This window comes from Pseudorasbora parva, chromosome 8 (assembly GCF_024679245.1).
Source record: "Pseudorasbora parva isolate DD20220531a chromosome 8, ASM2467924v1, whole genome shotgun sequence".
Classification (NCBI taxonomy): Eukaryota; Metazoa; Chordata; class Actinopteri; order Cypriniformes; family Gobionidae; genus Pseudorasbora; species Pseudorasbora parva.
The window spans coordinates 12902217-13183749 of NC_090179.1; the positions used below are offsets into that span (position 1 = coordinate 12902217).

Below are 281533 nucleotides of genomic sequence, written 5' to 3' on the forward strand. Positions count from 1 at the left end.
AGACATGCAAGACCACTGATAATCTCCCTCAATCTGGGGCTCCACGCAAGATCTCACCCTGTGGGGTCAACATGATCACAAGAACGGTGAGCAAAAATCCCAGAACCACACGGTTGGATCTAGTAAATGACCTGCAGAGAGCTGCGACAAAGTAACAAAGGCTATCATCAGAAATACACTGCGCCGCCAGGGACTCAAATCCTGCAGTGCCAGACGTGTCCCCCTGCTTAAGCCAGTACATGTCTGAAGTTTGCTAGAGAGCATTTGGATGATCCAGAAGAGGATTGGGAGAATATCATATGGTCAGATGAAACAAAAACAGAACTTTTTGGTAAAAACTCACCTTGTTGTGTTTGGAGGAGAAAGAATGCTGAATTGCATTATACCTATATATATATATATATATATATATATATATATATATATATATAGAATGTTGTGATAATTATACAACAAAATATTCTGGGGGCATGACATTTTTGTGAAAATGATCAAAAACGCTTGGGGAAACAATGTTGTGGAAATACTTTTAAGACTTGAAACCAAACTTGACCTGCACATGTTTTTGTGAGATTCAGCAGGGTAACAATCCTCTTCAGCTCCAAGTTGTCAGATGTGATGTTTAACCTTCCGTAATGAGAAATAAATGCGTCGACTCTCGGGAACCTTGCAGTCCTGGCCATATGCTGGGACTCAGCACGAGATGTTGTACCCTTCAAGTTTAAAGTTTGTTAATAAAATCCAACACGGCGTTTTACACAACCGTCCCTCATGTACTGCTGCTAAAGACAGAGCGTTTTAATCGTGTCACTAATCTATTCCAAAGGCCTATCCAGTCCCCGTAGAGATTAATTACTACATCGTTTGTACTGTGCTCGATAAATGTGCGAAGTGACCTCCATTATGGCTCCACCCGCTCAGCATCTTCTGTCAATTAATCTCTCAGAATCGGGTCCCTCTGATAATCGTTGGAGGGACCAAATTAATCATTTCAACCTCTTGTGTACCAGATTATTGACTAAATCTATGCAATTACTTCTTTAAGAGATCAGACTTACACACTGGCCAAAATGTTTAAATGTTTTGGAAATATTTGATATAGGCCCATACAAATTTCATGTTTTTTCATGATTGTGCTGGTCAAACTCCATATGCTTCCACACTAGATTGGTAAGATTGTGATTTCTATTTCACTATAATTGCAGACCATTTGCCAAAACATTACAAACATTCCACGTCATAGACACATTTATGATACATGCATTTTTATCATTTAATGGATCGGTTTACATGTGATGGATCACACAATCAAACAATGTTTGAAAGTTGTGAAGAGTTTGACAGTTTCACTGAGAGTCAATTCATCAGTTTTAATCAACGAGCCTGTGCATTTAGTTATTGTGCAGATTGTAATACATACTCTTTTGCACATGTGCCAAAACACATGATTTGCACTCTAAAAAATGCTGGGTTAAAAACAACCCAAGTTGGGTTGGAAATGGACAAACCCAGAAATTGGATTGTTTGAACCCTAGTAAATGGACTCATTCAAAAATCCCAATTTCTAGGTTTGTCCATTTTCAACCCAACATGGGTTGTTTTTAACCCAGCATTTTTAGAGTGTGCTTAAATTGATATCTGATGTGAACAAGAAGTTATTGTTTTGAGAGAGAGAAAAAATCTCATTTGAGAATTGGGCAATTGAAGAAGAACTGTAAATAGGCTTAAATTGAAAGAGGGGCTCGAGACCTGATAATTGTAGAGATGGGTGGTGGGCACTTTTGGCAACCCCCTAGCAACAACATAGAAACTAGGTAATAATCACTCAAATTACCCTAACAACTGCATAATTCACCATGACAACCACAACACCATAACATTGAGGTGGCAGGTTTTGCATGGGAAAAATACCACTAACATTTTCTTCAGAAAGTGTGAAAAATATAATTGATTATCATTTTAGTGTCCCTTAAAAATGTACCTTGATTGAAATGACATTCTTATAGATTATAAATATGTTGCCTATTGCAGCTCTGTACACTGAAGATTTCTCTCATCTGACATCGAGAGGTGCATTCTGGGATGTTTTCTACACATTATTGAGTTAACATGCACGACGGACGGACGGACGGACGGACGGACAGATAGATAGATAGATAGATAGATAGATAGATAGATAGATAGATAGATAGATAGATAGACAGACAGACAGACAGACAGACAGACAGATAGATAGATAGATAGATAGATAGATAGATAGATAGATAGATAGATAGATAGATAGATAGATAGATAGATAGATAGATAGATAGATAGATAGATAGTCTGACGGACGGACGGACGGACGGACGGACGGACGGACGGACGGACGGACGGATGGATGGATGGATGGATAGATAGATAGATAGATAGATAGATAGATAGATAGATAGATAGATAGATAGATAGATAGATAGATAGATAGTCTGACGGACGGACAGACAGATAGATAGATAAATAGATAGTCTGACAGACGGACGGACGGACGAAAGGACAGACAGACAGATAGTCGGACGGATGGACGGACGGACGAAAGGACAGACAGACAGATAGTCGGACGGACGGACGGACAGACGATAGATAGATAGATAGATAGATAGATAGATAGATAGATAGATAGATAGATAGATAGATAGATAGATAGATAGATAGATAGATAGATAGATAGATAGATAGATAGATAGATAGTCTGACGGACGGACGAACGGACAGACAGACAGATAGTCGGACGGACGGACGGACGGACAGATAGATAGATAGATAGATAGATAGATAGATAGATAGATAGATAGATAGATAGATAGATAGATAGATAGATAGATAGATAGATAGATAGATAGATAGATAGATAGATAGTCTGACGGACGGACGGACAGACAGATAGATAGATAAATAGATAGTCTGACGGACGGACGGACGAAAGGACAGACAGACAGATAGTCGGACGGACGGACACAGACAGACAGACAGAAAGATATTCGGACGGACGGACGGACGGACGGACGGACGGACGGACGGACGGACGATAGATAGATAGATAGATAGATAGATAGATAGATAGATAGATAGATAGATAGATAGATAGATAGATAGATAGATAGATAGATAGATAGATAGATAGATAGATAGATAGATAGTCTGACAGACAGACAGACAATTGTTCAAAACATTTAAGGAGTCACCATTCGGAAAAAAAACAAGCCTGAGCCATTCACAGCCTCTTCTAAAACACGATTCTCTTTAGCATTCTCTGCTTGGTGCAGTTAGCTTGTCCCCTCATCAATCTCAAAAATTCAAATGCTGTGAAAGGCTCTCAGCACTATAAAGTGCCCTGTTTCCACACAAATCAATCATACATCTCTAGTGCATACTAATGAAATGGTATGAGCTCAGCTCACAAGAGTGTTTGGGCAGTTTTACTATCAGTAAGTATCACTGTGGAGGACACAACACATTGAACTCTGTGTGAGACGTATCTTTGGCACCTAGCATAAAAGAAAAACAACAACTGCATCCTCCCACATCTCAAGCTTGTATGGGCTTTAAATACAAAGTCAGAAGTTTCTCCCTTCCTCTCTGTGGAGTAGATTTATGCTGTAATTCAGTAACTGTCAATGTAAATGAAGGTCCAGAAGGTCATGACGTGGGAGGGAAAGCAGTTTTGCTCCACCCAACGCATGTGAACTAAAGCACAAGCCTTGTGTTTCTGATCACACTGGACTCTGTCTCCATCCAGTGGAGGTTTCATGTAAATGATCCAAAGGTTAACCTTGTGCTTTAATGGTGAGAGCGAGAACGCCTGTTTTGTGTACAAAGTTTCACATGTTTAGTGTCATATTTGGATTCGTGAACCAGAAATATTAAGAATCTGAAAATATTTTGTTGGAATCTTAGTTAATAATCTGATTATTTTATTATAGCCTCTATGTGAAATTATATATAATAAATGACTTGTGGAGTGCCTGTATTCATAGATCACTGCACTAACATTGTCACACACACACACACACACACATATGAAATTGACATCTGAAATTGTCTTCGTAGGTGCATGTCCACTGTGAGAGACATAATCTTTAAAAAAAAAAAACAGAAATCACAATGTATGATTTAGCGAACTATTTATTTGCATGATACAGCTGCAAATAACTATTTGAACACCTGAGAAAATCAATGTTAATATTTGGTACAGTGTTTGCAATTACAGAGGTCAAACGTTTCCTGTGGTTTTTCACCAGGTTTGCACACACTGCAGGAGGTATTTTGGCCCACTCCACACGGATCTCCTCTAGATCAGTCAGGCTTCTGGCCTGTCACTGAGAAACACAGAGTTTGAGCTTCCTCCAAAGAAATTTTCCCTAGGATGTAATGGTCTGTTTTTGCCTTATTTGGAAGGGTCATGAATATTAATGTAAAGTTCGGCTCTGATTGGCTGTTTCACTGACCGTTTGATTTTACAATAGCTTCTTAATTTTGAATCATAAACTCTAAACAGCGCACTAATGTTAGCGCACAAATATGTTGTTTGTACAGCACAGTAGCCTACAGTTTTTTTAAAAAAACAAATTGACAATGCCTTGTCAAATTACTACCGTTTCAACTTAAGTGGTAGCCTAAGACGCACCCTAGCGGCAGCAAATCTAATCTGTCCGTGAGTGTCATCTAGCAACTCTCAATACCCTTCTGAGCTGTAATCGCCAAACTCTTGCCGGGCCAATCAAATCGTGTATAGAGTCGATGGGCGGGGCCATAATGGCGACGGCCGAGTTGCGTTTGCGTGCTTCTACAGTAGTAAACACAGAAACTGGAGAACGGCGGTCTTTCGAATCAGCTTTGACCGCGATTCTGGAAGACTTGGAGTTAGGCTTTTCTCTGAGAAAAGAACAAAGAACGGCACTGAAGTCATTCTTAAAAAGGGAAGATGTATTCTGAGTTTAGCCGACCGGATACGGCGAATGTTTAATCTATCAACAAGCTCTGCTTCACCTTCATGGCTCTGGTTGGTTGTAGCACTATCCTATCACGTGCAGAGGGAGTTTGAAAGACAACCGTTTATCCCGCCCCTCGGATTGAGCCCTGCCAATGGTGAGTTTCCAGACCAAACATCTTGATGTGGGTCTGGCTTGTCAGGCTAATTTATTTGTGGTCAGAAGAAGGCTACTTAAGTGGTGGAGATGACCTTAGAAGGATCAAGTTAGCGATCTGTATGCAAATAAACTAACATAGTTAGCTCTTAAGTTATATGTGTTGTTGATGAAAATAGCCTATCTAGGCTAAATTATAATTCTTTCCGACAAAAGGGATTGCCATATGTATCTACGGTTGTATTTTGTAGATTTGTATGACAACATTGGCTGGAAATAATATTAAGGGTCCCATTCTTCGCGTGTTTTGGAAGCTTTGATTATGTTTACAGTGTGCAATGTAACATGAGTTCATGTTTCGCGTGTAAAAAACCCAGTATTTTTCACACAATTTACTTATCTGTATACCGCTGTTTCCTCTGTCCTAAAAACGGCCTGATGATTTCCTTGTTCTATGAAGTCCCTCCTTCAGAAACACGTAACGAGTTCTGATTAGGCCAGCGCTTCCCGCACTGTGATTGGACAGCAGCTTAGTGCACGTTGCCCGGAAAGGTCTCACCTCTTAGGCTAGATACGCGCGCTCAATGTTATTGCAAAAATGTCTATATTGCCTTATCAATTTGAGCCGGAATCAGACCCGGAGAATATCGAAGAGGATCGATTACAACCTGCTCAGGAAAGACTTTTGCAGGATGTTTCAGAATGGTAAGCTGTCTATTCAGTAGTTTAAACTGATCATTACAAACACCAACAATCGATGATGTCTGAATGAATTACTATAGTTTTATATGCTAAATGTTTCGGATTAGTTTCAATTCCCATCTAACGTTAGTTAACAAAGCTAAACAGCGTTGCACTTTGTGTCATGAGTTACATAAACTGTTAAACGGACCAACTTAAATAATAAAATATACTTACCGGTTGTGGTCCATAAACAACGCCTTCTCCAGACAACGAGGGAACTGCGTCATCTTTTAAGAATAATCTTTCTGCGAATCCGGCATTAAACTGATTGAGATTGAGGAAGCAGTCCTAAGCAAAATGTGCTGCACATAGTTTTAAATTGTGATTATAATTTTCCGGAACCGAGTTAACCATAAACTGTAGCCATTGATCTCGTACAGCGTCCGTGAGAAGGCCAAACAAAGGTGATTTGACTCCGGGATGAAAATAACAGCATTTCAATGGCATGGCGACAAACACACGCTACAAAAACAACGCTTCCTATTCTCGACCTGTGAGAGCAAAAGGACCACGCCCCCGAATTTGCGTGTTCTTGTGGGCGGAGGGTTCGTCAACAAACGGTTTTAGTTAGGGCTGGTCGATTCCGAAATTTTTGGAATCGATTCCGATTCCAATTCCTGTTTCCGGAATCGACGGAGTCGATTCCAAGAATCGATTCCGCACTGTTGTTTTCGATTCCTTTTCGATTCTTCTTTTTTTTAACAAAATCGATGGTGAACCTAGTTCCGGAGTGACCGCAGGATACAAGGATGTAGAAAGTATCCTTCTCCGAAACTTTATTTGTAAAATGATGATACATTTCCATAACTCTGATGAATTTTAAATGATGGATTCTCCTGAAATGGCCCATATAGCCCAGAAGTAAATGCGATTTAGCGTAATAAATCAAAAGGATAGCACATTATTCATGGATGTGCATTTATTGCATGTTTAAAACTACATGACATGTCTAAAATGCATGTGCACAGTTAAGTTAAATGACTACATTCAAATAAGTGCTTGCACAGAATGTACGAGGTAAAATAACCACAATATTAAAGAAAAAAAATTATATAAGAGTGCGCAGTTTATTTGTCAATTAGATGCGCGAGCAAGTTGCGTTCATTACTATAGCAACAGACTCGGTCATTAAGCTGTACTCTAGTCTTGGCACATTTTCTTTCAGTTATCAATGGATTAATGAAAATGAAAGAAAATAGAAAATTGAAATAAGACCCTCACATCTGCATCTGTAAGCAGCGCTCAAAACCTACCGTTGTGGATAACAGAACCATTTCACAATTTAAAATTATGTTTTTGTGTGCAAAATGTAGCAAACTTGTCCACGATGCAGGATCACAGAAGGAAACAATGACAATAAACACTATTAAACTAAGTGAAGGAAAGGTATAGTAATAATCAGCGATATGCGTTCACATATGGCTCGATTTGAACGTTTCATACCATAAAAATAAGTAGTTAGAATTACGTTCTAGTGACGTCATCACACAATGACGCAAAAAAACCGCTGAATTGCTTTATTTTTAACTCGTAATTTGAAACTAACTGTTCAAAAGAACCTTTTGCAAAAAATAAATAGACTTCCAATCATTATTAGTAAGCGAGAGACAAGTGAATAAAGAGGAGTCGATTCCCCGCGATGGAATCGATTCCAAACGTTGGAATCGACTCTCGATTCCCAACGCCTTGGAATCGAGGAATCGATTCTTTTTGGAATCGATTCCCAGCCCTAGTTTTAGTTGCGTCATTAAAGCAGGAAGTGCAGGGGTGTAGTCCAAACCGGCCGTTCGCTGTAGGCTTTGAAAGGGAACTTCTGTTAAATAAAATATCTCGCTTGGCATTGAGCTTTGAGCTTTATAATTTTACAGGTATTATTTATGCTCTAACAGCAACATTACACACTAACTAAAGTTTGGAAGATGGAATCGCAAAGAATGGGACCTTTAACTTTGCATTTGTCATACTGATGTATACTACTTGGAGTTTCCTATAGTTACTGTACTAGCATTCAGGGGATACTATCGTAATATTGTCTCACTAAGAAACTTCCAGTTTAATCAGAGATTGTTTAGACAGTCAATAAGTGGATAAAATCACTACTTACTACTTACCTACTACTTACTGCTCGCGGGATATAGTTTGAATTGCCACTTCTCCATTATCAGACGCTGAGTGAAGCCTGCTTGATATTGTCCAGGTTATAAAAACTGTCCATGGTGAAATGGGTCGAGCAAACAAACAACTTTTAATTAAATTGTTGGGAGGTTGCTGCTTGGTCCCGTATGCTTAATAGTTTGCTCCCACTTTCAGCTTGTTTAAAAGTAAGTTTTATTTGTGGTCAGGTTTATGCATTTACCCTTAGGCAGAATTAATCAACTTGACAAATTAGTTATCTTGACTTTAGACTAATAATTTAATAATTCTAAAAACCTTTTAAATGTCTATTCAAAAGTTATTTTTTTTATACCAGGCTTTGAAATACATTGTGTGTTTATTATACCAGGCTGTTCGTTTTTCGAGAAAAAACGTAAAAGTAGATTTAAGTGTTCATGACAGCATTGTTTTATTCCCGTATAGGAGCCTGAAGGCCTCTGTGCAGATGCTAAAAAATAAAAGCAAAAGCAACAATAATCAATAGTTTAAGGACAGAACTAAGATTTAAAAATCAAATGTATTAGTGTGAAACCGTAGAACCGCTGTAGTGAAACTGCCCATGCGCGGGCAAAACTGCGACTGGGGTAAAACCGCTGTAGTGGCTCTGCAAACAGATATTATTAGAAAAGAAGGCTCCGGTGGAAGAAACCAGGGTGGTGATTACGGCCAGGGAGGAGCCAGGGAGGCGAGGACAGGAGGAGTAGCCAGTTTGTGTTCCAGAACACAGGCAGGGTGAAAGCCCACGGTGGAGTCACCGGAAGGAAGAGCCATGGTGGAGTCACTGGAGGGAAGAGCCATGGTGGAGTCACGGGAGGGAAGAGCCATGGTGGAGTCACCGGAGGGAAGAGCCATGGTGGAGTCACTAGAGGGAAGAGCCATGGTGGAGTCACTAGAGGGAAGAGCCACGGTGGAGTCACCGGAGGGAAGAGCCATGGTGGAGTCACCGGAGGGAAGAGCCAAGGGGAATTCACCAGAGGGAAGAGCCAAGGTGGAGTCACCGGAGAGAAGAGCCAAGGTGGAGTCACCGGAGGGAAGAGTCATGGTGCAGTCACCGGAGGGAAGAGCCAAGGTGGAGTCACCGGAGGGAAGAGCCAAGGTGGAGTCACCGGAGGGAAGAGCCAAGGTGGAGTCACTGGAGAGAAGAGCCATGGTGGAGTCACCGGAGGGAAGAGCCAAGGTGGAGTCACCGGAGGGAAGAGCCAAGGTGGAGTCACCGGAGAGAAGAGCCATGGTGGAGTCACCAGAGGGAAGAGCCAAGCTGGAGTCACCGGAGGGAAGAGCCAAGGTGGAGTCACTGGAGAGAAGAGCCATGGTGGAGTCACCGGAGGGAAAAGCCAAGGTGGAGTCACTGGAGGGAAGAGCCATGGTGGAGCCCCCGGAGGGAAGAGCCAAGGTGGAGTCTTGACGACATCTGGGGAAGATTGACGGAGGAGAATATGTTAACAGTGGAGCCCGAGGTCGAGACGGATAGCAGAATGGGCTTCGCAAGAACCCCCAAGGTGGAACTGGGTTACAGGAGGAGTGAGGCATAGCCGGAGCAACTGAGGGCCGAGGTGGAGCAGAAGGGGGTCGGAGCTAGATTGAGCCGTATGAGTTAAGAAACAGAGCACTGAGGACAGCTTGTAAGTTCATGGCATACGATGGGCGATGTCTGACTGAGGTTTAGCCCCTGTAATGAGGGACCCCAGTGGAGCCATAAGGCCGAAGGTCTCTGGTAGAGCCTAAGGGAGGGAGGAACTGAAACAGAGGAGTCAGGGCGAGACGAGCCGAGGTGGATTGACGGGATCAGTTGCTGAGGCGGAGCCAGGGAATCCACTCGTTTGGGCAAAGCTGGAGACCGCAAGACCCAAGGCTCATCCAAATAGCATTACAATTGGTGAGAACTTGAGGGGCAGATGAGAACAAGCAAAGACAGGGCTGACAGACTGGCTGAACAAGGGTGAGGATGCAGGAGAAGGAGGCAGGGTAGGGTCAGTGACAACAACACAACGTCTGTACAGGATGACAAAACAGGCATTATGGTGGGCAGGTCCTGCAATGGGTGATGAAGATACATAAGATACAGGGCAGGGCGGGAGGCATTAGCTTAATTTCCCAGTTGATCAAGTACTCATCACTTTCCAGCTCCACTAATGCACCCTCTGTCATGGATGTTGCCGGCTCACACAGATGGTTAGACTCCCTTTTGGGCTCGCTTTTCCGGATTAAGCAACGTGGAAATGGGTGTTAGTGGGGCTGGACGATGCCGATTTTCTAAAACTAAAGCAGGCATCCTCTTGAGACTCTGGAAGCGAATGTCCTCCACTAGCCCACACCAAAAGACATCCATAAGGGTGACATCATCGCAGGTTGCTTGGTGGCAGATGTTGATACTCCTCCACATAGTACATATACTTCAGCCAGCCTGGAAAATCAAAACAACCTTTCCTCCTCTAAGTCCTATGCAGTGTTCTCTTGGGGCAACGTTGATCACTGCTTTTTCCATTTTGGTCCATTATTCTGTCACAAATCAACTGCAATGATGAAGAGGAAGACAGATTAAGTGGTTCAAAATAACAATGGGAACCAGTGTTACCAATTCAGTGAAGCTGTCACTAGATTTAACAACTTTTTAGACCCCTCTACGACTTTTTCTTTTTTTAAAGTGCCTAGTTAGCCTGACATAGTCATACTCAATTCTAGTCAGAATATGAGTCTGAAACTGTTCCATTGGGCTGTGATTATGGGGCGCGTTTCAACCGAACCAGGAAAGACCTCAATTGGATAGACCTACAATCAATCAGCGACACATGTTAGTTGTCAAATGTCAACAGAACTCAACTGCACTGTGTTGCCATGTCTGTGGTTTTCCCAAGGGTTGTTTGTCATGTCCGCAGGTTGAAGCGACCTCAATTATGTGATATATTGCCCCAGGAATGCAAATTTCAATAGGTAACTGTAACAAAGTTCGATATAATGAGGAAGGAAGAGGACACGGGGGTCGGCTGGACGGTTGATGCTATTCTCTTTATTTTCTCAATAACTCAAAAACACACACTAAGGTGTGGATTCACATAAACACACGATCACACGATCACTTCCGGGTCGGCACTTCCGGCTTTCGTTTACTCAGTCTCTGTGGGGGTTTGGCATCAACCGTCCGATCTCTCTCTCTTCCTGGTCTCCGGTTCCACCGATGTTTTATACCCTCTCTGCGCTCATTACTGGAACAAGAGACAGGTGTTATTAATCTGCGTCCAACCCACTCACTTACCTCTAATCCCGCGGTTGCAATCGCGGCAGTCTTATCAATTTGGGGACGCACCTGTCCATGACCCAAGTGGAAGCCCAGATACCTTACTTTTACCCGCCCAATCGCACACTTCTTCGGGTTGGCCGTGAGCCCCGCTCCCCTCAGTGACCTCAAGACCGCCCTGACATGCTGCATATGCCGCTGCCAATCGTGACTGTAGATCACGATATCATCCAGATAGGCAGCAGCATATGCGGCATGGGGACGCAAAATCCTGTCCATGAGGCGCTGAAAGGTAGCGGGCGCCCCGAACAACCCGAAAGGAAGCGTGACAAATTGGTGCAATCCAAACGGCGTGGTGAAAGCTGTCTTTTCTTTGGACAATGGAGACAAGGGGATCTGCCAATAGCCCTTTGTTAAGTCCAATGTCGAATAAAATCGAGCCGTGCCCAGCCGATCAAGCAACTCGTCAACCCGCGGCATTGGATAAGCGTCGAATTTCGACACTGCATTCACCTTGCGGTAGTCCACACAGAACCTGACCGAGCCGTCGGTCTTAGGGACCAAAACTATCGGGCTCGCCCAGTCACTGTTGGACTCCTCTATTACTCCCATATCGAGCATTGCCCCTAATTCCTCCTAAACCACCTTTTTCTTGTGTTCAGGCAAGCGATACGGCCGGCTGCGAATCACCACGCCCGGCTCTGTCTCGATATGGTGCTGAATCAAGTTGGTACGTCCCGGTAGGGGCGAAAACACGTCGGCGAACTCCGCCTGTAATTTCGATAAATCAGTGAGTTGGGACGGTGAGAGATGATCTCCCCCAGGGGCCAGCGCGACCGATTGTGCTTTGATGCTCGCCTCTGGCCCGAGATCATCCTCTCCCCCGATCACCGTTGCCAACAACACTGATTCCACCTCATTCCATTTCTTAAGGAGGTTGAGGTGGTATATTTGACGTGCCCCGTTCCTATCGGATCGTATCACTTCATAAACGAGGTCTCCAATCTGTCGTGCGACCTCAAACGGCCCCTGCCACTTTGACATTAATTTCGAGCTCGACGTAGGGAGTAATACGAGCACTTTCTCTCCCGGTGTGAATTTGCGTAGCTTCGTACCCCTGTTATATGACCGGCTCTGGCGGTCCTGGGCTTGCAACAAATTCTCCCTAGATAGCCGCCCCAAGGTGTGGAGTTTTGTTCGCAAATCCAGCACATATTGAATTTCATTCTTCGCCAAAGAAGGCCCCTCCTCCCAAGTTTCTCGCAGGACGTCCAGCACCCCCCGTGGCTGGCGCCCGTAGAGAAGCTCGAAGGGGGAAAACCCCGTGGAGGCTTGGGGGACCTCCCGCACGGCAAATAAGAGGGGTTCTAACCACCTATCCCAATTTTTGGCGTCTTCCTGCACGAACTTACGGATCATGGATTTAAGTGTGCGATTAAACCGTTCGACCAAGCCGTCCGTTTGTGGGTGATAAACGCTTGTTCGAATGGACTTAATGCCCAATAACCCGTATAGTTCGCTTAATGTACGTGACATAAACGCCTTGCCTTGATCAGTGAGGATCTCTTTCGGAATCCCCACCCGGGAGATTAGTCGAAACAGTGCGTCCGCAACACTCTTCGCTGAGATGTTGCGGAGGGCCACTGCTTCCGGATATCGTGTTGCGTAGTCCACGATAACTAACGCAAAACGATGGCCGCGTGTGGATCGCTCTAATGGCCCGATGAGGTCCATCGCAATTCTTTCGAAGGGGACTTGCATTAATGGAAGTGGGCGCAAGGGCGCTTTTGGGGAGGCCAGTGGATTCACCAACTGACATTCAGGACAAGACGCGCACCACCTGCGCACGTTGTCATGAATGCCTGGCCAAAAAAATCGGGTCATTAAGCGATTCAGTGTGGCCGCCTGTCCCAGGTGGCCCGCCATCGGGTTAGAGTGAGCCGCCTGGAAAAGCATTTCCCGACGGCTCTTCGGTACTAATAACTGGGTTGCATCCAACTTTGTCTGAGTGTCTTGGGTCACTCGATACAACCGATCCTTTATTATGGCAAAATAAGGGTAGGAGACAGGCAAGGTAGGTTGGAGAGACTGTCCGTCGATAGATCGGACCTGTTGGAAAGCGTTCTTAAGGGTTTCATCTTGTGACAGCTCCAGAGGGAAGTCATCGCGGTCCGAGAGAATCAGTCTCTCAATCCCGCTCGGTTCCTCTGGAGCTGTCCCCAAGGGTCCCGGCTCAGTCTCCCCAAGCTGCACTCGCACCGCCCCCTTCCTCGCCTTTTTCTCCCAAGCGGCATCCGCACATAACGATCCCAATAAAGCCGTAAAGGCAGGCCAATTCGTCCCCAGAATTAGCGGATGCCGGAGGTGTGGACTAACCGCCACCTCAACCCTATACTTTTCTCCCCTAAACTGTATCGTGACTGGGACAACCGGATATTCCACCACATCCCCGTGCACACACCGTACCTTAACCATGCGGCTTGTATCCAATGCCCCAGGCTGCATCAGGCTTTGATGGATCGAGGTTTGGTTACATCCTGAATCCACCAAGGCCTGATATGTACCCCCCTTGATACTCACAGGAATTTGGTACTCTCCTGCTTGATCGGGGGTGGTCCGCTGGACGTTCGGGATCCGGATCATTGTTCCGATGTCCATCATCGGACATCGGTCCACAAAATGATCCGGATCACCGCACCGCCAGCAGGCCAGCCCAGGCCTACCCGCCGCCCCTGCGGCGGGGAGTGGGTTGGAGAATGAGAACGGGGAGAGCGTGGAACCAGAGCCATTGTCACCCTCCGCCCCCAGCAGCCCCGCCCCCCTGGGCGGAGCCCGCAAACTCCCGAACGGTCCAGGGCCCATCCCACCCCGGCCTCTGGGGGGAATCCGAGGAGGGCCCGGAGGGCGGGACCTAGGGAGAGGGACAGGACGGGAGGGAGAGACAGAGGGGGGAGAGAGAGAGAGAGAAGTTAAAAGGGGTTCGCCGACCCCCGGGCACGCCACCAGGTGGTCCTCCGCCAGGTGGATGGCCGTCTCCAGCGACGTGGGCCGGTGGCACTGGACCCACTCGGCAGTTTTCTTTGGGAGCCGAGCGATGAACTGCTCCAGTACCACCAGATCGACGATGTGGTCCACGTCGCTTCCGCCGGCCAGGAGGCTTCTGCGGCAGGAGTCCCGGAGTTGTTGGGCCATCGCGAAGGGTCGGCCAGCCTCTCCCCACTCCAGGGAGCGGAACCTCTGCCGGTGCTGCTCCGGGGAGCGGCCGACCCGCTGAAGGATGGCCTTCTTCAAATCATCGTACTCGAGGAGGTTCGCTACCGGTAGTTGTTGTGCGGCCGCCTGGGCTTCCCCTGTCAGAAGTGGTATGAGGCGCACCGGCCACTGTGCCCGGGGCCACCCGCAGGCCTCCGCGGCCTTCTGAAATAAGTCAATAAAGGCCTCCGGGTCATCCTGTGGCCCCATCTTGTGGAGGGGCACGTGCACCGGTGCGCTGGCCAGCCCGGCGGCCTCGGTGCGAACCTCCCGGTCAATCCAGCTCCGGAACCTCTCGCGGTCCTCTTGCTGGCCTTGGACGATTGCCGCAAAGCGGCGCTCTTGGTCCGCCCTAAGGTCCAGCATGGCTTGGTGTTGATCCTGATGGAGGGCCGCGAGGGATGTAATGATGTCCGCAAATGGCGAGGCGGAGGGCGTCTGCATGGCGGCGGCGCTGTCCTGCTTTCTTCCCGGGTTTCGGCACCAGTGTAACAAAGTTCGATATAATGAGGAAGGAAGAGGACACGGGGGTCGGCTGGACGGTTGATGCTATTCTCTTTATTTTCTCAATAACTCAAAAACACACACTGCGGTGTGGATTCACATAAACACACGATCACACGATCACTTCCGGGTCGGCACTTCCGGCTTCCGGTTACTCAGTCTCTGTGGGGGTTTGGCATCAACCGTCCGATCTCTCTCTCTCTTCCTGGTCTCCGGTTCCACCGATGTTTTATACCCTCTCCGCACTCATTACTGGAACAAGAGACAGGTGTTATTAATCTGCGTCCAACCCACTCACTTACCGCTCGTCCCGCGGCTCTCTCTCCCGCTGTAGACCTCGCTGAACCACACCCCCCTTGCCACAGTAACTTTGCCAAATTAACACCCATTTTACCCCCCAAACGCCATTTATTTCCGGAGAAAAAAATGGTGGTTTTAAGTTACCAATTAACAATATCTGTGACTAAATGCTTTACCAGCTGCATATTCTTATGTTCCCAAATGTACCCAAAATGCTGCTATTGCTGGTCTCGTTTGTCCAAATTTAAGGGTTAAAAACAATTCTACTATATTTTCGTCTGCAGGAAATTGTTGAATAAAGTCATTATTTTTGTTGAGGTTTTTTTTGCGCAAAAAAAGTATTCTCATCAAGCCCGACAAGCCAGACCCATATCAAGTTGGGTCTGGGAACATACCGTTGGCAGGGCTCAATCCGAGAGGCGGGATAAACGGTCATCTTTCAAACTCCCTCTGCACGCGATAGATAGGATAGCGCTACAACCAAACCGAGCATCGTGAAGCGGAGCTAGTTGATAATTAAACTTTCGCCGTATCTGGTTGGCAAAACTTTGAACACATCTTCCCTTCTTAAGAATGACTTCAGTGCCGTTCTTTTTTCAAAGAAAAGCTTAACAAAAAGTCTTCGAGAGTCGCGATCAAAGCCGATTTGAAAGACCGCCGTTCGCCAGCTTCTTTGTTTACAAGTAGCACACAAGCGCAACTTGGCCATCATTATGTTAAGCCCCGCCCCCTGTTTATTTCATGTAAACAGGATTAGATTGCATCTTGAGGTGATGCTTAAAATCTGTCCCAGCCACTGCTACTTTATTACAAGAGTTCATTACTGAACCAGGGGCAACAATCATTTTAAATAATAATAAATATAAAAGTTTATTTGAAAATAATATTTTAATGTTGTGTAAAATTTGCATATAATACTATAGACATTTTTTAATAGATTTTTTGTGAATTGTGATGGAATAATTACTTTATAGTTGCATTAGAGGTTTACACACATTGTGCAGTTAATCTCCATCGTGCATTAATTTGAGTGATTACAGATAATATGGGACTGGCTTGATGCAGCTCAAGAGATGCAGATAATTTGATCTTGACCGTTAAGAAACTTTAATACTGTCACACAACAAATCTGCTTCAAATTTAATTAAAAATGAAATTACAACATTGAAATAAAAATGTAAAGTGTGTACAAATATTATAAAATTGTGAATATGAATAATTGGGAATCATGTTCATCAAAACAGTGCACATTTAATTTATCTAACTTTTATGTTGGTTTGGTTGTTTGTCTGTTTCCTTATAAAATTTGTGTTTGTTTTTTTGTTTGTTTTTTTCCTTTGACAAGTTTTTAGCCAGTGGCTTTTTTAATTATATGATGCCATTACGCCAGCCAATCACTGCATACCTAATCATGGTTTCGAGTATCAATGAGTCTGTCCTCGTCAGGGAACACAGGCACGAGCAATGATCTCAGAATACCTAATCCAGATATTTTAATCCAATCCACAAATTCGTTTGAGGAACCATGATTAGCCAGAGATCAGTTGTCACGATTTGATAGATCTCAGATCTTTTAATCATCTCAGATGTATTAAGCGAGGTACGAAAAACCTGGATGTTTTTACTACCTTTCTGGGCCTTGAAACTGTTCACTATATTGCTGTCTATGTAGGGGTCTAAGAGCTCTAGGATTTCATCCAAAATATCTTTATTTGTGTTCCAAAGATGAATGAAGGTTTTACGGGTTTGGAACGACATGAGGGTGAGAAATTAACGACAGATGTTACATTTTTGGGTGAGATTTATTTTGGTCAAAAATCAACTTATAATGAAGGCAGTTGAGTGAATTATTCAATAACTGGTTTACACTTGTAGCTAACCTACCAACATAACAGAAATATTCTCTGAAAGAATCAGTGAAATAAATGTATTATTATTAATGATTATTAATATTATTATTGTGTGAAGTGATTTAAAAGATTCGAAACACCAATGAAAAAAAATCCCCACAGCTACAGTTCCTCCAAAACAATTAGCTGTATGGGTAAATCCACATTAGATCGTTTCTCGAGTCTACTCGCCGTTGCCAAATTGAAATGATCTCCAAAATCCTTATTAAAAATGCGTATTTTTATTTTTTTCTCACAAGCATTATACACACGTCATATTTTAATGTTTTGAACATATGTAAGCTATCATTATTCAAATGTATTTTATAAAAATGTAAGTGTCATTTTTCAGGCACGCGCAGGACAGCTAAAGCTCGCAGCCGTATATTTTGGGGTCCTTCAGCTTCAGACTGCTGCTTTCTCTGGACAGCATCTTCGGCAATGGCGGATTACGATAACTACGATGACCGGGATCGGGCTTACGGGAGCTTCGGCGGGGGACGAGGGTAAGATGTCCCGCATAAGAGGAGCGGTAGAGCATGCATGTGAACGTATGTTGCGGGAGGACGCAGGTCTGGGCGTGTGAGCGGAGTTTTGCGGGAGCTCGAGCGAGTGTAGGCCACGCAGCGGCGGCGCGCTCCCGCTATGATGAATGGAGGCCGGGCACGAAACTCAGCCCACATGGGCTTCATGTCTCACGGCCGACTCGGCATTTCACTGTCCGTGGACGGTTTCTGAAGCATCTCTGCTCCATTATCTCTTTTGCATATGATTATTGATATCATAATTTGTGTGTTTAAGTTGCGCGACAGCGTGTTTTTAAGCACGATTTGCTCTGGGCCTTGAACAGGGGTCTGAGTCCCCTCTCTGTCCCACTCCCGTCTCGCACGCGACATTGCTGTTTATGAGGAGTGTTATTCCAGAAATATACTGTGGTACTCTCACCTTTTTGGACATGCCCTGTGATATTCTTCAAAATACTTTGGGGAATCGTATAAATGTCATGTTCACGGATATAAACATGCATATTCTGTTTTATCCCGCGCTCACGTTGTCCTCGGATCAGCAGCTCAAGTGCATGTCCAGTGTTTTGCCTCCATCAGATCAAGCTGATGGCACACAGATCTCTTTATTGCAGAGGTGAACGCTGCCTCTCACAGACATGCGGGACATTTACCAGTTATTGAATATAGAAACAGAAAGCTAGTGCCTATCTGATAAATGTAAACCTGTCACCACCTTTTTGGGTTCCCTGATCATGCCACAACACACAAAATCATGCATATATATGTGTGTGTGTATATATATATATATATATATATATATATATATATATATATATATATATATATATATATATATATATATATATATATATATAATATTGCAAATGTACGATATGCATATCACCACGGCTCGCAACATCTGAATGATTTCAATAGGTTACTTCAACATTGTGAAAAGTTTATGTTTTAGGTCTGCAAATAGCAGAGAATAGACTGGGCACATGACTACTGTTACTTATGTGACTTGCTTGATGTTAAAAAGTCATTACACATAATAACTTATGAAAACCAACTCCTTGCAGACTCGCGCTGTCTGACACACACAAACCGAAACGTGCACACAAGCGGCCTCTCTGAAAGCGTGCGATCCCTTTAGTTCTGTGTCGGGTCTTGGCACAACCTCTAACTACCAAATACACACACACATTTTTTTAACATACATTTTTGCTTAAACACTGCTTGGTTGCATTTTCAGAAGTTGTAGGAATGCTTTCTTTTCCCAGAAAGAATTTAAAACAAATGGTTTAATTTTTCAGTTTTTAAATTATAATTTATAAAATATAAATTAAATATAATTTAAATAGATTTTACACACTAATAGCAATATCATATCACATATCGGATATTTAACAAGGTATTGCATATCACATTTTTCTTCAATATTGCACAGCTATATATATATATATATATATATATATATATATATATATATATATATATATATACATATATATATATATATATATATATATACATACATACATACATATAAAATGCCAAATATGCTATATAATATTTTAAAATATTGGCAAGTAAAACGCTGCAAAATGACAATATTGGACTTTTAACTGTTAGCACTCCCGCTTAGATTAGAGACTCACCTCGATCCAGGCAGAGCTTTTCAGAAAGTGAGCGCACACCAGTTATCAATTTCAGAGTGACAGTATGAGATTAATACAATGTTTCTGCTCACTCTATTGTGACCTAATGCAGATATATAAATATGTATTATGAGGCAGGACGCAGAAGTTCACCATCACTGTAAAGTGGGAATTATCATCACGCAATATTGATGGGTGGGCAGAGGATCTTAATGAGTCATCATGAAATAATGGATCTATTCTATCTAAAGATATTGTTAATATTTGAGGTAAATGTGTGAATGCGTATTTCTCCAAATGTGTACTTTTGGACTACGTTGTGTACCGACGGCGAATACGGAATAAATGGGAGCAAACGAGATTGAATATGTGCCGGTTTGCCTGATCAGAATATCAACTACTGACTGATTTTGCATTCCTATCAGAAACAAGGAATTATTGTCATTGTTAATCATTTAAAAAAAAAATCAATGCTATCTAATACTTTATATCTCAAGATTAAATCTGAATATTTATTGCAAAATGTTACTCTAACAGCTGCCAAAAATGTCTAAATAGGCTATATAGGTCCACTGTGGTTTATTTTCAAAGGGAAAAAAAGCAAAACACTTAAAAACATCCCCCATCTGTTTATTCACAAATTTCTGTGTGTGTTTGTCTATATATAGAACGGCTATCTAGAAGGCAAAGCAAGGCTTCCTCTGATGACTGTGATTATTTTAAGTAATGGACTAAGATGATAATTGCCAAATTCACAATATCCACCTGACTGATGCATACTCTATACTACAGGTCAAGCAGATGCGCCCAGAATATGAACGCAACAGCATGCTAAGCACTTTCCCATAGAAAACCATCATAAAGAAAATGCCCACTGAAGTGCGTTGAAAAGCACAGCATTATTATTCAGCGTGTTGACGTCATTTCCGCTGAATCGGGAAGACGGTGGGACACCGAGCGGCTCCCCCTTTTTTTTTTTAAATGTCCAAATGTTTTTTTTGTTTTGTGTCAGGGCTCGGTAGAGCCGCAGCTTCCTCCTAATCTCTAACCGTTTCTTCTTCAGATCTCTTGCTAGTTTTCTGTACTGTGAAATCAACACTTCTAAATGACACTTTAGAATAAAATAGATTTTTGAAATCTGCAAATCTGCAGGAGTCATGATCATGAAACGTGATTTTTTTTTTCTACTGTACAGACCCACTGATGAACCCAGAATATGAACACTATGACGACAGACAAATTTCACGATTCGATTCCGATTCACAGGCTTGCGATTTCGACTCTTTTCAATATAGATTATTTTGGGTCTATATCAGGTACAATATATGGCAAATTTTTCCAAGCAAAACAAATCTCTGAACTTTGGTCAGTTGGTGTACTACATTAGCCTACTATAATACTGAAGGTAAAATGGACTGATTCGTATACAAACACTTAAATTGCACTTAACCGTGCCGCAGTAGCAAACCGTGACTCTTGGACCTTGGCCCCCGCACCCCCTTTTTTTTCTCACGTAGATCCAATGAGAAAGTGTTTTGGGGGAGGGCCTGTTCAGGCTCATCTTTTCTTTTTTTCTCGTTTTGTGAAAAGACATTACAGGGTAATAAAGAAATAGGGTTCAGCTTACGAGGAGGTGTGCAAAGTGTCCCATATTGATGCATTTGTAATCTTCAGTTTTGAGTGTTAATAAAGCTAAGATGATTTCCAACTTCCAAACAGCAAAAAATGCTAATCGGAGTAATCGGAATCGAACCGCAATCGCGATTTGGCTTGTGCCATTATGAAAGCTCATAGGCTGCGGTTTTAAATGAAATAAATAAATGCCCAGTGTGTTACGGCTCTGTGATCAGGAGTAACGCTGCTCCGTCTGAAAGACTGCGAGTTTGAGTCGTTTATAACGTGCCTTTGAAAAAGCAACACGAGTCAAACATCTTCACAAACTAGTGAAGCGCTCATAAACCTGTTCAACAAAAGACTTGTGGAAAAACTCTCTTCATATCGTCAGGCGAGTGTGTGTGAGCTGATGTGGCTTCTCATCAGAGAGTGAGGCAGGCGATGCATTATTTTATAGCATTCTATACAGTAATAAAGTCTACGTCAATCAGCACTGCATTAAAATACACTTTATTATTATGAAAATACCCTTGACGGCTTGAAGAACTCAAATACACCATATTTTGCTGCAGTCGTGTTTGTTGTCGTCATGTTTAATCAAAGTGTTTCTATCTTCTGGGTTTTCCTGAAAATTAATGTCATTTCTTCTCTGAGGCAAATGTGGCGTTTTCCGCTCGAGGGCGCCCTCTGGCCTTCAGTATGAATTAAAAACTTTAGGTAATGACTAACAAGAAAATAATACTTAATACATTTTCAACCTTAGTAAACTTAACATTATAAATGTATAGGACAATCCATGTCTTCCCTTAATGTACAGGAGTTTTTCCCCCCACAGTGGATGCACAAGAGGTTTATATTTTATATTCAAGACATAGACTTAAAGAAATTGACATCACAGATAAACAAACATAGATTTTTATAATATTTTTAATAACTTTAATTAACTTTAACTTTAATAGTCCTTAGGCTTAGACCTTTCTAATGTTTTATAGTCATAGGCTGTCTGCATATTAATAGGTAACCCAGCAGTTTTTCCCCCCGTTTTTTTCCCCGTAAAATAAGTTCCTTAAAATATTACAAAAAATATATAATAATTAATAATAATAATTAGTATTATTATATTTTTATATTTATTCTGACATACTCTATTTTTTTATTTGTAATTATGAAAATGTTATTGTAATGGTAATATTTCTTATTTGTAAAAATATTTTTTGCAGTAATAATAATCATAATAATTATTATTATTAGTAGTCACATTAATATATAAACACAAAATGTTATATATATACACACACACACTTTTCATTTGTAAAAAATATATAATAATCGCATTTTCAATCGCAATTTTACCCAGAATAATCACGGTTACATATTTTCCCCAAATCGTGCAGCCCTAATATTTTTTTATTGTTTCCAGTGCAAATATCTAAATATTCTTAAATCAAGATGCATTTACTAGATAAGTAAAATGACACATGATATTTGTTCTTGTTTTCTGGGGAAAAATATCAAAATTAAGTGAGTTTTTGCTAGGGATGCACGATATTATCGGCACGACATCGGAATCGGCCGATAAACGCTTAAAATATAAAAATCGGCATCGGCCGATATGAAAACATTATGCCGATATGCCTTGCCGATATGATAACGTGTTGATATGTGGCTGCAATAACTCACGTGTGCAAGGAGTGCTACAGATGAGACCATGTCAGCACTGCGGTCATTCTTCAAGTGAAAACAAGAAAATACATTGCATGTACAGTGATTTATATTGACTGTTTTTAAATGCTGCCTTGAATTTCTGAATGCAGTACAGAAGGACGTGACCGTCAGCAGCAGATTTGCCACGTTTTCACTACAAAACTAGCCCAAAACAAGCCCAATCGCGTCTCCCCAGTCCCACTCTCTAGCGCGTGCGGCAGCCTCCACAGCAGCAGAAGCTCCTCCAGGTCCTAGTGCCCTCCCGCTAGACCGCTATATATTTATACATGTAGTGGGGGCGCTGTTGTTACACTAATACAATGAAAAGTAGAATACACAAATAAATTGAAGTTACTTCTTGTTCTGAATAAACAAATCAGTAATGATGTCATAAATCACAAGCATGACACTTGTAAATTAAATACTTTTATATACAGTGTATTAATCTGCAATAAAATTTTACGAAATGGATGATGAAAAATAATCCAAGGAGCTCTACAATAATTGTAGAATTAAAAGACAGCATCAATGGATGTCATGCCACCCCCACTTCATGTGCACAAACGTTAAATCCAAAAATTACAGGTTACAGCTGCATCTGGGGTGAAAAATTACTGACTTTATTATTGTTATTTTCAGAGCTTTTAATATACTCTTATCATAAAAAGAACTTTATTAAAATTTATTTATCTTCAACAAGAATCCTTTTAGTAAGGATACCTCAGAAATCTGAAACCAGAATGAAAAAAAAAAGTTTTTGCTCAAAATGGTGTTGTTTCCAAACAAAGGGAAAAAATAAACATATATCGGCATCGGTATCGGCCAAAATGAGCTGAAAAATATCGGCATATCGGATATCGGAAAAAATCCAATATTGTGCATCCCTAATTTTTGCTTAAAACAAGCAAAATTATCTGCCAATGGGGGGAGAAAAATCCTTTTATTTCTGTTTGGGACGGAAACGAGATTTTAATCAGAAATCACACAATTGTTATTGGCCACAGTGTCATCAAATGAAACCAGTGACTGCTGTCATCCAGTTGTATCGCTTCTAATTGCTGTGGTTGAAATGAACAGCTTTGGCTTTCTGCTCAAAAATAAGCTCTAGTGTAGGTCGTCTTTTCCAATCTCCAGCTTTTCTTTAAAAGTTCATCTTGAAACCGGCAGAAATAATAAATGAGCAGCGTTGTCCCCATTGTTGCATGCAGTTTCCTTTGCGAATTACTATTTTATCGAATAATTAATGAAATCATTTTTTTTCCGATCGCTTTCCTCACGGCACCACCCATTAATTTTTTTTCCTGTCATTGACTTATGGCTTTGCCCTGTAATTTCACAGCTGGACCACCAATCACAGAGCTAAAAATCCTAATGTGGAGTAAACCGACGTCTATACAAAGCAGCACAAACTGAATTGGCAGATTTGAAGGATTTATTTCCCTAAAAACATTTAGATGTTTATCAAATTATAAATGACTAAAATGACATTAGAACTGATGACTTTTTATTAAAAAGGTTTTTAATAAATTTTTGTAAATGTATTATTTTTTTACATGGGTTTAGGCCCTGATGGTCGTCCCCCCGCCGTACCAGGAGTCCTGTACCGAGATAGTTCGGTACCAATACGTGTGCCGCTTCACCCCTACTTAACACGCCTTCAGATGTTCATTTATGTTTATTTTGCGCTGTAACTGGTTTTAAGGCAGAAGAGATGATTAGTTAATGTGCTGCTGCTTTTCTTGAGCTGAGCTATGCCAGATCGATCTAATGCTACAGTGCCAAAATGTTGTTTCATATCAGTAGTTACAAAGCACAAAGACAATTGTGATTTATTGGATGGGAGGCGCTACTATGTTCTGTTCATTCCGTAACTGAGAGCAGGATAGACTAATCCATTCTTGGGATTTAAGCATTGATATCGATTCATAAAAATTGCACAATATTTACTGGCTCATTGGTCTGTCATCAGTATATGGGTCAGGGGTCCCATGACATTTCCATCTGGCCGCTGAGCCGGCGTGGCTTTGTACCGCGACAGTGCTAAAGGTTTTGATGTCATGGGTTTTTGGGGTTGATGGCATAGACAGTAAAAGAAATGGACAGAGCAATCCCATAGACTTCAACGTCGGAAAATGAGGCCAATCAGAGGCGCTCACTTCCTGATGGCTGAGTGAACTGCGCAGGCTCAGACTGAGCTTGACGACGTAGATGTGACGTGAGCCTCCTGTCTGACAGCTGTAGGTCTTCTAGTAGTTGTGGAAAGTGAAATCTGAATCCCGTTGTTTAAATATTTTCTCCCGTTGCTTTTGGCTCACTATCGGCTTCTCCCCATTCTTCTCCCTTGACTTTATCAGACTTTATATCTCCACGTCCCCCCCGACGTGGCGTAAAAGATTGCCTGCGAGCGTCTCCTCAGGTTTATACGGTAATTTCTCAACTGTGCAACAGAGTCGCGTTGGTTATGACGCAATCGTTAGCCTATTTTTACAAAAACAGCTTCTGTGGGGCGATAGTGTAAGATACAAGGTAATGGAGCCTTTTATGCATTGTCGTGTTTCTTTAGAAATAAACAACGGACAAATGGAGTCTTTAAACGTCTCAGATGTAAAGTTATTCACTGTCAAAGTGACTCAAAAATGAATGGGAGTCAATGGGATGCTAACAGCAGGTGATGGCTTGGTTAGCAATGGTTTCCAAACTCGGGCCTGGAGGGCAGCTGTCCTGCAGAGTTTAGCTTCAACCCCAATCAAACACACCTGAAACAGCTAATCAATACCTAATATAGCTAATATAGGACCTGTTAAGACATTGGATGCGTTTACATGCACGTTCTTAAGCCGATTATGCCCAATAAGCCGACAATAAACATGGTCATGTAAACACGGTAACCCGTTTTCTTTTATCTGAGTAATGTCATAAACGGCGTAAGCGTAAACCGGTCGGGACAGGCCGTTTTTTGCCTCTTACCTCGATTTCGCGCTGCATGTAAACGCATTAACCTGCTTTCTGTCGGCTTATTGAAGTGCGCATGTGTGATAGGGGACAAAAACGCAAACTTAGAGCAGATTTAAACGCATCCAGACAGAGCGAGCTAGCGTTTGCATGAAATAAGGACATATATCATAAACGCAGACTTTTTAAGACCCAGAAAATTGTAAAGAGGTGTTCTCTTTTCTCATGCAGCAGAAGTAGCCTAGAAGAGGTTCAGTCAGAACGCTTCATAACTGCATGAGGGATAATATGAGCCGTAAATCTCCCGCTGACACGGTGCACGCTTTATTTAACATCACAACTGGCGTAACATTTGAAAAACTCATAGTCAGATATACGGACATTATTTTTGACGGCACTACAAGGAAATAAACCGGTTTATAAATAGTCATGTAAACGCGGTTTACTTGCGTTTACTGGTTTGCATGTAAACGGGGAAAACTGGTTATTTCAATAGGCTGATTTTTTTTACTGGTGTGCATGTAAACGCACCCATTGATTAGCTGGTTCAGATGTATTTGGTTGGGGTAGAGCTAAACTGTAGGACAGTGGTCTTCCAGGACTGAGGTTGCAGATCCCTGGTCTAGATAAAGTTCCGGGTAAAGATTTCCCTCTTAAAACGGCCCTGTTTGCGAGGTGGTACTTTTTAAAAGTTCAGGAACTCTCGGGGGTGGGAATTGGCTGCTGAACATGCTGATTGGTTGAGCTCACGCAGCATTTTATTTCAGCCTCAAATCTGTTGTGGTGCGTGCTAGTGTTGTCACGATACCAAAATTATGACTTCGATACGATACCAGACTAAAATATCGATATATCGATACAAAATCGATAGCACAGTAAAAAAAAAAAAAAAAAAAAAAAAAAAGATGCTTAATATGACAACAGAACTTATTATGCATGTTATTTTTTACTAAAAATTCATGTGGCCAGCATGTTCCTTAGGGTTGGGCATCGTTTTGATTTGAACAATTATTGATCAATTGATCAATTACTATTAAAATTATCTCACACATTTTTGCTATCTCAATGTATTTTTTACAATGGGGTAATTGTGTTGCAATAGCTTACACACAGCACAAGAAAGCTTGATTTCGAATGGTAAATTGAATTTAAAAATACGTGTCAGTAATAAAATAAGAACAAATAAACAGATTACAAACAATAGCACAAATAAATGCAATAGAACAGAAGATACAAATTAAATAGACTGCTTTATTTTTTCAGGTAGGTCTAACATTCAGATAAGAAAATGAATAAAAAAATGCATAGATATTACATTTAAAACAACATTGGATAATGTTCTTTGTAAAAAATTCAATAGCGTACAGATGAAACTATTAAAGTTACACAAGTTGATCAGTCAAGAGCAGTTGATCGTTTGTCTTTTTGTAGTTTGAACAACAAATGACTGCGGTCCCTTTAAGACTAACGGACACATGGATCCTAAACACTGTTCCTGTTACTCGTTCTTCCTGAACTGTTTGCGACTGTGTTTACGTTAATACTCTTCCATTTGTGCACTGATAGTTCTTTGAGTCTATTTGACCAATAATAAGCTGGAAAAAGAAGCAAATGTTTGCACTATCATGTCAGAGGCGGCTTTATTACGGTAGGCTATGTGTGTGTGCTCTAGATGTGAGCACAAAATCTGCGGGGATTAGTAGAAATAATTTATGTGCAATCCCGCGCGAAATTCAGACCGATCACACACTAACACTAACACACTGTCATGAGGAAAAAGTCCAGCAGAACGCGCGATCGCCCGCCGTGCTCAGAGGTTAACCGAGCTGAGTGAGAATATGCCGGTGTGTGTGTCAGCTCGCTTTCGGTCGGAGAGGAGAGCGCAGCTGGTATCGATACTTTAAAAACTGAGAATCGTATCGTTTCAGATATTCCAGTATCGATACATATCGAAATATCGATATTTTTGACAACACTAGTGCGTGCAGTAAGAGTCGTTTGCTATTCAAATCAACAGTGGCGTTTAAAAAATAAGGCCGATAGACAGACGACGAGGTTCAGTTTTTATTTAGTTTATGTGCAGATGACTAAATCCAGTGGGATCCTGAAAGACTCACGGCCAGTAAGGGCTGGGGAAAAATCGATTGGATTTAAAAATCGAGTTGGTAGGTCAAATCGAATCGGCTTCGAAATAGCTTTTTTTTTTTTTTTTTTCGGCAGTATAGCACAATACATACATTTTGCATTCGCCAAATCCTCCTTCAGGGTTTCCGTAGCACGTTCCCTGTGGCGCAGCCCTCTGCTCCGCATGCATACACAAACAACATGGCAGAAACAGCCGGCAAAAGAGAGCAGCTCCTTCCAAAAAAATGCTCTTCGACTTCAGTCGTGTGGAGTTGCAACTAGCGCCCCATCGAAGAGGGTCTTTAGTGTGGGAGGGTCTTTTAGTTTAGTCTGAAATTTCCTCAAGCCTGCTGTTCTTGATAGTCTTATTTTCCTTGCAAAGAATGTTCAGGGATGTGATTTTTCCGGATTAATCCGGAATTCCGGATTTTCCGACCTGAAAATGTGACCTACGTAAATCATGCAGATCTGTAAAAAAAAAAAAAAATGGCGGGGGCGGGGGGTTGACCGTCATCTCACAGCCGTCACCATGGTAACCCGGGACGAAACCACGATCGCGGGATGGGCAACAAGCAGTGTTGCCAACTTGCCGACTTTGTCGCTATATTTAGCGGCTTTTCAGACCCCTCTAGCGATTTTTTGGACAAACTTCAGCTACTTTAGTTTATAAATGTCGGCAGTACTGTCCTGCGAGCGCGAGGTCTTTTTTCCCCTCTGCCGTCCTATGCTGCCGTCACACACACCTCTCTCTGCGTCTGCCCTGTTCAGTGAATGGCTGAGGGGAGCTGCATGCGCCTACAGACAGCAGCTGACAGACGTGAATGAGCGAGCTACACATGAGCACACAAGGTTGCCATCGATTTCTCACTTAATGTTATCTGCTTCTTTTGTTTTATATTTAAATAAATGAGTTATGATGAGTTCCATCTCTTGTGCTTATCACTTATATTACTCTCTCACAGAGCTTTAGTTCATCCAGTTTCTCAATTCAGATTTTACACAATTTTTCTTGTAATTCACTATATCATATATTGTATGACAAAAAAGGTATAGGAAATGAAAACATTTATTGGACAATCGGCTGTAGGCTATTATATTATTGTAAAATATAGTAGGCTAAATGAAAAACGTTACGCAGGCTGAACGCAAGGACGGCGTGATGACGTCACTAATATGCTAATTAACGCATAACGTCATCTAGCGACATTTAGTGATTTTTTTTTGGCAGGCTTTAGCTACTTTCCTTGGAAAATAGTTGGCAACACTGGCAACAAGGACTGTATCGTGACAAGAACATCGCCGGATCGGATGATCTGGGTATACTATTGCTTGTGTCTATATATAACCTATAAGTTACTAATTTGACTTTGTTGTCGATTGATTAGATGATCGATTTTGATTGATTTTCCACTATGGCAGGATGTTTAAGCTGCATTTAACATTAACTTGACAGCTAACATTACTTGTATTTGCTAGCACTAGCTATATATGCAAACAGCGCGCTTTTCGGCGCCCCCCGCTTTTTTCACGTCAGTTTGGGTGACAAAGTCATCTGAAGCCATTCCATAGCTTAACCCTGCGTGAACCAAATGCATGACTGTTTCGCCAAACATTCTTACATTAAATATAGAACCTTACCCAGATCTATATTTAACATGGATAACGTTAGACCTCTACCTGTCGCGATAATATATAAAACTCCTGATGTTAGAGTGATGTAACAGCTACAGAAGAATAAAATAAAACCTATTTCGTTACCTTTTGGAGCTTGGAAGGGTTCAGTTTGAGCAGATGTTTAATACCATCATCATATTTCCTCGTCAGAGATCGTTTACCAGTATATTCAGCATCTGCCTCATATTCGCGATCTCCAGCATATTCTCCAAACTCATTTTCAATGTCTTCAAAATCAATATTTTGCTCACTGACAGCTTCTTGACCACATCCATCATCAAGAGACAGTGACACTAATATTTGATTGTGTTTAATACTTGCTCTCTGCAGTAAATCACTAAGCCATTTCAAGTTTTGCAGATTATAATTATTATTGTTTCGTTTTCTGTCAGAGGTAACTATGAGTGAAACGTCACTTCATCATTGGGTATCAGACATTGCCACCTTGTGGAATAAATGTGAATTGCACCCCCATTTCGTCATTATAGATTAATTTATCATACCAGGCGCAAATTCCAAAAGAAACGTGTAGAGGCTCTAAAAAAGCTTTCTACAAAGGCTAAAGAGTCATACAAAAATTGAGGCCTTCTTTTGACATGAAAATGTGCATGTTGCACATTTAGCTATTAAAATTGGGTAAAAATGCATCCACCAAATAATTAGTTTTTTTTTCATACTGTACAAAAAAGTTATTACAATAAAATGTATTTTTTTGTTCAAATAAGTTGTTATGGGTCCTGCTTTACTGTCCGTATTGATCCGCCACCAGTTTGATCGGCGCGGCGGGGTGGTCTATATTATCAAATATGGTATATTTTCCTGCTTTTTTGTCCTTAGGCAATCACATGCCTGAATGTTTTAAATGCAATTATTTTTTTTATGGCGTTTAGTGTTACTGTTTACATGTTCAATTCAACTAAAAGTTACCTCTGGATTTTTTGTTGTTTATTAGCTCAATCACAGTATGAACAATTTGGATGTTTACAAATCTTTGTTGCACACTGCACAGCGACTTTTCAGTTAGATAAAGGGTTTGCCTTTGCAATTTTGTGTTGATGCACTTTAATTAAATATAATAAATATATATATATTTAAAAAATATGTACAGTTTGCAATTATATTGTTTTAAATGGGGGGTTGGGGGAAAAAATCGAATCTTATTGTAAATTGAGTTTTTTTTAGGGGGGAAAATCGCCCAGCCCTATCACAGAGCCGTCCTACACGGACAAAATGCACATAAAAGATAATCACAGCCTTTGCGATTTTATAATCACGATAAGCCAAATCGCGATAAGCATGCTTTCATGTAAAATGTAGGGCTGTCAAACGATTATTATTTTTACTCGCTATTAATCACATGATTGTCGTGAGTTAACTCGCGATTAATCACAGATTTTTATTTGTTGTAAATGTATCTTCAATTAAGTTTGAATTAAGTTTTTAATACTCTAATCAACATGGGTATATGGACAAATATGCATGCTTTATGCAAATGTATGTTTATTATTAGTGAAACCATAAAATACTTATTCAATAATAATCAATAAAACAGCATGAAGACTAGATATGTATCAAAGGTCATAGATGTTTATCAAAGAACATGTCTCTAAAATGTCTTATAAATGTCTCTTAAGCCTAGCTTAAAAATTCAGAATAAGCAGGGATTTCTCTCATTTTAAGCATATAAATAAAGGTAGTATTACTGGCAGTTTAGTTCAGAATAGGGCACAGTTCGTATGAAAACCTGGTAATATGAAAGCTGTCATGCGGACCTGAGAGCGCACCAGTGCCAGACCACACCTGGAGGAGGTCCATTCCACGAGTAGGAATATAGTGCGGCCCCTTTAAGAGAGGCGCGCTCTCTATTGAGCTGCCGGTATTTTGCGTGCGCGCCGAACTTTGCCTCGATTCACGTGAACAGTGTGAGAAACGGAGCGTTCTTGCAGGGTATCCGCGGGGTCTTGAAAAGTCTTAAAAGGTGATAAATCAATTTTGGGAAAATTAAGACCCTTATAAAGTATTAAAAAGTCTTATCACGGCTTTATAAAGTCTTAAATTTTGAAAGTATTTTGTTCAAGCTTTGTCAAAAGAGTTTGACTCCAAAAAGTATTTATGAATATACTTCTTTTCATCCCCATAAGTATTAAAAAACAACGGGGCGCTCAGTCTGAGATCGGCTCGGAGCGCGCGCGGCAGAGATGGAAATTAGCACCGCCACCAGCCAAATGCGGCTGATTTTGAGTTGTGGTGGGAAAACAAGCTTCACCTACCGAGCTGTTTCACCTCTTTGTAAACTTTGTTCAATGCATGCGAGTGCTGCCGTATGTGCGCATATGACCAGTCGTTTTCTCCGTCATCACTCGCGTGAAGACGCGCTGTGAGACTCGCGCGCTCTGTGAGAGCTGACGCTATGCATCATCCGAGAGCGCGCACTCGTCTCACAGCGCGCAAATATTGAGTTCTCTTTCAAGTCTTACGCTTAAACGGACAAACTCGCACAAGAAGTATGTCAACATGTCCATCTTGATGAGTATCCTAGCAGACATAGTCTGAATATGCCTTAAGTGAACTGTATAGTGTGCACAGTCGAGAAAGACGAGCATATCCCTGCATCAGGTCTTAAAGGCGCAGTAGCCTTTACTGCTGCCTGAGTGATGTCCTTATATTTAGTTTGACATTAAACAATGCTCTTGATTGAATAGCTTTTGTAAGTTCGATAAGGATTACTCTTTCATTTAAACAGTTAAATATGCAGTTATTTTACATTTGATTACTTTATTCAATTTCTGTACCTTTCTGCAGGCCAGTTAGGCCTGTGCATTGTTATTTAATGAACACATGAGTGAGGTCGAGTTAAACATTTTAGTTTGAATTTTATTTTTTGGCTTTCGGCTTTGGTTTCTTCTTTTTTGTTTCGGCCAAGAATTTTGATTTCGGTGCTTCCCTACTGACATGTTCTGCTCGGTGTGTTGTCAACACGCTTCAAAGATGCCAGAATGAATAGTTTCATTCTTGGGACTAAAAACCATAAAACTGGAAGCCATAAAAGACCACAAATCATCGTGAAAATGTCAGTATTGACTTGAGACTTGAGATTAAATAAACTGCCCAAGTATCGTAGAGCTTGTAGTATTAATTTGTTAAAAACAAAAAAGTGGCTGGTAAAAACATTGAGTGGTAGACTTTAAAAAAAGTTTATTTCCATCCCTGGCGCGCGCTGTCTACGGGTGACGTCATGTATTTTGCGGAATGCGCAGTTAGGTAATGTGTCGCCCTCCATACGTTGTAAAACAGATAAGCAATATAAACAATACAAAATTGGCCTACGATAGAGATTTTAAGTCTACATTTGACTACAACTGTTAATTAAAGGTTTGTTGCCGATTAGAACTTGAAGTGCGATGAGGTCTTGAAATATTTTGAGAAGGTCTTTAAAAAGTCTTAAAAAGGTATTAAAATTAACTTCAGGATTCCTGCATATACCCTGTCTTGTTCAGAAGAGTAACCTGTGCATTCGTTTCAGCTGATTGTAATGCATTTAGTTCAATATAACACATGTACTGTAAGTGGTGATGTGTCAATGATTTACCTCGGACATGAGCGAGAGTGAGCTTCAGTGTATTCGCGCATCGCACTCGGACTGCAGAGAATGTGTTCAATGTAAACAGACTTTTCTTTCGACCTGGTGTCTATGGTTAAACAGAAAATATGGTAGCTTATAGGCAATAACTGCACTTTTGGTTTAGAATATTAATGATAACCATTTTCTTTCCCTATTAATGTTTGCTGCTGGATCCTTTACGTCTATGGCTTATCCCGATTTCTCCAACTACGGATCAAACAGAAAATGCGCGCTGCGTTAGCGCGCGTTAATAATTTTAGTGCCGTTAAAATGAATTTGCGTTAACGCATTTTTTTATTTTGACAGCCCTAGTAAAATGCAATTTATCGTGCTGCCCTAATTACTAATAACTTTCTGTTCCTGTTGCCTAAGAATAGAATGAAAAAGAAGCAAAAATGGAAAACCGTGGTTAAAAACCACGTGGACTCACTGTATTGTTGCATCCCTAATAGATAGATAGATTAATATCATAGATTAATGTGAGCTCACTTATATATAGCACACATGTCATTCAGGATAAATGCAGGATAGTCTTCAGGGAAAACACTTAGTGCATCCATCTGTCCATCCACCACTGCAGCTCGACTTCTCATTCCTGTTCATGTGTGTGGTGTTTTTGTCATATATGATGCACAAAAACATTGGGTCAACCGATGATCTGCATTTATAGATCAATCATTTACCTATTCTGTTATTTATACAAGTTGTAGAGCTGATCAAGTTGTTTGCTTTTGGACCACAGACCCCGAGGTGGCGGCGGCCCAGGCGGACCCAGAAAGCAGAAGGAACTTCCCACAGAGCCGCCCTACACGGCGTACGTCGGCAACCTGCCCTTCAACACAGTGCAAGGAGACATAGATGCCATTTTCAAAGACCTCAGCGTCAGGAGCGTTCGACTAGTCCGAGACAAAGAGACAGACAAGTTCAAAGGTGGGCTGCACTTTGCAACACAGTGCATGTTTAATGAGGGACATTGTTTGCTTACTCCTCATATGTGGTTTTAGGAGTCCCCCAAGGGTTAAACTTTGTGCTGCAGACATGATTTATACCTCAAAATGTGTGGCTGGTATATTTTCCTGTTGGGAAGAACGTGGCTCAAGCGATGGCCAGGTCCTGGGTTTGATCCTAAAGGAAACTGCATGCTGTTAAAACATTATTTGAAGGTATCAAATCAATGAAATGGTCAATTGTTTTCTTGCTCCAGGTTTCTGTTATGTAGAGTTTGATGACTTGGAATCTCTAAAAGAGGCTTTGACGTATGATGGCGCTGTAAGTCATTTAATTACACTATTTATTCAGTTGTTCTTTTTATTATCATCAAAGGCATAAGTAATGAGTGGGGGTGTTGGTAATGCACCGTTCAATAGTTTGAGGTCAGCAAGCAGCGAAAGCACCACTGTTGTAGAAACATTGCAGAAATGAGAATACAGCTTTGGTGAGCGTTGAAAGCGACCCCAAACTTTTGAATGGTTGCGTACGGTTTGATATATTGTGTGTTCCTGATTCTGTGCTTTCACAGCTACTAGGCGACCGATCTTTGAGGGTGGATATCGCAGAGGGCCGAAAGCAAGAACGTGGCGCTGGAGGCTTCGGCTTCCGGAAAGACGACAGAGGTACTGTGTGTGTGTGTGTGTGTGTGTGTGTGATACTCATTCATTAGCACAGTCTTTTATCTTCCACTTCTGTTAGTGCTGTTTACTCACATTGTGGCATGATTTTCTGTTGATATTTTTTCATGTTTTAAGTTTCTCTTTCAATCTCTGAGCAATGCTAGGGCTGGTGGTCCGGTTTGATTCATAGTACAATTGTCAACCTGGTAGATATCCTGTCACTCTTTGTATAGCATCATTTAAAAAAAAAAAAAAAATGATAATAAATGGTGGTACCCAATTTTAAACTCATCACATCCAATAGTGAAAGTTTGCATAAAATGGTATTACATCCTATGATCCATTTTTACAGACTGGGATGGGCTTCCACAATTAAAAAAAATACACACACACACACACACACACACACACACACACACACACACACACACACACACACACACACACACACACACACACACACACACAGGGCCGGCGCAAGCTCAAATGCTACTCTAGGCAGAGCACGATCGTGCCGCCCCCATCTCACACTCACAATTAGATATCCTTAAGATGCATGTAAACAAGTTATTTTCTTTATCTATAAAATGACACTAAAATAAAAACGTGCAAGCATGTTTTCAGATTTTATTTTTCATTCTGCAACGTGAAAAAAGTACACAGTGCAACAGCTGCATATCATTTCTGTTTTAGCTCATTGGAGGTTTCGATTTTTTTCTTGACTGATACACACAAACACACATTCACATAACTAATAGCCTACATTTCAGAAGCGTGCGCGTCAGGCTTTCGCAGCGGCAACAGCTTTGATCGCGTCCTCGAATTTAACTTTTTCAGTAAGTTCGTGCTCAATTGCAATTGTTGGTAGTCCATTGAGTCTGTCTTGTGTCATTGTACTAAAACTCATTTTGGCGTGTACATTCCACGAGATTGCAAACTCGTACTATTTATACGCATTTTTGTGAGATCAGGCTCGGAAAAATTGATTCCATCCCGTTTTCACAGATGAATTTAAGCGCATCCAGTGGTTTAGATCCAGCAACCAGACGTCTGCCCAAAGCAGTCAGCTCTTCAAACAATTCATGCCCATCAACATCCCGTGAGTCTCCATGAGATCAGGGCCTTTTCCAGTCTTAAGCAATCCTGAAGAACTATTGTAGGCTATTCTCCTTTTCTTTGAGAGATGCGATGTCATATAAAAATCCAAATACATGGTCTCGAAGCAGCGAAAAGCGCTCTTCCACGGAACGGATGGCACAGTCGAGCGTATTTTGCACGCATATACTAATCGATGCCGCTCTAATTGAGGTGGGGGCAGGGCGCGGCCGGGCGGCGGGAATTTTTATTCTAAATTTAAAGTTTATTTAAATTTATACTAATGGAGTGGGGAAAATGTTTTTGATATAAGTCCGATAATTGTAACCTACCTAATGTAAAACTAACAAATAAATAAAAATAAAAAATCTTTCTCTTGCTTTCGCTCTCTCGCCTTCTCTCTCTCTTGCCGCCCTGACTGAGCTGCCTCCCTAGGCGGCTGCCTAGTTCGCCTATAGGCACGCATTTTAATAATTTATTAATAATCTCTGCTGCCAAAAACATTCAGTCGATGATGCTGACTCATCTCCTCAGTAGTGGATGTGTCTGCATGCGTGTTTTAGGATTACATAATCTGAGAATATTTGTTTTCCACCTGCCTTGGTTCATTTTAAAAGTAGACATTTCAATCTTTCTATATATGGCTATATTTCTCAATTTTCTGAGTTTTGGTTTATTTTTATATGCTCAAGGTCACTGAGACCAAGACGACAGCCTTACTTTTCATTATTTTACAAAATCAAGTTTTGTTATTGTGAGTTTATAGAAATACAAGTTGACCATTTCAGTCTGTTTTACTCCTGTATGACCAGAATTAGTATTTAGCGCACATTTTTGTAGTTTAAAGTTGCTACTACTTGCATGTTTCAAGTAATTAGCCATATTAGAGGTCTATGAATGATGGCCACGTTTGGATTTCCTGCCGTTAACAATCCGTCCGTCACAGGCTGCGTGATTTCGCCACTTCCTGTGGAGTTTTTTTTTCTGCGAAATAAAGCTACACCGTCTAACTTTAGTTCATTCTTTTAAAACACTTAGTTCTTTCAAAAATGTGTGCTCATTAATGTATATTTACTTCTTTCAAGTAATAAAGTATTCTCGTAAGTTTATAATATGCCATTGAAAACACATACGGGTGAGGGGTTCGAATGCCGGTCGCCATGTTGCTCCTCCATCTTGAAAGTACATTAGCCAAAGAGGGACATACCCATAAATTCAAGCTTCGTCTTTCGCGTACCTCTAGTTCTCCCTCGCACCTCCGTCACATCAACTGATCTCTGCTCACGGAGAAAATGATATAGCCTACAATGTAAACTTTTCCTTATGCTAGAGATGTCGTACAATATAAAGAATAACGATAGCACTGATAAAAGTTACTTTACTAAGATTAGCTTGCATTCGTCTGGGAACCTGATAGCTGATGTTAGCAATGAAATGGTAAAAAAAAAAAAAAAAAACGAAAATGTAAACTGTTATTCATTTTACATAATGTCATAACCTACATGTTAACTGACAAATTAAATAACTGCAAATTATAATAGCTTTCTAAAGTAACCTCATCACTTGAAGGAACACTCATGGACAAGGTTGAACTGGAAGCCATGTTAATCTTGGACTAAATCGGCCACCGTAGGAGTTAAAACGAAATCAGAATTGAGAGGAACAGAAACTAATATTTAGTAATAGGCTTTCCTGTAGCTCAACCAGTAGAGCGTGGCGCTAGCAATGCCAAGGTCATGGGTTCGATTCCCAGGGAAAGCAAGAACTGACAATAATGTTAAATGTGTACCTTGAATGCAATGTAAGTCGCTTTGGATAAAAGCGTCTGCTAAATGCATACATGTAAATGTAAATATTCACTGGATGGTCATATACCTTTACACCGCTAGATGGGGGAAAATGTCACACAGTGGAGCTTTAACAACTTATAAAATGTTGGTCGACCGGGCTTCTTCTAGTCGACTAACTCAACTAGATTCAGTCGACTATTAGGGGGCAGCCCTAGTTATGATTCGCCTCGTAGCTGGTTGGCTTGGTTCATGGCTTATAACTCTTTAATATGATTTTTTTTTCAATCCCTATGGGAAACTTAAATGGAAGAAACCTGTGTTGCTGAGAAAGTGGCACTAATGCACTCTATGGCAGCAAAAATAACCACACTTCTTGGCGAATAATCAGAATAATGAAAATTGCAAGCAAACTGGAGTGAATACTTTTGCATGTCATGTACCTTACCGTAATTGTCTTACCGTAATCTAAGTCCTTACTCTGGTTATTGTAAAAATCACATTATTGGTGCACATGTAAAAGTAGTCATTCGGAATATAAATTGATCACGGTTGCAGAAAAGTGATTGTGACGTGTCAAAACCAAGGTTTCGACCTTACCACCAGTCCCTAATCAACGCTCAATAATAGCCTGTGTCTTCTGTCTCTTATTCTGAACTGTTCTGCTTTGTTTAATTGTATATTGCTGCAAAACTTCACTGCTCATACTACACAAACAGTGCATTTCTTTAGCTGGGCTTCTCAGTCATCGTTCATGTTTACACATTTCATCTTCAGATCTTTTTATACTTATGTTTGTTTCACCCCTCAATAGAAACGCTCTTTCCTTCCCCTCTAACAAACGGAGTGCTTTCCGATAGGCCGCACTTTTCCCTGTCCAGCCGGTGTCTTCCTGTGCGCAGTGTTGGCAGATGATCTGATTGGTTCAGTAGAAGCGTTATCTGGGTGGCCTCTCTTTCACCCTGATCTCGCCTTTGAATTGTTGCCCCTATTAAACAGCCCCCCTGTCCCTTTCAGGCCGTGGTGGCTCACGTGGGGCCAGAGGAGGGGGACGTGACCCCAGAGACGACTACGACCAGTCTGGAGGAGGTGCGACGAATGAAATGGGCAAGAATTCGAACCATTGGGTTTAAGCTTTAGTTTTTTTTTTTTGTATGTTTGTTTTGCTGCAAGAATCGGAGGACACGTCTGTGGGTGTACTTTTACCACAGATAATTCAGAGGTGTTCCTCCTTTTGTGAAAAGGAACAGAAAACACTCAATGAACGCCTATAAGCAAGGGACCATGAGGAAAATTAAGCCTTAGGTTTGTGACGTTTTAGGACCAGACAAAAAAAATGAATAGCCCTCTACGCAATCCTTGGCAATAGAATCGTTGGCTAGTAAAGAAAAAAAAAAAAAAGTTTACTCGCCAGGCCGATACTATTTTTTTCCACCGAATCAGCTTATCTTTGTAAAATGGCACAGCTTTTTGAATGTCTGAACGTACCCTCTTAACATCAGTCAATCAATCATCATATTATGATGTTATGATAATCAAGCACTATTTAATGATAGAACTTTAGAAATGAAAACTAAAACTTTGTAGCTGTATGAATGCCCATTTATTTTAACTGAACTTATGTGGTGCTGCTCAAGATATTGTTGGTCATTGTGTTTCAGTAACAAAAAAATACATTATTATTATTATTATTAAAAGATGATAATTCTACGCACTAAGGATTGATGAGCTGCTGGGTGCATGCATATCAATCCCGTTGTCAGTGTTCACCCGAACTGATTTGCTGAAATCAAATATGGTAATTGATTAGCGCCAGCCAATTTGGGCTTTTAGTTCTGTTTGCTACCGGAAAAAAACGGCATATCTTCTACTTTTTCTTAAAAGCTGAATAATTCCAAATGAACTCTTTAATTTGTCTTTTGTTTCATTTCCTGTCTCAAAATGTTATTTTGACAGGAAAATACAACAAAGAACGTGGTCTACATGTAGCGCGTTGATTCTGCGTGGTATGTAAGACACTCTTTCGCTCTCATTGTGCGTGTGAGACACGCAGCTAGCACTCTCAGCAAAGCGACAGAGAGTCGTGCACCTTCACACTAGAGTTTGGTACACCAAATACAGGTACGCTGCGCATCCACGGAGCTGAATACAAATGGTACAGAGCACTTGATGGAAAGCGAAACTCAAGCGCTCAGCGAGAGAAAATCTATCTATGCTAAACTTTATTCTTAGCCTCTAACACACACTGGCGTGTAAAATCTAAGCATTTATTAGCCAATGGCTAATGGTAGACATTATTTAGGCAGCCAGAGTGAAGATGTACACTCATTGTAGAGGGTTGAATAAGAAAATGCTGAAAAATAGACATTACTCTATTACAGAAAACATGATTCATTCTATTTTAAACTGGGGAGTAGTTAAAATTAACATAAAACTCATTGAAAACAACCCAGAATATTTCCAGACATGGATATAACCCCACCAGAGGACTTGCACTATTAGCAGGGTACTTGGTATTGTCTGTTTGTATTGTGTTTATGGCTTTTTTCATAAGTTTCAAGTTAATTTTTGAACATTGATCTCTCAGGGACTCCATCTCATTGCCATCAGTCATGTTGTCAGCGGAGTCTCCCTGCTGCTGTGCAGTCAAATGTCCTCCCTAATTGAAGTTGTCTAAAAATACTGATCTAGGATCGGGCTTCTCACAAGTCTTAACTTTTTGCCCAGAGCCTTTCCTGTATCAGTATTTTGGCACAACTTTGCAGTGGAATGGGAGAGCGAAGCAGCAGTTACTTACACACTTCTTTTTCCCCCCACAGGATTTAGAGATGATGACTTCATGGGTGGAAGGAGTCGAGGAGGAGGCGGTCGCCCTGCCGACAGAAGGGGGGGTGGAGGCATGGGACGCTTCAGAGAGGGACCTCCACGCGGAGGCTCAACAGACTTCAGAGAACCTTCTGACGGTGTCAAAGATTTATTCATTTTAAAAAGCCAGATACCTTTATGGGCCTGTTAACGCCTGGTATTAAGATGCATTTTGGTTGATCGGATCACAAGTGGACAAGGGAGACACATACCCATTTATACCGGTTTTAATCCATCTCTTTTTGACCACTTCTGTCCCGATTTCTCCAAGGGGAGGGTCTATGGCCTGGTAAATGTATTGGGTATTCAGATCTTTTGATCAAATGGATAAATTAAGCTTGTGAAATTTACATATGAACGGAAAAGTTCCATCAGCGAGATAGCATTAGCTTTCGTTTCTGCTCTGACGTCTGCCAGACCAGCGGACCGCTGTGTGTGTGTGCGCGTGTGTGTTTGAAATCAGGAATGTTGAGAGAACATTGTGGTTTTCCATTTTTCAAACCAAACTTGGGTCTTCAGTAGGGCTGTGCGATTAATCGAAATCGTAATAAAATCGCATGTGCGATTTCTAAATCGCTTCATAGCACGATTTATTCCGCTCCTGGCCCCAACCTCCCAGTATGTAGAGTAGAGTAGAGTAGCCTTTATTGTCATTGTACTGTGGCAGTACAACGAAATTTAGGGTGCTCCCACAAAGCCACCCTTGCACCACACAGACAAATAAAAACACATAATATACAGTATGCTATCCGAACCAATCAGAATGCAGCATGCCTAAATTGAGTGCGAGAACGGAACAGACCAGTCATAACACATCAACATATGAAATAAAAAATATATATTATAGGCTAATATTTAAACAAACCCTAATTAAGTAAGCTAGGTTTTCTTTAACCTTTGGCAGACGAAGTCGGCGCATTCTGATGGACATTGTCATTTAGCCAATGGCAGCGGATATAACTCACAATACAATAAACATTTTTAGCCAGATAATTGTGCAAGACATAACTATAAACGGTCTACTTTAATTTGTGTAGCCTACACTCACAAAGGACGTTGCATGCACTCACTCCAAACGCTGTCTTCATTTCAATAATTTATTTTGTTTCTAAATTCAGTTCATATTTCCAAAAAAAAAAAACTAAATTAAAATTAACGAAATCTAACGAAATTCAAAGCCAAAATAACGAAAAAGAAAAAAAACGTTGAGTTACCACCGTGCAAAAGCAAACATTTTGTTCTTCTAATTTTAATTAATATGTGGATAACAGGCCTATCCTTCCATAAAAAAGAATGTATATTACGGCGCTGGGAAACTTACCAATTTTGTTGACTTTAGTCTGGTGTTTTTTTTTTTTTTTTTTTTTTTTGGTTTTGATAACCCACATTAATCAGTGATGATCCAAAATGAGCGAGTGCCTGCGTTCATCACCCGCGGACAAGTCATCCAAAAATATTTTTTATGATATTCGGGTCGCAGTCGGTCGGGTCGTTTGAAATAAAGATGCCATTTAAACCTTTGTAATTTATATAGTAGCCTATTAGACACAATTTACTATGAAATCCATTGATAAGGAAGATCCTCTGCATTCCAGCATAAGTGCAGCGAGTGAGCGCACATTCAGCTGCTCATAGAGGCGAGAATTAAACCGGCTCAACCCAGGGACGGACGATTCAATATTAGTTCTACACAGCGCGACGAAAGCTAAAAATAAGTAGGCTAATCTTCTGTTTTAGGCCACCAATGGCACCTTATAGCCCTTTTAAGCCCTTTCCTGACGAGGGACAAAATGCCCGATTGGCAATATCCCACGTTGCAATGCTATTGTACCATTTTAATAGGCTACTTTTAAATGCATAGCTCAGTAATGTTAGATTTATGTATTTTCTGAGAGAGGGGTGGGATTAGAGCCCTGCACAAGCCTCATACAGGCCCTAGCCCGGCCCGTGTCCGACAGCTTATCAAAGTTCACGGCCCAAGTCCGACTGGAGCCCGTGTTTTTGTGTTTTTTTTAACATTGTTGCAGCCATTAAAATAGTTTTGTTTTTATTGTCAAAGTAGTTATATTTCGTTTTTTTTTTTTTATTGTTTCTTTGTTTTAATTTTTTTAAGTGACGGCCAGCAACCGACAGTGAGTTAACCGCATGTTTAATTAAAGGGGGGGTGAAACACTCAGTTTCAGTCAGTGTCATGTCAATCTTGAGTACCTATAGAGTAGCATTGCATCCTGCATATCTCCGAAAAGTCTTTATTTTTTTATATAAGAAAGATGCGCTGTTCCGAGTCTTTCCGAAAAAAGCCGAGCGGGTGGGGGCGTGTCGTGTGAGCGGAGCTAAATAATGACGTGTGCGCGCTGCTGCTATTGTGTTGAGTACGTCGAGTGCGTCGTAAAGCTGTCATCCCTAACAGCGGGGAAAAAACTTTATTCAAAATAAAAATATGGCTTTTAATCAGATACAGCCATACATCTATGATCCGGAATCAGACCCAGAGGCTGCAGTTGAACAGGAGCAGCAGCAAAAACGACTAGAGCAGGACGTCTCTATGTGGTACAAGTTATACACTAACTATATAATATGCTTAGCGACTTGTGTTATTTACATATTTATACTTGAATTATATCGTCGTATTTTTGTCTTTGAAGGTGTACATGTGGGAAGTGCAGTTGTGCACGTGTGTTTGTGTGTTTACGCGTGGTTTGTGTAGACAGTAAGCGGACTGGTTTTGCACGGCAGGTTAAGTTAGTGTTTACATAGATAGACACGGAATAGTAGCGCATTTGAATGAAGAAGCGTGCTTATTTAGTTCAACATATTTCCCCCCTCTTTGTGTATTGTTGAGTGCTTTTACAATACACAAACATAAAGTTACACATATAGTGGCCAGCTAAACAAATGTACACGCACTTCACATCGCATGCTCCATTGATCAATTTCTATATATAGTAATATATATAGTAACTATACGTGATCATGTTTGGGCTACTTGATGAGCATAGACACAGACATTTGAAGCAGTCTAACTCACCGCCCGCGGTTCTATCGTTGGGACTGCTCCATCCTTCAGCATTAGGCTATTGGAAAATCCGGCGTCGAGCTGGGCCTTGTTTATGAAACAGTCGGCACCGAAATGCAGCGAACAGACATAAACATTCGCGCAACTCAGTTGCTGATCCGGAAAAGCAAATTACATCCACTGTTGCCTTACCGCGGGGTTTTGGGGGAATCTGTGCAGGACTGTCTTGGTCTGGCAACCAAAAACGCACTTTTTGATGTCATTGTTAATTGTGCACATTACCTGTGCAGCGCAGCCTACGAGCGCTTTGATGGGCATAGCCTGTTGCTTTCGCTCTCTCTCTCTCCCTCTCTCTCTCTCTCTCTCTCTCTCTCTCTCTCTCTCCCTCGCTCTCTCTCACGCGCTTCCGGTAGAATTGTCCGTAAGGCCCATACAAGGAAATTCCGCCCCCATTAACGTCAAAGGGGACGCATGATCGCAAAAAACTTGCCGAAACTTATGACTAACCGGAAGTAGTATTTTTGACAAAGAAATACTCCCATCAAACGTCCACCTTAACTTTTGAAACGTTGTCCATGTTTAGTATGGGATTCCAAGTCTTTAACAGTGTAAAAAGATCAGTATGCATGAAACAGCATTTCACCCCCCCTTTAATTTAGCCTTTAAAATAAACTCTTGACTTGTCTTGTCTATGATAAAATCCATAGATATAAAACACTTCAAGCATCACAATGTTAGTAAAAAGCATTTTTGACAACGCTTGCAAACGAAACAAGCTAGACAAATAAAAATAAAAATCTCCTCATTTAACGGAGTTCACATCAATGAAAGCTAAACTTTCATGATGCATTTTATTTAGCAGCTCATTTCAAATTCAAAGACCGCAATGTGAGAGAGAGAGAGACCTAAGCACCACTAAGATCATTCTCATTAATAAATATATTTAATTTATTTATTTAGGCCATTTGTCTGTTCTAGAGACGTGTTAACTTTTCGATAAAGCTCTAATTTGTTTCCTTTGGAAATATGTTTCAAATTCACACAATGCATTTATAACTGTAAAGTATGTTTGTTTGTGTCAAAATCTAGCCTAGAAATCTAGACGCACCCTAGCGGCAGCAAATTTAATTTGCCTGCAAGTGTGGTCTAGCAACTCTCAATTCCTATCTGAGCTGCATTCCTCAGAATCTGGACGGCCCAATCACATCGTGTAGGTAGGCTATAGAGTCGGCGGGCGGGGCCATAATGACGACAGCAGAGTTGCGTTTGCGTGCTTCTAGTAACAGTCTTCTAGTAAACATAGAAACTGGTGAACGGCGGCGGTCTTTCGAATCAGCTCTGCCCGCGCCTCCGGAAGACTTGGAGTTAAGCTTTCCTCTGAGAAAAGAACAAAGAGCGGCACTGAAGTCATTCTTAAAAAGGGAAGATGTGTTCGGAGTTTAGCCGACCGGATACGGCGAATGTTTAATCAGTCAGCGAGCTCCCCTTCACCGTCGTTGCTCATTGCTCCGGTTGGTGTACCGCTATCCTATCGTGTGCAGAGGGAGTTTGAAAGACAACCGTTTATCCCGCCCCTCGGATTGAGCCCTGTCTATGGTGAGTTTCCAGACCCAACATCTTGATGTGGGTCTGGCTTGTCAGGCTAGTCAAAATCGTGATTAAAATCGAAATTGGGAAAAAAATAATAAAATCGTGATTTTTTTTTTTGTCCGGATCGCACAGCCCTAGTCTCCAGTTGACAAAGTTTAAATCCTGCCTGGCTAGTGCGCTTCCCATAATGTTTACACAGTAGTCGTTTTTTTGTGGCTGCGAACACATTCGACCACTTTTGTCTACAGTACAAAGCAATCCAGTCAATTGTGTTTTCGGCTACCTCTGAAAATGGTCATGCTCAAAATGTTTTAGACCCCATTTACACCTGTATAGCTTCATCCAATTGTGAGCTGATTAACCAAAACGCATCTTAATACCAGGTATAAACAAGGGCCTATATGTGCTTTAGTAAACATGAAATGTATGGACCCAATTTACTCTTAAAGGGACAGTTCACCCAAAAATAAGTTACCCCATGATTTACTCACTCTTAAGCCATCCTATGTGTATTTGCCATTCTACTTTAAGACCAATACAATCAGAGTTGCAGGTGCTGGTCATATAATTAGAATATCATCAAAAAGTTGATTTATGTCATTAATTCCATTAAGAAAGTGAAACTTGTATATTATAACTTGTATTATAACTGAAAACTAAGGTAAATCCCAAACTCAGTATCTCAGAATATTAATACATTACTTAAAGGGGGGGTGAAACACTCAGTTTCAGTCAGTGTCATGTCAATCTTGAGTACCTATAGAGTAGCATTGCATCCTGCATATCTCCGAAAAGTCTTTATTTTTTTTATAATTATATAAGAAAGATGCGCTGTTCCGAGTCTTTCCGAAAAAAGCCGAGCGGGTGGGGGCGTGTCGTGTGAGCGGAGCTGAATAATGACGTGTGCGCGCTGCTGCTATTGTGTTGAGTCGAGTGCGTCGTAAAGCTGTGTCATCCCTAACAGCGGGAAAAAAACTTTATTCAAACTAAAAATATGGCTTTTAATCAGATACAGCCATACATCTATGATCCGGAATCAGACCCAGAGGCTGCAGTTGAACAGGAGCAGCAGCAAAAACGACTAGAGCAGGACGTCTCTATGTGGTACAAGTTATACACTAACTATATAATATGCTTAGCGGCTTGTGTTATTTACATATTTATACTTGAATTATATCGTTGTATTTTTGTCTTTGAAGGTGTACATGTGGGAAGTGCAGTTGTGCACGTGTGTGTGTGTGTGTTTACGCGTGGTTTGTGTAGACGTTAGTAAGCGGACTGGTTTTGCACGGCAGGTTAAGTTAGTGTTTACATAGAAAGACACGGAATAGTAGCGCATTTGAATGAAGAAGCGTGCTTATTTAGTTCAACATATTTCCCCCCTCTTTGTGTATTGTTGTTTGGAGTGCTTTTACAATACACAAACATAAAGTTACACATATAGTGGCCAGCTAAACAAATGTACACGCACTACACATCGCATGCTCCATTGATCAATTAACTATACGTGATCATGTTTGGGCTACTTGATGAGCATAGACAAAGACACAGACATTTGAAGCAGTCTCACTCACCGCCTGCGGTACTAACGTTGGGACCTTTATCGTTGGGACTGCTCCATCCTTCAGCATTAGGCGATTGGAAAATCCGGCGTCGAGCTGGGCCTTGTTTATGAAACAGTCGGCACCGAAATGCAGTGAACAGATATAAACATTCGCGCAACTCAGTTGCTGATCCGGAAAAGCAAATTCCATCCACTGTTGCCTTAACGCGGGGTTTTGGGGGAATCTGTGCAGGACTGTCTTGGTCTGGCAACCAAAAACGCACTTTTTTGGTGACATTGTTATGTGCACATCACCTGTTTAGCATCTTACAAGCCAGCGCTTTGATGGGCGTAGCCTGTTGCTTTCGCTCTCTCTCTCTCTCTCTCCCTCTCTCTCTCTCCCTCGCTCTCTCTCACGCTCTTCCGGTAGAATTGTCCGTAAGGCCCATACAAGGAAATTCCGCCCCCATTAACGTTAAAGGGGACGCATGATCTCAAAAAACTTGCCGAAACTTATGACTAACCGGAAGTAGTATTTTTGACAAAGAAATACTCCCATCAAACGTCCACCTTAACTTTTGAAACTTTGTCGATGTTTAGTATGGGATTCCAAGTCTTTAACAGTGTAAAAAGATCAGTATGCATGAAACAGCATTTCACCCCCCCTTTAAAGTAATCCACTCTGCTCCAGAAGACCTTTATTATTTCCCAGAGCGAAGACATGCATTTGTGTAAGGAAAATATCCATATTTAACAGGTTATAGTAAAATATATAGCTTTTACCAGACTGCCTTCCGTGTTCAACTTACGAAAAATGTTTAATGCCTCTTGCAGTTCAAAATGCTTGCGCTACGTCATATGCTGCGTCTGGTCTGGCTTTCTCAAGCCAACTTCAAAGTTTGTCATCAAACTTTACACATCTAGTTCATATTAGCCATCGTTTTGGTCTGGAACGCCTACTTTTCATGATCAAGTCAATTCCCACTGAGTAAAATAAAGTTCTGCTCAACTTTTTGCCTTTAATATTCTGCTTTGCTTAAATATTTCTGCACAAGTAAAATATGTTGCAGAGACCACATATTTTGACACTACATATTTTATCACAACGGCATCTAATATCTTAATTTTGTTGATTTTTTTTTTTTCCACAGAGGAAAGAGCACAGAGACCGAAGCTACAGCTGAAGCCGCGTACAGTGGCAGGTCCCCTTAACCAAGTGGCCAACCCCAACTCGGCCATCTTTGGGGGTGCCAAACCCAGGGAGGAGGTAATTCCCAAAGACAAACACTAAGAGACTGCAGCCTCCCTCACCGCTCCAGAAGGAAAGAAGGGAGGGAGAGAAAAAAAGGGGAGGGATATACGGGGAGGGCGAGGTACAGGGACGGCGACGACGACAAAAAAAAACGTGTCATGCCAATGGGAATGCGATAAGGCCTCCAACATGTTAGAGATGACCGGAGTCCCTACTTGTGAATTCAGAACGCGCGACTATATTTATTCAACGGGAAAAAATACACAAGACCACGCCCACATCAATCGACTGTCATGACACCTGCGCACACCAACGAGCAGCTCGTGAATGCATGGCAAAACTGTTTAACAATGGTTTTATGTCCACCTTTGCTTCCCTGTAATTAGTGCCTGCTCTGTACTGTAGTTTTCGTCGGGGGGAAAGTTCTTTCACATCCTTGGTGAGATCCGAAAGGTTTTTTTTTCAAATGGAATGGAAACTGATTTTAAATGTTTTTTGGCTTGTTTTATAGACATAGACTAAACTACACACTGAGCCCTTTTATCGTGCGAAACACGATGCTTGGTTTGTGCGCTTTTTATTGCGGGGCAGCTAGCTAACGTTTCCACAGTTGACATTCAATTCATATTAGTGTTCGCGAAAAGCAGTATTAGGTTTATGGGATTGAACTACCATAGTTTTGCATTTTGTTCGTTGGATTTTCGATGGACTGCACTTTCTTTTGTTGTTGATGTTGATGTTTTTGATGTGATTTCAAAAAACGGCTCGAGCTCCTTCACGGTTTCAGACGACTTTCCCAATCGAACACGTACGCGAACCTTTGAACGCACTGGATTGTACATGTGGTGCTTGTCCTCTCCCTAGTCCTTAAGGTGTCTGTAAATCGGTGTGTTAAAGCACAACGTAGTCCAGTTGTACAGTCGCTGTTGGGTTTCGGAGCCGTGCATCTTGCGACGTTAACCGGTAGATCCACACAAGTTCAACCCACCGTGCTCTTCCTGTTAGCTTTGAGTTGATTCTAATATTGCTTTGTCAAAATGTTCATGTGCAAATGTCAACTTTTCACCACCTCCTACATTGGACCCTGTGTAACCACTCTGTTCTTGTTTTGTTTTATGTTTCCGTTCTCTTAAGAATTAATATCTGTGTCAGTGTGGCTGCATTATTCCGGAAGGCTATACTGGATTCTACTGGCTTTGATCACCATAAAATCTTTCAAAGACTTCTCCCAGTGACGCGCAGGCAGGGGCACGAGGTGCTGGTCTCCTCTCGAATCCAAACGAGCCCTCATCCGATTGGCTTAAAAAGCATGTGGAGGTGGGGGCTCTAGAAAGGGGGCGGGGCCATATTCTTAACTCCGCCTCTGCCTGTCCTCGCTGACTCCTCCCACACGCCTCAAAGAACCCATACTTGGAGGACAACATCTCCAGGTTGATTTTCCATTGTGTTTAAGGACTTCAAAATATCTCTCTCCCTTTCCAAAGTATCTTTGTGTTTCGAATTTGTAGTCACGCGGATGTAATTGCTGCCGTGTGCTTTTTATATTTTGCTCTTTAAATTTCTTTACTGTATTTGAAAATTAAAACGTTGAGCTTGATTCTTAATTAAACCATTTCACAGTGAAGAGCTTTTTTGAATTTGTTTGAATTCTTGCGTTGTCTTTACGAAAGATTTTCCGAACCTGACCAAATCTGGCTCATCCAGAGCTTTCAGGAACAATGTGCCACATATATATATTTCATTCATTTAGAAGAGCAACATGCATGCATGATAAGGTTTGGTTGGTGACACATGGGTCTACAGTCTACAGCGACATCCACAGCTTGACGGCAATGTATTTCTTTCCAGGAAAACAAAAAAAAAGTAGAAACTATGATCCATAACGCCATCAGTACTGCCTTTCATATGAAGCGTATTGAACAAAAATGAACTGCTCGCACATTTCCAGACTCACCGGTGGTGACGCCGGCCGCTGTACTTTCATCTCCTAGTGGATCGAGTGTAGAGTCCTCATGGGAAATCCATGTCGCAACCCTTCTCTTAGCATTTTACTGGATTATGAGGAAGTTCAAAATTGTTTTCTTACTGTACTATAGAGGTCGGCTGTTTTTATTCTTTTGTTTTTCTTTTCATTTTCCTACACTGTTTATGGCAATAAATTGTATCATCTTACAGTGTTCGAGATGAATGTGTTGACATAGGATAATGGGATGAATTTATTCTGTGTCTTGTGAAGCTATGATGTTTCAGTCATTAAAAAAAAAAAAGGAAGAAAATGTTATTTTACCAAAATTCAACATGGCAGTTGGTTTATCACAGCAGCTTCAAGTTTTGGGACACAGTCTTATCTTCGTCGGGTCAACAATGGTCTATTCACTGAGTCAAACACAGGAAGTCTTTATTTTCAACATAGGAGACACGTGATGAGTGATTGTTTTGCATATGTAAAGAATAAAAGATTTGAAGAGGAGACTTTGGGCTGGGGTGTCAAATGTTCTAAGTACAAAGGAAACAATGATCTTTATTGGGTGATCTTTCTTGAGAAAATATGTTTAAAAGTACTCTGTTGACAAAAACACCATACAAATTTTGGAAAGTTGTGTGATTTGAGAACAACGTAACATAATAGCATGGCTGATAACGTTACAATCCAAGATGGCGTCTGCCCTGAATCAAATAGTCTTGGAATAAAACTTAAATTCTACATAGCAAATTCAAACCAAATGTGTAAATATTTCTTTGAATTTTCAGGTTTCAATGAGATTAGATTTTTGCCATGATAGTTTAAAAGTATTTAACATTATGAAAATGTAAATTCTGCAAAATGCAATTAAAAAAAATTCCCAGTTCAATTTGAGGTTGTTTTGCAAAATTCGTTGTTGGATATGCTTTTCTTTACCCGTGCAGATGAATTTACAACATTATAAGCCCTTGAGAAAATACACACGCTTTGTTTGAAAGAAATCAAATATAATGTGCACTTAAATTACGTTAAAATGTATTGATTTTAACCGGAAGCCTACTCATCAACCCATAGACGAACTCCCCACGCAAAAAAAAACTTTTTTTTTTTTTTTTTTTTTGCGTGGGTAGTTCTCGTCTATTGGTGAGTTGATGAGTCTCATGTAGGCTTCAGGTTAAAATGAATACATTTTGACGTAATTTGGGTGCACATTATATTTGATTTCAGTAGAGGTCGCTGCCTTTTAACGTCACCCAATTTGGGCTACAATTTATCTCAATTAAATGGCTCAGATTGCAGAAAATGAACAATCTCTACAATTAGTTTGGTGTTGTATTTTAGTAGTAATTTCTATGAAAGCATAGCCAATTTAGTCAAATTTATTGCCAAAACTTACTGTGCTTTTATCTAACCTTCTTGAAAATGATATTAAGGCATTTTACATGGAGCCAATTGGATGGGTAGAATGTTTAAAACTAAAATGATATTAAAGTTTATGGCGTATGGTGTTCCCGGTGTAAATAAATGTCCAGGTCCGGATCGCTGCTGCAGAGGTGTGGTCATGTGATGCGTGTTATTTTTCTCAGCGCTGGCCAGGATGGACCAATCACAGTCATTTCCGCGTAACCTTAAGAGGTAAGTAACGTGTCCAACCATAGACATCATATAGGTAGACGCCCTATTGGCTGCTGGGCGCCGAGATTTGCGGCGGCCATTTTGAACCGGTCGTACTCCTAGTTTCGTTGCATAGCAGCAGTTAAGATGCCAGAGCACCGTGCAGCATTTTCCTGTTCTAATCGGCGAGCCATCGCAGGTAGGGTTTGCGGGATTACTTTTCACAAGTAAGATTTAACTTTGCCATCGTACTATTGGTTGTATTTTGTCCTTAAATCCAGATAATTGAGAAGGAGCAAGGATCTTTGATAGTACTGTACTGAAACCGTAGCTAGCTAATGTTAGCTAAGCTATGTATCTCCCTCAACTCAAGTGTTTTCCACATAACTTAAGTTATTCAGATAAAAAAAGATGTTAGAAAGCACTTGTTGGATGCACGAAACTTACTTTTAGCGTTTGGTAACATTATGTGCCTATTAGTACCAACACAATCCAATCTGAAGTTAATACATGCATTGCTGACCGGGCATAATAACTGTCGTTGTGTTGCAGATGAAGGCGAACAGAACAATCCCAATCACAAAGGCTGATGCCGGAACTTTATCAGAATATTATATATGAGTGTGTGTGTGTGTGTGTGTGTGTGTGTGTGTGTGTGTGTCAAATCATTATAAATTGTTTCAACTTATTAAAATATCTTATTTTACTTCAACTCTCTGTTTCTGCTTCTTTATCATATATATATTGTGTGGTTTTATAAATCCCCGTATATCCTATCACATATTTTGATTTTGGACATCTGGACACTTTATATCTTATATCAGAATATTATGTAACTGTTAAGCCCACTATAGCCCTATTCGGTTGTTTCTCATGTGGACGTCTGTAAAATACATTTGCATGCCACTTCAGTGATAAAACTAGTCTATTCGGATGGCGATATATTCCCGGTGGAGGAGCGAGTGAAACTCCGCACCTGGGAAACACTGCTCACGTGGTAATTCAAATGATTGTCTGCTGTAAAAATGTCATATGCTTGGAATAAAAAGAATTTAAAAAATCATATTTAACAATAAGACATTATTATTTTATTTAAAAGTCTTGTTTAAAAAAAAAAAGTAATTTTAAAAATGAGCGGAAATAACGGCTCATTTCAAATGTTTAAGTGTTTTTTTTCTCTTTCTCTTTTAAGTGGTGATGAAAGATTATTCTTGTAAATACTTTCCAGCATTTTAGTAATAAAAGTGTAGGCTTTAGATCTTAAAAATGCATCCGAAAAATACCTTACGACCCCACGAGAAACAATTACCATCCGAATATGGCTTAAGAATATTAAAATACGCTGAACCATGTGTCCTGTATCATAGCTACATTAATGACCTTTGCAGCAAAAAAAAACCGCGTTAAAATCGGTTAGGTATTCAGTGAGATGTGATTAATTAAATGCGCTGACAGCTCACTGCGCCTGGCAAACAAGTTACACACAGTGGAGCTGGCGACCGGTTCAAGATGGCGGCTCCACGGCTCGACCGTGCCAATAGGCAGTAGCGCTCGATAGGGCGTCTATCTATATGATGTCTATGTGTCCAACTGTTGGCCAGGTATCAATTCGTTATATATTCAATACGTTATTTTAATATTCGAAAAAAGAAAAAAAATCGGTCTTTAAACCGTCAGGTGACTCCCTAGAGATATGGAGGATGATGAAATGTGCGAGGAGGTAAATGTTCATTTTAAACTTTAAAATTGAATACTTTTAAAATACGTATTTCCTTTTAACTGTTTATTCATTTTTGAATGTAGCTCGGTATTTATTTTTCCTTGGCGCAACATTTGTTTTATGTATTTAACTAATTGTTTCCTTGCACCTTTGCATTCATTTTCACACACATTTTGTGGATTTATTGATTTATTGTTTTTGCAGGTTTCGTCCTCCATATAGAGAAAATCTCATAGATAAAATAAAATTAAAATATTTTTTTTTTTTATTACAAAACAACAAAATCATTCATTTAATTTCAAAATGGGTGCGTCAAACGACGCGCGCGTTCCCGTGTTTTGAAAGTAGACGTGCTCGTGTTACAGTGACGAGACCATAGACGTAATATACGTAGACGCCCCATAGACTTACGCTGCCTATTGGAGCGGACGTATCAGCGCTGCGCCATCTTGGATGGGTCTCCAATGCGCCGCCCCCGCATTTATTTCTACTGAGGAAGATGTATTCTCAACTAAAATGATCATAACTCCCCGAGTTTTTACCGGATTTTCACACGGTTTGGTTTGTTACAAACTGCAGAGACTTATTTATGATACAGGACGCTGTCACACATTGAAAAATTCTGCTTTCATGTAGAAAGACTTTGTATTACGAGCTTTAACTAAGACATATGGTAGACTATGACATATTGATAAATGTATAAATGAATGATTTTTATATTTCAATAAAGAAAACAGTTTGATTGTTCATTTGAATTTATTTCTCTCACACACTCACACAGGCATATTGATAAATTTATGAATTTTATATTTTAATAAAGAAACAAGTTTGATTTTTCACTTATTTCTCTCTCACACACACACACACTCACTCACTCACCTTCTGTAACACATACAAGCTCCCATATATACTGTACCAGCTCAGAATTATTTTTTTAAAGGCCTAAAGTAAACGTTATAATTCCAGGTCATTCCAGCATCTTACATTACCCTGTCAGGCTTGCAACTGGGACTGGGGAGCTAAAATCCTTTAAAAAGAACTGTTTTGCACAGCTTCTTGCGTATGCTTGCACTCTGTAACTCCAGGGTAGTTAATTTTGCGGTGTTGCAGCCTTACTTTGTGAAATAGGCCTACAGACACCACAAATGACACAAGAATGAAATGATGATGTATAAATTGTAAAATAACCTAAATTACTGTTCAATCTTACTTGTGAAATGTAATCCCATGCGATCTGGTATCAATATTGCGTTTTTGCAACCGTAAGCTGCATAAAATACGGGCATAATTGCTCGCTCTCCATTGACTCTGAATGCTAGCGTTGAGTGGAGAGACCCAACCAATATGGCGGCGATGCTGGATCACGCTCCAGCACATCATGGGGCGTCTACGTATATGATGTCTATGGACGAGACTGCTCGCTAAACCTGAGCGTCACTAACGAACTTCTCCTAGTTCGAAACACTAAAAGTGTGTGAGCGTATCCCAAGTCGACCATAAAATGATATGCTGAAAGTATTTTCCCAATGTCTTCATTTGTTTTGTGAGGACTATTGATCAGTACAGAGTTTTTAAACATCTGCGGCTGCGGTTTTCGAGCGCCTTCGTTTCATTTGAGGTAAGTTAAGTTTAATAACGTCCTTCTCGTCTGAATAAAGAGAGTAGATATGAAACAAACTGCTCTCTTCTACTCTTACCCACGCTAAAATATCTATTGGCTGTTTTAAACGCTTCAATATCAACTTCTTCATTGTACTTTTCGCCATTGAACTCTTTAGTCTTGTTTTGAGTTGCTCGTGACCGATTGTGAACGTGTCGCATGATACCTCAAATATGAAACTATGAAAAGTCTGACTGAGTTATGCTACTAACTTATACGAATAATGTTACTCTGGCTTGGTGAAAGTTTGCTGTAGTGACTACAGAGTGTGAAGTAACTTCTAATCCTAATAACTTACTACACTTTAAGGGATTGTTAAGTGGGCTTTGAAAAATCTAATTTATGACTTAAGCTTATTATTATTATTATTCTGAGCAAATTCCAACTGTCTAATCTTCAAACTTTCTTGCCAGGCTTTTTCAAGCCAACTTTGTCTACAAAACCTTTGACTCTAGTAAGCCTTATTATATACTCTTTAAGCAAGGGTTTAAATGCTGTAACGTTTCTGTAACTTACTGTGAAATTTGTATATGCGCCTTACACTTTTCTTGGGCACCATTTGGTCTTGGTGAACAAAAGTTTTCCTGTTTAAAAGAGGAAGCTTTAGCGTGATGTGACACACGGATGTTTGAGGTTGCCAAATCATTGTGTAAGCTTTAAGTTGCGAGGATGATTTGCAAACGCAGAGGAAGGTGTGATCCAGATCCTCTTGTTCAACACATTGCCACTGCTGCGTAAAAGGATAAGGTGTGCTAGTAAATGTTGCTCATAAATGTGTTCATGTGCTCCTTTTCTCTTTATAGATGTCAATGGCTTGCATACTGTGACGTTCAGGGATATATAATCCAAGTCACTGACTCATTGTCAAGGTATGAAACTGTTTTACTGATGCTGTTTTATCCTGACAACATTACAAAACATTACATTAAAAGTAGGGCAGCAACTAACGATTGGTTTAATTACCGAATAGTTGGATTTTAATTTTTTTCTTCAATTAATCGGATAAACAACTCACTTTCTTTTTCTTTGATAGACATAACACTTTTTCACATTCTGCCCAATGCTGTCCTTCAAAAAAAACATGTCATCTAAGTGCTATGAAAACACACATCTACCTGTACAAAATTAACAATGAATTTTACAACGAATAAAAAAATAAAAAAGGGTTGTTATTCCATGGTAACTACAAATTGCTGCTTCCAGAGCCGGCCCAAGCCTTCATGGGGCCCTAAGCAGGATTTTATTTGGGGGCCCCTCGGTACCGATTGACTATTGTCAATTCTTGATAATAATCGCACACCCATTATCAATTGTATTAGTTGTAGCTGTGTTGCTTACATCATGTCCATCTGTCATGTTTTTACCCTTATATGTTTTTTTTTATTGTAAAAGTAGCAAACCCACAAGAGTGCTCAGGTGTTCATTTGGACTTTAATATTCTTTTTTTTTTTTTTTTTTTTTAAAGAAGTCTCATAAATATGCTCATAATTCTTTACCCCCAGGACTCTTTGATTAATAGAAAGTTCAAAAGAACAGCATTTATCTAAAATAGGAAGCTTTCAAAGAATCATAAAAAAAGACCACACAAAAAAGAAAAGAAAAAGGAAACAACACAACTGTTTTCAACATGATAATAAAAAATAAATGTTTCTTGAGCAGCAAATCATCATGAGAATAATCTCTGAAGGATCGCGTGACATTGAAGACTGGGGTAATGATGCTGAAAATTCAGCTTTGATCACAGGAACACATTGCAATTTACTTGATATTCATAGCATATATGAATATCATATATAACTGTTTTCACTGTAGTTTTCATCAAATCAATAAAGCCTTTGGTGAGCATAAGAAACTTCTTTTAAAACAAGAAATGTGGGTGGATTTCTTTCAAACATTAAGCAGAGCTTTTGTTTTATTTTGGCGGATTCACGCAGAAAGACATTAGTAGCCTACTTCTATCATCAACATATTTATAAATGATTCTCATTACGAATTTGGGAAGGCTTTTTGGGAAGAACGAATTTCCCCTCAGCACACCTGTTGCACCAGCTGTGCGCAAGTTACAACGTTGATGCACTAGTGCTATATGCAATGTTTTTGTGTTGCACTTAAACTTAGTTGCAGCTTTAACCTATGTTTAAATTAAATATTCACAGAAGCCTGCGATCAGGAGTAAAATTAACAGATAGAATAGCAGGCAGACTTAACTGCATCACGCTCTTATTCTACATGATAGAAATGTGAATAGATTAACGTTAGGTTAACACGAACCAAAACAGCGCGCTGCTGCATCCATAGGTCCGTGTTGTGTATGGAAAATAAAATCAGTCAGACTCAATCAGTGTTTCTTTTTTTCCTTCAGTATTTATTTATTGATCCTTAATTTAGTTTCAAATAGCCTTTCTTGACGTTATACATAAAAGCACTTATGTTATTCATGATTAAGTATTGGGAGATTTTTTATTGTGAGGCAAAAGTAACGTTAGTTAAGAATGAAGAATAAACTGAAATTCACGGCATTCAACAACTTACTACGATACAATTATTTCCCATTTGCTTTCTCCCACTTGTTCTGGCATCCTGGTGCACATAAGCTGCATCATGTTGAAATAGTAAGGTTTAAACAGTCCTGTTTTAAATTATGTTATAGATACCAATGCAACAGCCGCTCTAGCGCTCCCCCGACTGCCTGCCAAAATGGCGGCGCTTAGGCTGCGTGACATTAACCTCCGTCAATTGAAACGTCAATTGAAGACCTCCTCGTATCTCATAGACACATGCAATTTTACTTTCACTTTAGACATAACCGACTGTGTTTATATGTTAACCTTGTGTGTATTTGACATTATTAGTGCAGTAAGACTGTCCAGTAATCACGTGTGTTTGACAGACGTTTAGTGCGCGCGCTCAATGCAAACTGAATGCACGCGAATGAAATGTTTAACCGGCAAGGCTTTAAAACTTGGCTAAACACCCCTAACTTTAGTGCATATGATTGTATATTTGCTCATATCGGCGCGTAGACTCACAGGCACACTCAAAAAGAGCCGAAAAAACCTGAGAGAATTATTTTAAACGGAGAGCAATGGAAATTATTAATTAAATGCAAAACCGATTAATTAACCGTGATTGCCATACCGAACGGTTCAATATTATATAGAGTATTGTGGCATCCCTAACACACACGCACACACACACACACACACACACACACACACACACACACACACACACACACACACACACACACACACGTGTGCTAGTGACACAAGACCTGTTACAGTCACTTCTATATCCTATATCATAGAAACATCTTACATTTATATTCAATTACACGCTGTTATCACTACAGTTTCTACTCTCATGAAGTTCTTGAATTACAGCTTGACTTTTAAAGCTAAATTTAGCGTCCAACGGCAGATATTTAGCTAAATGGATGTTTTTGTGCTGAATATTGAGCATCTCCCTCTCTACTGCATTCCGTTTGCGGAGCCAGCGCTTGTTCAGTGAAGTTTGTGCTGAGGACACACACGCATCTGTCGAAGTGCATGAGCAGTTTTTTTTACTTTTAAGTTAGATTGCTTTACATCTTAAAATTATACAAAAAAAGATTTATCTGACTTTAGCTTCCTGAAATTGTTCTACATAAGATGCCTGCACAAAACTAGAACAGCAAACAGACTGAATGAAAATGCAAATTCACACACTTGACAGTAGGTGGCGCTTATGGAACCACAGCGATACAGCGTTTTGCTGGATACTGCTGTACACAAAGCAGCTGCGCTTATAAACACTGCTTTATTAGGCGTTATATGGAGGTAAAAGGAAAAGAAAATGCCATCGAAGCTGTTCTGAAGACAGTTTCGTTTATTAATATAAACCCCCACCCTAAATATATTTCTAATTTTCTTCCAATATCTCAAGCATCATGAACAGTGAGCTTGTTGTGCCTTGTTCATTGTCTTGTTTGCATCTTCAACATATCCGGTCTCTGGCCTGTGTAAACGTCCTGTTTACAGACTTTGTAATATTTCCGCCCAAATGACAAAATCCGGATGCATACCGGTATGTAAAATAATGCGATCATCAACAGTAAACCTCATATAAATCAAAACTATCTTATGTTACTGAATGAAATGTGGACCCAGGATTAGCTGCTGTGCAAGCGTTAGATGTGATTATGGACTCGATCTACTCCATCTGTGTTTGATTATTGCTCTGAATCTGGATACAGTCTTTCACAAAAACGTGATTTTCCTAGCTTTTTGTGCAAAATGTTACTTTTTTGTTGTTGTGAAACTTACCCATTTTTAAGTGTTGATAAAACAGGAATGCATAGAGCTAGAATAAAACGTTTTTTTCTTCTTTTTTCCCCAAAGAGGCTCAGCTCTTTCTTTTGATGTATTGCATGCTCAGATATTCATAAAACAAAATATTCTATGGACTTCTACATTTTTGTGAAAATGGTCAAAAAAACATTGTCTGGCTATCACCAGACCAAGCTCAATTTAAGATTGAACATTGGTCTGGGGAGTCTGCTCTGTATTTTCTACTGAACAAGAGGAGTGATCATCGAGCATTATTCAAATAACTCTGTATGCAATTGGATAGTCCTTCAACCAATCAGACCACAAGAGGCGTGATCAACAGGCAGTGACCCATCTCTTCTCTATCCGTCATCGTGTTAAACTCGCCAATAGCACACCAGGTGGATAAGTCATTGTGGGATTGGTTCCCGCAAAAGTGTAACAAAAGCAGTAGAAATGAAAGTACAGGTTTACAGACGAAATCAAATCGCCGGCAGATCAGGCTGGGTTTAGCCAGTCTTCAAAAAACCTGGCAGTGGCTGACAACTTTTCTTTTTTTTTTAATTAGCGGAGAACGTTTTTAAAAACCAACCCAACAACCCAATTGTTGTGCCATTCAAAATGATACAAATTTTGCTGATGTCAACTAGATCTTTCTCTGTGCCTTCCATTCGTCTTGCTTTTTTGTTGTTGTCTTGCAAGCACTGGTATTTCTCCCAAACTATGCAAATCTAGTTTGTTTTACTTTCTGTAACAGCGTTAGGCAACTCTGCTAGCAAATCCTGGGTTATTTGCAGGTTGGTTACTTATGGGCAGGTCTCGGATGCCGAACTTGTATTGACTAAACCCTTGGTCAAATAAACCCAGATTTGAGCACTTCATGTTTAAGCATTCTATTTTTAAGGCAAACAAAAATGATGCATTTATGCACTTCCCACTGGTCACTCCCGTTCTGGAAGTGTGATCTACACCAGTTTGTATAGATCTGTTTTCAGTTTTTTACCTTTAAAATTTTTCAAAATATTTTCACATTTCTTGTTGGCAGTCAACCCTAATGGGTCATTTATAATTCCACTCTGCCTTTAACCATATGACCGGTCACCAGTAACCCCAGGCATTACAAGTATCCTCCTGCTGTTGAGCGTTTGTCTCAGTGTGTGTGTTGTCTAGCCACAGTGCAGCTATTGTTGGTCTGTTACTAGGGAGCGTTTGGGTGTACTGACACTATAGGCTGAGGGGTTAAAGGGGGGCTGGGGTATTTTATGACAGCCCAGCAGTAACAATGTCCAGTCAGCTGGTCAGTAGGGACTGTGAGAGCATTTGTTGTTTTGAACTTTGCACATGCTGCCATGTTTGCTGACACCAAGTAATGTGAAATTGTTGGTTTTGTTTTGCGGGTTTTTTTCTTTTTCCGCATGGATGTAAGTTTCGGTTTCCGGTTTAAAAGTGGACGGATCCTGTAAGGTGTTTAAACTCAGCCTGTGTTTTAGAATTAAGTTTGTATTGCATGTGTATGATGTTATTGTGGTTCCGTCCAATAAAAAAATTAAAAAATATAGTATATCAATACTAGTTTGGCAATATTATATTGATGAATCTGTTTAAATCAGTCCTCATTTACCTGAGAAATTCTTAAAGGTGTCATGCAAATCTTTTGTTAATTTTTGTATACTGTTGTCTGAGATCAACTTATGATGTTTGCGTGGTTTTTTATATTCAGAAACATTGCAATGAATTAGGCTTTCTACGTTAGCCGGTGTTACCGGTGTTCACACTCAACACCGGTTACATCACTTGGACCGCCCCCGCCCGCCATCGTTTACATTTTTTTAATAGTAATAAAATAATTGAGTTCAGTTAGAAAACAGACAGTACAAATAAAAACTGAACATGGCTGCTTAATAAAGCATGATCCGAACGAGTGTTACAGCACAAATGCAGCAGTCAGACTTCATTCATCACGAGAGCGAAGAGCTGATTGACAAGATGATCATGGAAAATGTTGGTTTCAAAGCGAAATGTAAAAGCACCTATTTAAGTGAGTTTGTAATTGTACTGTGCTGTTGTTGTGTTTTTCATTAAAGGGTTCATATAATGGCATTTTTCATGCGTCTTTAATGCTAATGAGCTTTGCTCATCATTTGAAACAACACACGTGGAGTGTTGCCTTGACAACAGCGGAGGGAATATTTTGGAGAAAGATTGTCAAAGGGAGTCTCTGAGGACACCTGTGCAACCGGATCAATTTACACCGGAGTTGGACCTGGAACAAGATGACCCCCAATGAAATGACAATTCAAAGAATATTGGGCAAAAAAGTAACTGCTTTATTCGTTCTGTGTTAAACTTACGTGTGTTGTTTGTTCAGAGACTTTGAGTGTTCTTAAATGTATTGAAAATATCCTAGACCTTTTAAATGTTCTTCTGCGTTTTTGTTGTTTACCAACCTATACTTCACCCAAAAGGCCTGTGGGTGGCACACCGACTTCAGTTAACCCACTATGATAACTTCGTTAGATGGTAAATCAATACAAACATATGGTTTTGTTAAACGCTTTGTAATCTGTTTTCACATTAGATTTTTTAAGCAACGCAATTTGTTTGCAAATGAGACAAACCACAGTTTCAGATTGGCCACAAAATTCTTAAAGCAAAGAATGATGATATAAAAAAATGTCTGTGGCTACGCTAAAATTCTGTGGGCCATGTTAAGATTACAGAAATGCTGGCAGTGACCGGCATATTTCATGTATACGTTCATTTAATAGACATAACCGACTATGTTTATGATTACTTGACAAGGCTGACATCTGAATATTCGTGCGCTGTGAGAAGCTTGGCGTGGGTGCTCTTAAGCCAGTGTTTCTGCGCTGCGTGAGAACCAAACTGAGAGACACTGTCATCTATGAGCGCTTGAATATTTAAAAGGCAAAGTTTTCAAATGCACATGATCAACTTCAGTGAAGATGCAGCACTGGCCCGAGTTTTTTGTTTAGTTTGATACATTTAAGAAGCTTGTTGTCTTTGAGCAGGTAAAATGAAAGGTTCAGTTCATATAACTGAATGCTTGTATTTATTGACAAAATTATATACATGAGGATGCAGTGCATCGTGAAATTGTAATCGAACCGAATCATGAGACCAGTGTAGGTTCACACCCCTACATCACATCCCTATAACGAATAAGTGATGGGCTATTTTCTACCCTGGTTATAGCTCCTGGAAGGCTTAGTTTTTATGGGTGTGTCGCACTGAGGACTTGGAAGTAAACGCCCACTGCTATGATTGGATAACAGCTTTGCATATTATAATGGACTTCGGCTCTCTTGTTAGTACATGTGGGAAATTGTTTTGAAAACATGGAAAGACCATAACGAATGATGTGCTTGCAAAATGTCTTTAATCAAACAAACACAGTGATTGATCTCTCATCCACCCACAATCAATTGGAATGTTATTTTTTTATTACTTGGCCCGGCTGATCAGTGAATATAACTGCAAACCGCATCACTAACACACACACACAAGCCAAGTGTGTGCATCAGCAAAAATTCACTGCAGACAAATCAGCATGTTCAAAACTTCCGCGAGTTGTATTTTTTCCTTCAAGTAACAAGTCAAGAGAGTGAACAATGCGCATCAAGAAAGGAACGTTATTTCACTATTTAAGATACATAGGCCGGTGGTACATTTTGGTAGCTGACTGGAAAACCCATTAGCCCCGGGACGTCAGGCTTTGCAAGCCCTGGCCCGTCAGATTCTGATCACAAATCGCAGCACAATGAACCAACAACACCTCAAATACAAAGGATACTCCAGCCTGTGAGAGTGTGGCAAGTTACTGTTTGTTATGTTTAGTTAGACACGTACAGATAATAATCTGTAACAATGCAGTAATGTATCATGTTAGTGTTGTCACAACACCAAAATTATGAATTCGATATGATACCCGGCTAAAATACCTCGATACTAAATCGATACCACGATTAAAAAAAAAAAAAACCTAGTAAAGGTAATTTAATAATAAGACAACAGAACTTATCATTCATCGTTTTGTTTTTTTTACTAAAAATTAACCTGGCCAGCATGTTCCTGGACTGGTTTTTGACCATTCCCTCCTCTTATTGCTATAATAACTGACATTGTGAACATCCTTACGGAGATCACATTATCAATCATGTTATATCATTCACTAACCTTTCACTTCTCAACAGGTTGAGATGACCAAACTCTTTTTTCATGATACAAGTAAATTCATATTTTTTAAATGTTATAATTAGAATGGATTTTTAATTGTATCTTTGTTTTTATAAAAATAAGCAACAAAAAAAAATGCAAAGTTATGTTTGTTAGTCCATTTCTTTGGTCTTTGTTGCTTTTTGAGGCAGAAATCAACCTCAATCGCCATTTCCTTCAGTGCCAGCAGGAGTTTCTTAGTTGGTCACCATGACAGTGTCTGTGTGTAATTGCACTGTAGGCCGTGAATAGAGCACCACAGGGGAGTACGGCCAGTCCTGCTTGGTAACTTGACTTCCTTGTTGTTTGACATCTCTGTTGGCTTTCTTTTATTTTGTGTGCACCTCATGATTCTTGACTTTTGTGAGTTTAGCTGTGAAGTTGTCTGTATTTAAGTCAGTGGTCTTTGTAAACACAAGACCAAAGACTTTGTTGTTGTCTTTACAACTGTCCACCCACGTAAAGATGAAACGGCATGCTCAACCCATTTTTTACATTCAACAAAGACAACGAACGGTTGGATTATATCCATAGTGATTGGCTTGTGAGAACGTTTGATCATGAAAACAGTGAGTTTGACTGGTATTTGGAAAATTTTAGGGTGAACTATTAGTATTACTTTAAGACATTTGAATATAATAGTCTTGATCTTGTTTTTTGAGACCAATTTTTGAACTTTTTAATTTGGTAAAAACGTGACCCTCATACATCCATCAGAGGCATGTATAAAGAACAACAGTTTAAAAAAATGGTGCAAAATAGAGGTGGTTGTGGTTTTGACCCATAACTAGGTTGGGTTGTACTTAAAATGGAAAAAGAAAAAAACACCTAACACTTCAAGTAAAACAGTGCTGAACTGCTTACTTAACACTTACTAGTAAAAATGCCTGGCAGGCAACGGAGGATAGCCTGGTTTTGCCCTCTAGGTGGGCGTTCCTATAAACCGGGGACGTCACGTGAAAAGCTATACATACATTTTTTACAGCATATATTATTTGAGCAGCACAATAAAGCTTTATCATTTGTTAGTTCATAGTGCATTAACTAAGATTAACAATACTTCTACAGCATTTATTAACTTTAGTTAATGTTACAAATAGACTCTTATTGTACCATTTCATATAAATTGGTCATGCGCAAACATGGCTATCTTTAAATATCAACGTTTGCTTTCTCGCAGCACTACCTTTAAATATGCAATTTAAATTTGCCAGCTAATGAATGCATAAGTTACCAACTTTAAACAAATGCAAATAGATGGTAAAAAAAATTGAACATTTGGGTTGGGCTTTGCGTGTGTTTTTGGCACATTGTTTTAACGGCTTAAAAGCAGCATCTAGTCAACAAATACATTATTTTATACTGATATGGCAACATGTACTGTGTACGTAACTTTTCGCTGTCTGTTTTTTCAATGTACCTCTGCGTGAGCTAGGTCTGTCAATCTTCCTCCATTATCCCATTCGAATTTCATGACATGAAACGGTAAATTAATCAAGCCAATGAAAGCAGTGCATTTGTCCTTTATTCATGCAATATCTATTTATTCAGTACAGTAGCCTTCACTTTAGTAATGGCATGGTAATATGCTAACTGTATCTTACATACAACTTTATCTCGTGGCTCAACAATTTTACCTCCTACAGACTAAAATCCAAAGTACTCCCAGACATGGCTTTAGATTTCGGAGGGTTAAAATCACTTTCTCTGCCGCGGTCGAGTTGAGCTGTGCACTTTCTGCCATCTTCCATGCAAGATGCGTCAACTTTCAGCATTGACTGACAGTGCGACTCCTGCTCCTGAACCCTCAGGTACATACAGCCACACCTCTGCTACCGCGGTGTTTTTTTCCATTTTTTTTTATTTTTTATTCGAATATAAATTTTCACCTTCGAAATTAGTTTTTTTTTCTGTCAACGAATTTAGAATATACGTTGACAGCCCTACAGTGTGAGCTCACTGTGCAGCCTCATGTGTCAAAACAATGAGCAGTCAGTGTTTCCGCCTCAAGAGGCCGCTCTAATTCTGTATAATGCCAGCGGACAACTTATCGACCGCTCCAGCAACAGACGCAACCCAGAGAAACTATCCTATGGATTTTTGCAGAAAGCCGATTGTTCCACCAATCAGCTGTCGGTGCCGATTAATCGGCAAAACCGATCAATCGGTCGACCTCTAGTGCAAAATATCAGCTAATTTACAGGATCAAGAAATGTATAGTTTTGATGAAATATTACAAAGACAAACATTTATTTTTGGAAGATGGATTATTTAATCCTTTGATTAATCCTTGCACAATAAAACCAGGAAAATAAGCATTGTCAGTTTTGTTTTAATGTTGACAATAACTACATTGTAGTGTTAATTCTGGTCATACAAGTTTTTAATTGCAATCACTTGTTTTACGTGTGACTCTTAGTCAAGACTTTTACCAGCATATCTTCGTACTGTAATACATTTCTTGAAGGTTATGGCAAGATGCTTCCGGACAATGGTGTTTGGAGGGAGTTACCCAAGTATTTTTTTCTTTTTTTTTTTCTTTTTTTTTTCTTAGTTGATTCAACACCAAACCATGAGAGGCATAGCCATGGTAGTGATAATGGATCAGACAGCTTAGTGAGGTGTGTGTGTGTGTGTGTGTGTGTGTGTGTGTGTGTGTGTGTGTGTGTGTGTGTGAGTGTGTGTGAGAGAGAGAGAGGGATACAGTGTCACCCTAGTAGGAGAATTGCACCGCTCCTGTGATGTAGACTGCCCATAGCCTTTGAATAAATGATGGAAGTCCTACTTCTTCAGCCAAATGACTCCAGCTGAGAGCTGACACTGGAAGAACTTTTCCATGCTGCTAATTCACTTCCAAGGGTATTGATTCAAGAAGACCAATCTACTTTTTGAAAAAGTACATCCTTTGTCTTCTAGGACTAAGGTGGTTTGATTCTATTTGAAGACGGAGCAGATTCAAATGATAGTGTGATTACTTGTAATTTAAGCATCTTTCTCTTGCAGTAGGTGTGGAGCATGTGGGCCAGCTGCTGCGGCTGGCTCTGTCTGGATGAGTCCACTGTGGAGGACACCAGAAGTAGCTCACATCATCAGGCCTTCACAAACTCTGGCTTCAGCAGTTACCCATCTCCCAGTGCTCCAGAACACACGTGCAAGGCCTGTGGAGGTCGCTTTGACAGCCTCGCCAGGAAGGTAATCATATGAAATGACTGGCTTACAGTTCTATCTTGTAATGTTTATCTTTAACAGTGGTATAAAATTATTTGCTGAAGCACTGGCTTCAAATGCTGTTTGGAGTCCTTGTATAAGTCTCCCACAGTCATGGAAAAACTAAATAACATGGAGTTTTAAAACCTAAACTTTTCATCTAATAAATAAGAATGTATTTTTCTAGTTTATGTAATATTTCATAAGTTAAGTATTGCTTTTTATAATTACTACAACTTTTTCACATGGTTTCTAATTTGTGCACAAATTATGTATTGGACAAACGTTGACAAATCCGTATATATTATTCATTTTATGAGAAACAGTCTGAATTTGAAAGACAATTAAAAGTCCCTTTTCAATCACATAACTGTTAAGGCCATGGAAATCATTTGGTTTTAAAAAAAAAAGTGTCTGAAGGGATAGTTCACCCAAAAATTGTCAACCATTTGCTTCATCTTTTACACCAGGACTCCAGACTAACATTTGAAAGCAGTGGCACCGGTCCCACTAAGTTCTACTTTTAGTTAATTTAATCCTAAAATTACTATTGTTTTGCATTATTAAGTGCAGTGACTAATAATATTTCATGCTTGTTAATTGGTCATTTGACAGTAAAGAACTAAGTAATAGTAATTCAGTTACAATGTGCAGATTTTTTTTTTTTTTAATTTTATTTTATGTGTGTTTTATTTATTTTGTGACTTCAAACTTTTTCATATACATTACAAAGAAATGGCTAAAGTCAATAAATGTTCCTCTGCTGCCAGCTCCTAGTTATAGTGGTCATTTCACATTTTTAAAAGTTTGTTTGCTATGAAGTGTTAGTTTTCCTACAGCTTTAAACTTTTAGTTTTACAAATCATCACATTAAAAGTAACATTAAAATGGAATATTTAAAGTGCTGGAAAAATTGTGAAGCACTTAAAAGCCCTTAAAAAGTACTTGAATTTCTCTTAAAAGGTAATGTAGAAAAATAAATAAAAATAAAGACTATTTCTGCCACAATACCATGGTTGCTAAATTAAATCCATGGCGAATGTTGGTGATTCGTGGACTGAAAAGCCTTCAATATAACTTGTTTGTTCGTTCATTGCACAATGTTTCTACTGGTTTCCACGTCAGTGCTGTTTGATCTGATGTGGTTTATAACAGAGGGCCAATGCGACACAAGTGTTGTTTGCTAGTTTTAGCCCGACACGGTTATAAATTCCACGTCCAGTGCCACATTGTTTAAATAGCAAATGCAATTGCGCCCATCTGTTCACCCATTGACGTGCTGGTCTGAAAGCGTGTTCAGGCGCATTGTTGGCACGTTGCTAGTTTGAGGACCTGAAAACGGCTTCACCATTGACCAACAAAAACCTGGTCTAAAGTCAATAGTTTTTTGTGTCGCAGTATTTTGTGTTATTTAAAGGGTGCGTTAGTAATATGCGCCTACACACCCATGACTCATAAAGAGACTAGGGAAAACCCTTTTTAGACCATGCCACCATTTTTTCCTTTGTTAAACTAGTTAAATCCTAAGTGCACCTGCGCCGTGCGCTTCAGACCATGCGCTCAGATCATTAAAATATAGACCAGAGTATTCTGTGCTGAATTTGAATGCATCTTACTATTTCTTGTATTGATAATATTAATACTGCAGCGAATTCAAAATCACTAGACCTACCAGCGCTGTGCAGTAACGTTGTTGCATGCTTGAGATAGGCCGTAAGTAAAGTGAATTACAATTTTCGTGTCTCTATCATCTTGATACCGCATACAAACTGCATTGGTTTTAAAATATGAAAGTTTATTATTTGTAATAAGTCCAACCAAATTGCAATACACCTACGTGTGCAATGACATTCCTATGAATAGGTCTTAAACCTATACTTAGGGATTATTGTTCTAGATGTTCAGTTATTCAGTATTGCTGAAGACCATAAGGCCTTGCTCATTTTAGTAGTTTCTCTTGAGATTCTCACACGTTATTAAAAACCACAGTTAACACCTACTGAGAACCTTATACAGGTCAATTAGAAATTCTAGACAGTGCTGTGAAATATGGGACAAAATATACAGTTTGTAAGTGCACTTCTTGGTGCCTTTTGGAGTCCTGTTGATGCTTTGCATTTAACATCATGTCACTGACAGATAAGGGAAAAACTCAAGCTACAGTTAATTGCCACCATATATATTATCAAGTTTAGTTAGTGACTGGAGTCATTGTGTGGAGCGTCATCCACGTGGAGTGTGACTACCCTGCTCGTCTCATGAGGAGAGTTGCCTGGAATGCACTTTGTAAACTGTGGTTCAAATAACAGTACAATGGCGCATATCGATGTCATGGCCATTGTACCAGTTTCTTACAGTAGTCCTTCTATTGTCACACCGCGCTCGTGGAATTCCTGCACACTCACCTTACATAAGAGTAACATTGGGATCAGGATTTCTGGCTCTGACTTTAATTGAATTAGAAGTTTTTGAGGTTTGAAAGCAAGCTATTTATAGACTTTCTATTGGGTAAGACATCTGAATAGAGCTCAATAGTGCTAATAGAAGATCACATCAATCGACTGCTCTTCATGCCTTCAGTTGGCAGAGCAAGTGTAAAAAACGCATGCAAGATTGATTACAGGGTGAAACATGAAACATGTCTCATGGTGATGTTTCTTTACAGTAGGGATAGTGTTCTTGGGATGGTACTCATCATTCTTCTTCCTCCAAACACATTTAGTGGAATTATAACCAAAAAGTTCTATTTTGGTCTCATCTGACTACATGACTTTCTCCCATGACTCCTCTGGATCATCCAAATGGTCATTGGCAAACTTAAGACGGGCCTGGACATATGCTGGTTTAAGCAGGGGAACCTTCCGTGCCATGCATGATTTCAAACCATGTCGTCTTAGTGTATTACCAACAGTAACCTTGGAAACGGTGGTCCCAGCTCTTTTCAGGTCATTGACCAGCTCCTCCCATGTAGGTCTGGGCTAATTTCTCAACTTTTTCAGGATCATTGAGACCCACGAGGTGAGATCTTGCATGGAGCCCCAGTCCGAGGGAGATTGACAGTCATGTTTAGCTTCTTCCATTTTCTAATGATTGCGCTAACAGTGGACCCTTTTTCACCAAGCTGCTTGGCAAAATCCTTACATTTGGTTTTATAATCACTGCAGATACCCTGTAAAATAACTGGAAGCGAATTACACCAAAAGCAAATCTTTCGATTTTGACAAGACAGACTTGTTTGCTCTGATTAATTGTTCACCATAGGACTAGGTTATGTGTATTTTACAGCAATGTGGATCGTAGACAGGAAATTAGGAGTGAGAGGAGGGGAATGAGAACGGGACCTGAGCCAACAGCTCTTGCATGTCTGAGCTTGTGCATTGAGCCACGGCTCTGACAGAATGAGATTGTGACTTCCAGAACACTACGTCAATTTATGTTTGTCATGTGTTTATATTTCCTGAAGATACTTCCCAGACTGCTTTGGCATTGTCCAGTGCAGCTCAGTGTTTATCAAATGTAAGGACACAAACAGTAGATGTGCTTAAATTGTAGCTTTTTACCCAGATCTTACACTCTTTATTGCCTTTGCCTTAAATAAGATTTGAGATTGTGTTCCAGTCTTAACCTGGCTTTAAGATGCACTCTCCTATTATTTATTGCAGCACGTTTGCATGGACTGCATGCAAAGCTACTGCAGCCGGTGCTCCACCCTGCAGGATCTCCAGCCATGGCTGTGCCAAACTTGCCAGCGCTTCCGGGGCATCTTGTTCGAGCGAGCTGAGCTGATGAAGCTCAAGGTCAAGGATCTGAGGGAGTACCTCCACCTGCACGGGGTCCCGACACAGATGTGCCGTGAGAAGGAGGAGCTGGTCGAGCTGGTTCTTGGCCAACGGACACCTCCGTCTGACACACACATTCCACCCCCAATATCCACACACACAGATCAGCAGGAAGCTCCTTACACTCCAGTCAATACAGCGACCAGCGGCACAACGGAATCCGAACCTCAGACTCAAACAACAGAAGATGGACAGGTACAAAACAAATCAATCAGTTCACAAACTGTCCTACATACAATACCGGTCAAAAGTTTGGAATATGTTTGTTTTTGGTTTTTTATGTTTTTAAAAATGACTCTTATGTACAGGGCTGCATTTATTTAATCAAAAATACAGTAACTACAGTCCAATTTTGAAACATTATTACAAACTAAAATCTTTTATCTATTTGAATATATTTTAAAATGTAATTTCCTGTGATCAAAGCTGAATTTACAGCATCATTACTCCAGTCTTCAGTGTCACGTGATCCTTCAGAAATCATTCTGATATGATGATTTGGTGCTCAATTATTAAAGGGTCATGAAACCCCCCTGCTGCAGCTGTGTTTTTTCACACCTTCGATTTGAAAAAGCTTGTTAAAAGGGGAGTGGCCGACTGTGAAAAGGTGGGATGGTATTGTGTGGAAAGAGGGAATGTTTGCATAAATAGGGGAGTGTCAGTAGGTGCATTAAGATTAGCGATACCAACAGCAGCAGTTACAGCGGTTCTGAGACATGTTCTTGGTTCACGTTGGCATTGTTTACCACAGTGAGATTAAATGAGGGAAGAGTACAGCGAATGAGAGAGCTATGAGTGGCGTGCAGCAGAGATCGCAAATCATTCAGCTCTTCAAACCAGCATAATTCAGTGAGAAATGAAAATAAATGTTATTCTGCGTGACGAAATATTTTGCAAACGTGATAAAACTATATTTGTCCAAATATGCACGCTGTTTGGCAAGATGAACAACGCGCCGACGTGATAAGAGAACGTGAACCACCCAACATGCGACGTGACAGAGATGTGTAATTCTAGATCGGGGTAAACGCGAAGGTGTTTGAGGCTAGTCTCGACCGCGCATCTGAAGCACAGAGCGACGCGCGCTGGGTTGCCGTGACGATCCGCGCTGTCTATCACTCGGCAGCTAAATCTATATTTGTCCAAATATGCACACTGTTTTACTAAGAGCCCGAACACATGCGGTTTAGTGCATGGCTGTGATGACAAATAAAACGGAGAGGAACGTGGCTTTTGTTCATTAGCCTACAGATTACAGATTGGTTATTTTGCACTCCTGACATAGATAGTCAACGCTTGGAGGTTCGGCGTGCGATTGCTCAAGTTAATTTTACTTTACTGAGCCTTTGTAGCCAATGCTTCCACAGACGGCGCCGGTTACAGCTCGCTCGGCGCCCTTTACGTTACTTCGTATCAGCACAACGCCAAGCTTTCCTCCGTGACTTTTCCGCACGCTGCTTCCAAAACTTCCCCACCATATCTCTACAATAATGATGGAAGACGAGCCTGACAGAAGTGACTGTCTCATGCATATTAACTAAATTATCTTGTATGCATACAACAGCGCAGGGATTGGACTGAATGAGCTTTATGTCATGAATATATATCGAGAATCGCTCGGAGCGGTCGACGTCAGCATGTGCCCAGCAGCCCATACTTGGGCCTAAAAGGCCGCGCCGACGTCAGCATTTGTGACGTTGCTCCGACTAAGCTTTTCAAACCGGAAGACAGAAATCGCTCTGAAAAATGCAAAAATAACTATTTTCACATATGAATACCATTAATGAGTACCCTTAGTGTTTTCAATGATGTGCAGCCTATACATATCTGTTTACATCTCAAAAAAAGTGTTTTGGGGTTTCATTACCCTTTAATAATGTTCCTTATCAATGTTTTTACTGCTTAGTATTTTTGTGGAAACTGATCAGGATTATTTGTTGAATCGAAATCTTAAAAGAACAGCATTTATTTAAAAAAGAAATTGTCACAACCGATCAATTTTATGTGTCCTTGCTGAATAAGTGTTATTTTTTTTAAATGGAAATGTATTAGTTTCCACAAGTATTAAGCAGCAAAACATGTAAAAAATAGCAAAAAATAATAAAACATGTTTCTTGAACAGCAGATCATCATATTAGAATTATTTTTTTTAAGGATCATGTGACACTGAAGACTCAAACATTCAGCTTTGACATCACAGGAATACATTTATAAAAAAAACTTTTTTTTTACAATATCACTGTTTTTACTGAATCTTTGATCGGTTCAGCCTTTGACTGATAGTGTACTTCAGGAAGTCAACCTGCAAAAGGTTTGCTTATATTTGTCTCTACACATTAGACTGGGTTAGGAGAAGTTATTTTAAAACTGAACGGAAAAAACCTTTCATATGCTTCGCTAAAATTAATCCATCTCACAGTTCCTTGCATGTGCTTCACCTCTCGGTTTGGTTCACACAGCACCGCTTTAGAATGAAGTGACTCCTGTGAGTCAGTTTTGACATGGACTGTCTCTTAAGCACACTAGGGAGTGTGTGAAATAGTTGTTGTAACATAAAGCGAGTTCGATAGAGAGCACGGCTGTGTTAAATGTGTTGGCTGCGTCCTTTGACCCTTAGAGCTTGGCTGAGGCGACAGCTGAAAGCGAGATGGAAGATGAGCTGCAGGTGGAGCAGGAGATCCAGGTACCTCCTGAAACTCCTCACCTCTCCACTTCTTCTTTCTGCTACGCCGTCTGGGGTGTTAAATGGGGCAGAGGATAGATGAGTGACCTGTCGCCCTTAAAAATGCCTGGGAAACTTTCTGTCATTCTTTTGCAATGAAAAGATTTGGCCTCATGATGATTTATGCCGTCCTCCGTAGAGTCCGTTTAAAGAACACCGTCTTCCATGGATGCCCTGTGCGTGGGAAAAGGCTTGGCTACAGGCTGGGATGAATCACTGCTTCTTTAAAAGTCCTTTTCCAAGTCTACTCTTTTTTTCACGCCAATCCATCTTAAAGGGATAGTTCATGCATAAATGAAGATCCTGTCATTTACTCACCCTCATGTTGTGACCCGTTACAGTCACTTTCCATGAACAAAGCATTCAGTACATTTTTGTGAACAAGATCGATTTAATTTAAAAGAACGATTTGTTTCCTGGCCTTTTTAATCTGATATTAAGAAACTAAACATGGTAGCAGAGCCTCACGCTGGCATGTGAGCACTGTTGCTCCTTTCACATGTGAAAGGGTTTTTTTTTTTTTTTTTTTTTTTTAAAGACACAGTAGCCAATAAAATTAGTGGACTGCAGTATGTGCTGTCACTTTTTTATATTGAGTAGTTTAGTAGTTGAGTAGTAGACTGTATCGGGTGTGCCAGACAAAATGTTGAAGTGTGTGATATAAAGGTGTGTGCATGTTCAAAACATTTTGTTTGTATGTTATTAGGTCCATGCTAAAGTTTGTTGCTTTGGGTGCTTTCTCACTTGGTTCATTCACATCATCCAGACAAAAAATTAATCTCTTACTTACAGGGGGTGTAACTGTACATGTGATGGTTCGGTATGTTTGCAGTACAGCAGGGGGGAAAAACAAAACCTAAAATTGGTTATTTATTATGTACTGAACAACTAATAAGGTGTGTCCAACAAAGCGTTTTTTTCCCAAGGCTAGCTTTTTTGGTCCAATTGTTTTCAATGGAAGAGCTCATCACTGTCACACTTTACCCTGTCCAATCACAGTGAAGCGGGCCAAATATCACATCATGCTGGGACAACAACAGCAAAACAAAATGAGAATAAGCGCTTGAGCAAATACTTTAGATTTGTATTGACATTTTTATATTCAAAAATAAACTATCTGGGAAATCAGATAATAATAAGTTCCACAGATATTTTGTATATAGCATCTCAACAAAAAAATAAACAATTTTGCGCAGCAATACACTTATGCTGTCTTTAAAAAAAAAGTGTCATTATTGCTACACACTGTTCATACTGCAGTTTATGTTACTATTAATTTTATTGGACTTTACTGAATGTGCGCCTAAAGCTAATGTGAAAACAGAAAAGCTTGTTCACCGTTACATGGGGGAAAAAATCACAAAACCGGGAATTCAGGGCAGGATAAAGACTTGGGCAATAAAAAAATTATATATATATATATATATATATATATTATAAATAATATAATATCTCTGTAGTTTGTGGATACAAGAGAGATGTATCATAGAGCCGGATCATTTGCAAGACCGGTCAAACTATTGATACGGTAAAACAGAGTAAGGTAATTCGCACATTCGAGTTTTATCTTTCACAAGTGTCGTAATTGATTTACTTAAACTTTTTTTGCCCCCCTTATCTTAAATTTGGTTAATTTTTGGTGGCACTTTTTGTGCCATGGCCCTGTTAATTTGTGACCTTGAAAACATCCTCAAAGTCGCAATGGAACAGAAGTTTTAAACTCACGATCATATTTCTGCAAACTATTTACAGGCTAGCAGATGAGCCCAGAATATGAATGCAACACGTTTTCTTTATATTGGTTTTCGATGGAAAAAACGCTTGACGAGAAACCTTGTGTTGCAGTTATATTGTGTGTTCATCAATAAGGTGTATTGAAGTGGGTATTTTACTATCTTACTACAAAGCTGGTAAAAATGACTGGTGGCCAATGGAGGAAAGCCTTGTTTTGTTCTCCAAGTGGACGTTCCTTCATCGTTTTGTGACGTCACATGAAAACTAATAATAAAATAACATTCATTACAAAATAGATGGTCAATTTTCATTTCATGACAATGTTTTTTTTTTTTTTTTGAGTAGTGGATGACGGGCCCCGTAAACTTACGTTAAAGGAGGATCCACTGGGGGTGGGCTTTTTTGACTTTTCACCATCTGTTGTAATTCTTCTGCTTTTTCTTTTTACATATAGGACGGGATTTACTAAACAGGCTAAATTAGCGTGAGAATATGCGCCTTTGGGAGTGAACAGTTCTGCACATGATCTACTGACGATGTGCATATTAAAGAACACAAACGTAGCCGGATCATTTCCATAATGACCAAAAGTAGCACAAATAAGCGCCTGGTTTAAGGCATGCTATGTTTTGGGCGGTAAATAATGTCGCAAGCACCAGTAAACTGACAAGTGCAGACCTGAGTAAATCACCTTGCATGATTCATTAAAATACTCTCCTCCCATATTTTTCGTCTGATCAATCTTGCAGGTCAGCTGCAAAAGTAACTCTGTCCACGCCTTTTCAGCGCTAGTTTATCACTGCGTGTCTTTAATAAATCCTGACAGTAGTTTTTTAACACCAAAAGAGGGTTTGCGCTGACTGTTAGTATCTGGCCCTTAGGGTGTACTCACACTAGGCACGGTTGCCATGAACCGGGCCCGAGTACGATTGTCCCCCCTCCCCCCTCCCCCGCTGGCCTGCACTCACATAGGGTTTCAGCATTCGTGCCGGAGCACGCTTACGTCATTATGGTGCGACGGTTTCGGGTTTCAGCATTCATGACGGAGCACACTTTAATGGTGCTTTAATAATCGCATTATGGTGCGACGGTTTCGGGATAAACAGAAAGAGCGGCGCTCTGAACACAATGGAGTCCATCGCTCTGTTTTCTTTGTGGATCATTTTGTGTTGTTTGGTCCACGGTGGTCCACAGCCCTCTCACAGCCTGTTGTTAAACAGATGTGTCGCCTTAGTGGCGCGAAAATGTTCACGTAATCGTGCTGCTCGTATTATGAGGTTTGCAAGGTACCAGCTGAAGTGCAGCAAGGACTTTGCAGCTTTGATTACGGACTCCAGCACGGTTAGCGCTCACACTGCATGTGAACCGTGCCCGAGTCCGACTGATCCGTGCTCTGGCCCACCTCTTCCAAGCGGGCCAGGGCCGGCTAATCGAGCCGAGCCCGGGCACGGTTCGGAGCACTCACACTAGTCAAACGAACCGCGCTTTGGTAGTCAAACGCACTCGGGCACGGTTCAAACTGGCTAGTGTGAGTACACCCTTAGTCTCTCTGTTGGTCAAGCAATCTGCCTTTGAAGTGCCATATTAAGCAAATTAAGGCTAACATTGACTCATAGAACCACTCCTTAGAATAATAAAAAGGCTGAAGTTTGGAAGTCATCTCCACGAGACCTTTAAACCATAGTTGTTAATGAACCACTCAGCATGTTATCTCTACCCTAGCATTAGCATATAATGTTTGCATAATAACAGGATGTGGAGTTAAACAAACTGTCCTCACACTGACTTGCAGTAATCATTGTGTGTTTTTGTAATCTATCTTTGCGTCTATCTTGGCATGGCACGTGTTCTGTGTTGTGTTGTGTTGTGTTGTGTTGTGTTGTGTTGTGTTGTGTCTGTCCGTGTTTATGTTGGCCAAGCTTTTTCTGGCCAGCCTAATCTAGACCACAATGCTATCTCTAGATGGTGTCGTTGTGGCTTCAGGTGACAAACCGTTTAAAATGTTTCTAAATCAGTAAAGTGAAAGTAAAATGTTTTCTGACACACTTTTATTTAGTAAAATTTGCCCTTGATTTGGCAGGTTCTCTTTCTCTAAAGTTGGTTGTGACTCTCGGCAGAATGATGTTTGCATGCACTTGGTATGCCAAGAGATCATTTACCTCTCAGTCACGTAAACAGTCCAAGAAAAACAGTTGTTTGCATACACTCATTCACTCTGTCTCTTGATCTTTCAGTCTTCAGACTCTGAAGAAGTCTTGGCACCTGGGCGGCGGGCGTCCCTCTCAGACCTCAGATCAGTGGATGATATCGAGGCTTTGAGTGTCCGGCAGTTAAAGGAGATTCTTGCCAGGAACTTTGTTGACTACAAGGGCTGCTGTGAGAAATGGGAACTGATGGAGAGAGTCACGCGTCTCTACCACGACCAGAAGGACCTGCAGAACTTGGGTAAAGAATGTCATGTGATTTACAGATGGATAAACAACAGGGTGAGGGCTCAGGGGATTTAAAAAAAAAAAAAAATGTAGGTGTTGCTATTTTACAATCTAACATGTAGGTGGGTAATAAGTGGTGTTTTAGTTGGGTACCCTGGGCAAACATGACCTCATTTTCTAAAGTAAATGTATTTTACAAGTAACTACATTACAAGTAAATGTATGTGTTGAATGTATAATTTCTGTTGATTTCCATTAACATGGGCTGTATTTCATTTTTACAGTGTCTACAACCACAGAAGGAACAGGTGGGTTTATTTCTTATGACTTAAAACTTTTTGTTTATTTTAAATGTCCAGTTTATTGTGAAGCTATTAATTTAAGTCAACAGTTCACATAAGCTTGCAGGTGGATTTCCCGAATACTTTAATTTTAAATTACTACATTTTATTTTGGTTTAGATTAGGAAAAGGAAAAATCATATAAAATAATCTAGTTTAAAATGCTTTTATACCATTTTCAAAAACCATCTAAACCACTTTTGACCTAAAAATGGTGTAACCGTCAACTAAAAAGTAGAACTAACTAACGATTTTTTCTTATACCTGGAATACATGTGATGTGAACGTACACATCTTGATCATTTACAAAAAGTGTTTTCATATAATCTACCATATTTACAACTAGTCATGTCATTAAAAAGGTCAAATTATCTAATATTTTGAGAGAATTATTGATCTTAAAAGGTCATGAAACCCCAAAACACTTTTTTTGAGATGTAAACAGATATGTATAGGCTGCACATCATTGAAAACACTAAGGGTACTCATTAATGGTATTCATATGTGAAAATAGTTATTTTTGCATTTTTCAGAGCGATTTCTGTCTTCCGGTTTAAAAAGCTTAGTCGGAGCAACGTCACAAATGCTGACGTCAGCTCGGGCTTTTCGGCCCAAGTATGGGCTGCTGGGCACATGCTGACGTCGACCGCTCCGAGCGATTCTCGATATATATTCATGACATAAAGCTCATTCAGTTCAATCCCTGCGCTGTAGTATGCATACAAGATAATTTAGTTAATATGCATGAGACAGTCACTTCTGTCAGGCTCGTCTTCCATCATTATTGTAGAGATATGGTGGGGAAGTTTTGGAAGCAGCGTGCGGAAAAGTCACGGAGGAAAGCTAGGCGTTGTGCTGATACGAAGTAACGTAAGGGCGCCGAGCGAGCTGTAACCGGCGCCGTCTGTGGAAGCATTGGCTACAAAGGCTCAGTAAAGTAAAATTAACTTGAGCAATCGCACGCCGAACCTGCAAGTGTTGACTATCTAATTTATGTCCGGAGTGCAAAATAACCAATCTGTAGGCTAATGAACAAAAGCCATGTCCTCTCCGTTTTATTTGTGGTCACAGCCATGCTTTAGATGCGCGGTCGAGACTAGCCTCAAACCCCTTCGCTTTTACCCCGATCTAGAATTACACATCTCTGTCGCATCCATAGACTGTAGGTCGCATCGCATGTTGGGTGGTTCACGTTCTCTTATCACGTCAGCGCATTGTTCATCTAACCAAACAGCGTGCATATTTGGACAAATATAGTTTTATCACGTTTGCGAAATAGAAACAAATATTTTCATTTCTCACTGAATCATGCTGGTTTGAAGAGCTGAATGATTTGCGATCTCTGCTGCACGCCACTCATAACTCTCTCATTCGCTGTACTCATCCCTCATTTAATCTCACTGTGGTAGCCTAAACTATGCCAACGTGAACCAAGAACATGTCTCAGAACCGCTGTAACTGCTGCTGTTGGTATCGCTAACCTTAATGAGCCTAATGAAACTCCCCTATTTATGCAAACCATTCCCTCTTTCCACACAATACCATCCCACCTTTTCACAGTCGACCACTCCCCTTTTAAGAAGCCTTTTCAAATCGAAGGTGTGAAAAAACGCTGCTGCAGCAGGGGGGTTTCATGACCCTTTAACACATGGTCTTAAAGGGTCCCCTGTATAATATGATTCTGGTATTCTTTTGTTTTTACTGGCATATTTTGCATGGTTGCAAGCTTTATTTTTCCCTTCATTGTGAAAGTAGGACAGTTGTACCACATTAACATTTTGACTGAGTAACCCCAACCCTAAATATAAAAATTAAAAACAATGCAGTGTATGAATTGATTAAGGATGTGTGAATGTGTGCCACAACATTTCGTTAATGTTTAAATGAATATTTTGTGGCTGACTATAGCCTAACAAACCCTCAGAAGAGTCAAAAACAGTCTGTACTAGTATGTCATGCATTTGAAATGGCCTACTTGATCTGTGAATCAACTTCAAATCTCATACTGAATGCCACTGAAAAATAGGTCATACACATGCACTGTTTACTGTACAATTATCATAATGCTTGCCTTGCATTACTCATTGTTCACTTCACCAACATTAGCCTATAGTCTTTTATTAAAATCAGCTGATTCAATAGACAGTGCAAGACCAATAAGTACTCAATATTATAAACAGAATTTCTCAAATAAAAGCTAGTGAACACAAGTCATTATGTCTAGGTATTGTCGTTTGTTACTATCGCTTGCATGTGTTTGAACACGTTTGTCATCCTAAAAATGTAATTGTCAAAACACTCGTCAAAGTGCAGAAAATGTAAAGACGAAAGTTTCAGAGGTAAACATGATTACGGTAACACAATATAAGGTCGGTTTCATCTTTTAACGTGCAACGGTTTCGGACATGATTTTTGGACTTGGTGTGCAAGGACCTTTACTTGTAACTTGTAACAGTAACTTGGGCTACTTGTTTGTAAAAGTAAATCAGATATTTTGTTGTAAATTTAAAAGTAGTCTATTACTTTACTAGTTACTTTTAAAAAGTAATCTGATTCTGTAACTCACATTACTTGTAATGCGTTACCCCAACACCGATCCCCCTAGTATGAATCGTCACTGAGCCATGCGCATTCTTTAGTATCTCTTCACACTGCTTATTCTTCCACGTTCCGTGACGACTTGTTTCCTTTTTTTTCCATGCAGACACTGGATCTGGGATGGCCGTGGAGGAGAACCTGTGCAAGATCTGTATGGACTCGCCCATTGACTGTGTTCTTCTGGAGTGCGGGCACATGGTCACGTGCACGAAGTGCGGCAAGCGCATGAGCGAGTGTCCCATCTGCCGGCAATACGTGGTGCGGGCGGTACACGTGTTCAGATCCTGAATGACATTTTCCATTCTCAAAGCACCGGGACAACCAGCGTCCTCGTTATCTCCAAGTCCTTCCCTCGAACAAAACGGATACAGAATAAAACTGTCAGGTGGCCTTTAATTCTTGAGCGGTTATCGTGCAGCACTTTAAATGGTTGCGAATAGGATGCGCAAATCTCCAAGCAATAACTGTACTGGTTTCAGTTTCTTCAAATTGTGCCTTCTGGATGTTTTGAACAGGAAGCTGTATTTGTGTTTGTGTCTCGTATGTGCAGATGACTCAAACCAAAGCCGCATACATGCCCATTTCTGCCACTGCCCCTATTAATAAACACAGAGAGGATCATATGAATGCGCGCACACACACACACACAGCATCTTCTGAAAGTGCCTCGTATGTCACTGCCCTGCTGCTTCTCACACACACACCTGTTGTTCTTCTTAAATAATCTTTGCTTTTTGAAGCCACATACTGGATCTCAGGTTTAATCTAGCACCAACGTCCGTGCTGACACTGTAAAAATGTACAGGAATTAGACTCAAATCTGATGATTCATCTCACATGAGCGACAGCAAATACTCCAAATTCCTGACAATAATGTGCGAGACTGACACGGGTGGAACCTAGAAAAAGGCACGTTTGATCAAACTGGTTCTCATTCTGACTTGACCTTGATGAATCTCACAAAAACTGCCTCGATTAAAATCATAAGGACTGAAAGCATTGTTTTAATTCAGAAAGATTTTAATGGATCCTGATGACACAATGATCTTAATGGTAGACAAACAGCTTAAGCACATTCTGTCTCCGTCAGGTAGTCAAGCAGTGTGACATAAAGTCCATCTTGGATGTTTTTAGCTTGATTTTGGTGTGAAAGATGATGCATATTCTGGTTTCTTGAGGATTTCATGCCTTTCAGACCCCTTGTAATGAAGGTTTCAGTCTGAACCAACCCCTTCCTGATGGATGGTTTCGATTTACGGAAAAAAATATCCCATTTGAACCTAGTTTAGGCAGAGGAAAAGAGTCAGAATGTGATTGCTCTCATTGTTGTGTGTGGTTTAAGAAGCCTCTCTGGTATGACAGTCAAACTGCTGTTGGTCTGATGTTCGATTTGAGACTCACGCAGTTTGAAGATGTCTTGCAGGAATTCGATTAGCAGCACTTTAGCCTTCTACAGCCATGAGCGGAGGAAATATCAGGTGAACGTGCCTCACAGGTCACAGGACAAGTAAAGGCTTGCTAATACACCCTTCCCTCAAGCTCTTCACATTCAATTAGCATCGACTTGTGCTATTCTTAGGAAGCCATGTGGATGAGCATGCAAGAGTGTAAAGGAATGTCCGTGTTCGTTGACGCTTCTGCTTCAGAAGTCACTCGGAAATGATCGTTTTGCCCCTTATGCGTCCTAATGTCATTACAACCTCATATTGTCTGTTTTATATACTAGTCTCCACAAAAAAAACCCATAAGGGACCATAAACGTCTAGCACCACGTTGTTTAAATAGCAAATACACTCGCGCCCATCTTTTTACCCATGGTCTGAAAACCAGGTGTGTTCAGGCTCATTTTTGGTGTGTTGCTATTTTGAGGAACTGAAAACCATTGACCAACAAAAACCTGCTCTAAAGTCAATAGCGCAGTATTTTTTGTGTTGTTTAAAGGTTGCATAAGTAACATGCCCTTATAGGCGGGTGTAGCACACACACTCTGCTTATTACACAGGGCAGCAGCACACAAACATGCCAAATTTTTTTTTTTTTTTAAAGGATTCCTTTCTGGAGAAGTGTTCAGTTTCTAAATAGTGAATCCGCCATGGTGCGAGCTCAACTGGCTTTTAAAGGGAATGGGAGATGCGACTCTGATTGGTTTATTGCATGTTACGCCCAAAACACCCATGACTCATTGAGGCTCATTGTACAACCCTTTCAGACCATGCGCCGGGCGCGCCGACTACGTTAAAGCTGTGCGTTAATTCACACTAGCAAAAGTGGATTCGGACACGCCCTACATGCACCTGGTTTAAAATAGGACCCAGGTCTGACGTCGTTCATCAAATGGATTTATTGCATACTTTGTGTCTAGTCAGGTGGGAAGTTTCTACTTGTTGGCTTTATGCAAATTGTTGACCAATAATGTAGGATGTTTGTTTCAATATTGAGATCCTATGGTTTCAGAAGACTCGGAAAATGGCACACATTATTCATCAAGTCATGAGGACTATTAGGATAAATGTATATGTTTATTTTGTGGAGCTTGGCTATATAAACCACCATTGACTTTTAATGATATGCAAATAGGCAGATTGAACATTCTTCCAAACATCTCCTTTTGGTTTTTAGCAGAGCAAAGAAAATAAGGGTTAAGGGTTGGAACCGCATTAGGGTGAATAAATAACATCAATTTACATTTTTTAGAACTACAAGATTGTGCAATTGATTGCAAATGTCATTTTTCTGAATGTAAGGCTTGCCAACTGTTAAATGTTTTATTTCCAGGGTTGCCTTAAAGTTGAAAGAAATCACTGTCCCAAAGAGAAAACTGAAGTAAATAAGTCATAAAAATAATAAATAAAATATGGCTCTAGTGAAAGTATCTTGCAACTTAAAACTTGATTTGCTATCACTGTGAAGTAACGAGACAAACTTGGATCAGTGTCTGTGATGTGTCATGAGTTTGAACTGTAAATATAAAGAGGGAACACTTTCATTTCCAATACAAATGTGTTTGAATGGTAATGGTGTGAAGCAGATTACTTAATGTCCTAATATGAACTGATAAGATATATTTTAAAAACGTACTAAGCCACCAAAGTAGATTTCGTGTGTTTGGTCGTTGAAGATTTTTTTGTTTTGTAATTAAAAAAATATATTTCCAACATTGTGTGTCTGGTTGTCTTGTTTTTCCAAGTACAGTAACGTTAATTGATGCGAGTCGGTCTGAACGAGTCCTGCCGGTTTGTGTGCAGACCAAGCCTGCAGTCTCCCTCTCATTTACTGAAGCTTTCGCGCCTCGATCGCCCCCCGGTGACCGGTCCCAGTATAGCCGCCCCTCTGTGATTTCTAATGGACGCGAGGCAAACTAAATAATAAAATTACGCTTCAAAATTTTTCCCCCAAAGTTAGTTTATGTCACTGAAGGCAGTTATCATCACGATGATTTCATTTCAGGGGTTCGTTTTAAAAATAAGTTTAGTTTGAGTTAGTTATCTGACGCTTTAAAAACGGGGGGTGTGACGTCATGATTGACAGCTGAGACTGACGGCTTCTCTGAGTGAAGTTGTCACTGGGGCACTAACGGACTTTTTTCGAAATTTTTGGGAGCAGATTAGAGCTTTAGCTTTAATTTCTACATTTCCATAACTGTTTATTTCACACCAACATAATTAATTGTTCTGCATCTGCGAGAGTGTGGGCGGGCTTTTGATATCGCGACTGTACTTCCTGCTCTACTTCCTGCGCTCTACTGCGCAACTCCGGTCCCGAAATCGCTACTGCGCAGACTCGGTCCCAAGATGTCAGCGCCGTGCAAGGCCTCCTGAAAGCTTCAAATATGGCAAGCGGAAACGGATGATGTCGAGTCGTCCATATTTTTTTACAGTCTATGGTGCAGACACGCCGCGAGCTCGTGCTTCTGTTATCGCCAGCTGAACGTATCAGATTTACCGAGAACAAAGTATTCTCTCGAGGGTGGAGTAATGTTATTGAGTTACAGGTTATTGTTAGCTCTTTCCCTCAGACAATCGGCCGTTCCTCCTTAGGGTTCAGACGTAAGGAAGCAAACGAGTTGCGTAATAAGCAAATAAACATTTCACGGAGAAGTATGACGGTGCTATTTGACAACACCGTTTAAATGACATGGCGGTTCGGGTTGGTTGTTTGTTTCAACAGTATCTGACGATTCGGCTGTTAAGTTTCGTTTTAGTCTTTCACTGAAAACCGTTCCAATAGAGTTATTTTACAATTATTTTCTTTTGAAGCATATATATATATATATATATATATATATATATATATATATATATATATATATATATATATATATATATATATATATATATATAGCCATAAGGGTTTACCGGAGCTCATTGCATAATTAATGTAGCGGTAGGATATTGCGTTATTTTTTATGAATACTTTTATATATTTATATATATATGTATATATATGTGTATATTTGGAGTATATATATGTGTGTGTGTGTGTGTGTGTGTGTGTGTGTGTGTGTGTGTGTGTGTGTGTGTGTGTGTGTGTGTGTGTGTGTGTGTGTGTGTGTGTGTGTGTGTGTGTGATTAATAAATACGGTAAGTTTCATTTTAAACTGAACAGTAGGCTATGACACCACGTACCGAGCTGGTTCTGAATGAGATTGTAGGCACACAGTGACCCCTTCTGGATACGAACTGTGTTAAGTAGCTCTAAAAAAAATTAGTACTAATTTTGCCCTTTTTTCTCGTATCTCTCTTTTCAGCTTTCGCACATTGATATATTTTTTTTTCTTTTGTGTTTAGGTTTGTAATGACATGAGATTAGGATGGGTTATATGGGCTCAGATCGAAATATATTTAATAATAACATTGCTCCTGGTTTATTTAGTTATACTGACAGTCTAAGTAGGCGTTTGGACTACTTGTAGGCCTACTTGTCAATCTTTTGATCGAGATATACTTAAAAGTATAATTAGCTACCTGACTACTCATGGCTTGTAGTTGTTTAGTCTTTTGATTGAGTGGCCTGTAACTGTTAAGTTTCACACACTGTTATTGATAAACTTACATTGTTCTTTATATATTATATATATATATATATATATATATATATATATATATATATATATATATATATATATATATATATATATATATATATATATACATATATAGTCTTGTTCAAAATAATAGCAGTACAATGTGACTAACCAGAATAATTTAATTTATCTTTATTTGATAGGGACAATGCTCATTGATCAACAACAGGTTACTTGCTGTAAACAAGCCAGAGTTAGCTACTACAGCTAATTTCCATCTGTTGTCCCTAGCCAGATCTTAAAAGGCACCCTAAGATAAAAAAGTCAAAAATACATATAAGAATTAACAGATGCAGTAGCAAAGTAATAAATACAACAAAACTTTTAAAACAATGTAAGAAAACACTCATACAGACAAAATATTACTCCTCTCACCCTCAAAAAGAGGGTATTCTCTTCATACATATGTGTACACACATACATACACACATATATACATATATACATACATACATACATACATACATACATACATACATACATACATACATACATACATACATACACACATATACATAAGCAAAATCTATTTATGGACCTAAGTATTTGGTGTATGGTTACAATTGTAATTATTCCTAATCCAGAATTTAAGATGTATTTTAAAAGTGGATAGGCTATTGCACTCCCTTAACTCAGTGGGAAGACTATTCCAAAAAATTATGGCTCTGATAGAAAAGGCTGTGTTTCCAAGCCTACTTTGTCTATATTGTACTATACAATCTCCTCTGGTGGTTGCTCTAGTTACTCTAGTAACCTTATCTTTCTGTTTTATAAACTGGCACAGTGATGATGGAGCAAGCCCATGGAGTACCTTAAAGACAAGACAGGCATCAGCATAATTTCTAAAGTTTTCAAAGCTGAACATATTATGTTTTTTGATAATGTGACAGTGATGGTAGCTATTACCCTTACGGTCCAATGTCTTTAATGCCTGTTTATAAAGTGACTCCAATGGTTGCAATGTTGTTTTATTAGCTTGTGACCAGCTAGTTAAACAGTACGAGAAGTGTGAGAATATCATAGCATGCAAAAAAAGCTTTGCGGCCTTCATCGGTAGATATGATCTTATATGTTTAAAATGTACCAAATTAAATTTGACAATATTAGCAACCTTTTTAATATGTTTTTTAAATGATAAATGCGAGTCTAGGATGATTCCCAGGTATTTAAAGTCAGATACCACTCTAACCTTCTCTTGGTTAACAATTACCTCAGGGTCATAACTCACTGTTATTTGTTTTGTAAAATACATACATACTGTTTTACTTATGTTCAGATGTAAACAAGAATTTGTTAGCCATACGGATACCTTGCTCATGGCCTCAGCCAATTGGTGTGCAGCTTGTTGTTTATTTTTAGCATGAACATATAGTACTGTGTCATCTGCATACATTTGTAAATGTACAGATGGACAAACAGTGGGCAAGTCATTTATATAGAGACTGAACAAAAGGGGGCCCAATATAGATCCTTGAGGGACACCTATTTTACAGTTTAGAGATGTAGAGTGAGTGTTGTTAATACGCGTACTCTGTTTTCTGTCAGTTAAGTATGATTTCATCCATTTAATAGAATTCGCACAAAAATTTAAATAAGATAGTTTTGACAAAAGAACATTATGATCGACAGTGTCAAATGCTTTTTTAAAATCTAAAAATATTGCCCCCACCACACCTCCTTTATCGAGAAACATTTTGATATTCTCGATAAAAAAGCAGTTGGCAGTTTCTGTTGAATAATTACTTCTAAATCCAAACTGCATAGGATGCAGTGGTGTATGGCCTTTATTAAGATGAGTAGTTAGCTGTTTCGCCACCCATTTCTCTGCTACCTTGGATACTACAGGTAGTATACTGATGGGCCTGTAGTTCTCCACCCGTGTTTTATCACCGGCCTTAAAAATGGGGGTTACCACAGCTTTTTTCCATGCATTTGGGAAAATACCTTGCCTAATTGACAAATTTATTAAATGTGTAAGAGGTTTAATGAAAAATCAAGGTTTTTAGTATATTTTTTATTGCTACGTGGCAAACAAGTTACCAGTAGGTTCAGTAGATTGTCAGAAAACAAACAAGACCCAGCATTCATGATATGCACGCTCTTAAGGCTGTGCAATTGGGCAATTAGTTGAATTAGTTGAAAGGGGTGTGTTCAAAAAAATAGCAGTGTCTACCTTTGACTGTACAAACTCAAAACTATTTTGTACAAACATTTTTTTTTTCTGGGATTTAGCAATCCTGTGAATCACTAAACTAATATTTAGTTGTATGACCACAGTTTTTTAAAACTGCTTGACATCTGTGTGGCATGGAGTCAACCAACTTGTGGCACCTCTCAGCTGTTATTCCACTCCATGATTCTTTAACAACATTCCACAATTCATTCACAATTCCACAATTCATTCGAATATTTATTTTTATTTTTTTCAACACGGGACTTCCGTCGCGGACTCATTCTCACTCATGCTTCAAATAATAATAATAAATTTAAAAAAACACCGCAACATGCTTTCAATAAAAGCATCGCGCATTTTAAAGATTTAAATTAACAAAAAGTCAGAATAAGACAAAATAAATCCCTTATATAGAATAAAACTAATTGTAATAGATATTACATTTTGTGTCATTTTAAAAACAATTCATTTATTCTTATTCAACTGTTTATAAGCATGCTACCGTGTTCTTTATTTATTACAGTTCATTGAAATCACTGTGTGTTACTAATTTAATTTCTGTTTTGGGATTCATTTGTTTTAAAGAAAGGTTCGTTATTAATACCTTATTAAAGTTCTTGCTCTCAACAGACTTTGTGTTTTGTATCACTTGTGCACTGTCCGTTTTCGGAGCATAAACCTGCCCGTGTAATGCGTACGGGAAACTGTTCTATTTAAAAGATTATTAAATGTTTATTAATATTTAAAGAATGTGTGCCACCTGATCATATTGCACCAAATGCAACACTGCACTCCACTGGGTCTGCCGCAACACATTTACGATGCCGAAGAGTGAAACGTGAAGTCGTGAAAGATGATACAAATGCAAACCGACACTATTATTATATATTTAGCCCCACCCACCGAAGCTTCGAATATTCGATATTGATTGCCACCTAAGCTTCGAAGCTCAAAAAATGGCATTCGAAACAGCCCTACTAGTTTACTAGTTTGAGGCGGCTGATCTGGTCCTATGGCTGTTGGAAGAATGAACAGATCAGAGAATAAATAAAAAAAAAACACTTAAAAGACGCAGTGTGTCGTCATGTTTTTGTCTACTGTATATGAAAAGGTTGTGATATGATTCTAGAAAAGTATCATACAATAATAATAATTTTTTTTTTTTTTTTTTTTTTAAGTATCATACAAATGAGACCGCAAGATCTCTCCTGTGTTGCCGTGTACGATCATAATAACATTTCCGTGCAACTGCCACTAGGGGGCAAACTCCGACAGTCGTGTCCGAATGTCGTGTGCAGTGGAAAGGCGGCTTGAGGGGGGCACCACGATAAATTTCTGTCAGCACCCTCCCGGTCAACAAATACGTGAACGCGACACCCGCGGGCAACATTAAAATGATGCGTAGGGCATCAAGACGGCCAGCGGCGGTACTGTTCACACAGATCAGAAGAAAATGTTAAAAGCCAGTGGTGAGGAAATTCTGAGACCGCTGACAAAGGGAACTTTGATGTTGTCAGTTTGGGTCTATTTTTGTCTGGTTGTCATCAGACCAAGCTCAATTTAAGATTGAACATTGGTCTGGGGAGTCTGCTTTGTATTTTCTACTGCACGAGGTGTGATCAACTGGCATTATTCAAATGACTCAGTACGCAATTAGATAGTACGTCAACCAATCAGACCACAAGAGGCGTGATCAACAGGCAATGACCCATCTCTTCTCTATCCTTCATCGTGTTAAACTCGCCAATAGCACACCAGGTGGTGAAATCAGTCTGTGATCGGTTCCCGCAAAAGTGTAACAAAAGCAGTAGAAATGAATGAAAACAAATCACCGGCAGATCAGGCTGGGTTTACACTAGGTCTATTTGGTAACTCATAGCTGAAATAAGTGTGCCCTATGAAGTCGCTGGGCCGACCAAGCCTGTACTCCAGGGTTACCAATAATATTCATGCGTCACCGTTGTTACTCTGACTGTGAATATTCACATATCACAAGTTGTTCTTTACACACGTACACTGCAACCGTGTGCTCATTTAGCAAATACTGCTAAAGACTTATACACACACACACACACACACACTCATGAGTCAAACAGTCATTTGAGCTGTGGCCAATCACATAAATAGAGGCATTGTTTTGGATTATTCTTTTGGATTGTTTCAGTAAACATGTTTTTCAATCAAATTACATGATGTGGCTACATTTTTAGCTTTTGTCTAATTGTTTCAACTTACCTCAGCAACAACCTACCCTACAATACCCTGTATTGTAACAAAGCACAACATGTATTTGACATCAACTCATAAAGGATATTCTTACAGAGGTTTGAATGAGCAATGACATTTTGTAGTAAAGAAATCTGGGTACGGTACTTTATATACAAAAAAATTGCATTCTAGCTCAAAAATTCAGTGAGTTACAGATGCTAAAGCAAAGTGTTACATCCACATCTGTCTCCTCCTATATGAGCAACGTGTGAACTTAGATCAGCAATTAAACACTTAGACCAGTGGTCTAATAAATATACTTTTAACATCAATTATATCAGAGTATCTATAAATAAAATAACATTTGAATGGCAAAATGAAAACATATGTCAAAAGTATTAAACACTGAATAGAGTTTTAAAGGCCAAAAAGAATAAAGAACTCCATATAAGTCTGTTATATGACCATATAATATGTAAACTCTTTTAATTCTTGGAAGAATACCAACCGAAAAACTATACTGTTTACCAGGGCCGTTTCTAGCCTTTCTGGCACCCTAGGCAAGATTCATAGCTACTGACGACCATGGTTATGACAGTATTACTTGATCAATTTACACTAAACAGCTATATGTAATGTTTTTTTTTTAAAATTCAAATTAACTATGCTATAATGTTCTGCACCTGAAATAAATGAGCATGGCGTGTGGTCCGTCCAATATTAAAGGACAACTCCGGTGAGAAATGACCCTAGGGGTAATTAACAGATGGTTAGCGAGTAGATCGTTCTCTGGGATGCGTTTTCATGGAAATCGAATGTAAAGAGTTTTATCTCTAAAAACAGATTAGCTTATAACACTAGTCTATGGGGCACCGGGTAGTGAAATTAAATCCCTAGTTAATACCACTAACAAGGCTAAAAATAGCCCCACACTAACACATTAGCATAATGAGGGTCCCTACATGCAAACCGAAGCATTGAGAACTTTGTAAGAGTACAAACAGTTTAATAAGAAGACAGTTTATAGACATAGTGCATTACGCGTTCACGGACAGGCGCCATCTTGGAAAACAGTCTCGACTCATCGAGCGACGAGAGCTCTGCTAAGTGATGAACTGTGACTTGGAATCTCACATGGTCCGTTGTTTCCGGAAGAAAACACTGAACACAACAGAGAAAATAAATAAATAAATAAATAATGTCCATGTTATTACATTTCACAAACTTAATTCCTATCGAACAGCGCTCGTAGATCGATTCATCGAGACTGTTTTCCAAGATGGTGCCTGTCCGTGAACGCGTAAGGCACTGTGTTTATAAAGTGTCTTCTTATTAAACTGTTTGTACACTTACAAAGTTCTCAATGCTTGGGTTTGCATGTAGGGACCCTCATTATGCTACCGTGTTAGTGTGAGGCTATTTTGAGCCTTGTTAGTGGTATTAACTAGTGATTTAATTTTACCACCCTGTGTCTACCCTGTGCCCCATAGACTAGCGTTATAAGCTAATCTGTTTTTAGAGATAAAACTTTACATTCGATTTTGAAAACGCATCCCAGAGAACGATCTACTCGCTAACCATCTGTTAATTACCCCTAGGGGCATTTCTCACCGGAGTTGTCCTTTAATATTCAGTGTAATGTTTTGCTCAACGTTCACTCCAATAATCGCAACTAATCATAATGCCTCGAAATAGCAAAAGTACAAAATATTAATAATAAAATATATATGAAATAACTAAAAACTCTTGTTGGGGCTCACTGGCGCCCCCCCAGCTGTTGGCGCCCTAGGCGACCGCCTAGTTTGCCTATGCCTAGAAACGGCACTGCTGTTTACATGGCTATATACATTGTTCAAAAAATAAAAGTACTTCTACCCTACATCATTTTTCCTATAAAGCAAAGGTTGCTTTTACCACTTTTCCGGTGCTTGGCCAATGTACTCTGATTACAGTTGAATTGCCCTGTTGTTGTTTTGTGGCTGCTGGCCATCATACTTTGAAGCATTCATTTGCTTACTTAATCTTCTAACTAAGTGCTACATTTAGTCATTTACTTATATGATTTATACACTGTCAGGTTACTGATCGTATGCAACAGTATTTTCTTAAAAAACAAAAAATATATAAATAAATTTGATATGACAGGAATATTGCACAGATGAGACTCACCCATTGTCTGCATCTCTGCATCTTGTGTTGTCGATGCCCACAACATCTTGGCAAAAGAATCAACAGCTTTTAACAGGATCTCTACTTATATAGAAGGATGGCCCCTTCCTGTTCCAACATGACTGCACACCAGTGTACAAAGTATCAGTCCATAAAGTCATGGATGAGTGAGTTTGGTGTGGAGGAACTTGACTGGCCTGCACAGAGTCCTGACCTCAATCTGATAGAGCACCTTTGGGATGAATTAGAGCAGAGACTTCGAGACAGGCCTTCTCGTCCAACATCAGTGCCTGACCTCACAAATGTGCTTCTAGAGGAATGGTCAAAAATTCCCGTAAACACACTCCTAAACCTTGTGGAAAGCCTTCCCAGAGGAGTTGAAGCTGTTATAGCTGCAAAGGGTGGGCCAACTCATATTAAACCCTATGGATTAAGAATGGGTTTTCATTGAAGTTCATGTGCATGTGTAAAGGCAGGCGTTCCAAAACTTTTGGCAATAAAGTGTACACTTCTATGTAATTTGTATTCAATAATGTAGTTTGACATTCATACAGATATGGTATACTTCAGTACATTTCAGTAACCCCTTTTTCACAAAGAGAACGATTACTTGAGAATATTTTAGATGTCACATACCTTAAGAAGTGTGTTTTGTTTCAGATGACGCCCAACATCTCTCAGAGCTGAGGATTGTGTTGATGGGGCATAAAGGAGCAGGTAAGAGTACATCAGGAAACACCATCCTGGGCAGAGAGAAGTTTGACAAGAAGAGATCTGCTCAGTGTGTGAGGAGACATGGAGAAGTTGTAGACGGACCCATCACTGCCATTGAAGCTCCAGGATGGTGGAAGAATTACACTGTAGAGGAGAGTCCTGAGTTGCTGAAACAGGAGATGTTGCTCAGTGTGTCTCTATGTCCTCCAGGACCACACGTTGTACTACTGATCATACCTCTGTTCTCTAAATTTAAGGAAAAAGAGATAAAAGCATTGCAAGGGCATCTGGATCTTCTCGGCGAGAGAGTCTGGAGTCACACTATAGTGCGGTTCACTTATGGGGACTATCTGCTCGGCACACCTATAGAGCAGCACATTGAGAGTGAAGGACATCTCCAGTGGCTGGTGGACAAATGTGGGAACAGGTATCATGTTCTCAACAATCTCAACAGGAGTGACGAAACGCAGATCAAGGAGCTGCTGGAGAAGATTGAGGAGACAGTGGCAGAAAACCATGGCTGCCATTTTGAAATAGAAAGAACAATTATACAGGAGGTGGAAGAGAGAAAAAGAGCACAGGAAGAGAGAGCGAAAGAACGAATGAAGATGATGCAAAAAAGGAGAGAAAACATCAGATTACAGATGAGTGAGTCCACATACTTTATAGTGCAGACGCACACACTGAGTATATTCAGTAAATCATGAAAATGTAACAGTAACAGAAATAAGAAAGAGAAACTTCTTGTCATTAATCTCTATTTGGAGAGGCATTCCCAACAGACGAGTTCAGAGCAGCTCACAGTGACGGCCACTAAAAGAAATAAGTGCTTTCATTTCTTAACCCTTTCATGCATTAATTATTGAATCACAAAGTATTTTTTTACTGTTTGTTTTTACTTTTAAACTAGTGAGTATTTTTTCGGCGCTTGATGTCCACTCGAGTGGACAGATGTATTTTCTGTCACAGATTAAAATTTACAATTTTAATTGGGGGGGGGGGGGGGGGGAATTGTTACATCTTATTTAGCTGAAAAATATTTTTGTTCCCATCTGGTTATCTGGGATGTGGGAATAAAAGGATCTAACACTTATTCATAGGGTGTGTTTTACTTAATCCATAGACAATTATATATATATATATATATAATTATATATATATATATATATATATATATATATATATATATATATATAGGCATAACATTATGCCAATAGGTTACAGGTAAAGTGAATAACACTGATTATCTCTTCATCAAGGCATCTGTTAGTAGGTGGGATATATTAGAGAGGAAGTGAACATTTTGTCCTCAAAATTGATGCATTAGGCCATCCTTAAAAATATTTTGGTTTGCAGTAACAGTAAAAAAAAAAAAAAAAGGGTCGGTAGGTAGGTCGATATTTTTTTTTTCAAATTTTAATACCAAAAAAAAAGTTTATTTTTGGTGATGGTGATTACGTAGGTAGGAATTTAAACAAATTGGCATATCGTGACATCACTGACTGGGTCTTCAAGCCGTGCCTTCAGGCGTGTAGGCTAATTGCAGGCTATATAGACCACAAACAAATTGAAATATTTGTCAAAAACATGTTTATTGCATAAATTTCAGGTGCATTCTTTAAGAAAAAGGTCCAACCACCAGCTAGCTGTCATTGACTCAAAGCTGTCAACCTTCCCTTTTTTTCCGGGTTTCTCACGTATTTTAGCTCTTTTCCCGCTGTCTTCCCGTTTTAGTATTTTCCCGTGATATGTTTCTTATTTTTACGCTCGATTGTGTTAACTCAGAACACGCAACTATCTGTGTCTCTGAAGTGGCTTGCACTTCTTGCCAGACCAACACATCTGGTGATATAGACTAGTGCATTTGAATATTAAAAAGCAAAAACTTAATTAAGTAGCTATAACCAACTCTTTACTGGTAAATATTACCGTAAACAAACATCGCAGACAATGGCAGACCATTTTTTTTTCAGACATTATTTTATTTTATTGTATTTTTGTAATTTTATGTATTGTCTCTCAGTTTTTTTGAAGAGACACTGCCCCTCTTTCCTCCTTCTTGGCAGCCTACATTTAGAATAATAGATTTGATTAACGTTAATGATGAAAAAGGTTTAAAAATCGTGATTGCTTGGATTGTTTTTCCTGCCTTCGAGCCAGAGCCGTTCACTAAATCAGTGTTTCCCAATCTTTTCAGAACCATACATAAAGCATTATTTTTCAAGTTACAACCAGTGCCGCCGCTCCCACCACGCGCAGTTGAGCAAAACACACGCTACCCATAGCCAGAGATGGGCATAAATACATGGAAATGTATATAAAATACAAATACAAAATACTGTGAGGAAAAATGTATTTAAATACAAATACAGTATTTTGTATTTTGAAAATACACCAAATACATGTGAAAATGGCAATTCAGTGAAGGTATCCATATTAGGCTGTAATCTATCTGGGCCTATTCTGAATGCCAAAAAGCATTTAGATGTGTGCAACTGCTTAGAAACTTTCGTTTTCAATTTGAATTTGAATTTCCTTTAGCGGCAGTTATTATAACACAAATTATTCGCCCTCACTTCTTTTTCCACTCCAACATTCCAATTATTCCTGCCCACTAAAAGCTGCACAGATATATGTGCTTACCCCGATAGGCCTATCTATGTAAATGATTTAGAAAAAGTTCCATTGATTCACATTTTATATTTTTGCTACGAATCTACGATATGTATTGTCATATGATATCACTCATCCCTAACATGCAGTAACGTTAATACTTCAAACACATTTGACAAGCTACTTTAATCAACAAGTAGAATTGACCATGACATCCTCACCTTATTCCAACAATTTTGTAAAGTTGCCGATCCAAGGCTGGGTTGTACTAGCCTAGAAATCTAGACGCACCCTAGCAGCAGCAAATCTAATCTGCCACGAGTGCCGTCTAGCAACTCTCAATACACTTCTGAGCTGTAAAAACCAAACTCTGGTCGGGCCAATCACATCGTGTATAGAGTCGGTGGGCGGGGCTAAACATAATGACGGCAGAGTTGCATTTGCGTGCTTCTAGTAAACACAGAAACTGGCGAACGGCGGTCTTTCGAATCAGCTTTGGCCGTGACTCTGGAAGACTTGAGTTAAGCTTTTCTCTGAGAAAAGAACAAAGAACGGCACTGAAGTCATTCTTAAAAAGGGAAGATGTGTTCAGAGTTTTGCTGACCGGATACGGCGAGTGTTTAATCTATCAATGAGCTCCGCTTCACGTTGCTCTGGTTGGTTGTAGCGCTATCCTATCGCGTGCAGAGGGAGTTTGAAAGACAACCGTTTATCCCGCCCCTCAGATTGACCTGTCAATGGGGAGTTTCCAGACCAAACATCTTGATGTGGGTCTGGCTTGTCAGGCTAGGGCTGTACAGCTGCGGCTCACCTGAATGAATGTTGGGGGGAGGGGCGTGACTGGTCTGAACTAGTAGATGCATGAAAACAGCTCCTGATAAAGAGGTTGCCTGGCTCAAAGTATTTTGAGTATTTTGAAAATACAAAAATACTCATCTTAAATGTATTTAAATACAAATTACACTCGATTTTTTCCAAAGGCTTTAAAATACAAAATACAAAATAGTATTTTGTATTTCAAATACGTATTTTAAATACATGTATTTGAAATACTGCCCATCCCTGCCCATAGCAAAGCGTTATGACAACGACATTTCAGACTGACAGGGACAAGATAAACGGCTTTTCCGCCATTTGTTACTGTTTTGTACACGTTGTAATATTAATTATAATTCAAATTCTGTTTTATTCGCCACAATATAGTAACGATAAATGTTGAGAGGGGCACTTTTGATTAATTTTCAAAAAGGGCAGAGGCTCAAAGCCCTCCCCTCTGCAGTGCACTTGCCTGGTGTGTGTAACGTGTGTGTAACGTGTCCATGGTCCTGACTCCTGTCACACAATGCGGCGAAATCTCCAACAGGGCTTTAATAGTCTAACGTTACAGTGAATGAGAGTATGAGCCGAAACGAACGCACGTGCAGGCCATAGTGTGACATCCGTTAACCTTAGTGTAAACATAGATGACGTCACGGGTTTTTCTATAAAAGAAAGAACGTAGCCTTCGTTTGTATGGCCCAGGCAATTTATACATTTATAATACTTACTAAAATATCATTCATATTATTTTTATACTGTTGTATTAGTTGTTTGAAGAGTAAAAAAAGAAATTGGTCGGTCTTAAAGCCAATTTACAACCGGCAAGTCGGTCGGACTAAAAGGAAAAATAAATAAATATTGGAGTCGGCCCTAAATTGACAGGGTCGGTCGGGTTACGGCAAACAAGAATATTTTTAAGGATGGCCTTAGACGCAGGAAAAATGGGCAAGCGTAAGGATTTGAGTGAGTTCAATCAACTGCAAGATGCTATCCTATCAATATGGGCCAACATTTCTAAAGAATGCTTTCAGCACCTTGTCGAATCAATGCCACGTAGAATTAAGGCAGTTCTGAAGGTGAAAGGGGGTCAAACACAGTATTAGTATGCTGTTCCTATAATCGTTTAGGTAAGTGTGTATGTTCAGTGATATCTTCCAAAGATTTTTTTAGTTTTGCCGACATTTTTTCTCTAAATAATGTTGAAATGGCAACTAGTAGCTTTCAAAGTTTCAAAGTATCCTGTCATGCGTGGAAAAATTTTAACCATGCATTTTACAATTAACCCTGTATTAGGCTGTGCCCCGCTAACTAACTGTGAAAATGCTTTATAAGTTTTTTTATCTTGTTTTTTTTGAGAGAACCAGATCAGAGAATGGTACCCATGAATCCCCAAGCATACTATTAACATGCTACACTATACTTTTTCAGTGAGAGGAGTTGAGAAGTCAGACACACGGTCTGTGGGAAGTTCAGCGTACAGTTCATTCGGATCAGGAACAGACAGCAGGTCAGATTCACCCTTCAGCTTTGTGGACGGCTTGTATATCCGGAAAGGCTGTAATAGAATGGAATTACCGTCACCATTTAGTGAGTATCTTTTTTATTGTTTAAGGTTTAAATATATTATTTAAAACATATTTTAATATTGAAATGAATGAACTTTCAGTTGGGTATGTGGTTAATGTGGGAGCTTGTTTACAATTATTCTCTTGGGCTCTGAAGGCTATGGTTGTGATTTGTGGTAGTTATCCATTCCTCTGTACACAATTGATTTTCTTTTTTCGCAGTTTTATGTGCAAAATAGTTTTGATTCACTATTAACATTGAAATGTCTTGCATTACAATACAGTCGTTTTCTAGCGATGCTCTCTCACATATTTTGCTATTGCACGTTGCACGTTGTTGGTATAAGCAGAAGTGGTTATAGACATAAAATGACATGTACAGTTACACACCATCATGCAGATTATGGCAAGCCGTTTTGACTTTTATTCATTCTCAGGATATGTATTTGTGATATCAACAATTACATTTTCACTAGTTAAAATGTTAATTCTTGATATCAGGAATTATATTTCCACTAGTAACAATGTTAATTTTTGATATCAGTAATTGTATTTTCACTAGTGAAATGTCACCATAGGCGACCATTCAAATTCAATTATTGTTGATATCAAGAATTGATTTCTTACTAGTTAAAATTCCGGTTTCAGATATTGATAATTTCTCATCCGAACAACTTTAAACTGCCGGAGTGTGTTTCTCAACCCCCACACTATTAACAGTACTCTTAATTTAGGTCCACATTTTGCTTTTGTGGGTGCCTTTAATCCCACTATTTAAACTACCAAATAAAACAACTTAGTTTTTTTCCACTTCCCTGTTGATGGTCTAGATGGGCGCGTCTAAATCATCTCACTAGTCCACTAGTCAGGGCACTGATCAGGGAGTCAGCCCATTGACTTATGTCCTCATCAGTGCCCTAACTAGTGGACAAGTAAGATGATTGAGGCGTGCCCGATCTCCACGTCTGAGAAGTTTCGCTTCTTTGCCATCTTCTGTTTGTCCATGGCGTAAAATGAGGGCGTGGGGGAGGCGGAGACTTGAATATATAGGGGCGTGTTATTCTAATGACGATCGTTTTCAGCCGCGGCATTTATCAAGGGCAAGTATTGCGTACCCTGGATTGCAGAGGTGCGCACAGCTTCATAAATCAGGCGGTGAGAGGAGTGTAAGCATAATCTTACGCCAACATATACGGCCGTTTCTACGCAAGATTGATAAATGAGGGCCATTGTTACTATGGCAAGCAGTTTTAGCTTAAATTTTTCCCAGCGTTACTCGTCGTAATTGCATTTTTACAAGTAAGAATTCAGTTAGAGAGCTCTATAATTCAATTCTTACTAACAATTCCAATACAAAGCGTTCTAATTCATTTCTTATTAGTAACAATTCCAGCTAGAGAGCTCTACAAATATTTTTTTACTAGTCATATGTCTCCATTGACTTCCATTCATTTTTAATTAGAGAGCACTACTATTGAATTCTTACTAGTCACAATTACAATTAGAGAGCTCTGCAGTTGCATTTTGCTAGTAGAATTATAGAGCTCTCTAATTCAATTGTTACTAGTAAAAAACAAATTAATATGGCAAGCCATTTTATCTTAATTCAATTATAATTCAATAATTCAATTATTACTAGTAACAATTATGATTAGAGAGCTCTCTAAATCAGTTCTTACCAGTACAGATTACAATTAGAGAGCTCTTTAATGCAATTTTTACTAGTAATAATTCCAGTTACAGAGCTCTACAATTGTATTCTTACTAGTAAAAACTACACTCATTTCCCTCAGCAAATCCCGCCTGCGGTGCTACACTTCAAAATAAAAGCCCCATTATGCAACTTATAGCTATACTTTGCAATTGAAAGATCATATTTAATCACTACATTAAAGGTAGGATGGGTAAGAATTGGTTTAAAAACTTTTTTTCCAAATTTGTTTAAACTTTCTTTATATATCAATACATAATTAAAATGTAAGTACTCTGAAAAAGAAAGTATAAAAAAATGAGTGTCTGTAGACCTCTCACGACTGTTTTAAAGACGGCTCATTATTTCCATTCACTCCACCTTCACCCTTCTGGGCTCTTTCCAAAGCCACGCCCCCAAAATACATGAACGCGCCTCACCGACCAATCAGCTGGAAGACGCATTATTTACCTCAGATGAGCAGTGTGCACATCATGTCAGAATCACATGTAATAAAACATCTAACTTTATCAGAATGAATATAAACAAATAAGATGTCTTTTAGTACTCACAATCAAGCTAGAATACCGATACTGGTAAAGTTTAAAATATATTTTTGTTTGATTTGGTAACGAGCTAGTAATATTTATAAGGCAAAGAAAACGGGTAGCATCATGTTTTTCCAATAACATCAGTTATACTGTGATGAAGATGAATTTTGTGTAAGATTCATAACATATACTGTGTTTTGCATGTAAGCGTGTCCATGATGAAAGCATTGTTGATTAGCAGTAGCTAAAGCTAACTTAGCTCTAAAAAAAAGTTCCTGGATGCGGTGTGCTGGCTTTTACACATGCATTTTGTTATCTAAAGTTAAATTTTGAGAAATTCAACACGACAGCGATCAACTTGAGCTAAACATATTGAGTATTTATCATCTCTACTAATGGCTAAGTGTATAATATTGTAACTTTATGCTAAGTAATGTTATGTTAGCTATATTAGGCAGCTTCATGTGCTCTTGATACATGCTTCATGACAACATAAACCAAAAAAATGTATAATCAAAATGAAAGATTACCTGTCCAGCAGAAATAAAGCCAGCAATGAGTCGTTTTTCAGGTCCCTCAGTTCTCACCATCGTTGAAAAGCCACGCAGATATTTACTCCCGTTTGTTTTCTTTGTTTATCCAAAGACTTTCTGTGCATTGCCTTTTCTCGTACTGTCTTCCTTTTTTGCATTGTTTGCCTTCGCTGACTGCAAAACCCTGCACTGTGAATTTTGAATGCTCTTTCTCTGCCATTATTTTGCTTAGGTTTCTTGCCTCTTGAACTGCTCAAATCAAACGACCGCGCGCATGTGGGCGGATCCTGTAGCGAAAGCGGTGGTCGCCATGGTAGCGAGAGAGCGTGACAAATAATACAATAATAAAATTTTTTGTGTTCATTATGCACTGTATGTTTGCAGACATTGAGCTATAGGCTAATTATTAGGCCAGCCGTCCCTCTAATGAGTTTTGAAATGTATTTCTCTCTTTTTATTTATTTTATATTATATATATATACGAAACAAAAATAAAAATTATATTATATTATATTATACAGTCCCTGACAAAAGTCTTGTCGCTTGTGTACAAATAGACCTAAAGTGCCGCTGAAATATATTTCTAATCAAGATTTTTTTACAAGAAATGGCTTTCAGTGAAAAACTAAACTTTCAAAAAGTATTCTAATATTCACAGCTTGGTAAAGCCCATTGAGTCAATTTTTGCAAAGACATAAGTGTTGTCACCTTGTCATATGAGCTTCCCCTGTGACTAATAATGGATCAATTAGGTCTCAAGTGTGTATAAAAAGAACCCCAGTACACTAGACCTTCACATCAACTGCAACTAGACCTCTGCAAACATGCCTAAGATTCACCCTGAGACTAAAGTTTTGATTATCATGAGGCTGAAGACCAGATCCACTGCTGATGTGGCAGACACCTTCAATGTGTCTCAGCATCAAGTACAGAGGATAAAAAAAAGATTTGAAGAAACTGGAGACGTTTTTGACAAGCCCAGGTCAGGCAGACCCCGCAAGACAACTGCTCGAGAGGACCGTTTGTTGGCTCGAAAATCCAAGGCCAGCCCATTTTCCACTGCAGCAGAGCTCCACAAGACCTGGTCACCTAAAGTCCCTGTGTCAACCAGAACAGTTTGTCGGATTCTGTCTCGAAATGGCCTCCATGGTCGAATCAGTGCCCAGAAGCCAGCACTAAACAAAAGACAATTAAAAAACCGTGTGGCATTTGCCAAGGCCCACAGCCTGCTAAAAGGATGGATGCAGGAAAAGTGGCAGAAGGTGGATTTTTCAGATGAATCTTCTGTTGAATTACACCACAGTCACCGCAAATATTGCAGGAGACCTACTGGAGCCAGAATGGATCCGAGATTCACCCAGAAAACAGTGAAGTTTGGTGGCGGAAAAATCATGGTCTGGGGTTACATCCAGTATGGGGGTGTGCGAGAGATCTGCAGGGTGGAAGGCAACATCAATAGTCTAAAATACCAAGAAATCTTAGCTACCTCTTATATTCCCAACCATAAAAGAGGCCAAATTCTGCAGCAGGACGGTGCTCCATCGCATACTTCCATCTCCACATCAAAGTTCCTCAAGGCGAAGAAGATCAAGATGCTCCAGGATTGGCCAGCCCAGTCACCAGACATGAACATCATTGAGCATATGTGGGGTAGGATGAAAGAGGACGCATGGAAGACAAAACCAAAGAATATTGATGAACTCTGGGAGGCATGTAAGACTGCTTTCTTAGCTATTCCTGATGACTTCATCAATAAATTGTATGAATCCTTGCCAAACCGCATGGATGCAGTCCTTCAAGCTCATGGAAGTCATACAAGATATTAAATTTGGATCTCACAGCACCACAACTTAATTTGCTGACATATTGTTGTATTTGCAGTAAATTTGTTCAATTTCTGTATAGGCGACAAAACTTTTGTCTTGCCAAAATTTGACCTTTCTGTCTTGATTAAATGATAAATATTTTTTCTGTGAAAATTATTTATTTCAGTGCATTAAACATTATTTGGGAGGGTTTTAGCTTTTCATATGAGCTATTTCTAACACCAATGAGAGGTCAGTCAGGTATTTCTAGAAAACAGATAAGCGACAAGACTTTTGTCAGGGACTGTATATGCCCAAAAATTGTTGACTGCGGAATAGCCTACTTTAGGTTGAAAAGAAATATATATAGGCTAAACCTTATTTTATCAAAAATTAGCATTTTAACTAGTGGAGAATAAATTGTTGATATCAAGAATTAACGTTGTTACTAGTGAAAATGTAATTGTTGATATCACAAATACATGCTTGCCTATTGACATTCCCAGGGTATTAATTGTTGATATCAAGAATAATATTTTTTACTAGTTGAAATTTAATTTCTGATATCAAAAATTGCCATGATTACTAGTGGAAATTTAATTCCTGATGTCAAGAATTAACTTTGTTAATATCAAGAATACATATCGTGTGAATGAATACAAGTCAAAACGGCTTGCCATATGCTGATAACGCGTCTCCATCAGCAGTTGGAGTTCTCTGCATATCCATCAGAGGGAACTCCTCCCCAGAACATGGTCATTCGTCATGGACTACATTTCCCATAAGACATTGGCTGGACTTATCTTGACTAATTGCTTATGTCACAGGCCGGAGCGGACCGCCACTTAGCGCGAGTCCCGCTCCTCCCCTAGTTTCCACCCCGAGGAGGTCCCAGAAACACCCCAATGACCAGACGGATGAGGACGGGTAAGTTAAAACCAATATTTATTAATTGAAAGAGATTTAGGAAAAAGGGGAGGGAGGGATACTAAAAAGGGGAACACCAGTCCTCCAGGACTGGGGCCTTGGGATCTGAGTCGCTCCTGATTCTCAACAGATCTTCCCGGTCTCTTCTCTCTCTTCTTCGTACAAGCCGAGTTTTGCAGGTGACTATGCAGGCGGTACACTGGGCTCTCAGCTTTAGGCATACAGGTGAGTATACAGGCGGTACACTGGGCTCTTAGCTTTAGGCGTACAGGTGAGTATACAGGACCATACACTGGGCTCTTAGCTTTGGACGTGCAGGTGAGTATACAGGACAGTACACTGGGCTCTTAGCTTTGGACGTACAGGTGAGTATACGGGCGGTACACTGGGCTCTTAGCTTTGGGCATACAGGTGAGTATACAGGCGGTACACTGGGCTCTTAGCTTTGGGCGTACAGGTGAGTATACAGGACCATACACTAGGCTCTTAGCTTTGGACGTGCAGGTGAGTATACAGGACAGTACACTGGGCTCTTAGCTTGAGACGTACAGGTGAGTATACAGGACCGTACACTGGGCTCTTAGCTTTGGACGTGCAGGTGAGTATACAGGACAGTACACTGGGCTCTTAGCTTTGGACATACAGGTGAGTATCCGGGCGGTACACTGGGCTCTTAGCTTTGGGCATACAGGTGAGTATACAGGCGGTACACTGGGCTCTTAGCTTTGGGCGTACAGGTGAGTATACAGGCGGTACACTGGGCTCTTAGCTTTGGGCGTACAGGTGAGTATACAGGACCATACACTAGGCTCTTAGCTTTGGACGTGCAGGTGAGTATACAGGACAGTACACTGGGCTCTTAGCTTGAGACATACAGGTGAGTATACAGGACCGTACACTGGGCTCTTAGCTTTGGACGTGCAGGTGAGTATACAGGACAGTACACTGGGCTCTTAGCTTTGGACGTACAGGTGAGTATCCGGGCGGTACACTGGGCTCTTAGCTTTGGGCATACAGGTGAGTATACAGGCGGTACACTGGGCTCTTAGCTTTGGGCGTACAGGTGAGTATACAGGACCATACACTGGGCTCTTAGCTTTGGACGTGCAGGTGAGTATACAGGACAGTACACTAGGCTCTTAGCTTTGGACGTGCAGGTGAGTATACAGGACAGTACACTGGGCTCTTAGCTTTGGACGTGCAGGTGAGTATACAGGACAGTACACGGGCTCTTAGCTTTGGGCATACAGGTGAGTATACAGGCGGTACACTTGGGTAGATACAACTCACAGCTCCGTAGTCAGACAGATGTCGGCTTTAGTGCTTCCTCTGATGCAGGGCTTTCTCTTCGACCTAAGGAGGGATCGCTGACAACGTTCGCACAGCACCACACTATAATTCTTCAGGTGGACACACATCAAAAGAAAGACTCACCCACTGTACTCCACACACACTCACGGTGAATTAGGGTCAGGATCACCACGTTGGGCCGGGAAATAAGTCCTGGATAGTAGAAAGGGTCAGTGCAGAGGATGACCATATGAAAACGTCAAGACCACGATCTTTCAGCACGCTCCTTCCTCTTTTCAATACGTTCCCAATGACTTCTCAATGTAAACAATCTCTCCATGGCAGTAACAATACATATCAACACAGTTGTTTCAACAACGAATGCTTCAAACACTTAGCTCATGTTTTCTTCAGCCCAGTACTTTGTTCTCACTTCGCCCAGTCTGTATCATCCGCCTCAAGACGTCCCTCCGCTTTACCGATCGCTCCGTCTCACCCACCGCGATCGCCCAAATCAACTTCACTCACCCTGCAGCGTTGGCCGGAATCAACTTCACCCCCCCGCCCCCGTTTGCCGGAATCAACTCCACTCTCCGCCCCCGTTTGCCGGAATCAACTCCACCACCTTCCCTGTTCTCCCGTTGCCTTCTTTATATGCCTCCTTTGCTCTAATTTGTCCAACCATCGATCGCCACGTCCATGCGCACACCTGTTCCCAATAACACTCCCTTTTAGTTGCCCGGAGTTACCGGAACTAGCCGTGTGTTCCATGGACAATGGTCCGGGCGGACAATTTCCGCCATTTTAAGTTCCGCCATTTTAAGTCACTCCGTGACATCCTCCCCCGCCAAACCGTTCTAGTCCCTAGAACGGGAATCACCTGCCTAGTCACCGTATCGTACAGGGGGGCCGCCCATGAACACGGGCATGACTCGGAGTGGGGCCTCAGGTACCTCGTCGTCGGCCATTGGGGAATTTCGGTCGCTCAACTCGAGGTGGAACCCTGCCGACTACGCCAAAATCCGTCACAGGCCGGAGCGGACCGCCACTTAGCGCGAGTCCCGCTCCTCCCCTAGTTTCCACCCCGAGGAGGTCCCAGAAACACCCCAATGACCAGACGGACGAGGACGGGTAAGTTAAAACCAATATTTATTAATTGAAAGAGATTTAGGAAAAAGGGGAGGGAGGGATACTAAAAAGGGGAACACCAGTCCTCCAGGACTGGGGCCTTGGGATCTGAGTCGCTCCTGATTCTCAACAGATCTTCCCGGTCTCTTCTCTCTCTTCTTCGTACAAGCCGAGTTTTGCAGGTGACTATGCAGGCGGTACACTGGGCTCTCAGCTTTAGGCATACAGGTGAGTATACAGGCGGTGCACTGGGCTCTTAGCTTTAGGCGTACAGGTGAGTATACAGGACCATACACTGGGCTCTTAGCTTTGGACGTGCAGGTGAGTATACAGGACAGTACACTGGGCTCTTAGCTTTGGACGTACAGGTGAGTATCCGGGCGGTACACTGGGCTCTTAGCTTTGGGCATACAGGTGAGTATACAGGCGGTACACTGGGCTCTTAGCTTTGGGCGTACAGGTGAGTATACAGGCGGTACACTGGGCTCTTAGCTTTGGGCGTACAGGTGAGTATACAGGACCATACACTAGGCTCTTAGCTTTGGACGTGCAGGTGAGTATACAGGACAGTACACTGGGCTCTTAGCTTGAGACGTACAGGTGAGTATACAGGACCGTACACTGGGCTCTTAGCTTTGGACGTGCAGGTGAGTATACAGGACAGTACACTGGGCTCTTAGCTTTGGACGTACAGGTGAGTATCCGGGCGGTACACTGGGCTCTTAGCTTTGGGCATACAGGTGAGTATACAGGCGGTACACTGGGCTCTTAGCTTTGGGCGTACAGGTGAGTATACAGGACCATACACTGGGCTCTTAGCTTTGGACGTGCAGGTGAGTATACAGGACAGTACACTAGGCTCTTAGCTTTGGACGTGCAGGTGAGTATACAGGACAGTACACTGGGCTCTTAGCTTTGGACGTGCAGGTGAGTATACAGGACAGTACACAGGCTCTTAGCTTTGGGCATACAGGTGAGTATACAGGCGGTACACTTGGGTAGATACAACTCACAGCTCCGTAGTCAGACAGATGTCGGCTTTAGTGCTTCCTCTGATGCAGGGCTTTCTCTTCGACCTAAGGAGGGATCGCTGACAACGTTCGCACAGCACCACACTATAATTCTTCAGGTGGACACACATCAAAAGAAAGACTCACCCACTGTACTCCACACACACTCACGGTGAATTAGGGTCAGGATCACCACGTTGGGCCGGGAAATAAGTCCTGGATAGTAGAAAGGGTCAGTGCAGAGGATGACCATATGAAAACGTCAAGACCACGATCTTTCAGCACGCTCCTTCCTCTTTTCAATACGTTCCCAATGACTTCTCAATGTAAACAATCTCTCCATGGCAGTAACAATACATATCAACACAGTTGTTTCAACAACGAATGCTTCAAACACTTAGCTCATGTTTTCTTCAGCCCAGTACTTTGTTCTCACTTCGCCCAGTCTGTATCATCCGCCTCAAGACGTCCCTCCGCTTTACCGATCGCTCCGTCTCACCCACCGCGATCGCCCAAATCAACTTCACTCACCCTGCAGCGTTGGCCGGAATCAACTTCACCCCCCCACCCCCGTTTGCCGGAATCAACTCCACTCTCCGCCCCCGTTTGCCAGAATCAACTCCACCACCTTCCCTGTTCTCCCGTTGCCTTCTTTATATGCCTCCTTTGCTCTAATTTGTCCAACCATCGATCGCCACGTCCATGCGCACACCTGTTCCCAATAACACTCCCTTTTAGTTGCCCGGACTTACCGGAACTAGCCGTGTGTTCCATGGACAATGGTCCGGGCGGACAATTTCCGCCATTTTAAGTTCCGCCATTTTAAGTCACTCCGTGACACTTACAGCCTCATCTATCTTTTTAAGCCCAGCCTATATAAACCCAGTTGACTCATCACGCTTTGTGAAGTCTTGTAAATGTCACAGCAATTCTCATAATTCGCCTAGTTTAATGTGTAAGGGTTTTTTTTCACTGCCTGATGCCTGCTTTCTCTGTAAAGCCAGCCTGATCTGCCGGCAATTTGATTTCACTCGGCAGCTCAGTCTGGAAACCTTTACGTTCATTTCTGCTTCTCTTACACTTTTGCGGGAACCGATCACAGACTGACTTCACCTGGTGTGCTATTGGCGAGTTCAACACGATGAAGGATAGAGAAGAGATGGGTCATTGCCTGTTGATCACGCCTCTTGTGGTCTGATTGGTTGAAGGACTATCCAATTGTGTACTGAGTTATTTGAATAATGCTCGATGATCACTCCTCTTGTGCAGTAGAAAATACAGAGCAGACTCCCCAGACCAATGTTCAATCTTAAATTGAACGGTCTGGTGATAGCCAGACGAACCATCTGCCTGTTTGGGTTACGTCTTTGGATTACCCTTTAATAAACTCAACCTTGGGTCTTCAAGCAGGTCATGACATAATGTTTCTTCAGACATCTGGCAATGCTACAGCCTGCTCCACTGTATAAAACACACACATTTAAGCCTAACAAAATATTTATTAATGTTTTTCCCTAAAAAGTTTGTTTGCTAATTTTCTTTGAATAATGGAGAATTGAAAAAAGCCAATATACTAATAATTATTAAATATAATGTTCTAATACAAAAACAAAGTTCTGCTGTCTCTGTTTTTTTGTTTTTGTGTTTGCAGTGAGTGGAGATGAGCGGTCTGATACGATGTCTGTGAGAAGTCCTGCTTACAGTTCAAACACATCAGAAGCAGAAGACAGCAGCAGTTAAAGACCACATGAAGCTGCCCGACAAACCCAGTTTGCTTTCCTGTGCTGACATGTTTCTCATTGTAACAGCTTTTTCATTTTTCATATTATGACTAACATAATGCATTAATGCATTAGAGCAATCAGTATAAAACAGTGTGTGCATGAGCTGTGTTTAACGTTTTTAACATTTGTAATACAAATTGTGCAAGGATGAAAGTCACATGATCAATTTCAGATGAACAATCTGCACTGTAAAATGAATCTTTTTTTTAATAGTAATTAGCATCATATTTCAATTTGCACAGAAAAATAATTAAGATTTTAATAAATATCAGGGTTTCCTGTTTATAAGAAATGTCAATAATGTAATGATTACAAGACAGCATACAGCTATTTAAAGCACTCATTTTCATGATAGGGTTAATCACGGCTTTAATGTTGTTGTTCAGTATTTTAAGGAAAAGCACCAAATGCTGATTTTACTGCCTTACATTGCGCTTAGCGAGTAAACCTCTATAACCACAGATGCTGATTATATTGTAGCTGCACTAATCATTTTGTATTTAAGATTTGAACAGTAATTAAAATTGACACTTTTGCTTGCAGAATAAATGACTGATAAAGAAAAGGGTTGATTTTGCATGATTTTGCATCCAGGCCACCAGGTGTCACAACAACACAATCATCACTGAGTGCACCATTAAATAGAAGCAGAACCGGCCGCACTTCAATTGAAGTGCCATATTTCAGTTAAAGAATACTGTAATGTCATCAATTCAATTTGTTCATATATAATCATAGTTTTGTGCACTGAAATATTATTAAAACCCTAATTTGTTCTGTCGTATTTATCATATATTGTTGCCCCCCCCCCCCATGCTGGGGTTAGGGCCTTAAATTTGAGTAAATAAATAAAACTAAGACAGGGACAAATAATGATGGATTTTATCAAATTTACTGCAAATGCAGATGACAAACGTAATATTGTACTTTTGTCACACAGAAATGCAACTGACAGTAAAGAGAAACTTTTTAAAAACAATCATATTTTTCAAGAGTTAAACCCTCATTTACGTAAGCCACTGATATCGATCTTTCATGAGGTTATAATGACATTTTAACTGAATTTAACTCTAGGCCAATTTCATTTAACTGTAAGATCATAGTCACAGGTTTAACCTCCTCATTACCATGGGCAGGCTATACGGCTTCTAATAAACTTTTGTAAAAAAGAAAAATTGTAAACACATGTAGAAAATACGAAAACAGCCAAATACAGAAAAATAATAGCAACATTTTTAATTATTACATTTATTCTAAAACACCTTATTTACTCAATGTTAGAAGCTGCAAGGTAAATTGTGGCTGTACTAAAGTGACAAGTTTGTAGTTGTGTGCATTGCCATTTTTTGCAGTTTCTTCATGTGCCATACAATATCCTTCCATACATAAAGCTTCCGCGAAGAAAAACAGTTCCAAACTGCTTTATGCCTTTATCTATTGCTAAAGATTTGTTTTTACCAGCTAAATGTTTAAATGAATGCTGAAAGGGTTAGTTCACAAAAATGAAACCAAGCCTATGATTTACTCACCCTCAAGTCATCATATGTGTATAGGCCTATGACATTCTTGTTTCAGACGAATAAAATCGGAGTTATATATATTTTTTAAAAGTGCAGGCTAACGTTAATCCAACCACCAGCTGTCCGTCAAATACCGTGCTCCACACGGCTCAGATGGGTTAATAGAGGCTTTCTGATTCGAAACGATACGTTTGTGTAAGAAAATTTATCCATATTTAAAACGTTATAAAATAAACCCTTGAAGTCTTTCATTGTAACCCATGGTGGTTAAGTGTTAGTGTAACGGCCACGAGATGGCGCCAGAGAGTCAACAACAGCGTTAAGCATAAACGTATACCGGTCAAGATAACTCGTAGTACCCAGATGAGATGAGTTGTTCAATTGGGCGGTTATATCTGGGGGAATAACATACCGCTGGAATGAACAACAACAAAAATGTATTAACAAACTTTTTATAAAATTACTCTGCACTATTTGTTCAAGCACTTTTTGCTGCTGAATAATATCTCACTTACATTATATTTAATTATTTTTACATTAAAATACATTTATTTAATATTTAACGCTGCTCACTTTAATCTTACGCTGCAAAAATGATAACATAACTAAAGGATTAAAATTCATCACAGTTATTTAATGAATGAAGCACACAAAAAAACGTGTATGACAAAGCCTAAAAATTAAACTGCAGCTGTACCTGCAATTATTTTTCAGGCAATTAATCATCAGTATAACAGATTTCAGAATCGTGACAAGCCTAGCCGGATCTACCTGCAATGGAAAGAATCTGCTGGAACATTGAAAATGATTGGCCACCTCAAAGTCCGGACCTCAACCCCATCGAGCACGAGTTTGGGGCGAGATGGAAAATAAACTGGACAGATCTTCGTACATTCAAAGGAAAGCCAAGAAGGTGTGGGATAACATTAGTGTTGAAGTTCTCAGAGGAAATATATTATTCCAAAGATATGAGCTGCAGCAATCGCCGCAAAAGGTGGACATACCAAATATTAAAGTTAAAAGTGGATTAACAACAGACTCACTCCATCTGATATATGACGGTCAGAGCAACAGTCTGCATGTTTCATGACATTAAATCATGTTTTGGAGGCAAAAAAGGCAATATTTCCAGATCTGTCAGGTGTGCTAATAATTTTGGCCACCACTGTATAATGAACTATTTCTACATTTACATTACATTTACATGTCTGCATTTGGCAGAGGCTTTTATCCAAAGCGACTTACATTGCATTCAAGGTACACATTTTTTACATTATTGTAAGTTCTTGCTTTCCCTGGGAATCGAACCCATGACCTTGGCGTTGCTAGCGCCATGCTTGAGCTACAGGATACCTGGATTTCTGATGTAATGCGCAAAATTCTTAAGGCCAGGGTATACTCGATGCATTCGCGACAGCCAGCGGACAATGATTTGAAGGATGATTTGCAATGACTCAAATCGTACTTGACAAGTGCATTTAACTTTTTATTTTTTTTATTCCGTTGAATGCTTGTGTTCACTTACAAGTCAAAAGAAGTATACTTTGCATTCAGCTGTGTGCATGTGCTCGCATACGCGTTCAAAAAAAACAAAGTACACTTTCGTGCTTTAGGCACATCAGATGATTAACAAAAATATTTGCTATAAAGTCAATATTTGCAATAGTGTTTTTGTCCCTATTGTGACCTATATTCAAGTGAAACGGCTTCTCGAACAAGAACAAATGTAGGGCGGGACATGACTGGATGATTGTGGTTTGCTATTGGTGGCTCTCATGTGCGTGACAGGTTGTTCGGCTAGTTTGCAGATAAATCCTTCTTTCTTTGCTATGCCGATGTGGCAGAAGCTGCATCTGAAGTTATATTAAATGTGTTTAATGCAGCTCAGACTCAGGATATTCGTTCACAGGTGGGGTTGTTTATATGGCAGTACGTTGCACTTGATTAGGGCTTGTTTCTGCACTGTTGGACAGATGTGTCTCGTCTCATCTCACTTCCTCTCTTCAGCGCTGCTCTGGTGCTGCATGCTGGGTAAACAGTAGCATGAACTGTAAAGTTATTGCACCTGCACAATAACGTTTTCTAAGAGTTGGTTTAATGTAGGTTCAGAGGTTACTTATCTTGCATTTCAGCTCTTACATAAACATGCCATTAAATCCACAGTCAATCTCACAGGTAGTGTTTAGGGCACTTTTAGAAAACCTTTATCATACATTTTTGAAGCTTGATGCCTTATTGAAACTGTATCTTTAAAATGCCTTCTTTTGTGTTTCACAGAAGACAAAGTCTCGGGGATTTGGAATGACATGAGGGCGTGTGTTTTCGGAGTTAACTATTCCCTTCCTTCACTCTTTTTGCTGATGTGTTGGTGGATGGAGGTTTCTGCTCTAACTGGCTGGGCAGGACTGTCACGTCCGAGTCAAGTTCAAAACATGAATCTTGAGTCTGTCAGCTTCCAAATGATGCAGTTTGTTAGCCTGACAAGCCAGACCCACATCAAGATGTTTGGTCTGGAAACTCACCATTGCAGGGCTCAATCCGAGGGGCGGGATAAACGGCTGTCTTTCAAACTCCCTCTGCACGTGATAGGATAGCGCTACACCAACCGGAGCAACGACAATGAAGGGGAGCTCGCTGACTGATTAAACATTCGCCGTATCCGGTCGGCTAAACTCTGAGCACATCTTCCCTTTTTAAGAATGACTTCAGTGCCGTTCTTTGTTCTTTTCTCAGAGAAAAGCTTAACTCCAAGTCTTCCAGAGTCGCGGTCAAAGCTGATTCGAAAGGCCGCCGTTCGCCAGTTTCTGTGTTTACTAGAAGCACGCAAACGCAACTCGGCCGTCGTCATTATGGCCCCACCCACCGACTCTATACACGATGTGATTGGCCCGGCAAGAGTGAGAGGAATACAGCTCAAAAGGGTATTGAGAGTTGCTAGACGACACTCGCGGACAGATTAGATTTGCTGCCGCTAGGGTGCGTCTAGATTTCTAGGCTAGCAGTTTGTGATAGTCATAAACAAATTAGGTCAAAAGTAATCTAAACATAATTAAAAAGTAATCATATTATATTTTAAATTACTAACTACAGTTTTTTTATGTAATTTGGAAAGTAAACTGTGTAAGTAAGGAAACCCGTTGCCTTAAAATGATTAAATAAACTTTATACGTAATAAAAAACATTTAGTTATGTGAACTTGACAATTCCACATAACCTAATTTTTCTATGAGCATGAAGTTTATTTACTTAATAATTTTAAGGCAACGGGTTTCCTCACTTTTTTAAGCTAAATCAACTGATGCCTTTTTACACTGATATCATAAAGGTGCAGTGTGTAGTATTTATGAGGATCTATTGATAGAAATGCAATATAATATACATAACTATGTTTGCAGTGGTGTATAAAGACCTTTCATAATGAACCGTTATGTTTTTATTACCTTAGAATGAGCCATTTCTATCAACAATTTAGGACAGTGAAGCGCCGTCAAGATTCGTCATGGCCTTAAATGGACCAACTGCACCATAACACTCTCTGCTCACTCTGACGATGACATCTTTGTCCTGTGTCAGCCACCGTAGCTTCTCTATGTGCTTCGCAAAGTGAGGGGTGAGGGGTTGCAATTCACAAGCTCATTTGGGGAAATTATCCAAAATGCTGGTGAAGTCTGGCAATTTATTTTTTAAGTTCATAATTGCAGATATCTCTAATTATCATTCTAACTAGTCAAATTATAATTATTACTCGCCAATTGAAACTATCTAAAATTTATTTATGGATAGTCAAATCATAGTTTTATATGCCAGACATAGTGGTAGTTGTTCGGTCACTCAATAAATGAAGTGTGTCATTTGGGACAGGGGCAGTGTGCCTCTCACACACACACACACACACACACACACACACACACACACACACACACACACACACACACACACACACACACACACACACACACACGGACGAATGCACGCACACACACGTCTGGTTCACTATCTTTGTGGGGACTCTCCATAAACGTAATGGTTTTTATACTGTACAAACCGTATTTTCTATCCCCCTTCACAGCCCCTTCCCCTGCCCCTAAACCTACCCATCAAAGGAAACATTCTGCATTTTTACTTTCTCAAAAAACTCATCCAGTATCATCACTCATCCAGGATGGGAACCTGGATGGGAACTCATCCAGGTTCCCACAATGTAGATGATCTCAGGTTTTACTATCATTATGGGGACATTTGGTCCCCACAATGTAATATACAAGGGCGCGCGCGCACACACACACACACACACACACACACACACACACACACACACACACACACACACACACACACACACACACACACACACACACACACACACACACACACACACCTGTCATTGTTAATTTCAGTTTTCACTGTTAGAGGGCGCTATAACTCAAAACTGTGCTAATGTGTTCTGAGCTGGAGGTTTGCACTAAAACAGCAAGTACACAGTTTAAACATTATCCATACACAGTACACAGTATCCATATTACTTTTCATTTGGAAAATGTCTTTTTCTTCACTAATTGAATCTATTTTGACCTCTATGATGTCCTGAATAGATCTGCTCTATTAAGATTATTACATTTAGCATTATGACTGGTGTGACAGTTTTTTCTATGGTTTCAGGTCAAGTTTATGCAACGGTCTGCAGAGTGTAGGCTCTATGTTTAAACCACAAGTGTCATACTAGGAAAGAGTTCTGCAGCTCGTGCAGTGAAGGCAATGTATTCTAATGCAATGCATTAGAAATTTAACAACACGGACATGATAAAGCAATATGCACACATGGACACATTGCTGACAGAGCTAAAGAACAGCCTATTGGAAACCCCACGTAGACAAACCTCAAGGCCAAACCGACCAGTCACACTCTCAGAAATTGCTGCTGCAAGTTCAAACACCACTGCTTGTCAGCAAACTCAGCTGCATCAATGCTCCACACCCTGTGAAGATCGGCGTTTTGGCGTCATGATCGTCTTCACAGGAAATCCTCTCCACAATGAGTTATGGGCCAGCCTGTTAGAAAGATGAAGAGCTGCTGTTAGCTGGTCCCGTGAGGTTTTGCCTAATGATTCCCTGTTTATGTGCTGCTTTTCCAGTCACAAATTAACTTCACAGAGAGCCCTTGCAATTCATCTGAATGAATGTCATAAAATCAACTGGGAAAATTAGTGAAAAGGGTTTTTCCTCAAGTTTATTGCAAGTACAATTTCTATCATTGATATGCTGACAGTATATATATTGCAGTCATGACATGCATTTCAAGTGGTTGTTCTAACAGATGTGCAGATGTGCGAAGAGCAGGTGCGGCCCCTGGGTGCTGTGGGCTTGTCATGGCGTCTTTCCTTATCAAATTCCAATCTGCAGTCTGTTTTGCAGTTCTTTCTTATTCAAATTAGCAACTGCCACTTCGATTTAAAATTTAATAGGTTTCATAGTTATATGCAAAATATGTTTTATGGCATAATATATCTGACTACATATATACACACACCGATCAGGCATAACATTATATTGTGTTGGTCCCCCTTTTGCTGCCAAAACAGCCCTGACCCGTCGAGGCATGGACTCCACTAGACCCCTGAAGCTGTGCTGTGGTATATGGCACCAAGATGTTAGCAGCAGATCATTTAAGTCCTGTAAGTTGCAAGGTCAGGGCCTCCATGGATCAGACTTGTTTGTTCAGCACATCCCACAGATCTGGGGAATTTGGAGGCCAAGTCAACACCTCAAACCCGTTGTTGTGCTCCTCAAACCATTCCTGAAGCATTTTTGCTTTGTGGCAGGGCTCATTATCCTGCTGAAAGAGGCCACAGCCTCCAGGTAATATCGTTTTCAAGAAAAGGTGTACATACATAGGTCTATAACAATTCTTAGGTGGTGTCAAAGTAACATCCACATGGATGGCAGGACCGAAGGTATCCCAGCAGAACATTGCCCAAAGCATAACACTGTCTCCTCCGGTGGCTTGCCTTCTTCTCATAGAAGTGCATCCTGGTGCCATGTGTTCCCCAGGTAAGCCTTGCAAACGCAACCGGTCATCAATGTTATGCAAAAAAAAAAACGTGATTTATCAGACCAGGCCACCTTCTTCCATTGCTCTCTAGTCAGTTCTGATGCTCATGTGCCCACTTTTGGCAATTTTGGTGGTGGACAGGGGTCAGCATGGGCACCCTGACTGGTCTGCGGTTATGCAGCCCCATATGCAACAAACTGCAATGCACTGTATATTCTGACACCTTTCTATCAGAACCAGCATTAACTTCTTGAGCAATTTGAGCTACAGTAGCTCGTCTGTTTAAATGGACCTCACGTGCATCAATGAGCCTTGGCCGCCCATGAACCTGTCATCGGTTCACCACAGTTCCTTCCTTGGAGCACTTTTGATAGACACTGACCAATGCAGACTGGGAACACCCCACAAGAACTGCATTTTTGTAGATGCTCTGACCCAGTCGTCTAGCCATCACAATTTGGCCCTTGTCAAACTCACTGAAATCCTTACGCTTGCCCATTTTCCTGCTTCTAACAAAATGACACGACATGACAGTGGTCATAAAGTTGTGTGATCAGTGTGTGTATATCTTGCAGTGCTTTGTAACCTACCTTGAGAAAAATCCAAGTAATAGGTGCCAACTAGCCCAGGTTTCTTTGAACTTGAACTCCCTTGAAGGATTATTTTATAGACGTGTGAACTGGAGGCATCAATATAGGCACATGATTCGTGTTAATTTGATCTAAGCACTAAAGACGGTTAAGAAACTATAAACATTTTAAGGATATAAAGCTGTTGCTGCAACTCCTTCCTTCCTTCCAGTCACTTTGTTATGGACCTTATGTGACGTAACAAGTGCAATAATGTGCAATATGCTAATAAGCTTTTGATGTCTTAGGTTTAGGAACAAAACTTTCCACAGGAAATCGCCCTTTGCTTCTTTCAATAATTGAGTAACCTTCAAAATGTTGTCGAATTTTGCAGCCAACCAGGGAAATTGTCTCACAGAGGTTTTAAACAATGTCTTTATAGTTTTTTTTTTTTGTAAATAAAACAAATATTTAATATTTAAATGCCAAATGAATATGTACGTCTTCAACATGTGATTACTACCAGATGGCGCACCACGCCAAAATAGCGCAGTACCGCATAACCTCCCATTGTTTTCTTTTGTCTGCATACACTAATTAAAATCACCATAAAGCCTTTTAAATTACTTTATTCATCTGATTACCCCCGCATAGCATGCAGCCTTTATGTGGAGCGCCACGCCTGCTTTACATGTCGCTCAGGATAGCCAATCAACTTCCAGCTGGCGCATGACGTCACTGACAGGTGTGACCAATCAGAGGCGACGGCCGACTGCCACCGCCAAGCTTGTGTGCGGAGCTCAGCAGCACAGGAAGTGAGCGCAGCGCGAGCAGTTACTTCGCTTTCACTCTCATACATTTACAAGTGGTTTGTTTCCCACTTTGACAGACCGTTTCATCAAATCTCAGCCCGAAATCCAAGGTAAGGTGTGACATGGCGTATTTAGGAGAAGTAGAGAATATGTGAACTTGGAGAATGTCATGTGTTGGGGACATAATCATAATGTTTCATGTTTTGACAGCAGCGTTTATTGTTTATGTGTTCAGCTACCGGCGATTATAATTCACTTTCAGAATTAGGTTTGAGTCATTAACAATTACTAAACCGTCCAGTTTTGATATTTTTACTGTAGGTTGCAGTTAGCTGTGTTTATTTATGTAAACGAGTGCAATTTCAACAAATTAAGAGTACCGCACAGTTTCGATTACGTCGTATGGTCATTTCTGGGTAGCAATTTTTTTAATTTGCTCTTAATTGGAACTTAAATTCTAATAATGTTAATATATTTACTTATAAAGTGCAGAGAATATAAAGAGTGTTAAAAGCGCGTGAGTGTTGAGCTGTCAGGCAGTGAGTGCGTGCGCGGAGCGGCTCGTGCGCTGCGCGAGCGCCGGGCGGCGGTTCGTCGGTTTGTCGGTTTGTTCTGCAGCCTTTGCACGTTTCCGTTGCTCCGGGGACTCGGTTCTGACGAGTTTATCGTCGCGCTTCGGTGAGAAGTACCTCATATCCCCTCACATTTCGTCTAGTTGTAGGAATATTCAGGTAGTTTATTCTCGGGTGACTCATAAAACTTTGGCCTTGAGGCGACAATGTCAAATTAAACTTCTGACCAGCTCTTTACCTCAGCTCGCGCTCATAGTGTCCTGTATTTATGTCAGTGTTATGGTTTTAAAGCCTTTATATGTAAAACAACCACAGAGAACAACTCGGTTGTCAAAATCTTGTAAATAACCCAGAAGTACTTCAGTGCTGTGGTAAAGTGAACGAGTCAGGTGAGGATACTGTGGTCGTTTGATACATGTATGGTGCTGAGTAACTGCCATAATCATGCACCTTGTTTACAATTTTACCATGGTCAGTATACTATATTGTTACCATGGCACCATATAGACTAAAAGTCATTGTAATTGATATGGTAAACAACAACAACAACAAAACAATATGGTACTGCCATAATGAATGTCCAAAACCTAGGTCAGTATCATTTATTTTACTTTGCTTTCTTTACTAATATTGTAATTTTTGAGGAATATTTGCCATATGTTTCTCTTGAATTATTATTTTGCCTGTGGGTTCTTTCCCCTTCGATACTGTCTATTTTTGTCATGCTTTGCACTGTTTTGTTGAGAAACGCCTAAGTTTTTTAGTTTTGTTCACTTGTAAATATTAAAGAAATTATAAAGAGAAATATAAATATGTATGTGACACTGGACCCCAAAACCAGTAATTAGTTCCACGGGTACATTAGCCAACAATATGAGTCAAAATAATATATATTTTTTAAATGCCAAACTTCATTAGTATATTAAGTAAAGATCATGTTCCATGAAGATATTTTGTAAATTTTTCCTACCGTAAATATATCAAACATGTATTATTTGTAGTAATATGACTTGCTAAGGAGTTCATTTGGACAACTTTAAAGGCGATTTTCTCAATATTTTGATTTTTTTTGCAGCCTCAGATTCCAGATTTTCAAATAGTTGTATCTCGGACGAATAGTGTCCTATCCTAACAAACAACCCATACATCAATGGAAAGCTTTCAGATGATATATATATATATATATATATATATATATATATATATATATATATATATATATATATATATATATATATATATATATATATATAATATAAAAATCTCTTAAGGGATGATGTATGTATGGAATTGGTTTGCTGGTTGTGGTTTGCTATTGGTCGATCTTGTGTGAGTGACAGGTTGATCCCGCCCTCGCGGCAGTAAACGCATCATCTGAGAAGAGAAGAGAAGAGCTGCAAGAGGGAGGGGAAGTTATTTTGATAATTAATAACGATGTGCATGGATAATTAGTAATTAATACATACTGTAATATATTGCATAAAACAAGAATGGTCAATTTTGTTTCACGGTGACTTCAGACAGACTGTTTATTTTAGAGTGAGTTTAGTGTGGTAATTGGAAAAGAAAGCTCTGGAGTGTGAGGTCATGGGGTTTTTGTTGGCTTAGTGTACTGAGATTGCAGGCCAGGCTGTGTCAGATTTGAAGCAGACATCTGTTGGTCCGGCACAAACGGTCTGGATATTTAATCCTTCCAGTGGAGAGGAGGAGGAGGGAAATGAGACCCCCACCCAGGGCTCACAGCTTTTGTGACAGGTGTCCCCCTGCTATTCAGCACCTCAAGCAACTTTTCCTGTGTGTGTGTGCGCGTGTGTATTTGGTGGCTCTTTTGAGGCCTTTGTCTGTTTATTTTTCTCTCTGTGGTTGCATCTTTGCTGGTGTAGTAGAGAAAAGCTCCGCGTCAGCTAGTTCAACAGCCACGCTTATTGAATGTAAGGTTCAGATGTATTGATCTGTTGACCTAATGCTGCATTGTTGTGACGCAGCTGTCACGTGCGAGGCTATAGACTGTCTTTGTGTGTTTGTATTTGCACACGCACAAAAGAGAGTGAAAGGACAGAGAAAACACACACCACAGATCCTTTTTGGCGCCATTTCCCAGCTGTCTTGCTCAGTGGCGTGTACTCCAGTGTCACTGTAACATGCCCCATGGGACACGCTCGCATACAGTTAGCGCTCTGCCGCCTGTGAGTGTTAACAGGGCGTAGGTGTGTGTTTGTGCATCTTGCTGTGTATGTTGGCCTAGTCCTCCTGGGAGACTAAACTTAACCTTCGCCTTTCATGTCGCAACACTGCGCTTTCCATTCTAGGCAGCAGGAGATCTAGCATCAGGTTTCTGGATTGCTCAACGTTTGTATTCGATCACAGCAAGTTATTTAAACGTTTGATCTTGTTAGTTTTTCATCATAATTTCCCCTTTAAAGCAGTGCTTCTTGACCACTGCATATTTTGTGTCTCCCTCATCTAGCACACCTGATTCAGCTCACCAGCTCATAAGTAGAGACTGCAAGCAATTCAGAGGCTGCATTCTTCGAAGGGTGCTTTCAAAGGGCGATTGCCACCGTGGCGAAGGCTTTCCCAATTCGAAGTCTCCTTCAAATGTGTCTTTAGTTTTCTGTGAAATGAAGGATACAACAGATGGATCCTTCGCGGGCTTGCCTAACCTTGAATTCATTGCCCACCAGTGACTTCAGGATTTTTTGAGAGGGAGATGGAGAGAGGGAGGGAGAGAGAGAGAGAGAGAATTTGCAGAATTACACTTTTAAAACGCATTGTGTTTCAGCTTACCGAAATATCTATCAATGGTCTTCTTATTGGACGATACGAGGGTCCATGGCTCTACCATTGGAGAAAGCGTAACGTGCATTCATAACCAATCACATTCCAGCTTTGACGTCACTGAATTTCATTGAGGGTGCGTTCACACTTCGATTGCTCCCCCCTCCCCCTGCCCCTGCTGGACTGTGTTCATATTATATTATTTGGGTCCGAACCGAGGTTCGTTTGCGTCATCAAAGCAGCAGCTGTTTACCCGGTTGCTTGGTACCGACAGCGAGCGTAAAGGCGGTGAAATGCATATCGTTGCTCCAGTCACTTTTGTTTTTGAACCGTTGATTTTGTTACCAAAGCTTCAGTACGTCTATCTGCCGCTAATGCACTGCAAATGCTCTAAAGAACGCAGAAGACGAGCAGAGATGAGATCCACAGCTCTCTGCTTGCCGTCAGTGATGCTCGTCAGGTAAATGAGTGAAACACACACAAAACACACATTTTTATCAACTCGTATGCCATTAATAGCGGTTCACTTCTGCAATTTAGTACGATTGCATTGCACCTCTTTAAGCGGACTCGGGTTCACGGGTGCGGACCTGAGTTCGGGAGACCGTGTTCACATCATCCAAACCAAACGAACTCTGACGTCAATCGAACCCGTGTGCACTCCAAAAGTGCTAGTGTGTAAGCAAGAACCCTAAGTTTTTACGGATACTAGGGATGTTAACAATTAATCTGATCGATTCATTGCAGATAATACATTTAATCAATAAAAGTTATCGATCATGTAAAGCAGACACAAAGAAAAATGATGCGAGCACCCCGTAATGCGTGTAAATTCGCAGCCTTTTGTTTTGTGCAAATGTAATTTGTACTATTGTGTTTATTTTGTGTATAACATGTCTTAGGCCGTGTGTCCAGCAAAGCATTTTTTTCATGCTGCTGGCTGGCGTTTTCAATTGTTTTCAATGAGAGAACGTGGTTTTTAGAACGCCTGGCCGCATATTTTTCTTATATTTGGCCTTTATTCCACACCGCTGTCTCCACTGTCCTTTGAGCGGCTCGTTTGCTTCCTGCTTCTATGAATCCCATCCCTCCAAAACACGCAATGGTCTTAGATTGGTTAGATGGCCAAATGTAGTTTCCTGTATTTTTATTGGCTGAAGTGCCAAGCACAGGTTGCCGGAAACGCCACGCCCCTTACCATTACGGGCAGAAGTCACATCTGCGGAGACTAGCAAGGGTTTATGCTGTCATCAACCCAGGAAGAAGCGCGCTGTAGTCCAAACCGAACGTTTTTGTAGGCAATAAACTGCCATAACTTTAAAAGACAATATCTCCGTTTAAACTGAACTTTCAGCACCGTAACTTTTTAGATACTGTTTAAAGCTACACTGTGTAACTTTTTTAGTTTATTCTTAGCTAAAAACACTTAATTCTTTCAAAAATATATCATATATCATGCTCATTAATGTATATTTACTTCTTTCAAGTAATAAAGTATTCTCGTAAGTTTATAATATACCATTGAAAACACATACGGGTGAGGGGTTCGAATGCCTGTTGCCATATTGCTCCTCCATCTTGAAAGTACATTAGCCAAAGAGGGACATACCCGTAAATTCAAGCTACATCTTTCGCGTTTTAAGACTCGATGGCACCGTGTTGAATGTGAAGAGGGGGATTGCAGTTTTAATCTTGGACTAAATCGGCCACCGTAGGAGTTGAAATGAAATCATAATTGATCAATCACATCGATATTTTACCATCCTAAAACCCGTTCTCATTCATTTGGTGAGGAACATGGTGTCTTGAGTGGCATTTGGACATACTTTAGCTATAAGCCACTGCTGCAGATCATATTGTCGTATTAAGGCTAATGATTAATTGATCGTTAATTTAAATGACGATCGGTCATGGGACAGCCCTAGCAGATACCATAGATATGAATGAGAAATGCCATAAATTGAACCTAAACCGCAATTGTCTGTGGCTTCTTTAATGCAGCATTGTCTAGAAATATATCAATCCAAAACTAATGTTTAAAAGCAAATAGGGGTGTAAGAAAATATCGATACACGTGAATATCGCGATATTATGTTTGGCGATATTGTATCGATTCTCAAAAATGCTGTATCGATATTTATATATTTATTTATTTACATCCAAGATCCGTGGCTTTGTGTTCGGTTTAAACCACAGACTGTATAACACCCAACCGCTAGATGGCAGTGTTATCTCAGAACGTATAACTGACGCGGAGCCGGAGAAGCGCATGGTAAAAGTGCGCGCATCACTAGTGTTTACATTAGCAAACCCAGCTCTCAAGACGATAGAATTATTCCGCTCCTGCAGTATACAGAGCTGAAGTGTGGACTCATTTTGGCTTCAGCTAAAAAGAAGCCACTTAGGAAATCGACAAGAATCATTTTGTTTACAAAATAGACCAAGTTATAATCTAATACTCGGGAAACACATTGAAACAGAGAGCTCGCTTAACATCCTGACGTCACCCGCGCTGATGAGAAATGTTTCGATAGAATGTCCTGCACGTTTTCCTCTCAGTAACAAAATAAACACATGCCAAAACTGACAGCGGTGGCAGGAGAACGAAAGATAATAGCGATGTGGATATGGATGCACAAGCTCTGCAGTTCAGTTCTTGAAATAGCACTTTATACAATAGACTGCTTTATAGAAAACAGCTTTAGGGTCCGATCACACAGAACGCATTTTTCAGGTTCGAAAACGCGAGGCGCACTGCACTCCCTTTTTTGGTCGGCGTTTTTTCATTCAAAAATGAGCAGTGCGCTTTAATGTTTCTAGGCAACCCCCGAATCACCTGTACTGTCAGTCAAATCAATGTAACGGTCAACACAACGGAAGGCCCGCCTCTTCTTTCATTCGTTTGGACAACAGAACATAAGCGTGATGATGTTGCGCGCTTTTCCGCTCAGAGTGGACTTTTTTTCAACTTCATGCGCTCGGAGCGCTCCTTCAGAAACGCGAGGCGCCCAGGGCGCATAGGCAGCGCGCATAACACTCTCTGCCAAACGAAATCCATTCAAAAAAGGCGCCCCTCGTTGCAAAAACGCGTTCTATGAGATCGGGGCTGCTTTGTTAAATATAAAACAAACAGCCATTCAGTCATGAATTGGACTGCACTTCCTGTTGTTAACTAGCCACTGCTATACTGTGAACCTTTAAAACATATACACATAAAGAACCCTGCAGTCACTTTACATTTCCCTTAATTTAGATTGCACATTGCATATGATTAGTGATATAAATTATAGGCTGTATTAATTAAATAAAACACTTTGTCTCGTGTTTTAGGCTTATGGTTGTGTTCTTTATTCTTTTAAATTATAAAAAACAAAAACACACAAAAAAGAAATATCGCAATATTATATTGCCTCTCTTACAATATCGCAATATATTGCAATATATCGTATTGTAACCCCTGTATCGTGATACGTATTGTATCGCATCGCCAGAGTCTTGGCAATACACAGCCCTAAAAGCAAAGCTGTTGAAGGTTAGCGAACAGGCTGTGGATTTATTAAAGGGGTACTTCAGCGCTGGGAAGATGAATCTGTATTTAAACTGGGTCATTAATGTAGTAGAAATGTGAAATTATTTTTGATTTTGGTGCTTTCTAGACTGAGAAAAGACAGAAAATGTATTTTTGTCTCATGGGGATGAAAGACTACAATTCCCAGAATGCTTCGCTGCCCTTTGAGGCCATTCTCAAAGTCACCGCTACTGGATTACTGTGACTGAGTTCAGAAAGTACAATTAAATACTGAACGTGTCTGTTCAATATAACGATCGAGTTGCCGCGTGAGTCTCACAGCAGACTCAGATTAGGAGTCAGATTACATTTAACGTCATAAATGAGTTGATGAGCTCTCGTGATGAGAGCTGAGGTAATCGCGACCACATTCGCGGCATATATTCACAACGCGTTTTCAGTTCATGCCTTTGGAAGCTTAACTTTCATAGAAATTAATTTGAGAAGTTAAAACACTTACATTGCTTAGCATCCATTTAAATTAATGCCTGTAGCTGAGCTGAGCTGTGAGTGTGATCTCCATTCCCCTGGTGCGGGTTCAAAACATGCGGAAATGGCTCCCTCTGGTGGCTGTAGTCTTTAGCCTCTGGGCAAACATTCCTCTCGTGACGCAAATATCGTCAATTTGCGTCACGAGAGGAATTTTTCCAGATATAAAATGCATAAATCTCTCGACTCAGGGGGATATAAGAGGGGGGAGCATGATCATTTGAATATACTCCAGGGTTTCTACTGATACAAAGCCATATGCTAATCCCTGAAGTAACCCTTTAAATAAGCTATTTCCTCAGAAAAGCAGTTTATTCTGTGTAGTGAAGCGATTCCTCCATTGATATCCATTCAAAAACCTGGTCTTTATACACCACTGCAAACATAGTTATGTGTATTATATTGCATTTATGTCAATCGATCCTCATAAATACTACACACTGCTCCTTTAAAGAGCATCAGCTTGACTAGTGGCTCAGTGATTTTCTTAGTTCTTTTGATTTAAATGGCCCATGTTGTCCAAAAGAATATTCAAAGCTAAAAAATAAAAAAATATTTATGAGTAAATCATATAAATGAATTGGCCACAATTGATTTTGTGATTCCAGGAGCTTCAAGAGCTGTATGTTCATCAATAAAAACAACAGTTGCTGAGAGGGGGGAATGTTTGTCATGTTTTTAGCATTTTATTTTAGATTATAGAGTTAGGTTATTTAAGTATATTAATAATTCTTTTTGAGGACGACCACTGGACTCATGCAGCTTGTTGCATCTCATAATGACATCCCCTGGTTTATTCTTGATGAGCATTTTAGCATCGTGTAAGAATATTTCATTGACATTGGAAATGTACTCACATCCGTGACATGCGTTCTTCTGTTGAACATCAAAGGAGAATTTGTATGCAGGACAAGGATATCAAACCACCATAAACGTCTCTAATGGTGTGTGCACACCAAAAGCAAAACGAGGATTTGCGCCACTCGCACAAATAAAAACATTGCACGATGAGGAGTGTCTTCAACTATATCAATAACAACATTTCTTTCTGACATTTTTTCGTCACCAACCATGTTGGAGATAACCACTGTTGCTTCCCTGTGCCTGATGTGGAAGTCCCAAATCTAATCTTGTAGCACAGGGTGAAATCAGTATGCACATTGACGATGTGAGGGAAATATAATATACATTATATATAAAACCTTGAAATGGCGCTCTGTGAAGTTTAAACAACTTCCTGAGTCGCTGCGGACAGGCATCGAATGCCGCCACCCGTGTGCGTACACTCATTAAATGTGTTCGAATTGTAAAGGCACAGCGCTGAGCTTCGCGGGGTGAAGTTCAGCGCTCTTAAAAGGGTCGCACACCAGACGCGAAGCTCAGTCCCGCGCCACGTCTTTAAAATATTGAGCACCCCCATATTGCCAAAATGGTACGGTCTTTGCTTTATAACACCCGCGAAGATTCGACCGCAAGATCGGTGGTCGAATCAGGCTCCGCTGCGCATATCGATGCATCGAATCTTCGACTATTCGGAGTCACCCCTAAGCAAGTTAAAGGGTTAGTTCTACTAAAAACAATGAGGTTCCTTCTCTCGTATATATAAAAGCCTAAATTGTTCATCATGTCTGCTTAGCCAAGACCAAGTTTAAAACACTTGACTCAGGATTTATATTACAATCCCTTTATGAATATCAGCATCAGAGTTTTGGGTGAGTAGACTTTCAATAGACCAAAATCTCTCATATTTCATTAAAAATATCTTCACTGATGTTCCAAATATGAGGCAAATCGAATGTGTTTGGGACGACATGAGAGTGAGTAAATGACAGAATTTTATTTTTTGTGTGAACGAACCCTTTAAGGGGACACAGACTGTATTTATGAGGGATAGACTAATTAGAACTTCCTGCATTTCCTGTTGTAGGAATCTTTGGCATCTTAAATATGGAATGTTGTACATTTAAAAAAGCCAGACAGAGGAGATGAGCTGTATTTGAACAAGGCAGATGTTAAAAAATCCTGTTGTCATGTTTTTTCTTTCTTTATTTTGACTTATACTTGGCATTGTAGAAATCCATGTGCGACATTATAACTTTAAAGGTTTAGTTCTCTCTAAAATTAAAATTCTATCATCAATTCCTGACCCTAATGTCATTCCAAACCCATAAGACTTTCATTCATCTTCGAAACACAAAGGAAGAGGACCCACTTTATATTAGGTGTCCTTAACTACTATGTACTAACATTTTAATTAATCATTTGATACAATGCACTTATTGTGTACATACATGTTTTTACATTGTACTTACATTTAAAAAAATACCTGCATGTAATTATGTCTGTAATTAATTTCTGTAGTTACATTTGTAATTACACAGTTGGCACTTCCCTTACACCTAAACTTACCCATATCACCACACCTGCCCCTAACTCTACCCGTATCCCACCTCAATATCAGCAAAAGTGCTTTGCAACACAGTTTAAACACAGTAATTGTACTTATTTTTTGATGTAAGTACGTAGTACTTAAGGCCACTTAATATAAAGTGGGGCCAAGAAAGATACTGTTAATGAAATCTGAGAGATTTCTCTCCGTCCATTGACAGAGCTACACAACTACTACTTTGACGCTTTAAAAAGTTAATACAGAGATCATAAAACCATATGATTTGAGAGGTTTCGTCCACATTTTCCAGAGACACGATTGCAAGAACAGATTTAATTTAGTATTTTTTTATTTACATATAAGCATCCATCAACGCACACATCAGTTCTACACAGAAGCTCATGCTTGCTTGACATGCAAGAACCAATGAAGCGCGTTTGTGTATTTTGCGGACCGGACAGAATTGTCTGCGCTTCTTCCTATTGTGAAGTCGTGCAGTGTGAAACTTATCGCCGGCCCATCGGTCAGTGTGAACACAGCAGCAACTGGTGCTACCTCAAATATGCACGCATTGTGAAAAGAACTGTGATCTTACAACTTTTTTTAAGCATCAAGAGTGGTAGTTTTGTAGACTGTCAATGGAGAGTACAGAACTGGTTCAGATTTTTAAAAGATCTTAATTTGTGTTTCAAAGATGAGCAAAGGTCTTGCAGGTCTGAAACGACACTAGGGTGAGTAAATGATGACAGAATTAAATTTTTGGGGTGAACTATCCCTTCAAACCATATAAAACTCTAACATTACAGTAATTGGCCTGAAAGATAAAACCTTACCCTAGAAGAAGAAAGTTTACAGTAATGCACTGCTGCTCTCATGGCCATTGCAATCACACAGAGAAAGCAACACAGACTTGAAATTGAGAAACGCCCATAGCTCTTTTTTATCTTCAAGAATAGAGAAGGCAATTGCCAGGTGACACCACGAGGCTAACCTGCGCAACTTCTCAGCCCTGAATATGGCGTCACACTGTTTCTTGAACATATTTGCGTATGCTTCCTCTTTTCAGTGACCTTAAATGACAACATGAGACGGGCTGTTTGTATTTCAGACACGTACACAGATTCGCTCCCTCAGAAGACCAAATGTCACCCTCCTCCTCTTCTTGTCCTCCGTGTAGCCCACGCTAATCAGTTTGGCTATAGTGGCAGAGGCCTCCTGTAGAGTGTGGCTCCTTATAGCTTTGACAGAAGGAGTGATGGGGGATGCTGCTCCTAAGGCTTCTAAAGCCTCAGATCTGCAGTGTCAAACTTATTTTATGCTTCGGACGTTAATATCATCTTGCTTAGCTGCTGTGCACCTCACAGTCCCTGTCCCACCATAAATGGTGGATGACCTCGCTGTTGCCATGGAGATGGACTGAGCCGCACAAGTGACAGATGGAGGGGGTGACAGAAAGATGAGGGAGGGGTCTGTCTTCGAGCACACGAAACCCCCACATCATACCATTGGAAAGTCCTGCGAAGTGGATCCCTGTAACATGCAGCTCAGGCTGGTGGATTACACCAGCTTCTACCAGCCAGCAGATCTCATAACTGAGTTCACTTGAACAATAAACTACTAATTAATCTAATTAAAGTACTTTTAATACCATTAGCACAACATATTGTGACTTGCACTTTCCCAGTCCTTGAAGAGTACTGTTGCAGGGCTGTTGCAATCTCAAGTTCCGACCAAACCCTTGTTTCCAACCAGTTCTCTTGTTAAGTTCAAAATTAAACATAAAATGTTTCGTAATAATCGCTATCGGACGATTAAAAGCCTTAATGATCAGGCCTGGAAAAAATGTCAGACTGCAACTCACTGTGTGTGTGAAGAAAATGTCTCTCATGTTGAATTTAGTGCCATGCAACAATAACACATTAACAGTTAAAATGATAAAATAGCGACGTTAAAGCAAGCTCAGTTTGACCCAATGAATCACCTGCAGTTTAAGTCAGGGTTGCCAGATCTGCAGTTTTCCCTACACCAAACATTCTTTGTAGTGCCTCCCATTCAATAATAGCAAAAAGCTGAGTACTTTGTTACTTCTGATTCGAAACAAAGTCCCAGCTTTCAAAATGTGTCCATTTTATGATGAATTTCAAACAATAAATGGCGATTTGAAGCTCTTAAATGTGGTATGACAGGTCGCTGTAGCGCCTCAGTTCAAGGGGCAGCAAAAGTCTTCCTCTTTAATGTTATGTTGAAATGTACATTACAACTTAGCAAAATGCATCGTGTCTAATAGGGGTGACCCCTAATAGTCGAAGATTCGATGCATCGATATGCAGGACCGGATTCGACCACCGATCTCATGGTCGAATCTTCGCGTGTGTAATGAAATGAGGATCATAACATTTTGGCAATATGGGGGTGCTCAATATTAGTGTTATAAAGACGTGTCGCGTCTTTAAAATTCAAACACACATACACCGACAGCGGCAGTCGACGCCTGTCCGTGGCGATTAAATGTATATTTCCCTCAAATCGTGAATGTACTGATTTCACCCTGTGCTATAAGACATTTATCGTGCAGCTCTTCTGTCAGAAGTCGATTCAAAATTGAGCTCGCGCTTGGCGCGTATATAATGTTCACGTCTGCCTGGTGTGAGATAGCCTACCTAAGACACGGCGCTGAGCTTCAGTCCGGTGTGCGACCCCCTTTAGGCACAATCATCTTAAGAACGTGCATATAAACGCACTCAAAGTGTTCTTTTCCTCTCTAGGCAGGTAATTTTTAGGTTTATTTATCAAAATGTTCTTTTATATTTGTGTGATCTGTGTTTCGATCGCGGCATTTAAATGTTATGAGAGAACGGTTAATTTACGAATGTGTAGTGTATAGTTTTGATTATTTTATTAAAAGTGGTGGCTGTGTGTCGTGTGTAAAGTAAAATAAAAATAGTCTTAGCCTTCTGCTGACTAGTGTCCTGCCCTTCCCAACCCGTTTATACTGTTTATTTTTTCCAGTCTATGTAACACATAGGTGATTCGACTATTGGTCGACCATAGAGAGATTCGAAAATTCTGATTCGAATGTGTAAATCCTTAGTCGGGGACACCCCTAGTGTCTAATGCAATCGCTCAGGCAATGTTTCAAACGGTGAAAGATGTCAATAACACGGCTTGCGTCATTTAATATTGCATTTACCTCGGGAAAGTTATCCAATAATTTAATACCAAATAATTTATTTATTTATTTTCAGAATCTTGCAAGCTTTCAAAAATGTTTGGAAGAAATGTGAGTTTTGAAAACTATTTTATTATTTATTCTCCAAACAAGTTGACCAAATTAGGACATTTTTTTTGAATCTATGTTAAAATAGCAAGAAACTTAAAACATGAAATATTAATATTTACAAACTCAAACCCTCTTTTATCTGGTGCCATTGGGCTCTGGGGAGCAGATGGGACACCCATAAAGACCCGGGTTTAGGATGAAACCTAAAGTACAGCACAACTGTTGTTTGTTCTACTTCATAAACCTCATAATTCTGAATCGATGACCCCATCCCCCTAAACTCCCCCAAAATGATCAAAGCCGGGCCTGTTTCTTCAGCCCCATTACTGTGTCAGCCTCAGACTGGAGTAGAATCGCCTCTTCCAGGTCAGTGCTCTTCAGTCTATCGATGATGGAGATTGAGAGAAGGAAGAGAGAACAGTGATGAGCAGAGAGAGAGAGAGAGAAAGGGGGAACAGAGAGTAGGGGGGAGAGAATGAGAGGTCAGGCTGACAGACGAAGATCTCTGAGATTTATAGCAGGCCAGCTGAAGGACGGAAGAGAATGACAATGGAGAGGAGTTGGGGAGGGTTAGGGCAGGGCGACTGTGCTTTAAGACCACATGGAAAGATAAGAGCTCACATGCAATGGGAAGAGAACTAGAAGGTGACCGATAAGAGTGATATAATGCCTATAAAATGCTCGAGACTGCCGCCATGATGCTAGGATGTTATAGGTGTTGCTGTGTAATATAAAGTTGCTAGAATTAGCCTGGTCAAGGTTTATTAGTGAGTAAACCCTCACAGTGACCGTAATCATTTTCCACCCAGAATGTAATCGATGTCCTTGAGTTCATCTGTGGTTTGTGTGCGTTATCTTTGTGGATTTTGCATTCCACCAGTGAGCTCTGAAGGGCTCGCCACTGCAGAGCAATGATGCGTATGCATATTTACATGTAAAATGCCGCCTCATCTGTTCGCTGTTGTTGTGCTTTCGATGCATCACGCTGCCCTGCACATAACCGTTTGGTTGCTGCCTGTTCAAGCATGTGGAAACCACAACATGACTGTGCTAAAATCAGCACAACGGTGCAAAAAGTTCCATTACTATAGTTCAATAATACCTAATTCATCATTTCAGTATTAAAAGATCAGTGTAATTGCTTTATAATGTGATTTTTTTTTAATCTAATCTGGCTTTTGAGGGTGCATTGAAAACTTGACTTTTAGATTTAAAAACAAAAACAAATAAACAATAGGGTTGTTATGGTTGCTCAGTTGCTAAGTGGTTTTTAAGGAATTGGTTGATGGTTTCCATAATATTCTGTGCACAGCTGCAAGAAATGCCCTATTTTAAGAAAACCCATAGTTATAATTGTGTTTTATCACTAGAAATGTACCGATTTATTGGCCACTGATACTTTTACGTTTTTTATATTTTTTAATATTGTAATCATTACACAGGTACTCTCCAAATGATTGTAGAAATAACTTAAAGACCGTGTATTTTAAGTACTTATCTTTTTATGACTGAATGCTAGTGTCACTGATACTAATACACCGATGTCTCTATGAAACTGATTTCCCCCCCATTTTAAACATTATAGCCATGCAACACTAGCCTGACGTGGTCATACTCAATTCTAGTCAGAATATGAGTCTGAAACTGCTCCATTGGGCTGTGTTTATGGGGCGTGTTTCAACCGAACCAGGAAAGACATCAATTGGATAGACCTACAACCAATCAGAGCAACGAAGCGACGCATAACGTTAGTTGTCAAATGTCAACAGAACTCCACTGCACCGAGTGTTGTTTTCCATGTCCGCGGGTTGAAGCAACCTCAAATATGTGATATACCAAGGAATGTGAAGTTTAGCAGGCAACCTTGCCAAAACAACACACATTTTACCCTCCAAACACCTTCTTTTTTTTTTTCAGGAGAACCCCCCGAAAAGCTATTGGGCTTGTTTTGGACTAGTAGTTGGTGGGTTTTTTTGTAAAATCTTGGAAACCCTTTCTGCACGCGCACTGGAATAAGTAACGTTAGAAGAAAAAGTGTAAACGATCTTTGCCAGTGTTATAAAAAAAGAATGGGCCCCACTTTATATTAGGTGGCCTTAAGTACTATGTACTTGCTGTGTTTAAACTGTATTGCAGAACACTTTTGCTGATATTGAGGTGGGATACAGGTAGAGTTAGAGACAGGTGTGGTGGGATGGGTCAGTTTAAGGGTAGGGTTAGGTATAAGGGAAGTGCCAAAATTATAATTACAAATGTAAATTACGGACATAATTACATGCAGGTATTTTTTTTAAATGTAAGTACAATGTAAAAACATGTACACAATAAGTGCATTGCATCAAATGATTAATTACAATGTTAGTACATAGTAGTTAAGGCCACCTAATATAAAAGGGGTCCAAATAATTACACAGAGTACCTACCAACTTAAATGAGCTTTAAATAAAAACAAGTATATATTTTATATTTGATAACTTTATTTCTGCTGTTAGACCTACCTGAAAAGCACTGTTTATTTCATCTATATCGTTGTTCTGTTGTATTTATGTTGTGCCTATTGACTGGATCCAATCCATGTTCAATGGGAATTATTTTACTATGCAGCAATAGACTGGTTAATGCATGTGTCTTTGAATTTTGCTTTTGAAACACAAATCTTATTTTAATGACGAAAGTTCAAATAAGAGAGCAAATGGCAAAATATCGGTTTTGGAATCGGCCAATAGATGTTTGTTAAAATTGACATCAGCTCAAACATCCTATCGTTTCATCCCAAAGATTTTCTGACCTTAAGGGGTTTTGTACTAGCCTGGTTCTGCCCTTCTACGTACTTCCGCTCAATTTTTATTTTCCTTAATTTTACTTCAGTTCGTCGTCTTGTTTTGTGGCTGGTTTTTACAATCAGCAAATAGAGGGAGGGGCTGAGAACGATGACGTTGATGTCATGCTCGTTTGAGGTGTAGTTCAGTAATGGGAGCGGAGAAAGATTTGAGCAAAGCCATTCGGTCCGTCGTGGCAACTCTGCCGAATATCCAGAAGTTAAAGCCGGAGCAAGAAGAATCTGTACTGAGTTTTGTTGGTGGCCATGATGTTGTGGCCCTCCTTCCCACGAGGTTCGGGAAAAGCTTGATTTTTCCAGCTCGCTCCGTTAGTGGTGAAGGAGTTGCCTAAAGCAAACGCTAGCGATGTATCTTAGCGATAGATTCAGATTTGCTCTGGGCAGATCCAATATTTTTTACTTCAACAGAGTACCCGCCTTCAAGGCTAGTTTTGTTCGTCTTTAGGTATGACTCTGTTTCACTGTGGTTTTTAGGATGCTAAGTTTAAAACATAGGGTTAGGGATTCAAACAAACCCCTAGCTCAGCTTCGAGTATTATAAATAGCGATGTTTTCTTTAACAAGCACCGCTAATTAGATGAACAAACCCTTGTTGTGATTAAGAGCAAGCACATAAGTTTCAATAAATGGAGGTCAATAAAGCCCATTGTGGAATGTCCTTAATAATTCGCCTATGATCTCAAGAGGCTTTTTTAAGGACTGTCCTGCAAACAGGTAACAAAGCATGATTTACAGTGCATTAATGAAATCTTTTGTCATCATGTGCTCGCTCCATTCTTGTCTACTCTTACTCAGCAACAAGTTGTCTCTTTAGTGTCATGTCACCAGAGCAGTGTGTCAAGCCACGGTGACCCGAGTTCCCTTACATTTACTGGGTGGCCTCTCCCTCACCCAGGAAAAGAGAAATAGAGATTGGGGGAGGGCAAGTGACATAGAAAAGGAGAGCGAGAATAGAAGGAGAGACCTCCAGCCACTTTGAAGCTTCTCTCTGGTTCCTGTGTCGGGCTTCTCCCCAGTGGGACAAAAGGCCTTTATGTGTGGCTCAGGCAGGGGGCTGTAGGGGGGTATTGTGGGACTGGGGCAGTGGGCGGCAGGGCTAGATCCCCCCCGTCTATTGATTTGCTCAGGACGTTCTGCCTCACCCCCTCCACCCCATCCAGGCTTACCAGCTGTCTGCTCTACACCTCTCCCAGCCTCCGAAAGCTCCGGCCACAAAGACACACACACAGATCATATGGGCACAGGCATTAGCATACTTATTGGACTTAAAGGAAGTTCATGGAGACACGCACAAGAATATGTGACCTGTGCTGACAAAATGAGTCGCAATAAGCACATTTTCAAATGTTAATTTTCCCGTTTAAAGTAAAGGTTAAAAACAAAACAAAAATCACCTAGCACCTTAACATCCCTGATAATAACACCAAATTTGGTACAATCAATCAATCAATCAACTTTATTTATATAGCGCTTTTACAATCACGATTGTGTCAAAGCAGCTTCACAGTGTCAATCAGGATAATATTGCAACAAAATTAGATTTGGCTGTACAGTCGTTCTGGAGAAAACAGTGATGTTATCAGCTTATTTTAATTTATCATATAGCGACAATGTTGGCAGATCAGTATTATAGTTTATAGAATTAAATAAGACCTAATTCATATATTTTATTTGTATAATAAGTTGAATAACTTTAATCATATTTTTAGTGTCCCCAACTGAGCAAGCCAAGCCAAAGGCGACAGTGGCAAGGAACCAAAACTCCATCGGGGCATGATGGAGAAAAATAAACCTTGGGAGAAACCAGACTCAGTCGGGGTGCCAGTTCTCCTCTGGCCTATTAACACACCGTGTAAGATTATTATTCTGGCAACCTTACAGGTCGGAAATCATATTAGATCGGATTATTCAAAATTTTCAGGGTATCACGGAAGAGACAGATTTATTTAGGATGGGGCGTCAATTACACAAGAGTATGAATACATGAAAGATCGGAATTATTGCGCCGAAGACGGGCCAAGGGCGCGTCTCAATCCGCTCCCTAGTTCAGTAGTAAGTCAATGGGCTGACTCCCTTATCAGTGCCCTGACTACTGAACTAGGGAGCGGATTGAGACGCACCCCAAGTCAAAAATATACAAAACAAATATTCATAAACAAATATATATTCAACTTATTTTTTTCTGATATGCCAATTTTTTTATTTAACATTAATGAAACAGCCTATCGATTAAGACCTACCTTACCTAGTCAGTATGAGTGAGATTGTTTTCATGGTCAATGGAAAGGTACTCTTCTCCGAAAATGTCTAAAAAATATATTTTATGTTTAATTGCTATTAGGAGCACTGGGGTCGCTAGACGAGGGCTTAATGAAATACCTCAAAATCGACCAACATTGAAATGTTTTCACTTGTTTTGCATGTAGCTCGAAATGATCCTGTGCACATTCCGACTTCTTTTGCCAGCACGGGTCACATATTATCGATGTGCACAAGCCATGCTTGTTTTTGAGCGTACATGTAGCATGACAAGAGCATCAGTGCCGTGTAAGTGGATGACCTACAATTTGTGGCGTGACCTTTACACATTTGCATATGTTGGTTAACTTTCTCCAGTATGTTTACATAAACATTTTTCGCAATTATTACAGGTCACAAACATTATGTAATCTTTATATAGGGTAGAAATCAGTCAATAGTGTTGAATAGGTTTACTTTGGCAACTGCATTGCTGTCATATGAGCACTCTGAAGTGTATAAAGTACCTTCTGGTGTGTGTAAAAGTTTAAAAGTCATGCTTCCAGTATGTTGGTGTAACATTGTTGCAGTGTTGGCAATATTTTGCAATTAAATGCTGCAGGGACGATGCATTTTTGTAGGCCAAATCCCAGAAAAGTCAAATGGGTTTCTGAAATGTCAAAGCACAAGTTTATGCTTATCACATAACGCAGCACTCATGCAAGTATAAAGTGCATTCTCAGTGTTGCCTCAATGAAAGCTATAGCAGGCATTCATATTTCCTGTCTTGAAGGCCAAGAAGTGGTTTGACTCTTCCTGAGCTAGGTAATCTATCGATAATCAACTGCCCGTGTAAAAACCCATCCAGTTTAATGGCACAGACCATTTGATGGATTCCTTTGAGAACTGAGGTTTGATACCACCATAGTAATCTAGAAGTGCACGTTAATCAAATATAAAAGGACTGCATAGTTGCATTCATCTCTGCGTTTGCAGAATTGGCTGCTCGTCAAAAGTAGGACCAACTTTAGGGCACTAAGATTTCCTTAGAAGAATGAAGAATCCAGTCATAAAAACGGGATTTGCTCTACAATCAACGAGCAACGACCACTGATCTATATACCTGGCAATTTTGCGTGCCAATGTTCTTCCACAAAGTTCATGCAGTTTTATTTTTTAGCCGCTAGAAGGCCAAAAGTTACATGGTGCACCTTTACCTACAGATAACGGTCAAATTTCAGTGGGGATTGCAGGTACTGCGCATAATTTTAATAATTCCCGCAGGTGTCATGCTTATGATGTGGCAAATTCCCACAAACATTCATTCACTTTAACATTTAAGTTGTAGGAGTAAACAAATCCACACTGATTATAAGATCAAATCATTCATTTTAAAACTTTCTGCAAGATGCAATTTCACAAACCACGTGAGTTATTTAGCGTTACTGCGTTTTCTTGTGTTAGGTGGCAACATTATTTTTTAATGAAAAGTGCATATTTAGTGGAAAGTTGCCTTGGTTTACTCTGTCCCTGTGGTTTATTGTTCTATAGGTAGATGGATGGATGAATGGATGGATAAATGAGTAGAAGTGTAGAAAGAGAATAACCCCCCCCCCCCCCCCCACACACACACACACACACACACATACACACACACGTACACACACACACACTTTCCGGCAGGGGGAGAACGTTTGGAGGTTACATGCTGTGGGGGTCCTGATAGGTCCTCCTCCATCCTCTCTGTCTCCTCTCACTGTCCCTTTTGTCACCTCTGGTCATCAGTGTTATCTCCACCATCATCTTCATCATCTCCATCATCATCATCGAAAGCTTACCTCTCCTCTTACAATCATGAGGACAGGCTGAATGTGTGTGTGTTGGTCATAGTGCACTCAAACCTGATTACTTAAATGTGTTTGTGTGTCTACAGGGGGCTGTGCTGCTCTGAGCGTAAGGGGATCTGAACAGAAAGAGCCCTGTCATCTTTACTATGATGGCCAACACGGTGAGTACTAACACGTGTGAACGTCGGGTTATATAATTAAAGGGACATTCAGGTCTTTGTCAAGTCCATTACGGTTTCAGTGTCAACATGTTAAAACCACGTTGTTTCCGCTGTTGTCAAAACAAAAGCAGAAGAGTCCTTTTGAGGTCATATGTTGCAGATGTAATGCCAACACATGATGAGATAAAGCCTAACCCTAACTTATCAGGTCTTTAAGGTTTCTTGGTAAAATATTCCCAAATCTCACTGATTATAGATATTTTGAAATGTATAAAACCAGTGTTGTATGACAATAGCCGAACATTTCTCATTTAGTCTCATTTAGTTTGTCCTTCTATGATGTCATGTTGATTAAATCATGGTGACATGCTCCATGACCTCCGACCCCTGTGAATAGATGTCTCTGTAAACTCGACTGACATCTGTTTACTCGTCCGTTTAAAGCCTTAAATTCTATAGGTTTTCACAGTCTTTCTGTGGCTGATTTAACATAGCTCTCTGAAAAAGCATTTAATGTTGATATAACAACCACATGCAGGGTAAGGAAACCGGTTCGCTAAAATAACATTGGCTGTTAAGTTGAACTTTTAGCCAGTTCACGCTTGGAGCTGTTTTTGTTCCCTCTCGAGTTGTGATCTAGCACAGACACAGCCGGCTCTGCTGCTGTGAGATATCATGCTATCGCTTCAGAAAAAGACGTCTGTCCTGCTCTAGTCCAAACCATAATCTGATGCCTCACAGTTCCGAGCAAGCCTGCATGTTATAAAAGGCATGACAACACAGATGTTTTATTCAGAACAATAAAATAAATGTTTTTTGTTTTTAATACTTGGTCAGTTTTGTTGCCAGTTTGTAGTTTTAAAATGTTTGTCAAAAGCTCATCAGTTTATCACATTGTCATTTGTGTCAGTGTAAATTAGGGCTGCACAATATGTCAAAATGGATAACACGGAACGGCTTATCGATTGTCAGTTTGCACACTGCTCATACACACGCGTGTCCAGATCGGCTCTGCTCATACACATGCGTGTCCAGATCGGCACTGCTCATACACACGCGTGTCCAGATCGGCTCTGCTCATACACACGCGTGTCCAGATCGGCACTGCTCATACACACGCGTCTCCAGATCGGCACTGCTCATACACACGCGTCTCCAGATCGGCACTGCTCATACACACGCGTCTCCAGATCGGCACTGCTCATACACACTCGTGTCCAGATCGGCACTGCTCATACACACGCGTCTCCAGATCGGCACTGCTCATACACACGCGTGTCCAGATCGGCACTGCTCATACACACGCGTGTCCAGATCGGCACTGCTCATACACACGCGTGTCCAGATCGGCACTGCTCATACACACGCGTCTCCAGATCGGCACTGCTCATACACACGCGTCTCCAGATCGGCACTGCTCATACACACGCGTCTCCAGATCGGCACTGCTCATACACACTCGTGTCCAGATCGGCACTGCTCATACACACGCGTGTCCAGATCGGCACTGCTCATACACACGCGTGTCCAGATCGGCACTGCTCATACACACGCGTGTCCAGATCGGCACTGCTCATACACACGCGTGTCCAGATCGGCACTGCTCATACACACGCGTCTCCAGATCGGCACTACTCATACACACGCGCGTCCAAATCGGCACTGCTCATACACACGCGTGTCCTGATCGGCACTGCTCATACACACGCGTCTCCAGATCGGCACTGCTCATACACACTCGAGTCCAGATCTGCATTGCTCATACACACGCGTGTCCAGATCGGCACTGCTCATACACAAGCGTGTCCAGATCGGCACTGCTCATACACACTCGAGTCCAGATCTGCACTGCTCATACACACGTGTGTCCAGATCGGCACTGCTCATACACATGCGTGTCCAGATCGGCACTGCTCATACACACTCGAGTCCAGATCTGCATTGCTCATACACACACGTGTCCAGATCGGCACTGCTAATACACACTCGAGTCCAGATCGGCACTGCTCATACACACGCGTGTCCAGATCGGCACTGCTCATACACACGCGTGTCCAGATCGGCACTGCTCATACACACGCTTGTCCAGATCGGCACTGCTCATACACACGCGTCTCCAGATCGGCACTGCTCATACACACGCGTCTCCAGATCGGCACTGCTCATACACACGCGTCTCCAGATCGGCACTGCTAATACACACTCGAGTCCAGATCGGCACTGCTCATACACACGCGTGTCCAGATCGGCACTGCTCATGCACACTCGAGTCCAGATCGGCATTGCTCATACACACGCGTGTCCAGATCGGCACTGCTAATACACACTCGAGTCCAGATCGGCACTGCTCATACACACGCGTGTCCAGATCGGCACTGCTCATGCACACTCGAGTCCAGATCGGCATTGCTCACACACACACGTGTCCAGATCGGCACTGCTCACGCACACGCGTGTCCAAATCGGCACTGCTAATACACACGCAAGTCCAGATCGGCACTGCTCATACACACGCGTGTCCTGATCGGCTCATACACACGCGTGTCCTGATCGGCTCATACACACGCGTCCAGATCGGCTCTGCTCATACACACGCGCGTCCAAATCGGCACTGCTCATACACACGCGCGTCCAGATCGGCTCTGCTCATACACACGCGCGTCCAGATCGGCACTGCTCATACACGCGCGTCCAGATCGGCTCTGCTCATACACACGCGTGTCCAGATCGGCTCTGCTCATACACGCGCGTTTAGATCGGCTCTGCTCATTCACACGCGTGTCCAGATCGGCTCTGCTCATACACGCGCGTTTAGATCGGCTCTGCTCATACACGCGCATCCAGATCGGCTCTGCTCATACACACGCGCGTCCAGATCGGCTCTGCTCATACACACGCGCGTCCAGATCGGCTCTGCTCATACACGTGCGCGTTTAGATCGGCTCTGCTCATACACGCGCGTTTAGATCGGCTCTGCTCATACACGCGCGTTTAGATCGGCTCTGCTCATACACACGCGTGTCCAAATCGGCACTGCTCACACACACACGTGTCCAGATCGGCACTGCTAATACACACGCAAGTCCAGATCGGCACTGCTCATACACACATATGAGCAGTGCCGATCTGGACGCGCGTGTGTATGAGCAGAGCCGATCTGGACGCGCGTGTGTATGAGCAGTGCCGATTTGGACGCGCGTGTATGAGCAGAGCCGATCTGGACGCGTGTGTATGAGCCGATCAGGACACGCGTGTGTATGAGCCGATCGGCTCTGCTCATACACGCGCGTCCAGATCGGCTCTGCTCATACACACGCGCGTTTAGATCGGCTCTGCTCATACACGCGCGTCCAGATCGGCTCTGCTCATACACACGTGTGTCCAGATCGGCACTGCTCATACACGCGCGTCCTGATCGGTACTGCTCATACACACGCGCGTCCTGATCGGCACTGCTCATACACACGCGTCCAGATCGGCTCTGCTCATACACACGCGTCCTGATCGGCACTGCTCATACACGTGTGTCCTGATCGGTACTGCTCATACACACGCACGTCTTGATCGGCACTGCTCATACACACGCGTCCAGATCGGCTCTGCTCATACACACGCGTTTAGATCGGCTCTGCTCATACACGCGCGTTTAGATCGGCTCTGCTCATACACACGCGTGTCCAGATCGGCTCTGCTCATACACAAGCATGTCCAGATCTTCACTACTCATACACACGCGTGTCCTGATCGGCACTGCTCATACACGTGTGTCCTGATCGGTACTGCTCATACACACGCGCGTCCTGATCGGCACTGCTCATATACGTGTGTCCTGATCGGTACTGCTCATACACACGCGCGTCTTGATCGGCACTGCTCATACACATGCGTGGCCAGATCGGCTCTGCTCATACACACGCGCGTCCTGATCGGCACTGCTCATACACACTCGTCTCCAGATCGGCACTGCTCATACACACGCGTCTCCAGATCGGCTCTGCTCATACACACGCGCGTCCAGATCTTCACTGCTCATACACACGCACGTCCTGATCGGCACTGCTCATACACACACGCGTCCAGATCGGCACTGCTCATACACACGCGTGTCCAGATCGGCACTGCTCATACACACACGTATCCAGATCGGCTCTGCTCATACACACGCGTTTAGATCGGCTCTGCTCATACACACGCGTGTCCAGATCGGCACTGCTCATACACACGCGTGTCCAGATCGGCTCTGCTCATACGCACGTTTAGATCGGCTCTGCTCATACACACGCGTGTCCAGATCGACACTGCTCATACACATGCGTGTCCAGATCGGCACTGCTCATACACATGCGTGTCCAGATCGACACTGCTCATACACATGCGTGTCCAGATCTTCACTACTCATGCACACGCGCGTCCTGATCGGCACTGCTCATACACGTGCGTCCAGATCGGCACTGCTCATGCACACGTGCTTCCTGATCGGCACTGCTCATACACACGTGCTTCCTGATCGGCACTGCTCATACACACGCGTGTCCAGATCTTCACTGCTCATGCACACGTGTGTCCAGATCGGCACTGCTCATAGAAAATATAAAATATAAATATTAAAAAGAATACAAGGATCAAAGTATTGATTCAGTATCAGAAGAAAATATTTGTAAATTACAATGTATGATTAAGAACAATACTCCTAATATTTATTGTTGTACATGGTGCTTAAAATAAATAATTACTATCCATTTTTTGAAATTCCTTCCTAACTTCCAGTTTTACAAGAGTGGCCAGGCCAAGAAGACAGCAACAAATAACAAAAACAAAAAAAATATTAATTTGCACTGTATATTGCAAACTAATATTTTTTTAATTTGAACTCTTCCTTAATTTCTTCTCCTTTTAGATTGGCGCAGCAGCTCTGTGTGGAGATCTCAAGGCCTTTCTGAACCATAACCTGTCCAAAGGTAAAAGTTACTCTGTTATATGATCACATACATTTCTTTGCAAATAAATATATAAGTTCAGAAAATAAAACGTTATTGAATTATCTTGTACAAAGGTTGGTTATTCAACCACAAGTTCATTCAGAGTGCAATAACCAATTTCCTTGCATTTTCATTTTTCAATTTGGCAGTAAAAGAAATTACAGGCAATTACTGGCAGGCAGTAAACTTTTATTGTCTTGACATGGTTGTGTTCAAAGTGATAAGGAGGGGTTCGGGCACGCAATAATAAACGTTCAAGAAATAATTACTTGTCGAATTGCACGCATGCTTAAGACGGATGATACATTTTTCGTGGTACTAACAACATGAAATTACCTGTAATATTAATTTTTCAATTCCAAAATCAATTCTTAAAATCCAGAGATTCATCTTTTAACAATGCATGCATAGACAATGTGTCTCTCCAGCGGTTGTTACTCTCATAGGCAGCGTCTTAATCAGCTTCCTAGGTCGTGAATCAGTGTATTGTATTGGTAAAGCCTTGCTCACCGCTGCATGTTGTTTGTCTCCGTACTTCATGTAATTCGTGGATCAATAACCAGTTTTCTTGTCCCTAATAATGAACTTTATTCAGAGGAAGAGGTTTTCATATGAATTGCCTCAGTGTTAAACTACTTCGGTGCATCATATATAATCAAGAATTATCACAAACTCACTGAAACTGCAGACTATTTTCCATCATTTTATTATATCCATGTTTTTTTTTTATACAGAAGCAAGCATATAAGTAAAATTGTTCCAAAAATGATCTGTCCAGTCTCTTTCTACATTCGAAACATTTGAGCTCCACTGACACAATCTTCACTCCTAATGGCTCTCTCCCAAAAGTCTTAATTTGTATAAAGTTAAACATTTCTCGATTATGTCAATTATCATGGACATGAAGGATGATCTACAGGTCCTTCTAAAAAATTAGCATATTGTGATAAAGTTCATTATTTTTCATAATGTAATGATAAAAATGTAACTTTAATATATTTTAGATTCATTGCACATCATCTGAAATATTTCAGGTCTTTTATTGTTTTAATACTGATGATTTTGACATACAGCTCATGAAAACCCCCCAAAAATTAGCATATCATGAAAAGGTTCTCTAAACGAGCTATTAACCTAATCATCCGAATCAACTAATTAACTCTAAACACCTGCAAAAGTTTCCTGAGGCTTTTAAAAACTCCCAGCCTGGTTCATTACTCAAAACCGCAATCATGGGTAAGACTGCCGACCTGACTGCTGTCCCAGAAGGCCATCATTGACACCCTCAAGCGAGAGAGTAAGACACAGAAAGAAATTTCTGAACGAATAGCCTGTTCCCAGAGTGCTGTATCAAGGCACCTCAGTGGGAAGTCTGTGGGAAGGAAAAAGTGTGGCAAAAAACGCTGCACAATGAGAAGAGGTGACCGGACCCTGAGGAAGATTGTGGAGAAGGACCGATTCCAGACCTTGGGGGACCTGCGGAAGCAGTGGACTGAGTCTGGAGTAGAAACATCCAGAGCCACCGTGCACAGGCGTGTGCAGGAAATGGGCTACAGGTGCCGCATTCCCCAGGTCAAGACACGTTTGGGCTACAGAGAAGCAGCACTGGACTGTTGCTCAGTGGTCCAAAGTATTTTTTGTGGAAATCATTTGGAAATCAAGGTGCCAGAGTCTGGAGGAAGACTGGGGAGAAGGAAATGCCAAAATGCCTGAAGTCCAGTGTCAAGTACCCACAGTCAGTGATGGTCTGGGGTGCCATGTCAGCTGCTGGTGTTGGTCCACTGTGTTTTATCAAGGGCAGGGTCAATGCAGCTAGCTATCAGGAGATTTTGGAGCACTTCATGCTTCTATCTGCTGAAAAGCTTTATGGAGATGAAGATTTGGTTTTTCAGCACGACCTGGCACCTGCTCACAGTGCCAAAACCACTGGTAAATGGTTTACTGACCATGGTATTACTGTGCTCAGTTGGCCTGCCAACTCTCCTGACCTGAACCCCATAGAGAATCTGTGGGATATTGTGAAGAGAAAGTTGAGAGACGCAAGACCCAACACTCTGGATGAGCTTAAGGCCGCTATCGAAGCATCCTGGGCCTCCATAACACCTCAGCAGTGCCACAGGCTGATCGCCTCCATGCCACGCCGCATTGAAGCAGTCATTTCTGCAAAAGGATTCCCGACCAAGTATTGAGTGCATAACTGAACATTATTTGAAGGTTGACTTTTTTTGTATTAAAAACACTTTTCTTTTATTGGTCGGATGGAATATGCTAATTTCTTGAGATTTTCATGAGCTGTATGCCAAAATCATCAGTATTAAAACAATAAAAGACCTGAAATATTCCAGTTGGTGTGCAATTAATCTAAAATATATGAAAGATTTTTATCATTACATTATGGAAAATAATGAACTTTATCACAATATGCTAATTTTTTGAGAAGGACCTGTATTATGGGTAAAAATGCTTGAAAACTGGCTTTTAGAAAAAATATAACCGCAGTATTCCCAAATTAATAAATATTAAAGCTGAATAAATATTAATCTGCATTCGCATGTTTGAGTTTGTGACTTGTTTAGACAGTGGTGCTAGACATGGATACTGATGTTTACGCATGTTTTTGATATTTCAGCCGTACAGGAACTGATTCTCCCATTGTTTCCGAGCCGATAGCCTCATGGGCAGCGCTCCAAAGCGCAGTCGCACTTCGGGCAACCTGAGTCTCGTCCTCGTAGTCCGTTTCTGATTCCATCCCCCTATCTTTCCCACTTTGCTTCCTGTCCTCTCTCCAACTGTCTAAAAACCAGAAATAAACCATAAAAAAAGTTTTCACGTCATCTTCGAATGCATATTCGAATATCGAATAAAAAGTGACAGCCCTAATTTGACCTTTACTCCACACCGCTGTCTCCACTGTCCTTTGAACGGCTCGTTTGCTTCCTGCTTCTATGAATCCCATCCCTCCGAAACACGCAATGGTCTTAGATTGGTTAGATGGCCAAATGTAGTTTCCTATATTTTTATTGGCTGAAGTGCCAAGCACAGGTTGCTGGAAACGCCACGCCCCTCACCATTACGGGCAGAAGTCACATCTGCGGAGACTAGCAAGGGTTTATGATGTCACCAACCTGGGAAGAAGCGCGCTGTAGTCCAAACCGGACGTTTTTGTAGGCAATAAACTGCCGTAACTTTAATGGACAATATCTCCGTTTGCAGTGAACTTTCAGCGCTGTAACTTTGCAGATAAGCTCAAGCAGCAACATTACACACTAACTAAAGTTAAAAAAGTGAAATCGCATGCAACCACCCCTTTAAGACCAAACTACTGAATGCACCTTCGATTCAAGAGCTTGTAAACCGGAATTGAACTGCAAAATCAAAGCTGATGCTTTGTGCTATTCTTAACTATGGTTTAAAGGAACGCCCAGGATTAAATGCAAACTAAGCTCCATTGACGACATCTGAGATATTTATTAAAGCAAACAAGAAAACATTCACAGTTATGGACCTACATTATGGGCTGAAGGAAAAACAATATTGCCTTAAGCAGCCCATTAATAGAACTGATGTTACCTACTGCTGTTTTTGTTGGAGTGAGCGAACACAACAATTTGTTTAATGTCGCTCCAGTCTTTTCAAGTCAGTATGTGAGTGAATACTTTTTAATTGTCATTGGCACTCATCCAATTGCCACTCGGGTTCCCAAATAAAACTCCTGCACACATCCAGATGTGCTTGCCCCCAGAGCTGCAGTCGTTCAAGGCCTGAACTACCTTCCAGCTCTAGCCCGTCTTACGCTGTGAGAATGTGTGTTCAGGCCGCTTCATCGTGCAGCCACACATCTATTCAGTTCTCATGCTCTCCTGGGCTTCCCACTGTTCTCAGATCAGTTCAGGCCAGAGCAAGCGAGCGCCCATCGCCCGCCTGCTCTTTGAGTGTCCCGCAGGAGCTGTGAGAAAGCCGCCGTCTGTGTGTGTGCGGAGGGAGGAAGTCCTGCAGCAGGCGCACACACGCCCTCATTGAATGCGGCCGCTGTGAGCGCGTTTCCCACTCGGCATGGGTGAAAGTCCAAGTGTGGGTGGGTGGACTCCCTCTGCGCTCGCTCGGCAATGCCTGGCGAGCCTCTCAAGTTTCCACTGAATGGTAACAAAAGGGACACTGAGAAGAGAGAGAGAGAGAGTGAGAGAGGAACACCAGGTTCCAGCCTGCCTTCGAAACATGCTCCCCACTCCTCTTCAGGTAAATCCAGCAGGCCCTACTTTTTTTCTTTCTTTATAGCTCTTTGTGCATTCAGGGATTGTGTCGGAGCAGCTGGGAAGGCTGCACGTGTGTCGGGACGGCATGCTGAGAGGAACATACACACTCTCTCACTCTCTCTCTCTCTCTCTCTCTCTCTCTCTCTCTCTCTCTCTCTCTCTCTCTCTCTCTCTCTCTCTCTCTCTCTCTCCCCTCTCTTTGGGTCACTGTGGAAGTTCCTCCACAGATCTGTGTTCAGTGGGAGGAGGGGTGAAGCGGGCGTCCCAGTCTGTGTGTGGGACTAGAACTTGAGCTTTTATTAGGAAGCCAATAGTTAAAGGTGAAGTATGGAAGTGCTTGTCGTGCCGCTTCATAAACAAAAAGGTAAATAACTGGAGAATTTGAAGAGATGGCTTTGTATATAACTTTGTATAATTAAATAACTTTTGTATTTGAAATTGCATTATTCTTTTTAAAAAAAGAGCAAATTTTTCTCTTTTTTTAATGGGGCTGCCAAAAGCAACTATGCAGTTAAGTGTGTGTTTTTTAGCGCAGCAGAACTGGTTGGTTGTGTTTGGTATTTGGTGAGAACCTCTGATGTTGCTGAGGCACTGATGTGGTTTTGAGTCGTGTTGAGTGTCTGCTGGAGTTATGTAGTTTGTTTGGGCAGCCCCAGGAAGTAACTGTGTGTTTTCCTCCTGTTGTCTTGGCTCATGTATAGAAGTGTTTTCTTTTTGATGTCTTCCGTTCTGCCCTTGCTTATATTTGTGTATCCAGATTGTATCATGCTTTTTTGCATGTGTAAAACACTGAGCATGTTTGTGCATGTGCTTTATAATATGACACACACAGTCAGCTCAATATTTGTGTGTGTGTGTGTGTGTGTGTGTGTGTGTGTGTGTGTGTGTGTGTGTGTGTGTGTGATGGGCTGCTGCTCAGCTGTATTCTAATGTGGCTTTGCTCATTGTTGCTGTAAAGAGCATGTGGCACTGACGCATTCCTGCGCCGAGGCCTTGCACAAAACCCCTTCAGACCGCAGCCAGTCCTGCTGCTGTACGCTAACCATCTGGAGCACATTGTAAAGATTCATTCAAACTACTTTGACACTTTCTTGCCTTTCATCATGAAATACTGAAACTGTTTCTGAAAATGGTTAGAAAGGTTAATCAACAATGGCAATTTGCACAATCATTTACTCTTTTGAAAGCTCCATGACTGACTTCTAACAAACAAAACATATAAAATGTAAGCTTTTAATCTCCAAAAAGAATAAAAAGATTGCTTCTGTATAGACTGTTTCAGGAACAGAATGAAATTTAAGTTAAAATCTTCAGCTGTAGTGCAGCTTTTAAAGTCACCATGATCCAAACAATTCCTAATCAAAATCAAGTCCCGTCATACATTAGCTTTTCTCTTTCGATAAGTCATTTTACTGGTATACATAACAATAGGAAAACAAGATGAACACAATTTCAGTTTTATGCTGACTTTAAAGAGGACCTATTTATGCCCCTTTTTACAAGAGGTCATATAAGTCTCAGGTGTCCCCAGAATGTGTCTGAAGTTTCACCTCAAAATACTCCACAGATCATTTATTATAGCATGCCCTAAATGCCCCTATTTGGATGGGAACAAAAACGTGCTGTTTTTGTGTGTGTATCTTTAAATACAAATGAGCTTCTGCTCCCCTACCCGCTTTACAGCTCATGCTTCGGATAGAACAAAACTGGAAATTCTTACTCAGCCAATATATCTGAAATTGTCAAAACCGGTGTTCAGCCTTATATCTATGAACCGGATCAGGACACTGATGGAGCAACAGCTATTAACTAGATTAAGGTGATGATACACAGGGCAACTTTTTGAGCAATGTTGCTGGACAGTGTGGCTTGGGCTCTTTTCCCATTGAAAATGGGCAACAAATTTCTATCTGGATACTTTAGATCGGTCGTGGGCCCTGCGTCTCACCTGGTTGCCCGTTAATGGCAACATTGCCCAGGCAACATTGCTCAAAAAGTTGCCCTGTGTATCATCACCTTTAGAATTTTTTGAGACAATGATAACTTTACCCGCATAAGCCATACATACTAAAAAGCATATTCAGAAAGACGATTTCTCATATAAAGTGCAATACTTGCATATTCTGAATATGAAATTGGATCACGAATAGTTGGTTCTGCTCTATCTTTTGGTATTAACTTTTGTGCAAATCCCATGTTGTACTGACCCTCATTTGCAAAGCAGTCCAGTGTAAAATGATTAGCACATAGGGCTGGACAAGAATTCAATATCAATATATATCGCGATATAATTTTTTTCAATAACGGTGATATGATTTTTAAACACATTTCCGATATTTCGATAAACATTACAGCATTCCTCACTGACTGACGTTCAGGGCGCAGCCGTCAGAAAGAGCAGAACACGATTGGCTACTTGCGCGACGTACACCACAGAAACGCAGTCAGTGCTCAGCAGTAGTAGGCCGATAGATCCAACGCGGCAAGTTTTAGCTACAAAAAGAGTTTCCCTGACCGCAACACAAATGTGACTGAACGAACTTCCACAAGTAAGGAGAAAGAAATAGTTGATAAGAGAAGAAAGACTAACGTTAATTCAGTGGGGTGGAAGTGGTTCGGCGTGTCCCCCGCACTTTTAATAAAGTGTTTTTTTATCCCCCGCACTTTTACTGGGTCTCACCGGTCCTAGTCGACCCGCTCCGAGCGGGATTCCAAACGGCGTTACCTGGAGCGAGGGCGAGCAATTTAACAGGGACGCTAAAGACAGCTTTCTCAAACCTCGGTTGATTGCGCGCTTCCTGAGGTCACGGGCAAGTATACATAGAAACCAACGTGAATACCTCAAGATTTAATTTCAGAGACAAAAAATAATCTATGCATGACCTGTCATTTTATTCGTATCTAAATATGAGGAGGACGCTCTCACAGAAAGTCCAAAAGCGGATTCGTAGAACTAACGTTACTGTCACGCTGGAGCTGCAGCTGAAGGACAACGTTACATATAAATCGTTATGAGCTGAAAGATGACGACGACAGTCAGACGATTGCGACAATATATGAAAGCAATGAAGGAGCATCATGAGCAACAAAACAGTTTTCAACACTGATAATAATCATAAATGTTTGTTGAGCATCAAATCCTAATATGAGAATGATGAGTGACACTGAAGACTGGAGTAATGATGATAAATTCAGCTTTGATCACGGAAATAAATGACACTTTACTATATATTCACGTAGTGAACAGATGATGTAGATCAGAATAATATTTCACTGTATTACGTTGTTTACTGCATTTTTAATTAAATAACTGCTGCATTAAATATATGCTATAATTTTGCATAAATGGAAAATAGAGCGCTATGAATTGTTCTTCACTGAAATTTAAAACTTAAAAGAAAATGCTCAATAAACTGCGTCTGTGGGATAGGAGCACTGTACGCTGTGAAGCAGATCCACCATCTGAAGAAGATCCATCCGCTAGAATATTCTGAGTCAGGCTGAATCCTGGCTGAAGCACTTTTGTTTAATCTATATTAAGAATAATATAATCAGCCTATGTTATAGTTTAAACTTAAAGATATTAATATTAATAAAGTGAGAGTCTTATGTTTATTTGATGTTGATTTCACATTTCTTTTTCATATAAAGGCTAAATACAAAGAAAAGGTGAACATTAATTTATTTGTACTGGTTTTATTTCTAAAATATTATATTTTATAGGAGGACTATTCATAGACTTGGCAAATACATTTTTCAGAAGTTTGTAGGTACAGACATCCTTTGTGGCAGTTCTTAGTAGTTTTTTCTAAAGCTTTTATATAGTTCATATCGATATCGGAATTATATTGTATCGACCGAAATTAAGAAAAATATCGTGATATGAATTTTGGCCATATCGTCCAGCCCTAATACAAATGTAGCAAATTTATAGGACACATTCCCTTGAGAAATAAAATTAATCCACTGCATCCTCAATGCATTTAAATGTAAGTAGCCTATACAAATCACTTCATTTTAACCTTTTATATTATAGTGTTGTACCAACTTTTGCTGTACCTGCGAACTTCGCTGCAGACTTCTACCCGACAGATGAAGCGTCATTACGTCACAAAAGTGTGGACTTGCAAGGGCTTAGCGTTCCATTTGGGACAGGGCCTTAAATGTTCACTCCCTAAAATGTCCTACAATGTTCCGTGAAAACCATGGAGCATCAATGCTCAATCCTTAACGAAACTTAAATCACATGAGGCAACTCACTACACATTATGACACGTGATGGATGTTGTAAAGAAACAAAACATTATTTAATTGTCTCAGCATAAAAATACATCATTGGACAGGTGATGAATATAATCTAGCTAACATTTATAATTTATGTACAGCTGAAATGTTGCAGAGAGATGTATCAGTCAAAGTATTTGATCATAATGTACTTTTAAATAACATAAACAGATAATGTCTGAAAGATATCTGTGCTGGTGTCGCTCATAAATGCCAGCAGAGATGCACAACAAGGATGTTGCCATGTTGCCAGACAGAGTCATCTGTGTCCCAAGGTGTAGTGATCCATCATCTTTACTGTCCTTACCAGTGCCCGAATGCGTGTACACGATATGCTGACTCACGACTTCGGGAGCTGATTGAGATGCACTATGATTGGTCACTTTCAGTAGCATGCTCTCAGAAAGGCAATCATGACTACATTTAATTTAATTCAGCGAATCATGACCACATCTGCTCTTGTAGGTTATGAAAAGTAAGAAAACTGCTGTGTAGCGGTAGTTGGTGCATAATCAATAGAACGCTGTGAATGCAGTACTACATCTCAACTGCAGCTGTAGATAGACAAAGACACACTGTGAGTGTCGCAGGCTGCTGTGATGCAGACGTTTGGAAGATTTGACCAAGTTCAGGCCGAGTGTGTGAGTGGGAAGCAGGCATGCATTGAGTGGGATTGTTGGCATGTCGTCTCATTCACACAGTACAGGGTGTGTTCACCCTATTGCATGTTTGTGCGTGATTGCAAGGCCCATTTGCATGGTTTTGCATCTGATACGCCACAACCTTTACATGATTTGCATCTCTATTCAAAAGACACCGCATAATTCGAAGAAAGCATTTCAAGATGTCTTGCCCTCGATCACCATACTGTAACCTTCCCTCGCACTTATCACACCTACGCAAAAGTCTCTTTCTTGGGTGTAAAGGGGATATTATTCATGGCAGAAAATCACAAAAAAACTAAAGCAAAACTGTTTTACAGTGGCCTCAAGAAGTATTTGGACACTTCAGCTATACACTACATGTCTTGCTGCTGCATTGGAAAAAAATAAGTGATATCTGTTCTGCAAATAAATATATGCTAAATAACACAATCAACTAAAAGCCTTCTGTCTGATTGATCAAGTCAAGTACAGTACTATCAAGTCAAGTACTGATTTTAGTCATTGAAAAATGTCCCTATTCAGATCATGGTTCACATGTCTTTATAAGAATTTGCAAGGATTTCTCGGCATAAAGTAAATGTAAGAATCACATTTATATAGTTTGTAAGATTCAAGTAATAGTATATTGTAGTATTAAACTTAAACCTACTGGACTGAATCAGCTTAAGTTTACTTGATTATCTATACAGATTTTTTAGAAAAGTTATCTTAAACTGTCATCATCAAATATGATCCATCAGGCTCTTAATCATCATTGTATTGCATTGCATCATATGTTTAAGATTTGATCATAAAACTAAGCATTTAAATATCATCTTACTAAGACATAATATTGGGAGATATAGGGCCCTATCATACACCCAGCGCAATGTGACGGCAGGCACAACGCAAGTGTTTTTTTGTGCTAGTTTTAGCACAACGCAGTTCTCATTTTCACGTCCAGCGTGGTAGAAAATGCACTCGCGCCCATCTGTTCGCCCATTGCGCTGGTCTGTAAACCAGGTGTGTTCAGGCTCATTGTTGGTTTGTTGCTATTTTGAGGAACTGAAAACGACTGCGCCATTGACCAACAAAAACCCTGGCCTAAAGTCAATAGCGCAGTATTTTTTTTTATTTAAAGGGAGTGTTTGTAATATGCGCCTATAGAAGGGTGCACTACACGCATACACTCTGCTTATTAGACACACAGGGACGCGCAGCAGCACTCAAACATTTTTAAATATATAAAAAAGGATTAGTCTCTGGAGAAGCGTTCAGTTTCTCCGCTTGCAAATTCCGTCATGCAGTGAATCTGCCATGGTGTGAGCGCAACTGGCTTTTAAAGAGAATTGGAGATGAGATTCTGATTGGTTTATTTCACGTTACGCCCTAACATTTTTCCGTCAAACTAGCAAAAGTGGATTCAGACACTAAGTGCACCTCCACCGTAGGCTTCAGACCATGCGCTCAGATCATTAAAATAGGGCCAATATAGTTATATTTACATTCATTTTATGTAAGTATCTGCTATACCATTATAAACTGGTATACATTAAAATCTTTCAGTTTCATCTTGGCCATATAATGTTCCGCAACTGCACCAAAATGCATATATTTGCTCAGTTTGGGCCTTTGAATGTGAAACTGAGGTGTTTTTTTTTCCCCTTACTTGAGTATGGACTTCATATTCTCACTGTATATACTATATGAGCCTTAAAAGCCTTATAGATCAAATTTGATACTCATTTTTGACACACACACACACACACACACACACACACACACACACACACACACACACACACACACACACACACACACACACACACAAGCATTCATAATTTTAGGTGGCTCAAGTGTCAACATTTTTAGGGCAGCCCATTAATCTTTGAATCTGCCTAAAGACTTTGGAAAATGGATATTGATAATAATGTATAATTCTGTTTGATTGTAATATAAGGAACAATGTTTCGATCAGTTTAAATTGTTGTGTTGTGTTTTATAACTTTTTTTGCAAAGCTTATAATAGATGGTTTCACCTGTGACAACTTGAAAACATTCCCCACATCATAAAAGGTCACAATCCTGAAAGTTCGAGAGGCAGCGCTTGTGTTTGTGATGTGTGATTGCACTTCTCCGCCAGGACTTTTTATTCTAAGTTACAATATCTATACATTTTACATATCCTTTCAAATAGATTATTGACCACCATGATTTACCATTAAACAGTCATTTTTTAGGACTGATGCTGTTGAATATGCAGAATTATTTTAATAATACATTGAAAAGCCAAAACTTGACATCCCTGCACACAAGTAATGTGATTTGCATTTATACTTTGCTTAACAGCCTGTGAACTTCATCTGCTTGAGATTACAAATGTGTGAGCAAATCGCCATTTCCATTCAGTCAAAGCTGGGATCCATTCAAGCTTCTGCTTGTCTGTGAAATGTTTTTTTCCTTTAAGAAACTCTCAGTGGTTTATTTGTGAACATCATCTCGACTATGTTTGTGTTTGCAGGCAACATTTCCCTGGTAACGCCGTCCAGCTACAGCCCAGCCGCCAAGATCACACTAGGAACGGTCAATTCAAATGTGGGAGCCCAGATGGTTAGTGTCACAACACACCAGCATACAAACATACACGACTTTAAATGCATGAAAACAAGCAACACTTCATAATTTCTCAAACACACAGATTAAAACTGAGGCTGCGGGTCTCCAGACTGACTTAAATAATAACAAAAGCGATAAAAAATGACAGTTTATTGTATTTGTATTTGTTATTGACAACAGTTGGGTAAACATCGTGTGCATTCACATTTATTTTTATGAGCATTTATGTTTGTTTTGAAATAGTTTCAAAATGTTGAATCTAGGATGCAAGTAAAATGCAGTAAATCTGGTAAACATGAGGCATATTTATACTTATAACATATATTTATACATATAACATATATATTATATAATATATAAGTATATTTTATGTAATAAATATCATGTTTAATCGGTAAACTGATTCATTAAAATGGATAGTTTGAGTCATAATTTTAGTGATTTAGGTTTTAATCAGAAGCTGTGTGAAGATATTATATTGTTGTCATAATGATATACCTCAAACACAAGGAGCATATGTGAAACTAGCATAGTTTTAAGGAAAGTTAATAGCCAGAAAACACAATAAAGGTAATATATATATATATATATATATATATATATATATATATATATATATATATATATATATATATATATATATATATATATATATATATATATATTTAAAAATGTATTTATTTATTTATTTGTCTGTTTTATTTTATATATATATATATATAAACAGGCAACATTTACTACATTATTAAATTACACGTTACCTGACTTAAATGATTAATAAAAAAACTAACAAATGTATTCCTCCAAATGTAAGTTAATGTTAGTTAATGCCAACTAATGTTAACTAAAGATGTCTTATTGTAAAGCATTCAAGATAAATAAATAAAAAGTATGTAAAAACTCCAGCTCCCTCTGTAAAATATGTTTGAGGAAAGGACAGTTGTGCAGTAGTTCATTTGGTGTCCAGTAGTGGGCAGTGAAACCTTGGAGAACAGTGATTTTATTGACCTGACTGCATATGTGCTTGCCTGCTGTACATAGACAATAGATAACTGAAGGGGGTGTAAAGCGGAGCGTGTTTATGGGTCAGTGTGGCTGCTCTGAGCTGAACAAAAGAAAGGAATGTTGAAAAGATGGAATCACACAAAAGAGTTTAAAGGGAGCTAAGCAGCGCTGTAAGAGGGGGAAGTTTGAGGAGTTCAGAGGCGAGCGAGACACCCTGATGAACTGAAGTTTGACTACAGATTGCTGCAGTAAACGTCTATCAGGAAGGGTCTTCTTTGTAAATGCATTCATTTAAAGGTGAAATGTGTCATGCTAAAATGCCATCCTATACCAACTTAAAAGAAAACTGCAAGTAAGCAGTTGTTAAGTTGACTTCCTGAAGATTGCTTTGTTTGCATTTACATGTCAACTACTTTCTCATGTGATTGAATGAGTTTTGGACCTTTTTTGTTGCAACAATGGCAGTGGGACTGCATGGGAAACCTGTTTGGAAGCAGTCATTATGTTTGCAGTTGCGTTTAGTGCCGCTAGTGGTGCGGAAACGACACCTTAAACCCTTTTTACTAAACAACGAGTCCAGTGATGGACGGACCTTGGGGTTGACGGCAGAGAGGAAGAGCCGGCATGAACGCAGAGGCCCTCTTCGGCTCAGAGGAGAACAGAAGCACGCTCTGTCCCCGCACCTCTGCTAATGAACTTATTAGCGAGTGGATGGCATGAGAGACCCTCGTTAGGACCATCACTCACTCGTCAAAAAGATGTGTGGCTCGTTGTTTAGCTACATGCTTGCATCCAGATTCCTTTCCGTCCGAACAGATCTCACAGTTACATCCTCCACACTCAATGGCACCTGCTTATCGTTTAACATGGTGTGCGAGAACAAAGCGTTAAAATGTAAAACTTTTTGTGTACTGCAGAGTATATACTGCATACTGCCTATTGTGGTAGGTGAAACTGTATGACATGATATACATGTCGAATAGTATGCTATAGTGTTGTCACATGACCCAGTCTTGTTATTGTTGACTAAAAATAAAAATATATTTAAAAAAACACTCATAAAAATGATACAAAAGCACATGACACATTTAACTTAAATTATAATGAAAACTGAAATTACAAAAATAAACACCATATATATTACAAAAAATTACAAAAATAAACACTATATAATATATATTGTCATCGTAGGTGCATGTCCACTGTGAGAGGATTTTTTAACTATTTATTTGTATGATACAGCTGCAAATAAGTATTTGAACACCTGAGAAAATCTATTTTAATATTTGGTACAGTAGCCTTTGTTTGCAATTAGAGAGGTCAAACATTTCCTGTAGTATTTCACCAGGTTTGCACACACTGCAGGAGGTATTTTGGCCCACTCCTTCACACGGATCTTCTCTAGATCAGTCAGGCTTCTGGCCTGTCGCTGAGAAACACAGAGTTTGAGCTTCCTCCAAAGATTCTCTATTGGGTTTATGTCTGGAGACTGGCTAGGCCACGCCAGAACCTTGATATGCTTCCTAAAGAGCAACTCATTGGTTATCCTGGCTGTGTGCTTTGGGTCATTGTCATGTTGGAAGACTCAGCCTCCATTTTCAATGCTCTAACTGAGGGAAGGAGGTTGTTCCCTAAAACTTGCAATACATGGCCCCGGTCATCCTCTCCTTAATACAGTGCAGTCGCCCTGTCCCATGTGTAGAAAAACACCCCCAAAGCATGATGCTACCCCCCCCCCCCCCCATGCTTCACAGTAGGGATGGTGTTCTTGGGATGGTACTCATCATTCTTTGAGTTTAGTGGAATTATGACCAAAAATTTATATTTTGGTCTTATCTGACCACAGGACATTCTCCTGTGACTCCTCTAGATCATCCAAATGGTCATTGGCAAACTTAAGATGGGCCTGGACATGTGCTAGGTCTGATTTGGTCTGATGGTTTAGGGCTGATTTCTCACCTTTCTTAGGATCATGGAGACCCCACGAGGTAAGATCTTGCATGGAGCCCCAGTCCGAGGGAGATTGACAGTCATGTTTAGCTTCTTCCATTTGCTAATGATTGCTCCAACAGTGGACCTTTTTTCACCAAGCTGCTTGGCAATTTCCCCGTAGCCCTATCCAGCCTTGTGGAGATGTACAATTTTGTCTCTAGTGTATTTGGACAGCTCTTTGGTCTTGGCCATGTTAGTAGTTGGATTCTTACTGATTGTATGAGGTGGACAGGTGTCTTAATGCAGCTAACAACCTCAAACAGGTGCATCTAATTTAGGATAATAAATGGAGTGGAGGTGGACACTTTAAACTAAAGGCAGACTAACAGGTCTTTGATGGTCAGAATTCTAGCTGATATACAGGTGTTCAAATACTTATTTGCAGCTGTGTCATACAAACAAATAGAAAAAAAAATCATATATTGTGATTACTGGATTTTTATTTTTTTTTTGATTATGTCTCTCACAGTGGACATGCACCTACGATGACAATTTCAGACCCCTCCATAAATTGTGGGAGAACTTGCAAAATAGCAGGGTGTTCAAATACTTATTTTCCTCACTATATATATATATATATATATATATATATATATATATATATATATATATATATATATATATATATATATATATATATATATATATATATATAATACTAAAATAACACTGACATGTAGAGGAAAAAACACTTGCAGCAGTTTTGAAGTAAATGTGCGCATTAGGACTCTGTATTTACAATTTAAATTTGTATTTGCACAAATTTCACAATTCGACTTTGATCCACAAGCTTGCAATTCAATTCAATATCGATGTATATATTTTGGATTTATATCCGGTACATTACTTGGCAAATTTTCTCAAGCAAACTCTCTTAACTAATGCTGTAAACTATGAGTCTGTTGGTACTACATTAGCCTGTATAATGTTGAAGGTGAAAATTTACTGATTTGTATACAAACACTTAAATTAAAAAGTTATCAAATTAACTTTGCAATTACATAATCTTATTTCTATTTTCTACTCCAGTTTTTTTTTTATATATAAATATTTAAATGGTGGCTGTCATAAAAACTTGCCAGATTTATTCAAACATGCATTAAATATTAAAGAACATAAAAAATTACAATGAATATGTAATGTGGGGTATATTTAGCAAAATGCTCCGCTCTAGAGGTACTTTTTCTTGCTGACCAACAAGTTTATGGACACTGGATATGTTTTTTCTGAGTAAATGTGACGTGACATTGTTTACAGGCTGTTTTAATGACATCTCTCCGTAGTTGAAGCACTGAGCGATTAGGTACATATGACATGATACAGATTTCGGTGAGTTGTACTCTATCTTTTAACATGCTTTCAGATGCTCATTGATGTTTATTTCGCGCTGTAACTGGTATTAAGGAGGAAGAGAAGATCAGTTCTCTTGAGCTGATTTACGCCAGAGCGATCTCACGCAACAGCGCCAAAACTGTATTTATGTTTTTGAATTTCATAATAAAATGGATATAATTTGAAATCTGAGACGTTTTTTCATATCAATAGTAACAAAGCACAAAGATTATTGTGATTTATGAAAAGCGTATTGCAACTGCACTCCAAATTATCAACAAAAAATATAACTCAGCACAGTTTCATGTTCAAAGTTTTAAAATGGCAAACAACAACAACCTATAAAAATCAATACTATAAAAAGTTCCACATATTTCAACTTAAGTTTGGTTGCTGCTGTAAATTAAGGATTTTCATATTAGCTGTACAGGTATTTCAGCTTAAATTATATTATAGCTATATATATATATATCTATATATCTATATATAAAATCTAATATGACTATATATGAATCATTTAAGCAATTTCAATGTTCTTCTATGAGTTAATGAAATGTAAAAACATAACTTATTATTCATATAATTTTTTTACAGTACATAAAAAAAATATAAAATGGCTTTTTCTATCAAGTATGTCAGTTTGGGCGTATAAAAATTGATGTTTAGAATTATAAACATTGATAAAATGTTTGTACTTACCTTTACATGTCCTCCTGCAGTGTTAGTCAGAGATGTCCGAAGCTCTGTTTAAATAATCTCATCATAATGAAGTGTCTGTCATTTCACATTAAAGGAACCGCCCGGATTCATTGCTAGACTTGGTTTCTTGCAGAAGTACAACTGGGATATCCAATTTAGACTTTTTGATTGATATTTGCATCACCATTTTCAAATTCAATTCCACAAATACGCAAATCACAATTACAAGTTTTCCAACCTTGCGTCGTAAGGATAGCATTGTGTTAACAGAGACTGACAAATCATATTAAACATTTCATTTTGACATTATGTTATGCACTTATAGGGAGAGGGAAAGCTAGAAAATCGCCTGCAATTGACCACGGGAAAACTTTAATTTAATCATTGTTTTAACTGAATAAATACAATTTTAGTATATTTATTATATTTTTTATTATTTGTTGAATTATTTCATTAGGTGTGTAATGATACACTCATGTCACGATTTGATATATTACTATTAAACTAAATAATACTATTAAACCATACTGTTAAACTAAACGGCATAAGGGTGAGGACATGATGACAGAATTACATTTTTGAGTCAATTTTACCTTATAAATACAGTAAGCTAAGCCTTGGATAAAACAAACTATATCGCGAATCATCATGATTACATGACATTTTCAGGTCGCGATATCTCAAAATGCAATGTATCATTACGTGCCAACTGTATATTTCATGCATCTATTTGGAAAAAGACGGGCCCATCCATAGCTTACAGTATGCAATGCAATATGCCATTTACTGCACATATTGACAAAAATATTTTGTGATCCTGTTTTATTCAACCACAAAGTTTGCCTGTTATGCATTGCATACACACTGCATACTACATATAACGTAGTATGGTAGTGTGCCTTTCCGAATATGTCTGAGGAATAGGAGGAGGATAAATCTTTTGTAACGCAGGGGTGATGGATGAGGATGTCCTTGCTGTGTGGGGCTGCAGGAGGCGTTTTTTCTCTCCCCAGGGGCTGCAGCACACGCTCGTATGTGCAGAGAATCAGGTTAGCAGAGAGGAAGTGAGGAAGGGAGAGAGCTGGATATAAATGGACTCAGGGAGGCCCTCATACCGCCATAGCTCATTTACAGGACGTCTGTTATGTTGGTGTGTGTCAGCAACACTACAATGGAGGTCGCCCAAAGCAAAAAGGCGTATTGTACATAGAAAGCTATCCGTTACTGTAAAGCTATCCGTTACTTATTCTCTTTCATCTCAGTGGCAGTTGTTCACCGGAAGAACACAACCTGGATGCTGGCATCTTTGAATTATGAGGGAGAAACATGTTTTTGTTTTGTTTTTTCTCCACATAAACCTTCCTAAGTGATACTCTCTACCAGTCTTAACCTGTCACCCAACTGTCTTCAGTTATAATTTGCATAACCTTGCAGTGTTTTTTTTGTTTTCTTCTTCTTTTCTTTCTGTAGATTTTAAGCACACCACAGAGAGTGTCGCACCCTGGAAGTATCCTTATTGGCAGCCCGTTTACGCCGCACACAACACCGGTTGCCATGGTTACTCAGGCACACCCTCCCGAGGGCACCGAATGGACCCCGGGGTGAGCCACATGCCCATTTCTCATGCACTGATTTTAATGTGAACGTCTGAAAGCACCCCTACTGATGCTACTGTCCTCATATGAATTGATGGGAAGTTTAAATGTGTTTAACTTTAAAGCTTATATAAGCTGTAGATATTGTACAGATTAAACTTCAAATATATTTTTTAAACTCAGCCATGTGTATTTGTTGACTATCGTGGCCTTCTCTTTCTAGGAACAAAAAAAGGACACATGACTACATTGATTCCTATTATTCAGACAGGTGGGTGTCTGTTTTCATACTGAAAAATATTTTTTCAAGCTACATTTATATTTTTAATATCGTTTAAAAAGATTTTGAAAAACTGATTTCATATGAAAGTGTGTTTATTATGGATACACTGAAATTTCGGCCTCAGAAAATGATCGTCCCCAAAATGGCATTTCCGTTTTTGTTTAGTTTTTTTTTTGTCCGAAAGAGAAAAAAGGCAGAAAACATATATTCAGGGATATAATATACATTGTGTACAAACTCAGCATGTTTAAAAAACAAAACAAAAGTTATGACTGCTGCATATTCACTCTTAAATCGATATTGGTCTGCGCTTCGCTTCATGTAACTGCATCTGCGCGCTGTCCAGTGGGTCACACAGCTTTGCACACAGATTTTCAAGCCCACATCGAATATTCAAGTCGTTTATCCATTTTCTATCCCTGAACCTAAAAATATAAAATCAAGCCGAATTCTAATTTTTCATGTTTTTTTGAGGGTGTGCGCTAGAATAAAACAGATTTTTTTGTTGTTGTTTAAAAGCAGAGGCTCTGTTCTTTCTTTTGTGATTAATGTATGTTCAGAGATCCATACAGCAAAATATTCTGGAGGGCATGAAAAGTGTGAAAATGATCAAAAATGCTTGTAATGGCTGTTAACTTTTTTTTCCAAACGCTAGCAGGAAAGGAGTTAGGAGTTAATGTATAATAGTTTAAAGGGGTGATTCCGTGTTTTTTTTCTAGGCTTGGTTTTGTTAATGGGGCGCAGTATAACATGTCCTAATACTTCTTTTTTTTTTTATGCCGTATTTTTCTTATATTTGCCCTTTATTCCACACCGCTGTCTCCACTGTCCTTTGAACGGCTCGTCTGCTTCCTGCTTCTATGAATCCCATCCCTCCGAAACACGCAATGGTCTTAGATTGGTTAGATGGCCAAATGTAGTTTCCTGTATTTTTATTGGCTGAAGTGCCAAGCACAGGTTGCCGGAAACGCCACACCCCTTATCATTACAGGCAGAAGTCACATCTGCGGAGACTAGCAAGGGTTTATGATGTCACCAACCCGGGAAGAAGCGCGCTGTAGTCCAAACCGGACGTTTTTGTAGGCAATAAACTGCCATAACTTTAAAAGACAATATCTCCGTTTGCAGTGAACTTTCAGCGCTGTAACTTTGCAGATAAGCTCAAGCAGCAACATTACACACTAACTAAAGTTAAAAAAGTGAAATCGCATGCAACCACCCCTTTAATAATAATAATACAATTAGCAACAAAAACTAATCTAAAATAAGAAATTAGTAATTATAAAAAAAAAAAAAAAGTAATATTCTTTTTTCGGTGCATCCAGTGCATCCAGAATTTTCAGTTTCGGTCCAGAATTTTCATTTTGGTGCATCCCTAGTGTTTTTATAATAGAGGATTAGAAAAAAGGGTGATGACAATTGAGCCAAACGTGTAAATATTAAAATGTGTTTTGCAGGGATGGACTGTGTTCGAGTGACTCCTCGTCCAGGTGAGTGATTTGAGTTGGGGGACATTGGGATCTGTAACCACACATGTCTTTAAATGTATGTCCCCATGGGACAAATGTGTATGTGTGTATAAGAGAGAGAAAAAAAGAGCTGTAGTCTCACTAGGATTTATGAGGCTCAGATGTTATGCAGGACAGTGGAAGATCACAGCTGCACACACAGTTGTGTTTCAGAGCCCCTGTGTCCCTAATTAGTTTCTGTTAACATACAAACACACTCGCAAGCCCTGCTTCAGCTGCTTTTCTGTCTTTAATTGAACATTATTAATGGCACAGATGCATCTGTGCTTTCGGCAAGTGTTCCCCTACACTATAGAATGTGTTACTGTAGTGCTTGACTGTTTGATTTGCTGACACTTGTTAAGAAGTTGATAGAAAATCATCACTCATCAACCAGGTTCTTGTTACTTATTTTATGTAACTATAAATATTTTTTATGCTTTGTACACATGCAAGTAGTTCTTATGTTCAGTAAAACAGTACAACCCATGTTTAGAGAGGATTTTTTTGCACTTTTGATAAAAAGGCTACCTTGTTCCAAATGCTTTTGATTGCTTTGAGATAGCAACACAAAATTTGGCTCAGATGTAGTTGACATGATTGTGATTGTCTAAACTTGATTTAATGAGCTTCCATATATACTTTCTAATAATCATCATGTCATCATCAATAATAACAAAATAAATAAATACATTTGATCACTTTTTCTGGGTTTTCTCAGCAGTGATGTAACATTATAACCTCCAAACATGATCAATTTTAAAGGTTTTCTATCAGTTGAGACCATGCACTTGTTTATATCTTGTTTTTCTGTAGAGTTAGAAGCCATTACTTTTAAATATGCCACTTAAGACGTTAAATCATTAAAAAAATGCCTTCAGGGTGTAAGTGGTTAAAGCCGTGCTGACATTCTCAACAACACTGACACGGAAAAGAGGAGAAACATTATGCAACAAAAATCCAGTTACAGTACTTTTTAATCCACAAATCATAAACATTTACCTTGGATTTACTGTAGTAACACTAACCATAAACATGGTATTGTGGCATTAATGTGGGATTTTCATATCAAGTTTTATTATATTATTAATATAGACATCTATTATATATTAAAGAAGTAATGAAATATAGAGCAAATTACTGAATCCAATGGTACATTTTACTAAGACAATTAAAAATGTACCCTTTAAAAATTCGGTTGTTAAAATGTTACAGATGCTACTTGATTGTGTTAATAAAAATATATGTACATCTGCGTCCCAACTCAAGCTACAATGCGTATTTCCAAGAGACAAAACATTTAGGCTAATAGTACTGATATTGTTTTATAAGTGTATATAATTAAGAAGTGTCCACAACTGAATCTGGACCCCTTTAAAAAACCCTGATTTAATTATTTTCACACTGCGCTTAACCCCAGGTTATTGTCATTCTAAACCCCACTCAACCCCTGGTAAAAAATGTTTCACACATGTCATTTAGAAGCAGGGTTTGCACGGCTTTTTACCCAGGGTTATAAAAAAGTCGGCTGTTGCCATCTTGGCAGGACATCACCGCGCGCCACTCCTGGATAACTGGAAATGGGCAAAGAGGCAATACACCTGTCACGCAAGTGGCCACGCCCTTAATTAAGCAGAACTTCATGGCTTAATATAATTTAAATGGATGAGTTATAAACAAAATTATGATACCCTGCTCCGAACAACAGGATTAGCACCGATTTTGCAGCGTTAACCTCTCATTGCGGTGCCAAACTTGCATGTGAAAGATTGGTTTGGAGGGAGCATGAAGAATCATTTTCACACATGAATTGGAACCTCTGAATCCAGACCTTAAGAGACATCCTCTTGATGGAAATAACATTACAGCATTTATTAACAGGTGCATTAATTTTCGGTCCCGATCATGTATTGACAATGCAAGAGTCCAGTGCTCTGTCAAGTCTCCTCCAGCACATCCCAAAGACTTTTAATGAATTTAAGGTCTGAACTCAGAGGTGCCAATTCATGTGTGAAAATTATTCTTCATGCTCCCTCCAAACCAATCTTTCACAGTTTGAGCCGGATGAACCTTGACATTGTCATCATAAAATATGGCCATAATATGTCTTCCTACTCTGGTTGTTTATGAAATTAAAAGCTACACACTCCATCAGTTAGGCTTGGAAGAACTGTTTGCCAAACATATAACTGCAGTATTGGTCCAATCATTGACTCATTTTCCAATTTAAATCCAAGCAGGAACTTTTTTTTTTGTCCGGGCAGTGTATAATATGAGGATGCGCAATGCTAGATTCTTTATGTAAACATGTCGTCATCTAAATACGTAAATATCTGCAATTTTATATTCTGATTTTATGTAGTTATTTCTTGTTTAGGCCCCCATGAATTATTTATAGCATTTCTTTGAATTGCTGACAGTACAAACACAGACACAGATCGTTACCCTTCTGTGACTCTCCTCATTTTTGCTGCATTCTGGCAGATGTGTCTTCTCCTGCGAAAGGTCAGATAAATCTCCCTCCCCCTCTCTTCTCTCTCCACTTCCTCTTTTTTAGCTCTCCATCTTTCCCTCCCTCCCTGCCTCCCTTTTCTGTCCTGAGACTGCATTTCTCTGATGCTGAAACATTCTTCACAGGGGGGAACACATCTCAGCACTGTTGCTAAGCAGAAATCAGTGTGTGTGCATGTATGGTACACACGAGGACCTGTGAGAGCCGCTCGCACGTGTAAATGCGTGTCATACACAGAGCTGCGTGAGAGTCCCTCTTACAGCATTGCAGTACTTCCAGTCAATTAGAGGTGAATTTTGGTGAGCTGGGGGTCTGGAACTAATTTGTTCTGACGACTGAAACCCCAATCAGCCACTACTGCACCCTCCCTTCCCCCGTTCCTCCCGTTTCTCTGCACCTCTCTCCTTCATTGAGCGACAGTTACGTAATTCACCCCACAGTGCAGTTGCGTTTTTTTTTACACAGCATGTGTGAGAGAGAAGGAGAATGAGTGAATTTTCCTCCGGACTATTCCCGTTTGTGTGCTTTGCACACCATCGAACTCTGAGCCATCTCTTTGTTTTAACCCTCACTAGCGCTTGCACGCAACACAGCCCCTGTGGCACAGATGCATTTGACATCAGGCGGTGCATCACAGCATGTGTAACAATAGTGACGCACAGAAATGTTCCCTAACTTATGATCACAGATCACAGTATACTTCAGATTTTATGTTAATGCTAGCAAAATGAGTGGCCTTTCAAAATCAAGCGTATAGCGTTAGTTCTGGCATGTCATGTTAGTCACGCTCATCAGCTGACTGCCAGTTGATCACATCTACCTATAGGAATATGATGCCTATCATCGCATACATATACACTCACCTAAAGGATTATAGGAACACCATACTAATACTGTGTTTGACCCCCTTTCGCCTTCAGAACTGCCTTAATTCTACGTGGCATTGATTCAACAAGGTGCTGAAAGCATTCTTTAGAAATGTTGGTCCATATTGATAGGATAGCATCTTCCAGTTCATGGAGATTTGTGGGATGCACATCCAGGGCACGAAGCTCCCGTTCCACCACATCCCAAAGATGCTCTATTGGGTTGAGATCTGGTGACTGTGGGGGCCATTTTAGTACACTGAACTCATTTTCATGTTCAAGAAACCAATTTGAAATGATTCAAGCTTTGTGACATGGTGCATTATCCTGCTGAAAGTAGCCATCAGAGGATGGTACATGGTGGTCATAAAGGGATGGACATGGTCAGAAACAATTCTCAAGTAGGCCGTGGCATTTAAACCATGCCCAATTGGCACTAAGGGGCCTAAATTGTGCCAAGAAAACATCCCCCACACCATTACACCACCACCAGCAGCCTGCGCAGTGGTAACAAGGCATGATGGATCCATGCTCTCATTCTGTTTATGCCAAATTCTGACTCTACCATCTGAATGTCTCAACAGAAATTGAGACTCATCAGACCAGGCAACATCTTTCCAGTCTTCAACTGTCCAATTTTGGTGAGCTTGTGCAAATTGTAGCCTCTTTTTCCTATTTGTAGTGGAGATGAGCGGTACCCGGTGGGGTCTTCTGCTGTTGTTGCCCATCCGCCTCAAGGTTGTGCGTGTTGTGGCTTCACAAATGCTTTGCTTTAGTCACAATTTTTTGGGCTTTTAGTCAAAGTTGCTCTTCTATCAGCTTGAATCAGTCGACCCATTCTCCTCTGACCTCTAGCATCAACAAGGCATTTTCGCCCACAGGACTGCAGCATACTGGATGTTTTTCCCCTTTCACACCATTCTTTGTAAACCCTAGAAATGTTTGTGGGTGAAAATCCCAGTGATTGAGCAGATTGTGAAAAACTCAGACCGGCCCGTCCGGCGCCAACAACCACGCCACGCTCAAAATGGCTTAAATCACCTTTCTTTCCCATTCTGGCGTTCAGTTTGGAGTTCAGGAGATTGTCTTGACCAGGACCACACCCCTAAATGCATTGAAGCAACTGCCATATGATTGGTTGATTAGATAATTGCATTAATGAGAAATTGAACAGATGTTCCTAATGATCCTTCAGGTGAGTGTATGCAAGAGGCCGACCGATAGTGTATTTTACTGAGAAAGATAAATAGGTTGGCTGATAACCAATTAATCAACCAATAGTTTTGAAAATAGATACTGAATAAAAACAAGCAAGTTTTGAACAAATGTATGCCAGACTTCTCCAAACATTTAGTCCGCTTTAACCGCTTCTGCCCCCTCCACAGTCGACTGCAAGATCCCATTCATTTTTGAGTGCAATACCCACATCTCAAAATCCTGTCAACAACCGTTGGTTACATCCACATTCTACATTACATTATTTTTTTTTAAATAACCTTTTACACTCATGCATGTCACAATACAAAAAAGGTCTGCCACTACTTCCGTTTCATTGCGACTTTAAAATTATGTATAATAGTATATAACCCCAACAGAACCATAGTACATGGGAAATGCACTATATTAATACCTCATTCATTCAAAATGTGTATTTTTTTGTTATCTTAGGTTTTGCAAAGTAACTGCTTTACATTTTTTGTTTTTAGAGTACTAGATGTTATTCCCTTGTTGTCTGTTTTATTTGTGGCACACGTCCACCGTCTCTTTCTCTGTCCCTCATAAATAAATTGAGTGAACGAGTGTGTTTGTATTCATGCAGTGGTAGCGTCGATGTCATGTTGAGTCAGTCACTCACTCTCACACACACATCATGTGTGTGCTTGTTTTCCCACCTCTGTGGGTTGAACTTGACGCATCCTGCAATGAGCTACAGAGACACAACCCAAGGCCAAAGACCCAGTTAAATACGAAACACATATGAAAATGTGCACACACATGAATGCCAGAAGCACAAAGACGTGCGTCACAGCCAGATTGTGTGTGTGTGTGTGTGTGTTTTGGTTATTGAGTGTATATACTGTAAATAGATTAACACACTGGAATAAACAAATAACAAATTGATATGATGGGTTTAAACATGAAATATAGGATGAAAAGTGAAACACATATCTACTATTTGTAGCGTGCAAGGTGTCTCCGCCTGTACTCAAGGCACGCTACTCTCAAACGTCGTCTACAGTTACAGAGCTGAGTTTGCTGGTTCACAAAACCACTTTAAACAACAGCCCATCATAAAACTTCCTGAGAGTGCGTGTGTATATGAGAACTCAAAGGTACATGGGGTATGTGTGACCATTAATCTCTTCCCCAGACATGCTTTTGGAATACACATTTTGCCTGCTGGGAATTATTGGACACATATTTACAGTTGCAAATTTTGTTAACTTTTCACCCCTAAATTGAAAAAAAACAACAACCTCATTTATGTTTTAGATGAAGAAAATGGAGACTAATTAAAGGGATAGTTCACCCAAAATTTTGTCATCATTTAGTTACGCTCAAGTTGTTCTTTAGTTCATCATTTAGTCACCCAATTGAATATTAATTTCTTTTTTCTGAAGAATGTTAAAAACAAGCAGATCTCGGCCTCCATTGACTACCATAGTGGGAGGAAAAATACTATGGTAGTCAATGGAGGCCGAGATCTGCTTGGTTTCAACATTCTTCAGAACAAAGAAATTAATATTCAATTGGGTGACTAAATGATGAATATTTGGGTGAACTGTCCCGTTAAGGGGCTGTTTACATTAAATGTTTTCAAAAAATGTATGTTTTAGCCATTATTTTACACATTAAAACTACACTGTGTAACTTTTTTAGTTTATTCTTAGCTAAAAACACTTAGTTCTTTCAAAAACATATGTGCTCATTAATGTATATTTACTTCTTTCAAGTAATAAAGTATTTTCGTAAGTTTATGATTTGCCATTGAAAACATACGGGTGAGGGGTTCGAATGCCGGTCGCCATGTTGTCCCTCCATCTTGAAAGTACAGTAGCCAAAGAGGGACATACCCGTAAATTCAAGCTTCGCCTTTCACGTTTTAACACTCGATGGCACCGTGTTGAATGTGAAGAGGGGGATTGCCATGTTAATCTTGAACTAAATCGGCCACCGTAGGAGTTAAAACGAAATCGGAATTGAGAGGAACAGAACATTCACTGGATGGTCATATACCTTTGCACCGCTAGATGGGGGGAAATATCACACAGTGTAGCTTTAAAGGCATTGTGTGGGCCTGAAAGCGCAAACTTCTGAAAAACGAGTTTCAAAGCGCAAGTTTTTGAAAACAATACCGTTATCATCTCAGTGTAAACTAAAAAAACATGAAATTTGTGAAAACAGTGACATCATACGCATTTGTATTGCATGTTCAGTCTACAGGCGCTAAGTGTTTCTTTACAAAGTGGCATTGCCGACTACTGGCCTGGCAGCAGAATACAGTGTTTATAATCATTTTCTCGGATCCATGTGAACTGGGAACGTTTTGACAATGTTGACGCCTGTACACGGAAAACTGCAAAGGAATAACATTTGTTTTGTGTAAATGTACCCCTAGTATCAATGTTTTATAATAGTATTTTTTTTTTTTTTGTAATGTAGATACAATACATTTATTTTTAATTAAAAGCAAACCAGAATTCATCATTTATATTTGTGTGTGTGTGTGTGTTGATTTGTTGGTTTGCTTTTTATTAAAAAATGAATGCAACATCTTAATATTACTAATCTTAACAATATTTATTTTCTTTTTGCTAAATATTTCTTAATTTTACATTTGGTGCCCAAGTATGAAGCGTACAAACTCTGTCTTTCTCTCTGTCTCTGCAGTAAGAGAATGAAGAGGGCAGATAAGAACGGTAAAGGCCTGAGGCACTTCTCCATGAAGGTTTGCGAGAAGGTACAAAAGAAAGGCACTACGTCTTACAACGAGGTAGCCGATGAGCTGGTGGCCGAGTTCACCCACGCCAGTAGCCTAATGCCTGCCGACTCGGTGAGTGTCACAAGATTGTGATATGACTAAGCTTGATTCCTAATTGTGGTCAGTTTTTACTGTTGATCATACTAATGTTTAGAGATAATAAAAAAAAAAACATACCACAAGTATTACATTTGGGTGCATAACTTTTTACATAATTTTACATAATGCTTTTTTACAGGGTCATTTTTTTTGTAGATCAATATCAAATGGCAATCACTTACTCAGTGTATGTTTACACAGGATAATAATACAGAGCTGGACCGATAAAAGATGTTAAAGTTCTACAGGTTCCTCCTGTGGCCTCTCATATTAATATAAGCTGTGATTTATCAGTCTGCGGTTTATGAAGAACGTTAAGCACTTCCTGTAGTCCTGCACAATGTCCACCTCTCGTCTGGCTGTATCCCAAAACCCTAAACAGGAACAGACACTTAATGTAGATCTCGTATAATATCTCTTTATAATGAGAGTTTGGGTTTGGGTTTGGACCGCTGGCATAAAGTATAATCATTGCATAAGGACTGTTTCTACCTGGAGTGAGAGTGGCGTGTTATGAATATTATCTGGTATTAGTTCTGACAGTCCACCTGATATTTCCTGGACTGAAGTTTTAAGCTCTCTGCCCTGGTGGAATGCTAAAAGTTGAAATTAAAAAAGACTTTAGCACAGACGAAAAGAGTTTAGGGTACGACTGGACTGGATTATTGCACATCTCCATGTGCACTGATAGAGGGTGTGTGTTTGCACTTGCAGCAAGCGTATGACCAGAAGAACATCCGCCGGCGTGTGTATGATGCGCTCAACGTGTTGATGGCCATGAACATCATCTCCAAAGAGAAGAAGGAGATACGCTGGATAGGCCTGCCCACTAACTCAGCCCAGGAGTGCCGCAACTTAGAGGTGGGTGTGTGTGAAAGACAAATTCACTATCACAAATGACCTTCGCATTCATCCCAATGAAGATATGTACTTTTCAAAATCTTGTATAAATGCTAGTGTCCATTTATTGATTTGCATATAAACCCATAAATGTATTTTGTTGGATAGTTGTCAGCATTTTGTAATGCATATGAACATATTTGCTGATGATAATAAAATTAGATGTATTTCCTTTTTTTTTTTTTTCTGGGACATCAATTATTTGTTCTTGTGCAATAGAGGTCCATACTAGTCTAACCTGACACCATCTGTTAGTGTCACATCTGTGGCTGCCTGACAGACAGAAACAGAGGGTGAATAGAGGATGATGATGGAGAGGAAGGGTGGGTGGGGGGAGCAACAGCTTACACACTTTATCTGTTTGTTTCTGTACTCCAAATATAGATATACATGACAGATATGTACATATTTTCATGTGTGTGTTCTTTCAGCTGGAAAAACAGAAGCGTTTGGAAAGAATCCGACAGAAAAGAGCCCAGCTAGAGGAGCTAATATTACAGGTTTGTACCACACCTGTTTGTGTTTGTATGTGTGTGATGTTTTGGTAAGAAAGCTCTCAGACCTCGCAGCAAAAATTCCAAACCCCACTACACATGGGAATCATCTGTAGAAAAGGAATTAAACGATTCTCATTCAGATCCCACTTAACTATACTGTTAATTTATCATTTAACTCTTCATTTATCTATCTATTTTAGTGCCTGAGGAAGCTCCGACCAATATAAGTACAGTTGTTCTGTTCATTTGTAGTTGGGCGTAAAGAAAGTAATGACTTCGTCATCGGAGGACTTTTTCCAGAAATAAAATAAATAAATCTCTTGTCTCAGGGGGAGATATGAGGGGTGGAGGACGATCATTCGAATATACTCCAGGGTTTCTACTGATACAAAGACATTTTCTAATCGCTGAAGTAACCCTTTAATTCGCATAATTTTTTTTCTGCATATTTTTTCTTCAATTGCAGCTCGTTGAGCTCTCTCGGCCACCGTAGTGTTTACATTAATTTTGCATCATAAAAGCACTTGCAAGAGATGCAAATGTAACTGCTCACACGGAGTCATACACAGTCACATGCCGCGAGCGTTAGACACAAAGTGCATCTGAGCATTTGAAAGCAGCCGTCTGTCAGTAACGAAGTTTAATGTATTGAATATATATATATATATATGCCTACAGCATTCTTTTTGCGTGTTTGTGTGCAATTGGAAAAGCAGAAAACAACTATCTCTAGTGTACACAAGTGTCAGTGTGAATATACAGGGAAGAAACAAAAAAAAGTGATTCTGAATAATTTATTAGAGTATTGCGATCCATCAGCTATTTTTTTCTTCAAACCCAAAAAATATATCAGCAACTTGAAACTCAAAATCTGCTCAATACATTTCTTTGTCCAATTAGTGCCATTACCAGCCTCAGGAGAAGAGAAGAATAGATGAGTAAAAGCAGTAGATGAGAGGGGGAAGGAGACATAAACTGTGGCCAGCTGTGGAAAAGCAGCAATCTTCTATTATTGATTAATTTTTTTAGAGTGAGATGAGACCGTTTTCCATCTCCTGCTGTCAATTTAAAGCCCACAAACAGATTCTCAGGAAATCACTGTGGTGTGTTTGTGTTGCTGTGTGACATTACACCAAAAGTCTGTACTATAGATGAGTGTAAGTGATATGACGTGTAATGCAACAGATCATAGTGATGAAGGCCGTGATGCGTGGATGGATCAGATAAGGCCTTGATCCTGGTGGGATATTGATCAGGACTTGCACTCCAGCAGGTTAGGAGTTGGGAGGGCTGCTGGAGCGCTAAATTAAATGCATTGGCTTGGTTGTAGTCTTTGACCAACCCCCACAAATCCCGAGACTGACATGAGTTAGCATTTGTGTGCGCATGTTAGTGCTACGACTACACAAAGCTTTTTATTTATCAACACACTGACTGATTTAACATTAATAAGTAGGCCCTTCGGGGCTGAAACGGTCTGTGTACATGTGTGGTGAATTGTGCATCTCTTCCCGTGAGCAGCAGATCGCCTTCAAGAATCTGGTGCAGAGGAACCAGGCCAACGAAGTGTCGTCCCAGTCAACTCCCCCTCCAGGATCTGTCATTCAACTTCCCTTCATCATTCTCAACACAGACGTCCGCACCATCATCGACTGCTCCATCTCGAGTGATAAGTACGAGATTTCTCTTCATTTCTCATCTGTTGAAATATCCTCCACATGGTGAAAGAGCACAATATTACTGTTGTACTGCATTTTATATCATTTTAGCATTTGTTTGAACTTATTTTTAGCATTATTTTTTGTATTGCTGTTTTTAATTAAGTTAATTTAACTTCCAAAGCACAAGCGTATGTAATTTCATTTTCATGGTTGTGATAGGAAGTCACAACGTTCTTTTCTGCAAACTGGTTCTTTCAGACAGTTCGTTTCAGTGAACCGATTCAGTAATTTGTTTACGTAATCACGCAATGACGTCAAGCATACAGCATTTTATTATCAAAGGAACCCAAAAATGGCGTGAGACGCGAATGTTTTACATGTCTTTAGTGAATAAATTAGTCTTAATCGGCACTTTTACCTAACACACAAACTCATTCCTCCAAACAGGTGTGAATACCTTTTTAACTTTGACAACACATTTGAGATCCATGATGACGTTGAGATTCTGAAGCGGATGGGCATGTCTTTGGGGCTTGAGAATGGCACATGCTCTCCAGAAAACCTCAGCGTGGCCAAATCTTTAGTGCCCAAGTCTATGGAGGCTTATGTCACCAGTAAGTATCTTCATGTCACACTTCTGATTAATGTTCCTTGAAAACCTAATTTTCAAAAAAAACTGCTGAGTGTATGACATCCTTTCTCTGTTGTTTGTGTGAATGATTGTGCCTGAAAGGATCTCACAAAACATCATCACCGTAGGTCTGATAGATAATAACATATAGTTTGAAATATGGAGGACCAAATTACTCAAAATTAAATAATTAAAAAAAATAATTAATTCAATGAAACAACAATTAAATGTACCTGTTTATTCTGAAATAAATAAAGAAATAATTAAATCATGTATTTATTAATTTAATAATTAAATAAATAATTTAATTAAATATTAAATAAATAAATTTATCTATTTATTTTGTAAAATTACATGAAATTGTTTAATATATTTCAAAATTATCTCTTCCACACACACCATTGCTGTTTAAAAATCTATTTTTCCATTATTTAATGTGCTTTTTCAAAAAGACGTTTTTCATAATATATGCTGCATTTACGAATGATGCCTATTTGACGAATCATGCATTTCCAAAGCACCATTTTCCCAAAGATTTTTTTTCATAATAATAGAGGACATTTCACAAATGCCAATCAACAGGCAGTGGGCGGAGCTTGGCGCTGATTGGTTTGAAGAGTTAGAGACGTTAACGTTAGAGCGTTATCTACAGATCAAGCATAATAACAGAAACAATAAATAATCTTGGAAAGTTTCATCGTGTTGAGTGTCGTAACCGAACGCGACAGTTTAAAGCTGAATGGAGAGTGACTGACAGCCGCAGTGGAGGGAAGCATTGACGTGAACTAATCTGTACTCGCATTAAACGATGGAATGGCTTCAGAACACTTATAATATAGTGCACGAATCGTTGATGCTTTATAAGGTTTTTGTGCCGTTTGTGGGGCGCTGGGGCTTAACAATAACACAGAATATTATATGCACAGTATCGAATTTGGATCGGTCCTGTCTGTCCGATACCCGATCCGGCAAATAATGGCAGATCGGAGCCGATACCGATCCCGAGTATCGGATCGATGCATCCCTAGTCATAATGTTATGCCTGCTTGATGTGTGTTATGCCTGCTCGATGTGTGTATATATATATATATATATATATATATATATATATATATATATATATATATATATATATATATATATATATATATATATATATATATATATATGATTTTGTCAGGATCAATAAACTGTTCCGTTCAAAAAAACAAATTAAAACAATTTTTTTTTCTGACTTATTTAATAGCTAAATCATTTCTTTGTCATAAAAAATGAAATTATATAAAATAAATGTTCATGGACAGGTAAGGTATGGCCATTATTTTTCTCAATTGGTACAGTTGTTTTTGTGCAAGCATACAGTCCCTGACAAAAGTCTTGTCGCTTGTGTACAAATTGACCTTAAGTACCGCTGAAATATATTTCTAATCAAGATTTTTTTACAAGAAATGGCTCATTTTAATCCCACCAGCTTTTGTGATAATGTTTCAGTGAAAAACTAAACTTTCAAAAAGTATTCTAATATTCACAGCTTGGTAAAGCCCATTGAGTCAATTTTTGCAAAGACATAAGTGTTGTCACCTTGTCATATGAGCTTCCCCTGTGACTAATAATGGATCAATTAGGTCTCAAGTTTGTATAAAAAGAACCCCAGTACACTAGACCTTCACATCAACTGCAACTAGACCTCTGCAAACATGCCTAATATTCACCCTGAGACTAAAGTTTTGATTATCAAGAGGCTGAAGACCAGATCCACTGCTGATGTGGCAGACACCTTCAATGTGTCTCAGCGTCAAGTACAGAGGATAAAAAAAAAGATCTGAAGAAACTGGAGACGTTTTTGACAAGCCCAGGTCAGGCAGACCCCGCAAGACAACTGCTCGAGAGGACCGTTTGTTGGCTTAAAAATCGAAGGCCAGCCCATTTTCCACTGCAGCAGAGCTCCACGAGACCTGGTCACCTGAAGTCCCTGTGTCAACCAGAACAGTTTGTCGGATTCTGTCTCGAAATGGCCTTATAATATCAGGTTAATATCAGGTATTTCTAGAAAATAGATAAGCGACAAGACTTTTGTCAGGGACTGTACTTGCCTCTTGCACATCAGTCACTCGCTTTAACCTCCAGCCACAGATTTCCTTCCTGTTCTGTGTAAACACAGCGAAGTGTCTGTCAAGATGCTGTCTTAATAACGTTAATAAAAGGTTTTTAGTTTTACATCTAATGTCTAAATCAACATGTGTTTCTGTCCCAACAGACATGGCCAGAAATTCCAACAGAACCCCTCTCAGCCACATAAGGTATGTTGAGCAACATAGCATCTCCTCATTTTCCTTTGAGTTGATGCTGAGATAACACCATCTCTCTCTGTCCACAGTCACAGCAGCACTGCCCCTTCACACACCTCAGAGTCTCGCGGCCAGACACCCAGCTCCTTCAACGAGGAAGAGGACGACGAGGACGAAGACGACGACAATCCCTCTTCCCCAGAGTGATGGTCAGGATGGGGAGGAACGCTACACAGGAAATAAGCTGCCACTCCTCTCTGTATTACCATATTTTTAACATCCCTCCCAATTTGGTTCTTCCTCTTTCCCAGTTGGGCACAAAACGCCAGCGGTCTTTGTCTCCAGGGGAAACGGTTAACTGTACTTCTGTGGTGCTTTTCAGGCTAGAGAGCCACATAGAGGGGAGCGATTAAGTGAAGGTTAACAGATGCCTCGCGTACCTCCGTTCTCTGCTTCCTCTCCAGAGGACTTTCAAATTCTTTCCAAAAATGTATTTATTTCGGTCATATTGGAATATGACAGTATCTGCTTAGTCCAGTGGGCTAGTGCCACTTTATTTTCTTCTCCGTGGGGATCGGAAAGCAGCATTCTGATCTGTTCACCGATTGGAAGGACTTGACATCCTTGCATTAAAAAATGGAAAATGTTCTTTTTTATAGGTTGATTCTGTGTCATATTGTTGTGTTGTATAGTTTATTCCTTGTCATTCATCACAATAGTAGGATATTAAAATATGGATGGTTGACATCTGCCGTTCCGGGTTCAGATAGCTTGCAAGCACGTTAGCTCAAGCTGATTGAATGTTGTCTGTTGCGAGATGTAGTCTTGTTGTGAGTGATTTAAAAACATGTTTCTGTTTGAATTGAGAGTGGCCGAAGGAAAGGAAACAGCCCTGATCCACTCAGGTGTGCATTTTAAACCAACTCAACTTATGAATATGAATTTTGGTTTGCAAATGTAACTGTATGTACATGTATACATATATAAACATATACTTTTGGTTACCTCTGGTGTGGTGTGGTCTAGAAAAAAACTGAATACTTTAAAACCATAATATATGGTATTATTCAAAATACAAATATTTAACCTTGACATTCAAAAATGGAAATCATTTCAGCAGTAATGTAATTTGAAGGAGTAGTTTAGTGGTAAATTACACCAAATTAACCTCAAGCCATCACACTTGTGATTCTTGAGATAAGGGACAAAACCTGTTTTCGATTTAAAAAAATAAAAACTAACACAACATTAAAAACTGGTATTTTTTAGACATAGGTCTCAAATAATGAACCATGTAAGGGAACACTCCATAACTTAATTTGTGTGTCCGTCAGACACTAAAAAGCATGCAAATTTAATTGAATCTATCCAAAAACAATGTCAAATCTTCAGTTATGTAATGCTGGTTTTCAGGGTAACACTTTACAATAAGGTTTCTTTGGTTAATGCTAGCCTGACAAGCCCCACATCAAGATATTGGGTCTGGGAACACACCGGTGGAAAGGCTCAATCCGGAGAGCGGGATGAACCTTTATTAACCCCGGGAGCCACGTGGAGTACTTTTATGATGGATGCACTTGAGTGTTTTTTTTTTATTTTAATTTTGAAGCGAACTAATCCTTTAAAACTTTGTAATTGCTGGGTTATAAAAAACATGTGCTGTAATGGCAATTTAACAGATTTGAAGTATTCTTGAACTGCATTGCACATCTCCTTAAAGGGGCTATATGTAAGCTAATGTGTAAAGCAAAACAAAAGCAAAAAAACAGACCTTCGCAGACCTAGGTTATCAATGTAAAGCCTGCTGACTGATTTTATTTTATGTGAAGGGCTTTTTTGCCGCGAAAATCAAAAGGACTTTAAGACATGCTCTCTAGAGACTCTCTTCTGCTCTAACACGTGAAATAAATGATATATTTAGGAAAACTGCGAAAGGCTCTGCGGGGTAAAAGGCTCCTTTGATTTTATTTTCCTCTAAAGCTCTAGATGGCACACAATCTTGCCAAAACACTTTCCCAAACATCCGCTTTTCAAGATGCACGTGGACATTTGTCTGATCCTTTGTGATCACAGAGAGCAGCATAAAGTTGATTCTGTGCTAATTTGATCTAATATTTAATGTTTTTTAAAATGTTGTAGATTTAAGCAGCAAATAAGAATCACTAAAATTATTGAATATATTTTGAGATAAAAGTCTTCTTAATGATTTTCAGTTTTGTTCAATGTAATTAAAGCAACAGTTTTTCAATAATGGAAGATTATGTAAAAGTGTGGTATTTGTGGTAAAAAGCGTCCCTGCTGTTGAGACTAAAGGCACAATAATTAACATGATAATAAATATCTGCCTGACTTTTACATTTGTTGACATGGCAGATTCAGGTGTGAAATATATATTAAGTTGGGTTTCCACCTTAGAGATAATCACCATATTTATAATGAAACTCATATTTAAGAGATACTATTTAAACTCAGTGTAAATAGCAATAAATCATTAAAAAAGTTATTTACACTAAGTACAAACAGCCATAGATGCTGTTTACTACGTGCAAATAGTTATATATTGTATTATTTACACCATGTAAAAGTAGCCGTTTTTTGCAATATGTGCATAGTAACTAGATGCTATTCCTCAGTAGGCCTATGTTTTTATCTTAACAGGATACAGTAATAACAGAGTGTATATTATTATTTTTATTTAAATTATTAAATGAATGTCTTAACGGGACAATAAAAGCCCTCCCTAACCCTACCCACTAAATGCTTTTATTATTATTAAACATTTCATTAGGCACTTTATTTCCACATTTTGAGTATTGTCTTATTTATCGTTGAAAATAAAGGCCTTTCCGATGTGATGTGATGAGAAAAGAAAGAAGAGCAAGCTCGGCAAAAGGCGGATTTAAACCCAGGTTGATCGCGTCGAAACATTGATCCATTAGCCATACGCTTTACTGACTGTGCCACTGAAGACGTTGAATTATGACCTGTGTTTTTAAATGTGGTTTGGCACAGCCAGGCATTGTGTCGGCAATTTGAATAAAGAGGTGCAAGCAGATCCACAGAGCTGTGATCAGATGCTTTCCTAACTGCTGTTTTCTCACCGCTGTCATTTTTGTTGTGTTTATGTCGTTATTGAAGTTCACAGTTTATATAACATTTAGTTTGGAATTATTTTATGTGATTATTCCGAAATATTTTATGTAATTATTTTAATATTGCCACTCCCACTAATTGTACTCCTTTAGAGTCAAGAAGGTTAAAAGGCACTGATATAAAAGGGATCAATTATAATGATTGATTCATGTTCAAAGAGTGTCAAATCATGAATTATATCCTGAAACTTAATTCTGCTGTGGTACAAAGTTTCCATATTCAGTCTCTATTTGTGTGGGGGTGGCGGGGTCATATAATCACCAAAAAACAAAAATAATGAGGAAAAAATGTCATTGTTGAAACACTGTGCCATAAAAGATAACACAGATCAGATGTCTTTCTCAAGCCAAATAGGCAAACAGGCGGCTACATCGATCAAAACACACTCTCACTACATGTGTTGTTTGTTTTTTACATGAACGATTCATTATCTTAAATTTAGTTATGAGCATTTGCAAGAACATCTGTAAACGTGTCAAAATCAGTTAGAATTACATCAAACTAAACATCCAATACCATATGTTTGGTGTTTTTGTATGAGTCTGTGTTAAAGTAGTAACGTGTAGTTTTACGCTTTAAGTCTAGCTGGAAGTCATTAAACCATGATTTACTGTGACAACTTACCCCAGCGGAAATACGCAATACCTTTTTTTGTCGAGTCAAGATGCCTACAAGAAAAGTATTCAACCCCAACCTGTGTAAGAGTCACAGAGTGTAATATCTAGCCCCTGACTCTGTGCGACTGTCCCGTGCAGCGCAGTATACAAACTACGTGGCGTTTCGGTAAATCTTGTACAAATTATGTTGAACACGCTTCATGCGGCTGCTGGAAATGCGGCGCGCCTCTACTGCGCATGCGTCACAGCGCAGTTCAAACGCTGCTAGTGGAGAGCCCGAGCGACGGACGGACTGCTGCAGTCTCGAGCCGCGTGGAAAGACTGCACACCTCATTTATTTCACAACACGAAGGAGGCAAGCCCGAATCAACGCGTTTTTGATTTGTCTTCATCCATCGTTCTCAAACTGGTTTATTCATCCCGTTCACACCATGGCCAACAAAGAGGAGAAAGCTGACGAGAAACAGTCGAGTTGGAAAGATTTTATCTACAACCCACGGACGGGGGAATTCATCGGGCGCACCGCGAGTAGTTGGGGTAAGTAAGCGTTTTGGTTTTTGACAAGTGTCAATTGCACGCCCTTAACTGATGTTCGTGCACCACAAAAACATGATAGAAATGCGTTTTGTGACACGCAAAATGTGAGATTCAATGGCTACACCAATGTTCCCGTCCGAATTGCCCCATATGCAATTGATTCACAAATACATTTCTATCCCAGAGAACTGAGCTTTACGGTGTTCCTCGCGGTCCGTTACTATGTGTCAGCATGTGCATTTCACCATGCATCAGATCTGCGAGTTTCCTTGAGATGCAGCAATGCAAAGCCAATAGGCTAATCTCCGCATTTAAAACTGACCATTTAGACCATATCCATAAACCGAGATGCCTGTAGAAAAGCACTGGTTAATCGACCGCACATCCTCTTTATAGAAACCACAAGTCAGCTAAAAAGGTTCCTGTTTAAAAAAAAAAAACCCCAAAACATTAAAGGGGTCGTTTGGATATGTTATTTCATCCAAGACTAAATATGATTCTGTTCGCTGCGATATAAGAATATTACCATAATTACTTAATACGGTTGCTAAATCAAAACACTTTTCGAGCGTTCGTCGAAAATCGCGGTGTTCCGTGATTATCCGTGTTTTAATTTAACAGCATGGCAGATATTCCTCGGGTCTGTATCCTGCAGTTTCGCATGAGGCTCGAGGTCTATGAATAGCTTTCCTGAATGTCATCACCAGTAGGCCTGTCACATTAGATGTGAAATGATGTGTTAAAAGAATAATGCGTTCGCTATTACGCGTCAGTTATTCGTAACTTGATGAGTGGCGAACTCGCAGGTGCCTCGTAACCTCTCCTTCGGGGTTCATTTAATGTCTCTAGTTTTGTTTTACTAAATTTGTGAAATGCTCGTCACGCAAAAAAAGCAGGGAACGAATACCATCGTTCGCATGCAAAAAAAAAGGACATTTAAGCGATTAGTCGCAGCGGTATTCGGCCGACAAGTATCAGTGCGGACATTCACTTGGAATGTTCCGGCTGTCAATCATTCACGGCCGTGGTGACGTAGCCTCCGCATTCATTCGATATGCAAATTATCTTTGCTGTGGCTTGAGAGGATGAGAGGAAATTTCCACATCCCTTGACACAATTGGTTCACTGAGGGTGTTTGAGGAGAAGATGCGTTCTGTCCTCTTATTTGAGAGCACTTAGATATATGGACCGTCTTGTATTTAATACATTTTCTTTTAGAAAGGCTTGTTTTTGCAATGCAGTTTGTGTGTATATTCTCCTCAAAGCTGTAAAGTGTCCTTAATTATTGGTGGGGGTGGGGAGCAATTTCTTAAAAACCCAGTTGCTTAGTAACCGGCTTTGCATGAAACTATTTCCTTGTAGTTATGCGCCTATGTAGTTATGCGTCCGTGATGCTAAACTCTGCAGTACCTCTTCTTCTCTGGGATGGGTGTTCCTTGATGTGATGCATGAGCTCGCATTCGCCCCTCCTCTCCGTCTTCCTCCCTTTCCTCTCAAGGTCAAACTGGTTCCCCGCAAGCTCCTGTACCTACAGGCCTCTTGAAAGAAATCAATTTAATTCAGATGAAAACGGTCACCGGCCTTGAGGGATACGATGTGTTATACTGATCTTTATTCATGGTGCGAAGGCCATCGCTGCTTGCAGCTTTAATGGGGCTTGGGATTGCTTTACAAAATGAGGCCTGGTCATTCTGCATATCTGGGCTTTTTCTTCTAGGCCCGTGTTCATGTATTCACAAGAATTGCTTGTATTAGCGGTCGACCGAGGCTTGAATGAGTTTCTAGAGAGCCTGTAGTTCTCATGTTGGATCAGTGCTATATCTTCCTTTTGTTTGCAATTTGTATGCCTTGCACATTTATTCATTATTCATCATTGTTCTCTGAAATGTTTGTGAATTCTGCTTGTCTGATAAGTTGAAACGGCTAACGTCGTTTTTTTTAAATTGCGAGAATGACAATAATCTTGCTGCTTGTGTCAGTAAGAATGGGTTGACAATTGCAAACCAACTAGAGATGCTTTTCCATGCATGCCATCGTTTTGATGTCTAGTTGGAATTACTATCATTTCCTGCTTTGCGATTAAAACATAGCATTTGATGAAAGGAAAATCTAAATGTATATGTGCGCAAACTGTTATAAATGTAAGTAAATGCTTAGTAAATAATCTATTTTAAAATATTTAAAAGTAAGTGTAACACTAATTATTTTAAATTCTAAATATATGTGCGGTCAAAACGAGTCATCGCATCCAAAATAAGTTTGCATTTGTGTGTGGTTAGTATATTTATAAATATTCACATGCATATATTTAAAGAAATACTGTATATGTATAAATGTTATATATGAACAACACATTTTTCTTAAATGTATACCTTTATGATGTGTATTTATCATAATTATACACACAGTTTTTTTATTTATGAATATATTAATAATAATAAACATTTCACAAGCTTTTTTTGTGTGTGTGTGTATGTGAACACACAATTACTTCAAAAACACATACATTTTTATATAATATATATGCACACGCACGCACACACATAATATTTGATTTATTATGTCCATCAGGGAGCATCCCATAAAAATTGTCCAAGGTCAAATGAAATGATGATTCTACCATTTATTTATTTTTGACTTCTTCTTCTTCACTTCTCCAACGGTTGCAGCGAGTCTGCAGTATTCGGGTCCCAGAGCGACCTGTCCACAACTAAGTAATTGAAAAAAATGTACACATAAGAGTAACCGTTTTGGTTCCCGGGCTGCTCTTACGTTTCCCGCGGGGACGGGAAGGAGACTGAGAGTGATGGAGGAAAGGCTGGCTAGTGAAGAGATAAAAGGATCAGGCTGGAGTTAATGGACAGGCCTGGCTCAGCGAGACATCCGCACCCTGGTGCATGTCCGTTTGGATTAGCCCAGATTAACGCTTCCCAATCTACTGTTGACCTTGCTTGGGTTAGCTATCACGCTAATCTGTCCACAGATTCTTGGATTTAGGTAATGCGGTATGATGAGCCTCGAGCTGCGATCCTCAAACGGCTGGAATGATCTCAGGATATGTTTACCACAGGCGGGTTAAACTGATGAAAGGGAATGTTGTCCTCCATTAGGAGACCAACCATGTGGCGGTGATGTTTCATATGCAACAATGACCTATTTTCTGCATTTCATCAATGACATTTCTTGGTCCTGTTCGCCCCATTAACACGGCCTTGAAATGAAATTTGAGTGTGTGTGTTCAAGCATGTTTGGCTTGAGGTTCACAACGTAGTAATTGAGGAGCTGCACAACAGTGGCTTTTCATTCACATTTAAAATCGGGGAGATGGTCATTTCATGAGCCGTTTCAGTTAAAGGAACAGTTAGCTGAAAATGAAAAGCGCTCGTCATTCCAAATGTACTCTTATTTTGTTCATGGAGCAGGAAAGGGCCGATCATTTTTATCAGTGATGTACCAAACTTTGGGCAAAAATATTTGATCAAAAATGTATTGCCCTAAAGGGTGAAATCAGTACATTCCAGTTTGAGGGAAATATAGGCTAATATAATTTTAATAGGCGCGGACAGGCGGCGAATGCTGCCGCCGGTGTGTGTGTTCGAATTTTAAAGGCACGGCACATCCGGTGCGAAGCTCAGCGCCCTTAAAGGGATCGCTCAGGGCTGCGCCACATCTTTTTAACACTGCCTGCGTCTCACTCTGCTCCCTAGTTCAGTAGTCAGGACACTGATTAGGACGTAAGTCAATGGGCTGACTCCCTGATCAGTGCCCTGGCTACTGAACTAGGGTGCAGATTGAGACGCACCCTATTAATATTGAGCACCCCCATATTGCCAAAATGGTATGATCCTCGTTTCATAACACCCGCGAAGATTCGACCGTGAGATCGGTGGTCGAATCCGGTCCCGCATATCGATGCATCGAATCTTCGACTATGAGGGGCCACCCCTAATCGTTTCAAACAACATAAAGGATTCATGATGATATTTTAAATTTGGTGGTGAATTATTCCAGTTATCCATTCTATTCTTCATTATCATCAGTAATCAGAAGATTTACGGGGAACTTTTTCTGTATAGATGTGGTTATTGTTTGCTGTATTGAGGAGAATTGCATAAAACATTTTCAAAATGTATCCCTATAGTGCTACAAATTACATAAAATAACAGCAATAAAGGCTTGGAACAACAGGAGATTGAGTACATTTGGGGGAACTGTCCCTTTAACTCTTGTGGATAATATTCCTCCCCAATAACTGGCTTGGCTCAATTTTCCTTTAAGCTAAACTAAGGTATGTGCTTAATTAGGGGTGTAAGAAAATATCGATACACATGAATATCGCGATATTATGTTTGGCGATACTGTATCGATTCTCAAAAACACTGTATCTTTATTTATTTATTTATTTATTTATTTATTTATTAGTCGTGGCTTTGTGTTCGGTTTAAACCACAGACTGTATAACACCCAACCGCTAGATGGCAGTGTTAGATCTCAGAACGTAATTGACGCGGAGCTGGAGAAGCGCAAAGTGAAGGTGCGTCCATTGCTAGCTCTCAAGACGATAAGATTATTCCGCTCCTGCAGTATACAGAGCTGAAGTGTGGACTCATTTTGGCTTCAGCTATAAAGAAGCCACCAAGGAAATCGACAAGTCATTTTGTTTGCAAAATAGGCCAAGTTAAAATCTAATACTCGGGAAACGCATTGAATCTGAGAGCTCGCTTAACATCCCGACTTAATCCGCGGCCGCGCTGCTGAGAAGCGTTTCGATAGAATGTACAGCACGTTTTCCTCTCAGTAAAAAAATAATCACACACCTAAACTGACAGCGGTGGCAGCTGAACGAAAGGTCGTAGCGATGTGGATATGGATGCACCAGCTCTGCAGTTCAGTACTTCAAATAGCACTTTATACAATAGACTGCTTTATAGAAAGCAGGATTACTGTATTAAATATAAAACAAACAGTCATTCAGTCATGAAATGGACTGCACTTCCTGTTGTTCCATAGCCACTGCTATACTGTGAACCATTAAAACATTTAGACATAAAGAATCCTGCAATCACTTTACTATTTACCTTTACTCAGACTGCACAAACTATAGTGATATAAATGATACTGTATTAATGAAATGAAATACTTGTCGTGTTTTATGCATATGGTTGTTCTTTATTCTTTTAAATTAGGTCTTTCTTAAAAAAAAAATATATCACAATATATTGCCTCTCTTACAATATCGCAATATATAACAATATATCGTATCGTAACCCCTGTATCGTGATATGTATTGTGTCGCCAGATTCTTGGCAATACACAGCCCTATGCTTAATAGACTACAGTGAATATTCTCTGGAATATGCAAACATTATAATAGCCATGATGTATTCAAGGGTTCGTTTATTTTTCTTGCAAAGGGAATCTGGTATGGTATCAAAATAATGAATAATGTTTGTGTCGGTCTATGAAATGCTGATGAAAGAGTGCTGTTTTCATCTCTGCGTTTAACTTGCACGTCTCGCGGAGATAGGCATAATAATTAATTTTCACGGAGCTGTAATTAATTAGATGTTTATTATATAAATGTTACAGAGTTTTAAACGAGTCGGGCTTGTTTACATGCGGTGACTAGTCTATATGCTGGAGAAACTCGGTGAGAGAACGGCTGAACGCGACTGAGAGGAAATAAAAGCGCCAAACTTATTCCTCAACATGCTCTCATTCATGGCTGTTTTATTTCATCCATGTGAAGTTACATCTGTATTGTGACATGACGGATTACCTGACTGACTCCGTGAGTTCGTCTCTACTTCGCGCCAAATTTTAACTACATAACTACATAGCATCTCATAACATCTTATTTGTGCATATCTCAGTTGGGCATTACTGTTATGTTAAATAAAGTTTATTAATTAAGGGATGCACGTTATTTTACCTTTGAACACCGCTGTTGACTCATCTCCCCTCAGACGCAGCTCTTTAATGGCGCACTTGTATCCAATTTTTAAAACATCCACAAGATGGCGCCATTTATAGGTGAATCCGATATTAGAAAACCGATACCCGTTTAGGGGAAAAGGCTTAAATATCGGTAAAAATATCGGGAATCCGATATATCGGTCGATCACTACTGCTATATGTCATGTTATTGCACGATATGGCAGTGTGTATATCTTCATTAAGCAATGCACAAACTACCGCAAATTAAACCGAAAGTAAAGTCTTAGGTGCTCAACATACAATCATCTTCATTAAAAGTAAAGAAACTGAATGATCCTACCAGTGCTGTTGCTGCACTCGCTCATATCTGCTGCTTTCGGTGACGTGAACTCCAATAAATCTGCTTATAGTATAGATGTTGGCTGTTAAAGTAGTTGGAGCACTTTTTATTACTCTCACTCGTGTCTCTGCTACCGCGACAATACACATGCGTGACAAATAACATTATACGTGAAGTCAGTATCATTATAACTGGTCATGGTCTATTACTGAACCAATACCGACTCGTCCTCGTCTGCATCACGATCAGTGTTGTGCAAGTTACTTCCAAACTGTAATATATTATAGATTACTTATTACTACTATTTAAAAGTAATTTTTTACATTTAGGGATGCATCGAATTTTCTGCCACTGAAAATTTCTTGGCCGAAAATGCCCCAAAAGCACATTTTCGGTTTCCTGCCGAAAGACTTTTATCACCGAAACAATACGGCTGAAATATTGTGATGACGCAAACAGAAACTGCGACCTGCGCGTGCTTGTCTAAAGCAACATGTCTGCGGTGTGGACGTATATGTGGTTCATCTCACATCTGATGACACATCTATAAAATGGGTTGTAACTTGAACATAATGCTTTGTTTATGTTTCTGTTGATGGATACACGTGCTGGCTTCTCAGTGTCATTACTAATGCCTTACACCAGTGGATTTCAAACCTGTCCTGGAGGACCCCCAGCCCTGCACATTTTGTATGTCTCCTTCATCTAGCACACCTGATTCAACTCATGAGCTCATTAGTAGAGACCGCAAGACCTGAAGTGGGTGTGCCAAATATGGGAGACATATAAAATGTGCAGGGCTGGGGGTCCTCCAGGACAGGTTTGAAAACCACTGCCTTACACTACTGCAGTAAAGCAAAAAGTAATAGGTTACTTAGTGTAAGGCATTACTAATCAATTTGTCAGTATTATTTTACTCTACTTAGAGAGACTTTTTACTTTTTACTCAAACATTAGCTTTTCATAGATAAGGACAAGAACCAAGGCTAATAGTTGAATGCAAAGCATTCAAATGCCACCTTTGTCAATGTACTGTTGACAAATGTTTGTTACGTTTTGTAACGCGTTACTCCCAACACTGATCATGATGTATCGAAGAAAAAATTAATTTTGACACCCCTAATGAGAAGAAAGTGCAGCTGATGCCACTACCATAACCATGTGAATGAATTAGCACTAGCCTAAGGGGATGGAGCTCTCTGTGTTTTGCCCGGAGGAGGGATTCTGGCAGTGAGGAAAGTCCAACTGGGAGTCTCAGCTGTTCTCCAGCGCCTCTTCCTCTCACCATCACTGGGTGTTCTGCCACTGTTATTTAGAGCCAAGCTGTCCACGCTGGGTTGCGTTTACCCCTGTTCATCCCGCGCTGGAGTAAAATGGGCTTTCGAAATGCTTTCGAGATGGGTAGTGTGAGAAATCTCTGTGCAATTGTTTTAGCTATATTGTAGGTTTCAACAATATAGCCATTGTTGATTTATTTCCTATTGAAACTGGAAACTGGGCTAGAATATATCAAAGTGCCAAAATATATCATTTTTTAAATGCTCAGTAGCCTCAAATATACACCTCAGCCGTATGTTGCTTGCAATTGCTAGTCAGAGAGGGGCTGTTGGGGGGAGGGACATATTTATTCTGCAAACATTTGATTGGTCAGAAATGTGTGTACGCCCAAGAGTGCAGGATGAGTCGTCAATTTCCTTTATCATGTGTCCTAGAAACTAAAGACAACTTCAAAAGCAAATTTCTGGTAAAGATTTCTTTTTTTTTTCTTCTTTTTTTAGCACCCTATGATTTCCTCGATGCAAATAACAGACATAATCATGGAAATCTAGTCATAAAACTGAATTTACAGTATATAACGTTCCTCATTTTTACACAGTTTGCTTGGTTTACTGATTAATTATTTTGGCAACAATAAAAAGTAGCATTAAAAATGCAAAAACAAAGTCTAATTCTCTACCATATACAATTTAATACAATTATTGACTATCAACATCTTGCGTGGTTTCACCTTATTCCAGTCTAAACAATTTTTTATTTTTTTGGGTAATTTACTGCACATTCTCAAATCTCAATATAAATACTCAAAAAAAATTAAACACATGAAAATACTGTGGATTATTAAGACAAATTCGAACCCCTCTTGTTTAATGGGGTAAGCACACTTGCATTCTCATTTCAGAGTAAATGATTACACACCGATTCGTGAGTTCAGTGTTTGACAGATCCGTTCATTAAAATTAATCGGTTCAAAGGAGTCCTTACTTCGCAATTCGGATATATGTGAATCCATATATATATATGTGATATACGGATATATGTGAATACTTCGCAATTCGGTTATATGTGAATCCAGACTGTTAAAACAACGCCAAAGATTTGTCAACACAGAACACACTACATAAGGATATTTTTCAGTTTATTTGAAAGTATGGTTTATGTCCGCTGCATGTGCAAAACGTCTGTCAAAAGAGGTGTGTTTTTTTTTTTAAGCACAATTCACATCCAGCAGTTATTCAGGGAAAATATTGTGCGAACGCGCCACGTGGAACATGGAGTCAGTCATCCAACCTTTTACCATTGTGTCAGTTCAGTTGATTTTGATTGATATGTGCGAGTGAGAGAGCTAAGACGGTGATCGTTTTGAAGACCTAGCGCGGCTCTCTGCTCGTTCTGTCACTCAGTTAACGTGCACTCTGTCACACGCATTAGTAATCTACATCAATTTATAAATCACAATAACTCATCAAATAAGGCTTTGGCGGGACTAAAAAAAAATTGCCTGCCGGCAAAAAAATGTCAATGTAGGAAAAACTGCAATGAAATTTGGATTGCATGATGGAGCTGTAAACGCCAAAGACCCATTAAAAGAGGTGATGAATTGAGAAATCAACTTTCACTTGAGCTTTTGATATGTAAAAGGTCATTGTAATATAAGAATATCCTGTAAGTTTTAGAGCTGAAAACGCCCTTGTTAGTCAAAGAAAAGCTTTTATAGACACCAGGCCCAGAAAACGATCGTGTGCAAATCTTTACATCATCGCGCGACGAAACAGCACATGTAATCCAGTAGCCCCGACCGACTCATGGAGCTGTTCGGAGAACGCAAGCCAGCAGCAATAAACATGCCAAAGAAGATATCAAGATATTTCCTTTTTTTCTGGTTGTGGAAGAACACAGTCGCTGCATAAGCTTCCTTCTGATCCTAATATTAGGAATGAGTGGTTGAACTTTATTTAATGAAGTTCCAGCTGACATGAGGAAGACATATTCTCTTAATTTCACCGCGGGATCATTTGTAAACAAATCTCTGGTCTATGCTGGATTTGCAGACGTTTGAGATTACAAAACAATGGATTACAACACACTTATGTGGGTAAAACATTTTTTATATGTAATAGTAGGGGGGCTGTTTTTTTCCAGATGGGTTAACATCTGGAAAAAACATATGCCTGTCGGCAGGCTGGTGAAACTCAAATAGTGAAATATTCCTTTCTTGATCTGTGCGTTTGTGTGTGTGTGCGGTTCACGCTTGTATCCACCGATCCGGCGGGCCTAGTAATACAAAAATAATATTCCAATCAATCGCGGGTGGATGAGAAATAAATCATTGCGTTTGCTTGCTAAAGACATTTACGAGCCCTGTGATTGAGAGAATCATTCTGGTTGCAACTTTCAAAACAATCCCTCCTTCATGTGAACTGAACTGACAGGGGAGCTTAAGTTCATTAAATATGCAAATCTTCTCCAATCCTAGCCGTGGGCGTTTACGTCCAAGTCTCCAGTGACACGCCCATCAAAACCCAGCGTTCAGGAGAGAGCCTCAAAACCAGTGTAGAAAAATAAACTACTACTTATTAGTTATGATGTTTTTGAATGTAAAAAACACACAAACATCATTAGTTTACCTCAGACAACAGTATTAAAACAATTAAAAAGCCAGTTATGACACCTTTGAATAGGAATTCTGCATGTTCTGTGTGTCTCATTGTGAATTAATGGTGCGAACATGTGGTTTCACACGTTCTTTACCACACAAACTGATCATCATCATCTGCTGCCTCTCTATATGAGGACAAGAATGCATGAACTTTATCTCCAGAGCTGCTCTGAGTCACTTTCATGAGCACTTTACAGTTCATTTTAGAGAAACTTTCATCATATCACAAACACACTCAAAGGTCTTCAAATAAGAAATAAGTTTGGTTTACCAGAAATGTAATATTGTTGTGACATTCTTTTCTCTCTCCATGTTTTAGTTTTAACAGTAAAGCTCTGTTGTGCTAGCCTGACAAGCCAGACCCACATCAAGATGTTTGGTCTGGAAACTCACCATAGACAGGGCTCAATCCGAGGGGCGGGATAAACGGTTGTCTTTCAAACTCCCTCTGCACGCGATTGGATAGCGCTACCACCAACCAGAGCAACGAAGGTGAAACAGAGCTTGTTGATAGATTAAACATTCACCGTATCCGGTCGGCAAAAATCCGAACACATCTTCCCTTTTTAAGAATGACTTCAGTGCCGTTCTTTGTTCTTTTCTCAGAGAAAAGCTTAACTCCAAGTCTTCCAGAGTCGCGTCCAAAGCTGATTCGAAAGACCGCCGCCGTTCGCCAGTTTCTGTGTTTACTAGAAGCACGCAAACGCAACTCGGCCGTCGTCATTATGGCCCCGCCCAGCGACTCTATACACGATGTGATTGGCCCAGCAAGAGTTTGCCGTTTACAGCTCAGAAGGGTATTGAGAGTTGCTAGACGACACTCGTGGACAGATTAGATTTGCTGCCACTAGGGTGCGTCTAGATTTCTAGGCTTCTGTTGTGCAGCACTTTGTTTGTGTCATTGACACATTTTTATTTTATATGATTAAATACAAATAAAATGTAATGTTTTATGCCTTGATTTGATAATTTAAGAAAAATTGAAATGGACAACACAATTATTGTTTTGTGAATTCACAAACTGGAGTGCTGAATTTAAGTTCAATATCGCTATGATCAGATGCTGAATTTTAATGTCAGACATATCCACAGCTCTATGATCAAATGCTTTATCCGCTGCTGTTTTCTCACCGCTGTCATTTTTGTCATTTATTTTGCTATTGAGAGGAAAAGCTAGGGTGTGGGTGTGGGCGTATAACAGTATAACACTGCTCTTTTAAGTTTACTTTTGACCCCTAAGCGAAAAACAAAAAATTACTTTTCCGTGAGTATATCAGGGCATTCACAAAATAGAAGTTTCGTGACACTTTATCAGTGACAAAATTTTAATCAGGGTTAAAATGCATATTCCTAATGCATTTCTTGATGAAGAATGAAATCTGTGTTGACCTGAAAGTCAAAGACTTTCATGGTACAATCCTACAGCTCATTTAGGCTCTTCTGTCCTGCAATGTTTTTAAATCGGGGTTGTCTTCTCCTTATCAGGTCTTTGTGATCACTGGCCCGTGCCGTAGTTAATAGTGTAATATGCAGCACATGCATATCCGCTTACAGAAAAACAGACGCTTATGGGGGGTGCTCACTTTGTGAGGCACAGTCTCAGTACGGTACCCTAAATTACCCCCAGGACACCACCGGTCTACTCCCTGGTGTGATTGAGGCACACCCTCAGCACCCCAACCCCCCCAAAGCCTGGCTGCAAAGAAGTATTTTTATCCCAGCATTCCTGGGCACAGGAGGAGGACGAGTATCTGGTTCTTCAGGGGCTTGGGTTTCTCAACAGCTGAGAGGAGCCACTGATAAAGACTTGTCTTGTGGGATTTTATTGTCTCCTGTCTTTCATTGTGGATCTAACTGCGTCTCATTCATTTTGGGCTTTTCTTCTCCCCGTATCTTCATCTCTTTCTTTCTTTCTTTCATTTCTTTTGACAACCATTTCAGTTTAAAAGTCTTGAAAAAATGCATTTGAGACTCCTGCTCAGTCTAGCTGTTTGTGAACAACAACAAAAAACATCTTAAACTTCATCAAAGAAATGCGTATAGCCAGATTGCTTCTCGTCCAAGCTAGATGAATAACATTGATTATATTTTTTATAACAGCAACTGAACTGTCATATTTTGAATTTCGTGTGTTGGAAACAGGAAAGATAGGCAAGCCACTATATAAGAGAGTGACTTTGACAAGGGCAAAATAGCGATGGCTTGACGACTTGGTAAGAGCATCTCTGAAACTGTGTGTCTTTTGGGGTGTATACAGTGGTGCAAGGAAGGACAACCTCCATCAGGGTCATGGGTGCCCAAGGCTCATTGATGCACATTGGAAGAAAGGGCTTAAGCCTACAACATACTCCGCAAGAACAGAGAAAATAGTTCTCGCTCCCAGTGTTTGGGAGTTCTCGCAGCTTGTTCTCGACACAATGCCTGAACAGAACTTTTTTCTTGCGGGTATCCGGGAACTTTTGTGTGATTGGTCATACATTTAATGTGGACGTGGTTAATGCGGAGAAACGCAGATGATCGGCACCTGCTTTTATCGTACTGGTCAGAACAAACTTTATTCTTGTTCTTGCCACCTCGAGAAAACTAGCAAATGTCTTTGTTCTTGCAGAGTATGTTCCAAGCTTTACTTGTCTGGTCTGGTCACACAGTATAGAGCTACTGTAGCTCAAATTGCTGAAAAACATGATGGTACCCATGAGAGAGAGCTGTCAGAACAATTCGAGTATCTGTGTAGCCGCAGTCTGGTCCAAGTACCCATGATGACCCATGTCCACCATCTACAATTGGGGGCTTGAACGTCAGAATCAGACCGTGGAGAAATGGAAGAAGTGTGCAACGTTTACCTGGGGAAGAGATGGCAACAGAATGCACTATAGAAAGAAGGCAGGCCGGCGGAGACAGTTGTCGTTTCTCAATGTCAAGGATGCTTCCTTGGAAGGACTGATCCTTCCAAGTCACTTCCTTCAGAGGCTAGGCGAGGCTCCTCTTTAGCATTCGGCGAACACGTCAGTGAAAAGGGCCGTTGGCCATCAATAACGTTGTGTAACGTTATTTGTATTTTTTTATATCAATACAGTAGTAATTTGTACCGGCATTTAAACGTTAAACTTCACTTATATTTACTACGGTTAGTAAATATAGTTAGTATGGTTAGTCCCTGCGCGCATAGGATTGTGGGTGATTTGAGAACGCGAAGAGTGCGAAGGCTACTCACATGCATCCTTTCCGGTATATGACATATTTTTCGAACAAAGGACTCAGTCCTTGGTTGAAATTCCGAGGATCCTCGACATTGGAACAGTCCTTCGTCGAATGTCGATGACGTAGCATCCTTGGAATTCTGGCTTCCGAGGATCCTTCCTTGACATTGAGAAACGCCTAGTATTATTCTCTGGATAAGGGTCTGCTGGGAAACCTTGAGAATTAAGGGTGTCCAGACTCGGTCCTGGAGGACCACTGTCCTGCAGAGTTTAGCTCCAACATGCCTCAACACACCTGCCTGGAAGTTTCTAGTAATATACTTTGTAAGACATTAATTTGCTGGTTAAGGTGTGTTTAATTGAGGTTGGAGCTAAACTGCAGGGGGGTGACCCTCCAGGAGCAGGATTGGACACCCCTGGCCTAGCTAAAGATTGTTGCAGACCTCATACACTCCTTCGGGACAATGACGTTCCCTGATGGAAATGGCCTCTTCACCTCTTCAGCAGGATAATGCACCCTGCCACACTGTAATTTTTTTTTAGGAATGGTTTGAAGAACATGATGAAGAGTTCATTGTGTTGCCCTGGCCTCCAACTTTCCCAGATCTCAATCTGATTGAGCGTCTGTGGGATGTGCTGGACCAAAAAATCCGATCCATGGAGGTCCCACCTCGCAACCTGCCGGACTTAAGGATCTGCTGCCAATGTCTTGGTGCCTGAAACCATAGGACACGTTCAGAGGTCTCGTGGTCCTCTTAGGAGTTTTGCCGCCTGAATACGGCGAAAGTTTAATCTGTCAACGAGCTCTGCTTCACCTACGTTGCTCTGGTTGGTTGTATCGCTATCCATTTGCGTGCACAGAGAGTCTGAAAGACAACCGTTTATCCCGCCCCTCGGACTGAGCCCTGTCTATGGTGAGTTTCCAGACCAAACATCTTGATGTGGGTCTGGCTTGTCAGGCTATGTACATAGTACACTTTAAATAAAATTGTTGAAATGTAATTAAGTCAAAATTCAAATCTTATTTTCATCTAGTTTTGTTATTTAGTAAAGCAGAAAGTGGAAGTGTAGATTTGAAACTCAGTTTGGGTGTATTTTAGAACCTGCCCTCAGAATAACACTTTAGCAGTAGATATGTTGTGTTGAAGGCATGTCAATTGTTGTGTGTGTCAGTATTGATCCAGTGAGATCAGATCCAAATGTAAGAGGCATTAGCGAGAGCTTAGACAGAGAAGATGTGAAGTGAAATGGAGATTGAGAGATGGTGATGAGCTGAGTGTCTTCCTGACAGCAGTGATCGGCTACTGCTCTGTCATCCGTCTCCGGTATTGATATCCCATCTGACTGACTGAGGAGGAGTCACTCTGTCTTCAGTGCTGTTGCTTATTTCTCCTCCTCAGTCTTTGCACATCAGCCTTCTGGTCAAAGTTCTGTAGCATACAGCATCCCAGCCGTCTGTTAGGGTAGTGTCTGCCAAATGGAAAAATAATGAGAGCCAAGACCGATTAATATTTGTTATAACACCCATTTACTGAAATCAGCCAACACATCGTAACAGTGGACAGGTGTTTAATCTCAGGGAAAGTCTTTTTAGGTGACAAATACAAGTTGGTTGCTTTTCCCAAATTCCCATCATTGCATTGTTTTGTTTTTGGACCTTTTCCAGAATAAACAGCCTGTTTGAGATTCTGCATTCTGTTTGTATTAACATTGGTTGGTTTGTTATAAGAGTAATGAGTGACAATTGTCTTCATTTACCTTCATTCCATTCCAAATCTGATTTCTTTCTTTCATGGAGCCTAAAAAGATTTTGAAAAATCTCCAAGTTGCTCTTTTTCATGATCTTTTACAGCCGTTCTTTTTCATCTGTCTTGGAGCCAAACAGTGTCTGTCCCCATTCACTTGCGCTAGATGGCAGAGAAACCAAGATTTTTTTAGCTAAATCAAACCTTGTGGTCCACCTAAGAAATAATGTTAAAGTAAATGATTTCACACTTTTACACACTTTTTTTTTTTAAAGTATTTGAAGCATCATATTTTTATTTATTGGTTAATGACATGTGTTCATAATAAAGAGAAAAATATTTAAAAAATGTAGTTTAAAAACATTCTTGTTAGCTTCATTTTTTTTGAGAGAGAGAGAGAGGGAAAAAAGAAATGAGTCTAAAAAAAATCTTGTGCTGTCACTATCAAGCAAAAGGGTGAAATCATGATTTTTCTTTTTAATTCTACATATGTACACAGTTCATTTAAAACAAGTTTTTAAATGTTTTTTAGGCTAAAAAGTTTTAATTTAGTACATTTATTTTATTCTTTTAGTGGAGCTTCTTCTTTAAGACAGTTGTATTGCCTTAATTTGTCAAAAAAAAAAGGTTAGTTCACCCAAAAATGAACATTGTCATTAATTCCTCACCCTCGTGTTGTTGCAAACCAACAAGATCTTCGTTCATCTTCAGAACACAAATGAAGATATTTTTGATGAAATCTGAGAGCTCTCTGACCCCTCCATAGACAGCTATTTAAAGGATTAGTTCACTTCAAAATTAAAATGTCCAGAAATTTTACTCACCCCCATCTCATCCAAGATGTTCATGGCTATCTTTCATTTTTTTTTGAGGAAAACATTCCAGGATTTTTTTCCATTTAGTGGACTTCTTTGGCAACCAACGGGTTGAAGGTCCCAATCAATGCAGCTTCAAAGGGCTCTGCGCGATCCCAGACAAAGAATAGTCTTATCTAGCGCAACGATCTGTCATTTTCCAAAAAAAATGTAAAAAAGAATATACTTTTTTTAGCCTAAATTGTTTATCTTGTGCTGCTGCAAGTGATCACGCTAGACGTAGGCAGAAGTACCGCACCCGTGTTTAAAAAAAACTCACGTGTTTTTAAGATTAATTTTAAGACTAATGTGAACATCCTTTAGCAAAAAAAAAAAAAAAAAAAGTTGAAAATGGAGTGTTGTTTGTAAAGGGTGTTTGTATTCGTCCTTGCCCGTTCGCTTGGAGCTGTACTTCTGCCTGCATATGGCGTGACCTTTTTCGATGTGATTACGCAATCCATGGCATGTCGCAGAGCAGCGCAAGATGAGCAAATTAGGTCAAAAAGTGTGTGTGTGTATGTATGTATGTATGTGTATATATTAGGGCTGCACGATTTGGTGAAAATATATAATTGCGATTATTCTGGGTAAAATTGCGATTGCGATTTAAAATGCGATTATTGTTATTATAATTTTTTACACATGAAAAGTGTGTGTATATAACATTTTGTGTTTTTATATTAATGTGAATAATAATAATTATGATTATTATTACTGCTAAAAAATTTTTTTATTAAATAAGAAATATTACCATTACAATAACATTTTCATAATTAAAAATAAAAAAGAGTACGTCAGAATAAATATAACAATATAATACTAATAATTATTATTATTTTTGTAATATTTTACAGAAGTCTTATTTTACAAAAGAAAAAAAAACTGCTGGGTTACCTATTAATATGCAGACAGCCTATGACTAAAAAATATTAGAAAGGTCTAAGCCTAAGGAGTTATTCTTAAAGTCTGTCTTTAATATGAAATATGAACCTCTTGTGCATCCACTGTGGGGGAAAAAAACTCCTGTACATTGAAGAAAAACATGGATTGTCCAACAAATGTATAATTTTTTAAAGTTTATTAAGTTTTCTAATTATTGATTACCCACAAGTTTTTAATTCATACTGAAAGCCAGAGGGCGCCCTCGAACGGAAACCGCCACATTTGCCTCAGAGAAGTAATTGACAGTTTTCAGGAAATCTATGATGTGAGGCTAACGCGGTGTAAACAGAAGATAGAGACGCTTTGATTAAACATGACGACAATAAACACTACTGCAGCAAAATATGGTGTATTTGAGTTCTTCAAGTCGTCAAGGGTATTTTCATAATAATAAAGTGTATTATAATGCAGTGCTGATTGGCATAGAATACTATAAAATAACGCATCGTCTGCCGCACTCTCTGATGAGAAGCCACATCAGCTCACAAACACTCGCCTGACGATATGAAGTGAGGTAAAACATGTTATTAAACGTTGTCTTTTGTTGAACAGGTTTATGAACGCTTCACTAGTTTGTGAAGAGGTTTGACTCCTGTTGCTTTTTTAAACGCACGTTATAAGGGACTCAAACTCGCAGTCTTTCAGACGGAGCAGCGTTTATCACAGAGCCGCTCTTCGCTAACACATTGGGCATTTATTTATTTAATTAAAATCGCAGATTTGAGCTTTCATAATCGCACACAAGCCAAATCGCGATTGCGGTTCGATTTTGATTAATCGTGCAGCCCTAGTATATATATGTGCGTGCGTGCGCGCATGACAGACCAACGTTACTCGCAGTCGCACGATGACCAAAACAAATCTTTGGATGTTTTCCCTCCCCTGAATGCCTTGCCCGTTTGTCCTTCTCCCTTTGATGATTTTCTTTAGATGCCTTCCTGACCGGCTCCAATCCGTCATCGAAATCCATAACGTTACGCTTGATTCTCTGACTGACAGACAGCTGTTGATCAGTGACGTAGCCTACGTGACTGACAGCTCGCCTACAGTATAAACAATTAAATGGTAAACCTTTTTTAGTTAGCCTATTGAATCCTCTTTTTAAAAATGTTTTTTGTTTTGCTATTATCGTTAAATCACTGAGCAAACTCGGAGCACTTCACCGGCGGTGACTCTCTCCTCGCGTGACATCCTGAGCTCGCACAGCGTCCTGAACGTTCTTTATCGCACTTTGTAAAGAAACTGGGCTGGCGGATATATATAATTATATATAATTATTATTTTTATTTATTTTTTATGACCTAGCGTTGCGCTAGATAAGACCTCGTCTGGGATCGCGCAGAGCCTCTGAAGCCCTTTGAAGCTGATTTTGACCTTCAAGACTTTGGAGAAAAATCTTGATATGTTTTCCTCAAAAAACTTAAATTTCTTTTCGACTGAAGAAAGAAAGACATGAACATCTTGGATGACATGGGGGTGAGTAACATATCAGGAAGTTTTCATTTTGAACTGAACTAATCCTTTAATTACCACTTTCAAGGCCTATAAAGGTGGTGAAGACGTTGTAAAAATAGTCCTTGTGACCCCAGTGGTTCAACCTTAATTTTATGAAGCGACAAGTTTTGTGCACAAAACAAACAAAAATTACAACTAAAATTCATTTATATTTTTTCTAGCCTCTTTACGTCTCCTGCATTGCAGCTCCCGCACGTCGTAGTGCTCACGTGAACGGTATCGGCTGCCGTATATACTGAGAGCGTTGCACTATTTATAACGTAAACTGCGTAGGAGACTGACACAGGCTAGAACAAAATTGTTTGTTTTTGCGCACAAAGTATTCTTGGCAAATTGTTGAACCACTGGAGTCACATGGACTGTTTTATCTATGTCTTTACGTTCTTTCTGAGCCTTGAAAGTGTTAATAGTAGACGTAAGTTAATAGTAGTAAAAGTAGACGGGTCAGAGAGCCCTCATAATTAATCAAAAATATCATTATTTGTGTTCTGAAGATAAATGAAGATCTTACAGGTTTGGAACAACATAAGGGTGAGGAATTAATGACAGATTTTTCAATTTTGGGTGCGTCACTTCATCAACCCTAATATAGAATTTTCAATTCTTTGGAGAAATGTAATGAAGGTTGTTCATTTGCATGTCTGGTGTGCCAGAACACACTTTAATATTATGACAGGCAGCAGAAGCAGAACGTGTGTGTGTGTGTGTGTGTGTGTGTGTGTGTGTGTGTGTGTGTGTGTGTGTGTGTGTCCGTCCTTAGGCCAGTGCTGTGCCATCACTAAACTGTCCTCCCCCAGATGCTATTTATAGTAAGAGTCTACCTCAGAGAAATCGGCAAAGAAGAAATGCATCTATAATTAAACCGAGCTTCTCTCTCACGCTCTTATACACACTGTCCTTTTCTTCCCCGCTTATATCCTTTTCTCCTTTGTATCCTTTATATTGCTTTATTTTTCTTTAAGTGGTATTTATGTTTCCTTACCTCAGACCCTGTGTTATTCTCTGCCCAAGCCCTGCTACATACACCTACGAATAACTGTGTTTCCCTGCGGTCGTTCGGACGGGGCACCACTATGGAATTTTAGGCGTTTCTCATGGGGTAAAAACATGGCATTCCTTGAAGATACCACATTTAAAATACCACATTATATAAATACGGTATTTAAACTAATATTGTTAATAATGCCATGTTAAAAAATTACACATTTTTATATTTATTTGAATGAATGATTCAATGATTCACTCAAAGACTTTCTCCTCATAAAGGCCGTTTCTCAATACCAAGTACGTGAATTTGTGACTTGCGTCCTTGGTAGTTCAGACTTGCCAAGTTCGACTCGGGAGAACGAAACTCCAGAGGACAGGAGAAATCGTCATCTATCTCAATTGTGAATCGTCATCAGTCGCTAAACAAGTCCTGTTCCAATTAGGGCTGTGCGATATTGAAGAAAAATGAGATGTGCGATACCTTGTTAAATAATGCTCGATATGCGATACGATATTGCAATTAGTGTGTAAAATCTATTTAAATTACATTAAAAAATATGTAAAAACTGAGAATACCATTTGTGTTTCACAGTCTTTCTGGGAAAAGAAAGCAATGCTACAACTTCTGAAAGTGACAGTCTGAAAGTGTCACAAATTTTAGATACAGTACAAAATTTAATACAGATACAATATAATTTTAACATCAATGTAAACAAACAAAAAGTGTAATTGCAAATGTAATGCAGACACGAAACTGAACTGAAAGGATCACGTCCTTTCAGAGAGGCGACTTGTGCACGTTTTGGTGTGTGTGTGTGTGTGTCATACAGCGCGAGACAAGTTGTTGTTTTTCGCAAGTTAATGCATTTAATAACTCTTTATAACTTCAAGCTAGTCACATGGGTAAAAGTCGTGTGCCCATCGCAGCGTCGACCTAAAACGTACACTCTTCACAATGTTGAAGTAGCCTATTACAATCCTTCAGAGATTGCGTGCCGTTATGATATGCATATTATGATGTATACATTTGCGATATTTCAATAATTGCGATATATTGCACAGCCCTAGTTCACATCTAGCCAAGTGCAGCTGAAATCCCCGGATGTGTTCTTGATCCTCCCTTTTTATCGAGGATGCATCGAGAGGAGACTTGTGGACTTCAGACAGACCGGTACCCCAGAATGCATCTCACACCGAACAGCAAGCATCAATAGTGGATGAGAAACCCCACACAATTTAAAAATACTACAGTTAATGTATCACGAAATGTAGTTTTAAGACTTTTTCAGGTGAGAATGTAGTTGTTTAAAGCTCAACTCTGTGGTTTATTTATAAAGAGAGCGCCTATTTGAAGATTTGATCTGGCGTTTTTAGGGTTGTGAGATCCAGTTGATCAGCGGGTGCTCCGCGCTCGTCAACCCGCCGAGAGCAGCCTTTTCTCGGCTAAACCTTCTGACATCTCCCGCTGGCTCGGATGTCTCTGGTGGTTAAACATGAGAGATAACAGGCAATCTTTGATCTCATGAATCTATAATTTGTTCCCTGACAGATCGTTTTGGCGGAGGGCTGAGTGAAGTTTTATATTTTAGGATATTTAACTTAACCGTTGTAGAGAGCACTAACTTTGTTTGACTGAATTGTTTGCTTTATTTCTTGTGTAGCTTCTTACTTACACTCTTATATCATTGATCACACACAAACTGACATTTAACAAAAAGAGACTGGGCTGTGTTTTATGTCATATTTCATTTTATAGAGTGAAAATCATATATATGCACACTTGTCTGAACCACACATTATTGTTATTATTTTATGTAAACGAAAAGAGGCAGGTTTTTTTATATTTCGTTATGTTATATACATGCAGTGAAGATTTGTGCAGCGATCAAGATCTGGAGCGAGTGATTTTTCATGTTAAGTCATTGGGAAGGCGCATTGACGTGCTTCTGGAGGTCCTGCGACGCGTTTAGCGCTGTGGGTGCGATTTCGCCCTCATTCACGCGGATGACGCGAATTGAGCGTCTTGATATGTTCTTTTTGTGCATTCATGCATTTAAAGTGAATTCGTGTCTGACGCCCGAGTTGAAAAATCTGAACTTTGGTGTCAATTTGTGCCGCGTTAACTAATCAGGGGCCTGCTTGCTGGTGTCAAGTAGTGGATGTGTCACAAAATGTAGTAATGAGAATGTAGTTGTTTAAAGCTCGAATCTGTGGTTTATTTATAAAGAGAGCGCCAATGTGAAAATTGAGTTGAGATCCAGCTGATCAGCGGGTGCTCAGCGCTCATTAACCCTGGCGAGAGCAGTCTTTTCTCAGAGCTGTTGCCGGCTCTGTAGTGTGTCTGTAATGGTTAAACATGAGATATAATTTTTCTTGTGTAGATCTAACGGGCGATCTTTGGTCTCCTGGATCTATCATTTGTTGCCTGCCAAATCGTTTCGACTGAGAGAAAAGTTTTATAACTCAATTTTTTTAGGCTATTTAAAGGTCCCGTTCTTCGCGTGTTTTCGAAGCTTTGATTATGTTTACAGTGTGCAATATAACATGAGTTCATGTTTCGCGTGTAATAAAACAGTATTTTTCACACAATTTACTTATCTGTACAGCGCTGTTTGCTCTGTCCTAAAAACGGCCTGATGATTTCCTTGTTCTATGAAGTCCCTCCTTCAGAAACACGTAACGAGTTCTGATTGGGCCAGCACTTCCCGTGTTGTGATTGGACAGCAGCTTAGCGCACTTTGCCCGGAAAGGTCCCGCCTCTTACCATAACGGGGAGATGCAAGCGCTGAATGCGCGCTCTTCTCCACGTGGGAGAGCAACAAGACCACGCCCCTATTTTGCGTGTTCTTGTGGGCGGAGGGTTAGTCAACAAACGGTTTAGTTGCGTCATTAAAGCAGGAAGTGCAGGGCTGTAGTCCAAACCGGCCGTTCGCTGTAGGCTTTGAAAGGGAACTTCTGTTAAATAAAATATCCCGCTTGGCATTGAACTTTGAGCTTTATAATTTTACAGGTATTATTTATGCTCTAACAGCAACATTACACACTAACTAAAGTTTGAAAGATGGAATCGCGAAGAACGGGACTTTTAACTTTTTTGATGTAGCCTTCTAGCGCTGACTTCATATGTTTGACTAAATAGTTTACTTCATTTCTTGTATAGCTTCTTATACCTTTTACTTATCTAATAATAATAATATTGACGACAGGCCGTTGAATTATTAGAAAAATAATGCACACCGTTAAACCTTGGGTCTAATAATTTAACGGCCCGGAGACATCTTATAATTTAACACCCTAATAATTTAATAACACCCTAATAATCTAATAATTTAACACCCCAAGACATCGATCTGATGATATATTTTAAGGGATTCGTCTGGTTTTTGTACTTAAATCGCTATTGTGAGTAGGACTGTTTCTTCCGCCTATATATATATATATATATATATATATATATATATATATATATATATATATATATATATATATATATATATATATATATATATATATATATATATATATATATATATATAATTCTTTATTTATTTATTTTTTATTGCAAACAAATCATACTTCATTAATTTTATAAAATATATTCAAATATTATTCAAATATTTCCACCATAATGCCACTCCAGTGGTCGAGCCAACATCTGCTCCAGACATCAGCTTCCGTCTATTGTCTTGAATAAACTTACGAAAACTCATAACCATTCTTCCCTCTGATTTTTCAGGTGAAATATGACCTGACCATTTTTGGTGCCAATCACCCTTTGCATGGTTCTCACAGATTGTTAACCGCCATTCATTATCTTTTACAGTTCCACCTGTTGGGAATGAGCCGACATGTTTGGCCTTTCTCCAAAAGCATTCAGCTGTTACATTCCAAATTTTTACAATCGCACCTCCCCCGATCCTCCCTTCTGTTCTGACATGTCCTTGTCTAGTTGCACTGTATGGAGGTGCAAACCGCCATATCTAGTTTAATCCACACTGTTGTACTACTCGTTTCAGACCCCCAAGCCATCATCTGAACGTGTGAACCTCAAAAAACACACACACACAGGCTCTTTCATGCTTTTACCTCGGCTCCGGTTTGACGCTAGAGTACTAACTGATGTTTTGCACAGTTCATGACTCAGAATGTACGAGAATCCACTCTTTTTACAACGTTTATAAGACCTTCATAAATAAAACGTGACGCTTTCCAGATGATGCACTCTTAAATGTTCTGTATTTATGCTAACCACCAGTTGCTCCAAGTGGGGCTTGTTCTGCAACGTTACACTTAGCTTTACGGAAACAAATTCCCAAATCTTTGTAGGTTTTTAACCGACATGTGACCATTCTGCCATGTCTGAGTGTGTCTGTCTTCTCTCCGCAGGTCTTATATTACTCTTTTATCTAGTCTTCTATGGCTTCCTGGCTGGGATGTTCAGTCTTACCATGTGGGTGATGCTTCAGACGCTGGAAGATCACACTCCCAGATACAGGGACCGAGTGGCCAATCCAGGTAACAATCCCACAACATTAAGGTACTATTCTTTGTTAAGCCCCTTTGGACACCAAATGTACCTGCAATTATAGAATCACCCACATATTGTTCCAAAGTCATTGTTTAGGCAGCTTTTTAGTGACTTTTTCCATATAAAAAATATTTAATTTTACTCTTTGTGTGGTAATGTTTAATGAATTTTATTTATAAAAGCCCTAAATAGTAATTTTTCTAATTCTACAATGTTAAATTGTTTAAAAAAAATGACTTTTATTTTATAAAAATGTGTGTCCATAAATCTTGTCAACTCTGTCACGTACCATACTTTGCCTTTTAAATTGGTGGAGTAATCTCCGACAACTATAAAAGATACAGGAAATGATGTCACTTTCCCTCATTGATAAGCTCTGGAGCACTGAACGGTATGTGCGCTCTCTCTGAGAAAATAGTTGAATCTAAAAAGTTCTTACAAAAAAAAAAAAGTTATTTTTTTTTAAATGTCAAACAAATTGTTACCACAATATCAGAAGGAAAACAAAATGTATCACTGATCTCACAGTTAATTGTTTAAATGTCTATAAATCGTGATTTCATTAGTGTTATGTGCTCTTAGCATTTATGCTAGCAAGGAGAGTTTTTGGCTAAAAAGTTTAAAATGGTCAGTTCTGTTACTGTCAACTGTTACCAATGTTATTTCTACACAGTGCCTGATTTGTCTGTAACAGAGTTGACAAACAATGCTATAAAGGAGTAACTTTTTTATTAAATGTAAAAAGGAAGTACCTTGTGTTTGGCAAGCACTGGATTATTAAAATATGTTTTCAATAAGAATTCAGTTAGCGAACCGCTTTTTCCCTTAACTTTTTGAAATGCGAAATGTATCTCTATTTATAGAATCACTCATTCATTTGCAAAGTGGTTTACTTAGGAAAAAACTGAAACTGTAAACTAAACTTCAACTAAATGTTTTATGATGCAACAAAATATTTTTCAAACGGTTTGCTCAATTATTTTAGTAAGTTTTCGTGGCAGTCAAGTTAATTGAGTCATCAAGGTTTTTCATATACAGAAAATCCACATACTGCAAAGTAGGGCTGCATATTGATTTCACGATTTTAACTGATTTTTATAACTTTGAACCAATATTTGTAGGGCCCTATAAAATCCGTTTTATTTTTTCCCAAATTCCGTTTTATTTTTTCCCAAATTCTGTTTTTTCCGTTTTAATTTTTGCAGATTCCTTTTTTTCCGTTAAAATGTTTGGCAATTCAGGTTTTTTTTACTCTTTACTGTTATTTTGGTGAAAAAAGAGTGTGCTTTTAATGTTAATATAATAGAACATAAAACAAAAAATAAGAATGACCTTAAATTTATTGAGGTAACAAATATGATATTTGGCATAACACTGCACTTCAAGTACTTCAAATATTAATGGTTATTAGCTTTAAACTTTCCGGTAAAATAAATTATAATAGTTTATATAAGTTAAAATGAAAGTGCTCCAGTAGCTTTTTCTTTCAAGTAATTTTTTTTAAAAAGAACTAAAAAAAAAAATTCATAAGAATCATCTTTTACATACAGTACTATTAAGTAAAACATTTAAAGCTGAAAATTAACATTAAAAAATAACACATTTCACCATGAAATCATGTAGTGAATTGTTCTGTGTGTTTAACAATCACCATTATGATATCCAGAGCTGTGAAAAATAAAAATACACGAAAACACAACCCTGCTTGAAGTTTTTTCCCCCAACTTCAAAGGCCCCTTTAAATGATTAAAACTAGATGCTTAATTTTAACTTTAAGGTTACTTATCATGTAAACTATCCATAGGCTACAGCATGTTAAATGCATGTTTGGAACAGACTAACAGAGGGGAAAACGGTCGCATTTGCAGCAGATATGCATTGCTGCCTAATGTGCCCATTATAAATCAAAGCACGAGATGACAGGGGTCGAGCAGAACACCGGAAAATCTGAAAGAATGGACAATATTTGTCTGTCTGTGCAATACACGAGCCGCGGTTCAGCTGCGCGCGCGACCAATGCTGCCTGAGCACAACGAGCGCGCGGCTCCCGCTCTCCATACGCAAAGCTTCTGCGCCGCCTGCGCGTGCAGTGTGAAACCGCCGTTAGCGTCGAGTTTCTTAACTTTTTCGCAGCCGAAAGCAGAGCCGTGGAGACCAACTTCGCCATACTTTCATTGTTTTGAAGGGCGAGCTGAAATGACGGGAGAGGTTGTGTCGCGGAGTGTCCCGTCTGCACTTCCCTCAGACATACGTTCTCCACCCACACGACACAGAATTTCATTACAAATATGTACAATTCCGGGAAAATCTGCGTTAACACTAGATTCCGCGTTTATATGCAGATTCCGCGTTAATATGCCAATTCCGCGATTCCGTCCGCGATTCCGTGATCGTGGAAATTATAGGGCCCTATATTTGTTTCTTAAACCCAAGAATTGATCTTTTAGTCCAGTGTTACTCATTGCGCGGCTCGCGAGCCTCATGCGGCTCGCCAAGCTTTAATTTGCGGCTCGCATTATATCACATGTGAATGCGTATCAATAGTACGAGTGTGCAATCTCGTGGAATGTATATGAGTTTTGGCGTGCATATGCTACGCAGTTTTTCGCGTGCATATTATACGCACTTTATGCCGTGTATGACACGCTCTTGGATGGGGGTGGGGGGTTGCGTATAATACGCGTATCATATGCACGCGAAAAATCACTCCTTTATCATGTGGATAAATATCGTTAGTCAATTCTGTTGTTTTTTTCGAGAAAATGATGGATTGTCTTAACAGTAACTTCCAAAAGCCCAGGACAAACCGAGGCAGAACACCGTAACAGCAGTTACCGCTCTTTGCCTTTGTTTTGGAACGCTCAAACGGAGTTACGGTACTCTGCCTTTGTTTTGGAACGCTCAAACAGAGTTACGGTACTCTGCCTTTGTTTTGGAACGCTCAAACGGAGTTACGGTACTCTGCCTTTGTTTTGGAACGCTCAAACAGAGTTACGGTACTCTGCCTTTGTTTTGGAACGCTCAAACGGAGTTACGGTACTCTGCCTTTGTTTTGGAACGCTCAAACAGAGTTACGGTACTCTGCCTTTGTTTTGGAAAGCTCAAACGGAGTTACGGTACTCTGCCTTTGTTTTGGAACGCTCAAACGGAGTTACGGTACTCTGCCTTTGTTTTGGAACGCTCAAACGGAGTTACGGTACTCTGCCTTTGTTTTGGAAAGCTCAAACGGAGTTACGGTACTCTGCCTTTGTTTTGGAACGCTCAAACGGAGTTACGGTACTCTGCCTTTGTTTTGGAACGCTCAAACGGAGTTACGGTACTCTGCCTTTGTTTTGGAACGCTCAAACGGAGTTACGGTACTCTGCCTTTGTTTTGGAACGCTCAAACGGAGTTACGGTACTCTGCCTTTGTTTTGGAACGCTCAAACAGAGTTACGGTACTCTGCCTTTGTTTAGTCATGCGTCAAAATTAAGTTACGGTACCGACATGCAGTTATGGTGTCCCGCTTTTATTTTACTGTCTATTAAAGTCTGCCGCGTTTAAGTTACGGTGTAGCCTGTGTACTGTCATACATGTTTTCATAATGCAGAATATTCACTCGGCGCGCTGTCAGGCAGTTTGGGGCTGTATAGACTACTCGAATGCCATGACCGTGCGATCACGCATTCAATCAGTAACAGTTCGCAATTATATCCATATATCCTACCTTTTCTTGTAAACCCGATACAATCCATGGCAATGAACGTCATCGGAGATGTTTAATCCACAAGCATTCTGAGAATTATTCCTACTTGTCGTTCACATCAATCTAAAAGTTGTCCTTTTAGGCTAGGCGATTTTCATTCAAAGATGTAAAAGTAATTAAGCTATGTATCCTATTGTATCATTTTAAAAAAAAAACATTAAAAACATATTGCAATAAATAATTACTCTGTTTAGCGTATGAATGGGCAATCCGATCCAGTCAGCGCTGTCATTAGAGCGTGATAACCAAACTTAACCCTTGATTGACCAGCGGCACTATTGCTATTTATCTTATTCCAATCCCATGCATTTTTACATGATTTGTTATTTGTTCTATTTTTTATATCTTTGCATCATATATGCAAATGTTTACTCACTAGAAATAATCTTATCTTGTTCATATAAGTCAGTGTTACCTATCAACCTGTAAGTTTTGCTGCACACCAATGAAGATACTCTTTACTAGACGTATTGTGTCCTTAATAATGGCATCAGAATGCAACCAAAGCACATTATGGTAATAATAAGATGGCTATAATTAATTGTAAATCATCCAAAATAAATGCCATGATCATTAGATTTTATACAGGTGTTACTATAATGATTTTGTAAATGGTGATCAGCAACCAAATATTGATAATATGGAAGTTACTGCCTTTTGCCTTGGCATGACTCCTCATTTTTTGCAAACAATACAAAGGCAGAGTGCAGTAACTTCAAAGTAGGGGTCAAAAGTCAAGTTTGAGTAAAAAAAAAGTGTATGTAGATCATTTTCATTACTAAAACATCTAAATGCCAGATTTCCAGTGTCCTACCTATAACTAATTTGGCTGGACAACAAAAAATCTTTAAAGTAATTTTTCTCAGTTCCACACTCCAGTGAGTTAAGGTCTTTTGCCTTTGTAGGGCAGAATTGTTATCTAATTTTTTGGCCTTCAAAACATCTTAAAATGCACATATGTAGATCATAGAAATCAAAATTTTCTCGGGTGAAAATGCCCCCCGAACCCCCCTAACATTTTGGATCTCTGTAATTATAAACATTATAATTATTACATGTAAAGTATGAACATGCAGTAAGGGGGTATTATTTGCTTTATAAGTAATAAACAGCCAATATCGTATGGGTATGTTTGTAAGGTACTAGTTAATGGCGCAATTTGGACACTACACTGTTACCATTTTTTCCAAAGGCTACCCTCACTGGGGGCTAAGCTCCCCTAAAACGAAAATCCTAGAAACGCCCCTGCTTTGCAATAAAAGTGGCTCTCCTATTGATTTTGTGCTATCAGTGCGGCTCTCATGAAAAAAATAGTGAAGACCACTGTTTTAGTCTATGCTATTTTCCGTTGATGAATGAACAGAACTTTGTATCATGCCTCCCATCCAATAAAAACAACAACTAATTGTAGTAGAAACATAAGAATGTAATTATAAAGTTATTATTATAATAAAATTCCTTATTTACATGTTTGTATATAAATCAGTTAATTTTAGCCTCCAAAATGACAGTAATGTTATACCAACGGACTCTCTGTTTACAGCTTTAGCTGCGATTTTATAGCCTTGAAACTTTGCCATATACTGTACCTGATATATCCAAAATAATAAAAATGTAATCAAATTTAATGTAATCTCAAGCATGAATTGAAATTGAATTGTGAAATTTGTGTCAATATCAGCCCTAATCTATATATTGCAGATATATAAGCAGTACTGTAGTATGCTGTTCTGAACCTTGCAATACACAAAAAATGACCTGGTTCATCTTTGTTAGTTTTTTTAAACAATACATTGCTGTTTAATTATAAGTATAAATTAGTATAACTGTAAATTTCATAACAGGTTAGTTGTACATGAGGAGGTGTTTTTTTTTTTTTTTTTTGGGGGGGGGGGGGGGGTGTAGAGGGCTTCTAAATCCGTTCTAGATAGCGTTAAACCATAAATGACAAAGAAACAAGTTGTATCTACATACCCATAAACCTGCATTTTAATCTCTTAAAGCAAAGCTGTCTGTTATCACACTACGGTCAATCAGACTATATTTGATCATTTTGCAATGCACATCTCTGTGAAACAGCTTTGTTTGTTAAAAAAAATCCTCAAATTCTTTTTCCAACACTCCTTTTGTTTTCTGTCTTTATGGTGACTTTATATGTGTGTGTATATGCACACTGTATGCTCTATATGTTCATATGGTCACACTTTAGATTAGGGTGCAATTCTCAACATTACTATAGCTTTTGCCTCAAACTCCGAATTACTGCGTATTAATAGTTACTAAGGTAGTTAAGTTTAGGTATTGGGTAGGGTTAATAGGGTCATGCAGAAAGACATTTAAAGGGATAGTTCATCCAAAAATGAAAATCGTCATCATTTACTCACCCTCAAGTTGTTCCAAAACTGTATGAATTTGTATCTGAATTGTCATTTTTGGGTTAACTAACCCTTTAATATGTTCTTTATTACTAGTACTAATAAACAACCAATATCCTGGAAATATGCATACTAATAAGCAACTAGTTAAAGGACAACTCCGGTGAGAAATGACCCTAGGGGTAATTAACAGATGGTTAGCGAGTAGATCGTTCTCTGGGATGCGTTTTCATGAAAATCGAATGTAAAGAGTTTTATCTCTAAAAACTGTTTGTACTCTTACAAAGTTCTCAATGCTGCGGTTTGCATGTAGGGACTCTCATTATGCTACTGTGTTAGTGTGAGGCTATTTTGAGCCTTGTTAGTGGTATTAACTAGCGATTTAATTTTACCACCCTGTGTCTACCCTGTGCCCCATAGACTAGTGTTATAAGCTAATCTGTTTTTAGAGATAAAACTCTTTACATTCGATTTTCATTAAAACGCATCCCAGAGAACGATCTACTCGCTAACCATCTGTTAATTACCCCTAGGTTCATTTCTCACCGGAGTTGTCCTTTAATAGTGTATATGTGGTAACACTTTAGTTTAAGGTCCAATACTCACTTTGTATGAAAACATGGCCAAAAAATGCATGCTTCATTGCTTTATCACAAATAAAACGATTGACTCCAAGCAAATCTCCCCCCAAAAATGTAATAGATTGATGACATATTCTAAAACTTTAAAGACATTGATCTGCTCTCATAGATACACGTTCCAAAAAGAGTTTTTTAAATAAATTTTTTAACCCTCATACACATTTTTTGACGTTGAGAGTAACTGGGCAGAATTTGCGCTAGAGGTGCCGTTTAGATGGTGTGATTTTATTCAGTGCTATTTTTACCATTACCTCCATTGCAATCAGAACACCAGTCTCAGCAGTGTTACACATCATCCATTAGACTCCCACTCACTCACACATTCAGTCACACACACACGCACACACACACACAGTCGTACACTGTGCAGCCCCCACACACTTGTGTTTGCGATGAGAGTGCTCCGATTCCATCTTCTTGCTCGATTATGAGCGCTGTTAAACCCGGCAGGCGATACACATCGCTCTCTCTCTCTCGCTCTCTCTCTCGCTCTCTCACTCTCTCTCTCTCTCTCTCTCTCTCTCTCGCTCTCTCTCGCTCTCTCTCGCTCTCGCGTTCGCTCGCTATCATTCATCCTTCCCCAAGTGTCAATTTATTCCTCCCACTGATCTTTTTTTTTCTTCCCTCAGCTCTCCCCACCTTTCTCGAGATCTTTTAGTAACAGAATGTTCTCAGTACAGACACAGTTGGATATCATTTCAGACAAGTTGCAGTTTAGTGTCTCCAATTATCAGTTCTTTGTATGTTCCAAGCTAGATTTTGAGGCAAGTGTTAATGAGCGCCAACCCAGAGGTGATATCATCTGATTCTGATATCATCATGATATATGTTCCCAAAGAGCACACATACAGTCAGATGTCTTTTGAAGGAGTGCATCATTTTAAAAGAGTGTTATTCTGGATCTTATTTTTATACAGACATATTTTAAGACATCTGTCTTGAGTTCCCACGTAGTGAAAATTAATAAAACTAAAGGCCTTAAATTCCCTTCTAAAATGCCTTTGTGAATATCGTTATTTGTAATTGTTGGCTAGAAATTGGCATTAACTGGGAAATGCATTTGAAAGGTCATTGAGGTAAAACGGGGAGGGATTCCAACAAGAATGGTTGTCAACAAGATGTGTCAATAGTCTAAAAATGTCATAAAATGCACACTGAATCGATGTATCTGCCACACATATGTGTGTAATCTGCATTCAATTTGTATCATGTATATATGAATGGCATATTTTTTCCTCAGGGCTGATGATCAGGCCGAAGTCATTGGAAATTGGATTTAACCGATCTATTCCCCAGCAGTACGGCATGTATGTTCAGCACCTGGAGTCGTTCCTGCAGCGTAAGTACCTTACCTCTCTGCATTTGGTTCTACATAAAGGGTTAGGGTTACGAGCAGTGTTGGGGGTAACGCATTTCAAGTAACTTGAGTTATGTAATCAGATTACTCTTCCAAGTAACTAGTAAAGTAACGCAGTACTTTTAAAATTTACAAAAAAATATCTGTTACTTTTTTTTTTAAAAGTAACGCAAGTTACTTTTTCATATTTCATTGACAGCTCTTCTCCCCATGTTGAAAAAAAATTGAGTGTAAGCCGTTGTGTGTGAACAGGTTATTGTAGTTCTTGACCAAATGTGAGCATTTATTTATCTCACTTGCACAATAAAGATAAAGTACTCTTCAAAATGAATAAAATCAGTCAAATGCAAAATCAGAAAACTGCAAAAGTTTCAAATTATTAAACTCTGCAAAAACTCAAATAATTCAATATTTAATAAAACAACTATTTTTATGCATTTATGTAGCGACCCCTGAAGAGAACAGCCGAAAGAAGAAGAAGAAGAAGATTGACCAATGTTTTGCTGCTAACTTTCGATGAATCAGTTAAACCAAAAGCAAAAATGACTTTAGATTTTAGTTTTTCATTGGTGAAGTACGAGTGTTAAACTTTTTTGTCCTGCGTCCTATTCTTTCGTTATCCAGAACGGCAGCGCAGCTGAAAGGTTTGTTTGAGCGGCGCCCTCTACTGTACATGCGTGAATTAGCATTTTTACCTCGGCCTGAGGCTTATTATTTAAATTTTGGTGTGAAGAGGCCTTTACATTTGCACAAAAATATATATTTTTTTTTGTTATAAAAAACAAAGGTGAGAAAAAGTAACGCAAAAGTAACGTAACGCATTCAGTCACTCAATTAGTTACTTTTTAAGGGAGTAACGCGATATTGTAATGCATTACTTTTCAAAGAAACTTTCCCCAACACTGTTAACAAGACAGAGTTGGAGCCAAGACCAGATCCTCCCCTGAACCGGGTGCTAGTTCAGAGTTTTCAGAGTTAGTTCAACTGACAAGCCTTCTAAAAACCGTTTGCTGGCACCAATCCATCTCGAACAAGTCTTCCATCAACGACGAACTTTGTGATTTTACTATTGATGGAAGCTTTGCTAACCTTCGTCGGCATCAAAACACAGCGAATCCAATGCATCCGTGCAGCTCGCTGTAATTTGTATAGACTGAGATTACAATCGAGCAGCTATTAGCTGGATTAGCTGCTATTTAAAAAATGGCGGTCACAAGTTTTTTTTTTTCAGGGTAACCCCGCCCCCAGCCCCTGACGCAAGTGGTTCTTACTTCTAGACCAGCACTGTTTTGGTGCTACTTAAGAACCCCTTTTCCTGGTTCAGGGCTGGTGCTTTGGGTGTCAAAAAACAAAGAACCGATTTAAAACTAGGCTCTGGCTCCGAACCAGCACTCACTGCCTTGGTGGAAAAGGTGTATAAGAAGCAGGCCAGTACCAGACCTGCTGTGACCAATATCAGGCCTTACCAATACCTAGACCATCTAAGAGCAAAACCAGTCTAGTTTCCCTAACAACTAGACTCTAGACTAGGCCCAGATCCAGGCCATGAGCTGTTGTTCCAAGGAGAAACCTTCAAATAGTTTGACATAGAGAAGACTAAACTGTTTAGCCAGAAGCCTTGTGAAGTTGAGGAGGCCTTGAGACTCCAACTCTGTTCAGAACCAGCAAACAGCATCCATGCATGGCAGACAATGGGTGGATCAAATGTTTGAAACGAAGCATTCCCCCAGCAATACGGCATTATGCTTAGCACCTGGAGTCGCAACGCTCTTTTAAGTACGTACTTGCAGTACAAGCCAGTACATACAGCCATATTTGAGATAAAATAATGACACATCTTTACTAACACGGGTGTTTTTGTAACACTGTTGCTCATCAAGGTCATATTTGGGACAAGCAACCACTACACAGGAGCCAGGAGGAAGTAATGTGGTCAGATATTTTGCAAGACAATAAGAGGACTTAAAATCCACCATATTATAAACCTTATGTATTAGATAGTGGCTTAAAAGGTGAAAATGTTTATTATTTGATTTGCCTCTCTCAATACACAGACTCAAATAATGCTTTAGTGATGGAGAATCATTTTAATGATCTTAATGAATGCTTTGAATTTGACCTTCGTAATACAGCTGGTGGTTAAAAGTACTTAAATTTGCCTGTTTGTCAGCTGCACAAATTGTTCTCAGCTGTATGCTATCACCACACCACCAGAGCACGTAGACCTTAGTCTTTCTTGAATCACTAATGAGCCGATACAGCAGTCATGAGTGACTAATTTAAGGACCCCATGCAATTTAAAATTGGAGTCTTGTGGCTTTCAGTCCATTCGTTTTAAGGTCATCTATATGTTAGTTTTAGCAGATGCACACATCTAAAGTGTTTCTTCTCTGGGAAGTCAGGCTGTATAAAACACTTGTCCATCCCTAATTACACCTACAACTGATTAGCAAATAGCAAATCATAGTTCCGCAGGGGTGTAACGATATATTGTTAAATGATATACAGTGCCTTGTGAAAGTATTTGGCCCCCTTGAACTTTGCAAACTTTTGCCACATTTCAGGCTTCAAACATAATGATATGAAACTGTATTTTTTTGTGAAGAATCAACAGCAATTGGGACTCAATCATGAAGTGGAACTAAATGTTTTGGATATTTCAAACTTTTTTAACAAATCAAAAACTGAAAAATTGGGCACGCAAAATTATTCGGCCCCCTTAAGTTAATACTTTGTAGCGCCACCTTTTGCTGCGATTACAGCTGTAAGACGCTTGGGGTATGTCTCTATCAGTTTTGCACATCGAGAGACTGAAATTTTTGCCCATTCCTCCTTGCAGAACAGCTCGAGCTCAGTGAGGTTGGATGGAGAGCGTTTGTGAACAGCAGTTTTCAGTTCTTTCCACAGATTATCGATTGGATTCAGGTCTGGACTTGTCTTGGCCATTCTAACACCTGGATATGTTTATTTTTTAACCATTCCATTGTAGATTTTGCTTTATGTTTTGGATCATTGTCTTGTTGGAAGACAAATCTCCGTCCCAGTCTCAGGTCTTTTGCAGACTCCATCTGGTTTTCTTCCAGAATGGTCCTGTATTTGGCTCCATCCATAATCCCATCAATTTGAACCATCTTCCCTGTCCCTGCTGAAGAAAAGCAGGCCCAAACCATGATGCTGCCACCACCATGTTTGACAGTGGGGATGGTGTGTTCAGCGTGATGAGCTGTGTTGCATTGTTGCCAAAAAGTTCAATTTTGGTTTCATCTGACCAGAGCACCTTCTTCCACATGTTTGGTGTGTCTCCCAGGTGGCTTGTGGCAAACTTTAAACAACACTTTTTATGGATATCTTTAAGAAATGGTTTTCTTCTTGCCACTCTTCCAGAAAGGCCAGATTTGTGCAGTATATGACTGATTGTTGTCCTTTGGTCAGTCTCTCCCACCTCAGCTGTAGATCTCTGCAGTTCATCCAGAGTGATCATGGGCCTCTTGGCTGCATCTCTGATCAGTCTTCTCCTTGTTTGAGCTTAAAGTTTAGAGGGATGGCCAGGTCTTGGTAGATTTGCAATGGTCTGATACTCCTTCCATTTCAATATTATCGCTTGCACGGTGCTCCTTAGGATGTTTAAAGCTTGGGGAATCCTTTGTATCCAAATCCGTCTTTAAACTTCTCCACAACAGTATCTCTGACCCCCCACTCTGCACGCCCAATTTTTCAGTTTTTGATTTGTTAAAAAAGTTTGAAATATCCAATAAATTTCATTCCACTTCATGATTGAGTCCAATTTGTTGTTGATTCTTCACAAAAAATTACAGTTTTATATCATTATGTTTGAAGCCTGAAATGTGGCAAAAGGTCGCAAAGTTCAAGGGGGCCGAATACTTTCGCAAGGCACTGTATCTCAGTATAAAAATAAAATGTATCGAGGTTCGTATCGTGAGTTCAGCATCGTGATATATATCGAATCGTGGCACGATATCATTACACCTCTATAGTTCAGTGGTTTGTCTGATACTGCATTCCATTCGCTTGCTTGCTTCTTGGAGAAGTGTGGAGATCACCTCTTGAGGTCCCAATTCTGACTAGTATATATTTTTGGAAATCCACAACGCCAAGTACATGGTTAACGATAAACATGACCTTGATTTTATTTACTAAATAATAAGTTCATCCATTACATGATGTTTAAACAAATATGCCTACTTCCCTACTATATAATAGGTAAAGTACAGTATGTTAAATGTTGGTAACAGTAGTATGTTTGAGTATTGATTAGGGCTGGGACGTCGACGCAAAAAATACGCAGACGCAAAATATGCGCGTCGATTCGTCAGACCCAAAACGAAGATGGCGGCGCCGGAGAGTAGTAGCAACCATAGCAGCAACTAGCGCTCTTAACACAGGCACGCATGCACGCGTTTCTGCGTTTCTGCACACAGGAAGACAGATGTTTTGGTAATATTTAATGTATTTTAATCACAAAAACAAACGTTTGCATCAAGTGAAAGCATCAGGCACATTGGCTACCTACATAATAAGCTGTTTTAAATTTAAAATGTTCAGAAACAAACACGGACACGCCACGCAGCCGAGACGCTCACGGCACGCTTCAGTGTGTCCCCGGATATGATTGGCCAACTTGTTGATATTTAATCGATGGGCATTTAATCGATGGGAAAAATCGTATATTGTGTTTCTTTGTTGTTGGTTTATACTTATTTGTTTGTGTTTGTGTGTGTGTCTGTGTGTGTGTGTGTGTGTGTGTGTGTGTGTGTGTGTGTGTGTGTGTGTGTGTGTGTACTTTGTTTTCAAGGTTTTATTGAATGCATTGCTCTTGTATAGTCTTTTACTTTGGAATTTTAAGAGCAATAAACATATTGCAATGTTAAGGAATTTGTTTTTTTCATTCGATAATTAAATCAACATGTATAAATTGCGGAGATAATGGGGAGATAATCGAAACGAAAGCAAATCGGACAGGAAAAATGAATCGTTAGATTAATCGATGCATCGAAAAAATAATCGCTAGATTAATCGTTTTAAAAAATATTCGTTTATCCCAGCCCTAGTATTCATAAAACAGTAGGCAAAATTTCCGTGGTGACCACCTACTTCAGGAGAGTTTGTGAACTGTGCATCTGATGGACACTTAAAGGGTTAGTTCACCCAAAAATGAAATTGATGTCATTAATGACTCGCCCTAATGTCGTTCCACACCCGTAAGACCTCCGTTCATCTTCAGAACACAGTTTAAGATATTTTATATTTAGTCTGAGAGCGTATCTAAGTGTATGCACACTATACTGTCCATGTCCAGAAAGGGAATAAAAACATCATCAGAGTAGTCCTTACGGGTGTGGAACGACATTAGGGGGAGTCATTAATGACATCAATTTCATTTTTGGGTGAACTAACTCTTTAACCTATCCCGTAAGGCCATGGGAGAGGAGTTGTGAAATGCAGAGAAACGGACGCTGTAGGTTATTTGACAAAGTCAACATGGCGGATGTAGATTTCATTAACATATAGAATGTAAAGTTTTTTTTCCTCATAGGATGTAGTACCTACTGGGTGCTAGCAGACAACTGTGATTTTTTTTCCCCGCCTATTGGTGTCGATCTCGAGTAGAAATGTCCCAGTTCTGACCTTGATTTGAAACTTAAACTAGTATCAATTTAAAGAGCAGTAACTTCACATTCTCAAAGCATTTTTGGGGTCTTTTTAAGCTTTCTTATTTGTAGAATTTAACGACTTCCAAAATGGCCACACTTGTAGACAAGTACAACATTTCCCAACCACTCAGTTGTCACAAACTACTGGTGATGATTTTCAGCTCAGCACCTTTATCTCACTATCTGTTCTCTCTCTTTTGTTACTTCAGAATACAATGACTCCCTGCAGGATGCGAACGAGCTCTGTCCCGAGGGGGAGTACTATGAGCAAGATGATGTTGAGGAAAAGAAGGCCTGCCAGTTCAAGAGAAGTTTGCTACGACAGTGTTCTGGATTGGCTGATAGCACTTTTGGTTATTCGGAGGGCCAGCCATGCATCCTAGTCAAGATGAATCGAGTGAGTCAGATGTTTTTACGCTCTCCCCAGTGAAAGGCACCTACTCTTGAAACCGCAAGCTAGCTGTTAGCATACTTTCTCCAGACAAATTGAGCCATGGTGCTCATGCAAGGATAAAAACTTCCAAATAGGCCTTCATTGTGTTTTCAGAAATTCAACACTTCATCTTTTGAAGGATTGTTCATCAACTGAAACGTTATGCTGTTGTGGAATTTGTCGGATCATTATCTAAGGATGTTTGTTCAGTGTATATATTCCTTATCCTTTGCAGGTTATTGGGCTTAGGCCACGAGGAGACCCACATATCAACTGCGTGGCCAAGGTAAATCCCACATCTCACACTGTATAGCTTAAGTGTGTACAATGTTGATTTCACCAAGTCCAACATGTTCCTGCATCCACATCTTTGTAAATCCTGGAACAACATTCCAATCAACCAATCCATTTTGAGGGACGAGTTTATAGTGTATGTCAAGTTTAAGCTTTCACCCATGGTCCGGTGCTTCTACATCAGTGTTATTCACTGATCATTACGCTATGATTTTTGGGATAACTTATGGGTAGGGATATAGATAAGGCTTTCGGACGGGAATGTTGTTCCATGATCAACAAAACAAGCTGACACAGGAGCATGTTTTACTTGGCAGTATCAAAGTGACCATGGTGGTGCAAGTCTGAATTAATGTGCTTGTTTCCATCTTGCGTTTTCACACATCTGTTTGTATCTGGTCTTTCTCCACGCTGCCTATAGGGCCAGCAGTATTAATGGTGGGTAAGATGTCCCCCATTGTTTCCCCAGGGTCCTCGCCCCGGGCCTTTTCCATCTCTTTGCTGCCTCTCTCCTGTACTGCTTTGTCTATGGTGCTTTTAACTGCCCTCATTCTAGAAAGTATGTATACCTTCAGATCCCCAGCCATTGAGAGTGCAACGCATAGTGCCTTGGTAAAACAACAATAGCGGTGGGTCCTCTCACACCATAGGCAATACTAAGGCCTGTTTACTCCTGATATTAACATCTAATTCAAATCATTTAAGACTTCCGTATACATCTTGCATTAACATTGCAGAATGCTTTAAAGGGGTGGTAAAACACGATTTCACTTTTCTAACTTTAGCTAGTGTGTAATGTTGCCGTTTGAGCATAAACAACATCTGCAAAGTTACAATGTTCAAAGTTTAAAGTAAAGGGAGATATTTGCTTTTGGACTAAGGACTACAGCAAACGGCCGGTTGTGAACTACAGCCTTTTCCTCCAGACTCGCTGAAATCAGCAGCTACAATAGAGATTGCTCACAGACATGTGCCCCGCCCACAGCCCGTGATAATTTGCCGATCATCAAACACGTAAACTAGGCGGTTAGCGAATCAGAACAACAGCTGGGCCAGCTAACCAATCAGAGTCCATTGCGTATTTTTGAGGGACTGGCTTTATAGAACCAGGAAACCGAGGAGGGACAGAGCGGTGTAGAATAAAGGTAAATTATGCAATAATGCCCAAATAATGCAATTTCTGCAGGACATTACATGTGTTTTTGCAGGACAAAACGGGACACTAGTGTGTGAGAGAAATTTGCTACTGTTATGCTATGTATATAACGCGATGATAACGCTTTAAAGCTACACTGTGTGATATTTCCCCCCATCTAGCGGTGTAAAGGTATATGACCATCCAGTGAACATTAGTTTCTGTTCCTCTCAATTCTGATTTCGTTTTAACTCCTACGGTGGCCGATTTAGTCCAAGATTAACATGGTTTCCAGTTCGACCTCCTCCATGAGTGCCATCGAGTGTTAAAACGCAAAAGGCGAAGCTTGAATTTACGGGTATGTCCCTCTTTGGCTAATGTACTTTCAAGATGGAGGAGCAACATGGCGACCGCCATCCGAACCCTCACCCGTATGTATTTTCAATGGCATATTATAAACGTACGAGAATACTTTATTACTTGAAAGAAGTAAATATACATTAATGAGCACATCTATTTTTGATAGAACTAAGTGTTTTTAGCTAAGAATAAGCTAAAAAAGTTACACATTATAGCTTTAAATTGTCAATACGCTTTGGTAATTGTGTCTGGCTCTAGTGACTGCCACTCAATTTGCCAAGATTCGAGTAATGCAGTGAATAGGTCCAGTAGAGTAAATTACAGTCTACTAAATGTAATGACCCGAATAACAGGCTAGTATAGGTAAAAATTCTATTTTATACTAAAATAAATTTTCTTAAAGGCACAGGATGTACTTTTTGCCTCTAGAGGGCGCCCATTCAAAACAGGCGTAGCTTGATGACACCGTGAATGAGCGTGGAGTCATGGGAATTGTAGTCTTGGCTCTTCACCTCCACAGCCGATGGAAATAAATCCGAGGGACTCAGGCAGAAATCATGTCCATGAATGAGCGAATGTATTAACATTTTATTAACGTTACGGTGGTATGAAGCAGGACGCGCCTACGAGAGCTAACGAGAGAGACCTGCGCGAAACACCATCTCTGAGCTTTTATTATTCTGCCTCTGTTTTACGGATTCGGTGCATCTTAAACTTGTATGTTTTTGTTGTCCTGGCTGGTGTAGCTATATTTAATGACTTGATGAGGTCGACATGGTTCCTTCGCTTCATCCACGCAGTCGTCATCAGCGGGGAGATCCCTCTCTACAGATGCTTTGGTTGGTTATTTTCCCGCTCTAATTACATGACAGCTGTGCAAATGGACTTGTAAATGGCAATCACATTTTTGTTAATTATATTTCTTATTGTGGTGTTGTAATTTCAGGGAAGAAAAAAATAATACAGACATAATGAAATGCACAACACTGATTACATCTTGTGGGATAAAGCTCCCAGTTTCGGGACAGGTGGTCACCCTAGTTAGGTCTTGTGTAGCCACACCAATCATGCTCCTGGAGGGCCGCTTTCCTGCAGAGTTCAGCTCCAGCACACCTTGCCGGATGGTTGATACCACAACAAATTCTGGCATCGGTATGGGCGAGTACTTCAGAAATAATCGATCCGATACCATAATACCAGAAAAGACCTATTATGACCGCTAGCTTTGCCTAACCGCTGCCCGTTTTTACTTCGCTGTTTAGAATGCATTGCAAACACAAAGCGAAGAAGAGATGAAAACGCGTTAGCAGTATGTCTGCTGTTTAGCAGTATTTCGTATTGGAAATTCGGTACAAAAACTGCATTTCTGTAGTACCAACTCCAGAGTATATTTGGTGCCCGCAGCTGCGTTCAGTCGCTTCCGTGTTTATCTAAGCCCAGGGCTACAGACTGTAGCTAAATATATTAGTGTCTGTCAGAGGTGGACAGTAACTAAGTACATTACTCTGTACTTAGTACTTATAATACTGTACTTTTTGTACAGTACTAAGTACTAAGTACACTTTTTGAGCATCTGTACTTTACGTCAGTATAATTTTTTCTGGAAACATATTACTTTAACTTCACTACATTTGAAAGACAATTATTGTACTTTTTACTCCACTACATTTCTTTCAAAGTCGAAAGTCGTTTCTGTGACTTCTTTGGAAGTCAGAGGATGATTTTTCTTCTTTAAAAGGTGTTTGGGTTTTTGCAGAAAGCCTTTTAGAAATCACTCTTGTAGGGTCTCGTGAAATTAAAAATCCTAAGAAATCATTTTGAACAACGATTTATAGTTTATAGCAAAATGGAAGACGACGGATGTCAAAATGTTCAGTTTGTTGAGTATTCACATAAATAAAGTTGATTAGGTCTTAAGCGAAGGTAAACAGTTGGGAGAATATCAGGTGTGTATCAGTGTATTGGATCCGTGCATTCGGCCTTAAAGTGACAGCAGCTTTGTAAAGGGCTTTGTAACTTATATACATGTATTTAAATGAGTTTTAGTCGTATGGAGCATCACTGACTGGCTGAAACCATGATGGCATTATGTGCATTTGTACAACAATAATAAAATAATGCGTTGACATAAAGTAAATTTACTTTTGATACTTAAGTACTTTTGAAATCAATTACTTCTGTAATTTTACTCAAGTAAAAATCAGTAATTTACAACTTTCACTTGTAACGGAGTAATATTTCATCAGTAGTACTGTTACATTTACTCAAGTAATGAAGTTGTGTAGTTTGTCCACCTCTGGTATCTGTGAATATTAAACTGCAAAATACTATTTAAATATTACTCCTGCATGTTCTGCGTGGATGCGCTGGCACGTGCGTGACGCTCGCTGTCTTTGTAGTCTCCGTCATGTCACTATATGAGGACACGGACGCATAAACCTCCACTGCATGCGAACTTACCGTTTCATTTCAGAAAACTGTCATATCATGAACACAGACACTCAAAGGTCTTCACGGCACCCCTTCAAAATAAAAGTTTGGTTTAACGTGAAGAAATTGACCGAATATATTAGGTTACTGTTGTAGCCTACAGTAGATTTAGCTACGTTTCTATGTAGTAATAATACTTCTCAACTAATAAAAATGATTATGCCTAGATGGTTGCTTATTTTCCACTTGTTTTGTTTAGAGATTTTCTGATTAATATATTATGTTTTATATTCCTAGATTTATTTGTTGCACTGGTTTTTATACAGTTATATTGTAAAACAAAATACCTTTTTTCCGTTTGCGGTGTTAGATTTGTGGCTGCATTTAAAGTTATTTTTCTCTTAAGGAAAATAAATAATATTACTGTCAAATGCATGTCAGATAATAAAAATACTGTAATAAATACAGTAGTTCACTTTATGTATTTGTTCATGTTTTAAGTCTAAAGCACACCATAAATAAATAAAAATTCTAGCAATTTATACAGGACTAGTAGTGTATACAGCTGTATATTCAGATGCACACCCAGGTATCGCAATCGGTGTCGGGAAGGGAAAAATGGTGTCAGAACATCTTTAATCCTGAAGCCCTTGATTAGATGGTTCAGGGATGTTTATTGGAGCTTGAGATCAACTCTACAGAAAGGTGATCCTTCAGGAGTTCAAGGTATGGCTATGCAATGAGCATACGGTCTGCTTTACTTTACATCGTACCCTGGTCAAAAAGAGCCCACTTAAATTAGAAAAGAGATCAACAGACAACATGTAAATGAACAAACAGTTTTACACTGACTAGATCCTGTTTACTTGATACTAAGTGCTCACAAACTCAAAATATCTAAAGATTTGATGTCATGAACCAGGCAAAATCATGTTCAAAAAAAAAAAAAAAATGTCTGTTCATCAATACTCATTGTAAAAACCTTGTACCTTGTAAACATGATGGCTCTTTAGGGCTGTTCAGGCCACATTCATGTTTAGTGCTTACTTGGCACTTATTTTAGGATCCACATATCAGGTGTAAACATGGCCCATTGATATTGGGAATCTGACACGCATACGTGAAATGTGTATGGGTCAAATTCATGGTCTTTTAAGGTATTCCAATTGATTTTATTGACATAGTAATATATTTTTTTTCTTGCAAAACATTGCCTTTTGACCTCAGAAACCTCTTACGAATTCTTACGAACACGTCCACAAACATCTAACCGATATCAGGCACCAGTTATGCAACGTTGGACCCCTTTCAGACACTTGTTTGCTTCCTTCAAGTAGTTCCATGCTGCAGATGTGAGACGTCCCTATCAGACCTGCACTGCTTTTCGCTTGTCCCATGAGAACTTCTTTACTGCCCTTATCATGTAGCCATTCCTGCACCTCGTGACTTCTCTGAGAGCGCTCGCCCGTGTGACCCTTGAAGGTATACAGCGGACACGAGGAAGCGCTTTCTGCTCCGTAGGAACGCTGTGTCCTTTGCAAATTATGCTGATGGATCCTGCTGTTTTAATCTTGCCATTTCTTACTAAACAAACTTCCTCTAATAGAGTCATTGCAATGTTTCAGTGGGACTTTCACACAACCGATTGCGTTTTTCGTATTCAATTTTCCAGTGATGATACCACATCTGATAAGCGACAGTGTTTGGTTTTTTTACACTTTTTTTAAACCAACCTTAGCATCAAAATGACATTTAAAACAGATTTTGTTTTGGCTATCGTGAAAAACATAGTGAATGCATAATAGTAGTCATTCATAAATTGTAAACCGATTATTCTTACATAAATTGTTGTATTGAACAAGGGCAAAGTGGGGTTTTTTTGTGTGTAAATCACTCATAAAACCGTTCTCGGGCTGAATTGAACCCGAGCGTATTGCTAGTTTGATTTTGATTACTAAGTTGGCGAAACTGCTGAATGGATGGCGTATGTTTAGCGCAAAAGCTGTTTGTGTGAAAGCGCCGAATGAAACGCTGCACTTCTTGAGCTTTTCTACGCTGATTCTTAATAATTACATTCTTTATTTGAATTTGATTATTAACTCATGAATCATGGTCTGTAGTCTATTGATGCTTTTATGACTGACTTCTTTTGGTATTTTTAGTATGTTTTTGTTTTGGACCACGCTGTCTGCAAGCATGCATCACTTTGACCTTTCTCTAGATACACAGCCATTTCAAAAGCTTCCGGCTTCCAGCAAACCATCTCATTCGGTTCACTTAATGAAAGATGAACCGGTTCCTGAAGGAACCTTGTAGGCGTTCCTGAAAAGTGTGTGTTGCTTCCTGCTGCTGCTGGATATAGACTGTGATGGACTGCGAGCAGAGAGTCATGGGTTCATGCGTTCATATACAGTACATGATGCAAAATCCTGTCTGTATTGGATGACGATCAGAAATGTCCCCCCTTTTTGTGTTTTATTGAAATATTGGATGTCTTTGTGCATCTAAAGAGGGTGTTATTTTTCTTTGTGTCATTCGTTTGAATGATGTGAGGGCAGTCTGTTGCTACTGGCAACGGCACATGAGTCACATGACACATATTGTCCATGAAGTGTGATGGTCTCACCCTTTGTTGTGCTCTGTCCTGATCCAGAGAGAGACTCCTCTGCAGATGCAGTATTTCCCCACCGAGGGCAAGCTCGACAAGAGTTACTACCCCTATTATGGCAAGAAATTGCATGTGAGTACAGTGCAGCAAGATCACAATGTTTTATTGTTGAGATGCACAATATATTGGTGACCATTGTGAGAATAAATATGTATAATTTATCTATATTTATGATTATGAAAATATAACACTTTACAATATGGTTCATTTATTAAACAATGTATTAAATAACAATGAGCAATACATTTGTTACTGTATTTAGGAATCTTTCTTAATGTTAGATAATAAAAATCCAGCTGTTCATCGTTTTTTCATGTTAGTTCACAGTGTATTAACTAATGTTACAGTATTAGGAAATGCTGACATTAACATTTAACAAAGATTAATAAACACTGTAGAAGTGCTGTTTCATGTTAACTAATGAACCTTAATGTAAACTGTTACTGAAAAAATATGTATATGTGTATATATATATGCCGTCATGGTCAAAATTGTTGGTACCCCAGGTAAATATGATCAAATATGGCTGTAAAAAATAAAACTGCACTGTTTATCCTTTTGATTTTTTTATTAAAATATTCACAAAAATCTAACCTTTCATTAAAGTAAAAGAACTGAAAATGGGGGGTTAATCACATTATGAAATAAATGTTTTTCTCCAAAACACGTTGGCCACAATTGTTGGTACCCTTTTATTAAATACTGAAACCTCCTTTTCCCAAGATAACAGCTCTGAGTCTTCTTCTATAATACCTGATGAGTTTGGAGAACACCTGACCAGAGATCAGAAACCATTCCTCCATAGTGAATCTCTCCAGATCCTTCAGATTCCCAGATATATGCTGGTGCTTCTTCTCTTCAGTTCATCACTCATCTTCTACAGGGTTCAGGTCAGGAAACTGGGACGGTCATGGCAGAAGCTTCATTCTGTGCTCAGTGACACATTTGTGTGTTGATTTTGATGTTTGTTTTGGATCGTTGTCCTGATGGGAGATCCAATCACGGCCCATTATAAGATTTCTAGCAGAATCCATCAGGTTTTGATTTTGTATCTTTTGGTATTTGCTAGAATCCATGATACCATGTTTCTGATCAGGATGTCCAGGACCTCCAGCAAAAAAATAGGCCCACAACATTAAAGATCCAGTGGTATTTTTAGCCGTGGGCATGGGGTACTTTTTATCCCTGTTTGCATTAAACCCATCTGGTAGACTTGCTGCCAGAAAGCTTTGAAAGGGAACCAGGTCCCTTTTGACTTTCCAGTCGTGTCCGACAACTGAATCTGCTGGAGTTTGTTTCTGGATGAGCGAGGAGGATTTTTCTTGAAACCCTCCCAAACATCATGTGGTGATGTAGGAGTTGTTTGAGTTGTTTTTTTAGGCTTTCTGACCCCAAGACTCAACTAACCTTTGTGATTCTCCATCTGTGATCCTTGGAGAGTCTTTGTACACTCAAATGTTCCTCCTCACCGTGCATTAGGACAATATACACACACGTCCTCTTTCAGGCAGATTTGTAACATTTTTAGTTAAAGGGATAGTTCACTTTAATATTAAATTCTGATATGTTTTAGCTTACCTCATGGGCATCTGAGATGCAGGAGTATTTTTCCCCAGTAGTTTCAATTTTGATCATTTTAGGTCAAACCGTTCTTATCTGTGCCTCACATAATGCAGGTCTATGGTCACCACCTCAAAGAGCATACACAGAGAAATCCAAATTAAACATTCCCCCATCGGAAGTACACACTGATGGCCTAAGACACGACACGAGCGGTTTGTGTGAGAAAACAAACAGTATTTATATCGTTTTTACCTCTTGTACACCACAGGAAACGCACGCGCGCCCTCGGATCAGTCGGACGTAGTGGTGTACAAGAGGTAAAAACGATATAAATACTGTTCATTTTCTCACACAAACCGCTCGTTTCGTGTCTTAGGCCATCAGTGTGTACTTACGATGGGGGAATGTTTAATTTGGATTTCTCTGTGTATGCTCTTTGAGGTGGTGACCATAGACCTACATTATGTGAGGCACAGACAAGAACGGTTTGACCTAAAATGATAAAAATTGAAACTACTGGGGAAACAAATACTCCTACATCTCGGATGCCCATGAGGTAAAGCTAAAACATATCAGAATTTAATTTCAAAGTGCTTCTTAATTATTGCCCTGATGGTGGAAATGGGGATTTTCAGTGCTTTAGCTATTTTCCCACAGCCTCTTTCTATTTTGTGAAGCTCAACAATCTTTTGCTGCACATCAGAACAATATTCTTTGGTTTCACTCATTGTGATAAATGATAAAGGGAATTTGGCTTTTATGCCTCCTTATATTTATACTCCTGTGAAACAAGACATCATAGCTGGACAATCTCATGTTCCTTGTCACTCTGGTGTGCTAAAAAAATTAAATATTAATGTAAATTTACTTCAGAGATATTTTACCCATTTAAAATTCTAGGGGTACCAACAGTTGTGGCCAATGTGTTTTAAAGAAAATAATTTATTTCATAATGTGATTTACCCCCCATTTTCAATTCTTTTACTTATATGAAAGGTTGGATTTTTGTGTGTTTTTTTGTGTTTTTTTTTAAAGATCTAAAGGATAAACAATGCAGATTATTTTTTACCGCCATATTTGATCACATTTACCAGGGGTACCAACAATTTATAAATGTATGTCATATTTATATTAGAATATAATTTACGTAAAAAAAATATATAATGAATTGTTCATAAAATATATATTTTAAAGTGTAATATATATGAAAATATAGACTTAGCAAATATTTAATATAATTTATTTTTCATGTTTTTCTTTAATTGTATTGGTCTGATTGCACCATTAATGGAAGATGTAAAAAAATAAAAAATAAGGGCTTATTTTTATGTATTAAACACAAGAATATTTTAAAATAAATGTGTCTACTATATCTATAGAAATGTGTGTATATTTATTTAAATATAAGTGTATTTCATATATGCAAATATGTATGTATATATATTTCTTCTAATTTTATATATATATATATATATATATATATATATATTCTAATTTTTCTTCTTAATTTTTATTATTCTAATTTTTAGTTACTTTAGATACTATTTAAAAATGTATTCTTTGAATATTTGATATATAGAAAATATATAATCTATAATATAAAATTAATATTTTAAAAGTGTTTATATTTTAAAGTGTAATATCATTTATTTTCTATGTCTATGACAATTATATAAAATAAATAATTAAAATAAAAAATTAATGTTATTGGTTGGTATTATCTGATTGTGCCGTTAATGAGAGAGGATAAAGTCAGGGCTAATTTAAATAAACCCAAATAAACCAGTTTTACACATGTATCAGACAACATTTTTGTATTTGTTTATTTATTAGGATTAACCCCTTGAGATGTACCATCTTGTTTTGGAGGGGGTCCTAACATACAACGTATTAACAGAAACAAAACAAAAATACAATTATCAGTACATCAGCAAACACTACTGAAAATATTACACCACCAAATTACCAGAAGAGTCAATAAGAAATACTCTAGGTGCAAAAAGGTTCAACGTTTTGTTTTAGATAACAGACGAATAAATTAATTAGGACCGTAAAAAGATGAATCCAATGAAGCGCATCCAAAATAAATGATAAATTATTACGTATATTTGAATACACACACATGCGTGTATATAAATGTAAAAAGTATTTGTGTGTGTGTGTGTGTATAGTCATTTGTTCTTAAATGTATACGTTCATGCGTCTGTATTAAATTATACACAGTGAACACATATATTATACAAACTTGTATTTCGGATGCGATTAATAGTTTGACAGCACTAAAATAAATACATTTAAATATAAATTGAAGCCAATGTCGTCGTACATGCAGAGATGACCATTAGAGTGCATCATACATCCCAAAACAAAGCTGCAAAGTCTATTATAAATATCAGTTCAGAAGCAAGTTTCTAACGAACACTGTATGAAAAACTAATTTCAAAGAGATTGATGTAAAATACTAATTCCAAAGTTGACTGCTTAAAAAAATTATTTATTTTGTAATTTAAAAGGAAGTTCACAATCAAGCCATACACCAAGATATGCAATAGTATCAACTTTAAAGGGTTAGTTCACCCAAAAATGAAATTGATGTCATCAATGACTCACCCTAATGTCGGTCCACACCCTTAAGACCTCCGTTCATCTTCAGAACACAGTTTAAGATATTTTATATTTAGTCCGAGAGCGTATCTAAGTGTATGCACACTATACTGTCCATGTCCAGAAAGGGAATAAAAACATCCTCAAAGTAGTTCATATGAGACATCAGTCGGTTATTTAGAATCTCTTGAAGCATCAAAATACATTTTGGTCAAAAATAACAAAAACTATGACTTTATTCAGCATTGTCTTCTCCTCTGTGTTTGTTTTCAAACCTCAAATAAAGATTTGAACAGTTATGAATCGGTCTATTGATTCATGATTCGGATCGCCAATGTCACGTGATTTCAGCAGTTCGACACGCGATCCGAATCATGAATCAATACGCTGATTCATAACCGTTTGAATATTTATTTGAGGATTGAAAACAAATGCGGAAAAGAAGACAATGACATCAATTTAATTTTTGGGTGAACTAACCCTTTAATGCAAAGGAGTATTGTCTTTACATGATGCTATACAGGTTATGTCTAGAACCAAAAGTCATAATATAGGACCTGTTCATATTTAATTCTAATTTCTCTTGCGTTTTCTCTTCTCTCCCCAGGCAAACTACGTCCAGCCCGTTGTAGCCGTGAAGCTCCTGCTAGCTGAGGACGATTACAACTCCGAGCTCGCCATCGAGTGCAAGGTGGAGGGATCGGACCTCATCAACAGCGACGAGCGCGACAAGTTCATGGGCCGCGTCACCTTCCGGGTCAAAGTGTCCAAGTAGCCCGGACCATTCACTGGAGACGCACGATGTCAGTTCCTCTCACTCAAACCCCGTCCCTTCTCACGTTTATCACGTCCATATCACGTACACCTCGTCCCCTGTGTGGCGTCCTGTGAGCTTAATCAGGGCCTTTACGTATCGAGCGCACCTAGGGTCGAGTTCAAAACTCGTCCTGGGTTAGTGTAGTTTGACGCATGCAGACCTTCGCCGGCCCTGCGTAATGGATGGGTCAGGGTTGGATAAGTGTGTGAAGGTTTTAGGGCTTATTTCTCATGATTCATTGATAGCACCCTTTTATCCATAACGCCCCACTGGAAATGAAATTCAAAGGTTAAATAAAACAAGACCCCCTGATTCTCCTCCTCCGACGCCTCCCCGTAAGAGAGAACCTAGTGTCATCGTGTAGTAAGTTTAGGGACCTGTAAATAGATGCATCAACACATGACGTGGATGTGCTCTGCTCCCCCCATAGTACTGTTTAGCCTGCCATGTGTGTGTGTGTGTGATGTGAAGCCTCTATGTACATATTTAATGGATTTTAAACACTTTTTTCCTCTGTCATCGCTCTCACTTTGTCTGACTGCTGTAAGAAATCAAGAGTATGAAATTATATAATAGCTGTAATTTAAGATTATTGAGAAATGAACAAATAAGAAAGGGGGGGAGGGAAAATACCAAAAAAAAAAAAAAAACGTCTATATCAAACCTTGTTTGAAACCCGTCCACCATCCGAGGGAAGTGATTTTTTTAAACCTCTGCAGAAACTGTTCTTTGTGCAGATGCCTTACGATCTGTATGAGTTTAAAAATCTTGAAATAAAAGTGATTTTAAACAAAGGTTTGGTTTGGCTGTGTACAGTGTGTTTTCTTCAGAGCTGCTAAATACATGTGGAGGTTATTGAAATTCATAACTGCAAGTAATTACCCTGAAATGTATTTTTACCTTGACATTCATTTGGAATGTGAAAATGTCAGTCAAGATGGTAAAAGATGTAAAATAATCCTGCCATCATTGAATGAACAAAAGCAATTTATGAAATATATATATATTTTTTGGATTCTTTGATAGACATTTTAGAAAGATATTTAGTCTTTACTGTCACTTTGATATTGTTCTTTTAAAAAAATATATTCTACTGACCCTTAATTTTTGATTAGTAGTATTCATAACAGCTCATAATTCATAAATGTGATGTTAAAATGCAACATCAGATGACACATTTGAAAATAATCCTTCTACCAATGAGATTATGGATTATCAACATGTAGCCTTAAAAGTAATTGAAAAAAAAATACTGTATAAATGTTTAATCATTTAAAATTGCTATATGCCATATGGTCTGGATTATTCACTGAAGTTGTTTTATACTGTTTATCACACTACTAGTTCTCTCTACTGCTGACATTATAATTCTGCCCTCTGGCGGTTGTCATATGTATTACATGATTCAGAGAGGGTTTTATCAAAAAAAAAAATGGGATTCAGGGGTTTAAAATAGTTATTTTAAATACGTAAGTATTCGTACCCCTTAACATCAGACATCAGAGCAACTAAGCCGTGAGGTTAAAGGAACTACCTGTAGAGCTCAGTGATGGGATTTTAGGTTCACAGAAGCACATAACCCCCATAATCCTTATTGCAAAAAGATGGAGCGCTTCCTAGATCTTAAAGGGTTAGTTCACCCAAAAATGAAATTGAACAAAATACATTTTGGTCCAAAAAATAACATAAACAATGATTTTATTCAGCATCATCTTCTCTTCCTCGTTTGTTTTCAATCCTTTAACAAAGACTTAAACGGTTATGAATCAGCGAATTGATTCATGATTCGGATCGCCAATGTCACGTGATTTCAGCAGTTTGACACGCGATCCAAATCATCAATCAATCTGCTGATTCATAACCGTTTGAATCTTTATTTGAAGATTAAAAACAAACAGGGAAGAGAAGACAATGCTGAAAAGTCGACTAATAAAAGCTTCAAGATTCTAATGAACTAACTGATGTCTCATGTGGACTACTTTGATGATGTTTTTATTCCCTTTCTGGACATGGACAGTATAGTGTGCATACACTTAGATACGCTCTCGGACTAAATATAAAATATCTTAACCTGTGTCTGAAGATGAACGGAGGTCTTACGGGTGAGGAACGACATTAGGGAGAGTCATTGATGACATCAGTTTCATTTTTGGGTGAACTAACCCTTTAACTGAGCAATGGATGGGGAGGGTGGTGACCAAGAAGCTGGATGTCACTGTGGTCCAGCTCCATGATCTGAAGGACAAACATAACTGCAACGCTTCACCGATCTGGGCTTTAAGACAGACTGGCCAGACTCAAGCCTCTGCTCGGTGAAGGAACACAGTATTTGCAACAACAACAAAAAAAGCACCTAAAGGACTCTCCCAGACTGTGAGAAACAAGATCCTCTCGTCTGATGAACTTCAGTTCCAGTCATCAGGTATGAGGAAGCCATGTATGGAGCTCATCACCTGCACATACACCCCAACAGTAAAGAATGGTGGAGCAGCATCATGCTGTGGGGGGTGTTTTCGTTTTCAAGGGACTTGTCAGGCAAGAAGTTAAGCTTATAATGCAGCAAAATATAGTTTGCTTTAATAAAAAACTAGTGCAGAGCATTCAGAACCTCGGGCTGGGCAGAAGGTTCACCCTCCAACAGGACAGCTAAAGCTGGTTCCACTGCAAGAACGTGGTACTCTGTGTGTTTTGACCAGGGTCTAAATGAAGTTTCGGGTCAAAAATATATCCCTCAGAAAGTCCCTAATGGAGAGGTAGTGCTTTTTCTAAGTTCAGGAGCTTTCGGAGGTGGCACTAGGGCGCTGAACATGCTGATTGGTTGAGCATGCAGCATTTTATTTTAACCATTTTTAATAAAGCCTGAACCTCATTGTTGTCGGTTTATCAGTCTTTTTTTTTTTTTTAAACTTCATTGTTGATTCAAATAGCAAATAACTCTGACTGCACACACCGCTTTTAGAGGAACACTCCACCGTTTTTAGAAATCGGGCTTATTCAACTTCTTTCCTACATTTAGATATGTGGGCAAACACATTTTTGTCTCAGTGCATGCATTGTTTTAGTTTGGCAGGGTCGCCAAAAAACGACTTGTGTTTTTTTTTTTTTTTTTTTTGATCACTTTTACTCGGGACATGCTAGCAACATAGGATTCCATTCATTATGCTAAACTAAGCTAGCGGCAAATAATCCCTATTCCTAAAAACGGTGGAGTGTTCCTTTAAGTACTGAGTTAAGTACAAATACTGATGCAATGTAAAAACAAAATAATCTGCCAGTGGAGTAAGATAAATAATCTTGTTTTAAGATTATTTTGCTTGCCCCACAGGCAGATTATTTATCTTATTTTAAGCAAAAACTCTCTTAATTTTGTGTTATTTTCCCCCCAAAACAAGGCAATTACTTTTGCTTGTCTAATAAATACTTCTTGTTTTAAGAATTGTTGCACTGTAAAAAAAAATGTGTTGGTTTTTGTTGGTTTAACTTAAAAAAGCAAGTAACCTGGTTGCCTTAAAATTTTGAGTTTATTGAAATTAAAAATTTAAGTTGATACAATGAAGGACATTTGTTTAATAAATAGCAACTTAAAATATTATTGTATCTGAACCACATAAAAACCACATAAAAAATGTGATAAATCATGAAAATAGCACAATTTGGCATGTTTCACTGCATCATCAGAAATAAAAACACACACATAATTACCCAATATGCTTAGAAAATCTTTTAATAATATTTTAATAAAGGTTATCGAATCTCAAAAAATGTTCATTGTATTAACTCAAAATTTTAATTTCAATGAACTCAAAATTTTAAGGCAACAAGGTAACTTTTTTTCTAAATATTTTTTTTACAGTGTGGTAACATTTTAGTATGGGGAGCACATATTCACTAATACCTATGACTTTGCCTCAATAAACTCCTAATTTACTGCTTATTAATAGTAAGGTAGTTTTTGTAGCATTTAAGTTTAGGTATTGGGTAGGATTATGGGATGTAGAATAAGGTCATGCAGAATAAGGCATTAATATGTGCTTTATAAGTACTAATAAACAGCCAATATCTTAGTAATATGCATGCTAATAAGCAACTAGTTGATAGGTAATAACTGAACCTTAAAATAAAGTGTTACCCAATTTTTAGATGTTTGGACTAGAAACAAGACAAAAATACTAAGTAAGAAAAGCATTTTTTGCAGTGTAAACTTAGGTACGACATGTATAAAGACTGTACAATGATGACACCTATTGGCTCGTAGGCTGGCATGACAATTTTGCAAATGGAGCTTGAGGGAAGTAGTTTTACGTTTTAGCGCCATGTCGCGTTCGTCAATACGCCATTTTATTTTGTATTTTAATTGGCTAGTAGATGTAGGTTGTAGCAGCAAACACGCTGCGTACATTTCTGACACTGCCAGAGAATTATCGCAGGCTATCTTTGGTCACACGGTTGTGACAACGGCCGTCTTTGTAACTCACTGTATGACGTAGGACCACCGTTTAGGAGCCACGACCGCAGAAATCTCCACAATTGGTCATCTTTCGTATGGGACAGCCCAAAATCGTACAATGTGTACCAGGCATTAGAGCTGAAACCCAGACCAACAACAAGATTCCATTGTCTCAAGACAAAGACCTCAAGTGGTTCACACACACAGGAAGAATGCATGAAATATTCAATGAATATAACTATAAAAAAAATGTAAAACAACAGTGACATAAGCAAGCTGTTTCTGCTGGTAACATCATGAGAAAAGTTAGGCTTGCTATTGTACGCACCACAACCAAAGCTTCATGGCGCAGTTCTTACTCCTCCTGACCTCACTTTGAGAGCTGACCTGACACTTATGCTATTATCTACATGCTACAGGCCTCCAGCATGTGACTGCTGCTGTGTGGAGACTCGAGGAGCTCAAAGACAAACCTCTCGTCTTGGGCCTCTTCGCTTGCTTTCAAGCCTGTAATCTGCACTGGTCTCGATAACCAAAGCATTAACACCCAGGGTCAAGAGCAGAAATCGGGGCTTGAGGGAAGAACAGGCTTGACCAAGTGGCTGGAGAGTGTGTTGATAAACCAGCTTTTCCACTGCAGGTGACCTCTGACCGGACTCTGCTCTGGAACCACTGACCGATTGTATTGGCATGAGAAAACCGGCCCTACAGATGTAGAACCATCATGTGAATTCTTCAAGTTTCAGACCACAATATGATTCATCGTGACTCAGAAAGCTTTATGAATGATATTAAATCATCAGGGCCATTCCACCAAATGGATGACATTTGCTGGTTGTAACTTTCAAAATTAAACTTAAAAAAAAAAAAAAACTAAACACTGCAATCCAATACTACACACATAGGGATAGTTCACCCTGAAATTAAATTAAAGCCATATTTTACTCACCCTGCTGTTGATTCAATTCAATTCTATCCCTTTCGGACCTTAAAAGCAGTAACTTTAAAAACAGTTCTGCACAAGCTCCTTCCTATTATGGCAGTGGATAGCGACCATGTTAAAACAATACAAAAATTATACAAAAATATGACGCAATGATACGTACAGTGAGTTGCTCACCATATATGGAAAGTGTCCAGGAGGCATACTATAAGGTTTTGCGAGAAATAAACTATTATTCAGTCCAAACACTGAGTTTAGCCGTTAAGGCCTTTGGAGTCCTTAATTCGCATGCGAAATTTATGCACGTCAATGTAACACGTTCCTGTAAGGCCGGAGACACACTGCCTCTTCTCCCTGTAACCTCACTGTTCCACTTGGTTCCCTCTCATTCACACACATGTATTCTGTCTTGTTGTGACTAACCTTCATTCCTCTCCTCTCCAGAGCAAACCTCCACCTCTCTAGACTTTCCTCCACCTGCTCCCTGCTCTCACTACAGATCACAATGTCATCCGCAAACATCATAGTCCATGGAGATTCCTGTCTGACCTCATCTGTCAGCCTGTCCATCACCACCGCAAACAAGAAGGGGCTCAGGGCCGATCCATGATGCAGTCCCACCTTCACCGTGAAGTCCTCTGTCTCACCTACGGCACACCTTACCACAGTCCTACTGCTCTCATACATATCCTGGACCTCTCTAACATACTTCTCTGCCACTCCAGACCTCCTCATACAATACCACAGCTCCTCTCTTGGCAATCTGTCATATGCTTTCTCTAACTCTACAGACACAATGCAGCTCTTTCTGACCTTCTCTGAACTTCTCCATTCTCAAGGCAAATAATGCATCTGTAGTGCTCTTTCTTGGCATGAAACCATACTACTTTATAATATATAATTTTATAATCACAAATTGTATAATGAATAAATATATTATATAAGATAGCATAGCAAAAAACAAAAAAACAAAAAAACAAACAAAATTTTTCAAAGTACTAAGTAGTCAAGTTATGTTTACCACAGGCTTTATTTTACACATAAATAGAAAACAACCCATTGGAAAACTCCATTGGAAAAATATCGAAGGAACCAACAGTGAATTTATTCTTCTGGGTTCTGATGTCAGATGTTATATACAATTTGGTGTCATTTTGTATATGGAGACTTGTTTAGAGATTGTGTTTGTACAGATTGGCAGTGCAGTCGTCAGGATTTGCTTGTTGATCACTGGAGTGCAGTAATTAACTGAACACTTAACTGTCTGTCAGTCTCAACCAATCAGTTCTGAACAGCAGAGCCCTGTATTAGAACATGAAGAGTGCAAAACTGCACCTTGTATGTTTTGAACCTTTTTAGGATTACTTATTTTTAGACATATGATATATGATTTTCTTTAAAGGCACAGTATGTAATTTTCACAGCTAGAGGTCACTTGTTTAAAACAGAGGCGCAGCTTGATGATGAGTGTGGAGTCATGGGAGTTGTAGTCTTGACTCTTCACCTCCACAGTCGGTGGAAAGTAGGGCTGTCAAAATTGCGCAAAAATGACGTTCGAATATTCCCTCAAAAACAAACACGAATATTCGAACTATTCGAACATCTGGGTGTGCATTGTGTCAATAACAGGACAAATTAATACAAAGAGACATTAACTACTTGTATAGTTTGTCTATTTAAGTTTATACATATTTGACAACGTATTACTTACACAAAAACAAGTACATTGTTATTATAAATTATTATTATATATAATTATTATATATAAATTGACTAATGGCCAAGACCGCAGAGCGCAGACTCTCTCTCTCTCGCGCGCGCTCTCTCGTCCTCACTGTGGATAACGGTTCTTTGAGTGCTGATCAAGAGTTTTGTGCAAGCAATTTGGTCGTGAGACTCGCGACCCTTGTCTCAAATATAGCAGGCTTCATTCAGTGATTGAAACAAATATTAATTGAAGTTTTACAGCATATTGAGCGCTCCGAGCGAGCTCTGCTGTGCTACATATGGAGCTTTTGAATAATCGGTGAATAATGAAGCGGTGAATAATCACACCAGTGTTAGCAGTGCATTTATTCTTTCTTCATGCAATATCTCTTCAGTCAGTACAGTAGCCTACATTTTAGTAATGTTTCTGTTTAACGTTAAATAAAATGAGGCATGGTATGCTAACTGTATCTTACATAGCTTGCATATAACTTTATCTCGCGGCTCAACAATTTTACCTCCTACCGAACAAAATCCAACGTACTTCCAGACATGGCTTTAGATTATGGAGTTAAAATCTCTTTCTCTGCTGCGGTCGAGTTGGGCTCTGCACTTTCTGCCATCTTATCTGCAAGACGTGTCAACTTTCAGCAGTGACAGTGCGACTCCTGTGACCTGTCCCTGAACCCTCAAGCACGCGCTCACTCGCAAAGCAGACAGCCACGCCTCTACTACCGCGCCGGGTAATTTTTTTCCTATTTTTTTTTTTTTCATTCGAATATTAATTTTCACCTTAGAAAATCGTTTTTTAAAAACTATTCAAACTATTCGTTCGTTTTCATAAAATCTGTTTTACATGGTCAAAACATGGTACTCCCAGTGAATCAAGTAAACAAGCGATTCTAACAATAAGACTCATTGTGCTGTGCTTTAGGCTATAACAATGATTAGGTTTCTGTTGATAAATGTAAATACAAATGCTCGCCTGTCTAATAAAACACTTAATTTATTAAAGCCTCTTTTGTGTTTCCATGGTTTCTTCAGAAATCAAGGGTAGCGCGGTTATGACGTCATTGACAGGCAACGCAGGGATTTAAACGTTTGGATAATGTAAGTACACAGGTCAACAAATTATATAACATTTTCATCTAAAATTGTACATGTCATGCCTTTAATTTCAGACTGTCACGCCCGTCAGCTGGAGTGCCGATGATAGCCACCAGAGGGCACTGCTCCTGTCTCCCTGATCATATCATGAACTGCATTACTCACGCTTCATTGTCTGGACTCATTGTGTTCTGATTCCTGCCAGTATAGTGTGATAATCTCGTTCATGTATGCCTATGTGTGTTTTGTCAGACTTTGTCTTACTGATAGTTAGCTTTTTGGGACTTCATCTAAGGTCCTTTTCGTGGTCATGATTCTCTGCTCGTCTCCTTGGAGTTCCGTGTTTGCCTGTGACTTGGACCTTTGTTGTTATCTGGGTTGTTTATCCTGTGATTTTGACCTTACGCATGTTAAACGGATTACGATTATGGATTACACTCAATAAAGCTTGCATTTAGATCATATATATATATATATATATATATATAATTTTATCTGTGTTTGGAACATTGGTAAACAATAAAAAGTCCAATACAGTTTGAATGTTATTAGGACTTTCCGGTAGTTCCCCATCTCTCCACATCTGTTCTCCACTTTCCTATCCAGGAAAGGCAAACTGCCAATAAACACTTTATGGTTGTCAAACATGCTCATAGTTAAAATTTAATAAATAACAAAAAAAAATCTAAATTTGACAGTCTGCTCACTGCTCTTGGCTGGAAGCATTCGATACAATTTGAATGGCAGCCTAGAAGTGTGTTGCTTCAAAGAGTAGCTTAATAAAATATCATACCATGACAAGATTTAATTTGACTGACATACCAATATTGATTTAGGCATTACAAGTCCAATCAATATTTGTTTGTCCGTTCTGCTCATATACAGGTGAAATAAAAAAGAAACATAGTGACAGACAAATAAGCAAACAGAAAGGCATTATTGATCCCTGAGGGTAATTCTTTTATATACCATGTTGGAAAACAGGTACATAAAAACCCCAATGACTTGAAAAGAGGGATGAAATATCGGACTGAGGGAAGGCCGTTTATGGCATTCAGCAGTTCAGTAATGCTGCCATCACAACCCACCCGCAGCGGTTAGGAGTCTTTCTGGACTATAAGAGAGGACAGATCACTTTCTATGTGCAGACAGAAGGATACGTTTGGATTTATCTTCTCATATCAAGCTGAGCTGCAGGGCAAAGTGTCTGTCTGATGTGTGCTGGCATGAGTATAGTACCACCACGCAGGCCCTCTCCCTGCCACAATGACTTACTGAGAGCTAAAGAGCTCGCTGCTTTAAGGCCTCCAACAGCATTGCCAATTACAGTTTAAGAACAAACCCCTATGGTGCCTTCATTGCAATTGTTTAGTGCTGTACGCTTTTCTGTTGATTTCCGTCATGTAACATATTCATGCCTGTAAAACATGCAATACCTCCTCATTGTAATTATATAATTCCTTCTACATATAATTAGTATCGTGCATGTTATGTAATAGTTTCCATGCAGAATGACTGCCTTTGTTTAATGGGACTGTATAAGAAGCTTATGCTGCGTTAATGCCATGTTGGAAGCTACACTTTGTAACTTTTTTAGTTTATTCTTAGCTAAAAACACTTAGTTCTTTCAAAACTATATGTGCTCATTAATATATATTTACTTCTTTCAAGTAATAAAGTATTCTCGTAAGTTTATAATATGCCATTGAAAATGCATACGGGTGAGGGGTTCGAATGCCAGTCGCCATGTTGCTCCTCCATCTTGAAAGTACATTAGCCAAAGCGGGACATACCCGTAAATTCAAGCGTCGCCTTTCGCGTTTTAACACTCAATGTTACCGTGTCGAATGTGAAAAGGGGGATTGCTTGAGACTGCTATATGAAAACCTAGAGATGTCGTACAATATATAGAATAAAAATAGCACTGATAAAAGTTACTTTAATAAGATTAGCTTGCATTCGTCTGGGAACCTGATAGCTGATGTTAGCAAGTAAATGGTAAAAAAAATAAAATAAAAAATAACAAACACGTAAGCTGTTATTCATTTTACATAGATGTCATAACCTACATGTTAACTGACAAATTAAATAACTGCAAATTATAATAGCTTTCTAAAGTAACGGAATTAATTTAAAGTAATTGACGAGGTCGAACTGGAAGCCATGTTAATTTTGGACTAAATCGGCCACCGTAGGAGTTAAAACGAAATCGGAATTGAGAGGAACAGAAACTAATATTCACTGGATGGTCATATACCCTTACACCGCTAGATGGGAGAAAATATCACACAGTGTAGCTTTAATTACAAGATGACAACATATGATGTTTACTCTATGAATTTTGCTATTCTATGGCAACACTATCAACGGCAGAATAAATCGGAGGTCTCCGAAAATTACAAGTTACAGTATAATTACTGGCTTTTGAACACCGTGATGTAAGAGCATTTTAGAATTGCGTTGGAATCTCGTAATTAGACAGTGTGGACACCTTTATTCTTGGGAACTTTCTACTGGGTGATGTGAGTAACAACTGGACCGATCAAACACAATCTTTACCACCACTCACCCAGGAAGACTCCTTGATGTCTGGGTGCCCTCTCTTGCTCACTCATACTGTCATGAAACAGAGACGAATTCAGCTGCGAGTGAAAGACAGAGAGTTTATTTCTCAAAACACAGCTCATCATAACAGAGGAGGTCAGAACGAAGGCAGGCAAAGTTTCAGGTGATTCAGGGACAGCCAGATCTGTGAGACAAGCCACTATAATGAGTAATTCTCAAAACAGAAGAGGAACAGTGAAACTCCAGGGGATAATGGATGGCAGACAGGACTGGACCACAGCAAACACAACCAAATGATCTGACAGACACAAGGTGGTTAGCAAGCCATTCCCTGCGTCTCACTCAGGTCCCTAGCTCACTAGTCAGGGCACTGATCAGGACATAAGTCAATGGGCTCAGTGCCCTGACAACTGAACTAGGGATCTTATTGACACGCACCCATTAAGTAGACCAGGTAATCATGTGCAGCAGGTGGTGATTATGATGATGATCTGATGAGCAGCCAATCAGTAGCCACGCCTCCCGCACACACACACAGACAGACAGAATGAGCCAGCCAATTCATGAACCGTGACACAAACATACACTTCAAAAATACTTGGGCTGATTGTTCTCAAATGAGAGAACAGTACAACCAACAGAAACTCAATCCCCTATAGAAATGTTGTTCTATCCACTAATTCATTGACAATCTATACAATGAATGAACATGCATTTCCTCATTACATTTTGTGTATCAATTCTGTTTGTGTATTGCCTTTTTATATTGTTATAGTACGGTGGCCCAGTAGTGCAGCCGGACTGAATTAAACCACAACACAACAGAAATGCTCCCGACCACAAGGGGGCTCTCAGAGTGCAATAAAGTGAGTTTTCCTTGCCGTTGCTCTATAAGCTAATTAAAGTTAAATTTCGAAGGCTGCGTCCTCCGGAGGACACGTCCTGTGCAGGATGCAGTATACGGAGTGTCCTCAATATGATTTAAACTATCTGTTTGAAGTAATAGAGCTTAAAAAACAAAAACAAGCTTAAACTACTTACATTTAAACACCACACCTACGCTTGCATGTATGTCTGACGGTGGTGCCGTTTTTTTCATGTAATATTTATTTTTTAAAGACGGTTGTTAACGCCGACGCAAAGAATTGTGGGTTATCTCCAGCCGTGAAGGATACACCTCATGCACACTCCGAATTCCTGTGAAAGAAGGACGCATTCGAAGGTCGCATTTGGAGAGTCCTACTCACTTTTTTGAAATGAGACGGCCTTATGGCGCATACAGCCTTCAAATGCGACCTCCGGAGGACGCGGCCTTCTGAAATGAGACACAGCTATAGATTGGCCAGTCTTACAAAGATATAAACACTACGATCAGTTTAAAATGTGTAACCATTATATATCGACATAAAATATCAATACAAAATCACCAACATGCATTATAGCTGCATATTTATACACTCGAAAATGCTTTTACACCTGGGGTGCTTCCCAATTCTTATTTGTGCATCTTCGTTTTCTTTCCTAGCTTCCTTTCCTTGGGCCTTAGCTCCACCCCTTCAGGATGCGAGGGAAAGACGCGAGGGCGGAGGAATTGTATTAAGTGAAATGATATATCCTCGCTCCCTTTAACGTCACTTTAAAGCGCAAGTTTTAAAGTGAAAACTTTAATGATGCCTCTGTTAATGATGACTGCACCGCTGGATTTAGTCAGGGCCACCGTAGTATAGTGTTGGACATGCTTGAGCTGGTGTATCCTATCCTAATCCTCATTTAATGAATTTGAAGATTCCGATCTAATATGATTTCTGACCTAATGTTGCCGGAATAATAATAATAATCATACACGGTGTGTTAATAGGCCAGAGGAGAACTGGCCCCCTGACTGAGTCTGGTTTCTCCCAAGGTTTTTTTTCTTCTCCATCATGCCCTGATGGAGTTTTGGTTCCCTGTCACCTTTGGCTTGGCTTGCTCAGTTGGGGACACTAAAAATCTATCAACTATAATACTGATCTGCCCACATTGTCGCTATATGATAAACTGAAATGATCTGATAACATCACTGTTTTCCCCAGAGCGACTGTACATCCGAATCAAATTTAGTATTTTCCTTTTAACACTGTGAAGCTGCTTTGAATCAATCAGCATTGTAAAAGCGCTATATAAATAAAGTTGATTTGACGTCATTCTGCCTGCATCATCGGCACCCTCTGGCTCCATCTTCCTCTCGGCTTCACCTTCGTCCTCTGTCCCACAGACTCCACCTCAGTCGATGTTCGGCTCAGTGTGATCTCTTCGGCTCCACTGGCTGTCCCAAAGGTTTTGTCAACACCATGGTCAACCCCATGGCTCCTTCGACTCCACCATGGGGCTTTGTCCTGGTTGATCTCTGGACAAACATTTGGCTCCTCCTTCTCCAGCCTCCCCCTTGGCTACTCCCAAGGACTTTTTGTCTCAACCCTCTTTGGTTCCTTATCCTCCTCCAGAGCCCCGCTTTCTCTCCTCATTTGGACTAATTATGGCACAAGGATGTTTTAGACCTTTGAAAACCTTTGTGTGCAGATAATTAAAAGAAGGTACACCATCACCTAGCTCCAACAAAAGTGTCTTGAATTCACTGGATGTCATAAGCACTCATAAATACATACTTCAAAGGAGCACTTGAACGCACCACATTTATACACAGTACAAAGTTAGATATCCTCCTCATAGAGTAGGGGAGACCGGGTATGGTTTTAACACTTTTTTTCTTCAGCACCTTAAACTACCTTTTTTTGTTTTTTTTTAACTACACTTCTGAAACTTTTAGGCAAAGTACCCACACTTGTCTACTAAAATTGGCAACAATTTAAATTTCTCCAACTATGTCACAGACTTTTTGAGATGATGACAAATACAAGGTGTTCCTTTGTTACAGCCTACCCCACGTACTGGGTTAAGTTGTAACAGGTAGACAAAATGCACAAAAACACAAAAAAGGGTGTTATGTCAAACTTTCTGACCTAAATGAAATCATAACACGATGTCTGAGTAGATACAGTTTTTTTTTAAATTGTCTAAATGTATGTGTTGGTATTTATTTAACTTTTACCTGATTTTAAACAATTTAATTGTTGTGAATGATGAATAAAATGAGTTTGCATGAAAGGTCGAATACAAATTAAGATGTCTTAAATCTTGCCTTTTCCACGCCTGTTTTCAAGACGCTTATCCATCATGCTCACCTCACGTGGAGTTAGCCCATAGTATTTATCGGCTGCCTGGCTTATATACTGAGACAAAGTCTCCTCCTGCTCCCTGGTGAAGACCTGGTGAACACCTGGTGAAGACTGTAGTATCTTACACGAGAAAGGCCCCTCGATCCCTGCTGTTTCAGTTCTTTATATTTCTGCCAATATCTGTTCAAGGTGACATTGCCGATTCCATGGGATTTTGCCACTGCCCTGACAGACTTTTCTTTCATAACTTCCTCTGCTGCTCTTTTTAAAAGACTGGCATCGACTCCACAATCTGTTTTTCTCAACCAAATTCTAGGCATTCTGTAGAAGTATTAAAATCACAAAAGATGTCTTATTTGTATGTATGGGGATGGTTGTAACCCTTTCCAAACACGTTTTACAACCTACCCCACCACTGTCACCCATTGTTTAGCTAGCTGTATTAACATGGTGCTTTGAAATTAGCAGGATAGTGATACACCATCCTTTACTAGAGAAACTAAAGTTTGCCCTAATATAACTCATACAACATTATCTACAACAGTAGAAGTACTAAAAAAAATATAATAACCTTTTTTTTGTTTTGTTTTTTCTTACCTCAGAATTAGATTTTTGGCTCTAGGAGAGATGGCAACACAGACAGCAAAACCTCCATGTGGGGTCATAAAGGAAGTCTGAAAAAACTGAAACTGTCACATGACTCCTATCTTATCCCTGATTCGTGGAAATGGTAGTGTTACAACTCTCCCCGTGTTACAACTATACCCAGTCTCCCCTACTATTTATGAGAGTGTTCACCTAGGCCACGTTTACACATAGGCGGGTATTTAGAGAAACAAATATTTCCTCCCCTCCTTTTTTTAAAAATAACTTTGTTCACACAACGTCGTTTTCAAAAAAGTTGTCGTTTACATCAACCCGCATAAATACGCCATCAGGCGCCATCATAACTATGCCAAACCTATGGGCGGCAGCGTAGGGAGAAGGATAAAGCCATGCAAGCCAATCAGAATCCTCAAAATCGGCAACGACGAATAGCACGAGCGACTTAATGTTCCTTTCTAAACAACAGACATGACACAAGGTTCGTTTGTGTGGTTAGACAGCGAAGTGGAGTTAAAAGTGTGTGCACAAATGTATGAATGAGTACCACCTTAACATCATCCATGATCAAACAAACTCTAAACATAGGGCGCTCACATGGCGTAAGCATTTTCTGGTGCATAATATTGTGACGTTTGAGAACCTAAAACCCAGTTTTTTCCTAGTTCACATGGCAACACAACCAGCGTTTTCAGAAATCTCCACTTTGGCCAGAGTTTTTAGAAATAATCGTTTTCTGGGATAAAAACAGCGTTTTCGTGTAAATGACAGGCCAAAACGCAGGGAAATATCTGTGTTTTCCCATCATGTAAAAGGGGCCTTAATCAATGTGTTACATCCCAGCCTTCGTCTAAGGGTTTATGGAGGGAGTAACAAAAGAATTATTAGAAATTACAAATAATTGAATAAATAAATAAACGTTGAGGAGTCTCCTCGTCCACTATCCCAGATCTTTTCCTCTCATTACACTTGAGGTTTCTTGTAAAAAGGTTCCCCAAGCTTTTTACTACCACTCATACAAAAGATTAGAACAAGAATCTAGTTAACCAGTGTTTTATTAAAGGGGTTAACATAAATCCAATATCAACATAAAGAACAAAAACAAACAACAGAATTAAATAACCAAATCATCAGGAGAGGGCAAGGCCAAAATAACAAACAAAACAATCTCTTACTAAAGGGTATTAAGTAAACTAAATTCCCTATCAAAAGAAAGTTAAAAAAAGAACAATACTCTTACCTCTCTCCCTAACTAAATATAAACAGGAGAAAACTTAGGAGTGGGTAAACCCAAATTAATTGGCGCCCACCTCCCTACACGGTTATACAACTTCTGATCTCACACCAAGTCGAAGCGGCCATATCTTTGTGTTCACTCCACAGAGTCACAATACACACATCACAAGTCACAATTTGCTAAATAGCAACTAAAGCCACTTTGCGTCTGGGTTAGTGGAAAAGGGACTCCTCCTGAGCCTTGTCTCACTGCTGCTTATATCCACCACGGTCCAGCTAATTAGGATCAGCTGCGGGTCGTTTGGAGTGCTGCATGACACAGAGATAGAGAGAGAGAACAATAGGGAGGGGAGAATTCATCATCACACCATTCAACACATAATTACGTCACAAGTCGTAACACCCCCACCATTAAAGATTATAAACAACGAGTCGTTTATAATAAACAGCCATCAATTTCTTACGACCTAGACAACGCATCAGCAACAATATTGTCTGAGCCTCTTTTATAACGAATATTAAGAGTAAATTCATTAATAGCGAGAGCCCATCGCATAAGTCGCTGATTTGAGTTTGACATGCGCTCAAGGAAAACTAACGGATTGTGATCTGTGTACACAATTATAGGAACCATACTACCACCTAAGTACACTTCAAAGTGCTGTAATGCCATCAACAGTGCCAATGCCTCCTTCTCAATAACACTATAGTTCTGCTGACACCGTGAGAACTTTTTAGAGAAGTATGAAACCGGATGCTCTACACCAAATTCATCTTCCTGCAGGAGGACTGCACCAGCTCCTGTAGCGGAAGCATCAGTTTGCAGTTGAAATGGGGCATCATATTGAGGAGCTTTAAGTATAGGGGTACTACAGAGTAAATCCTTCGCTGCATTAAATGCATGTCCACAACTAGGTGTCCAGACAAACCTTTTTGTGGTACTTAACAAATCAGTTAGTGGTGACACCACAGAGGAGAAATTAGGACAGAAAGCACGATAATATCCACACATTCCAAGGAATCGTCGTAACTCACGTTTGTTAGTAGGACTGGAATACTCAAGGATTGCGGTGATTTTGGCTTCAACTGGCTTAATCATCCCCTGTCCAACTTGCTTGCCAAGATAGGTAACTCGCCCCTTTGCGAACTCACTTCGCCAGGTTCAAGGTTAATGAAGCATCAGCCAAGCGCTGAAGAACCCGCTTTAGGCTGGATAGATGTTCTGCCCAGGTTACAGAATGGATAACCACATCATCTAAGTACACTTCACAGTTCTCCACATCTGATAGCACACTACACATTAAACGTTGGAATGTGGCTGGAGCGTTCCGCATCCCGAAAGCTAGCACCTTATACTGCAAGAAGTTATCTGGAGTGACAAAAGCGGAGATTTCTGAGGCACGCTGAGTCAGAGGCACTTGCCAATATCCTTTCAGGAGATCTAGCTTTGTTACAAACTTGGCGTTACCCACCCTATCCACACAATCTTCCATCCTAGGAAGCGGGAAGGAATCAGCTTTAGTTATGTTATTGACTTTCCGAAAGTCAGTGCAAAAGCGATAGCTGGAATCAGGTTTTGGTACCAGTAAGCACGGCGAACTCCAGGGACTCTGACTTGCCACAGCAAATCCATGATGCAACATATACTCCACCTCAGCCTTCATTATGTCACGCTTTTGAGGATTAATTCGATAAGGATGCTGTTTAATCGGAGATGCACCTCCAACATCAATGTCATGGACACATAGTGTAGTCTTTCCAGGCACATCTGAAAACAGACTAGGAAACTCATGCAACACATCAGTCAGTTCATTAGCTTGACTTGTACTAAGATAAGCAAGGTGATTCTTCAAGTTGCTTAGAATGGCAGAATTCTGTAAACATGTGGAGGAAACTTGTACCTCCCTATTACACAATCCATCTTCTTCCATTACGTAACTGGCAACCATAGCGACAGTAGGAGTTGGCACACTTACGATCTCACATGGTTGTTCATCAGTACATTTATCACCTCTTGTTTCACTTTGGGTAATCACATACCTCTTTAACATGTTGATGTGGCACACACGGCTTTTCCGCCTACGATCAGGTGTATTAATGATGTAGTTTGTGTCACTCACTTTCCTTTTTACCACATAGGGACCGGTAAACTTCGCCTGGAACACAGAACCAGGGATAGGTAATAAAACAAGAACAGAGTCGCCAGGCTGGAAAGATCTTTTGACAGACTTCTTGTCATAGCATGCTTTCATCTTATCTTGCGTTGTTACAAGGTGTTGTGCTGCCACTTCACAAGCACGGTGCAGTTTTTGACGGAGAGAATGCACGTAGTCAGGGACAGTCATAGGGGTTGGATGTTCTTCCAATAGTCGGTCGCTTAATAACTTTAACGGTCCTCGCACTACATGACCGAAAACAAGCTCGGCCGGACTAAATCCTAAAGACTCCTGAACCGTCTCTCTCACAGCAAACAGAAGAAAGGGAAGGCCCTCATCCCAATCGTTTCCTGTCTCAACACAGTAACTGCGCAGCATCGTTTTTAGAGTCTGGTGAAATCTCTCAATCACCCCCTGTGACTCTGGATGGTAAGCACTGGATAACTGGTGATTTATACCAAGCCCTTTAAGAATCTGTTCAAACATTTTCGATGTAAAGTTTGTGCCACGGTCCGTCTGAATTATCTTTGGTAAGCCAAAAGTAGAACAGAATTTAATCAACTCTTTCACAACTGCTTTGGATTTCAGGTTGCGTAAAGGAATAGCTTCAGGAAAGCGTGTTGCAGCACACATGATAGTCACTAAATACTGGTGTCCTGCCTTAGTCTTAGGCAGTGGCCCAACACAATCAATGACCAATCTTTCAAATGGTTCACTCATGACAGGAATGGGGTTAAGCGGAGCAACAGGAATTCTCTGGTTCGGTTTTCCCGCAAGTTGGCAAGTGTTGCAAGCTTTGCAAAACGCAGACACAGTAGACTTTATACCAGGCCAGTAGAAGTATCTGGAAACTCTATAGAAGGTTTTTGTCACTCCCAAATGACCAGACATTATATGTTCGTGAGCCAGTTTTAACACAGGCGTGCGATAACTCACAGGCAAGACTATCTGCTGTACCTCCTGACAATTCGCATCATCAGCATCAGGTTTCCATCTGCGTCTCAGCAGTCCGTCATCCCAGAAATAAGTCACTCCCGAATTATACATTTTCCCAAGATCGGCAGCTTTAACACAACTAGTTAGTGTCGGGTCTTCTCTTTGCGCACTTATTAAATGCTTTCGGCTCCCGACTAAGGAGTGTTTTGACTCCAAAGTAGGATCAGGTTTTAGCTCAGGCTCTACAAACAATGTACACTCCAATGGAGTAGAGTCAGGAACGAGGAACGAATCAGCAAGATCAATCATCTCCTTGAAGTTCTGTGCTTGAGCACGGGTCACTGCACACGCAGGGAATGCTAAAGGATATAAAATAGAAAGATCGGATTGTTCTTTTTGCAGTGGGGTATGCGTCACAATCGGAGTAGGAAAAACTTCGCCACCTGCTAAATCGTTTCCTATTATTAAGTCTACACCTTCCACAGGTAACTGTTTACGGACACCCAGCTTAACAGCTCCACTGACAAGATTTGACTTCAAATGAACTGTATGCAAAGGCACATTAACACAATGCATTTCAATACCTCGGACCAATACATCAAAACCAGTGTAAGTTTGAGCAGAAAACGGTAAGCTATGCTCAAGGACAAAGGATTGAGCAGATCCAGTGTCTCGAAGCATAACAACTGGCTTAAACTCAGCGTCAGGAAAAATTGAAACCATCCCCTCTAACAGAAATGGCTGGTAACTTTCTACATTAGCTGGACTTAGCTTTGGTAATGTCTGAGCAAGGGCTACACTTTTAGATTTTGAATTCTTTTGCTTCCACGACTGACAATCTGCAATCAGATGTTCAGGACTCAGGCAATAAAAGCATTCTCGTTTTTCGGTATGCATAGATTTAATTTTACGAGCACTTCTCATAAAATTGTCAGCTCTTGTAGGACGCATCACATGAGACGCTACGTTTAACGAATCGGTTGAATTTGGTGGGGCAAATTTTGTCTGTCGCGCTGCGAGAAAAACAGTGCGGTGCGTCAAAACGAACTCGTCAGCCAAAATTGCGGCATTAGACAAACAAGCAACTTTTTGTTCGTTCAAATGGACTACTAAATTCTCTGACATGCAATCCTTAAAGTCTTCCAACAAGATTAACTCCTGTAATTGCTCCAGGGTCGTTATCTTATTAGATAGACACCACTTATCAAAGAGAACTCTCTTCTCCCTCGCAAACTCGACATAAGATTGTCTGGCTGTTTTCTCATGGCGCCGAAATTTCTGTCTGTATGCTTCAGGGACGAGTTCATACACACGTAAAACAGCGGTTTTAATTATGTCATAATCAAGAGAAGATTCAATTGGCAAGGACGAACAAACTTCCTGTGCCTTTCCTGTGAGACTACACTGCAGTAATAGAGCCCACATATCTCTCGGCCACCCTAACTTTCCTGCGACTCGCTCGAACGCAGTGAAGTAGGAATCAACTTCCGCTTCTCTGAACGGCGGCACTAGCTTAATATATCTGCTGGGGTCAAAATGAACATCAGCAGATACATGGCTATGCTGTACACCCGAAGGACTAGCTACCGTTGACACAGGAGAGGAAATTGATTGGGTTTTGGTACGCGGTAAAGGGACAGGTTGCGCAGCCACACGCTGAGCTTCTAAAGCGAGTTCTCTCAACTTAATATCCCTCTCGGCTTCCGCTTCAACAGTTCTCAATCTGATCACTTGAGCTTCACACTCCTGCTTCTTTATCTCTAGATCTAATTCCCTTAACCTCACTGCTAACATGGGGTTCTGCAAAACCATAGCATCAGTATCAGGTGGACTCACACTATCCACTTCTTTACCTGCTACAGCCTGAAATCGTTCTCCCCCCTCATTATCGTCGCTTTTTTGCGGCAAAATTCTATCATTTACCAATTTGTCAAACAACTCATCTTTAATGACTTGTTTAGAAGCCTCTTTAGAAATATCAATTCTAAAGAAATCTGCTATTAGCAAAAGATCCTTCTTTCTACAGCGATTAAAGACTTCAATAGTTGGTGCTAGAGTAAACGAAATCAGATCAAACTCCATCTCTAGATCGTCTTACTAATATTCTCCTCTCTACCCAATAAAGAAAACAGCCAGAAAATCAAGAAAAGAGTAGTACTCACCAAAGTTGCGTTGCTAACGACCGAATCCTAAATTTTGCAATGAAAAACACAATTGTTACTAAGTGCAGAAAAAGAGAAAGAAATTAGTACACAAGAAAAAAAACATAGGACGAGCCCCCATTTGTTACGTCCCAGCCTTCGTCTAAGGGTTTATGGAGGGAGTAACAAAAGAATTATTAGAAATTACAAATAATTGAATAAATAAATAAACGTTGAGGAGTCTCCTCGTCCACTATCCCAGATCTTTTCCTCTCATTACACTTGAGGTTTCTTGTAAAAAGGTTCCCCAAGCTTTTTACTACCACTCATACAAAAGATTAGAACAAGAATCTAGTTAACCAGTGTTTTATTAAAGGGGTTAACATAAATCCAATATCAACATAAAGAACAAAAACAAACAACAGAATTAAATAACCAAATCATCAGGAGAGGGCAAGGCCAAAATAACAAACAAAACAATCTCTTACTAAAGGGTATTAAGTAAACTAAATTCCCTATCAAAAGAAAGTTAAAAAAAGAACAATACTCTTACCTCTCTCCCTAACTAAATATAAACAGGAGAAAACTTAGGAGTGGGTAAACCCAAATTAATTGGCGCCCACCTCCCTACACGGTTATACAACTTCTGATCTCACACCAAGTCGAAGCGGCCATATCTTTGTGTTCACTCCACAGAGTCACAATACACACATCACAAGTCACAATTTGCTAAATAGCAACTAAAGCCACTTTGCGTCTGGGTTAGTGGAAAAGGGACTCCTCCTGAGCCTTGTCTCACTGCTGCTTATATCCACCACGGTCCAGCTAATTAGGATCAGCTGCGGGTCGTTTGGAGTGCTGCATGACACAGAGATAGAGAGAGAGAACAATAGGGAGGGGAGAATTCATCATCACACCATTCAACACATAATTACGTCACAAGTCGTAACAAATGACAAATAATGTTTACTTGCAGTGGCCTTGGAAAAGTTTTTCATAGCTAGGAAGGCACATTAAGCATACAATAAAATCTAGACTTTCTGAGGAAAATATAAGCAGAGCTTGCACAAAACTAACCTGTGCCTGAATCAGAGGCCATGCTGAGGCTGTGAGGTAATGTCTTTAAGGGTGTACTCACACTAGGCACGGTTGCCATGAACCAGGCCCGAGTACGATTGTCCCCCCTCCCCACTCCCCTCTGGCCTGCACTCACATAGGGTTTCAGCATTCGTGCCGGAGCACGCTTACGTCATTATGGTGCGACGGTTTCGGGATAAACAGGTAGAGCGGCGCTCTGAACACAATGGAGTCCATCGCTCTGTTTTCTTTGTGGATAATTTTGTGTCGTTTGGTCCACGGTGGTCCACAGCCCTCTCACAGCCTGTTGTTAAACAGATGTGTCGCCTTAAGCCCCTTTCACACTGCACGTCGGACCCGCAATATTCCCGGAACATTGCCGGGTCGCCTTCTGTGTGAAAGCAACCACGTCCCGGCATTGATTACCGAATTCGACCCAGTCGGGGACCTAGTAATATTGCGATATTCGACCCGGGACGAGCGCTGTGTGAATAAAAGCCGAAACGAATGCCGCAACGTGTACGTATTATCGTGCGACTCCTAGAGCTTGTTTTTTCAATAATACAACCCTGCAGTGCCAGAAGAGCTCGTTGGTGTTTTAAACGCAGAGAGTGTTCGTATACAAAAGAAACTAAAATTAAACAAGCAGAAATGTGTGCAAACTGGACACAAGTCGAGACCACGGAGCTCCTTGCTATCCGCGCTGAAGGGGAGATCGCTCGCCATTATACGTCACATCAGGATGTCACGTGTCAACTCGACCCGGGTCCCGGGACCGTTAAGCGTTGTGTGTGAAAGCGCACATATTACGGTATTTCGCTGGCAGTGTGAATGGACCAAATCTAGCGGCCCGGGAACAAATGCCGGGTCCTATTATCCGTGTATTTGCCGGAATCGCAGTGTGAAAGGGGCTTTAGTGGCGCGAAAATGTTCACGTAATCGTGCTGCTCGTATGAGGAGGTTTGCAAGGTACCAGCTGTACCTATTTAGATCTTGTACCTACACCAAAGTGCAGCAAGGACTTTGCAGCTTTGATTACGGACTCCAGCACGGTTAGCGCTCACACTGCATGCGAACCGCGCCCAAGTCCAACTGAACCGTGCTCTGGCCCACCTCTTCCAAGCGGGCCACGGCCAGCTAATCGAGCCGCGCCCGGGCACGGTTCGGAGCACTCACACTAGTCAAACGAACCGCGCTTTGGTGGTCAAACGCACTCGGGCACGGTTCAAATTGACTAGTGTGAGCACACCCTAAAATGGCGCGTGCCATCGTGATCATTTTCACAACTCAAACTGATTTATGTAGTTTTTGTAAACTGAAAGTAATTTAATCAGCTGGACAATTTTACTAAACAACAGTACAATCCATTGAACACACTGTAATTATATGCAGTCACAGCCTTAAAAAAGTGTTACCCTGACTAGTCTGTTATTATTTTCTGTGCAATTTAATTCACATAAATTTAATTTGGCCAACAAAAAAATGTAGATGTGGTCAGTCACTGAACATTTTCAATTGGGGCCTGATTTCTAAAATTAATTAATTAATTAATTTATTTATTTATTTATTTATTTTTAACAGTGTATAGTACACTCAACTGCACGACTTTGTTGACAAAGTATGTTCAAATCCCTGACCTTAAGTATGAGGGATACTAATCTAAATGTAAATGTTCTTGTAGCACATCTCACCCTTTTACAGATTCAGTTCACAAACAATTTACAGTCATTTGTATCGCAAATGATTTTACATTTACAATTAACAATAAATTGAAATAAAGTGAAAGCAAAAAGACCGTCCCCATAGCGTTAAATAGCAGTGGGCAAAGACGATATAAAATCTTTGCAAAATCACACATATCTTTAGCTCACTGTGGGAGGTTGACAATGTAACTCCTCTGGTCACCACAAGATGGTGATGTATAAGCAGTTATGTAAGCAAGACCTGAATTCAGATTATGCAATTGTCCATTATTTTTTAATAGAAACTGAAGCTTTAAAGCTTTATTTTAACTCAAGGTGTTTCGATCAAACATTTAAAGGTGCCCTAATGTGACTTCAGTGAAATTCAGCATTAATGAATAAACAGGTGTTCTGTCTTGGTCTTTATGATGAAAGGCACCCGTATTTGATTTGCAAGACTAATTTACAAATCTTTTAGCCAGGGTTTTCTTCCTCTTGAATAATAGATGTTTTAATACAAGATCAGCTGAATAATTGACAGGACAGCAATTTGCTTGCCGCATGTTTTTGGTAACAGGCCTTTACAAAGACATGTTTCACCTCCAGGTTAATTATAGGTGAACAAAATTAGTTTCCCATTGAGATCTAGGTCAAAGTTTATTAAGGTGTATAAACTAAAGGTGCCTCAAATGTCCTATTGCACACTCTGCTAAACTTTATTACATAAGGTGCCTAAAACCCTTATGAAGAAGGTGTTGTTACAGGACCAGCTACTGTCTTAAAGTGAAATGAAAATGGAAATCATCCCATAACTTACTCTAAGCTTAGCTTTATAATGGGAGTAATTGCATGGTACCTTTGATTTTGAAGCCCAAAAAGCGCATCCAGCCATCCTAAAAGCAATCCATATGGCTCCAGGGGGTTAATAAAGGTCTTCTGAAATGAAGTGATTGTTTGTGTAAGAAAAATATCCATATTTATACATTTATAAACTATAATCACTGGCTTCCAGTAACGGCTGTCTGCGAGTGTAGTTCTGACCTTGACCCGACACATGACGCATTGACCAACACGATCTAATGTCTAGTTTCTTGGTTTTATCATGTTGTCATTGGTTGATTGAGTCATGTCGTTCTCAGTTCAGTTCAGTTTTGTCATTGGTTCATTGTTTGATTGTTCACAGGAGTTGCTTGCTAGTCATCAGTTTCTGTAACAAAGGGAATGGAGAAAAGCTTGATGAGAACCCAAGTGCAGATTATTTACAATGGAACAGCAGAACATACCAGGATTTGATTCAAAGAGACTTGAGTTGAACATGAACTCACCAACAATAGAAAGAACAGCACTGCCCCCTCCCAGAAGGTGCATCCTCATGCTCATTATAGTCCAAACTGAAGAGAAAAAGAAGGGCAGGGGCTCAGGAGGAGGGGTAAGAGGGGTAAGAGGACAAGAGGTAAGAAACCAAGGCAGTGATGATGGCGGGTGGAGCCAGGAGCGAGGGTGGGGGGGCAGGTAGGAACCCAGACCACAGCCAGGATGAAGGCCCATGGCGGAGTTGTTGGAGGGAGGAGCCATGGTGCAGACTTGACATCAGACGGATTACTGATGAGGACAAAGCTAAGGTGGAGACCCAGGTGGAGCTGAAGAGCTGATCGATGGCTCTGGAGACTAAGGCGGGACCGCAGCCGAGGTGAAGCCAAGGTGCCAGAGGTCTGAAGTGAAGCCGGTGTGAACGAGGACCAAGGCGGGGCCCGAAGAATGGAGGGACAAAGTGTAGCTGAAGGCCCAGAAGGCTGTGGGACAGGCAGAGGGACATCTGATCAGTGCTGAGCCAGGAAGACAAGGGAGCCGTTAGAGCCGTAAGGACGACGGTCCCAGGTGGAGACGAGGGAGGGAGGAGCCTGGGTAGAGTGGAGGTGGAGTGATGGGTTTGGCAGAGCGAGTGGATACTGGGAAGAGCTGGAGACTGAAAGAACGAGGCAAATCTTCACAACAGAGTAGAGGAAGTAGAAGTTAAAGTGCTGAAGGGAACCAGCGGAGGCAGGGTTGATGGACTGGCTAATTATGGAGGAGGGAGAGGTTAATGTAAAGCACACAAAGATCAGGACAATCAAACAAAAACAATCTTTAATTAATACAAAAACAGAAAACTTAAGCCTAGTTCACACTGCCCGATTTTGAGTCGCCGACAGGTTTTGTGAAATCGCCGACAAAAGCCCGAGATCACAGGCAAATCGGTGCTCGTGCACGCGAGTGACAATCACGCAGTGTGAATAATCAAAGACGCGATCAGAGAGAATCGCAGACGAGTCGCCGACGCCGGTGAGATATTTGGCCTGCTAAATATCTGGAGCTGTCGGCGATTCAAACTCCTGCTGTGTGACTAAAAATTACATCGGCGATGACCGACAGCCAATAAAAGAGTGAGATACAGGGCAGCGGGAGGTTCAGGGAGGAGTTTTAGAGCAGACTATAAGTATTTTAATAGATATATTTACAATTCTATAAAACAGAAACAAAGGCCAAACATTTGCACATCCAGCCGCAGCAGCAGCGCATTACAAAATAGTGTATTTACCTCAAACTCTCATTGCAGAACACAATCCTAACTCCCTCTTTCTCTCCAACAATTTCCTCCGCTATAATATTTTTTCTTTTTCTCCAAAAATCAGCGCACATACAATTTGAAGCAAACTTTGTGCAGTTTATCATTTTAAATAACAATTCAAAGTCTCGCGCGAGAACTCCGGTCTGACGCACGTGTGATCTCGCGTTGTTTTCTCGTCACATCGCACGTGTTTGGGAAACGCAGTTTGTTCACGGGAGAGAGAGAGAGTTGTCGGCGATTCTTCCTCTTGTTCAGTCATGCAGTGTGAACTCCTCTGTCGTCAAACCATCGTGCAGTGTGAACACAGCAGTGACTGAATGATACCCCAGATAGTCATGCAGTGTGAAAAGAGCAGTGACCCGACGAGTTTGAAAATCGTGCAGTCTGAACTAGGCTTTAGGAAACTCAGGGCTTAAATAGAGTAATTAACGCAAACAGAAACAGGTGGGGGATAATTAATAACCAAGGAAACCAACACACCATGCTAATAAAACAGAATATAACTGTTACAAACTTGCAGATAATATAATGTTTATGAAATAAAAAGGCCACTTAAGTGTACTTGAAGAGTGTTCACTGTCATGACTTTTTCTTTACACACTTACGTAAACTTTTAAAAATTGAATATTTGTAATAATGTCAAATTATTTACTTTTTATATCATTGTTTTACATTTTTGTGTCGTGCTTTAAAGAAATAAACGTATTTTGTACTGAACACACTATTGCAAAGTAAATGTAAAGACGAAATTTATGTAAAGTACTTTTAATCTTAGTAATTTTAGTTTTTAGTAATTTTAACTGTAGTGTTGTTTGATGAAACATTTAAAGTAATATATTTTAAATGTGCTGAATTGTAGCATCCTCATTACAAATGTGTAATTACAAATATATAAATACAATACATGGCATACAAGTGACATTAAAGTATGATTCTCAGTATAAAAAGAGCTTATTTTTGTTATTTACGAATATGAGAAATACACACATTCAAAAACTGTAAATATGCAGCTTCAACGTCTGAAATCGACCCCAACAGCTCTAAAAATGTAAAACATAATTTGTTTAGCTTAACAGTGGATCTGGATAAGACCAAAACACTAGGTCAAGTTTTGAAGATGTATTTGTTATGTACTTGCTCATTATATAAATACTGTTAATTTAAAAAAAAAAAAAAAAAAAAAACATGCCATAGTGTTGCTTTAACCTCAAGATAATTCTATCTTAAGCATGAAACCCTCAAAATCCCCAACCCTAATCTCAAACCTTTAACACCATCCATTTACTGAGTCTAAACTCTTGATTCCAATCCAATTCCCAGTGCTAGAAAACTACATTAGCAGTCCTAAAACGAGCCTAACCCTTTCCCTATCTGTAAAATATGGCTGATTGTTAGGAATGCTGTTAAATGACCAACAAGGATGTCCAAAATCACATGAGCATGAGGGTATTCTGCTTATTTCACTTCAAGGATTTCATAAGTGCTCTAAATATGGTCTGTTTACTATATCAAATATCCACATTTGATGTTGAACTCTAAACAGCAAAAAGCAACTAATAGAGCAGTTCACTACAACTCAATGGAATGATAAAAATAAGTCTGCAAGTTGAGAAAACACTGTTTTTCCCCCCAGACGCTGCTGTCAGCCCACCATCCTCCCACACCACACTCAATCTCGCCACAGGAAAAAAGGATTTCTGGCCTCCAACTGGCTGGAAACGGTTACCATGGCAATACTATGACAACGCCTCAGTCCATCTCATTACTGACGCTATGACCACAGCAGAACATGAGACTCTTATAGCAGAATTGTCTCCTGCCAATGCAGAATGTACGGTATCTGAGGTCTGCGTTCAGAATGTCATGCAAATGTGACAGTTTTATATAACACATTAAAGATACAGCACTCTAAAGATATAGAATAATATGTGTCACTTATCTGGGATCTGTCCATATTAACACCTGGTCCTTTTAAAATCACTGTTTTGTTTGTTAGTCAGGTAATGATGCCATCGCCACTTCGTAAAGAAAAGCTGGAGTAAAAAGCTCTATAACATGAATATATGACAGGTGTGAAAGGTTTCCAGCAACATTTTTTTAAGTGTATCAGTAACAGGGAGGATAAACATATTTAAAATGCATTTTGAAATCATTGGATTTCAGAATGCTGCTGAATAAAAGTGTCTTTTCATTTATTTTGAACGGTACGGTCAAAAAGGCATAGGAGAGACACACGGTTATGACATTTGACAAATAACCATAAAACGTAGCCATTGGTTAGATTGAATGTGTAAAATATGTGAGTAATTGTACTTGATTACTTTGGGAGGATTTGTATTTTGTTCAGATGCAATTTAATTTTAATATTTGTACTCTTACCCAATTACATTTCCAAAGAATTTTTTTGTATTTTTGACTTTTTGTCAAAAAAGTAAGTTTTTGCAGTTGGGCGAGGTTGGTGGTGTGATAGATAATGAGTGCCAGCTGCACCTGTCATCTACAGTGCAAATGAGAATAAAATAAGTGTTTATTGATAAAAGTATTTTCATTTTGATAGCCGTTGTAAATCTCTGCAGAGTTTAGCTTCAACCCTAAACAAACACACCCACCGGTGATTGTCTAATGATCCTTAAGACATTGATTAGCATGTTCAGGTGTGTTTGATAAGGGTTGGAGCTAAACTCTGGAGTGCATTGGCCCTCTAGGGTAAGATTTGAATAGCCCTTCCTTAAACGCACATCTCGGGTCTTTAGTAATCTGGGACGTCATTTTCTAGTCTACTAGGTTAGACAAGTATTCCTCAATCAATTATTTATAAACAATATCTCAAGGGAAAAAAAGAATATAAAAGAATGCCTGCTTTCCCGTTTTTTTGTAAAAAATCTGTCGAGTTGTGTAACAGTGTATGTATATATTTTTTTCTGTACAGCAATAATTGAATCTTTGATGAATGAATAAGTGCAGTTCACCTTTATGCCAGAGTTACCACAGACGGAAAACAAAGAATAGGAAGAATCATCAGCAACACTTGAAATGGCTCAGTGATTTACAGCAGAGCAAGAACCGAACGTGGCCAAATATAAGTGTCACTTGATGCTGGATCTGGTGAAGAAGCTGTCAGCGATCAAAATATTGACTTTGAAGACGTTAAAAACGGTAGTTTTGAGAATATGCTTGAGATGGCGAATATGAACCAGAAGCTGAATGTACTGAGAAATGAGCTCTGATGAGGACAGTGATGATGGTATAAAACATCTGCTCAAACTGAACCCTTACAAAACCCTCTGTAAAATTTCAGAGCGGGGTCAGCGCATGCTGACGCGCACAGTGCGCAGAAGTTGCCAACTTTCTTCAGAGTCAATAGCTACAGACCTCCAAACTTCGTGTTGCCTTCAGATTAGTTCAAGAACAGTGCGTGGAGTTTCTCTGGAGTGACCAGTCCCGCTTCTCTGTCTGGCAATCCGATGGATGAGTCTGGGTTTGCCGGTTGCCAGGAGAATGGTACTTGCCTGACTACATTGTGACACGTGTAAAGTTTGGTGGAGGAGGGGTTATGGTGCAGGGTGGTTTTTTTCAGGGTTTGGGCTTGGCCCCATAGTCCCAGTGTTAGGGCGTTTTCACACCTGAAAGTCTGCACCAAGGTCCGAACCAAAGTTTGTGTTTTGATATATTGTATCCATTTGGTTCGTTTTGGTTTGCTTTCATATTGCAGTTATGCAAGCGTACTAAAGAACTTTACATGACACACTGGTGTCCTGTCGTCATCATCTATGTGGGCTGCATCTTAACATTGATTGGTTTATTAGCGGACGTGTGTCTGACGTCAGTGTGTTGTCAATTCAGTGTGTAACTTCGACAAGAATGACTGAACAGACGCATATCGTCGTTGCCAATACTGTTAATATTATGGCATTACTATCTGCAGCACCAACTATACTCGAGGCAAATCCACCAAATTAATGTCCTCGTTGTGCATTATCGGCGCTGACAGAAAAGGAGGAGAAGACTAGGCTACTTTTTTAGCCAAACAATGTATTTTGTTTTATAGTTATGTTTAAATATTATAATGTTATTTTTAAATTTCATCTAGGAGATTGATTTTGAAATGTGCACAGATGTGCAATATATGTCAAAGACATCGGGTCAGAAATGATTTTGACCACTTCATTAAGTTTTGTTTTGTAGAAAGCTTTGTATAAATTGTATCTTAATTTTAATAAATGTTTCATCATTTGCCTGAATTTAATAAATAAGCTTTAATAAATAATCTAGCAGACAAACCGTGACGGAGCGATCATTTGCGTTGCACATGAACTGGAGCGATCTCATAAATAAACCGGAACTCAGCATATAGGCTAGTCTCACAGACATGAGAAATATATATATATATATATATATATATATATATATATATATATATATATATATATATATATATATATATATATATATATATATATATATATATGATATCCATCACTGCATGTGCTGTGAGTTTAATCTATTTTTTCACTAATCCTACACCAGAACTTCCTGTAAATGGTCTGAAAGTCTGAACTATACAGAAAATGCTTTCACACAAGAAACGAACCGAACCTTTGATCAGTTTGGTCTGGACCGAGACTACCTCTTTTCATCGGACCAAATTTCGTCTGTTTGGTCCGGACCATGGTCCGAGGGAAGTTTCACACCTGTAATTTTGGTTCGTACCAAACTGAAAAGTCTGAAAATCCGGACCAAACAAGGTAGGTGTGAAAGACTTTGTGAAACAGTTCGGGGATGGCTTCTAAAAGAATTGTCAAAAATTCCCATAAACAAACTCCTAAACCTTGTGGAAAACGAGAAGAGTTGAAGCTGTTAGAGCTGCAAAGGGTGGGCCAACTACATATTAAACCCTACAGATTAAAAATGGGATGTCATTAAAGTTCATGTGAAGGCAGGCGTCCCAAAACTTTTGTCAATAGTGTATATTATCGCGACAGGTAGAAATCCATATGTGTTAGATATAGATCAACGTTTGGCGAAACATTCATGCGTTTAAGGGTTAAATGAGCATAATTAAATGTTAAACCCTGTAAATACCTCGTGTTTAATGATGTTCTTATCAGGGAGTCTTCTCTATTGATTTAATTTTTTCTAGGTTACTTTTACTTTGAAATACTTTACAAATTATTACATTTTTACTTTCACACAAACATGTTTTTTTATATATACTTGAACTTTTAATTGAGTAAAATTTCAGAAAGTATCCATACTTTCACTTAAAGGTGCACTATGCAGCTTTCGTCCACTGGAGGGCGCCTATTCAAAACAAATCGTAGTTTGATGACGCAAAGTGTGAGCGCAGCATCTTGGGAGATGTGGTCTTCTCATCACAGACGGTGGAAAATAGGACTCGGGCAGAAATCACGTTCATGCATGCGGTTACTGTAGTCTAAAGCAGAGCAGGACCGAGTGTTGTGGACCTGAGCACAGCTGCTGGAGCGATTGTTAAACAAATACCCGCCTCACGAATACCGGGACTTTTATTATGACGGGACGGGACACATTCGCTGGGCGCCTGCACAGATCCGCTCTTCCGGTTATGATTATGAGGTAATGTAGCTCTGTTTATCATATTAGATACATTTAAGTGTGTTCAAAACGATGTTATGACGTTACTCCGTGCGTTCACTTGTTCACACTGCTAAGAGTAAAGCACTCCTGCCAAATAAAAGCCGAAACCGAGGGTAACGCAGATATGACGCAATTGACAGGCGACTCCCTCAGACGCTATGCTGAAACGTCCCGACCTTAGTTAAAATAGCAATGTTCTCACAATTTACAAATAGTTGGAAACTTCTGGGGTATTGTAGGTACTCAACTGAACAAAATATATAACACCGGCCTAGTGGTTTTTGGATATTTTACTGCAAAAATACTACATAGTGCACCTTTAAGGATATGTTTGTAATACTTTTACACCCCTGATATAACAAGAAGCACTGGGGATGTAAAGACAGGCCGTTGACATTATATATGCATGCAATGCCCTGGCCTGACACACTCCTCTATTGAGGTTGAACAGCATGTTATTAGTCTTCCATTATATGCCACTATCTGAAACAAGATTGCGTCTTGCATGGCTGCACTGTCATTCTGGTGAGAGAATCAGGGATACAGTTTGGGAATACCAACTTGCACAGGGTTTTAGAGTTGTGGTGGCAGTTTAATAACCTGTTGATAAGACCAGCATATGTTGCGTTTTGGATCCTGGGATGCTTTTTAGCTATATAATTATTATATATCAATGTTTTTGGGGGGGGGATTCTTTGATTAATAGAAAGTTCAAAAGGGCGGTATTTATCTGAAATTGGCACTGAGTCTGCCGGAAGTGCTGCTGCTTTTGCATAGTTCCTACTCGCTGTTTAGTAATTATTTGAAATGTAGAAAACTGGCAGCTCCAGAAGTACTGAAAATGTTTATGTTGAAGTCTGCCATGTAAACTAGCATGTATAAAAAAAATTATACCTGTATGAAATTATGCTGTAGCCACATTGGGCCAGCGGTTTGGAAAATGAATGGATGGATGATTTGCATCTTCTGGTCAGACGCTGGAATTCATTTGGCACGCGACTCTCACGTTGCATTATGGGTATTCTCCAGCCATTTAGCATACATCGGTTGTACACTTGTTATTGTCGTGCATTATAGGATTGAATAATTGCACTCAAAAACATCCACTATTTTTTTGGACACCACTTAAAATGGCAGTCCCTTCAAACAGAGCCCTCCCTTACGAAACAAAAATATATTGCAATATATTTGAAAATATCATGCCATATATTCACATTTATGGGATTTAATATTTATATTTTCCAATATATTGCAATATATTGAAAGCGGCAATCATTTGGATATTTTGCAATATATTGCATGAATATATAATATATTTTATAATACCATCAATATATTATTCCATATATTAAAATATATTTCAAGAAAATATATTGGTAAATATATTTTCCTTTCGTAAGGGCTATTTAAGGGTAGTTGGCGATTTCACACACAGCCAAAGTTTACCTTTAAATCTGAAAATGTCAAACACACATTAGCCTCGTTGATAACCTACTAATTTACTAGTCATATCTTTGAGATTAGGGAGTTGTTGAGAACTGTTTACTCTTAAAACCATCAATTTATATCACGCGTTATACAGATTGTGTTCAATGATGCAAATAGAGTTCACCTTTGCTGTAAAGCAGCTCTAAAAAGACAATAGTAAAGTCATTATACTATTAAAATCAGTTCAGTGTTGATTCATTTCAGTTCAATAACTGTGTAAAGTTGATCAATTATGAAATTAGTTTAATTCAGCTATAAAGCAGCTCTGTAGAAAACAGTGATGTAAGTTCTCATCTAATAGTGTTAGTGCAGACTTCATGATAATATTGCTCAATATTCAGTCAGAATTATGCATGAATCAGTCCTATCCTTTACACATCATTCAGCCTGATTTGTGAAACGATGACTGAATAACCCCCTTTTGATTGTTTTGAAGCCTAGAATATTCCTCTGAGAATGTGACATGACCACATGCAGAGTTTGTTCATTTCACCCAATAGCAAGATATGACCTTCTGTCAGAAAGGAGGGAGGAGGTGAACAGAATTCTGTTGGAGGCAGACACAAAAACATCATTGAGCAGGAGGCCAAGAGAGACAGCCAGAAATAAGCAGGAGAGATTGTGAAGGGGAACAGAAATGACGTCTAAACTAGAACTAACTTGGAAGAGGAACAAGAAATGTGTGAAAAACTGCATTGCTTCTCACTTTTACTGTGCCCAAGGCTTTCTCCACAGAAACTCATCTGCAGTGTGTCATTTGGAAACTGAAATGAATAGTCAATCACACTTTGCACTAAACAGAAATGAAATAGAAAGAAAGAATGTAAATGCATGCAGTTGCATCAGATCATTGGCTTTCTGGCAGGCCTTGATGTTGTTCAAGGTGAGAGATGAGATGGCAGCAGACGGGGCTATATCAGCAGACGTATCTGCCCGCCGACCTTGCCTTCCCATCTGGCGAAAGAAAGCAAATGAAGCCAGGAGTTGAGAGCTGAGTTATATTATGCATGGGGCACTTTATGAAAACCTCCCAAGAGTTACAGCCTTCAGCTATTGATCACAGAGAGCATTTAAACGGAGATAAAGACTTCACTGTTGCTGCTTCTCTTTGGTAAGAGGTGTTGATTTTCATGCTCCCCTTCTGAAACATGAAAAACCTTTCTGCTCTCTACCATATGTCAGTATTGTTGCCAATTTTTTGGCAGTTAGTTTTGAATAATTAATAAAATAGCTACATGATTTATTCATTTAGCATATTTTGTTCAAAGTGACTTATAAATGTAGAAAAACAAACAATTTCAAGGAACAGTTCAATCAAAAATGAGTGTTCTGAGGCACTCATGTCATTCTAAACTTGTTCATTTATTTCGTCCTTGGAAAACAACATGAAAATTGGATTGTTTTCCATTAATTGCATAAACTTTAATTTCTCACAAAAGCATGACTTCAGAACACTTGGAATATGTATGCACTCTAAAGAACAGTTTACATCAAGGACGACAACTGTAATAGTTATAGTTATAATAGTTATAGTTATAACTGTAATAGTTCTAAAATTGTCTCAATATTAAAGAAAAGCTGAGCCCGTACCACAGCTATAACGATAAAGACACAGAGAAACTGTATTGTTGGACTATCACTTTCAGAACGACTTTTTTCAGCTGAAGATGAACGATAAAAGCATTGACGGCTAATGAGAATCCATCCTGCTTTAAAGCGCTTGCATAGCGAGAATCATTGAAAAATATGGTGATGTACAATGTATATTATGAGAAAATGAAAGTGTTTTTTGACCTTTTATACAAGACAAAAAACAAAAAACAAAACAAAAAAAGAAACCTTAAAAAACAAAACAAAAAAAAGAAACCTTGAAAATAGCATAATTTAGGCACTTTTGAGTACCATACAGCGGCCACCTAAGATCACTTTTCTCTCTCGTACTAGTGTGCAAATTCTAGCCCCCAAACTTTCCATTTTAGCACAAGCCCTGATCGATTCCGGATCTGCAGAGAACTTCATCTCTCAACTAGTCCAGAAACTCAACCTCAAGAGCAAACGCTGCACCCATGTACAAGAGTTTCATACCATCCTTGGCAAACCGCTGGGCCGTGGTATGAGTCGCCATTGCTCCCACAGCTTTGCATCGGCTGCTTTCGTCAAGATTTTGTTCATGTGCTGGAAGGGTCCCCTGCTGACATCATCGTGGGACACCCTCGGCTTCCAGGGCTATATGAATGAGTTGTTCTGGGAGTTCCTCCAGTAGTTTGTCATCGTCTCTGTCAATGATATCCAGATCTTCTCCTAGAACCTGGCAGGACATCGCCAATATGTGGTCCTCAAGAAGTGGAGAGAACAACACCTATACTTCTAGTAAGAGAAGTGTGAGTTCCACACGACTTCTGTTCATTTCCTGGGTTATGTCATCAACTAGAGAGGCATCCAGATGGACCAGAGGAAGGTTGAAACCATCTGAAACTGGCCCCAAACCCACTGTGCCCAGTTCTTCACAAGACCCTGCCACAAGAATTACAAGGCAGATGCCCTATCCTGTTTGCACAATCCTGAACCTGAATCCTGTCCTCCGGAACCTGTTCTGCTTCCAGCCATGATCGTCAGTCCCATCCAATGGTCCCTCGATGACCAGATTATCCAGGCCACGTGCTCCGAACCTGCTCCACTGGGAGGTCCTGAGCTAATGGATATTTGTTCCATTAGCCTGCTGTCTGTCCCTCATGCACTCTGTTGCTCCTTCACAATTGCTACTGGTGGCCCACAATGACCCAGAATATCTCCCAATTTGTAAGAGGTTGCTCAGTCTGTGCTATCACCAACACACCACGAAAACTTCCCGAAGGTTGTTCCACTGTGTCCCTGATCCCATGTGGAAAGCAATTTCATGACCGATCTGCCCTCTTCAGAGTCCCATACATGTGTCTTCGTGGTCGTAGACCGATTCTCCAAAGCTTTTAAGTTAATATCCTTAAAGGGTCTTCTCACGGCATTTGATATGACTGAACTCTTAATAACCCACATATGGCAGGCCTTCAAGTAATTGGGAGTTTCTTTGAGTCTGTCATCTTACCATATACAAACCAATGACCAGACTGAGCACAAGAGCCAAGAGATTGGAGTGTACCTCCGATTCTCCAAACGGTCCTACTGCCACCAGATCCAGGACAGCTGGAGTCTTTTCCTTCCATGGGCAGAGTGTGCTAAAAATTCTTTCCTCCGACAAATTACTTAGTTCCAGTGCATGCTTAGGTACCAACCTCCTATTTTCCCCTGGTCCGGTGAACCATTGGAGGTTCCAGCTGTCAACCACTTGTAACCCATGTTAAATGTGGTGCCTTAGGAAAATAAATATATATATAAATAAATATATATATATAATTGTATAGTCTAATAGTTGTATTTCTAATTAAAATATTGAAACGATCTATTAAAGTACATTGTGAATTAACTATGTATAAATAAAAATAATAATTATCATATTTGAGCAGAGATCATGTGACGTATTACACGTAACACAAGCTGTGTATGACGCAAGCGGATGACTCACGGAAGTGCGAGAGATGCGCTGAACACGAGATGAGTGATGCAGAAACGGGATTAAAAAGGTTTATATTGTTAAAATTCATTTAATATTGTTATAAACAACTTTATAATACTTTATGATTGATGATGATAAATCATTGTAGAATGATGATTGCCGATGTAAACGTGGATGCTAGATGATTGTGAAACTCCTGTGAATCTGAAGCGGGTGTTTTAAAAACTGAAAACTCGGGATTTGGTGAGTTATCTGTATTTTTCTTTTCTTTAAAAGATGTGTTTTTTTGTTACCTGCATATCATTATGCATGTTGTAAAAATCGTTTTCATATTTCATGTTCATATGATTTATTTTGAGATGTTGAGTGATATATTTTGTTAAGCTATGAATGAATATTGATGTCCATATCAATATGAGTATAATATACATTTCTCAATATGCCTGTAAAATAACATGCTTGACATGAAAAGTTGTGATGCATATTTAAACACAGTTTAAATAGGAAAAAGAAAAGTTGATGAGATTGTTATATATTAATGACACTGTTTTGGTAAAACAGGTCAGGTTTGTTGATTTGAGTTGAAAACCTCTCTCATGGATTTGAGATGGCGAGCCACCAAAATTGAATGCTGATTCCTGGACCTGGGAAAGCACACTTTTGCTGTATCCACTGTATTAAGGACATTCGTTGCGTTGCATCAACTTGCTTCAGGAGGACAATTCTCTTTCCTTTGGATACTTCTCTGAACTGGTAGGACTGAGCCGATTTGGCACTCACTCACTGGACTTGTTAAAGGACCATTCTTGGACAATATTTGAAAGACAAATTCAGACAAAGAGTTATAACAAGGGTATTTGGTTATTGCGTGTGAGTTAAATGTATATTTTGTATTTAATTTTGTTTCTTTTCCATTTCAATGTGATAAGAGATTTCAGTTTTGCTGACTGGTTATTTGTGGTTTTATTACCTTGTTACGGGGTTTTGTTAAAGAAGGTTCTGGTTTGAACGCAATATAGAACAAAAATCCCCAAATTTAAAGAGACAGTGAAGTTTAATAGCTGTCTGAAATACAGAAAACAAATAAATAATTAACGGTCTTACTACAGTCTGCCAATTGAGGTAACGTACATTCAATTATTTCAAGGAATAAAAGAAATCGAAATCTTAACAGAATAAGAGAAACAAGACAAGAGACAACACAGAGAATTCATATTTTGTTTATCAATTTATTGTTTTATCAATTTATTGTTTTATAATTTATTTCCGTTTCCAAATCTTGTTTGTTTTGTGTATGTGACTGTTAAATTACAAATATATTTTCTTGAGTAATTTTCCTCATATGCTTCTGTGGTTTATTTACTGCCAGTATTAATTCTGTTCTCCACCAACCTAGAAACTGGTCCATTGCTCTAACGTTATGTTGAGGGCACTTGTTACATAAATTTTGGCGAGCCAGCCAGGAGAACAGTGGTAGTAAATATCTTGTGAACAGGTTCACAAAACAAAACTGATTATACAAAACTAAGATCACGTTAGTCTTAAGAAACATGGATATCGTTGAAATGGAGAAAGTTAAAGTTGCGAATTCTGTGATAGTTCGTGGGTTGACTGACACCGAGTTTGACGAAGACTTAGTTGAATTTCTAAATAAGCACGGACGTGTTAGTAGACATCTGAGAGTAGATGACCCAAAGTCGCCTTTTCATAGAGACGTCATTGTAGAATATGAAAGCTGTGCTGCCCTTGAAACTCTTGAACCTGTGTTGCCGTACACTTTCAGAAGCCCTCATAACGTCTCTTATGTCATAACACTCTTGTCAAGCGCCTACTTGCCAGTAGCCACCAAGCAAGCTACCGCCGTTTACTTCTCTGAGCTGCAGAAATTGGCAACGATTAGTGGAAAGACTTTTGAGGAACTTCTCAGAGAGCAGTTATCTCAAGCCACTACATCAAGTGCTGCAATTGCAACAGATGAAAATGAGCCAAAGTTTTCCTTAGGGACTGCCACTCCCACGTATGATCCTCTTACCTCATTCAAAGGAGGGAAAGGCGCAGGATGTCAAAGCCCAGAGACTGTACGTTCAGTGGTCATTGAAAAGAAAATGTCAGCTTTGGATGTGGCTGATTTAAATCCACCTGAAATCCAGCGTGTGGTAGTTGAACACTTGATAAAGAATGAGGGAGTTCCCCAAATGCATTCACCATTCAGACTTAGGGTCTTTTCTGGGAAAATTCCACGTCCGAGCACTGAAGTTGATTATGATGCTTGGAGAGGGAGTGTTGAACTGATTCTCCAGGATCCTTCTCTTTCTGATTTGCACAGATCCAGAAAAATATTAGACAGCTTGTTACCTCCAGCATCGGAGATTGTGAGACATTTGGGTGCAACAGCTCTACCTACTGAATACCTTGACATTCTGGATTCTGCTTTTGACGCAGTTGAGGACGGGGATGATCTTTTTGCACGATTCTTGAACACATTGCAAAATGCAGGCGAAAAGCCCTCCTTGTTCCTACAGCGCTTACAGGCAGCGCTCTTAAAAGCAATAAAAAGAGGTGCTGTGTCCAATGCTGAAGCTGATAAACAGCTCTTGAAACAGTTCTGCCGAGGCTGTTGGAATGACACGTTGATAACAAACCTTCAGCTAGAGGTTAAACGGGATAGTCCACCTTCATTTTCCGAACTGCTTTTGCAGCTGCGCAGTGAAGAAAATCGACACTTTGCTAAAGAGAGCCGCATGCGTCAGCATCTGAATGTGCATCGTCATAAAGTCAGCTCCCATGTAGTATCCACAAGCTCTCTTGACGTAGAGCAAGGTGCTGCATCAGAGGGAAATGAGGTCACAGAATTAAGACGGCAAGTCACAAAACTTCAAAGTCAGCTCAGTAAGCAGAGAGCTAAACAGACAGAGAAAAATGTGCTATTGCAGAGTGATGATGTGCTTGACTTGAAGAAACAGATTGCAGAACTTCAGAGTCAGTTCACAAAGCTAGGATCTCAGAAACCTCTAAAGCAAAAAGGAGAACGTGAGCCCAAACAGGTTTACTCTAAGCCCACTCAACCAAGTGCTTTAACTACTGGCCAAAATTTTCAAGAAAGACCTAAGCCAGGATATTGTTTCCGCTGTGGCGAAGACGGGCATATCGCTTCTGGTTGCGAGAATGATCCAAACCCATCTTTAGTGAATGAAAAACGGAAGCAGCTGAGGGAGCGACAGAATCTGTGGGACCGGCAAAAGTGTCCAGGGGCCTCAGAGTCTTTAAACTGGAATTAGCCCCTGTAGCGAGACGTACAAGGGCTACTGTGTGCAGAACTAGTCTCAAAAGGCCAATAGGAAGGAAGGGTAGCTCAGAGTTATCCTGTAGTAGGGGTCAGTTGGCCAGCCTCCCAAAGGGACTGATAGGGGCCAAGTGTACTGCTCAAGTGTACATTGAAGGTAAACTATGTTCCTGCCTTTTAGACACAGGGTCGCAAGTGACAACAATTTCCCAATCCTATCATGAGCAAAACTTGTCTGAGCTAAGTATAATTCCCTTGGAGAACCTGCTGGAAGTGGAAGCCGCAAATGGGCAGGCAGTACCCTATTTGGGGTATGTAAAAATGAGAGTCAAGTTTCCTGAGGATTTTCTCGGAAGTACTGTTGAAGTATCAACACTTGCACTGGTTATTCCAGATACCAGTGGCACTGCTCAGCCAAAAGTACTAATTGGTACCAATACTTTAGACTTGGCATACGGGAAGCATCTTGAAATCAATGACTCCATCTGCAAATCCATTCCATTCGGCTACAGAGCAGTAGTGAAAACGATTGAGTATCGATGGGATCAAAGAGTAAACAGCAATGTAGGAATTGTCAGACTCCCCAGCGCTGAGGCCGCTGTCATACCTGCAGGGCAGAATCTTGTCTTGGAAGGAGTTGTGAGTGTAAAAGGACAAGTGACAGATAGATGGGTAGTGATGGAACCCCCTTCCCATTCTTCTGTTCCGGGAGGACTTTTAGTCGCTAGCTGTCTTCTTAACTTACCTGAGCATCCATCCTGTAAAGTCCCTGTAGTGCTAAAAAATGAAACCGAGCATGATATCACCATTCCTGGAAAGTGTGTAATCGCGGATGTCCATGCCATAGAGAGAGTCATTTCAAATAAGAGCACTCAGAAGGGAGCCATGTCCTCTAATGTAGAAGACAAATCTACAAAGGAACTCTGTTTTGATTTTGGCGACTCTCCAATAACCAAAGAATGGAAAGAGAGGATTACACAAGAGTTGCGGGATATGTCCGACGTTTTTGCTGTACATGATTTCGATGTTGGGCGAACTGAAAAGGTGAAGCATAGCATCAAGCTGCATGATAATACCCCTTTCAAGCACAGGGCCAGACCCATACATCCTGATGACTTCGAAGCAGTTCGTCGACATTTGGAGGAGTTGCTCGAGGCTGGAATCATCCGGGAATCGGAATCATCCTATTCGTCACCCATTGTGGTTGTCAAAAAGAAAAATGGTGATGTGAGGCTGTGTATCGACTATAGAAAATTGAACACACAGACCATAAAGGATGCTTATGCACTGCCGAATCTCGAGGAAGCCTTTTCGGCACTCCGTGGATCTAAATGGTTTTCAGTGCTTGATCTTAAGTCCGGCTATTACCAGATTGAAGTTGAGGAAAAGGATAAGCCCAAAACCGCTTTTGTTTGTCCTCTTGGGTTCTGGGAGTTCAATCGAATGCCTCAGGGGATAACGAATGCTCCCAGTACATTTCAACGACTTATGGAGAAGTGTATGGGTGATATTAACCTCACTGAAGTCCTGGTATTCTTGGACGATTTGATCGTATTTTCTGAGACACTAGAAGAACATGAAACCCGCCTTTTGCATGTCCTAAATCGCTTGAAAGACTATGGTCTGAAGCTTTCAGTAGAGAAGTGTAAATTTCTCCAGACCTCTGTTAGGTATTTGGGACATATTGTGTCACAGAACGGCGTGGAAACCGATCCTCAGAAAATAGAGACAATCAAAACCTGGCCAAGTCCTAAAACCCTCAAAGAATTACGCTCCTTCTTGGGGTTTTCCGGCTATTATCGCCGTTTCATCCGAGACTATGCTAAGATCGCAAAGCCACTAAACAACTTGACTGTCGGATACCCACCTCTCCGTAAGAACTGTAAAGGAAAGAGCAAAAGTACATCTTACCTGAGTTCCAAAGTGCCTTTTGGAGGGAGATGGACAGAGAGTTGTCAACAGGCTTTTGACACACTAATAGAGAAACTCACCACAGCACCTGTATTGGGATTCGCTGATCCCACACTCCCCTACGAGTTGCACACCGATGCTAGCACCACTGGGCTAGGTGCTGCCCTTTACCAGCAGCAGGGAGGAGAGCTACGTGCAATTGCATTTGCCAGCCGCGGGCTTTCAAGGAGTGAGTCCCGTTACCCTGCTCATAAACTCGAATTCTTGGCCCTGAAATGGGCAGTCACGGAGAAGTTCTCTGATTACCTGTATGGAGGCAGTTTTAAAGTGGTCACAGATAGCAATCCGTTGACTTATGTCTTGACATCTGCAAAACTGGATGCGACAAGTTACAGATGGCTCTCTGCCTTGTCCACATTTTCTTTTACGCTTCAGTATCGGCCGGGAAAGAGCAATCTAGATGCAGATGGGTTGTCAAGACGTCCTCATGGAATGCTTACCAACGACGGGATATCACAGAAAGAGCAGGAGCGCATCAATCAGTTTACCTTGCACCACTTACCTGAGGATAGAAATTCTATCTTGGTCCACACTGAAGTTGTCCAAGCTATCAGCGATAAACATCTGGTACGCACAACTGAAGATGGTGATTACATTCCTCTAATTGAGTCCCTTTCTGTTAGTTCAGAGGCGATTCCTGAGACTTATGAGTCCTTTGAAGGATTTCCAGTGGTTCCTCAGTTAACGGAGCAAGAGCTGAAAGATAAACAAAGAGCTGATCCGGCAATACAGGAGATAATCTTACAACTGCAATCAGGGAAACCTTCCTTACCGGTACTGCGGAAAGAATTGCCAGAACTCCCATTTCTTCTGCGAGAATGGAAAAAGTTAGAGCTGAGGGATGGTATTCTTTACAGGAAAAGAGTGGATGGTGACCATACAGTTTACCAACTTGTTCTCCCAAAGGATCTAAGGCCTATTGTCATGGAGCAACTGCATGACAATATGGGTCATTTAGGTATGGAAAGAACCCTTGACCTTGCTCGAGCCCGGTTTTATTGGCCCAGGATGGCTACAGATGTGGAAGTGAAGATCAAGACATGCAACCGGTGCGTGTGCAGGAAGACTCCACCAGAGAAAGCAGCGCCATTAGTGAACATTCAGGTATCTAGGCCACTTGAGTTGGTATGTATGGATTTCTTATCTTTGGAACCAGATCGTACTAATACAAAGGACATCTTGGTGATAACTGATTACTTCACAAAATACGCTGTAGCAATCCCCACACCAAATCAGAAGGCTAAGACAGTCGCAAAAAACCTATGGGAAAATTTCATTGTTCACTATGGGGTACCTGAAAGGCTTCATAGCGATCAAGGACCTGATTTTGAGAGCAAGACCATTAAAGAGTTATGTGAGATTGCTGGAATTAGGAAAGTTCGAACTACACCGTATCATCCCAGGGGAAACCCAGTTGAAAGGTTCAACCGAACTCTGTTGAGTATGCTGGGTACTCTGAGAAACAAGGACAAAACCCATTGGAGAGATTTTGTGAAGCCTGTTGTGCATGCATATAATTGCACTAAACATGAAACTACAGGATTCACACCATATGAGTTAATGTTTGGCCGACAGCCTAGGTTGCCAATAGACCTCGCTTTCAGAGTACCTGTGAATAACAGCCATAATGAGTTCCATTCCCAGTATGTGAAAACTTTGAAAACTCATTTGCAGGAGAGTTATGAACTTGCCAGGAAGAATGCAGCAAAGGTTGCAGCAAGGAACAAGACAAGATATGACAAAAGAGTGACAGAGTCTTCACTTGATGTGGGTGATCGAGTTCTTGTCAGAAATGTGCGTCTCCGAGGAAAGCACAAATTGGCTGATAAATGGGACTCTGAAGTATACATTGTGGTAAACCGAGCTGGTGAACTTCCTGTGTACACCGTGAAACCAGAAGGAAAAGAAGGACCCTTGCGAACGCTCCACAGGGACCTATTGTTGCCTTGCGGTTTCTTGTCACCATCTGAGGAGGAAGAAAAGATGGCACACAAGCAGCAGAGAGGGCGAAAAGTTCTGAGAGAAGTAAATGAGGAAGAACCAGAGAGTTCAGAGCAGTGTCTGGATAATGACGGAGAGGACGATGATTATCTTATGCAAGGAATTGAGCCCATTTCCGAAACCATTCCGGTGAGATTTGTTAAGGAGTTTGAAGTCGTGAGAGCACCAAGAGAAATTCCCCTCAAAAGCATTGAACCTGTAATTCAGACACAACCTGATTCAAACCCTGCCAGTGCTAATGTCAGTGATACGCATGAAGAATACCTACCTGAACCAGAATACTTACCTGAAACTCAGTCTTCTATTGGACCAGCCTCCGCTCACAGTGATATGGTACCTGAAAGAAAAAGATTTGAAGAGAGAAGTTTTCTGTCAGAAACAGGGCAACAAAGTTTGAATTCACCTGTTAATACAAGAATGGAGAACAAAACTAACACAGAGCAAAATGGAAAACCCATACCTCATGTTCCAGTGGAAAAAGACAGAGTGGATCCAGTTGAATCAGAAGCATCTGAAGAAGATACAGAGTCAGATGAATGTGAAGCTGAGAGTAGATTAAGGAAGTCCAAAAGAATGAGACAAAAATCCAAAAGACTGACTTACCCGGAATTGGGCAATCCTATGATATCTATTATTCAATCTCTTTTGCAAGGACTAAACACAGCTTTCGTTGAAACATTAGCAGAACAACCCAGATCAGTTAAGCACACTAAGATATAACCCTTGACACTGATTAGTAGTCAGAATTGCAATGCAAAGGGACTTGCATGGATTTAAAGAGGGGAGGGTGTAACCCATGTTAAATGTGGTGCCTTAGGAAAATAAATATATATATAAATAAATATATATATATAATTGTATAGTCTAATAGTTGTATTTCTAATTAAAATATTGAAACGATCTATTAAAGTACATTGTGAATTAACTATGTATAAATAAAAATAATAATTATCATATTTGAGCGGAGATCATGTGACGTATTACACGTAACACAAGCTGTGTATGACGCAAGCGGATGACTCACGGAAGTGCGAGAGATGCGCTGAACACGAGATGAGTGATGCAGAAACGGGATTAAAAAGGTTTATATTGTTAAAATTCATTTAATATTGTTATAAACAACTTTATAATACTTTATGATTGATGATGATAAATCATTGTAGAATGATGATTGCCGATGTAAACGTGGATGCTAGATGATTGTGAAACTCCTGTGAATCTGAAGCGGGTGTTTTAAAAACTGAAAACTCGGGATTTGGTGAGTTATCTGTATTTTTCTTTTCTTTAAAAGATGTGTTTTTTTGTTACCTGCATATCATTATGCATGTTGTAAAAATCGTTTTCATATTTCATGTTCATATGATTTATTTTGAGATGTTGAGTGATATATTTTGTTAAGCTATGAATGAATATTGATGTCCATATCAATATGAGTATAATATACATTTCTCAATATGCCTGTAAAATAACATGCTTGACATGAAAAGTTGTGATGCATATTTAAACACAGTTTAAATAGGAAAAAGAAAAGTTGATGAGATTGTTATATATTAATGACACTGTTTTGGTAAAACAGGTCAGGTTTGTTGATTTGAGTTGAAAACCTCTCTCATGGATTTGAGATGGCGAGCCACCAAAATTGAATGCTGATTCCTGGACCTGGGAAAGCACACTTTTGCTGTATCCACTGTATTAAGGACATTCGTTGCGTTGCATCAACTTGCTTCAGGAGGACAATTCTCTTTCCTTTGGATACTTCTCTGAACTGGTAGGACTGAGCCGATTTGGCACTCACTCACTGGACTTGTTAAAGGACCATTCTTGGACAATATTTGAAAGACAAATTCAGACAAAGAGTTATAACAAGGGTATTTGGTTATTGCGTGTGAGTTAAATGTATATTTTGTATTTAATTTTGTTTCTTTTCCATTTCAATGTGATAAGAGATTTCAGTTTTGCTGACTGGTTATTTGTGGTTTTATTACCTTGTTACGGGGTTTTGTTAAAGAAGGTTCTGGTTTGAACGCAATATAGAACAAAAATCCCCAAATTTAAAGAGACAGTGAAGTTTAATAGCTGTCTGAAATACAGAAAACAAATAAATAATTAACGGTCTTACTACAGTCTGCCAATTGAGGTAACGTACATTCAATTATTTCAAGGAATAAAAGAAATCGAAATCTTAACAGAATAAGAGAAACAAGACAAGAGACAACACAGAGAATTCATATTTTGTTTATCAATTTATTGTTTTATCAATTTATTGTTTTATAATTTATTTCCGTTTCCAAATCTTGTTTGTTTTGTCTATGTGACTGTTAAATTACAAATATATTTTCTTGAGTAATTTTCCTCATATGCTTCTGTGGTTTATTTACTGCCAGTATTAATTCTGTTCTCCACCAACCTAGAAACTGGTCCATTGCTCTAACGTTATGTTGAGGGCACTTGTTACACACTGGTTTGAGGAAAGTGAGAGGGTATGGGTATCTTAAAAAAAGACAAAACACCAGGATCTGTCACTCCTCAATAAGAGCCAGGACAAAAGGTTTGGCTATTGATCTGAGACATCTGTCTTTGCCTGCCCTACCATGAGCTGAGTCTCCACTAAATGGGTCCCTTCACAGTGCAGAGGAAGATCAACGAGGTCACTTACGGCTCAACCTACCCTCACATTACAGGATCTCAACCTCCTTTTACGCCTCACTCCTCAAACCTCACCATGAACCTCTGTAGTCACAAATGTGGAACTCATCTACCGGGTCCACATTATTTATCGACGACGGCCGGTTCGAATACTTAATCGACTGGGAAGGTTAAGGCCCAGAAGAACAATCCTGGGTCGCTTGAGACAATGTTCTAGGAGATAGAGATTCCACAAAGAACATTCCAATCGGAATCGACCCTGTTGCTGTATTATCCGGGTGTCGGTAGCCTACTGTGGAGGAGGAGGTACTCCAACTTTGCCCACTCGTTCACAATCACACAAATATTGATTCGCTGCACCTGCACTCCCTCATCAACACACCCTATATCTGCAGTCAACATCCTCACATCAGTGTCTCGTCTCATCGTTTCTACGAACGCTACAGACTACCCCCTGGTAATACTCAACTACACTTCTTTCCTGATCATTGTCTTCTATATCTGTCCCTTGTCTACAGCTGCCATCCTCCTGGATCCTGTTTGCCTGCTTTCTGTTCCCGACCTCCCTCTGCAAAGACAATAACTCATATTAGCAACAGTTCAGTTATCATCTGATTATCCATCTGCAGAAACTCACCATTCTCACGTCTGCTTCTTCTCCAGTCTCTGCATTAAAGAACTGTGTAATTCACTCGCTTTGTTTGTTTTCTTCTGCTTTTGTGACACATACATTATTGTTCTTATTTCTGCTGTATGTCATACATTATACAACCTTTGAAAATGCAAAAGGAAAATAAACAGCTGAAGCATACAATGTTGGTAATGCATCCCACAATGCAGTATATGCTTGACCTTCCATTTATAGAATGAACTGATGAAAGTTGAGTGTATATATATATATATATATATATATATATATATATATATATATATATATATATATATATAGTGCCTTGCGAAAGTATTCAGCCCCCTTGAACTTTGCGACCTTTTGCCACATTTCAGGCTTCAAACATAATGATATAAAACTGTAATTTTTTTGTAAAGAATAAACAAAAAATGGGACTCAATCATGAAGTGGAATTAAATTTATTGGATATTTCAAACTTGTTTACCAAATCAAAAACTGAAAAATTGGGTGTGCAAAATTATTCGACCCCTTTACTTTCAGTGCAGCAAACTCTCTCCAGAAGTTCAGTGAGGATCTCTGAATGATCCAGTGTTGACCTAAATGACTAATGATGATAAATAGAATCCACCTGTGTGTAATCAAGTCTCTGTATAAATGCACCTGCACTGTGATAGTCTCAGAGGTCCGTTTAAAGCGCAGAGAGCATCATGAAGAACAAGGAACACACCAGGCAGGTCCGAGATACTGTTGTGGAGAAGTTTAAAGCCAGATTTGGATACAAAGGATTCCCCAAGCTTTAAACATCCCAAGGAGCACTGTGCAAGCGATAATATAGAAATGGAAGGAGTATCAGACCACCAAAACCTGGCCTTCCCTCTAAACTTTCAGCTCATACAAGGAGAAGACTGATCAGAGATGCAGTTATGAGGCCCATGATCACTCTGGATGAACTGCAGAGATCTACAGCTGAGGTGGGAGAGACTGACCAAAGGACAACAATCAGTCGTATACTGCACAAATCTGGCCTTTCTGGAAGAGTGGCAAGAAGAAAGCCATTTCTTAAAGATATCCATAAAGAGTGTTGTTTAAAGTTTGCCACAAGCCACCTGGGAGACACACCAAACATGTGGAAGAAGGTGCTCTGGTCAGATGAAACCAAAATTGAACTTTTTGGCAACAATGCAAAACGTTATGTTTGGCGTAAAAGCAACACAGCTCATCACCCTGAACACACCATCCCCACTGTCAAACATGGTGGTGGCAGCATCATGGTTTGGGCCTGCTTTTCTTCAGCAGGGACAGGGAAGATGGTTAAAATTGATGGGAAGATGGATGGAGCCAAATACAGGACCATTCTGGAAGAAAACCTGATGGAGTCTGCAAAAGACCTGAGACTGGGACGGAGATTTGTCTTCCAACAAGACAATGATCCAAAACATAAAGCAAAATCTACAATGGAATGGTTCAAAAATAAACATATCCAGGTGTTCGAATGGCCAAGACAAGTCCAGACAAAGTCCATATATATAAATGCAAAATAACCATGTCTATTTTCTTTATATATTTACTCCACTCACTGAAAACATGCAATGTGGTGAGGTCACATAACAACAAAGTAGTAACTAATGTTTGAAATGTGTATTGTTGCATTGTGCCTATACTGACCCTCATGATATTTTCACAAAGTAATAGACAGTAAAGGATAGATCCAGACAATAGTGAAACTCGGTGGATACACTTGAGAAAGCTCTGTATCGTTGTCTTGTGTATAAGCTAATCAGTCTAATCTGCTTTCTGATATTGGGCCAGAACTTTACCGCAGTTCCTATTTCATTTAAACGATGCAGGGGTTGGGTGGGCTCCAAGATGCGGAGATGTTTGCGTTCATTCCTAGACAAGAGCGAGAGAGAGAGAGAGAGAGAGAAGCAGCGAGAACGGCTCAAATCTGTTACATAACTCTACCCAGGCTTAAGTTATTTAAAACATATGTTTTCAATCAGCTGGGAGACCCAGTGCTGAGCTATGTCTGTTTCTTCACGTGGGAACCCATCGTTCAGGTTCTCATAACCCCTGAGCCAGTGTTAAAGTTGACATTAAACTGAAGTTGCGATTGTGACGTATATAAAACACATCATCAGAGAAGAGAAGAGATGAGCTGCAAGAAGGAGGAGAAGTTCTTTTGATTAAGCTTTTTTTGATGGATCATGAATAAAAAACTTGCATAACCAATTTCCTGATAAATCACTTATTATTATAATAAATACTGCAATATTCCATTAAAAATAAGAATTGTCCATTTTAATGTCATGTTCATGGTGATTTTAAGTTGCTGTCTCAAAAATGTTGCATTCATTGATTGTTTTTGTCTGGCAAGCTTGAACATTTAGTTTTCTGTGATGTTTTAAACAATGTTTTGTGAACTTTGCTTATGGAAAAATGTCAGTAAAGTTATTTAGAGAGAGAGATTAGTCCTTTGTGAGTTGAAAATAATAAATAATTTAATGTTGTATTTATGCAGTTTCAAATACACTCTTAAACTAGTTTTAATGTATACTCTATATTGCCAAAAGTTTTGGGATGCCTGCCTTTAATGACATTCAATTTTGAATCCATAGGATTTAATGTATAGAGTTGAACCACCCTTTGGAGTTATAACAGCTTCAACACTTCTGGGAAGGCTTTCCACAAGGTTTAGGAGTGTGTTTATGGGAATTTTTGACAATTCTTCGAAAAGCGCATTTGTGAGGTCAGACACTGATGTTAAATGAGTAGGCCTGGCTTGAAGTCTCTGCTCCAATTCATCACAAAGGTGTTCTATTGGTTTGAAGTCAGAATTTGTTCAAAATGTCTTGGTATGCTGAAACATTATTGGAACTAAGGGGCCAAGCCCAACCCCTGAAAAACAACCCCATACCATAATCCCCCCTTCACCAAAACCTGCAAACCCAGACTCGTCTATCAGATCGCCAGGCAGAGAAGGGGTGGTGTGCTTTAGACCACTGCATCCAACGCTTTTTATTGCACTTGGTGATGTAAGGCTTGGATGCAGCTGCTCGGCCATGGAAACCCATTCCAAGAAGCTCTACGCACTGCTCTTGAGCTGATTTGAAGGCCACATGAAGTTTGGAGGTCTGTAGCTGTTGACCCTGCAGAAAGTTTGTAACTTCTGCTCACTGGCCTACCACTTTGTGGCTGAGTTGCTGTTTTTCCCAACTGCTTTTTGTTAACAAATTATGTTTTATTAACAAAGTAAGAAAAGAATACGTTGAAATTATCTATCCAAATCTTCATGCCATCCTAACCAGCTGTCAAGCAGTCAGAAATCAATCAGCACAAGTGAAGGACTATATAAATACCCAGTCAACTCACCGATGTTCATTAACAGTTTTTCATCCCTCCACCACCCGGTCTTCCTCACACTCACCTGGTTACTTTCCTAAGCATAGATACGGGGTGAGTACTCTGGGTTCGGGCCAAATACCAAGCTCGGAGCTCTCTCCTCGGACAGCACACCAAATACGCATACTACTACGCATACTATTTGCTATCT

The 281533-nt window shown here is 39.7% G+C and overlaps 5 protein-coding genes across 13 annotated transcripts; all 5 read left to right on the top strand.

The window, feature by feature from the left end:
- The first annotated feature begins 17565 nt into the window (after nt 1-17565).
- On the top strand, nt 17566-49988 carry eif4h (eukaryotic translation initiation factor 4h). Of its 3 annotated transcripts, XM_067450134.1 has the most exons (8): nt 17566-17707; nt 33801-33988; nt 34263-34327; nt 34578-34671; nt 38568-38657; nt 40370-40513; nt 47716-47831; nt 48951-49988. In XM_067450134.1, the coding sequence occupies exons 1-8, from the start codon at nt 17643-17645 to the stop codon at nt 48954-48956; spliced, it is 768 nt and encodes a 255-aa protein (XP_067306235.1). In that variant the 5' UTR covers nt 17566-17642; the 3' UTR covers nt 48957-49988. The 3 variants fall into 3 exon arrangements, with proteins under 3 accessions (XP_067306235.1, XP_067306238.1, XP_067306237.1); XM_067450137.1 differs by lacking the exon at nt 38568-38657; XM_067450136.1 differs by lacking the exon at nt 48951-49988 and having other exon boundaries at nt 38568-38639; nt 47716-47870.
- Nucleotides 49989-54443: 4455 nt separating this feature from the next.
- Nucleotides 54444-83344, top strand: rffl (ring finger and FYVE-like domain containing E3 ubiquitin protein ligase). 4 transcript variants are annotated; one of them, XM_067450139.1, is made up of 8 exons: nt 54445-54731; nt 55577-55642; nt 66323-66508; nt 70186-70557; nt 72980-73045; nt 77053-77263; nt 77535-77558; nt 80296-83344. In XM_067450139.1, the coding sequence occupies exons 3-8, from the start codon at nt 66332-66334 to the stop codon at nt 80475-80477; spliced, it is 1032 nt and encodes a 343-aa protein (XP_067306240.1). In that variant the 5' UTR covers nt 54445-54731; nt 55577-55642; nt 66323-66331; the 3' UTR covers nt 80478-83344. The 4 variants fall into 4 exon arrangements, with proteins under 4 accessions (XP_067306241.1, XP_067306240.1, XP_067306239.1 ...); XM_067450138.1 differs by having other exon boundaries at nt 54447-54731; nt 66320-66508; XM_067450140.1 differs by lacking the exon at nt 55577-55642 and having other exon boundaries at nt 54444-54731; nt 66320-66508.
- A 9151-nt stretch (nt 83345-92495) lies between these two features.
- On the top strand, nt 92496-108207 carry LOC137084476 (GTPase IMAP family member 4-like). Its single transcript, XM_067450750.1, has 3 exons — nt 92496-93184; nt 97397-97555; nt 108119-108207. Exons 1-3 carry the CDS (start codon nt 92521-92523, stop codon nt 108205-108207), a joined length of 912 nt encoding a protein of 303 aa, XP_067306851.1. The 5' UTR covers nt 92496-92520.
- Nucleotides 108208-117182: 8975 nt separating this feature from the next.
- On the top strand, nt 117183-176986 carry tfdp2 (transcription factor Dp-2). Of its 4 annotated transcripts, none has more exons than XM_067450143.1 (14): nt 117183-117311; nt 137288-137362; nt 142260-142320; nt 154044-154132; nt 160637-160767; nt 160985-161032; nt 162502-162534; nt 169822-169984; nt 170726-170872; nt 171343-171411; nt 172930-173081; nt 173517-173683; nt 175958-176000; nt 176078-176986. In XM_067450143.1, the coding sequence occupies exons 2-14, from the start codon at nt 137348-137350 to the stop codon at nt 176193-176195; spliced, it is 1236 nt and encodes a 411-aa protein (XP_067306244.1). In that variant the 5' UTR covers nt 117183-117311; nt 137288-137347; the 3' UTR covers nt 176196-176986. The 4 variants fall into 4 exon arrangements, with proteins under 4 accessions (XP_067306244.1, XP_067306245.1, XP_067306243.1 ...); XM_067450144.1 differs by lacking the exon at nt 117183-117311 and adding an exon at nt 117742-117879; XM_067450142.1 differs by lacking the exons at nt 117183-117311; nt 137288-137362; nt 142260-142320 and adding an exon at nt 146034-146577.
- A 2949-nt stretch (nt 176987-179935) lies between these two features.
- Nucleotides 179936-231169, top strand: atp1b3b (ATPase Na+/K+ transporting subunit beta 3b). Its single transcript, XM_067450146.1, has 7 exons — nt 179936-180295; nt 204139-204267; nt 212282-212380; nt 218280-218467; nt 218739-218789; nt 225376-225462; nt 230165-231169. Exons 1-7 carry the CDS (start codon nt 179959-179961, stop codon nt 230330-230332), a joined length of 1059 nt encoding a protein of 352 aa, XP_067306247.1. The 5' UTR covers nt 179936-179958; the 3' UTR covers nt 230333-231169.
- The last annotated feature ends 50364 nt before the right edge of the window (nt 231170-281533 follow it).

Bases quoted from the DNA above. Each gene is read 5' to 3' on its own strand.
- eif4h (XM_067450134.1), top strand. From the start codon at position 17,643: ATGGCGGATTACGATAACTACGATGACCGGGATCGGGCTTACGGGAGC. The intron at 34,672-38,567 runs GTACTGTGTGTG...TGTCCCTTTCAG, and splicing joins CTTCCGGAAAGACGACAGAG to GCCGTGGTGGCTCACGTGGG. The intron at 40,514-47,715 runs GTGTCAAAGATT...TTTTTTCCACAG, and splicing joins CTTCAGAGAACCTTCTGACG to AGGAAAGAGCACAGAGACCG.
- tfdp2 (XM_067450142.1), top strand. From the start codon at position 146,448: ATGCCTGGCGAGCCTCTCAAGTTTCCACTGAATGGTAACAAAAGGGAC. The intron at 154,133-160,636 runs GTTAGTGTCACA...TTCTTTCTGTAG, and splicing joins CAAATGTGGGAGCCCAGATG to ATTTTAAGCACACCACAGAG. The intron at 173,684-175,957 runs GTAAGTATCTTC...CTGTCCCAACAG, and splicing joins TATGGAGGCTTATGTCACCA to ACATGGCCAGAAATTCCAAC.
- atp1b3b (XM_067450146.1), top strand. From the start codon at position 179,959: ATGCGGCTGCTGGAAATGCGGCGCGCCTCTACTGCGCATGCGTCACAG. The intron at 218,468-218,738 runs GTGAGTCAGATG...TATCCTTTGCAG, and splicing joins TCCTAGTCAAGATGAATCGA to GTTATTGGGCTTAGGCCACG. The intron at 225,463-230,164 runs GTGAGTACAGTG...TTCTCTCCCCAG, and splicing joins ATTATGGCAAGAAATTGCAT to GCAAACTACGTCCAGCCCGT.
- rffl (XM_067450140.1), top strand. From the start codon at position 66,332: ATGTGGGCCAGCTGCTGCGGCTGGCTCTGTCTGGATGAGTCCACTGTG. The intron at 77,264-77,534 runs GTAAAGAATGTC...TCATTTTTACAG, and splicing joins GAAGGACCTGCAGAACTTGG to TGTCTACAACCACAGAAGGA. The intron at 77,559-80,295 runs GTGGGTTTATTT...TTTTCCATGCAG, and splicing joins TACAACCACAGAAGGAACAG to ACACTGGATCTGGGATGGCC.
- LOC137084476 (XM_067450750.1), top strand. From the start codon at position 92,521: ATGGGGCATAAAGGAGCAGGTAAGAGTACATCAGGAAACACCATCCTG. The intron at 93,185-97,396 runs GTGAGTCCACAT...ATACTTTTTCAG, and splicing joins AAACATCAGATTACAGATGA to TGAGAGGAGTTGAGAAGTCA. The intron at 97,556-108,118 runs GTGAGTATCTTT...TTGTGTTTGCAG, and splicing joins GGAATTACCGTCACCATTTA to TGAGTGGAGATGAGCGGTCT.